At 37.5% G+C, this 288,358-nt stretch overlaps 5 protein-coding genes and 2 long non-coding RNA genes across 18 annotated transcripts; 4 read left to right on the top strand and 3 right to left on the bottom strand.

Moving 5' to 3' along the window:
* Positions 1-42,892: 42,892 nt before the first annotated feature.
* Positions 42,893-51,257, top strand: PlexB (plexin B). 8 transcript variants are annotated; one of them, XM_073986838.1, is made up of 3 exons: positions 42,893-43,176; positions 44,259-50,814; positions 50,881-51,257. In XM_073986838.1, the coding sequence occupies exon 2, from the start codon at positions 44,371-44,373 to the stop codon at positions 50,767-50,769; it is 6,399 nt and encodes a 2,132-aa protein (XP_073842939.1). In that variant the 5' UTR covers positions 42,893-43,176; positions 44,259-44,370; the 3' UTR covers positions 50,770-50,814; positions 50,881-51,257. The 8 variants fall into 8 exon arrangements, with proteins under 8 accessions (XP_073842939.1, XP_073842942.1, XP_073842944.1 ...); XM_073986841.1 differs by having other exon boundaries at positions 42,930-43,115; XM_073986843.1 differs by having other exon boundaries at positions 42,930-43,253.
* Positions 51,258-54,123: 2,866 nt separating this feature from the next.
* LOC141401321 (uncharacterized) lies at positions 54,124-56,632 on the bottom strand. The gene is made up of 2 exons (XR_012412312.1): positions 56,038-56,632; positions 54,124-55,635 (listed from the first exon to the last, which is right to left on the bottom strand). It is a non-coding gene; the product is annotated as an uncharacterized lncRNA (long non-coding RNA).
* Positions 56,633-73,618: 16,986 nt separating this feature from the next.
* LOC141401071 (uncharacterized) lies at positions 73,619-257,848 on the bottom strand. Of its 2 annotated transcripts, XR_012412263.1 has the most exons (5): positions 257,547-257,848; positions 181,232-181,267; positions 114,313-114,498; positions 73,748-73,975; positions 73,619-73,676 (listed from the first exon to the last, which is right to left on the bottom strand). It is a non-coding gene; the product is annotated as an uncharacterized lncRNA (long non-coding RNA). The 2 variants fall into 2 exon arrangements; XR_012412264.1 differs by lacking the exons at positions 73,619-73,676; positions 73,748-73,975 and adding an exon at positions 84,373-84,509.
* LOC141401067 (uncharacterized) lies at positions 82,464-206,121 on the top strand. Of its 3 annotated transcripts, XM_073980894.1 has the most exons (6): positions 82,509-83,357; positions 120,360-120,636; positions 192,082-192,208; positions 198,199-198,510; positions 203,806-203,868; positions 204,550-206,121. In XM_073980894.1, exons 3-6 carry the CDS (start codon positions 192,203-192,205, stop codon positions 205,681-205,683), a joined length of 1,515 nt encoding a protein of 504 aa, XP_073836995.1. In that variant the 5' UTR covers positions 82,509-83,357; positions 120,360-120,636; positions 192,082-192,202; the 3' UTR covers positions 205,684-206,121. The 3 variants fall into 3 exon arrangements, with proteins under 3 accessions (XP_073836996.1, XP_073836995.1, XP_073836997.1); XM_073980895.1 differs by lacking the exon at positions 203,806-203,868 and having other exon boundaries at positions 82,464-83,229; XM_073980896.1 differs by lacking the exon at positions 203,806-203,868.
* Gem2 (Gemin 2) lies at positions 244,016-245,045 on the top strand. Of its 2 annotated transcripts, none has more exons than XM_073981943.1 (2): positions 244,016-244,317; positions 244,383-245,045. In XM_073981943.1, exons 1-2 carry the CDS (start codon positions 244,099-244,101, stop codon positions 244,956-244,958), a joined length of 795 nt encoding a protein of 264 aa, XP_073838044.1. In that variant the 5' UTR covers positions 244,016-244,098; the 3' UTR covers positions 244,959-245,045. The 2 variants fall into 2 exon arrangements, with proteins under 2 accessions (XP_073838044.1, XP_073838043.1); XM_073981942.1 differs by having other exon boundaries at positions 244,380-245,045.
* LOC141402697 (spermatogenesis associated 6-like protein) lies at positions 245,098-246,368 on the top strand. The gene is made up of 5 exons (XM_073984484.1): positions 245,098-245,271; positions 245,327-245,668; positions 245,725-246,008; positions 246,073-246,132; positions 246,196-246,368. Exons 1-5 carry the CDS (start codon positions 245,224-245,226, stop codon positions 246,335-246,337), a joined length of 876 nt encoding a protein of 291 aa, XP_073840585.1. The 5' UTR covers positions 245,098-245,223; the 3' UTR covers positions 246,338-246,368.
* Positions 255,396-257,346, bottom strand: MESR6 (misexpression suppressor of ras 6). Its single transcript, XM_073980897.1, has one exon. It carries the CDS (start codon positions 257,098-257,100, stop codon positions 255,802-255,804), a length of 1,299 nt encoding a protein of 432 aa, XP_073836998.1. The 5' UTR covers positions 257,101-257,346; the 3' UTR covers positions 255,396-255,801.
* Positions 257,849-288,358: the final 30,510 nt, after the last annotated feature.

The following is a 288,358-nucleotide window of genomic DNA, read 5'->3' as shown; positions in this document are numbered from 1 at the left end:
AGGTTATGCGCCATTATCTCGGGAACTATGGAAAAACATTAAATGACGTAACGGAGACCGCACGAACATCCTGCTACAAAAAATTTCATAACGATTCGTGAGGTGTCACTAAACTGCACTTATTTCAAATTTTGTGTGGGAGGTACCTGAAGGAGTGGACCGATATAATCCATATTCGAACCTGATGTATGCCTTGAGGTAGTATTACCATATGCAAAGTTTGGTTCAATTCCGTTATTCCCTTCGAGGGTTATCGTGCGCACAAGTTTTGCGACAATTTTCGAACTTTTGTGGGGGAGGTACCGGAAGGAGTGGACCGATATAGACCATCTTCGAACTTAAACTATGTTTGGGCAAAATATTACGAAAGCCAAAATTTGAACCGAATCGGTTTATCCGTTCGAGAGTTATCGTGCGCTCCAGCCAGACAGACAGACGGACGGACATTGCTCAATCGACTCCAAATTTTCTGAAACACATTTCGTCCAAACATACTTGGGGTCTAAAACCATTATTTCGATGAGGCACATTTTGCCCGTATGAAAGTGTATATGGCGAAAAACAAAAATCCTTTGCAATTCCATTTGAAAAAAATTAAAAAAATTTTTTGCGAGCACATCTACAATTTTTGGCTTTTTTACAAAAAACTTATGTATTTAGGGGGTTTCAAAATTTTGATCGTATGAACCGACAGAAATGTTGATTAGGATTAAAGTTCAAAAATTTTGCGGAAAAGGTACTTAAAGGAATGGACCGACATAGGCCATGGGGGTGCCATAGAGGATTTTTACACACTTTGGGCTGTTTTCTCAAGAGGTACGGACTTGCCACTGAAACAACTTTTACCATCGTAATTGAGGCAGCGAATGTAAGTTGCTGCAACAAAAATCAAAGTGACTCAATAGCAGGTCTTAAAGTGAACTTATCCAAAATTTTGTGTGGGAGGTACGGGATGGAGTGGACAAATATAGTCCATATTCGAACCTGATCTTTATCTGGTAGATATTATGAGAATGTGTAAAGTATGGACCAAATCGGTCACTCCCATCAAGAGTTATCGTGCGCACAATTTTTCCGAACATTTTTGAACTTTTGTGGGGTAGGTACTTGAAGAAGTGGACCGATATGGCTTATCTACGAACTTAAACTAAGTTTGGAAACAATATTACGAAGGCCGGAATCGGCATAACCGTTCGAGAATTATCTTGCGCTTCCACCCATAAACATGGTGTCATAGGGTTTGTTTTTCAACTTTCAGGCTATTTTCTCAGGAAGTATGGACTTGCCCCTGAGGAAACTTGTACCTTCGTATAGGGGACAGTGAATACAAGATGCTACAACAAAAACCAAGGCGATTCGAGAGCAGGTCCTAAACTGAACTTTTCCGAAATTTTGTGTGGGAGGTACCCGAAGGAGTGGACCGATTGAGTTCATATTGGAACCTCATCTAAGTTTGGTAGAAATTACACGATGTGCAAAGTATGGACCAAATCGGTTATTCCCTCCAAGAGTTATCGTGCGCACAAGTTTAGCGACAATTTTTGAACATTTGTGAGGGAGGTACCTGAAGGAGTGAACCTATATGGCCCACCTTCGAACTTAAATCGAATCTGGACAAAATATTTCGGAACCCAAAATTTAAACCGAATCGACTGATCCGTTCGAGAGTTATCGTGCGCACCAGCCAGCCAGACAGACAGACAGACGGACAGACAGACAGACAGACGGACGGACATTGCTAGATCTACTCAAAATTGTCTGAAACGGATATCGTACAAACATACTTGGGGTCTAAAACCATTATTTCGATGAGGCACATTTTTGGTCGTATCAAAGTGTAAATACCCTCTTTAGCCTAAAGGCTGAGGGTATAAATATCTTATTTGTTGTTATGAGAAAATGTATGCATAAATCGTTAACAGCATTCCATATCTATTCGTAGATGTTTAAATAGTTATTAAATTTATTATTATTTTCGCGGAAAATCAACAACTAATACAAAAAATTTGAAGAAAATCCAAATTATCCTGTCCCAGATTCCGTACAAACCTTCAAAAAATAAATTTAAAATAATATGCGGAATCTAGATAATGCGTAGAAATATATGATACCAAATGTATAGAGATTGGGTACATAAATTGCATATTATAGCAACAACAAAAGAGAAAAACTTATTGTTGGAAAATATTTTTGCAAATATATTTTTTGGTTTGATTCGAATAATTAGAAAAAATATTTGGAAGTTCTCCAACTATTTCGCTAAAATCCCATACAATAATTAACGTGTACTGCTAAAACTTCATCAAGAAATATGGTTTACCATCGTGAAAGCTTATTTGCTTACTGTGATAACTTATAAGGATAGGAAATAAAGAGTAATATTGAAATTACAATCATTCAAAAAATGTGGATATTAAAAAGCCTATTATTCGCGAATTAGTTAAAATCAGTTGATGCGCATCCGTTTTTGGATACAGCGAATCAATCTCTTTCAATATCTATGCATATTTCGATGTTTCACTCAGCGGTCAAAGTGTGCCGCCAGTTGCATCACACAATGCAAAAAACCTTAAAGTGGGTAAAAATCGCGCAATTTGCATACGATTTAGATGCGCATCCGGTTTCAGTAGCACCCATCAAAAATACGTCTATATACACATATTTCAAACAGATTCTTCAAGAACCGCGGATGTGCCTCCACATTCTATTTTGGGTGAAAACCCCATATTACTCGCGAATCTCTGTAATTTAAGACACGCGTTTTCGCAAATATTATAATCGCGTATATAGGATTCCATTTACGTAAAAATTTTTAAAGAAAATCGCGGTTTAGTACGCGGATTTGTCAAAATAAATTTTTGCTGATTTTCCTATTTTCAGGGTATCTTTATCTGCGGTTTTAGTGGATGGATTCGATCGCGGAAGGTCTCATTAGATCCGTCGCGTAAAAAAACTAAATTCACGCGGGGTACAAAGGAAATTGAATAGCACTTGTACAATTTAAACGCAAAAAATAGGGTTTTAAAAAAAAATTCACGCTTCAAATATTGGTCTTTAGACTCCAATTACTAGGATGCTGTAAGGAGCACACTCATGAGATATGCATTAAACGACGTAAAATCACGAGTTTTATAATCCTTTTGTGAGTTTTGAATATTATCTTGTTGCGCGTCCGAATTATTAAAACAATTCAAAAAACCCCGAAATTCCGGCTTCAAAATGTCAGCATCAATTTTAGGTGGATGCAGTGGATATATCGAAAAATGATACACTAGTATCGTACTGCCCATGAAGTATTCTTTGAGTCTTTCTTTGGGCATATGTCTATAAAATGTAAGGTTAAGCAAAAAATCGGAAGGGAGCATAAAAAAACTTGTTGGCTTCAACCCATTTTTACCTATTTTTCTACATTAATGCCAACACAGCTTCCACGTAAATTAATTTTAATGGTCGACCTTATGGGATTCCTCCTAAAACACTTCATTTTAAAGAATGTATATCATACTGTATAGAATATGTTAACAGTTCGCGAATTCTGGATGGGTGAAACTCGGATTCATCGATTGTAAAAAAAATTGTTTTTCGCCATATACCCTCGTTAGCATAAATGCTGAGGGTATAAAAATGTATATGGGGGATATATGTATAAGAAAATTGATATATGTATGTCGACGATTTTTCGATTTCGTGACCGCTAAAAACTCGTTCGGTTAAAAATTTTAGCTATAATTGTTCCACAAACATCCCAGAAGGGACAAGGGAGACTTCTCTCACATCAATGAGTGCACCCCGATTCATATTAGCTCAAGACACCACTTGTAGAGAAGTTTTACATGGCTGAAATACTCAGTAAAAGTCGCCAACATTACTGAGGGGTATTTTGCCACCGTTGAAAAGTGTTTGATGTTGCCTGACCGGGGAATCGATCCCATGACCTTCAACGAGCTAAGCGGGTGTGCATACCATTGCACCACGGTGGCACCCGTGTAGCTTAAATCCTCAAATACCTTAAATCGGCAGGTACCGTTATATGGGGGCTATACCAAAACGGGGACCTATCTTGAAAATGTTTAGTGGAGAATGTAGTTAAAATAATCGAAATACCTTAAATCGGATAGTAAAGTTATATGGGGGCTATACCAAAACGTGGACCATCTTGAACTTGACCTGCCTATGGAAAAAGACACTCGGGTGCTAAATTTTAGTGTTCTATCTCAATTATTGCAGACGCTAGAGTTATTTCAGCAGATGGAGAGGGCTAGATCGTCTTGATCCTGGGTGAAACCGGACACTTTTTCAAAATGAGCTTTTTGATTCCCTTAATTTTTTGCTGTCGTGATGCTGCTCATCAGCAAAACATTTCTGTATATTTTCAGAGTTTTTTTACTAACGTTTCCAAAGATATCGCTCCTTGAAAAAACGATATGCAAAGAAAAAAATACTCATAACTTCTTTAATATTGGTCCAAATAGATACTTTATACCCTCAATATATACTTTACACCCTTCACACTATGAAGGTATAAAAAAGCAAGGAAAAAACTGAATAGAAATCCTTTTTTATGGCGAATAATCTTTGGTCTTTGTAGCCTAAACAATAGAATTGAATTTGAAAACCCACTGATTCTTCACTTTGTTATTCCAGTCGTGGATACCACACTTTTTGAACTCTCAGTCACTTGTTTCCTCCATCAGAGTCTTGGTCTATTTAATAGAAGTCTTCTTTCCTATTTCAGTAAATGATATTTTCCAAAGCCATATCTACCTTGTGGCAATACCAAATTCAGACACGGAATGATACACCTTTGGACGTAAAGGGTTGTCGAATGCTGCAATCTCTACACCATCTTTTTGTCGATAAAAGTCGATATAATTATGTTATTGAACAGAGATTTTTTACCTCTGTTTCTTTACATGCCAGAATCTATTGTTTTGCCACTTTGTACCAGCAGCACAATTGCTATGGGAGCGGTACACTATTTTAACTACATTCGTAACTTTTGCCAGTTAAAAAGAGTCAACGTCTCCTACCTTATTATTCTTTAGGTGGCTTACTACTGTCCTTGCTACGTTTTGGGATTGCTTGTGAGGCAATGTCGTCATTAGTGTAAGGGGATATCAACATCTTGGAAAAGTCACATTTCCATAACAATACTAAGTTATTTCTCAAAATTTTGACCTGAAGCAGGAATGAATGCAATTTTGCTAATTATTCACGAAAAGCCACTCCACGTATCATTTTATAATATAAACCTTCTGCCTCTTTAATCAAATATAGCTTTTTGTTTGGAGTAGAGATTTTCATTACTCTATATCAAGTGTTTATTGAATACTCAATATAAATTCATTGTAATCGGTAATGTTTACCGTTGCATATGCTATAGGTCTTCAAATGAAACTCTGTATTAAAAATATATCAAATTTCCTTTCACTCTACAATATGAAAATAATTATATTCTATAGTTTTGGCATTTAATTACGATAACTTTAACCTTTTTGTGGGCCGCTAGGAAGTGTAAATAATTCTATAATTTCATGATGAAGGATGTATCTATTTGCTGCATGCAATATTTGGATTCCATGGAATACAAAAAAAAAGTGGCGATATGCATTCTTTCACGTATATATGACCTTTTTTGAAGGGGCAGTTTGTAGCTTGTTTTTTGTTTTTGTTCTTGTTTTTATTTTGCTTTGATTCATTCGATATCCTGAACAACATTCTTTACTTGTTTGTTGTATTGTTGTCGTTTTATTTTTAGTTACAGGTAATTAAAAAAAAATGTTTTATACAGCAATGTAGTTCTGTTTTTAATACTTTTATGACATGCAAACTATTTTTGCTGTTTTTTGTTTTTTATTGAGTATGTTCACAAACATGTTTTTGTGTGCAGTAAATATGTATTTATTTGCCCCGAAAGGATGAAGGTTTTGGAGTTATGAACGTGAAAATTGTTACTTTAATATAATATACATATATGCAATATGGAGTCAAAATATCTAAATCTTTTCTAGTAGATAATTTTTTCATCTGAAAGGGTATATCTTGAACTACTTTTGGTAATTTTTTTGTTGACAAATACTGCATAGTTATGTGATAAATGCCTGCCTACCGCACACTGTTTTTTTAAAGTGATTCAGAATTTCGATTTACTGCTCAAAATCAAAATTTTTTGTCACCACTGATTTTGATATTAAATTTTAATCAAATATTTCTACGGTCCCCATTAAAAAGAATATTTTATAGAGGTATTATTTTAGAGACAACTAAAATTTTGTACATTTCTGGAGAAAAAACATTAATTTCTCCAAAAGTATTTGAGATATAGGCTTATTTGTTTATACCCTCAGCATTTAGGCAAATGAGGGTACATACACATAGCCCATAAAGTCTGCGTTCACCTTATTACTTTTTAAAAATGATAATAAAACATTACATAAATGGTTAAATGAGATCAGTTTTTTTTTTCATATATATTTTATTCACAATCTTTAATACCAGAATAAAAAAAAGCTCGAGAAAATACATTACAATACATTTGCAGTTTTCTCCCATTTTTTTATCAATATTGTCACAACTGATCGTTCTGTAAGCTCATTTACACATTTAATTTAAGGAGTGAATAATTTCAAGAATGGAAAACAAGGGCAAAGAAATTAGGATTGATGAAAATAAAATTATAGGTATATTATGGAAAAAGTTATCGAAATATTGGTGAAACTGTAGATAGAACATATTTTTCCATATTGCAAATAACAACGATACGAGAAGCTATTGGTGTTCCACAATAATTCCTTTCCCGGAACATGGATCTCAGCAGTATGCTTTGAAACGTTATCTTGTTGGAACTAAAATGTCGTAGCTAAGCCGAGTTTTTCTATACTTTGGTTCAAATTGTGTTTTAAGATGTTTAGGTAACCATACTTTTCCATTATCGATTCAATAAATATAAATTGGTCCACTTCAGAAGCTGTCATACACCCCAAACCATAACACCACCCCACCATGATTTACCGTGCCAAACATTTTTTTGTTTTTTTTTTTTTTTCAAGGACTGTTCCAGCTTTTCTCCAAACTATTTGACGTCCTTTTTTTGCAAACATACAGAACATGCTTTCGTTCGAAAATATCACTTGTTTCCAGAATTCTGGAGGTTTGTTTATGTATTCATTAGCAACTTCAATATGCGTCTGCCTGTTCCCTAGTGATATGTATGGCATTTGTTACGGTAAAAATAGTATATTGCACACACATCTTTACCATTATGGACCAATTTACGGATCGATATTTCAGGAATATAGTGATATTCAAGAGATTTATCATTAAACAATATTTTCTATGGTTTTCTCCCATTATCTCGGAATATTTTGCGGATTTCGATTTTTTATGATAATAAGAATATATTTTCTCTAACAAATATGATATTTGAAAGAAAAAACTTTAAGTTTAAACCCGAAATACGCTCCAAACGTGCTCCAGAAAATTCAGCCTTACCATAGTAGCAGTGTTCTGCAAATGAATCAGTATTTTGATATATATATTCGTTACAAAATAAATAGATAACTACAGCAATATCTAATCATTAGCTACATTTATCACCGAAACTGTCATTTTAAATTTTGTTACAACTTTGACACCATAATTCCATATTTTAATTTAAAATCTATGACTGTCAAGTAAATTTTTCTTAAATGTTATTAGTTTAGCCAAAGCAATTAATTTTGGTACCAAAAGTTACGATTAAGTACCAAAAAAACATAATTATGACGTGTCAAAATACTTATGCCGTTTTTCTTTTGCCTCCCTTTTTAAACATTCGTCTACCTAAACTGAAATTAAGCTGGAATTTCTTTGATCCATTAATTTTTATTTAGCTGAGAGGTCAAAGAAAAACACTAAACTGTTAATATCCCTTTTTATGAATGCTGACAATAATTATATGCCTTTTAAGACAAATGTAGATTTTGCCAGGGACTGTATGTCTATGTTGAAAATCGAGCCTCCCGAATTTTACTTGAAGTTTTTTAACACGTTTTTTTTTGGATATTTTGGCATATAACAGCCAAACCATTGAGATTTTCGACCCAAAACTAAGACAAAAATTATAGTCAAGACAATGATTAATAATTTTCTAGTACATCGCATGTATTGGAACGCTCCTGGCCTTGAGACAGTGCACATTTTTCGGAAAATATCGATAAATGACAGAGAAATATTCAAGCGTTCTGATTCTACAATTCTATCGGGTTGGCGTCCGTGGACAACGAAAATACTTTGGTTAGTTTGGACCACTTCGTTTTATTTCTTTATAATGGTAAAAGTATTGAGAATGTAAACGGACATAACTTCTTTTTTCACAACGGATATCTTTCGAATAATCTTTTATTTTTCAAATCGGTTAATGTATGGCTAAGTTATGGTCATGGTAGAACAATATAAGATAAGAGAAATACCCAGGTGATTGAACTGGGCTGTAGCGTTAGTGTCAAATTCAAAATTTTATATTTTATTTATTTAGATATATGTATATTAGGGATATATATTTTTTGAGGAAAAAATAAATCATTCAGAAAAAACATATCAAAGATATATGACCTCCTCCAAGTCTCAACGACGTGCCGCACACTTAAACACCGCTTATGGAGGCGGGAAAACATTTGTTAATATGTGTGATATTCTGTTAAATTTGAAAAAAAAAACTAAAGCCCTAATAAACATGGGCTTTTTGATTTTAAAAACAAAAGATTCAAACACTTTCTCCTTTTTCAATGATTTTACAGCAATCCCAAAAATTTTTGCAAGAATTCTACTTTCTGCGAGAAATTATCCATTTAGTGGAATGATATGGAAACATGCAAATCGAAAGCGGAACGAATTTTCATCATGTTTCTTAAAATATTCAATAAAAATTAAAAAATATTAGTTTTTTTAAATTCCAATAATTTATTGACATTTCCTTGTTTTGTTTACATAAACCGATGACACTAACATTACAAACAAAAACAAATTTCTATGTGGTTGTTGTTGAGTTGTATTTGTTGTAGTAGGAATTATTTTACCTTCTTTGTTCTACCATAAGTTATGGTGGTTGATTCATACCAATACAATTACTTTGTACTTTAATGCCCTGCTTCACTAAGACGATTCGAATACAAATTCGGTCGAAATACCACCAAACTTTTGTTTTTGAAAAATCCGACTTTGTAAGATGACATTAACTAATACTCGGTCCTCAGTTAAAATAGGAAAGAACCGGAAATGAAAGAGTTAAAAATTTGGCGGGGTAGAAATTAACGCATTTTTACTTGTTTTTGCTATACTTTGCTAGTTTGCACTCTTAGGGAAGAGTTTCCAGCAAGATGTTATTAGTGCAGAGATTCCTGCAAAATTTTACTATTATAGTGACATCTACCGCTCGATTTTATTTATTTATAAATTATTTTTTTCAACATTATTTATTTATTTATTTTTTATTTATTCAAATCAAAGTTTGATGGCATGATGAGTCTCTTAATTACAATATTCGTACTTACAATAACTTCGATGTAAGTATATGTTTCGAAGCATTGCTAGATAAGCAAATTCCATAGCCTATATACCTGATGAGCAGCGTAACAAACAGGGAAACAATTATTTTTATACCCTCAGCATTTATGCTAACGAGGGTATATACACTTTCATACGGGCAAAATGTGCCTCATCGGAATAATGGTTTTAGACCCCAAGTATGTTTGGACGAAATGTGTTTCAGACAATTTGCAGTCGATTTAGCAATGCCCGTCCGTCTGTCTATCTGGCTGGCTGGAGCGCACGATAACTTTCGAACGGATTAACCGATTCGATCCAAAATTTGGCTTTCGTAATATTTTGTCCACACTTAGTTTAAATTCGAATATAGGTTATATCGGTCTACTCCTTCCGGTACCTCCCCCACAGAAGTTCGGAAATGTTCGGAACATTTTTGCGCACGATAACTCTTAAAGGAAGTAACCGATTTGGTCCATACTTTGCACATCGTGAAATTTCTACCAGACTTAGATGAGGTTCCAATATGGATTCAATCGGTCCATTCCTTCGGGTACCTCCCACACAAAATTTCGGAAAAGTTCAGTTTAGGACCTCTCTCGAATCGCTTTGATTTTTGTTGTAGCAACTTGTATTCGCCGCCCCCCATACGACGGTACAAGTTTCATTAACCATATGACACCGTTTGTAGTGGTTGGAGCGCAGAATAATTCTCGAAGGGATCTGCCGATTCGGTCCAACATTTGGCCTTCGTAATATTTTGTCCAAACATAGTTTAACTTCGAAGATATGCCATATCGGTCCACTCCTTCAGCTACCTCCCCCACAAAAGTTCAAAAATGTTCGGAAAAATTGTGCGCACGATAACTTTAGAAGAGAGTGGCCGATGTAACCCTTACTTTGCACATCCTAATATATCTACCAGAAATATATCAGGTTCGAATATGGACTACATTTGTCTACTCCTTCCGGTACCTCTCACACAAAATTTTAGATAAGTTCACTTTAAGACCTGCTCTCGAATCGCTTTGATTTTTGTTGAAGCGATTTGCATTCGCTACCCCCATTACGACGGTAAAAGTTGTTTCCAGGGGCAAGTCCATATTTCTTGGGGAAACAGCCCGAAAGGTGTAAAAAACCCCTATGGCACCATATGTAGTGGCTGTAGTGCTCGAACCGAATACTGAGTTCGTCCACACTTTGGATATTATAATATTTTTTCGAATATTAGATGAAATTCGAAGGTGGTGCTTATAGGTCCACTCCTTCCAATACCTCCCTCACAAAAGTTCGAAAATATTCGCTAAAATTGTACGCCCAATTTCTCATAGACGTAGCAACCGATTTGGTCCAAACTTTGGATCTCTAAATATTGTCGAAACTTTGTTTATGTTCAAATTTGGCCCTATCTGTACAATCCTTGTGGTACCACCAACACAAATGTTCAACATTTTTGTGTGGTTAAGGATCTGTGCGTGGATCCTTTGGACATTTTAACGGAAGGTTTTCCTAGTGGCCCTGTTTACAGTGATATTATGTTTTTCGTAGGCTAGAGTGATAAAAAAGGCCTATCTATCGCTATCCCCGCAAATGTTTGAGCTTTAATCCTATCTATACTTTTTTCGGTTCATACGCCCAAAATTTTGAAAACCCCCCGAATACATAAGTTTTTTTTTTTTTTTAAAAAAGTATTTCAATCCACACAGGCTGAGGGTATATCTCTGTCGGCAAAGCCGACTGATACCTTTTTACTTGTTTCAATAGAAAGCCTACCAAACTTTATATTGCATGGGACATTTAGCAAAACGTTAGCCTATGCTATCGATTTTTGGTGAGTTAAAATCCTTCAAATCGACTAATCATAAGGCCTGTGGCTCGAGCTCGGGCATTTTGAACTCCAGGGGGGCATACTTACTATTGGACTGTTGAGGCGCATAAAAATAGTAAAATGTTAAATATTTCTTTAAAGTTCTGAAACTTATTCCCTAGTTGCAATTAAATTTTCTGGCGATATATTTTTGATTGTGTTCAAACGGTCTCAACCCACATATCCTATCTGTAAGCAGCGATTGTTTTATTAATTTAGCTCAATAGGCATAAAATATTGCTGACGTTGTACAGCCTTGGAATTTCAATGCGATCTCAACAAAATCTTCGGAATTAATTAAAGCATCATAAATGCAAAATTTACACCATCAATGATGGACACAAATGTCATAATTAACTCTGATTACATTCAATCCATAGATTAGAGTTATTAATGCAAGCTGGATCCGGCTTGATTTTTCTATTCAATTGGCAAAAAAATAACATTTTATATAAAGAATACCAATTTTCTATTTAAATATGTTATCTGCTACTAATTTATGTGGTTTAACATTATCAACGTTTATATCGTGCATATTAATTGTATGACTTGTTGATCAGTTATTGTTGTGCTAATTCAAATGGCGCTATTAAATCACGTTTTTGGTTTGTTCGCGCTGACAATTGTCGAATAGAAGGAAGATCATTAACAGGTTTCTTCTGATGTGTGTCTCCAACTGAAAACTAAATATCAACAATTATGAATATTTCTTTCTGATGCTGCTATCGTATCTTTTGTTATGTTAACACGTTCAAAGAATAATATTTATGCAAAACAAAATGTTGAAATGATAACATATCTCAAAAGGCACCACAGCCATTTCAAATTTCAAAAAGAAAAAAATATACAAATATATTCAAATGTCACTTGTAGTTTGGGTTTCACAAATGCAATTATAGTTAAGCCACTAAAGAGTAAGGGTAACGAAATATTAATAAATAAAAAATATTGATAGCTAATAGTTATGAAAAGGTTAATGTGACTTTTTTAACAAAAAGAAAAAAATGTGGAATGCAAGACCTTCTTTTCTTTGAGCACATGTATAAGTCCATTAATACTAACTGCCAATTTACTGTTATTTTTAACACAGAGCATTTTTTTCAAATGTCATAAGCTAAGACGCAAACATAAAACATATCCAGAAGAATGACTTTTATTTTCATTTATGCTACATTTTCTTTGTTTTATGAACGTTCCTTTGAGGAACATTTTCCAATACCCACTGCTACTATTAAGAATTTGTCATAATTCCCTAAACCCAAAAAATCGCACATTTCTCTTCCTTTTCACATGTAAATGTTCCTAGTACCGAAAGTTATCTCTGTAACCACATCTGTCAATAATAAACTTTGTTTTATTGCACTTAATTGGATTTGTTTGATTGAATTAAATTGATTAATTCAATGGACAAGTTGTGCTATAAAAACTCGCTCTTATAAGTATAAGAGTTTTTGTCCTTACTGCAAAACGCCGTCTCTCTCTATTTCTGTTTTGGTAGTATAAAGAGCAAATGGCGGTTATCAGAAGCAACAGTGTTATCCTCCCTGCAAATGTTTTGTTTTTTTTTTTTAGTTTTAACTCTCTTGCCTCTTGGAAAGCTTTTGTCATGTTTGTGTGTGTTTAGCTAGCTATCAATTATCCTGGGTCAAAACAAAAGAAATCATTTCATTGTTTTGAAATTTAATTAATAAAAACAATCATTTTTTGGATAAACATTAGTCACTTGGCATTTGTAACATACTAAACTATATTTATCTTGTTAACACATACACACACGCCATTTGGTGTGTGTGTGTTTGACACTCATGGATATTTATGAGAGCCTTGTAACAAGTGCCACATAATTCCTGTGTCGTTGTGAAGGCAGCCTTGTAACAGGTTGCTGTATGTCCTTCTCATTGGGACTGCCTTACATTGTGCCCTTCGACGTCATCGTAATGGCCTCCTCTCACCTTCTCCCCCCACCAACCTTTGGCAAGGAAATATGATAAAGTTGTAAAGCTATGTGAATAAAATACAGGGTAGGCAGGCAAGTGGTGAGGTAGGTAGGATTTTGTGTCTGGTTTATCGCTCGTCTATTCCATGTCACACAATAAGTATTTGTACTTCCTTATTTTTTGTTCACTTTATTCTTTCTCTTGCTTATATTATTTTGCGCATTGATGGTAGACCAGGTGTACAAGTTTGTCATTGTGTTTCTCTTTCTCCCCACCTACTCCCCTTCCTGGCCATAACCTGCTTGGGGGCAAAAGTATTGTTATATTTATTTGCAACAACTGACATTGGGGTTTGTTAGCCTTGTAAGTTTGAATATAAAACGACGACGAAACTAACAACCGAACAAACAAATGAACCATGTACCTGTTTTTCTATTATAATTTAGTATTTGTTAGCTAAGCTAGAAAACATTTCTGCTGCCATTGTACAACCAGACTCCTTTTGCCATTCTTCTACTCTCTTTTCCCATTAGCCAAGTGAACATACATCAAACTAGCCTAGCAAGAGCCTCAGAGTTATTAAACCGAGAAAGTCGATAATAAATTCAAACATAATTTTTTTTCGTATATAATTTTGTGTTCTTGTTCGCCAAATACATTTATTTTGCCTTTGGGAAATTGAGGAGGGAAATTAGGAAATTTTGTGAAATGATTAAGCCTATTTGCATATGGGTGATTGCTTTTCAAAGTGTTGTGCGTAAGTCTTCATATAAAAAAGTGATAGCTTTTCTAATAGAAGAATAAAAGAGTAGTAGATGAAAATAAATAATTTATGAAAATAAATAAATAAATAAATAAATAAAGAAGTCTGATTATAGATCCGATGGGACTGTCATTCTGGATTTCCCCATTGAACACCTGATAATCTTATCGTATAGAGTAGGAGGATGTATTTTAGAAGTCCAGAAGTTGTCTTCATAGAAAGACGAAGTCTACAAAGCGGTGGTCCCTTACAGAAGGTCATTAAATCTTCGCATAGGAGATCACAAGACTTTCTCATAGAAGACCAACAGATCTTCTTAAAGAAAAGGTCTTCTCACACAGAAGCACAAAATCTTCTCAGAGAGGGACAGCAAAGTCTTCTCATAAAAATATATACCCTTCTCATAGAAGATCAAAAGTTCTTCTCTTATAAGGACTAAACGTCTTTTCACAGAAGAACACAAGGTATTATAATAAAAGACCATTAAGTCTTCTCATTGAAAATGATGAGGTCTCATTGACTACCATGTGGTATTCTCATTGAAGACCCCGAGATCTGCACATAGAAGACACCGAGGTCTTCTCATATAAGATTCCGAGGTCTTCTCATAGAAGATTTCGTGGACTTCTCATAGAAGACTCCTAGGTCTTCCCATTGCAGACCACAAGGTCTTATACTAGAGAACCGCAAGGCATTCTCATGGAGGAAAAGAAAACTATGAAGTCTTCTCAATGAATACCACAAGGTCTTCTTATATAAGACCACAAGGTTTTCTTCTAGAAGACCACAAGTTCTTCTCATAGATAACCATAAGGTCTTCTGAAAAAACGACCACAAGGTGTTCTCATAGAAGACCACGAGGTCTTCTCATGACTTCATTTGTTAGAGGACCAAAAGCTGTTCTCGTAGAACACCACAAGGTATTATACTAGAGAACCGCAAGGTATTCTCATGGAGGAGAAAAATACCATAAGATCTTCTCAGTGAATACCACAATGATTTCACATAGATGACCGCAAGTTCTTCTTATAAAATACCACAAGGTTTTCGAATAGAAGACCACGAGGTCTTTTCATAGATAACCATAAGGTCTTCTGATAAAGGACCACAAGGTGCTCTCATAGAAGACCAAAAAGTCTTCTCATAGAAGACCAAAAGGTATTCTCATAGAAGACCAAAAAGTTTTCTCATAGAAGACCACGTGGTCTTCTTATGAGTTATTTTGTTAGAGGACCACAAGGTGTTCTCGTAGAACACCACAAGGTCTTATACTAGAGAACCGCAAGGTATTCTCATGGAGGAGAAGGGAACTATGAAGTCTTCTCAATGAATAGCACAGGGTCTTCTTATATAAGACCACAAGGTTTACTTATAGAAGACCACGAAGTCTTCTCATAGATAACCACAAGATCTATTTAACAGGTCACGTAAGTAGCACAACAACAACTTCTTTTTGGCTGAAAATTCTTCAATATGTCAAAATCTTTGTTTACGTTTTCATACAATTCATTCACAATAACAAGAAATTTGACAGATTGAAACCAATCAGCTGGTCGTTTTACGCCACCTTATTATTTCATCATGGATAACCATAAGGTCTTCTGATAATAATAATAATTGTTCCACAAACATCCCTGAAGGGACAAGGGAGACTTCTCTCATATCAATGAGTGCACCCGATTCATATCAGCTCAATAAAATGGGACCTATTATTTATCGCCAAGTCCGAACGACGTGTCTTAAGACACCACATTGTAGAGAAGTTTTACATAGCTGAAATACTAGGGAAATGTCGCCAACATTACTGAGGGGTATTTTGCCACCGCCGAAAATGTTTGATGTTGCCTGGCCGGGGTATAGAACCCACGACCTTCAGCGTGCAAGGCGGGCGTGCATACCATTGCACCATGGTGGCAACCAGGTCTTCTGATAGAGGACCGCAAAGTGTTCTCATAGAAGACCACATGATCTTTTTATACCACAGAATTGCCCAAGATTTTCTTATAGAAGGCCACAAAGCCTTCTATTGGAAGACCACAAAGTCTTCGTTTGGAAGACCGCAATATCTTCTTACAGACGACCACAAGGTCTTCTAATAGTAGACCATAAATTCTTCTTATAGAAGACCACACGGCCTTCTAATATTAGACCCCAAGCCCTCACAGAAGACCACAATGTCTTCTTATAGCATACTACAAGGTCTACATATAGAAGACTACAAGGTCTGCATATAGAAGACCACAAGGACTTCCCATAGAAGGCTTCAAGATCTTCCGCAGGGTATTCTAATAGAAGGCACAATGCCTTCCCCATTTAAAAAAAAATCTTCAAAGTTTTCTCGTGGAGGACGACTAGCTCATCATATAAAAGACCATAAGGCCTTCTTATAGCGAAACCCAGTGTCTTATTATGGAAGACCACAAGGTCTACTCTTAGAATACCTCAATATCTTCCACAGTGTTTTCTCATAGAAGCCACATAGCCATATCTATTTTGAAAAGACCACAAGGTTTTCTCGTAGAGGACCACTAGCTCTTCTCAAGTAAGACACAAGATCTTCTTATAGAAGGCACTAGGTCTTCTTATAGAAGATTACAAGGTCTTCTTATAAAGGACAACAAGGCCTTATTATAGAAGACCTCATGTTCTTATTCCCATGAAAGACTTCAAGGTCTTCTTCCCATAGAAGACCACAAGGTCTTCTTCTTTTAGAAGACCACAAGGTCTTCTTCTTTTAGAAGACCACAAGGTATTTTTCTTATAACACCACACGGACGTCTTCTTATGGAAAATCACAAGGTCTGCTTTTTATAGAAGACCACAAAGTCTTCTAGGTCCTCTTCTGGAAGGCCACAATGCCTTTTTTTCAAATTCTTTTGGAAGACCACATGGTTTTCTCACAGAAGGTCAAAAGTCTTTAAAAAAGAACTCAGGACCTTCTTATAGAGGCTTACTAGGTCTTATAATAGTGGATGATTTGCTCTTCTTATAGAAGACCACAATTTCGTCTATTAAAAGACCAAAAGACCTCACAGAAGACCACAAGGTATTCTCATAGAAGACCCCAGGACCTCATAGAAGACCAAAAGGTCTTTTTTAAAAAGACCTTAGGGTCTCCTCTTAGAGGATTACTCATGGAAGATCACAAGACCATCTCACAGAAGACCAAATGGTCTTTAAAAAAACATCGGGGCCTTCTTATAGAGACCGCTAACTCTTCATATCGAAGACCACAAGGTCTTCTCATAGAAGGCCACAAGACCTCACAGAAGACTACAAGGCCTTTTTATATAAGAGCACAAAGACTTCTCATAGAAGATCCCAAGACCTCACAAAATACCATAAGGTATTTTTTAAAAAAGACCTCAGGCAGGGCCTTCTCTTAGCTCATCTTATAGAAGACCACAATGTATTCTTATAAAAGACCACAAAGTCTTCTCATATAAAACCCAAAAATATCACAGTAGATCTAAAGATCTTTTTTAAAAAAGACAAGGCCTTTTCATAGAGGACGAAAAGGTTTTATTATAAAAACCACCTTCAACAGGGCCTTCCCATACAAGACGTTTTCACAGAAGACCAACATATCTATTTTAATCCAGTAAGGAAATGATCAATGTCGGTCGGGGCAGACTATATGATACCCTACACCACTGTGAATATGTATAATATATATGGGAACAATGTCCAAACCTGGACCGATTTCGATATAATTTGGCACATTTGTTTCTAGTCCGAATTTAGTCACACATCCCAAATTTCATCGAAATCGGACATATGTATATGATGTGTTTGGTGCAGAAAATGTGTGAAATCAGGCGAAAATATATATGGGAGCTACATATATCCAAATCTAGGCCAATTGCGATATAATTTGGCACGTTTATTTCTTGACCGAATTTAGTCACACATTTAAACGACATCGGACATATACAGCGTGTTTGGTGCAGAAAATGCCTGAAATCGGGCGAAAATATATATGGGAGCTATGTATATCCAAATCTGGACCGATTTTCACCAAAAGCAATAGCGTTCTTTCTATGGCTAAAAAAATAATATTCCCCAATTTTCGGCTAAATCGGTCAATAAATGCGACCTATACCTTGCGAACGAACGGACGGACATAAAGGGTGTTTTTTTAAGGCCGATAGAATTTGAAATTGTAAAAAATAACACAAAAAATTAAATTGTAATCAACATTTTTTTTATTCGAAAGATCAATACGTGACATTAACATTTGAAAATGATTTCGGGCATATGGGAACCGCGGCTGTTCTTGACGAAGTGCATTCTGGACGTCCAATTTTTGGCCACTTTTTCGAGCACTGCTGGCCGTATGTCACGAATAACACGAACAATGCTGGCCTCCAAGGCATCAATTGTTGCTGGTCTATCAGCATAAACCAGTGACTTCACGTAGCCCCACAGGAAATAAACGAGAGGTGTGAAATCGCACGACCTTGGAGGCCAATTGACAGGTCCACTTCTAGAAATCAACTTATCGCCAAATTTTGATTTCAATAAGTCGATGGTTGCGTTCGCCGTATGGCACGTAGCGCCATCCTGTCGAAACCACATCTCCTCCGGATCAATGTCATCCATATTTTCAAACAAAAAATCATTGATCATGGTGCGGTAACGATCTCCATTGACCGTAACCCGAGCTCCGGCCTCATTTTTGAAGAAATAAGGTCCGATGATGCCACCGCACCATACGGTGCATTTTTCTGGATGTAATGGAGTCTGTAGGGTATCTTGTGGATTGGTCTCACTCCATATGCGGCAAGTTTGCTTATTAACAAACGATTATGTACGCCATGGATGGACGATTATATACATACAAATGATACAAATGACGAAGTCGTCTATAAGTTGCGCGAATCGACGACTGATTTTCAAAGTAAATTTGGATAATTTCGTAGCGTTGTTCAAGCGTGAGTCTATTCATGATGATTTGTCAGAGTATACTGAAACAAATAAAAAAAAATTTCATCAAAATTTAATTTTTTGTGTTACTTTTTACAATTTAAAGTTCTATCTAGCTTAAAAAACACCCTTTACATAAATCGACTCAGAAAGTGATTCTATGTATATTCTCAGAAGGAACTATGGGTCTATCTCGTTTCCTTATGCATGTTACATACAAATGCACAAAGACATAATACCCCTTACCACAGTGTGGTATAGGGTATAAAACGTTCCAAGGTCTTCTCATAGAAGAATTGGATCGAACCTAACATCTACTTAGTCACCATGGATTACCCCATAAACGCCTATAGAAAGCAGAAAGTACTTGTTGGTTTTCCCCTGTTGCTATTTCGTAACTACGACATTTGTTTGTGTTTTCTTGTCATTTGCAGTTTTTTTCTTTCGTTCCGTTCGTTTGTTGTTGCACTTGTCAATTTATTTGTTATTGTCTGAAACAATATCTGCTGCTTCTTACATCCATCCTATTCCATTCCATCCCATCCAATACTTGCATTTTTGTGTTTTCATCATCATGAGAATTGTCACACCGGGTCTAACAGCCTTAATATATGCTATGAATTTGCTGTTCTTGTTTATTTCTCCATATGTATGTATGTATGTATGTATTCTTCTTGTTGTTTTCTTAGGTTTGGTTTTGGTGCCACACAAGTGGGAAATCCATGTCACAGCAAATTACAAATGCTATGTGGATACATGTGCAGGTTTCTACGTGAATATGTAGGTATGTATGTGTATACATTGGGGTATGCTGGAAATATCGATTCTTAAATTTATTTAAAACTCAATCATTAAAGTTTTCGATAGAAAAAAATCATAAAGAAAATTTAACTAAATTTGAATATAAAACGAGTCATTATAAATTATTTATTGGAATATTTATTTAGTTCCAAGCCAATACATGTGTCAGTATAGAGTACAAGGCCATCTTACACATTCCATACCATTACCAGTTTATGGTTCACTTAGATACCCTACTAAGCATTAATTTTTCTTTACGGCTTTTCTTTTATTGTTTCTCCTCTCACCTCATATCGTTTCCGACACTGGGATATCCCAGAATTCTCCACGATGGTCTTGCAAGTTAAACAAATACATATGTACGTATGTATGTATGTATAAAGGAAAAGAAAATATCAACACTTTGTTGTGCAATAGAGAACATGATTAAGACAACTTGGATAGAAATATTAGTTAAGTCTGTATTGTTGGTCTATACACCTTTATGTGTGTCCGCGTGTGCTATTGTTATTGGACATAACCTCCATTCCATGTCATTTCAACCATACAGCAGAGAATATGAATTGAAATTGTTAATCAATATCTTCCCAGTTCAAGGCAAGTGGCCACAAGTCAAGTTCTTCGTTTAAAAAGGAAGAAATTGAAAAAAACGGAACTAAACTTTGTTGCTGGTTTGTGTATGTCTGTGTGTTCGTTGCTGATTGGTGTTTGAAAGCATTTCAATGCACGTGTAACGTACACGACAAAGCTTCTTCTGTTGCAATGTGAGTAGCAACAATTTCTCTTTTTTCTCTGTTGTTGCCAAAGGCTATTTAACTTAGAAAAGGATACAAGTTCAATTTCAAGCCAATATGTCCTGGGTGAAAGGTAATAAATCGCTAATAGGAAAAAAAGCAAGGAGAACAAAATATTCTAGAGAATTGTTGCAGTTGATTTCATTCTGTAGTGACCCTTAGGCTGGAGAGTTGATTACAAATATATTAAAGTTTCCAATGAATTATATTTTAAATTCAAATTTCAATAATTGTAATGGACCAAATTTAAATGAATTAAAAATTAAAAACAAAAAAAATTGTAACTAGACATGGTGTGAACTCCGCCATGAAAGTTTTAAACAAACTTCCCCAAAATCCCCTATTTCTATCAAATATTTCATTCCCTCCTGCCGCTAGAATATCACTGAATATGTTCCTCATTCCCGCCATTTTTTGTATAAACTTAATTTAGTTCTCGTTCACTTTTATTACCTCGGATACTGTCATTTGTTGCAGTTAGTTAGTTGAGTTAGTAGTTTGTGTGTGTGTGGGGGCATAAAGTTTACTCAACTTTTAATGTCGTTGTTGTTGCCATATGACAACATTACAAATTGCAATCAAATATATGTCAAAGTTATAAACATTTATGAGTTTCGTGCCACCTTCGCTTAAAGAGTAATTGTTGAGTATACATATGAATGTGTGTATGTAGATAATACATACGTATGTACATACATATGTATGTAGTACTTTATTATATGTGTGTTTATTTGTTTTTTATTACAAATAAAGATCATAATAATTCTGCAACAAAGTCTAGAGGAGAAAACAACAAAATAAACCACTAGTGGTGGCTAGTAATAACCTTTAACCTTTAAATTCCTTGGCCTCCATTAAATGTTGTTAGGAGCAATTTTGTGCACAAAGTAATTTTGAGAAAAAATATAAAATATATCTATATTTTTTAAAGTAAATCGTCTATTTTATAAGATATTTTTCAGATCACCAGGTCATCTATGGACACCTTCTGTGGAAAGAAGTTTTTCTGCAGTTGTTCTCCATGAAATGAAGTACTTCTGCAGGACTTGTATATCTTCTATGGCAAGAACAAGATCTTCATCTAGTCTTTTATGGGTAGATGAACTTCTTCAGATCTACTGTAGATTTAAACCTGGATGTTTATTTGACAACCATATGTCGATCTTTTTCGGAAGAAAAACCTTTAAAAAAAAAACATTGTTCCACAACATCCCATACGGGACAAGGGAGACTTCTCTCATATCAATGAGTGCACCCCGATTCATATTTAGCTCAATGATATGGGACCTACTGTTTATAGCCGAGTCCGAACGGCGTGTCTTAAGACACCACTTATGGAGAAGTTTTACGTGGCTGAAATACTCAGGAAATGTCGCCAACATTACTGAGAGGTATTTTGCCACCGTTGAAAAAATGTTTGATGTTGCTTGGCCGGGGAATCGAACCCCCGACCTTCTGCGTGCAAGGCGGGCGTGCATACCATCGCAACACGGTGGCACCCAGAAAAAAACATTTTACAGGTATTTTATATACAGAATATCTTCTCCAATTCTTCTATGGAAACCTCTTACATGTCTGCTATAGAAAAAAAACATTTTAGAAATCGACTACAGGTAGAATATTGGCCTTCTTTAGAGACCTTATGCCTGGGCATCTCAACGTGGTACAGACTTAGTTGTCAAGCCCTTGCGATGGCCGTGGAGGACAATGCCATGGTGAACATCCATTCCTGCATTAATCTATGACACATAGATCTCATTATTAACAAGTAGAAAAGTATCAGCCTATGTGACTTGAAACTTCCATCGACGGACAGATCGAATGTACTTAGGGTCTTTTCTTTGAGACCCTTTTTCAATATTTGAACTTTCAGACAAAAATGTGGATTAGGATTAAAGTTCAAAAGTTTTGCGGAGGAGATACTTGAAGGAATGGACCGACATAGTCTATTATGAAAGTGGATCTTATTTTGGGAGTCTTATCTTTTCGATAGATATCGCACCCACTAGTCATTTCAGTGGGTCATCGTATAACATTTGGACCAGTAGGCCAGGAAGCATGAACTTGCCCACGGAAAACATAATATCGCTGTAAACAGGACCGCAATGAATAGCATCGGTATACATTTCCAAAGGATCTTCGAACAGACCCTAAACTGCACTTAAACAAAAATGTTGAACTTTTGGAGGAAGGTACCTTAAGGAGAGGACCAATATGGGTCATTTTTGGAAGTTAAACTAAATTTGGACAAAATATTAGAAGATCCAAAGTTTGGATCAAATTGGTTACCCCGTTCAAGAAAATGTACCGTGCATATCATTTTAGGGACCTTTTTTAAATTTTGGGGGGAAGTGGTTGACCGGTATTGCCCATCTTCCAACTGAAACTAATTTTGGAAAAAATAGGTTAGATTAGGTTTTAAGATGCGTAGCTGCTGTGATGGCAGCCACTCCACTCGGAGACCTTGGGGTTCATTGTGATCATCCTGAATTTTGAAACGGATTATAGTTGTGATTGTGATATAAAGGAGATGTAGATGTGTGATAGTAGTTGTGGGTAGATGAAGCTTGTGAGTGATGTGGTTGTAGATGCGTAGAATCCAATAGTTCAGGTGTGGTGGTGATATTGAAGGTGATGACGGGTGAGATGTAGTGATGTATAGGCGATGTCTGTAGATTGGGTGTAATTTTCGGATGCAACTGTAGGAGTAGAAAGGGGTTGTAGATGAGAGTGTAGATGTGGTAGTTAGATATAGAAGTAGTGAAATTGTAGTTGTGAAAATAGATGTTAGTTGTAGCTCGGAGGAGGTTGGCAATGCTACTGTGTAGAAATGGTGCTTGTCCTGTTCTCAGCACGTTGGAGCCATTTTAGACCTTTTGCCATGTGTAATAGATCCGACGGCTCTGCTTGGCAGAATGCTGTAAGAGATTGGATGGTGTGCACACCCATGGTGCATTGTCATCTAGAAAGGAGCATAGGACAACGACATAATAGGTGCTCCATCGTTTCTATTTCTTCCTTATCCTTGCACAGCCTGCAGTAGTCAGCCGTGTGGTCTTCTTCCCATTTGCTCGTCATGGATCCTATTCTGCAGTGACCCGTGATGATCCCCACTGCTAGTTTAAGGTCTGATTTCCTCATTGAGAGCAGTGAGGCGGTTCTTGACTTGGACGGGATTGGCCAGATTGCCCTTGATGTGCTGCAGTTTGGCGTATTTTGCCATTGTTGACAGAATTTCTCCCGACATTTTTGCTCTATTGTATTCCTGAAGTGGCACAGTGGTGGCTTGATGGAGTAGTCGATTTCAATGGTTTGTGACTCCGATCCACAGCGTGCCAGTTCGTCGGAAAAAATATGTCGAAGCCCAAATTTCCGACCAAATCGGTTGACCAGTTCGAGATTTACTTGCTCTCCACCCACTATGTACGGTGCCATAGTGATTTTTTTATAGCTTTTGCGCTGTTTTCTCAGGAAGTATTTACTTGCACCTGAAAAAACTTGTACCATCGTAAAGGGAGTAAGTGAATGCAATTTGCTTCAACAAAAATCAAAGTGATCCGAGAGCAGGTCTTAAAATGAACTTATCCAAAATTTTGTGTGGGAGGTAACCGTAGGAGTGGATAAATATACGAGTAGTCCATATTCGAATCTGATCCATACCTGGTAGACATATTAGGATGTGTAAAGTATGGGCCAAATCGATAACTCCCTTCAAGAGTTGTCGTGTACAAAATTTTTCCGGCCATTTTTGAACTTTTGTGGGGAGGTACCGGAAAGCCAAATGTTGGACCGAATAGGCAGATTCGTTCGTGAGTTATCTTGTGCTCCAACAATTACACACGGTGTCATAGGTGTTTTTTACAACTTTCAGGCTATTTTTTCAGGAATTATGGGCTTCCCCCTGAAAATTCAGGATGTGCAAAGCATGGACTACATCGGTTACTCCCTTCAAGACTTATCGTGCGCACAAATTTTCCGAACATTTGCGAACTTTTGTGGGGGAGGTTCCCGAAGGAAAGGGCCGATATGGTCCATCTTCGAACTTAAACTAAGTTTATTCTAAATATTACCCAAAAGTTGATTCGAATCCGTTCGAGAGTTATCGTGCGCACCAGCCAGACAGACAGACGGACATTGCTAAATCGACTCCAAATTGTCTGAAACGGATTTCGTCCAAACATACTTGGGGTCTAAAACCATTATTTCGATGAGGCACATTTTGCCCGTATGGAAGTGTACATACCCTCGTTAACAACGCAACGCTTACGGTAGATTATTCTGACAAAACCACGACTGGAGAAATCCAGCCTATGGTTGACGAGGCAGTACGTTCGGGAACGGACGGACAAGGTGTAGCCTGTTTAAAATTTGTCGAGGGCAATTTGGCTGAACAAAGCTGACATCTTCTAGCCCTAATGGAGCGGACGTTGGCCTTAAGCCTCAGCCAGAGTAGTGTTTCTGCTGGGACCGAGGACAGTTGGTCGGATGACGAACTTGATACAACAGTCATTTCAGCGACTGTAGCGTCGATAGTTTGTCTTCGGTCTCAGCGGAAGTAAACGACTTCTTGAAGTCAAAATCGTTATAGCACGGACCGACCATCAGCCGAAGCCGATAGAATTTGCCTTCAGAGAAGGATGCTGTTTAATATGGAACCATGACCAAACTTATGGTCGATTGGCCAAAGAAAAGATGGGACCGTAAGTCGATGCACTTCCTAAGGAAGTACATAGGCAGGGAATCATTCATTTATTACGATGAGAGAATGCAAATTTATAAGGATTAATCTCAAGGTGGTGAACAGGCTCGAAAGAGCTCAAACTTGATATGACACAGCGACATATCACCGATTCATCTCTTTTTTTTCAATAAATACCCTGCCAACTAGACAGGACAACCCTCAAAGTAGAAGGATGCCAAGTCAAGTCAAAAGAGATCAAACCAGAACCGGTCTGTGTACTCTGGCGTATGTTTTTACCAGAACCAACCCATCTTCGTCTACGACCACGTAAAAGAGAGTTAGATGAACAGAGAAACCGCATACCAAGGCAAAGAGACACAACCCAAGCCAGGAACTTAATCCTTCTACCTCCTCTGTCACAGCCAATTCAGCCTCACAAGTCAACATGAGCCACAAGGTACATATGTATATTCCGCTTCTTTTCTCACGGGCAACAGCTCTGAATAGAAAACAAGTAGGCCAATGGTACCTGAGGAGCTTCAGATAGCAGTTATCGACAGATCTGATCCAGATGGGAAGATCAGTGATAGTCGCTGGCTGCTTATCGTAGATCTTCTCGGTGACATTGTGTTCTCGGGTGAAAAGGAACCTGCCAAACACACGCAATTTGGTAGCGCTGCGCTTACAGAGGAGTTAAGATCATCTGTTGTGAAAATAAGAAGTCCTAGGAATAACTTACTTCCACAATAAAGGACCTTGGATGGTGTGTAAACTAGCAGTTGTTAGTCTTAAGGAGTTTTCTCTATAAGGGGTTTGTCAGCATGCCACCTGTGGACCCTGACGCATACTAATAATATACCGAGTATTAGAATCAAAATCTCTAGACCAACACATGAAAAACTGATTAGTCACAGTCGTGTCATAGGCACTCAGGACAAGGAATACCTAAGGACTTTTCAGGGAAAACTACATTTTGGACTAGGACGAACAACTTCGCATAATGGAGATTATTCTGCATCAAAGCAGCTGCTGCTGAACTTCTTCTTGCCGTCAAGAAGTCTGAAGTTGACATCGTCTTAATCCAACTTCGCCACATCCAACTAATATGTCTCCCTATTTCCAGCGGTTACCACGTCAAGGATGGAGGATAGCTCTTGCAGAGCCACCTCTACTCCATAATAGAATTTGAGATGGAAAATCTTCTCTTGTTTGAAATCTCTTTTCCAGTTCTTGGCTAGTAAAAATACTTACTTACTTAGCTGGCCCATTACAGAACATTTGTTCCATAGCACATAGGTTTCAATCAGGAAATTTTTGGCCAAAACCCTATTTTTGAAGTTTCGAAATTTTATTTTTTTTGCACAGAATAATAAAAAACACATCAAGTCATCTGAAAATAATTAGTTTTTGTAATTACCGATAGATGCTGTTAGTTGGAGCAGTGTCAAAGTTGGCACTTAATTGTAAAAAAAACAAAAAAAAATTGTTGTAAAATAGATTCTTTTTGTTGTGCTGTGTCGCTGCATAAATATAGAGAAGTGAGTCCAAAGTTATAATGAATCGGGAAGCTGGTGGTAAGTACTTTCATAATATTAAAAAAAGAACTAAAAATTTTGTAAAATTGGAGTAGTAAAATCCCTGTTTATATGTATATTGAAAATTATTTTTTACAAATATTTGTAAAATATATTTAAACTTTTAAAAAATGTCCAAGTTTGTCCACCTCCAAATTGATTGTGGAAGATAGCTGGGGGTCTGAACTAATAAATTGAGAAATAAATTCTTGCTCAAATTTGCCACAGTTAAAATAAAGTGGGTTTTTCTATTTTAAGATAAGAAAATTTTTTGTAAATACCTGTTGTGACTGTACGTAGTATCCAATTGAAATAGAACGGTAATACCCACATCTATTAACCGATTATTCTTAAAATTCATATTTAAGGGTTTCAGAGTGTAGAAAACAAGTATGTGTAACTTTTTGGAAAATATGTCCATTTTTTGTCATAGCCCCCACATTAAAGTACCGTCCGATTTTAGATATTTTGTAGATTTTAGCGACACTTTATGACCGATTCGGCTGAAATTTGGTATTTCGACCTGTTGGAAGATATCAATCCTCCGTACCAACTATTATTAACATAGGTCAATGTTTTGGCTTAGACCCCACAAAACGGGACCACCCTGTTCAACAAATTTTGGATGCTTTTGGTCATTTTGATCGATAAAACGTAAGTATAGCTGTTTGTACACATTTAATATAAATAATAATTAATTTCAATACAAAATGGACGTTGAAATAGTTTTGGCCAGAAAATTTGGATTTGAGACCATAGTGCATAGGCCGAACTAAGAAAGGATCTCAATTTCTCTCTATTTGTTGCTTCGCACTCTGAAACACCGCGCCTTTTCATCTCTTCATCCACTTGTTTGCGCCATCTATTCTTTGGCCTGCCAATTCTGCGTGCACCGCCAAGCGGTACGTATTTATACGCCTTTTTAGCGAGTTCATCATCGCTCATTCTTATGATATGGCCTAGCCAACGCAATCGCTGCATCTCGATACGTTTAACTATATTGATGTCGTTGTATAGCAGAAACAGCTCGTGGTTCATGCGACGTCGATATTCACCGTCAACGCAGATTGGTCCGTAGATCTTTCGAAGAATTTTTCTCTCAAACACACCAAGCACTGCCATGTCTGCTTGCGCAAGTACCCAGGCTTAGGAGCCATACATCAGCACGTGTAGTATCAGTGTTTTGTAGAGCGTTATTTTTGTTTGACGAGATGTGACTTTGTTTTTAAACTGCTTACTTAAACCAAAGTAGCATCTGTTGGCCAATACTATTCTTCTTTTTATTTCACAACTGATGTCGTTTGTTGTGTTTACGGAGGTGCCGAGGTAGACGAAGTCTTTTACTACCTCAATATTATAGGAACCAACTTCCACAGTCGGCCTGAGCTCAATGGACGCATTGCGCATCGACACTATCAACTTGGTCTTCTCGCCGTTTACCGCCAGACCCACTTTAGCAGATTCTCCTTCGACCTTCATAAAGGTATCAGTTACTTCTTTTACTGATCGGCCCATGATGTCTATATCATCCGCATAAGCAAGTAACATGTGACTATTGGTGTAGATTGTGCCACTTCTTTTGACGTTTGCCTCTCGTATAACCTTTTCCAGCAGGATGTTGAAGAGATCACACGAAAGGCTGTCTCCTTGTCTGAAACCTCTTTTGGTACCAAACTCTTCGGAGAGGTTCTTTCCTATTTTAACTGAGGACCTCGTGTCAGTTAAAGTCATTTTACAAAGCCGGATGAGCTTTGCGGGGATACCAAATTCAGACATGGCTTGGAATACCTTTGAACGCAGCCGGCTGTCGAAGGCTGCTTTATAATCGACAAAAAGGTGGTAGGTGTCGATCTGCATCTCTTGGGTCTTCTCTAGGATTTGCCGCAGGGTAAATATCTGGTCAATGGTGGACTTGCCAGGTCTAAAGCCGCATTGGTATGGTCCAATTATTTCGTTGACCATTGGCTTTCGTCGTTCGCACAATATCCCTGACACGATCTTGTAGGCAATAGGAAGTAGACTTATGCCCTTATAGTTAGAGCATACAGTCTTATCTCCCTTCTTGTGGACGGGGCACAGGATACTCAGGTTCCAATCGTCGGGTACTCGTTCTTCCTGCCAGATGGTGCTAACTAGCTGATGAATACACCTTATCAGCGTGTCGCCTCCGGTTTTGAACAGCTCGGCTGGTAAGCCATCGGCTCCTGCTGCCTTATTATTTTTCAGCCGATTGATTGCTGCCTTTACCTCATTTTGGCTGGGCGGTATACATTCAATACCATCTTTTGGGATTGGAACTGTGGTATCTTCGTCGTCTTCGCTGATATTGGATACCAACAGTTTTGAAAAAGTGTTCTTTTCATATCCTGAGCACACTATCTGTATCAGTTACCAAATTACCTTGCTGGTCTATACAGGAGGATGTGCCTGTACCAAAGCCATCAGTTTGATGCTTGACTCTTTGGTAGAATTTTCGGACTTCATTCTGGTTTCTGTACATCTCGATTTTTTCACACTCCCGCTTTTTCATCTCTCTCTTTTTCCTGCGGAAAAGACGTTTCTCCTCTCTCCTTTTCTCCCTGTATCTCTCTCGTGCGCTACGCGTTGCTACGGATTGTAAAGTAGCCCTATATGCCGCATTTTTCTCTTCGGTGGCAGCACGACACTCCTGATCATACCATGGATTCCTTGGTGGGGGTCTCTGGTATCCAAGTATGGATTTTGCGGCTGTTTGCATGGAGTGGGCAATACTTTGCCATTGCCCTGACATGTTATCGGGATGAGGAGTGGTTAGTAAAAATGCTACAACAAAAACTTTTTATAGGTCTTCTATGGCTAATAAAGCTGACTTCTAAAGATAAATTGCTCTCGTAAAAGATTCTGTTTTTCTGTAAATCTCGATAGATCCTCTTTATTCATAATATAAGGTAGACAAAGGGCTCCTATGTAACCATTCGGTAAGTAGAACATCTTTTTAGGAGACCGACTTTTTAAGTATAGTTGTGCCCATTGAACTATATTGAAAGACCTAATTCACTATCTAGTTTAATGGACACCGATCGTTTGTATGGACAAACTGAGTATACGTAATATCACTCATTAGTCTTTTATGACGTTACTCATACGTTTTTGAACTAGGACAGTGAACTAGGTCACCACTATGTGGGGAGGGTATTATAAGTTGGTTTTGGCCAAAAAGTTTGTAACGCATCGAAATAATGGTCGTAGACCCATACTTATATATACCAAAATGAATGTCTCGACGAGCTGAGTCGATCTGGCTATGTGTGTCCGTCCGTCAGTCCGTCCGTCTGTCCGTCTGTCCATCTAAACCTTGTAATCACGCTACAGGTCGCAATTTTGATCGGATCGTCACCAAATTTTTGGTGTTGATGAGGGTCCCGGAGGGGAAGAAGGAACTTAGGTGGATAAAAAGACAACGTTTTTTTCCAAAGCGAATATCTCAGCTTCTATATGGGGTATACCAAAAGCAAAACCTGACAATGAAAGTAGAAAATATCACCTTTCTAATGATGTAAAGTGGGTGCTCGTAGATGATCAAACAACGAAGATATCACAATACTAGCAAATAAAACCCCAATTTTAATTTTTGCGATTTTAATTATATTGACGAATATCACAGCTGTGGTTGCAAATTTTCCAAAAGCAAAGCCTGACTATGAAAGTAGAAGATCCCGTCTTTACAATGATGCAAACTAGGTCTGCGTAGGTAACCAAATAACGGAGATATCGCAATAGTCGGTAATACATCCCATTTTTCTATTTTTTTGAAAATCACGCTACAGGTCGCAATTTTGATCGGATCGTCACGAATGGGTTAATGGGGGTCTCACAGATGAAGAAGCTTATTGATTTTGGTGATGGTCCGATAATATTTAGGGGTCGGAATGGGCAAACACTTATTTGCAGAAAAGTCAACATTTTATTTCAAAGCCAATATCTCTGTTTTTTTAAGAGGTATATCAAAAGCAAAACCTGGCCAGTAGGCCTATTCTGTAACTTTTATCGATTGAAAAGCTGTTAAAATTTCTTTTGTTTTTGTAACAACTACAAAACAAACAAATGAAATTGTTGTAAAATAAACAATGAGTAAAGTTGTTAAAAAGTTACTGAATAGGGGGCCAGGAAAGTGAAAAAATCACCTTTACAACGATGTAAAGTAGGTTGTCGTAGGTGTCAAATAGCAGAGATATGGCAATAGTCGATAATGCATCCCATTTTCCGATTTTTTTGTAATCACGCTACAGGTCGCAATTTTGATCGAATCGTCACGAAATTTTGGGGGTTAATGGGGGTCCCAAAGGGAAAGAAGCCTATTGATTTTGATGATGGTCGGATAATATTCAGGGGTCGGAATGGGCAAACACTTATTTAGAGAAAGGTCAACGTTTTATTTCAAAGCCAATATATCTGTTTCTTTAAGAGGTATATAAAAAGCAAAACCTGGCAAGGAAAGTAGAAAATATCACCTTTCCAGCGATGTAAATTAGGTTGTCATAGGTGGTCAAATAGCAGAGATATGACAATAGTCGATAATGCATCCCATTTTCCGATTATTTTGTAATCACGCCACAGGTTGCGATTTTGATCGGATCGTCACGAAATTTTAGGGGTTAATGGGGGTCTCACAGAGGATAATGATGGTCGGATAATATTTAGGGGTCGGAAGGGGCAAAAACTCATTTGGAGACAAATTCAAAGTTTTATTCTTTGTGAATATATTGGCTTTTAGTAGGGGTATTCCAACGGCAAAACCTGTCAATTGAAGAAGAAAATATTACCTTTACATTGTCGTAAAGCAGGTTGGCGAAGGTGGTCAAAAAAGGGAGATACCACAATAGTCGGTAATTCATCCAATTCTTCCATTTTTTGCAATCAAGCTACACGTCGTAATTTTGATCGGATGGTCACGAAAGTTTGATTGCTTATGGGGGTCCCAGAGAGAAAGAGGCATATTATTTTTGGTGGTAGTCGGATTATATTCCCTAAAAGAAATGTTTACCAGTGAAAACCTTATGCACAGGGGTAGTGGTGTAGGGTATTACATGGTCGGCCCCGTCCCGACTATAGCCTTTGCTCACTTGTTTTAAGATAGTTGGTCTATAGTAGGGATGTCGAACGGGACAGGTTTTCAAAAAATCCGGTATTCGGGATTTCGAAATTTCTTACCCAGGGTTTTCGGAATTTTTCGGGGCAAATTAAATAAATTGAAATATATAAATAATAAAAACAGGTATGAACTGGGAGAAATGACTCCCTTAGCAAAAAAGCTAATTTAAGGAACACATTAACGACTCATGGCGAGGTCTGAGGTTATAACTCGGATAGCTTAAGAATAACCCAAAAATTTGTATAAACTTTTACAAAATGCTGTTTGATAACAAACTTGCTCAGCAAAAAGAGAACTTAGAATTACTTGCAACAACTTGCAAGTATTTTTTACTTGCGAAGTTTTCGAAAATACCTTTTATGTTTTAAGAAACTCTGACAAATTTCTTTACTGAACATTTTCTAAATATATTTGAAATTATACCCTTCGGGGCGTGATTGATCAATTATACTTTCAACAACTCATTTTAGAGAGGATTTTCTTCCATATGTGGATAAAACCTCATTGAAAAATAACTTTAAAAAGAAGAAATAAATCCCGGGATTGGAGATTTGAGTAATCCCGAAAAAATCCGGGTTTTCGGGATCGCCACCCCTAGTGTATAGACAGTAGTCCTTTTGCATCTCTTTAGTAAACCTTTTATGTAGGGACGAGTTTCTGTCTATCTAAGGGTGAAGACACAATGGATTTTTCTTGCTAGCGTGGCTTCATTTGGGGTAAAAGAATAAAGAACGGCCAATACGAATTTGAATTAGGTTGATTTTTTATTTATTCTTTTACTGGAGCAAAATAAGCAACAGACTGATTGTGTTTCTACCTTAAACCCAATTTTCTTCATGACTTCTACAATGTCTAAGAATTAGTTTCATGTTATTTTGTTCATTTCACTTTTCCGAGTCCCCGACCTAATTTCTTTTACCTTTTTTCTCATTCCCTTTCAAATGACGATGTAGTTTCTTTCCATTATAGTTATTGGCTAGTATTAAAAATCACGCGACTTTTGAAGAAACTTTTATCGTCTCCCTCAATTGGCCACATCAACACAAAATGATGTAATTTAAAATAATTTGACTTTGTTCTTAAATGCCAAAGAGTGGTAATTCTACTTAATATTTTCACTTTTTCAGGCAATTATCTGAAACAAAAGAAAAAGGAAGAAAAAGTAAACGAAACGAAACATTTAATGACTTTAAATACTTAAAGACCCTTGACAAAGTCAAAATTTCTTTTGTTGATCTTCTTCTTTTCTTCCTGCAATCGCAAAGTTCCATTGTCTAAGTAGAATGAAAACAAAATAACTTTAACTGAAGTAGAAAATCAAAGTCTAGTATTTATTTAGGATCTTATTTGTGTAGAAAAGAAGAACAATTTATGGAAGAACCTTTAATTTCAAATCTTTAAGAAATGGTCAAAGGACAAACAAGGGAATTTTCCTTTTTCCGCTAATTTGTTTTTTTTTTTGTCTTGCTTTATTTTATGCATTTGTTGTATGTGTCGGTATATTGTTGTTTTTGTGATGCTTTCATAAAATGAAATGGTGCGTTATTATAACAATGAGAAAATCTGCCATGTACTCGCACACAAACACACACATTCACACTGCCATAAAAAGCACAATTAACCAAACAACGCCAACAAAAGCCTGAAAAGATGCCTCGTTTCCTTTATGAAGGCGCATTTATTTTCATATCCAGCCAAAACCAGGCGACAGACAACAATACGTGCAAACGAATTAATCGCTTGATGTTTCATGCTGCTATATCACATATCATCATCATCACACATATTCACACACATACACATGTGGACAGGAAAAAAATACCATTATGACCATGCGTTTTCTGTTTGTTGTTGTTATTGTTGATATATGTTCATTATTTTTGTTGTGTTTTCCTTTATTTTTTTGCTGGTGGTTCTTTCTGCCTATGATATGCAAAACGGATGTGGATGTAAATTTGTTTAACCGCGCCATTGTGTTCGTCGTTCTCCTCTTGTTGTTGATGGTGTAATTGCTCTTGTATTTGGTCTGTTCCTTTACTTTTGAAAATGGTAAAACTGGCAAAAGTAGCAAAAGTTGTAATCTACTTCCATATGAATTGTATGGTGTCTGAAGTAAAGGAACGCTTTTCGAGTAAAAAGTTGTAAAACTTGAAGATTCTTGCACGTAAAGGAACAGGGCTATTGTGTGTCAGTGTTTTTGGTTTGTTGTAACAACATGAGAAGACGACAACGACGACAGCAACAACACCACAACGTTTTTGTTATCAACTTGTGGCAATTTGTTTACTGTTTCTGGTTTGCATAGCATGGATGTGTGTCTGGCTGTATGGTCCATACCCATAAACATTTAATTAAATTCATGGCTACATAGGCAAGTACAGATGTTAATATTTGTGTGGACCAATAACTAAGGAATATTTTATTTTATGACAGATAAAGCAAGAGAAATATCCTGAAATTATCACCTCGTGGAACAAGTAGAGGAATTATCAGATTCTGAGATCATAAGATCATAAGAACAGATGGAATTTTATCTTGTCTTGGGTAAGGGCTACACAACACACTTAATCCCTCTGTCAATAATTTATTTAAGATATCCATACATATTTGTAAAATCTCTTAAAGTTGTTGAATGTTAATTTAATTAAAGGTCCACCCTATTATGCCAGTAAATTTCTCCAAAACGCCTTCGCGTTGGGAAATCACGACCATGATGTGGAAAATAAATCTTTTATTAATCCTTGACTTGCAATCTCTGTGTTTTGTGTGCCACCCACCACACATCAACCACAGTCTAACAACATCACTGGTTTATCCCATTTGACTGTTTGCTGGTGTCGGTTAATTTGTTCTGACTGTGTAATAAAGCTTCTGCTCGCTTTTTGTTTGCCCACCCCAATCCTTTATATGCTTTCGCATAACAACAAGCACGGTTTGTCCAAAAATTAATTCCAAACACTTTTGTAAATATTTTTTTTTTTTTTGCTAAAAGTCTGCAGAAGGCGGTTTGAAGATAACAATGATTTAGCCACATTTCACTTTAACACAGGTAAACGTCCTTAATTAAAATTAATGAACCGTTGAATGTTGAGTTTCAGGTAGCGAAGGCAAAATTTGAAGTAGTGTGGGATAGTAGAACGTTTAGCTAAGTAACTTTTTAAGCTTCTGAAATATGTAAATTCGTTATAATTGTCGTACATTGACCGTTTTGTCAAAAAAGAGTTCCCTTTATGTTGATGGAATTTGGCCCAAAAACCAAAAAGGCTCAAGTATAATAATGCAAAACTTTACGAGTGGGGTGTAGAAACCGTATGAGGTGAATGTACTGAAATGAAAGTCTGAACCATTGGATTTCTTCCTATGCACGCTAGTCATAAGTAATACAGCAACATGTCCCATCCGACATTGATATATAGTAGTGATTGCAGGTAGTAGTGATATATAATAGGTGATAGTTGATCAGATGGTAGGCTGGCAACTGCAGCAGAAGTAGCATCCGACCTTTGCTGATGCTTTTTAAGTGGCCACCATGGCTGATTGTTGTGGCAGCAAAACTCCGTAATATCAAAATGCGTTCTTACTTACTTAGCTGGCCCATTACAGAACATTTGTTCCATAGACCGAACTAAGAAAAGATCTCCAATTCTCTCTGTTTTTCGCTTTTTAGAATACCGCTCCTTTTCATTTCTTCATCCAATTGTATGCTCCATCGAAGCTTAAGCCTCCCGATTCTGCGTGCAACGCCGTGTGACATGTATTCATACGCCTTTTTAGAGGGTTCATCATCGTTCATTCTTATGATATGGCCTAGCCAACGCAATCGTTGCATCTCGATACGTTTAACTATATTCATGTCTTTATATAGCTGATATAGCTCGTGGTTCATACGACGTCGATATTCACCGTCAACGCAAATCGGTTCGTAGATCTTTCGCAGAATTTTCCTCTCAAACACACCAAGCACTGCCTTATCTGCTTGTGCAAGTACCCATGCTTCGAAGCCATACATTAGCACGGGCAGTATCAGCGTTTTGTATAGTGTTATTTTTGTTTGACGAGATGTGGCTTTGTTTTTAAATTGCTTACTTAAACCATAGTAGCATCTGTTGGCCAATACAATTCTTCTTCATATTTCACAACTGATGTTGTTTGTTGTGTTTATGGCAGTACCAAGGTAGACGAAGTCTTTAACTACCTCAAAATTATAGGTACCAACTTCCACAGTTGGTCTGAGCTCTATGGACAATTTGGTCTTTTCGCCGTTTACCGCCAGACCCACCTTCGCAGATTCTCCTTCGACCTTTCTAAAAGTATCAGTTACTTCCTTTACTGATCGTCCTATGATGTCTATGTCATCAGCATAAGCAAGTAACATGTTACTATTGGTATAAATTGTGCCATTTCTTTTGACATTTGCATCTCGTATTACCTTTTCCAGCAAAATGTTGAATAGGTCACATGAAAGACTGTCTCCTTGTCTGAAACCTCTTTTGGTACTGAACTTTTTTAACGGAGGACATAGTATCAGTTAAAGTCATCTTACAAAGCCGGATGAGCTTTGCGGGGATACCAAATTCAGACATTTCATGGAATACCTTTGATCGGAGGGGACTGTCGAAAGCTGCTTTATAATCGACAAACAGATGATATGTGTCGATCTGTATCTCTTGGGTCTTCTCAAGGATTTGCCGCAGGGTAAATATCTGCTCAATGGTGGACTTGCCAGGTCTAACGCCACATTGGTATGGTCCAATTATTTCGTTGACCATTGGCTTTAGTCGTTCGCACAATATCCCTGACACTATGTTATAGGCCATAGGGAGAAGACTTATGCCTCTATAGTTGGAGCATACAGTCTAATCTCCTTTCTTGTGGACGGGACACAGGATGCTCAGGTTTTAATCGTCGGGTACGCGTTCTTCCTGCCAGATTGTGCTAACTAGCTGATGCCTACACCTTATCAGCGCGTCGCCTCCGGTTTTAAACAGCTCGGCTGGTAAGCCATCGGCTCCTGCTGCTTTATTATTCTTCAGCCGGTTGATTGCTGTTTTTACCTCATCTTGGCCGGGTGGTATACATTCTATACCATATTCTGAGATTGGATCTGTGGTATCATCGTCTTCGCTGCTATTGGTTACCAGCAGATTGGAAAAATGTTCCTTCCATATCCTGAGCACGCTATCTGTATCTGTCACCAGATTACCTTGCTCGTCTCTACAGGAGGATGTTGGTACAGCCATCTGTTTGATGTTTCACTCTTTGGTAGAATTTTCGGACTTTATTCTGGCTCCTGTACATCTCGATTTTTTCACACTCCCTCTTTTCCATTTCTCTCTTTTTTCTGCGAAAAAGACGTTTCTCCTCTCTTCTTTTCTCCCGATACCTCTCTCGTGCGCTTCGCGTTGCTACTGATTGTAGAGTAGCTCTATATGCCGCATTTTTCTCTTCGGTAGCAGCACGACACTCCTGGTCATACCATGAATTCCTTTGTGAAGGTCTCTGGAATCCAAGTATGGATTTTTTGGCTGTTTGCATGGAGTGGGCAATATTTTGCCATTGTGTTGTTATGTTATCGGGACAAGGAGTGCTCTCATTAAGCAATTGTGCTAGTTGAGTGGAATATGTTGTGGCTATCTGTTGTGTTTGCAGCCTATCGATGTCCAACTTCCGCGTTATGTCTGTTCGTGCTTTATTTGCAACGTTTAGACGGGTACGTACCTTTGCTGCAACAAGGTAGTGGTCCGAATCAATGTTTGCGCCTCGGAACGATCGCACATCCAAAACGCTCGATGAATGTCTTCCATCTATCACAACATGATCAATTTGATTACTTGTTCTTTGATCTGGAGACCGTCAGGTGCCCTTATGAATATCGAGATGATTAAATCTGGTACTGCTAACTACCATGTTTTTTGCAGCTGCAAAGTCTATCAGCCTCATACCATTGTCAGATGTTTCACTGTGATGACTGAATTTCCCGACTGTTGGGCCAAAGATATTCTCATTTCCAATTTTGGCATTAAAATCGCCTAGAATGATTTTAATGTCATGGGCAGGCAACGGTCATATGTTTCTTCTAAGCGCTCGTAAAATATATCTTTGGTCTGTTCGTCGTTTTCTTCAGTGGGAGCATGAGCGCAAATAAAGCTGATGTTGAAGAATTTAGCTTTTATTCGAATTGCACCAAGTCTTTCATTCACTGAGGTGAAGCTGGATACCAGATGTTTTAGCCTCCGACTAACTACGAATGCGCAACCAAACTCATGCTTTACGTCATGGCAGCTATAATACAGTGCGTCACCTTTAGGTGTTGTTGTGACGGCTTTCCCAATCCATCGTATTTCCTGTATGGCAGTAATATCGGTCTTGTACTTTTCAAGTACGTCTGCCAATGCGAAGACTGCACCTTCTCTATAAAGAGTGCGAACATTCCAGGTGCAGATTCGCAGATCATGGTCCTTAAAACTTTTGCGGGGTTCGTCAACTTTAGAGGGGTTTGTTTTTATTTTCTTTCGTTTTTTCATAGTAGGCTGTTTTTTCTAGGGGAGGGTTACTAACCCGACGCCCAAACCCAAGTTTTTAACGTTCTTATGGGTGAACGCACGGCACATGTTAGTTCACTACCTTTAACGGGTGTTAAAGGCAGTTCCCCAGGTGGCACCACGGGGAGGTCAGTGTCCACTTGAGATGAAAGAGGGACCAATATAAATCCTGGGCTTTGCCATGTTAAAACCGGTCAGGACCGTTCCTTGGTATCTTCCATCCCCTACGTCAAAATGCGTTCAGGTTAGCTAAAAGTGTTAAACCTGAAAAATGTAACTGATAATTTTGAACATGACACACACACGTAGAATGTCATACTTACTTGGTTGTGTGGTCACTTACAAGTTGTCACACTCTTTAACTTAATTTGCTTTTCTTCGTCATCTTTACACAAATATCCTCCAATTTTAGGCTTGTATACAGATTGAGATCGTGATCTATTCTTAAGGCCTCGACACATAAGAAGTATGGTATTCTTTCTCAAGTCATATCTGGTAAATGACTAAAGACCAAGTTCGACCTAATTCAAATGTGATTCTGAAATCTTTTTATTAGGTCGAACTTGGTCTTTAGTCTTTTATCAGTTATGACTTCAGCAAGAATGTCATGCTTCTTATGTGTCGAGACCTTTAGGGTCTGTTTCTCTAAGCCGATTCGCATTCAAACTCGTACGAATTACTCCAAACTCCTGTTATTGTAGAAAACGTTTGTTTGATTGAAAACATAACTGAACCAAATATTTGTCAAAAAAGAAAAGATTGCTAAAACGAATTTAGACTTAACATGTTTTATAAAACATGCTTCATTTAAGTTGTCAATTTCAATTCCATACAATATCTTCCAAAACACCTATTTTAAGTGCAAGTGTAAAATGCGTTTAATTGTTCGAACGAATTCGAATTCGAATCGTCTTAGTGAAACGGGTCATTAAGAAAAATTGTATAATAGCTGTGTCTTTTTACGTGATAATTTGTAACAATTATTGCGAAATGTTACTAAATGCTGTCTTTTTACACAAAAGTTCAGTAAAAGAGAGCGAAGTGATAGAACAATTTTGACAGTTGTTTGCTGAGAAATTGCTAAAAGTTGCTGAAAGAATTTTTCCCAGCAACATTTAGCAAGTTCGATCAGCTGTTTTTAACATATGCTAATGATCAGCTGCTCAATGTTTACCTTATTTTTGTGGAAAATTACTATAAATATTACGATTCAGCTATATTTATTGATTATTTTATTAATATATTAATAATTTTTTATTTATTTTGCTTAAGATTAAAGAACTTTTTCATTGCATTGGAATTAGTTTTTCATTCATGCATTGGCGCCAATGTTTTTGTTTTGGTTATCAACTGTTATCTTGCTAAAGTTTACTAAATGCTGTCTTTTTACTTTTTTCTCTATTTTCGTATCAAAGAGTAAAATCTCTCTTACTCTCTGAAAAGAAGTTACTGAATAATTATTACTGAAAAAGTAAAAAGACACAACTAATGTAAATTGGGACTAAACATTAATTTACTAAATGTACTTACTTTATTCCGTACAGAAAGTTTTGTTCCATAAGCCCAACCACTTCTAGTGTACTTCTCCAATTTGAATGCCATGTTTTGTAATTGCATTTTTGCCTACCCTTGGAGCATATACCGTCAAATAGTTCTTATTTATATGACTTTCTGGCGAGAATATCTTTACCCTGTTGACATGGCTGTTACAACGTCGGGGGATTACGCATGACACAATTTTTAAAAAATCTAATTTTCCCCAATACATATAATTTCTTTGACATGCACATTGGGCCCAATGGCAGGTTTCTGAGGCAAAAAGTCTAGTTTTGAAGTCATATATTTGTATAAATTAGTAACGGGATTAGATTCTTAACACTTTGAGCCACTTAGAAACAAAATCATTTCAACCTGGCAACGCTTCGTGGTCACATACCGAGCTGTCAAAGATATTGCATGTTACTTTGTAAAATTTTATAAAAATTTATCCAACGAAGAACAAATTTGTTTCGCTCGGCAATTAAAATCCGCTGATTTAATAAACAGTTTTTTTAATGGATAAAACGTGTAAAGGTATATAAATTAATATTCTGATTAAGAAATAAAAGAAGTTAGATTTGGTAAGGAATATTTGAAGTAGACTTGTGGTGTATTTTTTGTGTAGTTCGTATTGTAGTTTAAATAGTTTTTGGAATAAAACTCGCGGTATTGCGACGTATTGTCGAAACTATATTTATCTGATAGAAGGTAATAGTGAGTACTATATGTGTAAAAAAATTTCATGTCCGTATGGATCCGAATACTTATAGAAAATTACTTACAGATAGCGTGACACTTAAAAATGTGGATATTTTAATTTATTAGATTGGGTTGGGACTGGACGATGCTCAATATGACACAAGTCGCCAAATTTTATAGTAATCTTATCCGAGTTACACCAAGCATTGAAATCTTCAATATTCTAGATCTTTAAATTTAATAACTGGTACTACAAACACCTACTAAATTTCAAGATCTTAACCTGTAATTATAAAGTTTTCAAATAACGGACGCGATCGCGGTTTTCTACTTCCAAAACATAAATTAATGATAGAGGTCACAATTACTATTGTTTTGTATACCAATGCGTCTAATAATCTCTGAGATTTCGCGTTTGGCTAAAACTTGTTGTGGGGGAGGTCCCCCACCCCCTCCATTTTTCAATATAAAAAGTACCTTACGATCTATTCTCAGACCTTATGAATCTACAAACAAAATTTTATCAAATTCGGTCCAGCCATTTCAGAAGATTTATATTTCGAACATCATTGTATACCTGAAAAGGTTTCTATATATATGTAGATATATATCTGAACCGATCAGAGCCAAATTTTCAGGACCTGATTCTAACCTGAACAGGATTTACCATATCAAATTTTAAAGCGATCGGATGCAAATTGTGACCTTTGTGGGACTTAAATATAAAATCGGATTAAATCGGATGAAACATATACATGAAAACTATATCTATATCTGAACCGATTCTTACCAAATTTTGCAGAAGTACTTTTATGCCCATTAAAAACATTGGAACGAAATTTGGTAGCTCTAGCTGCTTCCAGTGACTTGTTGCCTCAAAAACCTGTCGTTGGGCCCAATGTGACATGTTACGACAAATGAAATAAAACCAAATTTTTATATACATGTACTATATTGTCTGTCATTCATAAAATAACAGGAGTAAAAAGTTGCGTTTCCCCTCAAAATGTCCTTAATAAGAGTTTTTCTACACAAATGAATTTTTTTTTTTAAATCTGCGGGTATGTGGGGTTCTTGTATTGACTCAGATGTAAGTAAGTTCATGCTTAATCCATCCATCCATCCCAATGGAATAAAAAATTAATTTAGTCGATTATTTTTAGCACGAAAATATAAAAATATGTTAAATAAATACTTCAAAGTCTAATTAATAAAAATAATTTTAATAATCCCCATAGTATCAGTGTTGAGTGTAATTTTTGTTTGGGTGGAGCTGGTTTGCTTTTAAACTGTTCAGTTAGAGCTAAGTAGCATCTGTTTGTTGACCAATATTAGTTCAGTTCGAAAACCAAAAGTTTGTACAAATTTGTACAAACTTTTAAAAAATTGCTGTTCGATAACAAACTTGTTCAGTAACCCAATGATTACACATGCAAGTAACTTACAGACAGTTGTGTATACATATTATAGTCGAAACTTCAATTTTTTCGAACTGACACTTGCATGTGTAGACGTTCGGAAAAAAATTGAAGTTACTTTCAAAGCACTTACATTGATTACTGACAAGAAAATTTTGTCGGCAGTGAGGTTGTTAGTTGGTGTGGCAATGATTATGTGTGAGTGTATTTGTGTTTTTCGAACTGCCACTTGCATGTGTAAACGGGGGGTAAAAGAGAAATGAGAAATAGTTGCAAGTTCTTGCAAGAAGAAGACCTATTATTCTTCTCTTTATTTCAAAATTAACGGAATTAATAAAACTTGTGGTTTTTTTTACTAGTTGAGGAACAGAACAAATGTTAGCAAATGTTTCTCAACTCACGTCAGCAACATTTGTCGATAACGAAGTTCTCATGTAACAAAATAAATTGCAGTGACGATAATGCCGCGTTTCATTGTCCGTAAACAGAATGAATTAAAAAATATTTATATTAGAAAAAAATTAATAATTAAAACCGCTTTTAATATTTATATCTTTAATAATATTTATATCTTTATAACTGTAATAGCAAGAACCAATATTAAAAAAAATTAAAAATAGGTTCACTTTGGTGAATAAGTGGTTCATTAAAACTCCAGTTTCAGCATTATTGTGATTTTGACGCCGTCACCATATCTTACAACTCTCAAAGTATCGGCTCTGTGCTATTTTCTTTACTCCTTTTTTCAGTTTTTGCCATACGAGACGAGTTTTTAGTGCTTTTAAGAATTTACAAGTATTTTTTAAGAAAATATTTATTCTTTTAAGAAAAATAATTGCATACCCTATTTGTAATTAAAAAAACGAGTTATAAACGAATAAAAATTAACATAGAAACGAGTGTGTAATAAAAAATTTCTATGTAAGTTGTTGAAGAAAATTCTAAAAACCATTTTTTCGTCGATGTGCTCCTGTTTGTGTGTGTATGTGTGTGAGGGTTTGTACAACTCCTAAAACAACAACAACTGTGTCATATAATGTATCTTTTTCCCAGTACATAGTAAGCTTGGAATATTATAATGTTTATTAATTGATATTGAAGATGTTGTGTGTGTATCTTAATAAATTATACTTGAAAAAAAAATAGTATCTGTGTGTGTTGTGCCAATAAAATTCTTAGTAAACATTTTGTGTGTGCCGTGCCGCAATAATCGGTTTCTTATTTCATTATGTGGAAAGAATGAAAGAACAAACAACTACGGTCATATTTACATGTAAATCATGAAATTGAATCTCAGTTCATTAGCAGAGCAGGTAACAAAAGAAGTTGAGCCAGCGAGCCAGCCACATGTTATCTTTAAAAAATATGTTTATGATTCATAAATAAAAAGTAAGATTTGAACAAAATATATTATCGAAGCGGTTATTGTTGCAGTAATTTTGCAAAATTTGTTTATAAACAATTTTAATAACATCGATAGTTATACATGTCAAATGTAAACAAATCTGCCAACGTGAATAGAATACAAAGTAAGGCGTGAACAAGCGAAGCCGCCACTCAAGTAAATTGCATTATTGAGATGTGAACTAAAAATGTATTGACATTTCCATTTGATTTATAATTCTATTAAATATTAAAGTAAAAGTAAAAACATTGCAAGTTATTGTTTTGTTTTATTTTTTATAACATTTTGTTGTTTTTTACACATCTACCGGCGTCATTATCCACTACGAACTACGGTTTTTCCAATTGGTTATCGGTTACTCTCAAGTCTCTCATTATCTCACTATCCTTCTTTACACCATATTTCGGTCTTAGAGAACAAGTTACACACACAAGAGTGGTGCAAATAAGAGAAATATCTTTAATTTTTATTAATAAAAAATAAACAACAAATATAACAATAATTTTATTAGGCAAAACACACAAACATAAACAAAATGCACAGCGACAAATACAAGTGGTAATGAAAAAGAACTCAATTTGTGCAAAGAATTTAGCTTGTAAAAAGTTGTTCTCGTTTATAGTGCTCAGTCAATTTATGTGTACATATTTTATTTTTAGATGATGTGTGATGTGACTCCAAGAAGTTGTCTGCATCCCCATCGACTAACATCATCATCAAGATTATCGTCGTAAGCTTTGGATTCAACAAAAACAGCAGCACACACAAAACATGATGGTGGCCGTCCATCCAAATGTCTCACATTCTAATAACAGAAATGTTCATTTCGACAAGAATCCATCTTCATCAGCAGCACCAGCTAAGGACGAACACAATGCCATTAAAAGACATCATCGCAAGCGAAAACGAAAATCGCTTCCCTTCCGTTTGTTACTCTATGCCGTTTGCCTGCTGTGCCTGAGGCCATTCCAGCATGCAATTGGGGTGGTGGGTGCAGTAAGTCCCTCATCATCAGCATCATCGTCATCATTGTCGAAGAGCTCAAACTCGAATACAACAAATACTCAAGAAAATCAACAACAGTATTCTCATGCGGACATTGTGGCGCAGTTCACATTGCCGCAAGCAACAACGAATAATTTTCATTCAATGACCCAGTCTCCAACGGCTGCCACAAACTTTAAGAATACCACACTGGCTTCAACTCCGGCCACAAAGGGTGCGTCCAGGAACTATTTTACCCACTTGGCCTATGATAAAAAGCAGAATGTGTTCTATGCCGGAGCCACAAATAAAATTCTCCAACTCAATGAAAATCTGAGGGTTCTGAAGCAGGCCGTTACCGGTCCTCAGCGTGACTCTCCGCAGTGCCACGCCAGTGGTTGTTCAGAGGACGTTGAGACGTCATTAACGAATAATCATAACAAAATACTTATTGTCAGTTACGCCCAAGGCGGCATATTGATTGCCTGTGGCAGTGTAAGACAAGGAGCCTGTGATATTTACAATTTAAATCATTTCCCCAACAACCCACGATTCATCGAAATTCCCCTGGCAGCTAATGATGAATTTGCTTCCACATATGCCTTTATAGGCCCAGCAGAATACTCCTGGAAGAAGGAGGACATATTGTATGTAGGAACCACCTTCACTAATGTAGGTGACTATCGGCATGATGTGCCAGCAATTTCATCGCGCCGGCTGGCCGATTTGAACTACGCCGAATTCGAGATTAAACAGTCGATCATTAACATTGAAGTCAAGTATCGAGATCACTTTTTGGTCAATTATATTTATGGGTTTAACTCATCGGACTATGCCTATTTTGCCATTGTACAGAAACGTTCACATTTGGCGGAGGAGGCTGGTTACGTGACGCGTTTGGCACGTATTTGCATAACAGACTCCAATTATGACAGTTATACGGAGATAACCATACAATGTCTGGCTACACAAGATAATGAGGATTACAACATTCTGCGAGATGCCAAGATAACTGCCGCTGGCCAAAAATTGGCCCAACAAATGGGTATTAAGCGAGGAGATCACGTTTTGGTGGCTGCATTCTCACCCTCAAAAGACATTACCAATCAGCCAGATGACAGATCAGCATTATGCATTTATAGTTTAAAGGAAATCGAAGAAGCATTTAATGAGAATATCCATCTATGCTTTAATGGTACTGTTAAAGATCGCAATTTGGGCTATATATCTGGTACCATAGATGATGGTCGTTGCCCAAGGACTTCAGGAAATGTCTACAGCTTTTGCAATGTAGGCCTTAAGATTAGTGGAGTGGCACCCATAGCTGCTCATGCCTTATTCCACTTCGAAAATGTCTCGGTAACATCTGTATCGACAACCACAACGGGTCCTCATTCATTGGCATTTTTGGGAACCGAAGAGGGCTCAATAAAAAAGGTACTCCTTTCTGGAAATAATCCGGGAGAATACGATGAAATTATGGTGGATCCAGGCAATCGTATATTACAAGACACCATACTCTCGCCCAACAAAGACTTTATATACGTTTTATCCAAAAATAAGGTGACAAAAATGCGGATGGAACATTGTTCGCAGTACACAAATTGTACGTCTTGTTTAGAATCGCGGGATCCATTCTGTGGATGGTGTTCCTTGGAAAAGCATTGCACTGTGCGCTCTACTTGTCAGAAGGATACCTCGGCTGAACGTTGGCTTTCATTGGGTAGTGGACAACAGTGCATAGATTTCGAGTCAATTTTACCAGATAAGATACCCATAACTGAGGTGATGCAAGTACAGTTGGTAATACGAACCTTGCCTGAACATTACAGTGGTAAATACCGTTGCGTTTTTGGCAATTCTACACCCATTGATGCAGAGGTGTGGGAGAATGGCTTGGCTTGTATGACGCCGCCACCTGAGGAACGACCAGTGATACCCCCGAATATGGATCATGTGTCGGTCGCATTGTCAGTACGCAGCTCAGAGACCAACAAAGATTTCGTTTCCAGGTCCTTTACATTTTTTGATTGTTCGCGACACAACACCTGCCAGACATGTGTCCATAGTCCTTGGGATTGTAATTGGTGCATTTATGACAACAAGTGCATGCACAAAATGCAAAAATGTCGCAGTTTGGAAAAGGTTATAGCGCGGGAAAGTGAATGTCCTCACATGCGTCGTCAGCAAGAGCCTATCCTACTACCGGTGAAAGTGCCTAAGGAAATACGCTTTGAAATTGAAAACTTGCCCAAGCCGAAAAATGCAGCATATGGCTTCCTGTGCACAGTGCAAATAGAGGCCGCTCAAATGATGTTACCAGCACGCATTGAATCCAATCGCATTGTGGTGTGTGAAAAGACGCCGTATTTTTATGAGGCTAACACAAAAGAATATCAAGCAAGAGTTGATATCACCTGGAATCGACAACACTATATAGATACTGCTTATGTAACGCTCTACAAATGTGATGTATTGGGTTCACATCGAGAACATGCCGACTGTAGCCTGTGTGTGACCAGAGATTCCAAATATCAGTGTACCTGGTGTGGCAATACCTGTGCCTACAACGAGACCTGCCCCTCATCCTCGTTAGATCATGATTCATCTGCTACCTCCACCCTACCGTCTCTGCTGTCCTCTCCAGGCCATGGTTTGGGCTATCACAAATTCAGGGATTGTCCAAAACCAAGAATTGATATGATCAAGCCGTTATTTGGCCCCATCGAAGGTGGTACTCTCATTACCATAGAAGGCAGTAATTTGGGTATACGCGAAGAAGATGTTAGAGGTAAAATCTCAATCGGATCTGTCCCCTGTGAACTGGTAAATTATGAAATATCTGTAAAAATCGAATGTCGCACTGGAGCGGTTAGTCATGAATTAACAGCTCCTGTAAAAGTGTTTAATGAGGCAGGTTTTACGGAATCAAGTGTCCAGTTTCAATTCAAGGACATACAATTGACAGGACTAACACCGACAAGAGGTCCAAAATCTGGAGGCACACAAATTTCCCTCATTGGAAAGTATTTAAATATTGGCTCGAATATTAAGGCCTATTTAGATGAGTATGAGTGCCACATAAACATAACACAGGTTTCCTCATCTCGTCTGACATGCATCACCTCTGAGGCTACCCAGCCAGAACCTATACGAATGTTGCGCCTAATCGTAGATGGAGCAAATCGAACATATACTTGCCAAAATCCACCCCACCATCAACAGCAACCACAAAGACAACCATTTAGTTCAGTATACGATTCATTCCACAACAACTACAATTATTTATTACCCTCGCTGACAAGACCTTGTTCCATATTTAATTACACCCAAGATCCAACTATAATGGAGATTAAGCCATTGGTTAGTTTTGCCAGTGGTGGACGTCTTCTCACCGTTCATGGCATGTATTTGGACTCTATACAAAAACCTGAACTGGAGGTTTATTATGAAAATGAGCGCCTCAACAAAACATCATGTGTTGTAATTAACTCCAGTCAAATGGAATGTCCTTCTCCGACTGTGTCCAAACAATTTCTGGACTACAAAGTTATGGTGGAACAGCAAAGAGAACATGATTATAACCAGGCACCTGCAGCTGCTTCTTCAACGTCGACAGGGTATCATTTGATAAGAAAACGTAACAACTATCCCTACGGCAGTGACACGTCGGATATTTATAGCACAATAAGCACAAATGCCCGTTATCACGAAAGTAGCCTATATCAAGCCCAAGATGTGGCAGCATTTGTTAAGATAAGAGAGACGCAACTGAATCTCCAGTTGGGCTTCAACATGGATAATGTGCAGTGTGTACGTGATCTAAGTAAATATTTCCCCAGTTTACGTAGCACCATTGTCTACTTCCAAGATCCCAAATACCACCCATTCCCGGATAATTTGAAGCTGTACAAAGGCGATACGTTGGTTATTGAAGGAGAATTGCTGAATATTGCAGCAGATGAATCAGATGTCAATGTAACCATTGGTACTGCCCAATGCAATATAACCAGCCTAACAATGACACAGTTGTTGTGCACGCCACCAGAGAAACAACCTCCTGGAACCGATGAGAATAATGTGGCTCAATCCAATGACTTGCCTCTGGTGGTGGTGACAGTGGGACGTAATCTACGCTTTGTCATAGGCCACATAAAATACGATATACTTAAGCCCTTCACATTTTCCCATGCCATGTGGGTGATAATTTTCACCATTTTAATTGTACTTATTTTGCTTATAGCAGCCTTCTTCATATACCGTCGTAAATCCACTCAGGCTGAGCGTGAATATAAACGCATACAAATACAAATGATAACACTGGAGAGCAATGTACGTTCCGAGTGCAAGCAGGCATTTGCTGAGCTTCAAACCGATATGAGCGATCTCACGGCCGATCTAGAGACTACGGGCATACCCACTCTGGATCATGTCAATTACATTATGAAGGTCTTCTTCCCAGGCGTAACCGATCATCCCATACTCAATTCGCCAAAAATGCGTATGAACAACTTCCACACGAACTATGACACTGCCATGATCCAGTTCGAGCAATTGATTAGCAATAAGTATTTTGTACTGACCTTCATTGAAACTCTGGAAGCCCAGAAATCATTTAACATACGCGATAAGGTGAATGTGGCATCGTTGCTGATGATTGTGCTGATGAATAAAATGGAATATGCCACGGAGATACTGAAATGTCTACTGCTACGTTTGGTGGACAAGTCGGTGTGTAACAAATATCCCCAGCTGATGTTGCGCCGGACCGAGAGTGTTGTGGAGAAAATGTTAACCAATTTTATGGCCATTTGTATGTATGACTATTTGAAGGAGTATGCTGGATCAAGTCTCTTCTTGCTGTTCAAGGCCATCAAACATCAAATTGAAAAGGGGTTAGTGGATGCCATTACCCACGATGCCCGTTACTCTTTGTCCAAGGAGAAATTGCTTCACGAACAAATCCCTCACAATGTGGTCGTACTTAATATCATTCAGGATGATTTAGATGAGAAGGTGCAGTGTAAAGTTCTCGATTGGGATACTATAACGCAAGTGAAGTCAAAAATCTTGGATGCTCTTTTCAAGAACACACCATTTTCAATGAGACCATCAGTCCACGAGGTAGACTTGGAATGGCGCCATGGCCGTGATGGTCATCTTATATTGCAAGATGAGGATTTAACAACGAAAACTATAAATGGCTGGAAGCCTCTCAATACCCTGGCGCACTATGGTGTTAAAGAATCTGCCGTTATGAGTTTAGTGGCGCGTCAAAACGATTGCAACAACATGCCCTATGGCAAACAATATCAACCGCCCTACAATAATTTCTACTTCATCAACAATTCGCAATCCCACATTATCATGAACAATGATATTGAGTCCGGCCTGCAACAGCCACGGGTCTATCACTTAGTTAAGCCCATGTTGCCCGATCATTATATGAACATAAAAAATTCCGCCATATCGGGTGGTAATGGTTCCGCCACTGGCGAACCCATACACAAGACAATACCCGAGGTCTATTTGACCCGCCTCTTGGCAGCTAAAGGCACAGTACAAAAATTCGTGGATGACTTCTTTGCCACCATTCTAACAGTTAACGAAGAACTGCCGCCAGCAGTTAAATGGCTTTTTGATCTACTCGATGAGGCAGCCCGCCGCCACGACATCTACGATCCCGACATTGTGCATGCTTGGAAATCGAATAGTCTGCCGCTACGGTTTTGGGTGAATTTCATCAAAAATCCCGATTTTATTTTCGATGTAAATAAAACCGTGACCGTAGATGCCAGTCTCAGTGGCATAGCCCAGGCCTTTATGGATGCCTGTTCAACAACCGAACATCGTTTGGGCAAAGATTCACCCTCCAATAAATTATTATTTGCTAAGGATATACCACAGTATCGGAAAATGGTTAAACAGTTTTACAGTGATGTAGCACGCCTGCCACAAATTAGCGACATGGAAATGAGTGCCGCCATGCATCATCTATCGATACAACAGAACGATGAATTCGATACCATAGCAGCGCTCAAGGAACTGTACATATACGTTACCAAATATAATGAACAGATAACGGATGCCTTAGAAAATGATATTAATTGTAAGAAAATGTATCTGGCCCACAAATTGAAGAATGTTGCATTTACCCTGGATGGTGATGAGACATCAGCTTGCTGACACTCATTGGAGGATACAGACTTGATATTAAATAAATTATGGAATGTAAGGAATATTAACGATAATATATTTAAATAAATCTTGAATGATAATTATTTTGTGGTCTTTCAGGTGATGTGACTTTCCAAAATCCCAAGCGTTTGATGTTCAATGTATGCTGCGGATGTGGAGAGATGAACGAAAGAAATGATTAAGAATAAGAATGAAGCAAGGAGCGGAGTTTAGTGCGAGCCAGCATGAATTTTACAAATGAATCTTAAACATAAAGAAAAAGAAGAAATCGAAGTTGAGGATTAAGATTAAGAATGAAACATAAAACAAGCCATTATGTATTTACAGTAGTCGACTTCCTATAAATATTTTAGGAAAAACACACATACACACAACAACAAAAAAACCACAAACAACAAAATTACATTTATTTTTTCAGTTCGCCAAACTTATAGACTGCATAAAATGACTTTTCAAATAAAAAATTATTTGTGCAATTGATGTTTGCTATGATTATTATGATACTTTATCGAGGGATGGATTATAGATGATTTCGAGCTGGGAATATTGGATATGTAGTAGAAGGAGGAAGTAGAAAGAAGAATAGATTTATTTGGAAATGTGGCAAGATGGTTTGTGGCACATGTATGAAAACCTGAATATTGAAAATATCTTGAAAGTATTTTGTGGTAAGTCATTACCTTTCATTTATTTGTGATTTATACACAACTTTAATGATGATTTCTACCATATATTACTTCAGTATTTTACTCTTGTCATTTGCAAACCCCGTGTTAAAGAGTTTCTATGTAAAACTGACTTTTATTTCCACATGGTTTTTGTTTAAGCATCCGTGGAAGTCAAGTAACTCGTGGCAATGAACTGTGTTGTTGCAAGTAATTCTTAGCATTTCGCCCACCCCAATTTTTCACCACATTTGTTTTCCCCTATTTCTTTAAAAAATATTTACACACATAACCCTAGACAACAATGACACATAGAAGTGAATATCCCCACAGAGATTATAATACAACACGAGGGTGTTTTTGTAGTACAAATATACACGTGACATATCTATATGGATGAAAGTCATACCTATTTGTAAATATTTCCTTTCCCTAAGGCGATTTAATTTCGCAAGGAAACCTAGTCCTGTTTAGGAATCTCTTATTAGTATGTAATATGAAGTAGATACATACATATGTAAAAACTGTATATTAGAATGGGTTATAGGCAAATGTGTTGTTGTGACTTGGGTAAAAAAATCTCGAACGGAGCTGGTGAAGTGTCTTGGGGCATTTATAGATGAACAGACGGGAATTGTATTTGTAGAAGTCCGTCTAGAATCTAAGAACAACTTTGGTTAAACAGTTGTCGCGTATCGTTGTCGGAGTAGGTTAAATTCGTTCCCGACCAGAGAATCAGCTTGAGTTATATCAAAGTCTTGTCAATACTGCGGTGAATGAAGTAATTTGCTGTATTTGCTACCTCAAACATGTAGGTTTCCCCATGGACTATCTTCATATACTGGCACCTACAAGTTCGAACCACTAATAGAGACATTTTTCTCAGTCAAAATACTCAGACAATACGGTTTTGATTTCATTGGGGGAATATGCTACTGCCACAAATGAGTTTTTCTGATCAGTTACTTATAAATGAGTTCAGAAATTAGTATTGATACATTTTGTAAGTCTGCCATGCTGCTGAGTGGGTTCCGGTTTGAATCTGAGGATCACTTGGAAAACTGTTGCTAACAACTGAAATAAAAAGGTAATTATAACAAATGTATGTATTTTGAATATAATGTATAATCATGATGCAATTAATGGGGTGAACCAGAAACTACAACACCAAGACTATTAGGATTGAAAGTACTTCCAGTTTGTCATAATTTTTGTTCACGTTTTCGTACGATTAATTCACAATAACAATGGATTTGACACAATTGATGAATTTCCATGAAACTAATGGGTCGATTCCGTATTGCGACGCGAGTCGCCCGACGACGTCAAATTCTGTCGCCATAAAGTTCATTTTCCGGCGACAACAAATTAGCTGTCGCTGTGCATTTTTACAAACGAATAAAAACGAAAAATTTAAACGTAAGTAAGATTTTCATTTATTTTAAGTGAATTTATTTAATATTATATATGTTTTTTGGTGTTTCAAAAATTACTACAAAACAGCAATTTGAAATGATGCTTGAAAAAAATGGAAGCCCACACAAACGTAGCCCGTGGAGCCAGACTTTTTGGCGAAACTAAAGCCACTTTTGATGAGGTGTGGTAGGATGTTGTGGAGCAATTAAATAGTTGTGTGCGTACACCAGATGAATGGTACAGAGTATGAACTCATTTTAAATCCAAACTAAAGAAAAAAATGTATTAAAATAACAACATTACAGCTACAGGAGGTGGAACATCACAAGAAATATCTTTGTCGTCGATGGAGCAAGCGGTAGCAGACTTACTGCCAATTAATATGGTTTCAAATCCTGCAGGTGCGATCTACGGAATTGAAAAGACATGGGATAATAATAACAGTGAAATTGGACAATCTGCTGAAGTAGAAATGCATCCGACAACGCCCGGGAAATTTGTTTTTGAATAAAAATAGTTTTTATTTGGACGCTTTTCCTCTTCTGTTAATTTGGAAATAATCCAAATTTTACACAGTTTTTGCTCTATTAACTCCAGAACTTCACTTAATACCTTTGACAATGTGGGCTGAGCCATCCCGAGGTTAATATCATTAAACAAAAAAACATTGTTCCACAACATCCCATACGGGACAAGGGAGACTTCTCTCATATCAATGAGTGCACCCCGATTCATATTTAGCTCAATGATATGGGACCTACTTTTTATCGCCGAGTCCGAACGGCGTGTCCTAAGACACCACTTATAGAGAAGTTTTTCAAGGCTGAAATACTCAGGAAATGTCGCCAACATTACTGAGGGGTATTTTGCCACCGTTGAAAAATGTTTGGTGTTGCCTGGCCGGGGAATCGAACCACCGACCTTCTGCGTGCAAGGCGGGCGTGCATACCGTTGCACCACGGTGGCACCCAAATATATCATTGCCATGGGATTTTTGAAAGCTTCCTTCTGCAAAAAAAATCGTAAAGCAGCACACACTTTAAGGAGTGGCTGTATTGCTGTTGATCTGTGCGTTTTTTAAGTCATTTTTTAATGCCTCTACTATATAAATAACAGCGTCCTTTGGAAGCCGAAAATAGGCTTTAAACTTAAAAAATTAACAATTATTTTGATGAATGTTGGAAACATACTCACAATACTGATGGCAATTTTAAAAGATTCGATTTATCTCTTAAGTGTCGCCTGATAGATGCTACGTTAACTATCAGCCCAATTATGAACGGCATCTCACCGTGAGTTTTCTCTTTCTCGCCTCCTCCCCTATTATAAACATCATATCGCCGTGAGTGCTGTTATGTTCTCACTCTTCCCTTATTATAAACAACAAGAGGGTAAGCAAAACTCACGTTCGTGAAAAAATTAGCTATTACAAATGTAAAAAAAGTGAGAAAAAGAGGCAAATTTGTGCTGAAATTTCTCACTACCGAAATCAAAGTGAGTTGAACAAAAAAATTTAAGTGTGGTCATTTATTTTAAAAAATACGAATATTTTGTATCTGTAATGATAATTAATTGTATTTTAGGTTGAAAGCAACAAAAAATAATAATTAGAAATTTTTTATGTTTTGAGTTTATTGTTGACCTTTGGACGCTTTTTTCTTTGGTTTTAATTTTGGCTTGAGGTCAACTTAAGAATTAAAATTTTTTTGTTTTTATTCTTATAAAAAGAAAGAAATATCATTGTTATTATAAATTTCTACCATATTGTTTATAGTTGCATAAAACAAATGTTCTTGTTTTTGAAAGCCAATCCCTGAGGATGACCATCAAAGATGGTTGAAATATTGGAAATGGAATAGATTCTACCTTATTGTGATAAGAGTTTCTTTATATTTTTAATCGCAATATGTTTTCGACAAAAACAAATATTAGGACATTTACCGCTAACATTTTTTCAGAGTTCTTTACGAATTCGGTCTGAATCTTTGAATTCTTTCAGAATTTGGTAAAAAATTGGGTCTAACTTCAGTTCCAAGAATGGGATGTAACTATCCACTGAAGTTAAATGACTAGGTTTGGCATCGCACCTTTAAAAGACGAAGAGTGCTATGCATGGTGCTATCAACATTTGCCCTATAAGAATTTAGACGACTGCAATATCCCGAGTATAGTTGAGCAAAAACTACTCTGGTTTGTGGTGGACTTTATTCACACTATATTTGTTTACATTAGAAACTGCGACTATGTGAAAGCTATACAAACCTACTTGAAATGCTTGTTGATCAAGGGGTTCTCTCCTGTATCGTTGGGCTTTCCTCTCTAGAAAGTGAAGATCATTCTTGATGGACCTAGTGTGTCGGGCCAACCTACTAGATGGTGATTGGGATGGCTCTCACGGTAACGCCCAAGCAAGTACTGTAACTAAAGCGTTCCCCGTTTTCAGGTATGGACAGATCAAAAAGGTGCATACTGTATAAAGCGGTTCACAAATATACAAGGACCCAATCTGGAGCAACCCATGTCTGCGATTGTTGTTCCTAGAGAGAGTAATGTACACGATTTGGAACTTTTGGGGTCGCAGTCTTGGAAAAAATGGGTGCTGGTGCTAAAAAGATGACATGTCCAATCACTTGCCCTCAAGCTTGAATAGAATCAAATATTTTGATGGAATATAAGTCCAGACCGTTGCCCCAAAAAGATCCAAACCATTTTGAGATCTTAATCACGTCATCGTCGATAACCCAGTGGAATGGTATCTACACCAAGCAATTTCCTGGAATAGTATTTTAAGTACCGGTTGTTATATGCCATGAACAAAAAAAAATTGGGCATATCTTTCCTTTACCGACCCACCGCAGAAAATTATGAAAAAATTACCACAGATAGTGCTTTTCATGCCGATTCCAACAATGTATTTCTTTTGTTGGGGAAATGTATACTTACCGAGATATAGGCCTCCGAAGTTCCGAAAATTCCCTTGTTTACTTGGGAAAAAATTTACGATTTAAAAAAAAGTTTGTTCGCGTAGCCGAAATTCGCTCCTGTCCATAGGAGAAAGTCTTAAATCCCCGGCCGAAGGCCGGCTACTTAAGAATACTTGCGATTTAAAACAAAATTTTTTGATTTTTTCTGCGAAGGGTCGGTAAAGGAAATTTGTTCCAAAAATTGGAATTACAATTGAAATTTATTGAAATTGTATTTAAAATTCATTAAATTGGTTTAAGTGTTGAAGAAAGCATTAGGAATTATACTTAGCATTCATAGAATTGGTTCTTATACTGGAGAAAATATCGGATGTTTCACGAATTGTATTTACAATTCTTGGAATTGGCTAAATGCTGAACCTCATTTGAACCAATCATTGATCTCCTGTGATGTCCTAACATCGCTGGTACAGCTTCCACTCCATTTCCTTGGTATTCCTCAGAACTTGCAATTTCTGTTATCACCCAAAATGCAACATTAAACATTTACTTATTGTAGCCATTTAATGACGTTTTTAAACGACATTTGTTCACTTTTTTACGATTTTCCAATAAATTTCACGAATTCTTCAGTGTAAATAAACAATTTTCACATATCTGTCAAAACAAAAGAACAGCTGTTACAGATGTTGCCATGTTGTTTCAATGTTGTATTTTCTTTTACCAATATTCATGTTCTTTTACAGTGGATTTTTAATAACCGACATTTTTCTTGCTAGAAATGTTTACTAATTTGAAAATTTATTAACTTTTTATGCAAAAAATAAGAATTTAATAATCCAAAAGTTATTTGTGCAAAAAATGATGGTATGGTAACACAAATTATTATTTCAAGGGTTCACAAGTCGCGCCATTATTTTCCATTTTCCGACTTGTCAACCCTTGTTCACTTTTTGTGCTCCTCCCTGCCCAATCGTAATAGCTCGAGCAGGTGAAAGTGAACTGCAACTCACTTGTGAGTAGCTCCCTACGTGAAGATTCATAATCGCTATGTATATTTTCTTCACTATCGCCAAGAAATAGTTCCACTGAGCTTATCATTTTAGAAAACTATTACTTTTGTGTACAACTTGCTCTGATATTTTTTTCTGATTTATTCAAATCAAAACAAAAAACGCTCCGCTACATCACCGATAACTTGTTATCGACGATTATTTTCTATCGCTTTACGTAGTACATTTTTTAAATTTTGTCGCAGAGACGATTACGACGCGACATGACTCGCGTCGCAATACGGAATCGACCCATAAATTGTAATTAATTTCGCTTTTCCCATCCTACTTTTTAGCTCCTGTGAGGTTACCAAAAATCAAGATTAATATCGCCCATATAAATTGTAATGTCAAATCAACATGAGCATGAACACTAATCTAAGGGCACCACACATTATGGAAATATGTATTTACAGTGCTGCTCAAAACATTTGCTACTGGAATGACTACTTCGCTTCTTATATAGTTTTCAGGTAATTTATGGATTTGAAATGCAAATATTTTTGTAGGTTGATTGTTTATTGATCCCTTTTATAGATTTAAAAAATAATTGACAATAATTGCACTTATTTTACAAAAAATATACAAAACAAAGCTCGGAACTCACTTTTGGTCCTGCTCAAAACATTTGCAACTGTGAAAATTTGATTCAAAATCTGAGGAAATTATTTTTGTTTTGATTATATATTGTGAGTTAAAGCTTTTATTTATTATCTGGACACCTCATAAAGTTATGCAGTTAACTAAATTAATTAATATTCCCTTTTGGATTCCTTTCTCTTAAGGATAATTGTTAAATACCAAGGTTTTATTCGATATTTAATAGTGAAGAGTCCATTTTAGGTCCCGGAACCTCCAATATGAAGTATTTTTTTTTTTTAATTTGCCTATATTGGTACATGTATTCCTCATGAAAGCTTTTTAACTCTTTCTTCTGACTAAAAACAAGCCAATCAACACAAAAAACTCATCAAAAATTAAGTAATAGATATTCGAACCACGGAGTTGCAAATGTTTTGAGCAGGCTAAAACACCTGATCTTCCGATATTTTACACATTTCTGTAACATAAGTGCTAAAAAATGAATAATCATTTTTAAACCTTGAAATGTAGGGTCAATAAAGAATCAAATTACAAAAATAAATATGCATATTTCAAAACACAAAATGTCCCTAAAAAGTATTTTAAATGTGATATAGGCATCTAAGTTGCAAATGTTTTGAACAGCACTGTATGTGTGTGTCTAGTCTAATAAGCATTAAGATCCCAACGGTGAAATACTATAAATTTAGCACATCTTTGTCTAACAAAAGGTAAATACGGAAAATTATTATTTCATTATATTTCTTTATTATATATTCATCATAACATGCTTGCTTATTATTTCAATTATCATCACACATAAACTAAATAACTAGAGGGATTATATACTAACACCCTGAAGAGCCTACCCCCAACCATACAAATTCACAATCAGCAGGTATATTACCCTCCGTGTAATTTGGAACAAAACCATAACTAACTGTAACTGTGATTTTATGATATTATAAATGCTTGCTGGCATATTTCTCCAAGGCATAAAACACCACAGAAGAATCCACCCACCAACCCTTTTGTAAAAAACGACACATGCGACCGGCAAATGTAAAAGGAAAAAGCCCCCCATCTATATTAATTGTGTGCGGACATAGGTACGAAAAAACGTCTGCACACAACGCAGATAATGTTGTCGGAGGGAATAAAAGAAACACTCTAAGGAGAAAAAAATATATGATAGAATACACCTTCGTTAGCTACAGCAGCCGTGTTGAGTCGGTCAGAGGCAACGACATTAGTAATGGGTGGTACATGAAAGGAAAACAAACAATACAAGTTTCACAGAGACTACAGATGTTTGAATCATCTTGCCATCAAACAACAATTGATGGGGAACGCAATACATTTTCATTTTGTATGGTTTTGGAGAAAAAATACTGTCTAAGTCATCAAAGTTATGCCCGCAAATTGCGTCGAAATATGGAGAAAAACTTGGACTGAAGGCAAAATTGGACCGAAGAATATAATATCGGTGCTTAATTGTATGCTGATGTCCTTTTATTGAAATTGTTGTGATGGGTGTTTGGAATTGAATTGCGACTTTTAAAAACCATCAGTCAAAGTGACTTAAGGTAAGGTCACATTAGGCAAATATTTGCTCCAGTGACCGGCAGTTTGCGCTTACTGAGAGCAAGTAAGCTTAAATAATGCATTGAAAACTATGTTCACTTGCTCTCAGTAAGCCCACACTGCCGGTTGTTGGAGCAAATATTTACTTAATGGGACCTTACCTTTAGACTTGTGGGTTCGATAATTGTATACTAAGAACCTTGTCGGCATTTTAGAACTCAAAGGCTCTATACCTTCAGCCTTACGATGTTTCTCATAATATTTCTTCCAGACATAGGTCAGAGCCGAATATGGATTATATCGGTCAACTCTTTGGGGTACATCCCACACAAAATTTCAAAAAATTTCGTGTATTTTACGGACATGACCCGGATCGTTTTGATACATGCAAAGGCACAGCTCTCAGCCTTTAGGCTTACGAGGGTCTAAACACTTTCATACCAAAATGTGCCTCATCGAACGAAATCCGTTTCAGGCAATTTGGAGCCGATTTAGTCATGTCCGGTTACTCTGGAACGGATCAACCGATTGAGTCAAAAAATTGGGCTTAGGCGGGCCATATCGGTCCACTCCTTCGGATACGACCCACATAAAGTTTTCAAATTTTAGGCTGCAAAAAAACATTCTTTGACATTTATTTTTTAAGTTTATGTCTATCAAATGTTGGCCGCGTCTAGACGGTTTGTCCTTACTTACTACTTAGCTGGTCCATTACAGAACATTTGTTCCATAGACCGAACTAAGAAAAGATCTCCAATTCTCTCTATTTGTTGCTTCGCACTCTGGAATACCGCGCCTTTTCATCTCATCATCCACTTGTTTGCGCCATCTATTCCTTGGCCTTCCAATTCTGCGTGCACCGCCAAGCGGTTCGTATTTATACGCCTTTTTAGCGGGTTCATCATCGCTCATTCTTATGATATGGCCTAGCCAACGCAATCGCTGCATCTCGATACGTTTAACAATATTGATGTCGTTGTATAGCAGATACAGCTCGTGGTTCATGCGGCGTCGATATTCACCGTCAACGCAGATTGGTCCGTAGATCTTTCGAAGAATTTTTCTCTCAAACACACCAAGCACTGCCATGTCTGCTTGCGCAAGTACCCAGGCTTCGGAGCCATACATCAGCACTAGGGATAGGTAATGGAAAGCAATAATCGATTTTTCGACTTTTCGATTTTGGTCTAAAACTAAAAATGCGATTTTTCGGTCTTGCGATTATTTCAGTTGTTTTAAAACTCGACTTTCGACTTTTTCATAACCGCAGAAAATCGATTATAATCGACTATTCGTCGATTTTCGAGATTTCTTTTGAAACTGTAAAACCGCCAAAAGTGTAAAACCGCCAAGTCCACAATCTATGGGCAAACTCGAAAATCGATCACAAGATAATCGATTATGCGATTTTCCCTCCAGACAAAAGTCGACTACGATTTTTAGATTTTTGACTGCAAAAAGTCGATTAATCGATTAACCGAAAGTCGACTTACCTATCCCTAATCAGCACGGGTAGTATCAGTGTTTTGTAGATAGTTATTTTTGTTTGACGAGATGTGCCTTTGTTTTTAAACTGATTACTTAAACCAAAGTAGCATCTGTTCGCCAATGCAATTCTTCTTTTTATTTCACACTGATGTCGTTTGTTGTGTTTACGGAGGTGTCGAGGAAGACGAAGCCTTTTACTACCTTAATATTATAGGAACCAACTTCCACAGTCGGTCCGAGCTCAAAGAACGCATTGCGCGTCGACACCATCAACTTGGTCTCCTCACCGTTTACCGCCAGACCCACTTTAGCAGATTCTCCTTCGACCTTCATAAAGGTATCAGGTATTACTTCTTTTACTGATCGGCCCATGATGTCTATATCATCCGCATAATCAAATAACATGAGACTATTGGTGTAGATTGTGCCATTTCTTTTGACGTTTGCCTCTCGTATAACCTTTTTCAGCAGGATGTTGAAGAGATCACACGAAAGGCTGTCTCCTTGTCTGAAACCTCTTTTGGTACCAAACTCTTCGGAGAGGTTCTTTCCTATTTTAACTGGGGAGCTCGTGTCAGTTAAAGTCATTTTACAAAGCCCGATGAGCTTCAGACATGGCTTGGAATACCTTTGAACGCAGCGGGCTGTCGAAGGCTGCTTTATAATCGACCAAAAGGTGGTAGGTGTCGATCTGCATCTCTTGGGTCTTCTCAAGGATTTGCCGCAGGGTAAATATCTGGTCAGCCTCATATCTGGTCTGGACTTGCCAGGTCTAATGCCGCATTGGCATGGTCCAATTATCTCGTTGACCATAGGCTTTAGTCGTTCGCACAATATCCCTGACACGATCTTGTAGGCAATAGGGAGCAGACTTATGCCCCTATAGTTAGAGCATACAGTCTTATCTCCCTTCTTGTGGACGGGGCACAGGATACTCAGGTTCCAAGCGTCGGGTACTCGTTCTTCCTGCCAGATGGTGCAAACTAGCTGATGAATACAGCTTATCAGCGTGTCGCCTCCGGTTTTGAACAGCTCGGCTGGTAAGCCATCGGCTCCTGCTACCTTATTATTCTTCAGCCGATTTATTGCTGTCTTTATCTCATCTTGGCTGGGCGGTATACATTCAATACCATCTTCTGGGATTGGGTCTGTGGTATCTTCGTCGTCTTCGCTGCTATTGGATACCAACAGTTTTGAAAAATGTTCTTTCCATACCCTTGCTGGTGTCTACAGGAGGATGTGCCTGTACCAATTTTCGGACTTCATTCTGGCTCCTGTACATCTCGATTTTTTCACACTCCCGCTTTTCCATCTCTCTTCTTTTCCTGCGGAAAAGACGTTTCACCTCTCTCCTTTTCTCCCTGTATCTCTCTCATGCGCTACGCGTTGCTACGGATTGTAAAGTAGCCCTATATACCGCATTTTTCTCTTCGGTGGTAGCACGACACTCCTGATCATACCATGGATTCCTTGGTGGAGGTCTCTGGTATCCAAGTATGGATTTTGCGGCTGTTTGCATGGAGTGAGCAATGCTTTGCCATTGTGTTGATATGTTATCGGGTGACGAGTGCTTTGATTAAGCAATTGAGCTAGTTGAGTGGAATATGCTGTGGCTATCTGTTGTGAGTGCAGCTTACCGATGTCTAACTTTCGTGTTGTGTCTGTTCGTACTTTTTTTGCTACGTTTAAGCGGGTGCGTACCTTTGCTGCAACAAGGTAGTGGTCCGAATCAATGTTTGCGCCTCGGAACGATCGTACATCCAACACGCTCGATGAATGTCTTCCATCTATCACAACATGATCAATTTGATTTCTTGTTTTCTGATCTGGAGACAGCCAGGTGCCCTTATGAGTATCGAGATGATTAAATCTGGTACTGCTAACTTCCATGTTTTTTGCAGCTGCAAAGTCTATCAGCCTCATACCATTGTCAGATGTTTCACTGTGGAGACTGAATTTCCCGACTGTTGGGCCAAAGATATTCTCCTTTCCAATTTTGGCATTAAAATCGCCTAAAATGATTTAAATGTCATATGCAGGGCAACGGTTATATGTTTCTTCTAAGCGCTCGTAAAATATATCTTTGGTCTGTTCGTCCTTTTCTTCAGTGGGAGCATGAGCGCAAATAAAGCTGATGTTGAAGAATTTAGCTTTTATTCGAATTGCAGCAAGTCTTTCATTCACTGGGGTGAAGCTGGATACCAGATGTTTTAGCCTCCGACTAACTACGAATCCGCAACCAAACTCATGCTTTACGTCATGGCAGCTATAATACAATGCGTCACCTTTATGTGTTGTTGTGACGCATTTCCCAATCCATCGTATTTCCTGTGTGGCAGTAATATCGGCCTTGTACTTTTCAAGTACGTCTGCCAATGCGAAGACTGCGCCTTCTCTATAAAGAGTGCGAACATTCCAGGTGCAGATTCGCAGATCATGGTCCTTAAAACGTTTGCGGGGTTCGTCAACTTTAAAGGGGTTTGTTTTTCTTTTCTTTCGTTTTTTCATAGTAGGCTGTTTTTTTTTCTAGGGGAGGGTTACTAACCCGACGCCCAAACCCAAGTTTTTAAAGTTCTTATGGCTGAACGCGTGGCACATGATGGCTCACTACCTTTAACGGGTGTTAAAGGCAGTTCCCCAGGTGACACCACGGGGAGATCAGTGTCCACTGGGCTTTGCTATGTTAAAACCGGTCAGGACCGTTCCTTCGTATCTTCCATCCCTTACGTCACCCAGACGGTTTGTCCGTAGAGTCTAATTTACGCTGAATCATTCGAACATTTCTTCTGGTAACGACCGTCCCAAAACCTGAAATTGTGTGCTCATCTAAGTGTTCTCTTAATAAATCAATTGATTGATGACATGTGGGGAAGTAGAGTGGTCTTGTTGAAACTAAAATGCCGCCAAGATCACGAGCTCTATTTCTGGCAACAAATAGTCGGCTATATTTGGTAGCCGTTTAAGGTTACGTTCTTACCGACATAATTTTTGAAGAAATATGGACTGATGATTATACCAGCGGACAAACCACACGAAACTGTTGTTTTTCTGGATGAAGTGACATCTCTTGAATCTCTTTAGGTTGCTTTTAAACCACATTTGGCTACTTTCTTTGTTTGCATACCCATTAAGACCGAAATAAACCTCATAGTTGAACAAAATCAAGGTCGAAACACATTCCTCAAAGAACGTACATTTTCGTAAGAAAGTTGAACGATTTGCAAACATTGTACAGACGTAAGCCTTTCCACGATAAAATGCCAAACAATACATGACAGCATGACACGACTCACACGTGAGCAGTCAAAAAAGGCTATTGAAAAAAGTACCTCCAGTTGGATCACCCGTTATATCTCTGTCGACCAAACCGACTGATACTTGTTTTTTGTTCAATAATCAATGCTATATCCTCTCACACATTCTATAATAAATTTCATTAAAGTTATCCTTACAAACTTTTATTGACATCCTTAAGTTTTAATCTTTGCCATAAATAATTAAGGATATTGATGTAGCAAATACTTCCTTCTTTTCTATATATATCTCAATTGACCTTGGAGCGGATGTCAATACTTCAAATCTTTAACAAAAATTGTTAGTATTGGAAATATAAATTCATTGAATGTCCTTAGCCTGTTGGCTGTCTATTGAAAGTGTCAATGTGTGTGTGTGATAATATTCTCAAAATTGCTAACATTACAAATTATCCTTGATCATGACATTCAAATACATGTGTGTGCGTTTGTTTCCTTAAATATAGACAGTCATACCATCTATTTAACACATAAAGTTTAGCAAGAAATTTCTATCATTGCACTGGTCCTTCTATAGTTCAATTGAAAAATTTGCAAGGAATCAACCTGCTTAAGAAACATACAAACGCATATGTATAATGCATGCATATTCATAAACTTGTAGCAGTTTTATCCGTGGCAATATTTTATTTTAAGTTCCACACTCTCGCCAATACAAACAAACACACGCTCGCACACAAAATCACTCTCATAAACAAACAATAAATTCCTTTTCCTACGAACAAGGACAAGGTATTTCTTTTTTTATAACCGTTACCTTGCACTTGATAATTGAAAATTGTTCTACATACTTTACGACGACAACGACTTAGGAAGGACCAAGGTGAGATAGCGACGGCAGCAGCAATGCCAGGCAGCCATCCAGCGAAGACGAGAATGATGGCTGTTGGTTGTTACATTGCAACACAAAATAGCAGCAACAATGCCAACACTAATAATAATAAATTTTTTCCAATATGTGATTGTGTGGCAGGGAATGTAAGGTCGCAAAAATGAAACTTTTTAAGTTTTTTTGTTGCTTTGTATTTAGATTTAAAGTATTGTTGGGGTCTTTATGTTCCACAGCTAGTCATTGTTATAGCGGGGACAGCCTGTAATGGAAGGAGATCGACTTCCGTCTCTTGAACAAAAACAAAAATATTTCAATACACTTGAGTTGTTTGTGCAAAACAGCGAAAAGTCAGGATAAGGTAAAGCATTTGCTGCTTTATATATTATCACAGATAAGGTAACTTGAGTATGAAAAGGATATGGCAACAAAAATAATACAACAAAAGAACACAAAAAGATTGAAAAGCTGATACTATGAACAAATTTAAATACAATTTTTTTTTGGCAAAGTAATTGCTTTGGATAATCTACACCGTTTTTTTTTCTTTAACAATGACATATCATGGACTTGAAAGCAAGGAGTAGCTGATTTCGTTTACTTTGTTGGCTATTACACCACATTTACACGTTCAAGTATTTATACCCTTTTTACATCTTTTATGGTAGCATGCGACTAAAGAATCGCAAGTATTATGTTATTTAAATACAGTCGAACCTCGATTATCCGCGAATCGATTATCCGTAAATCTCCATTATCAGTGAAAGGAAAATACAATTTTTTTGTTCATTTTACACCGATTGACCGTGAAAATCTTTATAATCTGGCATTATAATTCATTCGACTAAATTTTTAATTGACAAAAACAATGCACATATGAATTATTTTAGAAAATTTTCAATATTTTAAACTTCACATTAAATTCGTAATTGCTCTTATTTGTAAATATTTGCAAGAACACATATTTTTTGATTAAAAATATATGATAAGCAGTGTTACTCCATTAACCGGGAAAATCGATTATCCGTAATGCCTCCGGTCCCGACCATTACGGTCCGACTATTAAATGGGCAAAATTGAAATCTTTAAAAGCTCCAAAAGCTCATAGCATATATAGGCGCGAAAAACAATTAGCTGCAATGCTATTCGCTAAATTGCTCATTTGTTTCCCTTTTTATTTTCATAAACATGGAAATTTGACAAAAGACAATTGATTTTCAACATCATTGCCATATTGAAATTGCTAAATTCAACATAAATTCAGTTTGATTTGTGCATTAAAAATGGGGATAATGTTCAATTTGAATTAAGGCTGTTAATGCAAATTAAGACTGCCGTCCGTCTAATACCCTAGACAGACGGCAGCGTTAATTTGCATTGACTGCCTTAATTCAAATTAATTCGTGCATTATCCTCATATCCTCTAGGTATTTTAATATGGCAATGCTGTGAAAGAGAGTCCATATTCATGTAGGAAAGAGAGCATATTCATGCTCTGAGACACAATTTGCATTGAAAATCAATTGCCTTTTGTCAAATTTCCATGTTTAAGAAAATAAAAAAGGAAAACGAATCAGAAATTTTCGCGTTTCTTTCAAATAAGTAGTGGTCGAATAGAATAGCAGCTAATCGTTTTTCGCGTCTTCTATCAAATCTATTTTTAAAATTTTTATTTTCACAAGCATTTCATTACACACCATACCAATTCTATTGAAAATAATATCTACCCCAAATGTTCCTTTAGAGTTTTGCGACATTTTTTAATATTAAAAGGACTCAAAAATATCGCGAATAAATTTAATTTATTTTTGCATTATCGTGGTGAAAGGGTCAATGGTAGAAAGTATATTTGTTTCGCATATTTTGGCGAACTTTTGTAAAACTTTATGAAATGGTCTGCTGGGTACAAACAAACAACACAAACAGCTGTTTCATAAATGCAGAAACTATCGTCTGTCAGGGTAAAAAGTTAATTCAAATTAAGGAATTTTTAATGCAAATTAACTCTGCCGTCTGTCTAGAGTATAATGCTATAAGACGATTCGAATACTTTTTTGTTTTCAATCAAACAAAAAGTTTCTTCTACCACAGGAGTTTGTAGTGATTCAAATGAATTTGAATTTCAATCGTCTTAGAGAAACAGACAATTAAATGTTTCCAAATAAAAATAAGGCATTTTTATCAACAGATATTTATTTTATTTTCTTTGTTTTCATTTTTGGAAAAAAGCAAGTAACCTCTAAATTTCAGAAATTTAATTGGAATTAATTTGGTTTTTTTAGCTCATACCTGCTAAACGTCAAATTATGGTTAAAAAATACTAGGGGGTCATTACCCCATGTACATTGATGCCAACACATTACTGATTGTTTATATTACCCATGTCAAACTTTAATGCATTACAATTTTGCATTAAAGATGTTATTTAAGAAATAAAAAGTAAAAAAATTAAAAGACCAAAAAAGTTGTTTTAATTAAATTAACTATTTTTTTAACGGTTATTATTATTATTAATTGGTTTGAGTAAAATAACTTAAAAAGCGCCTAAAAGAATGCTTTAGTTTTTGAGCAAATTAAATTTGTGTATGCATATGAATCACCCTGTATTTGGTAAGTGTAATGAATCATCCTGTATTTGAAGGAGTCACTCTGTGCATCAAAGATCATTCTCTTGCTGCTGATATCTATCTGTTCGCCTGGTACATTTTCAGATTTCTTAAGAAAACTTAAGCGGCAAACTCGATTTTTCGATGGCATCGAACGAAACGGAACAATTGTTTTTAATGATTTTAAAGGGAAAACAATTTTTAAATATTTGTTGCAATACAAGAAGAAAAATAATTTCAATTTATTTTTTATTTTTAAAAATTAAAGTTACACAAATTCAATAGTCAAAGGTAAGACTGTTTTGTAACAATTACTGTTTAGTGGTAGTAACGCCTCAATTCCTTTCAATATGAAGACTCCTGTCAAATAAAAATTTAGAGACATTTTAAAATATTTTATTAATAAATAATTCAGTAAATTGTAAATTATGTATTAATGTACATACAACTTCGGGAAAAATAATAGCACCGTGGCCTATATTCGTGTTTCTAGTCTATTTTCTCTACTATTACCTTATTGAATAAAGCGGTTCAGTGCATTTAGGAAAAGTGCACTCTGCGTAATTTTAAATTAAAGAAATGTCGAATCAATTAACTTACATTTTATAAAAGTTATAAGCAAAATGCCTAAAATACTAAATTTTTTGCCGGTAAAAATAATAGCACTATTTCTTAAATCTGGGTCTTTGATGAATGTATTGGTGTAAATATTGATTGATTTCATATAAAGCGTTAATAAATGAATACTAGACATTCAAATATTAAATGTAATATAATTTATTAACAATAACAATACTAAATCGAGAACAAACCGAGACTCCATGTCCTAACATAGTTTTTTGAAGATATTTTCCAAAAATTTTGTGAAAAATACTAGACCATTTGTTTTGTTTATCGTATTTTAATCGGATCTATAATTCCAGATCATTTTCTGTTGGCCTATGTTATAAAAACTGAATAGGACACGCCATTACCTTAACTTAATAACCCTTGAATCATTTCGCAATTCACAATGTTTCGTATTTATCGACATTATCCTGGGTCTCATTGTCCTGAAATTTAATAAAAATCACGCTTTCTATTCACGCTTTCTAATTTCAATTTTGTGTGAATTTTACAAGAATAGTTAGATCCAAAGACGTTTTATACTTCAGTTTTACATCCATACCAAAATGGGTGTGTGTAATCTGACTGATACACCAAATCCCCCAAGCCTGGATTTGTTTGAAAGTGAGAAATAAGTTATAACCAGAATTTATGGGTCTTCCGCCGTCGTTATGAGAACCTACTCTGAACAATAAAATAATTTTTACGCCCCATTCCCGAAGATATCATTTAGTTAATTCGTAGGCAGAATTACTTGACATTTTATAAAAGTTATTATTTCCGTTGCACCATGCAGTAAAGATAAGATTGGACGCTTTCATGGAACATACGGATGCAAAGATGTTCTATGGACTGTTCCCTAAAATTGTCCATGCACAACTTTATTTCCATGTCCTTATTGGAGCAAGATAGCTGATCTTAAATATATCTCCCCTCGCCTTTTCAAATAATAATTTCAATTATTTTATTTTTTTGAGGGTTTTCGACATGTACTTAAAACTTTTTTGTTGAATTTGGGACCAAGGATATCCCTCATCGGATTAAAAAATGATATGCTCACATTTAGTGTATAATTTGACTTCATAAACCATCCTTTTTTAAACATGCCTTATTTAAAAAGTGCCGTGGTTTGTTAGGCAAATCCTACAATTTTTGGTCAATTTTTATCTGTTTAAAATTAATTTTTTAAAATTGTTTATCGATACAAGCTTGCAAAGAAAAAAGTTTTACTGATAAACCCTTCAAAACGCTAGTTAACTAATGGAAACCAAGATCGGTGCTATTATTTTTACCTCAGAATTTTCGATTTACCTGAACTACTTATCTTATAAAATTACATCAGGTAGTAATATACAGGAAATATTATTTTGCTCAAAGAGTATACTCTCACTACAAAGTTTCAACGACGTGTCAACAAAATAATTTTAATAATATGAGAAATATAACAATATTATTGGAAATATGCATAGCGGTGCTATTATTTTTACCGGCACTGTATATGAATAAATAGAATGAATAAATTTAAAAAATGTGATCTAAAATTAGTGTTAAGCACCCTTTCTTTCAGAAAGAGTCAATAGAATCAACGTTTCTACCAGAAAAACGTCAAAAGAAGCAACCTTTCTTTCAGAAAGGGTCTATAGAAGTACGCTTTCTTTCAGAAGGGTTCATTGAAGCACCCTTTCTTTCAGAAGGGTTCATTGAAGCACCCTTTCTTTCAGAAGGGTTCATTGAAGCACCCTTTCTTTCAGAAGGGTTCATTGAAGCACCCTTTCTTTCAGAAGGGTTAATTCAAGCACCCTTTCTTTCAGGAAAGTTCTATAGAAGCACATTTTCTTTCAAAAAGTGTTTATGGAAGCACCTTTTCTTTCAAAAAGTGTTTATGGAAGCACCTTTTCATTTAAGAAGGGTATATAGAAACAGCCTTTCTTTCAGAAAGGGTATATAGAAGCATCCTTTCTTTCAGAAAGTGTCTATAGAAGCACCAATTCTTTCAGAAAGTATCTCTAGAAGCACCCTTTCCTTTAGAAAGGATCTATAGAAGCACCTTTTCTTTCAAAAAGGGTCTATGGAAGCACGCTTTCTTTCAGAAAGGGTCTAAAGAAGCACCCTTTCTTTTAGAAAGGATCTAAAGAAGCACCCTTTCTTTCAGAAAGGGTCTATAAAGTACACTTTCTTTCAGAAAGGGTCTATAGAAACACCCTTTCATTCAGAAGGTGTCGATAGAAGCACCCTTTCTTTTAGCACCCTCATCTTTCGGAAAGGGTCTATAGAAGCACCTCTTCTTTCAGAAAAGGTCTATTGAAGCACCTCTTCTTGCAGAAAGGGTATATAGAATCACCCTTTCTTTTAGAAAGGGTCTATAGAAGCACCCATTCTTTCAGAAAGGGTCTATAGAAGCACCCATTCTTTCAGAAAGTATCTGTAGAAGCAAACTTTCATTTAGAAAGGGTCTATAGAAACGCCTCTTCTTTCAGGAAGGGTATATAGAAACACCCTTTCTTTTAGAATGGGTCTATAGAAGCATCCTTTTCTTCAGAAAGGGTCTATAGAAGCACTGCAGAAGCAAACTTTCTTTTAGAAAGGGTCTATAGAAGCATTATTTCTTTCAGAAAGGGTCTATAGAAACACTGTAGAAGCAAACTTTCTTTTAGAAAGGGTCTATAGAAGCACCTCTTCTTTCAGAAAGGGTATATAGAAGCACCATTTATTTTAGAAAGGTTCTATAGGAGCACCCTTTCTTTTAGAAGGGGTCTATAGAAGCATCCTTTCTTTCAGAAAGTGTTTATAGAAGCACCAATTCATTCAGAAAGTATCTGTAGAAGCAAACTTTCTTTTAAAAAGGAGCTATAGAAGCAAACTTTCTTTTAGAAAGGGGTTATAGAAGCACCCTTCCATTTAGAGATGGTCTATAGAAGCACCCTTTCTTTCAGAAAGTATTTGTAGAAGCAACCTTTCTTTTAGAAAGGGTCTATAGAAGCACCTGTTCTTTCAGAAAGGGTACTATAGAAGTACTCATTGACCAAATATGAAGCGGGGTGCACTCATTGATATGAGAGAAGTCTCCCTTGTCCCTTCTGGAATGTTTGCAGAACTAAATGGTACTAAAATCGGTACAATCTCTATTTTTGTGAACGTTGGTACTTTATAATTTGGTATTACGATCACTTTTGATGGCTAGGATCGACATAAAGAGGTGGTTTTGGAAATATGTTCTTATGTGTACTAAAAGTGCTAAATGGTAACAAATTTGGGTCTAGGTATTGGGTAAACGGATATGTTTCGATACTTGATGGAGTTGAGTTATAGATGAGGTTTTGGAAATATGTAATATAAGATTATGAAATGTACGAAATGATACCAATTAGTATCGGTTAAACGGATAGAGATAGAATTCTGAAATTTGATATAAGAATGGTTTTTCTGTGTAGGTTTGAGATAAGGAGATCGGGTCTTTTTCATAATTTTTTTGTATACCTTGACAAAACTTTTCATGTTCTTATTTTTAAAGCAAAGAACTATAATTGCAAAAACGTACTTAGGGTTCGATTATTGATTGAAATCCAACTACAGGGCTGACTTCCGTATCGTCAATTGCTTTGTGTTGTTTAAACTTCGTCAAAATATTTCAGTTGCATACTCATACATTGTTCCTCGAAAATGCAACTAAATTCATAAGAAATAAAAATGATACATGTTTGATTTTTACCTGCGTTACAAATGTGTATTTTTCAAGTTTTGAAACACGTAGCTTCGCAGTTGTTAAATACGACGGCGTTAAGAAACATAATACTTCGCAGATTTTCAGGCATTGGTAAAGCAACTGACGATACAGAAGTCAGCCCAGTTGTGTTGCCAACAACAAATTTAATAACATAAATTTCCGAATTGAAATTGATACGTTTTTACAATTAAATTAATAGCTAATGTTTCAAAACACTGATATTGAATGAATTTGACAAAAAAAATCTTACGTTTCACTTATTTTAATTATATGATATTTTCTTCTGGCAACGCAACCACGGTTGAGTTGCAATCCACAATCGACCCTTAATTTAGCTTTCAAAAATATTTCAATGGTAATGGATGAAGGAAACCTGAAATTTACTATAAGGCTCATTGTTGGTTGGTAGCGTTGAGATAACGACGTTTAGAAATGGAATTCTGAAATTGGAATACTTTTTCAATTTATAAAAAAATAGAAAATCGGCAAATCAACTCCAAATTGTCTAAAACTGATTTCGTCTTAATATAGGTGAGGTCTACAACATTCGATCATACCAAAATTTGGAAGTCACATGACTAAAAATGGGAATTGGTTAAGAACCCAAATGTAAATACCCACACGCAGAAAAATATATGTTATAGGGTTTTTACATTAGCACAAAAACAGATTGTGCCGGACATTCGAATAATATCCGCACTTGGTATGGGGGGATTGCGTGCGTGTGTATGTGTAAAGAAATGACTCAAAAAGCCAATGTAAATAAACTTCATTTATTTTTAGGATTTCGTAAAACGAAATCATATAAGGTGCTTATCTGAAAAGGCTTTTAGAAATATGTTTGGATCCAAACAAATATTTCTTTGGGATTGGTTGCAAACAAATATATGTTTAGATCCAAAAAAAATTGTTTGTGTCCAAACAAATATATGTTTGCAACATTTTATTTATTTATTTCAAAAATTCATTTGTGATACAAAGCCAAAAGGCCAATAAATGTATCAATTAACAACAAATAATATATCCTGAGTTTAATGTATTTACAATACTCATAATTATTACTAAAATTTAAATATATTTAATTACTTTTAATTCTTCAAAAATGAAAAAAAAAACAAGTGCGGCTCCCCAGCCATAAAAAATATGTATTTATATAAATACTATGATATAAGAATGTCCAATAAGCGGCAACTCTCTATACAATTAGCGATAACTATCAGGCCTTTGAAAAAATTGAAGAACTTTCAAACGAAAAACATTGTTGCTATGAGAAAAAACACGTAGTTCAAGAGGAAGTACATTCCAACTTCTCGCAACTCGAACCAAATACGATCTTGCAAAAATATCTTTAACTATTCTGGGAATATAAACATATCTCAATTTTATTTGTTTAGATACCAACATATTTTTTATGGGTGGCATTGTTGCCAGTATTGGGGATTTTTCCCCAAAATGTGGATATTTTTTCGAAAATGGGGAACAAAATTTAGGATTGGGGAGCTGTGAATTTGGTGGGGAAAAACCTTACAAATTTGAACGAAGAAAAGTGTAAAAATCCCTATGGCACCATATGTAGTGGCTGGAGCGCATGGCAACTCTCGAAGCTTTCAGCTTTTATCCTAGTCCATATTTTTGTCGGGAAGTTCATACGCCCAAAATTTTGAAACCCCCCTAAATACGTACGTTTTTTTTCGAGAAAAAAGTATTTTAATTCACATAGGCTGAGGGTATATCTCGGTCGGCTAAGCCGACTGATATATTTTACTTGTTATAAATATACTTCAGACCTATACAAAACTCCAATAAAACTAGACCGACACAATTAGCTTCACGTTAAGTTTATAATTGCTTTTATTTATAAACTAGCAGACCCCGGTCCGCGTTGCTGACATGTCGTAATGAGTTTTAATGACAAATTTTTATGGACTTTAGCTTGACAATTCAAAAAAAGGTATTTTCCACCTGACTTCTTCGGTTGTCAAACCGAGCAGGATTTTAAATTTATCAACAGATTTTGTCTGTAACCTTTTTTTCTCTTACGGACTGTCAGATTTTTCGCCCATTGATGCTGCTTAAGATTTATTGCCATGTCCTCTGTCTTTATCCTAAAGCGAAATACAAATTATAAAAGTTACAAAAATGGTTAAGTCGAGTTTTCCCGCTTATTGAGACTTACATGTTTTAGTTTTCCATGGCTGATGGGCCGTTGAACCTTACCATTTAAGGCAATTTGTAAATATATCATTTTTCTTGATCGGGGGCGCATAAAGTGTTGTCTCGAAAATTAAGTTGGAAGCCGTTGTACCATAAGTTTAGCAAATATTGGGATTATAAAACCAAAGGCCCCAGAAATTCCTCTACAAATATATAGCATTTTGGACCACGGGACAATCCTGAACGTTTTCTGTAAATTGCATGAAATTAGGGTTAGTAGTTTTGGAAAAATAATGTATTGAAAATCAGTTTTCAAAATATATATTTACAAAAATGTGGGTGGGTCCGGTATTTTGGCTCCAAATATGTACCTAGGGTACACACAACCCCATTATGCTGAAACCGATATAACCATAAGTTTGGCTTATACATATAGCGTTTAAAAGAAAGGCGTGGGGAAGGTTCCCCACCTCCTCCGAAATTCATAAAATATACATAACAACGGCAAATTTGATGGATATCGGTTCAGTAGTGTTGGAGATATAACATATTTGAAAAAACAGGCGTGGTCGGATCTTTAGGCCCCAAATATGTACCTAGATTGTAGATTAATCCGTAAATTTTTAAACCGATACATGGGTAATTTTTGCAAATATAGCGTTTTTTAAAACTATCGCATAGGGGAGGTTTCCCACCCCCTCTGGAATTCAATTAAATAAGTAGCCCGTTTTCAGGTGCCATTTCCTGACAATTTCAGGAAATCGCTTCAGTACTTTTTGCATAAAAAATTTAAATTGAAAAAAGTGGGCGTGGTAAAATTTTCTTTCCATAAAGACCTAAGTTGGGTTATGGCGGCAATTGATTTTTATTCATTAAGATATGGCGTTTTTTAAATATGACAAAGGGAAGCACACCGCCCCATTCGAAATTCAAGAAATTATGCATACTATTTTAACCGGGGGCCATTCCCTGTACATTCCCTGACAATTTAAGAAAAATCGGTTCAGTAGTTTTGTAGATGTAACATATTTTAAAAAGTCAAGTCTTTGGGTCCTAAAAAATAGGTAAGGTCGGAGAAAGAACCACAATTGTCTCGCAAATTAATTTTCAAGCCGATACATTCGTAATTATTGTATATGCATACATATAGCATTTTTAAAAAATACGGTATAGGGGAATTACCCCGCCCCTTCCGAAATTCAACCAAATATGTAGCCAATTTCGGGAAAATCAGTTCAGTAGTTTTTGTAGAAAAGATTAAAATTGAAAAAAGTGGGCGTAAAAGTTGGCGTGGTCAATTTTTCCTTGCATTAAAACCTAAATTGGTTAATGACGAACATTTCAAAAAAAGAATTATCCAAACCTCAACCTTGAAAATAGCGGAAATCGGGAGGTATCGTTCTATATGAAGGCCGACAAATTTTAGGTGGATAGTTGTTTACCCCCAAGAAAGACTTAATACCAAATTTCATTTGGAGGGATATTGAGGCCAAAACCTTAAAAATACCGGAAATCGGGAGGTACCGTGCTATGGGGGCTATATGAAGACGTGGACCTATACCGAGAAATTTCAGGTGGAAAGTTTTATACCCCCAACGAAGATTAAATACCAAATTTCAGTCATTTCGGTGGGATATTGATGCTACAACTTTCAAAATACCGAAAATCGGGAGGTACCGTTCTATGTGGGCTATGTGAAGACGTGGACCTATATTGACAAATTTCAGGTGGAAAGTTTTATACTCCCAACGAAGATTAAATACCAAATTTCAGTCATTTCGGTGGGATATTGAGGCTACAACCTTCAAAATATTGGAAATCGGGAGATACCGTTCTATGGGGGCTATATGAAGACGTGGACCTATGCGGACAAATTTCAGGTGTAAAGTTTCATACCCCTAACGAAGACTTAATAACACATTTCAGCCATTTGGTGGGATTTTTAGACCAAAAATCCTTGTATATATTTCTGCATATGGTTTTGCATATGCTCATTTTATGCAAATATGTAAAAATATGTCAAAATGTGCACGATATGCAAAATATGCAAAAATTTCTGGGTCTAAATCGTTTTATTTTGTAATAAAACGAGTTTCTGTCTAATCAGATTTTCTCTACGACCATCCTAACCATATATGCATTTGCATAGGATTCCGCTGTCTATTTATGACACAATATTTGAATAATAGGACGACATTATTATTACACAGCGACTTAATGAGATTTCGAAAACAAAAGTTTTGCTCTCAGCCTGTATTCATATCACAAGGATTATAAGGAGAAATAACCTCTGGAATGTCAGAAACGTCATCAAAGAAAATATGTAATAATTACAAAAGAAACAAATGTCTCAATTATGTGAATATATTTATTTTCAGATGTTCCTTAATTATCACGTAATATTTATAAATCCTTCACTAGATTTAGATTTAGGACATCCATTATTACGTTATGTGAATATTTTAGCGACATTATGGGACACATCCTACAACTTCCCTGTAATATAGTGCCTCGATTATTTTTACTACAAATTACCCTAAAGGGACAAAACAATAACAATCATTCCAATAGTGAAGGTACAAAAGAGTAACTGCAAAAGTTTGACTTTCACAACAACAACTGCCACCAGCCAATCAACCATTCAACGAAGCGGCAATAGAAATAAATTTCTATATTTGGGTAATTAAAGGGAAATAGAAATCAATTTTTGGATAAGTGATGAAGGAAATTTCTACAGAAGTGCTTTCATTGTGTATGTATGTGTGTGTGTGAGTGTCCTTGTGTTTGCCATATAATGTTTCAATTGCATTTATATGGAGGATATTGTTCTCCGGAATTCGTTATAGTAACAAATACTTGTGACTATACAAGACGATAATTTTAATGAGTTTTTTTACTGCCTGCTACTGCTGCTGTGGCCACCAAAACAAGACGACGATAACTGGGTGCTCCTTGGCTGTCTCTCCTTTGTTTGATGATTATTATGACAAACACGTAGCTACGCTAAAGCCAACCAACACATGTTACCAATGCTTGGCTACAAGAAAGCCCAACAAAAAAGGAGGAAAGGGGGAAATGAAAAAACATCTTTTCTTCTATTGGCTATGCATTAAGTTTCCCAAAAAAAACGAAGAAACGAAAGAAATAAGAAAAACACAGAAACACACACTCATAAGCATACATTGTAACGTCAATGGTAATTTGATACTCTGGAGTCTGTGGCAGTCACTCACTCATTGCTGACGATGTCCGAAAATAGAAAAGCAAGCAACAATTGCCAGTTACTCTGCGTTGCCTTCCTTCCTTCGCTTGCCTTGATGTTGGTTATAAATCCATGACCCAAGCATTTTCATAAAACGTGCTTTCACTTGGCGCCTGCGGCTTTAATGTGCAGCAGCAGCATTGTGAAAAGCAACAGTGCAAAGTGCGGGTAACAATGAGGAGAGGGATGGTGTATTATAAAAGAATAGTGGCACATGTTAAGGCATTTTTCCTGCAAACCAGGTAGATATGTAGTTGAAGTTTTAATGTAATCACTTTAAACTGTTGAATTTTTAATCCCAGATAGCATTTAGAAGACTGTTTTGTCAAAAATCACATTGAGGAGTCTTTTTAGAGTCCTTTTGGTGATCAAAAATTGATTAAGTCGCTTGTGTGATCAGAAAGGGACTCGAAAGTGACTCCCTGTAATGATTAAAAAGAGTTTAATTAAAAATACAACAATAAATGTGTAGCAATCACAAATTAGTCATTGAAGTGTTTAAAATATGACCATTTTTTGTTATTTATTGTCACATTTTGATCATCTGGAAGATTGAAAAGTGCTTAATCAAAAAAGGGTCATGCAGGTGTTTGAAAAGTGATTATAATTATGTACCTTCTGATCATATTTTGAACAGTTAGGTGATTAAAAACTGATTGCTTTGTTTTATTTTTATTTGGTTGTAAATAAAAAAATAAAATTCTCATATACACTTTCTACAAAATTTTGATATAAATGTAACGTATAATATTAAAGGTACAGACAAAAACAACACAACAGGCCACATAACGCAACATAAAGGATAATTAAAAGACATAACAAAGCAGAAAAGACTATAAAACAAAGGAAAGAAACAAAGAAGAATAAAAAGAAAATTTTTTTAATTGATTTCGTCTAACAAAAAGACTCATAAATGACTCCCTAAAGACTCATAAATGATTATAAACATGACTCTAAAAAGACTCGAAAAAGGGTCCCAAATTAATCAACAAAACACCAATAAATGATTGAAATACGACTCGAAAAAGACTCATTTGTGATTTGTTTAGAAGAGTCGCCTGAGGTTATGTTTTCCTACCGACAAAGGAGTCATTTATGATCAGAAAATGAGCTCATATTCTAGCTTTTTAATCGTGCAGTCGGATCAAAAAAGACTCGAATTTGATTAAAATTTTCAAAAAATGCTGACTGGGATCTGAGAAATGATTGTTGTTTTTGTGTTTTGCTTTTGTTTTCTTTGGCAATGGTTTTATGAGAAAGCTAAAGCAGGGTTGCCATTTTAGGTTATATAACGGACTTATTGTTCCCGATATCACAGCTTCGATAAACCCTTTCCGAAAGAAAATGTGCTCCGATGGACCCTTTCTAAAAGAAAGGCTATTTCTACAGGACCCTTTCTGAAAGAAAGGATGCTTCTATAGACCCTTTCTAAAAGAAAGGGTTCTTCGATAGACCTTTTCACAAAGAAATGGTGCTTCGATAGACCCTTTCTCAAAAAGGGGGTGTTTCGCCTTTCTGAAAGAAAGAAAGTGTGTTTCCATAGACCCTTTCTGAGGAAAAGAAAGGGTGCTTCGAGACCCTTTCTCAAAGAAAGGGGGCTTCGATTGACCCTTTCTCAAAGAAAGGGGGCTTCGATTGACCCTTTCTCAAAGAAAGGGGGCTTCGATAGACCCTTTCCCCAAGAAGGGGTGTTTCGCCTTTCTGAAAGAAAGAAAGGGTGCTTCGATAGACCCTTTCTCAAAGAAAGGTTGCTTCGATAGACCCTTTCTCAAAGAAAGGGGGCTTCGATTGACCCTTTCTCAAAGAAAGGGGGCTTCGATAGACCCTTTCTCCAAGAAGGGGTGTTTCGCCTTTCTGAAAGAAAGAAAGGGTGCTTCGATAGACCCTTTCTCAAAGAAAGGTTGCTTCGATAGACCCTTTCTCAAAGAAAGGGTGCTTCGATAGACCCTTTCTCAAAGAAAGGGTGCTTCGATAGACCCTTTCTCAAAGAAAGGGGGCTTCGATAGACCCTTTCTCAAAGAAAGGGGGCTTCGATAGACCCTTTCTCAAAGAAAGGGGGCTTCAAAGAAAGGTTGCTTCGATAGACCCTTTCTCAAAGAAAGGGGCTTCGATTGACCCTTTCTCATAGAAAGGGGACTTCGATAGACCCTTTCTCAAAGAAAGGGGGCTTCGATAGACCCTTTCTCAAAGAAAGGGGGCTTCGATAGACCCTTTCTCAAAGAAAGGTTGCTTCGATAGACCCTTTCTCAAAGAAAGGGGGCTTCGATTGACCCTTTCTCAAAGAAAGGGGGCTTCGATAGACCCTTTCTCCAAGAAAGGGTGCTTCGATAGACCCTTTCTCAAAGAAAGGGTGCTTCGATAGACCCTTTCTCAAAGAAAGGGTGCTTCGATAGACCCTTTCTCAAAGAAATGGTGCTTCGATAGACCCTTTCTCAAAGAAATGGTGCTTCGATAGACCCTTTCTCAAAGAAAGGGTGCTTCGATAGACCCTTTCTCAAAGAAAGGGTGCTTCGATAGACCCTTTCTCAAAGAAAGGGTGCTTCGATAGACCCTTTCTCAAAGAAAGGGTGCTTCGATAGACCCTTTCTCAAAGAAAGGGTGCTTCGATAGACCCTTTCTCAAAGAAAGGGTGCTTCGATAGACCCTTTCTCAAAGAAAGGGTGCTTCGATATACCCTTTTTCAAAGACCTTTCGATAGACCCTTTCTCAAAGACCTTTCGATAGACCCTTTCTCAAAGAAGGGGTGCTTCGCCTTTCTGAAAGAAAGAAAGGGTGTTTCCATAGACCCTTTCTGAATATAAGAAAGGGTGCTTCTATACACCCTTTCTGAATGAAAGAAAGGGTGCTTCTATAGACCCTCTATAGAACCTTTCTAAAAGAAAGGGTGCTTATGTAGAACCTTTCTGAATGAAAGAAAGGGTGCTTCTGTAGAACCTTTCTAAAAGAAAGGGTGCTTCTATAGAACCTTTCTAAAAGAAAGGGTGCTTCTGTAGAACCTTTCTGAAAGAAAGGGTGCTTCTATAGAACCTTTCTAAAAGAAAGGGTGCTTCTATAGAACCTTTCTAAAAGAAAGGGTGCTTCTGTAGAACCTTTCTAAAAGAAAGGGTGCTTCGATAGACCCTTTCTCAATGAAAGGGTGCTTCGATAGACCCTTTCTAAATGAAAGGGTGCTTCGATAGACCCTTTCTCAGAAAAAGGGTGTTTCTGTAGACCCTTTCCCAAGAAAGGGTACCTCGATAGACCCTTTCTCAAGGAAAGGGTGCTTCGATAGACCCTTTCTCAAAGAAAGGGTGCTTCGATAGACTCTTTCTCAAAGAAATGAGGCTTCGATAGACCCTTTCTCAAAGAAAGGGGGCTTCGATAGACCCTTTCTCAAAGAAAGGGGGCTTCGATAGACCCTTTCTCAAAGAAAGGGGGCTTCGATAGACCCTTTCTCAAAGAAAGGGGGCTTCGATAGACCCTTTCTCAAAGAAAGGGGGCTTCGATAGACCCTTTCTCCAAGAAGGGGTGTTTCGCCTTTCTGAAAGAAAGAAAGGGTGCTTCGATAGACCCTTTCTCAAAGAAAGTTGGCTTCGATAGACCCTTTCCCCAAGAAGGAGTGTTTCGCCTTTCTGAAAGAAAGAAAGGGTGCTTCGATAGATCCTCTCTCAGAGAAGGGGTGTTTCGCCTTTCTGAAAGAAAGAAAGGGTGTTTCCATAGACCCTTTCTGAGAAAAAGAAAGGGTGCTTCGAGACCCTTTCTGAGAGAAAAGGGTGCTCCTATAGACCCTTTCTCAAAAAAGGGTGCTTCGATAGACCCTTTCTCAAAGAAAGGGTGCTTCGATAGACCCTTTCTCAAAGAAAGGGTGCTTCGATAGACCCTTTCTCAATGAAAGAGTGCTTCGATAGACCCTTTCTCAATGAAAGGGTGCTTCGATAGACCCTTTCTCAGGGAAAGGGTGCTTCGATGGACCCTTTCTCAAGGAAAGGGTGTTTCGATAGACCCTTTCTCAAAGACCTTTCGATAGACCCTTTCTCAAAGAAGGGGTGCTTCGCCTTTCCGAAAGAAAGAAACGGTGTTTCCATAGACCCTTTCTGAGAAAAAGAAAGGGTGCTTCTAGACCCTTTCTGAATGAAAGTAAGGGTGATTCTAGACCCTTTCTGAGAAAAAGAAAGGGTGCTTCGAGACCCTTTCTGAGAGAAAAGGGTGCTCCTATAGACCCTTTCTCAAAGAAACGGTGCATAAATAGACCCTTTCTCTAGAAATGGTACCTCGATAGACCCTTTTTCAAGAAGTGGTACCTCGATAGACCCTTTCTCAAAGAAAGGGTGCTTCGATAGACCCTTTCTAAAAGAAAGGGTGCTTCGATAGACCCTTTCTCAAAGAAAGGGTGCTTCGATAGACCCTTTCTCAAAGAAAGGGTGCTTCGATAGACCCTTTCTCAAAGAAAGGGTGCTTCGATAGACCCTTTCTCAAAGAAAGGGTGCTTCGATAGACCCTTTCTCAAAGAAAGGGTGCTTCGATAGACCCTTTCTCAAAGAAAGGGTGCTTCGATAGACCTTTTTTCAAAGAAAGGGTGCTTCGATAGACCCTTTCTGAATGAAAAAATGGGTGCTTCTATAGACCCTTTCTCAAAAAAGTGTGCTTCGATAGACCCTTTCTTAAAAAAGGGTGCTTCGATAGACCCTTTCTTAAAAAAGTGTGCTTCGATAGACCCTTTCTTAAAAAAGGGTGCTTCGATAGACCCTTTCTCAAGAAAGGGTACCTCGATAGACCCGTTTCTTGAGAAAGGGTGCTTCGATAGACACTTTCGCAAAGAAAGAGAGCTTCGCCTTTCTGAAAGAAATGGTGTTTCCATAGACCCTTTGTGAGAAAAAGAAAGGGTGCTTCTTTAGACCCTTTCTGAATGAAAGAAATGGTGCTTCTATAGACCTGTCCTAGAGAAGGAATGGGTGCTTTTATAGACCTGTTCTAGAGAAAGAAAGGGTTCTTCTATAGACCCTTTCTGAAAGAAAGGGTTCTTCTATAGACCCTTTCAGAAAGAGAGGGTGCTTCTATAGATCCTTTCTGAAAGAAAGGGTTCTTCTATAGACTCTTTCTGAATGAAAGGACCCCTTCTAAAAATTATGAACAAGAATAAATAGGCTGTATTTGGAATTCTCAGTGGACTGAACATCTTCCCTAATTTAAAGATTGAACACGAAATCGAATTTAGCGACCAAATTTCCAAATTAAAACCAAATCTAATCATTTTTGTTTACAAAAGCTACAACAATGACAACATTTTTCAAAAACTCTTATACTGACATTTACTCTGTTTTATTCACTCTTTATATTTGCTATAATTTTCAATTTTCTCTCTCGCTCTCATGCAGAGTTTTCTCTTTTTTCATAACTAACCTTCCGTAAGTCAAACGCAATCCTGCATGTTTCTTTCTGCATGCGAGGAAAACAGAAAACGAAAAAGCTTTTGTGCTCGTTTATAATACCAAGACCCGGAGCAGAAGTCGTCGTAACGAACGATGGACGAGCTTAATGATGGTGGTTGCCTTGTTATTTGTTGCTGCTGCCGAAGAGAATTTCTTGGGGACTTTAGTCAGGGAAGACTTCGGTCAGTGACAACAGTTTGTTGCTTATGTTCCTGTATTGTAGACGTGTTGTTCGAACGTAAATCCGACAAACGGTGACTTAGCCTAAAAACCGAATTGGCCAAACTAAACTAACCACGGTTACCAGTAAAATAAATGAAAAACTAATGGTGGTCAACAACAAATATCAAAACCCCAGAGTGACATACAATTTCAGGCCTTAAATCCAGTGTTGAATTTTTCGCTGTTTTTTCTTTCAATTTCTTTGTTTAAATGGCGGCTAAAAACGAAAGAATACCAAACTAACCCAACTCAACAGGAAACAGAAAATTTCACAAAAACAATGAAAGAAAAATAGAATCATGAAAAAATAAGTGGTAAAAAATGGCTTTATGCCGCGTTTGAATGTTGAAAAAAGTGCTGAAAACTTAAATGTTGTCGCCGTAAAGAAGTTTTGGGTCGCTTAACAATAGTGCGTGCGTGTATGCAAATAAAAGAGCAGAGCAAGCAAAATATAATAAAAAAAGGCCTACAAAGCGCCACACATATTTAAAGAAAAAAAAAAGAAACATATCAACACATATACAAATGTCCATGTATAAATATAAAATAAAGGAAACCATGATTATGAACGTGTGTGTTTGTACGCCTGTTGTAGTGTAATTATTTAAATGCGTAAGTGAGTATAACGGCCATTAAATTACGGTGTGCTGATGTCGTCGTCGTTATTGTTGTTGTTGTTGCTGGCTTGTGTATGATATTCTTAATTCTAATCGGTATTTGTGGATACAACAAGTATATGGGTATGTTAGCTTGTATAGAAGAATTGATGTGAGTGTCTGTGTGTGTGCCTCAATACATGCATGAGTGTGTTGTTAATCCAATAAATGAATTGATGAAAACAAATGAAGTTGTTTGCTCCATTCGAATAACAACAACAATAGTCGAAATAAGTGCCAACAAGAAAATAAAACAGAAAATTACAATAACCAAACAACAAATTACAAATAACAACTACTAATCATTCGTCGAATATCAAAAGTAAAACACGTAAAATAATAACAACAGCAATAACTAATAAATATGAAAGGCTCGAATGAATCGATAAATTTTGACAAGTTTCGTTTCAAACAAAAAAAAAAATGCTAAGCAAATAACAATTACACAAATCAAACAGAAATGAGTATCAATTAATTAGTAACGAAACACAAAGCAGGTGTATTTTTTTACAAAGGAAGAATATGAACTTCTCTAAGTATAACAACACGATCACAATTAATTTCCATCTAAATGTGTTTGAGTGATACATTATTTGGAATTTCCAAAAAATATAGAAAATGTATAAACGCTGAATACCAATTCAAATACTTACTAAATATTTCTGTGTGTAATGATGATAATAACCATAGTCCGATTAATGTGATTGGTGATACTGTCCATCACAGATGATATACTTTATCGCCACCATAAAATGGAGTTATGCGTTTGGAACATTTTTTGTAAAATTAAAATCCGAGTGAGAAAAAGTTGCTTTAAATATATTATTTATATTTATTGCTGAAATATACCTAAAATTTTGATTTCTTTTAATTGAAATAATTAATAAAAGGTTTTTCTTAGAAGACCCTGATAAAATTGGTATTGGATATTATTTTCCAAAGAGTTCAGGGTTTTTTTATTGGTATTTGTCTAGTTTTGATGAGCTGTGTACAATTTTCAAACTTTTAGGTCCTCACTTGGAATCCTACAAAGCATTTTTGGCAATAGTAAATTTCAGAGTCGTCATTGATAATATGCCGAATTTTGAAATAAAATAGATGAACTTGTCAACTGGACGACATACCTTTAATTGGTTTTATCGCAAGCTCTCCCTCATATTTACATATATCATCAGCTTTGGTTTTAATTGGTTTTATCGCAGGCTCTCCCTCATTTTTATATCCTCGTCCTTGTGGCTAAAGAAGGTATATAGATTTTAGTTTAATTTTCCAACCGAATTAGCTGTAAATTGAACAATATTTTGCTGTTGCCAAATTTTGAACCGGATCAGCTGAAATTTGGCTCTTCGATTTCTCTATGGAAAGGAAATATATCATTAAATTTATTGCCATTTATTCGGAACGTCAACAAATCTCAAGAAAAAAGGCACAAAATTCCAAAATGCCCTAAAATTTTTCGGGAATTTTTTTACTTTCTGGAAACAACATCACAAAATTCTGAAATAATTGTTGGGAAAAAGGATTTCGGTTTTGTCATCGGTATTTGACTTTCCATAGCTGAATATCACAATTTATGCTAAAGGTTTGCCTCATACAAAAAAAAACTGTGTTTTCTAAATGTTCTGCTAGGACGATGCCTATAAAAAACCTTGAATAGTAATTGGGAATCTTTTGAAAGTAAATTATTCGGAGGAAAATGTGGGCAGTTTTTGGAGGAAAAAGTACGTATTGGGTTTGGTTCTTTTGTCGACACCTTTTTAGTCGTGGTATTTTTATAAGTTTGTTTTGGTAAAAATCCATGTAACATCGCGAAATATTCGTCGGAGACCCCCAATGTGGTATACCAATCTTCATATCTCGACGAGATAAAGCGATTTTGATATGTGTGTCCGTCCGTCCGTCTGTCCATTATAAGTTGTAAACACGCTCCAGACCGCAATTATGGACCGATCATCACGGAATTTTGTATGGAGGTCGGGTTCATATCAGAATAGATCCCTATTCTTATTGGTGATGATCGTGAAATATTTAGCGGGTGAAATGGACCAAAAACATAATATTTATCCAATTTTCTAGCGGCTCTGTAGGACTCAATAATAGTCCGATCAACGCGTAATTTTAAATAAGGTAAGAGTATATCACATAGGAGAAGCTTGCAATTTGAGATGGCGATCGGATAATATTTAGAGGGTTAAATGGACCAAAACTTTTATGTGAAAATTGTACAAATTTTTAATATACAGCTTACATCTTAATTCCTGGAAGTGACATTCCGGACAAGTGAGATATACTTGAAAGTGGAACGCTTGACCTTTCAATTGATGTTAATTATGTTGGTGTGTATGATCAGATAACAGAGTTACAGTCTAATATATTCCGTTATTTGTTTGTAGTGTAATAGTAAACTCGCTAGAAGTCGCAATTATACATCAATATTCACGAAATTTTGCACCGGGTAAGAGTATAGGTCGAAAAAGATGCCTACAATTTTGAATGATGATCTGATATTCTTTATCGGGTGAAATGGACCATTACTTTTGTATGAAAAATATAAAAATTTAATGTTTGGTCGATATTTTAATTCCTTGAGGACATATATATTTCGCAAAGTAGCCAACATATGGAAGAAACTACTGACCTTTCCTCTGATGTAAATTGCAATAAAGTGTTTGCTAGATAACGGGCCTACTGCCTAATATATAATCAATTCTATGTAGAGAAACACATTTTTATCCCATGCTACATATTGTCTCTCCAAAAGTTTATGTCACACTACGAAATATTCGTCCTAGACACCTTATTTGGTATGCCAAAATGCATATCTCGACGAGATAAAGCGATTTAGCGATGTGTGTCCGTCCATTAAAATTGTAAACAAGCTTAAATGCAATTATTTCCCTAATAATTGCATTTAAGCTTGTTTACAGTACCCGGCCTTCTAATAACTGCGGCAAAACTTTTTTCCTAAACCCCCGATGTATCCAAAATTATCGTTTTTTATCTCTCTTCGAACATTTATTTTTTTAAGATACGAGGTTGAGGAAGTAAGACATCGATATGCCGTTGAGTACAGTCAACACTCTAGTTTAATACTTTACTAGCATTTCATAGTTTCCTTCAAGTTTATTTTTTAATTTTCTGCACGCTAGATCGGTATTTTTTTCCCACTGTGAGCCTGAGGGAATGTCTAATTCGGCAAAGCCGAGGCTCTATAGGTCCCTTTCTTTTAGAAAGAGTGCTATACAAGGACCCTTTCTTATAGAACATGTGTTCTATAGGGCGCTTTCTTATGAAACGGGTGCTCTAAATGGTGTATTTTTTTAATAAATATTATATATACATTTTTATTGTTTATAAAGTAATTCTTGAATGAACTTTATACACAGTCTGATAAAGTAACTATATTTATAACGTCCCAACAAAGCCTTTATGACGCTGGGGCAAAATATATTAATGTTATGTTATAAAAATGGGAATGGGTGCTCATAAGGACTCTTTCATATTGAGAGGGAGCTCAGAAAGATCCCTCCTAATAGAAATGGTGCTGAGAAGGAGCCTTTTTTACAGAAACGGTGCGAAGAATGAGCCTTTCGTATACAATAAGTGTTCAGAATGACCCCTTCTTACAAAAAGGTTGCTCGGAAGTAAGCTTTCTTTTAGAAATTCTGCTCAGAACGACCCCTTCCTACAGAAAGGGTGCTGAAAGTACCGTAGTACTTTAATAAGAGGACTAACTATAAATAAGAAGACTAACTATAAATAGAAATAAGGGCTTCTCAGATTAAAGCATCACGTTCTTTAAGAACATCTTTAAAACAGTTCGAAGTTTTTATTGTAAAGATTAATTTTCATCAAACCTCCAGATTTTTCAAACTAAGGAATATTAGCCCGGTCAAAATAGACACGCGTATAAGGGGGAAATAGCAAAAATTCCCACAAAGCTGAATTTTGGTGGAGAGCTAGGGTTAGCCATTAGAAGCAACGTCCTAAAAGTCCCTATCGATCCCATGTGTGCAAAACAAGTTATTCGGGGTCAAAGGTCATTTTGGAGGCATTATTCAGTTTTTTTTAATTTTTCTCAAAAACGGTAAGACTTAGCAAAAGCCGGCTAAAGTAAAAGTTGTAGATTCAATAATTGTCTACAAGAGTGGTCTTTATGATTCTTAAAAAAGACTTACCATTTTCGAGATATCGCGATCTAAAGGTCAAATAAAGAATTAGCCGCGTAAGTACATTATGAGGCGAACCGGTTAAAGTAACGACACCATGTGTTAGATACTTCCGTAAGCTTTCAAACGATATCCACTTTGCAGTAATCGGTTCGGTAGAACCGGGTCTAACCCGGTTTTTAAATTTGGCCTTTCGGGTCGAATTACCGGCGAACCGGATTCGCAACCGTTGAAAATTATACATTTCCGTAATCAGCGCAACAAACCCTACCTTCGGATAAAACTTGAAAAAAATCGGAGAGTTTTCGTTAGGGTCGTTCCCGTTGGGCTTTCGATTATACATGTAGGTTAAATGGGCTATTTTCGCTTATACATGTAGGTTAAATGGGCTATTTTCGCATAAAATGACTCTAACATTGAATAACTCTACTAAACACGCTCCGATTTTGTTGGATTATTTTTTAGAAGATAGCTATAATTTCGCTCTTCAAGAAAATATATATTTTTTGGGGGACAGACCCGATTACTTCGCTTATTTTAGCCGGTTCGTCTGAATATGTGCATATTTCCCTTATAAGTGCATAAAAATCATGTGTTTTTTAGAACAGCTATATCTCAAGTATGGTTCCTCCTAGGAAAAAAATTATAAAAGTCAAACTTGTAGACAATTTTCCTGTCTACAATATTTACTTTAGTCACTTTTTGATTAGATCAACCGTTTTCAAAAAATAAATCCGAAAACCTAAAAAACCCTTAAAATTTGACCTTTGACCCCGAATAATTTTTTTTGCACACATGGGATCGATGGGGACTTTTAGGACGCTGCTTCTAATGGCAAACACTAGCTCTTCACCAAAATTCAGCTCTGTGGGAATTTTTGCTATTTCAATGTCTATTTTGACCGGACTATATACAGAGCTGAAGATTTATTTATTGTGAAAAATTCAAGTATGCAATAATGCCGTTCTTCTTAACATGGTTAAATATTGATTTTTTAAAGCAATTCGGGGTTATATCTCTGAAATCAATGCGAATCTTCTGACCTCTGAATCAAATTTGTAGATAAGGCCAAGAATAAAATATTTGGAGAAATAATGAATTCGAAAAACTACATTTATTGCCTCAAATTTTATAACATATCTAAAAATTCCATAATTTGTATACATTTCGCACCATATCTCCGAAACTGTTAATTTTTTCTTAAGGTTTTCATTTGAAAAAACAAATATTGCTGGAATGTAATACACAGCTCTTCAGAACATGCCATTGCACAGTGGCAAATTTTACGAAAAACCTGGCCAAAACTCTAGAAATGAATGGACTTAAAACTAACCTTGGGTTCTTATGTCATTACAGGGTCTTTTTGGTCCCTTCTCCTATAAAATGTGATCGCATCAGATCAAAATATTCTACAAATTTGTTCGCCATCAATTTTTGCTATAGGTCTTAGAATACACCAAAACTCTACATCTTACTAAACTCCAGAAATATGCAAAATTAAAAACAAATTTTAGGGTTAAGGCCGTACTTTATGTGAGCTTTGGCAAAATTGTCATACAAAACTTCATATTAAAAGAAAGGCGTCAAAGACAAACATGTTCTCCTATTTGTACTATATACCAAGGAAATATCGGTATAAATTTCTCAAAAAAAAAAAAAAAAAAAACAAGAAACTTAAATAGCGCTGCAAGCTTCAGCCATTTCTACAGTGCTGGAAATATTTGAGTGGAATCCTCGCACATAGTGCCTTTGGCAACTTTACTGACAAGAATGCGAGGAATATTTTTCTTAAAAAAAATTAAACCTCCTGTGAGTCATAAAAGGGGTCTTTTTGTTCCCTTTTTCCACAAATCTTTAAAATCTCTTATAAGATGTGATCGTATCAGATAAAATATTTCTAGATATATTCTAGAAATTTGTTCACCATACAATTTTACTATAGGTCCTAGAATACATCAAAACTCTAAATTTTACCGAAACGCCAGGAAGTTACCCTGACATTCTAAATCAACGAAAATGTGTATATATGTATCTGCAAGACAAAATGTCACATAAAAACGCAAAGTGCAGGATGTTTCGATGGAAATTGGTAAAAAAGTCTTCCCCTTTTTATGAAATAATAAGTTAAACAGCCCAACTCGATGTTACTCACAACTATTTTCATCATTTATTGTGAAAATTGACCTTGAAAAAATCAACAAGTACGGACATCAATTATTAAAAAACGCGGACCTCGTTGGGGACACTGAACATTTTAAATTCGATTCACATACGTTTCATTACAATTATAAAAACAAATATTTCATCTGCTTTTATGCCTACTTACTAAACAAGAACCGTATATATTTATCCATAACTACACGCAATGGGGTCCTATAAACAATATTTTACACTATTTAGTGTAAATTGATATAATTGTTTTACATTTTTGGCCAGGTTTTTCGGCAATTTGGCCACTGTGCATTGTTGTGAAATGCCTCTATCACGTTGCTTTTGGTATATTTTTAACAACAATTTAATATATATGTCAATAACGTGGTGAAAACCCAAATGCGAAAATAAATTGCTTGTGTGAACAGAATTTGAAATGGGTGTTGTTAAATATATTATACAAAATACCGCTGAAACAACATGAAATAAGCATTTTAGAGTTTTAGAATGTTCTGAAGAATTGCTGAGAACATTGTTTTAAAGAATTTTGCAAAATGTTACTTGGTTCAACCCCAACAGTTTAGCTGATACCGACCAGAATTCCAGAAATTATGTAAAATTTTCTATATTTTATCGATTTTGATGGCCTAGATGGAGTTTTTCTTATGTGATCTGTTCAAAAGATAAGTTCTACTAGTTTAGGTCTATAATATTGCCAAAGACAGCAAGGGCAAATTCCTAATCGTTTTTGAGATAAAGGTCCCCACTTATCACTTACGGAAAATAGAAAATTCAAATAAAAAATCCCCTGAAGAAGAGACGTTGGGGAAAACAATGAAATAACATTAGTTTTATTCATTAATAAAATCTGACCAAGAAGTCCAGCAGAAATAAATAAAACAATATTTATACCCTACATCAATATGTGGGGAGGGTATTATAAGTTGGTTTTGGCCAAAAAGTTTGTAACGCATCGAAACAATGGAGGCCCATACTTATATATACCAAAATGAATGTCTCGACGAGCTGAGTCGATCTGCCTATGTGTGTCCTACTGCTACTGGTCGCAATTTTAATCGGATAGTCACCAAATTTTGGGTGTTGATGAGGGTCCCGGAGGTGAAGAAGCCTATTGATTTTGGTGATGGTCAGATAATATTTAGGGGTCGGAATGGCCAAAAAGCTTATTTAGAGAAAAAGTCAACTTTTTTTCCAAAGCAAATATATCAGCTTCCATAAGGGGTATACCAAAAGCAAATGAAAGTAGAAAATATCACCTTTCTAACTATGTAAAGGAGGTGTTCGTAGATAGACAAACAACGAAAATATCGCAATAGCCGCAAATTAAACCCAAATTTTCATTTTTACGATTTTAGTTATAATGACGAATATCACAGCTTTTTTGGCGACTTTCCAAAAGCAGAGTCTGACTATGAAAGTAGAAAATCCCATCATTGATGCAACGTAGGTTGGCGTAGGTAGCCAAATAACGGGTTATTGGGGGTCCTACAGAGGAAGAAGCCTATTGATTTTGGTGATGGTCGGATAATATTCAGGGATCGGAATGGGCAAAAAACTTATTTGGAGAAAAGGCCAACGTTTTATTTCAAAGTGAATATCACTCTTCTGTAAGAGGCATATCGAAAGCAAAACCTGACAAGGAAAGTAGAAAATATCACCTTACAACGATGTGAAGTAGGTTGTCATAGATGGTCAAACAACAAAGATATCGCAATAGTCGGTCATGCATCCATTTTTCCATTTTTTGCGTAATCACACTACAGGTCTGAATTTTGATCGGATCCTCACGAAATTTTGGGGGTTGATGGGCGTCTCACAGAGAAAGAAGCCTATTGATGGTTGGCATACATCCCACTTTTCCATTTTAATATTTTGAATTTTACCAGTCAACAGCTTATGCCGGGGGTAGTGGTGTAGGGTATCACATAGTCGGTCCCGACCCGACTATAGCCTTGGCTCACTTGTTTTTTAAATCGATTTGTGCGTGAACTTTTTTATGTCCTCCACCATAATATGGAGGGTATAAACAAATTTGTCATTCCGTTTGTCCTTGGTCACACTAGATGGTTTCATTGAAACAATTTCATGAAATCCAGGGTTCCTAGGTCGATGTCCATACTAGAGTAAAATCATGAAGTTACTGTAGTGGGGAACTCGATTTAAAAATCCCTAAAAGTTTCAATGAAACCACTCTAGTGTGACCTTCGACTTTGTAACACATCGAAATATTCATCGGAGACCCTATAAAGTATATATATTATTGATCAGGGTAAAATTCTAAGTCGATATAACCATGTCCGTCCGTCTGTTGAAATCAAGATACAGCTCGCAATTAAGATAGAGCTTTGTAATTTGGTATAGAAGTTTCTATTACTCCTAGAATGTTTGGTATTGCCCCCCATAGAACGGTACCACCCGATTTTCGGTATTTTGAAGGTTTTAGCTTCATTATCATATCGAAATGGCTGAAATTTGTTACTTAGTCTTCATTTGGGGTATAAAACTACACCCCCCACCCCAAATTTTCTGGGTATGGGTCCACGCCTTCATATAGCCCCCATAGAACGGTACCTCCGAAGTGGCTGAAATTCGGTATTTAGTCTTCGTTGGGGGTATAAAACTTTCCTCCAGAAATTCGAAATGGTTAAAATTTGGTATTTAGCCTTCGTTGGGGGTCTAAAATTTCCCCCAGAATTTTGTTGGTACAGGTCCACGCCTTCATATAGCCCCCGGTACCTCCCGATTTCCGATATTTGAAGGTTGTGGCCTCAAAATTCCTCCGAAATTGCTGAAATTTGTTATTTAGTCCTCATTTGAAATTTGTTGGTGTTGTTCCACGCATTCATATAGCCGCCATAGAATGGTACCTCCCGAATTTCGGTATATTGAGGTTAGCGACATTGTTTTACGGAAATTACTGAAATTTGGTATTATGTCTTCTTCATAAACGAAAGAAACTAATTATTCCATTTTACTTAAATACCACTCGTGGTGGAGGGTCTAACAAGTCGTTCTTCCTTGTTTATATTTCAATGGAATACGCGTTATTTTAGTGATTAATAGGCACAAGCTTATTCATCCGTGCTACAGGAAATAATTTTTTGAGAAAAAATGTCGAAAATTCATAACCCTATTATACACATTTCCCCCATTAACTTGATAGACATGTAAGCGTATACGTGTTAGATTTAATTTAATAGCTCCTACATAACGTATACGCATAAATGGCCAATTTTCATTTGGATATCTATACTTATAAAAGAGTTCAGTAATGATGACTCACTGATTCACTGACTCACTGACTCACTGACTGACTGACTGACTGATAATCAACGCCCAGACTAAACGGCTTGAGCTAGAATCTTGAAATTTTGGGTGAGGGTCACTCATGGTCCGAATAGGTCAGATAAGGCTCGGTTTTTGGAAATTCGAACTAGAACAGTACGAAAAGTACTAAAAGGTACTAAATATGGTACCCTTAGTATTAGGCAAACGCGAAGAGCTAGAATTCTGAAATTTGGAACGAGGTTCTCTGATGGAGAGTTAGAAAGGTGTACCAAAGGGTTTTTGGAAATTCGAACTATAAGTGTACGAAAAGTACTAAAAGTTACTAAATTTAGTACCATTTGGTATAACGTGAACCAACAGAACCAAAATCTTGAAATTTGGAATGAAAATCAAGGTTTAGAAGATAAGTTGATATTAGGAGGTGGTTTTGAAAATGTGTACTCATGTGTACGAATAGTACTAAATAGTACTAAATTTGGTAAAATGTGAATTTGGGCGAACCGATAAAGTTGGAATTCTGAAATTTGGAATTACTATTACTGTAGGAGTGTTGGTATGAGATATGGAGGTAGTTTTCGAAATTCGTACATATGGGTACGGAAGGTACTAAATAGTACCAAATAAGGTACAATTTGGATTTGGGGGAACGGATGGACCTGGAATCCTGAAATTTAGAATTAGGATTACTGTCGGAGTGTAGGATAGAGGTATTTTGGAAATTCGTACTTTTGGGTACGAAAAGTACTAAATGGTACCAAATTTGGTACAATATGAATTTAAGTGATCGGATAGAGCAGGAATAGTGAAATTTGAAATTATGATTACTATTGGAGTGTGGGATTGGGATACTTGTGAAAATTTGTACTTATGGCTACGAAAAGTAATATATGGTACCAAATTTTGTACAATTTGGATTTGGGTGATCGGATACATTTGGAATCCTGAAATTGGAAATTAAGATTACTGTTGGAGTGTTGGATAGAGGTAGGTTTGGAAATTCTGACCTATGTGGAACAAAAAGTACTAAATGGTACTAAATTTGGTACAATTTGGATTACGGTGATCGGATGCAGCTGTAATCCTGAAATTTGGAATTAAGATTACTGTTGGCGTGTAGGATTGAGGTAGTTGTGGAAATTCGTACTCATGGGTACGAATAGTACAAAATTTGGTACAATTTGGATTTGAGTGAACGGATATAGCTGGAACCCCGAGATTTGGAATAAGGAGTACTGCTGAAGTGTAGGATTGATAAAGTTTTGGAAATTTTTAGTTATCAGCGGGGAAAGTACTAAATTTAGTACAATTTGGATTTCAGTGATAGGATAGATTTGGAATCGTGAGATTCAGAATTTAAATTGATGTTGGAGTGTTGATAGAGGTAGGTTTGGAAATTCGTACTTTGGATACGAATAGTACTAAATGGTACCAAATTTGGATTTGAGTTACGGATGTATCTGGAATCCCGAAATTCGGAATTAAGCTTATTGTTTGAACTTAGCACTGAGGTAGTTTTGAAAATTTGTACTTATGAGTACGAAAAGTACTAAATGGTACCAAATCTGGTACAATTTGGATTTGGGTGAACGGATATATCTGGAATACCGAGATTCGGAATAAGGATTACTGTTGGTGTGTAGAATTGATGAAGTTTTTGAAATGTTTAGTTATGGGTACGAAAAGTACTAAGTGGTACCAAATTTGGTACAATTTTAATTTGTGTGATCGGATACATTTGGAATTCTGAAATTCAGAATTACGATTACTGTTAGAGTGTAGATAGAAGTAGGTTTGGAAATTCGTACGTTGGATACGAAAATTACTAAATGGTACCAAATTTGGTACAATTTGGATTGCGGTGATTGGATGCAGGTGTAATCCTGAAATTTGGAATTAAGATTGAGGTAATTGTGGAAATTCGTACTCATGGGTACGAATAATACTAAGGTACAAAATTTGGTAAATTTGGATTTGTATGAACGTATAGAGCTGAAATCCTGAAATGTGGAATTAAGATTACTGTTTAAGTGAAGAAATGAGGTAGTTTTCGAAAACCTTACTTATGGGTACGAAGAGTACGAAATGATACAGTTTGGAGTTGGATGAACGGATACACCTGAAATCTTGAGATTTAGAATTACAATTACTGTTTTTATTTTGTATTCAAATTAGTGTAGGATTGAGACATGTTGTCGAAGAACGTGCTATAAGTGTACTCAATTTGTTGGGTGTAGGGACTGTGCTGGAATCTGTATGTTTTGGAGTTAGAGTGAGTATTGCAACGTTTGTCTCGCTGTTAATGTGTAATGGTGAGATAAGGCTGATCTTTTTGAAAATCGAACTAAAAAGGGACGAACAGTACTAAAATAATGATTAAAATTCGCCATTTTCATATTATATATTGTTATTTGTTTTTATTCCCTTTCCGCATACGAAGTAGCGGGCACTTTGCTAGTTGTTTTATAAAAAAGCATCTATCTGTATGTAATGTGGTTATATGTAATTCTCTTATGAGGTTAATGCTTATTTTTACAAACTATTGACCTTTTAATTATTTTTCTCGTTGGAATTGATTCATGTAGTCCTTTGAATTGTTGGTTGTTACGCACCCTCCTGGTTATTTTCGATACAAACCAAATTTTCATTAACTTTAAAACAATATTTATTATTTTTTATAACAATTTGTTATTTTAAAGCTTTTAGAGTAGGACTTTAAAATAATATTTGTTTTAATTTTGTTTATTTTTGCAACAACAAAACTGAGATTATGGTGAATTTACAAAAAATAAGCAACAAATAACATTTTGATTAATCGAAAAAGTTACAGAAAAAAAGCAGAAAACTTTATTCAGTCTCAATAAAAACTTTTTCAAGGTTGAGTCTTATTATTTCAAATTCCATTGCCATATATGTATGTACTTATCTTCACAGATTTATGGTTTGTCTGTCCCTTTTCAAAATCATCATGTACTTCATCACTTATTGTAAAAAAATCACAATAAATATTGTCCGTCATCACAGTGATTGGCAAATTTATTGTTTATTTCAAAAATTGGGGGAGCATTTAACAACATTTCAAAATGATGCTGTATTTATAAAATAAATAACAATATATGAAAAATGCTGCATCATTCCGCACAATTAACATTTCACAACAGCAACAAAAAAGACCACGGCTTGTAAAGGATACATTTTAAGGACCTTTCAAAAGTACGGCTTTCTTGTCCTTTCATCAAAAAAGTTGGGTCTTTTATTCTCTTTAAAATAATAAAAAAAATGCAAATCATGAAAGGGTTCTTTTTTCTTCAAACTCAAGGTAACACAAGAATGATTGGAGAAAAAAGGGTTTAGAAAATTTATTCAATACATTTTAAGCTTCATTTAGTAAATATATTTTACAAAGAATTTTTAGTGATTGATGAATCTGTTTTTAAATTGTTAGAAAATGAAATCGGACATTAACATATAAGGTATTTCTGATAATAGACTAATGTCTTGCTTATTATTAGTCATCGATATGAATCACATAAGCTCATTAGTGATTCATGTTCATGGATTTTCAATATCAGATAGAGGCTATTCACCTTTCTATGATAATGTAAGAGCTTTGGTATCATTAACTAGGCTTATTAAACTCATATTAAAATGTAGCTTGTTAGGCAAATAAATGAATTGATCGAAACTGAACAGTAAAATAATTTCTATTTATGGCATTCAAATTAACAAAATGTGTGTGAATATTTTCTTTCTTTTCCTTTTCAATCTACTTAATTAATACACCTCAGTTACCTTAAAAAGTTATAATGTATGATTCAAAATCAAAACCCCATCTAAAAATAAAATATTTAATTAAACGCAATGCGTATAAGTGTTATTTTAAAAGGCAAAAAAGAAAAGTTGTTTCGAATCTCTTCTATATGCTGATTGATTTTCCCTGAGGGCCATGACGATGATGATGTTGAAGGCAAGCATGAAATTACTTTTGAATATTTTGTGTACTGCAGGCATGTGAATGATTAAAATAGAATACATATGCCCGAAGCGTGTAACATTTTTGAGACTGAGAGCGAATATACGTAGACATTCTTTGCCAAAAGATGAGAATATTTTGATACTTTTAAGTAGGACTGCAGCATTTTGTTTCTTTTATTTAAAGTTTGTTTTTCTTTCTTCTTGGAAATTGCCTTATTACATTCGCTGTGGTTGTGGTGTCTGTTTGTCTGTTGGGACATTTAAAAGTTTACATCTGCATAATGCTTTAGAAAAATTGTCTCAAGAGATCACATCAAATGTCATTTAAAACGTCGTTTTCATTTTCAGTTGTTTTTTGTGTTTCCTTTCTTGCTGACGCTTGGAGTATTCCGCTTTTTTTAAGCCAACTAATCCGAGTAGCTTCTTGTTGCCAAGTTGAAAAATTAAAATAAACAAAGTAGCAGCAGCAATTGTAGCTTAATTTCGCACATAAAAAGTGCATTGTATTTTGAAAATGAAATGCGACAACTTCAGAAAAAATTGTGGTATGGGCATTCGAAAAAAACTTTCCATCAATTGTTCGTTTTCTGTGTCATTAAGGTAAAATATTTTTATGTACTTACAAACAATTTTCGAGATAGGTTCCACTTATTGAAATTTTCCCATACAACGCACAGAGGGGAAATTTGTGTTAAAAGTTGATCAAAAGCCCTAGAAAGCTCATTTATAGTACGATTGATATAAAATTTTGCACAAAGCATATCTTCTGTATAAGGATTAATCCTATAGAAAATAATGAAAATCGGTCCAGATTTGGATGCAGCTTCCATATATATTCGCATCTGATTTGAGATAAATATGCACCAAAATCACTGAAATTTGACACATGCAACCTGAAGTAGCCCAAAAAAACATTGAGCCAATTTTCAAACAAATCGATACAGATGTATATATAGTCCCATATACATATATTTCATTCCAAATTTTATTTTTTGAAACTTACTCAAATTAATTTTTTCTCAATTCACATGAGAAAAGCCGTGAATGTTTCTGAATAATGCAAACATATTTGATAGGTGTTGGTTTAGTCTGATAAATAAAAGCCCCGGTTATAAGGCGGAGCAAAATTTAGTGTGAGTAAACCTTGCAATTCCATATAAAAATATTTCATATTTTAGTTGAGAAAAATTAGATTTTTTCGGAATGGCGCAAATATGCGCAATTTTTTATGATTGAATCTGATATTTGAGACTCAAGCGCATAAACCATTAGAAGAAACTATGGTCGGGAAACGACGGGGAAATAGACTTTTTCACTATTGAAATTGTAGTAATCTTAAAAATTATCATAAAAAAAATTTCAAAAAGAGGATATGTGTCACCATTATTAAAGAGCAAAGATGTAAAATAAATCTGCAAATTTTAAATGCTAATCTTGTTCGGAGACTGTACAAAAACAATAAATCTTGAAAAATATAAATTTTAGCTAAAATAATGTCATTTTAATGTTCACATAATTTCTCAGTTTTCGAAAATTTACTTTTTGTTTTCAGTATCGCTGAGTTCAATCGACTCCTACATTGGATTGGTTAATCTTACAAAGTCGAGGATGGTTATAGCAAATGTAGAAAAGAGTCTGGTTGCCGTTTATCAACATTTTTTCATAAAAAAAACTATTTTCATATTTTGAGTTTTGAGCAACTTTAGGCCTATGTTTCCCCTCTGTGCAACGGTATAATCAGGGTTTAGGGACATTTAGAACATTTTTGGAGTTTAAATTCATATTTTATAGCTCCTTTTTGTATTGTGGCACTTTATTGTACCACAACACAAAAAGGTGCTATAAAATATTAGAATATAGAAACCAGGACAACTTATTACCGATTCACAAATAAGTTTCATAAGCCGAACTAATAATAAAATTGCAACCGCGCCGGTTCTAGTTTAACACTCATATCTCACAGTCAATTTTCTTCCGATCTACAGGAACCACAAACTCTATCCGACATATTCTTCACAATTAGCAAAAAGATTTTTATGCATTTTTGAAAGAATAATCTCTTAGTGAACAAAAAATTTATCCAAATATTTCATAATTTTTTTCTGAAATGTTACAGCTTTCGCCCCATTACATTATGGGCATGTTGGCGTATATGTGATAGATTTAATTATAGTAGTTCCTGCATTGCGTATACGCATAATTGGCCAATTGTCATTTGATATTGTTTTATAAAAGAGCATCGGGCATGATTCTGTTATGAACCTGTTATATGATCATAAAACGAATTGGGCCCAGACATTTTTGCATATCTTGCATATCGTGCATATTTTGATATATTATTACATTTCTGCATAAAATGAGCATATGCAAAACCGTATGCAAAAATATATTCAAGGATTTGTGGTCTAAATATCCCACCGAAATGGCTGAAATTTGGTATTAAGTCTTTGTTAGGGGTATAACACATTCCACCTGAAATTTGTCGGCATAGGTCCACGTCTTCATATAGCCCCCATAGAATGGTACCTCCCGATTTTCCGAATTTTGAAGGTTGTGGCCTCAATATCTCACCGAAATGACTGAAATTTGGCATTTTGTTTTCGTTGTGGGTATAAAACTTTCCACCTGAAATTTGTCGGTATAGATACACGTCTTCATATAGCCCCCATAGAATGCTACCTCCCGATTTTCGGTATTTTGTAGGTTGTGGCCTCAATATCCCACCGAAATGCATGAAATTTGGCATTTTGTCTTCGTTGTGGGTATAAAACTTTCCACCTGAAATTTGTCGGTGTAGGTCCACCCACGTCTTCATATAGCCCCCATAGAACGGTACCTCCGGATGTCTGGTATTTTGAAGGTTGTGCCCTCAATATCCCTCCGAAATGTCTGAAATTTAGTGTTAAGTCTTCGTTGGATGTATAAAACTTTCCACCTGAAATTTGTCGGTATAGGTCCACGTCTTCATATAGCCCCCATAGAACGGTATCCCTCCGAAATGTCTGAAATTTAGTGTTAAGTCTTCGTTGGATGTATAAAACTTTCCACCTGAAATTTGTCGGTATAGGTCCACGTCTTCATATAGCCCCCATAGAACGGTACCTCTGGATTTCTGGTATTTTGAAGGTTGTGGCCTCAAAATCCCACCGAAATGACTGAAATTTAGCATTTTGTCTTCGTTGGGGGTATAATATATTCCACCTAAAATTTGTCGGCATAGGTCCACGTCTTCATATAGCCCCCATAGAATGGTACCTCCCGATTTTCGGTATTTTGTAGGTTGTGGCCTCAACATCCCACCTAAATGACTGAAATTTGGCATTTTGTCTTCATTGTGGGTATAAAACTTTCCACCTGAAATTTGTCGGTATAGGTCCACGTCTTCATATAGCCCCCATAGAACGGTACCTCCGGATTTCTGGTATTTAGAAGGTTGTGACCTCAATATCCCTCTGAAGTGGGTGCAATTTGGTATTAAGTCTTCGTTGGGGGTATTAAAGTACAAACTGCAAAATATTAAAATTGTGATAGCTTAGCGCCTTTTGCAATATCTCTAATATTTACCATGAATTCCAAATTTTGTACTACTTTAAAGCTCAGATGATTCAGTTTCACTGACAAGCTCTCTCCTAGGAATATGTTTACCAGAAGCAGAAATATCAGGCATGGAAATAAAATTCCATAAATTGGAAATTGGGATATCCCAGCGTCTTTTTTAAACTCACAAGCATTTTACCAATTTTGGTAACGCAATGGGGAACATTTTAAAGCTCGTAATGCCTCCTTAGGGACGTAGGGGATGGAAGATACCAAGGAACGGTCCTGACCGGTTTTAACATGGCAAAGCCCAGGATTTATCTTGGTCCCTCTTTCATCCCAAGTGGACACTGACCTCCCCGTGGTGTCACCTGGGGAACTGCCTTTAACATCCGTTAAAGGTAGTGAGCTAACATGTGCCGCGCGTTCACCCATAAGAACGTTAAAAACTTGGGTTTGGGCGTCGGGTTAGTAACCCTCCCCTAGAAAAAACAGCCTACTATGAAAAAACGAAAGAAAAGAAAAACAAACCCCTCTAAAGTTGACGAACCCCGCAAACGTTTTAAGGACCATGATCTGCGAATCTGCACCTGGAATGTTCGCACTCTTTATAGAGAAGGTGCAGTCTTCGCATTGGCAGACGTACTTGAAAAGTACAAGACCGATATTACTGCCATACAGGAAATACGATGGATTGGGAAAGGCGTCACAACAACACCTAAAGGTGACGCACTGTATTATAGCTGCCATGACGTAAAGCATGAGTTTGGTTGTGGATTCGTAGTTAGTCGGAGACTAAAACATCTTGTATCCAGCTTCACTCCAGTGAATGAAAGACTTGCTGCAATTCGAATAAAAGCTAAATTCTTCTACATCAGCTTTATCTGCGCTCATGCTCCCACTGAAGAAAAGGACGAACAAACCAAAGATATATTTTACGAGCGCTTAGAAGAAACATATGACCGTTGCCCTGCCCATGACATTAAAATCATTCTAGGCGATTTTAATGCCAAAATTGGAAAGGAGAATATCTTTGGCCCAACAGTCGGGAAATTCAGTCTCCACAGTGAAACATCTGACAATGGTATGAGACTGATAGACTTTGCAGCTGCAAAAAACATGGTAGTTAGCAGTACCAGATTTAATCATCTCGATATTCATAAGGGCACCTGGCTGTCTCCAGATCAGAAAACAAGAAACCAAATTGATCATGTTGTGATAGATGGAAGACATTCATCGAGCGTGTTGGATGTACGATCGTTCCGAGGCGCAAACATTGATTCGGACCACTACCTTGTTGCAGCAAAGGTACGCACCCGCTTAAACGTAGCAAACAAAGTACGAACAGACACAACACGAAAGTTAGACATCGGTAAGCTGCAATCACAACAGATAGCCACAGCATATTCCACTCAACTAGCCCAATTGCTTAATCAAAGCCCTCCTCATCCCGATAACATATCAGCGCAATGGCAAAGCATTGCCCACTCCATGCAAACAGCCGCAAAATCCATACTTGGATACCAGAGACCTCCACCAAGGAATCCATGGTATGATGAGGAGTGTCGTGCTGCCACCGAAGAGAAAAATGCGGCATATAAGGCTACTTTACAATCCGTAGCAACGCGTAGCGCACGAGAGAGATACAGGGAGAAAAGGAGAGAGGAGAAACGTCTTTTCCGCAGAAAAAAGAGAGAGATGGAAAAGCGGGAGTGTGAAAAAATCGAGATGTACAGGAGCCAGAATGAAGTCCGAAAATTCTACCAAAGAGTCAAGCATCAAACTGATGGCTTTGGTACAGGCACATCCTCCTGTAGAGACCAGCAAGGTAATTTGGTAACTGATACCGATAGTGTACTCAGGATATGGAAAGAACATTTTTCAAATCTGTTGGTATCCAATAGCAGCGAAGACGACGAAGATACCACAGTCCCAATCCCAGAAGATGGTATTGAATGTATACCGCCCAGCCAAGATGAGGTAAAGACAGCAATAAATCGGCTGAAGAATAATAAGGCAGCAGGGGCCGATGGCTTACCAGCCGAGCTGTTCAAAACCGGAGGCGACACGCTGATAAGGTGTATTCATCAGCTAGTTAGCACCATCTGGCAGGAAGAACGAGTACCCGACGATTGGAACCTGAGTATCCTGTGCCCCGTCCACAAGAAGGGAGATAAGACTGTATGCTCTAACTATAGGGGCATAAGTCTACTCCCTATTGCCTACAAGATCGTGTCAGGGATATTGTGCGAACGACTAAAGCCAATGGTCAACGAGATTATTGGACCATACCAATGCGGCTTTAGACCTGGCAAGTCCACCATTGACCAGATATTCACCCTGCGGCAAATCCTGGAGAAGACCCAAGAGATGCAGAGCGACACCTACCACCTTTTTGTCGATTATAAAGCAGCCTTCGACAGTCCGCTGCGCTCAAAGGTATTCCAAGCCATGTCTGAATTTGGTATTCCCGCAAAGCTCATCCGGCTTTGTAAAATGACTTTAACTGACACGAGGTCCTCAGTTAAAATAGGAAAGAACCTCTCCGAAGAGTTTGGTACCAAAAGAGGTTTCAGACAAGGAGACAGCCTTTCGTGTGACCTCTTCAACATCCTGCTAGAAAAGGTTATACGAGAGGCAAACGTCAAAAGAAGTGGCACAATCTACACCAACAGTCACATGTTACTTGCTTATGCTGATGATATAGACATCATGGGTCGATCAGTAAAAGAAGTAACTGATACCTTTATAAAGGTCGAAGGAGAATCTGCTAAAGTGGGTCTGGCGGTAAACGGTGAGAAGACCAAGTTGATGGTGTCGACGCGCAATGCGTCCATTGAGCTCGGACCGACTGTGGAAGTTGGTTCCTATAATATTGAGGTAGTAAAAGACTTCGTCTACCTCGGCACCTCCGTCAACACAACAAACGACATCAGTTGTGAAATAAAAAGAAGAATTGTATTGGCCAACAGATGCTACTTTGGATTAAGTAATTAAGCCTGGGTACTTGCGCAAGCAGACATGGCAGTGCTTGGTGTGTTTGAGAGAAAAATTCTTCGAAAGATCTATGGACCAATCTGCGTTGACGGTGAATATCGACGTCGCATGAACCACGAGCTGTATCTGCTATACAACGACATGAATATTGTTAAACGTATCGAGATGCAGCGATTGCGTTGGCTAGGCCATATCATAAGAATGAGCGATGATGAACCCGCTAAAAAGGTGTATGAATACATGCCACATGGCGGTGCACGCAGAATTGGCAGGCCAAGGAATAGATGGCGCAAACAAGTGGATGATGAGATGACAAGGCGCGGTATTCCAGTGTGCAAAGCAACAAATAGAGAGGAATGGAGATCTCTTCTTAGTTCGGCCTATAGAACAAATGTTCTGTAATGGGCCAGCTAAGTAAGTAAGTAAGCTAAGTAATGCCTCCTTCATTGTTGAAACGCATCCAACCAAAGCTGAGATACTCGTTAGTATAATTCAAATCAAAAATGGGAAAGTGTGCGCCAACCTATTTTGCGTCATAAATAATGCCATATTTTCCTCAATCATTGACGTTCATTGTGGAATACGACTGCTAAAAGCGGAGATATTCGCATAGGAATGAAACTTTGAATTGTTGTCCACATAAATTTTTTTGCCCATTCCGACTCTTGAGTATAATCCGACCATCACCAAACTCAATATGATTCTTCCTCTATGGGACCCTAAAAATTTCGTGACCATTTGCGACCTGTAGCATGACTAAAAAAATGCAAAAATGGGATGCATTACCGACTATTGCGATATCTCCGTTATTTGGCCACCTACGTCAACCTACTTTCCATCATTGTAAAGACGGGATTTTCTACTTTCATAGTCAGGCTTTGCTTTTGGAATGTCCCCAACCAAAGCTGTGATATTCGTTATTATAATTAAAATCGTAAACATGAAAAGTTGGGTTTCATTAGCATTGTGATATCTTCGTTGTTTGACAACCTACTTTACATACATAGAAAAATGATATTTTCTACTTTCATTGCCAGGTTTTGCTTTTGGTATACCACTTATAGACGCATAGATATTTGCTTTGGAATAGAACGTTGACTTCATCTCCAAATAGGTTTTTTGCCCATTCCAACCCCGAAATATTATCCGGCAATCGCCAAAATCAGTAGCATTCTTCCCCTCCGGAACCCCCATTAACCACCAACATTTCGTGAAGATCTGATCAAAATTGCGAAGTGTAGCGTGATTTAAAAAAATGGAAATATGGTATGTATTACCGACTATTGCTATATCTCCGTTATTTGGCCACCTACATACGTCAACCTACTTTGCATCATTGTAAAGACGGGATTTTTCTACTTTCATAGTCAGGCTTTGCTTTTGGAAAGTCCCCAACAAAAGCTGTGATATTCGTCATTATAAATAAAATCACAAAAATGAAAAGTTGGTTTTATTTGCGACTATTGTGATATCTTCGTTGCTTGACCACTTACGACAACCTACTTTACATCGTTAGAAATATGATATTTTCTACTTTGTCAGGTTTTGCTTTTGGTATACCCCTTATAGAAGCTGAGATATTAGCTTTGAAAAAAAAATTTAGACTTTTTCCCCAAATAAGTTTTTTGCCCATTTCGACCCCTAAATATTATCCGACCGTCACAAAAACAAAAGTCTTCTTCCCATCTGGAACCCCCATTAACACCCAAAATTTGGTGACGATCCAATCAAAATTGCGACCTGCAGCGTGATTACAAGGTTTAGATGGACAGACGGGCGGACGGACTCACACAGCTAGATCGATTCAGCTCGTCGAGATATTCGTTTTGATATTATTTCGATGCGTTAGAAACTTTTTGGCCAAAATCAACTTGTAATACCCTCCCCACATATGGTGTAGGGTATAAAAAACAGAAACGTTTTTTTATGTCTCGTACTTTGGACACCATTCATTCATGTGTCTTCAGCAACTTGTGGTTTTATCGGATGTTAGTCTTTCCCGCTGTTATTAATGATGAGTTTATATGCCCTTCTAGCCAACGTAGTCTGCGAAAGCCTATAGGTTGAAATATGGCGATTTCGGGGTATATCTGATTCTGCTCGTGAATCACACAACACCGATATCCCATGGTCCCGCTTCTGAAGCCAAACCGAATTCGCTTTTTCAGCTAAGGCTCTTGAGGCTTTAATCCTCCCCAGTGTCAGAAATAGCTACCCACATGCTAATCCTTAACATGAGTTCCGTAAGCAGAACAGAACGTAACACAAGATTGCTGCGCGCCGTCTTCACATATAGTTGGGGGATCAACCAGAATAAGTTGTCGTGCTCGACTTTTTAAAAGCTTTTGATAATGTTACGCACTCTTCCATGTTTGAAGACATGAAGCAGATTACTTTCCAGTTTGAAACGTTGGATAATCAGCTATTCTCGTATGTGTGGATGCCAGTCGTACGCGGTTGATTGTACTAGGATACCTTCCCCCAAATGACATTGTGAAAGGCTGAACTTTTTTTGATCTATGTCAGCAACTTTTTCCGCGCGAAGAATATCTAAATATCTGCCACTAAGAGTTGTATTTCCTAGTCTATGGTAACAAAGTTCCAAACACTAACTACCCTGTGATGAAATGGTAAGAACAACAGCCTTGCACGCTGTATGTCTGGGTTCGATTCGCAGGCCAAACGTTTCCTGAGTACTTCAGTCATGTAAAACTTTTTCACAAGTGGTGTCGTAAGACACGCCGTTTGAACTCGGCTATAAAAAATAAGTTCCCTCATTCATTGACATGAAAGAAGTCTCCCTTGTCCTTTCGGGGTGGTTTGTGTATGTAACTACCTTAAGATCCTAGGGGTCACATTCAACAGCATGTACACGTATCCACGCATGTCACAGCTATCTGCGACAAGTTAAGATGTATGAAGAAGGTCCTCAACTCCTTAGTTGGCAGCACTTGGGACGAAAGTAAAGAAAGTTTGTAGACCGCATATAACGCGATAGGTTGGTCTGTGGTAAGATATGTGGCGCCTGTGTGATCCGTAAATAGTGTAACCCGTCAGAGTGCCGACTTGAAAACTGCAACACTACTGACATGTTCTAGTTGCAGTATTTGATCAGGTGTTATCGTGAGAGTCATTATAATAACCATATTGACTTCCCAACTATGCATTTCATGAGGGATTATTACAAGAGAGAACCCCTAGATCAGCAAGCCTATCAAGCAGGTTTAAATCAGGGGTGACAACTTGGTGGTTTTCCCGCTACTTGTGGTGATTTTTGACGTACAAAAACCACTGTTTAAGCAGGAATGTCAACTGTTTTAAGGTACAAATCGCTACAGACCTATGGTGCGTATGTGGCTGTAGCGATTTTTACCTCGGGACAGTTGACATCCTTGGTTTGAATAGCATTAGTACAGATGCAGCCGCAGATGCCTAAGACAACTAAAGGGAAAAATGCTCTCCTCGGGATACATCCCCCATCTATCGTAGTTGAAGAACGTCGGTTGCCACGATAAACCGGAATAGTTTTGGGCTCAACAACGCTCGGAATGGTGCAAACAAGGATTGATGTCAACATTCAAAACATCCGCACAGCATGCCCTTTAATTGACTGTCCTGTAAAAACTACTATTTGATTCACTCCAATAGCAAAGCATATTCCTGGTTGCGTCCTTATATTGCTTGCTTAGCATGGGATTCGATAAAAATTCCTCGTACTAAGTACTATTAGTGAATCTGATGGGAGAGGAACGAAAGCGTCGTGGTTGAAGGTTATCTTCTTCTTAGAGAATGCCGGAAGGTCCCCTTCTTCCCACATTAAGTTCAGAGAAGGTTAGAAAATCATCTTCTTCTTATAGAAGGTTATAGGTTATCTTGTTCTCATAAATGGCCGGAAGGTCCTCCCCTTCTTAAGGAATATCAAAATGTACTCCCCTACTTTAGGCCGAAAATCATTTTTCCTCAACGAAAGAATATGTCTTATTATAGAAGTCGTTAGGAACTCTAAGGTCGGAAGGTCCTTTCCTTCTCATAACAAATCTGAATGGTCCGTTTTTCTCAAAGAAGATCGCTTAGACACTTATCATTAATTATTGCAAGGTTATCTTCTTTCATAGAATGTTGGAAGACACTTCTTCTCTTGGGACGTCTGATTGTATATTACAATTGGCAATGTCCTATGTTCGACACGTCTTTCCGACTCGGCGATAAGAAGGAGGTCCATTTAGCTGAAATTTAATAGGGCTTTCTATTCTTGTCCGTTCTGAAATGTTCATGCAAAATATTTACTTTAGATATCGGCGACTTCATGATGACATAGAAGATGACAAGCTTATAGTGCACTAGGGAGCTTTTGACGAGATTGAAATGAGCTAATAAACTTATGTGCTTAATGTGAACTTACAAAGACATAGTTAGCTATGGATGGAGTATATTGTAAGCTGACCTATCGTCAGTTTAAAAGCTTAATACGAGCTTATAATTCATTGAATAGCATTTTATAAGCTGTGGTACTTACAGCAAGCTGGGAAGCTGATTCTGCTTATAGCATTCTGAATAGTTTATAGTGAATTTGTGTCTACTGAATCAACTTATAATGAGCATATTGATACGGCGATCTTACATACATACAAAAATGTTGTGAGCAGCCGAATGACAATGAGCTCGGAAGGATTCGTTCTTTTGTGAAAAGCCGAAGCATAAAGTGCTTATCCCTACATTAAACCCGAAAATTTCGAACCCACAAATAATAACTTATTGTGACGAACTTTTGTTGACATAATTAACAAAAAAATCGAGTTGAGGGAAACCACAATGAACTGGGTTCCAAATATACTAAATCTTTTTAACCAATCTCAGATTAAATAATCTCATGGACTTTATTTCTCAAAACCAAATCTGAACTTTATTGAAGTCATTAAATGACAAACTCAGTAGGAGATAAACCCCCTGCCATCATTTGAAGTAAATAAAAGCAACATGTTCTGGTACAAACTACTAGATGTGTATGTCAATGTGTGTACGTGTGTGTGTAATAAAGCCTACATATAAAAGAGGTCACAAGGAAGTGAACAACTTGGTACCCAAGACATATCCGCAATCTGTTGTCGGAAGTTGTTAACAATCATTGAGAAAAACAGAACAGAACAGTGGTATGGTGGAGGTTTTTGGCAAAATTAATTCGACTTCAAAAATGGTGGTCAAATTAAAGGCATGATTTAATTTATCAAAATCTTGAAATCTGCCTATTTTGTAACTACAACAAATGTAATCAGGGTCTCAATATACATTTAAACCATGTACACATTATGACCCTAATTCTTGGTTATTGTTTTCACTTTATTATGTGATGGCATTTGTGTTGGTGACCACATGACGACGACATTAACACTCTACCTGCGAAACAAGCAACACAGAAAATGCATTAACGAAATAAATAGGTGTGGGGGATGTGAGAGGACATCATTCTAGTATTTGACAAGTTTTGGACAAGTGCTAACGAGCATGCAACTATGTTAACCATGCCATTATAACCGAGATTCAGTGGCCAGGAGACAAAATTGCACACAAACACCGTGATTTATATACACACACACTCACATATTTATACTCATTGCTAATAGCCATGTCCTTTTAAATACGTTTCTTTGACGCTTCAACTTTGATGCTGGATTACTGAAAACTCTCAGGGTCATAGGTATGCAACAACACAAACTACCAAACGAACGAACAAATGAACGAACGGGCAAATGAATGGCAAGAGTGGAGCTTACAAAAGAAGCGGGCACAACACACTCACACTCACACACACATTCACTCACTTGAAACAACAATAGCAACAAAAATAAAGCAAATATTTATAGTTTTCACTGCAGTTATTTATACACACACAGAACATCGCCTCTCTGTTTTGTTCTGCCACAACAACAATCATCGAAACAACTCATTCTTCTTCTTCACCGTTTGGCCAAGGGAAAAGTTTTCACACAGTTTTCGCAGCGCAGCAGTGCTAAATGAAATTTTCATTTCAATGAAATATTTTGCAAAAATTATTTCAGTCCTCTGTCATTATGAATTGATAAGGGGGATGGATCATCATCATCGCCGTCGTCGTCATGGCATGCGAAGTTGGAACAGTTGACTTTTCAGCATTCTTTCCGCCCAAATGAAAAGCGGAAAAGTCACAAAAGATGAATGCTTGAATGAACGAAAGGATGGATGAAATGGATAAAAGACTGACTTGATATGTAACATCATGGAGAGTGTCTGACATTTATGGGTCATTTATAGACATCCATCCACACAGAGATGATTGATTGAAAACAGTTGCTAATCTTTGATGATGCTGTGAGGAGGATGATTATGATGATGGTCTAATTGAAATCTTTGAAGGGTTAAAATTTTAAAGCGAATTCGTGCATAAAAATAGTTATTAAAGGATTTTAATAGATTTTATGTGTTCAAAGGAATTGTCTTAGGAAAAACCATGAAGGGGTCATTGTCAACACGTTTTATTCCATTTCCAAACAATGTTTCTTTTTGTGAAACAGAATATGGTAGCAATTATGGCTTGAGTAAATTTGAAATCCGTCTTGATTGATAGTTCCGACAAGAGGTTGTGTTTGGAACGCCTATATATTTATTCGTGTATAGTTTTCAGTTTTCGGGTCCGTGTTTTTTTGTGTCCATATTCAAAACTTCGTGGGTTAATCTTGACATTTAAAAGGTATTGTTGATTTCCGTATCGTCAGGTGCTTGACAAATAACTGCTAATGTCTGAGGTATTGTGTTTCATAACACCGAAATACTTATCAAATGCGAAGCTATGCGTTTCAAAACGTTACAATTGCGCATTTTTAACACAGGTAACAAGTTAAAAAGCGTTAAGTTCGGCCGGGCCGCCCTTTTTATACCCTCCACCATGAAATACTCTGAGCTAATATGGAATTATTAGTTTTCTTTCTGTTGCGAAAGTACCTACGCCCACAATTTTAGGTGGAGAAGTTACTTGACCACTAGAATCCCTAAATGCCAAATTATAGCTAATTCGGCCAGAAAATGTATATAACACCGTCAAAATAACTGAAATCGGGGGGTACCGTTATATGGGGGCTATAAGAAAAGGTGGACCTACGTCCGTAATTTCTGTTGGAGAAGTTTGTTGGTCACTGGGAGCCCTTAATGTCAAATTAACTAATTCTGTCTGAAAATTTTGCTAAAAACCTCAAAATAGCTGAAATCGGGCGGTACCGCTATATGGGGACTGTACCAAACCGTAGACCATAGACCATCATTTTTTGTTGAGAAGTTTCTTGATCACTAAGAACCCTAAATGCTATTTTGTAGCTAATTCGGCCACAACATGTAGCTAGAAACGTCCTATGTCCATAATTTTTGCTGGAGAAGTTTCTTGGTCACTGGTAACCCTAAACGTAAAATTATAGCTAATTTGGTCTGAAAATGTGGTTAAAAACGTCAAAATATCTGAAATCAGGCGGTACCGTTATATGTGGGCTATACCAAAACGTGGACCGATATAGTCCATCTTCGAACTTGATCTAAGTTCAGACCAAAACACATGTGTACAAAATTGTAGCCTTGTAGCTCGACTCGTTCCGAAGCGTGATTACAACAGAATTTTACGCTGATCAAGAATAAATATACTTTATACGGTCCCAAAGGATCATTTCGATGAGTTGCAAACGGAATGACCAACTTAGTATACCCTCCATATTACGGTTTAGCAGCCTCAATTTGTATTGGGCCTGAATTGACAGCACGATACAAAATACATAGACCGACTTCCGTATCGTCAGATGCTTTGTAGTTTTTAAACTTCGTCAAAATATTTCAGTTGCACGCTCATGCATTGTTCCTCAAAAATGAATCAGAAATAAAAATGATACATGTTTGCTTTTTCGTGCTGTCAATTCGGGCCCAATACGAATTGATGCTGCTGCACCGTCTGCATGTTAATTGTGCTAAAATCAGTCGTGTTTGCCTTTGCATCTGCAGTTGTTCTGCTGTGATGGATATGAGGGATGGTCATCGAATACGTCCTTTACACCATATATGTACTTCAACTGCTTGGGAAGTCTGCCTAATGGTTCGTTTATCTAGAGGATCTCTCCTGACGTGATTGGGGAGAAGAAGTCTGCACACAAAATTTTGACAGGCATGCTCATGGCGATAACACCAAAAAATAACACGCAAAATCTTCGCCTACTCTGAAAATGGTCCACTGGTATCATGAAGAGGCACCCTGTTGCAGTCATTAGGCATTGTGACAGATTTCAATATTTGTCCACAGTGTAGCGCTAACATTTGAATACCACTCTCCGGTCTATTGCTTTATGTGAATTGATGACCTTATTTCTACTTCTGACATTTTCCCAAATGGCTGCGGCTACGCGGGCGAATTGGACATGCTAGAGAAAAGACGTTAATCCAATATATAGGACGTTAATCCACAATCAGGACGCGATCTCGCAATATGTTCAGGGGCGGGGACCAGATGAAACAGTGTGGCGGTGGATTTAGTGGAGGAAATTGTCATATTCCTCAGATGGAAGAGCTGTATTAGGTTAGCTATGAAGATATTTAACATTTGGCATATATCATCGACGATAGGCCCCAACGCCAAGATCTGCACTATTCGCATCTGTTGGCAACCTTGCCAGTCTTCAGTAGCGGGACCGCCATGTCAGGTTCATCTAGATGCTTAAGCATTACCATTGATATTCCGTGTAAGATGCTCATTGTAAATCGTGGCTGTACCTGCTCGGCGGATAAGGCTTTTATAAGGCGAAGAACACTGACGGATAGAAAAACACGCGCACCTCTTTAAATCTGACACTGCAGGTCGTTGAAATTAAAAGCCGTCCTATCATCCTTATTTCCGCGATTTGAGAGTGGTTGCCCACAATTAATTCAATTCTGTATCAGTGTTGCATTGTTTTAGATGGTCTTTTTCCGTTTATGCTCGCCTACTAGCCCGTTGACTTCAAGATTGTGTTCCCAAACTCTTGGGTTTCAGTATTCGTACGACGAATCTCATAACGCTTTCGTTCTTTCCGCGATTTGAAAGTGATGTGACCGTTGCCCATAATTTACTTCTGAATCAGTGTTGCATTGTTTCAGGTGGTCTTTTTCCGTTTATGCTCGCCTCCTAGCCCGTTGACTTCAAGATTATGTTCACTAAGCCTTGGGTTTCAGTGCTCGTACGACGAATCTCATAACGCTCATTTCATAGTCTCGTCACCTGCCGGAAATTGCTTGAAATTTGGTATAATTTCGGGTATTCGATCAGCAGGTATGTTGCGAGGGACTGTAGCTGTGATGATGTCTCTCTCTGTTGCATTGCTAGCCACATTTTTCGCTTATGCGAGCGTACTAGCATGTTGACTTCAAAACAAGTTTCCTAACTCTTGAGTCTTCAGGATTCGTACGATGAAGCTTATCACGCTCATTTGTTAGTCCCGTCTCCTCTGCTAGAAAATTTGGTCTAATTTCAGGTATTCGACCGTCAGGTATGTAATGAGCGAAAAATGCTCTCAGCTACCCTAAAGCTGTGATTGGTAAGTGACCTTGCCGTAACCTTGCCAATCAGCTTTTCCATGATTCAGAAAAGTACGGTGGTCAGAGGTTATCAGGTCGGTTGTTAACGGTTGTAATGGTTTGGCTGGACACGTCCATTTTTGTCACAATGGTGATGTCTTGCGAGCTGTGACAATGTCATATTTTTTCTCGTGGGAGCATCTTCGGCCACTGTGTAAAATGTGGAGCTATCAATTGGCCCGGCCAAGGCTGTACCCCTGAAGTACAAGGGGGGGGGGAGGGGGTGTTGCTCATCCTCCGCTTCTTACTCGACCCTTCCGCAAAAGGTTGTAACCATCGCAATGTTGCAAGCTAAAATTGACGGTGAAATTTATTTTCCTTTTCGCTACTATTTCGCTAACATGGATGCAACGTAAGATACTGCCGTTGTTGCTGTTAGGGAAAAAGTGTAGTGGTAGACTTTCTGGTGCAGCAATACAACTTCTATCGCAATAGTACAGTTAACGGCTAAGACCAGAGCAGTGACCCATTCTTTACATCCAATACATCTCACTGATGTTCGTATATTCGGATCCAACAGATCATGTCCCGGCGCGCCGCGGTGTTCTTCTCTATCCCATCACGGGCCAAAACAGCTCGAAGCAGGTATTCTGGGATATATTGCAGGAAATCAAAAACATAATTGTTGATGAGACCCCCCAGTTAATACGGTGCACAGAACCGGCCACCGTTGGATTGTCTCTGACTTATAGTAAAGTTTGATGGAAAGTAATTGCCTTGGACGTGATTTTTACGTCAACTACAAAAAACACGCCTATAACCCTAAAATGGGGTTTCATACTTTACAGATTTCTGCCATCAAAGTTAGTCCTTAAACGTTGAGTCTCATCGTAAAGTTTTATTTCGAACAATTTTGAAGTAAATCATGTTTTCAAGGTTGTTTCTAAGACTCATTGAATCAAAAGCATGAGGCTAAGATTTAAAAAAAAAATCAACTGTTCCTGGTGTACCTTCGATAATACGTACCTAAAATGTAAGGTTTTCCACATTAATATTTAACCCCAATCTGAGCTGCCTCAAGATCTAAATATTCAAAATTCCGATATACGCGACTAAAATATTTAGATCTTCTTTCACAATCCACGTAATTTTTACTGTATTTGGTATTAATTTAGTTTTGTTGCACTTTGCTTTTAGTCGTGCTGTTGGGATTTGTCTAGCCCATCTCTCATTTGTCGCTTGAAATCATTTTATGACATATTATATAGATACTCTCGAATAATTTTATAAACGCCAATACGTTTATCAACGAAGAAAACAATCAATAAAAAAAACACAAAAACACTTACCATTCCCCTTGAGGCAGCCCCTATCTTTACATTCATTCTCACAAAGCATCTCTGTCACTGGCATTTTATCTTGTCGTAGTGTCAGTTGCTTTTTTTGATTCAATTACAAAAAATGTTGATCAATTTCGATGTCTGCCAAGAAGAAGATAGCAGAGGAAGTTGGTTTGCAAAAGAAAAAAATCAAAGCTGAAATGAAAACCGTAATGATTTAAAGCGAATTATTTACACCAAGACGAAAACAAATAATATCAAGGACATAAAGGAGCCTATACAGGATGAAGGAAGAATCTTTGTTATTCGAAGCACGTGTAATTTGTCATGCGGAAAAATCATTGTAAATGACAACATGGTTAAACACAACCTACACAAATACACACACACACGCTCTCACAACGCACACATTTTGTAACTTAAACGACGACAACAATGACAATTTGACAAAAAACCAGTCAGAGATTGTTTGTCACCTAATCCCCTACTTAATAAAACAAAAGCACACAATACAAAGGAAAAAAGCGAGCGTTGATGTGACAAGAACAAACAGATCACCAAACCAAACAAACAGCCAACCAACCACAACATCAAATAAGAAAATATAATTTATCAAAAATTCTAAGAGTATCTTTCAAAAGACATAACAACGTCACGCTGAAGAAGCTATATGGTTATGACATTTATGCGTAGAACTCTTAGAGGTGTATATAGCTGTATAAACAGAACATCGCCCCCCATTCCGTGGCATATTCCATTACAAAACGTTGTACTTAAATTCAGTGAACTGTGACACAACAAATCGAGTCAAGCACAGAGGGCAGAAAGGCAGGAAGGCACACAAACAACATCACACGGTACTCTTGAAGCAACTTTAAATGGAAGGTGACCCCCCCCCTGGAAGTTTTTGCGAATTTTGAAACAACAATATTCATAGAGGAAAAAATCAAAAAAACAAAAAAAAATCGCCGGAGTGCTTTTTAAATAAATCGCGATTTAAGTTGAAATTTTTAGGGGTTTTTTAGGTTTTCACGATTTTGCTTGGTAACCGCAAGTGATTCTGTAACAGATTGACCTTTATGGTATTTACGTACGGCTTACCGGTTTTGAGATATAGAAGTTCAAATTGGGACAAGCACTGACTGCTTCTAAAACTGCTTATAAAACAGTGTAATGATTGCAATTTCCCAACTTAAAATTATATATCTCAAAAATGGTACAACCTAGGAAAAAGACATGAAAGCCAATCTTGTAGAGAATTTTCACAGCTACAACATTTTCTTTCGTCACATTCCGATAGGACTTGCGATTTCCAAGCAAAATCGTGAAAACCTAAAAAAACTTAAAATGTGAGCTTTGACCGCGATTTATTTAAAAATCCGTCCAACGATTTTTTCTCGTTTTTGGATTTTTTCACCTATGAACATTACTTACTTACTTAGCTGGCAAATTATAGAACATTTGTTCCATAGACCGAACTAAGAAAAGATCTCCATTTCTCTCTATTTGTTGCTTCGCACTCTGGAATACCGCGCCTTTTCATCTCATCATCCACTTGTTTGCGCCATCTATTCCTTGGCCTGCCAATTCTGCGTGCACCGCCAAGCAGTCCGTATTTACACGCCTTTTTAGCGGGTTCATCATCGCTCATTCTTATGATATGGCCTAGCCAACGCAATCGCAGCATCTCGATACGTTTAACAATATTGATGTCGTTGTATAGCAGATACAGCTCTTGGTTCATGCGACGTCGATATTCACCGTCAACGCAGATTGGTCCGTAGATCTTTCGAAGAATTTTTCTCTCAAACACGCCAAGCACTGCCTTATGTGCTTGCGCAAGTACCCAGGCTTCGGAACCATACATCAGCACGGGTAGTATCAGTGTTTTGTAAAGCGTTATTTTTGTTTGACGAGCTGTGGCTTTGTTTTTAAACTGCTTACTTAAACCAAAGCAGCATCTGTTGGCCAATACAATTCTTCTTTTTATTTCACAACTGATGTCGTTTGTTGTGTTTACGGAGGTGCCGAGGTAGACGAAGTCTTTTACTACCTCAATATTATAGGAACCAACTTCCACAGTCGGTCCGAGCTCAATGGACGCACTGCGCGTCGACACCATCAACTTGGTCTTCTCGCCGTTTACCACCAGACCCACTTTAGCAGATTCTCCTTCGACCTTCATAAAGGTATCAGTTACTTATTTTACTGATCGGCCCATGATGCCTATATCATCAGCATAAGCAAGTAACATGTGACTATTGGTGTAGATTGTGCCACTTCTTTTCACCTTCGCATCTCGTATAACCTTTTCTAGCAGGATGTTGAAGAGATCACACGAAAGGCTGTCTCCTTGTCTGAAACCTCTTTTGGTACCAAACTCTTCGGAGAGGTTCTTTCCTATTTTAACTGAGGACCTGTTGTCAGTTAAAGTCATTTTACAAATCCGGATGAGCTTTGCGGGGATACCAAATTCAGACATCGCTTGGAATACCTTTGAACGTAGCGGGCTGTCGAAGGCTGCTTTATAATCGACAAAAGGGTGGTAGGTGTCGATTTGCATCTCTTGGGTCTTCTCCAGGATTTGCCGCAGGTAAATATCTGTTTAATGGTGGATTTGCCAGGTCTAAAGCCGCATTGGTATGGTCCAATTATCTCGTTGACCATAGGCTTTAGTTGTTCGCACAATATCCCTGACACGATCTTGTAGGCAATAGGGAGTAGATTTATGCCCCTATAGTTAGAGCATACAGTCTTATCTCCCTTCTTGTGGACGGGGCACAGGATACTCAGGTTCCAATCGTCGGGTACTCGTTCTTCCTGCCAGATGGTGCTAACTAGCTGATGAATACACCTTATCAGCCTGTCGCCTCCGGCTTTGAACAGCTCGGCTGGTAAGCCATCGCCTCCTGCTGCCTTATTATTCTTTAGCCGACTTATTGCTGTCTTTACCTCATCTTGGCTGGGCGGTATACATTCAATACCATCTTCTGGGATAGGGACTGTGGTATCTTCGTCGTCTTCGCTACTATCGGATACCAACAGTTTGGAGAAATGTTCTTTCCATATCCTGAGCACACTATCTGTATCAGTTACCAAATTACCTTGCTGGTCTCTACAGGAGGATGTGTACCAAAGCCATCTGTTTGATATTTCACTCTTTGGTAGAATTTTCGGACTTCATTCTGGCTCCTGTACATCTCGATTTTTTCACACTCCCGTCTTTCCATTTGTTCTCTTTTTCCTGCGGAAAAGACGTTTCTCCTTTTCTCTCTGTATCTCTCTCGTGCGCTACGCGTTGCTGCGGATTGTAAAGTAGCCCTATATGCCGCATTTTTCTCTTCGGTGGCAGCACGACACTCCTGATCATACCGTGGATTCCTTGGTGGAGGTCTCTGGTATCCAAGTATGGTTGTTTGCATGTAGTGGGTAATGCTTTGCCATTGCGCTGATATGTTATCGGGATGGGGAGTGCTTTGATTAAGCAATTGGGCTAGTTGAGTGGAATATGCTGTGGCTATCTGTTGTGATTGCTGCTTACCGATGTCTAACTTTCGTGTTGTGTCTGTTCGTACTTTGTTTGCTACATTTAAGCGGGTGCGTATCTTTGCTGCAACAAGGTAGTGGTCCGAATCAATGTTTGCGCCTCGGAACGATCGTACATCCAACACGCTCGATGAATGTCTTCCATCGATTACAACATGATCAATTTGATTTCTTGATTTGATTTGTCTTGCTGCAGCAAAGTCTATCAGCCTCATACCATTGTCAGATGTTTCACTGCCCAGCAAACCAATCGTACCGACATCGTAACGAAATCGGAACAAAATTCGGACGATACGTCCGATATCTGATCCGAAATCGTAACGATATCTTAACGAAAGTTGTATGAAGTGGTTGACATAATTTCGGAACGAAATGTCTTAGCGACATCGGATCGATTTCGGTCCGATTTCCTAACGAAATCTGAAGAAAATCCTTGGTAAATTCGGATAGGAAATTTCTTTCCGACATTCGTTCCGATTTCGGTACAAAATCTGAACTATTTCCTATCCGAAAAATCGTTTAGAAATCGGAACGAAATCTGAACGACTTTGCTTCCGAAATTGTTCAGACGTGTCGGACATCAGACATTTGGTTTACTGGGTGTGGAGACTGAATTTCCCGACTGTTGGGCCAAAGATATTCTCCTTTCCAATTTTGGCAATAAAATCGCCTAGAATGATTTTAATGTCATGGGCAGGCAATGGTCATATGTTTCTTCTAAGCGCTCGTAAAATATATCTTTGGTTTGTTCGTCCTTTTCTTCAGTGGGAGCCTGAGCGCAAATAAAGCTGATGTTGAAGAATTTAGCTTTTATTCGAATTGCAGCAAGTCTTTCATTCACTGGGGTGAAGCTTGATACCAGATGTTTTAGCCTCCGACTAACTACGAATCCGCAACCAAACTCATGCTTTACGTCATGGCAGCTATAATACAGTGCGTCACCTTTAGGTGTTGTGACGCCTTTCCCAATCCATCGTATTTCCTGTATGGCAGTAATATCGGCCTTGTACTTTTCAAGTACATCTGCCAATGTGCAAACTGCACCTTTTTTATAAAGAGTGCGAACATTCCAGATGCAGATTTGCAGATCATGGTCCTTAAAACGTTTGCGGGGTTCGTCAACTTTAGAGGGGTTTGTTTTACTTTTATTTCGTTTTTTCATAGTAGGCTGTTTTTCTAGGGGAGGGTTACTAAACCGACGCCCAAACCCAAGTTTTTAACGTTCTTATGGGTGAACGCGCGGCACATGTTAGCTCACTACCTTTAACGGGTGTTAAAGGCAGTTCCCCTGGTGACACCACGGGGAGGTCTGTGTCCACTTGAGATGAAAGAGGGACGAAGATCAATCCTGGGCTTTGCCATGTTAAAACCGGTCAGGACCGTTCCTTGGTATCTTCCATCCCCTACGTCACCCCCCATTTTGAACTACCAGAGAATTTTCATAGCTACAACATTTTCTTTAGTCCCATTTCGTTAGGACTTGCGGTTTCCAAACAAAATCGAGAAAACCTAAAAAACACCTAAAAATTGAATCGCGATCTATTTAAAAATCGCTCCGGCGATTTTTTTTTTGTTTTTTGATTTTTCTCATCTATGAACATTGTAGTTTCAGAATCCCCAAAAGCTTCCCAGGTGTAAGCACCTTCCATTTAAAGTTGCTTCAAGAGCACCGTGACATGCAAAGTGTGGCTGGGCTTTGTGTTGCTTTATTTTGTTGTTGCCAAGGAATTATTTAGACCACACACTAACGCTTGCACACAAACAAACACTCATCCACTCACATATTGATATTCATAAAACTAAACTAACGTGTGGAAAACAGAGAGAATAAAAAACATAAAAGGAACCCAGGCAACCGAGGAGGAGTTTGTTACAATGACATGTTTGTTGGTTGAACGCATTTTCAAAGCATTTCTAGTAGGTCCTGTGCTTTATTTCACACTCATATAAAAAAAAACAACTGAAACGCTTATCGGTTTAGGCTTCTCAATGGTGTTCGTTATGTGCCAGTACCTCTAGTACTCTAGGTTTTATCTTCAGTTGAGTATCATAAAAATACAAAATATCTTAAAGTTTTATGAAGCATTTGGTTTTCAATAAATGTGGGTCGATGGGTGGTTAGGTAAGGTTAGGTGGATGCCATGCCATAGGTAGCAGTTCGAAATGAAATTCACTTTGACATGTCGACTACTAAGTGTCATAATGCAAGGGAATTTCTGTGGCAGATTATGGTTTTTATGCGTCTTCTTTAAACCAATGGGAAGCGATTCTGTGCATGAGGCGAGATTTTTAGAAATATGACACAAGAGGAATCAGGTTTTAGAGTCAGTTAAGGAACACAAATATTTTTTTTTTTTTTTTTTTGAATATTGAGACCAAGTTTTAAACATCGTTCAAAACACATACTCCATTTTATGGTGACAAAAGTAAATGAAAATTCCTTGAATATACTAAAAATCCACATCAGAGAAGGTTATTCAATTTGCATGCTTCTCTTCACCATATTGTAGGGTACTTTTTACATAACCCTCATATCAAACGATAGTTTTACAACATAAAAGATAATGATTAAGAATTGATGGCTTAAAAAGGATCTATAAAATTAACAACAACAACAAACTTCCAGCAAAACAACAGCAGCAGCAAAAAGACTCTGCAGAAGCAATATCGCCACCATCATCAGCAGCAGCAGGCTTAGCTGTTGAAAGGAAACCAGGAAAATCGTAATTTCCAAAAACAATTTTATCAGCAACAAAAGGATTATCATGTTGAGCATTGGTGTTGTTGGTAAGTATTATGGCTAATGGTTAAGCAAAGTTACCCTCTCTTTGTTGTTTTTAGAATATTAGATTTTAGTTGTTGTTGTTCTGTTTGGGCATGTGACATTTAATTAACACTTTGGGCTGCTGTATATGTCGTTGTTACTCCTTACTTCTTCCTGCTCTTTGCCACCACAATGTTCAATTGAAACAACACTTTCAGTCATCTTCATTTCTCTTTTTTGGATGTTTATCTCGTTTATGGTGTGGACGGGGTTTTTGTTTGACTTTGTGTTTTTTTCATTTGCCATCACCATCAATGTTGACCTTTTTTAATTTAATTACACTTCTATTTTCGGGGGTATTTTCTTGTTTGTCGGCACACAATTGTGTTTGCCAATTTTTGCTCGTTTATTTTGTTTGCTTTGGTTTGCCTTGTTTGGCTTTTGTTTTCGATATACCCTACCGCAGAGGCCACAATGTGGTTGAGAGTAAAAATGTGTACTTGTTTTAAATCAAAGGTTGGCACAAAATATCAAAAATCCCAAATCATATAAATTCTAATCAATCTAGATGAGTACTGAAGTGAAAGCCGGAAGACTTCAGATGGTGATATTTACCCCGAATTGTTATTTTTTATACACATGCATACAGGCAATCTTTGAAAATTATTTTTCGGCTGAAGGCGCTGAATGCTCTTCCATTGGAGATGACACTTACGCTCGATCTAAACATCATTTACTCTATAGTATGTGACCTTAGGAATCACCTACTCTATTGTAGGTGACCCTAAACATCATTTACTCTACAGTAGATCAACCTAAACGCCTTCTACTGTACTATAGATGACTTTAAACGCCATCTACTGTACAATAGATGACCCTAAACGTCATCTACTCTACAGAAGACGATCTTAAACGTGATCTACTCTACAGTAGATTATCCCAAACGTCATCTACTCTACTGCGGATGACTTTAAAAGTCATCTTCTCTATAGTATATGAATTTAAAAAACCTCATCTACTTTGCAGTAGACGACCCTAAACGCCATCTACTCCACAGTAGACGACCCTAAACGCCATCTACTCCACAGTAGATGACCCTAAACTCCATCTACTACAGTAGATGAATTTAAACTTCATCTACTCTACAGTAGATAACTCTAAACGTCATCTACCCTACAGTAGATGAATTTAAACGTCATCTACTCCACAGTGGATGACCATAAACGCCATCCACTCTACAATAGATGACTTTAAACGCCATCTAATCTACAGTAGATGACTCTAAATGGCATCTACTCCACAGTAGATGACTCTAAACGCCATCTACTACAGTAGATGAATTTAAACGTCATCTACCCCACAGCAGATGATCCTAAACGCCATCTACTGCGCAGTGGATGACCCTAAACGCCATCTACTCTACAAAAGTTGACTTTAAACGTCATCTACTGTACAGTAGATGACCCTAAACGTTATTTACTCTACAGCGGATGACTTTAAACGTCATCTTCTGTACAGTATATGAATTTAAACTTCATATACTCTGCACTAGATGATCCTAAACGCCATCTACTCCACAGTATATGACCCCAAACGCCATCTACTACAGTAGATAAATTTAACCTAAATCTACTCTGCAGTAGATGACCCTAAATGCAATCTACTATACAGAAGACGTCCTTAAACGTCATCTAATCAAGAGTGGATGACTTTTAATGTCATCTACTCTACAATAGATGACTTTAAACGTCAACTGCACTACAATGGATGACCCTAAACGCCATCTACTGTACAGTAGATGACCATAAACGCCATCTGCTGTAATGTAGATGACCCTAAACGCCAACTACTCTACAGTAGATGACTCTAAACGCCTTCTACTCTACAAAAGATGACATTAAACGCCTTCTACTCTACACTAGATGACCCTAAACGCCATTTACTCTACAGCGGATGACTTTAAACGTCATCTTCTCTACAGTATATGAATTTAAACTTCATCTACTCTGCAGTAGATCGATCTAAACGCCATCAACTCCACAGTAGATGACCCTAAACGCCATCTGCTCTACTGTAGATGACCCTAAACGCCATCTCCTCTACAGTACATGACCCTAAACGCCATCTGCTCTACTGTAGATGACCCTAAACGCCATCTCCTCTACAGTAGATGACCCTAAAGGTCATCTATTCTACAGTAGATGACCCTAAACGCCATCTGCTCTACAAAAGATGACATAAAACACCTTCGACTCTACACTAGATGACCCTAAAGGTCATCTATTCTACAGTAGATGTCTCTAAACGCCTTCTACTCTACAAAAGATGACATAAATCACCTTCTACTCTACATTAGATGACCCTAAACGCTATTTACTCCACAGGTGATGACCCTAAACGCCATCTACTCTACAGTAGATGACCTTAAACGCCATCTACTCTACAGTAGATAACCGTAAACGCCATCTGCTCTACTGTAGATGACCCTAAACGCCACCTACTCTACAGTAGATGACCGTAAACGCCATCTACTCTACAGTAGATGACCGTAAACGCCATCTGCTCTACTGTAGATGACCCTAAACGCCATCTTCTCTACAGTAGTGACCCTAAAGGCCTTCTACTCTACAAAAGATGACATTAAACGCCTTCTACCCTACTCTAGATAACCCTAAACGCCATTTACTCTACAGCGGATGACTTTAAACGCCATCTTCTCTACAGTATATGAATTAAAACTTCATCTATTCTGCAGTAGATGACCCTAAACGCCATCAACTCCACAGTAGATGGCCCTAAACGCCATCTACTCTACAGTAGATGACCGTAAACGCCATCAACTCCACAGTAGATGACCGTAAACGCCATCCACTCCACAGTAGATGACCCTAAACGCCATCTACTCTACAGAAGATGACTCTAAACGCCTTCTACTCTACAAAAGATGACATTAAACGCCATTTACTCTACAGCGGATGACTTTAAACGTCATCTTCTCTACAGTATATGAATTTAAACTTCATCTAATCTGCAGTAGATGACCCTAAACGCCATCAACTCCACAGTAGATGACTCTAAACGCCATCTGCTCTACTGTAGATGACCCTAAACGCCATCTACTCTACAGTAGATGACTCTAAAAGCCTTCTACTCTAGAAAAGATGACATTAAACGCCTTCTACTCTACACTAGATGACCCTAAACGCCATTTACTCTACAGCGGATGACTTTAAACGTCACTTTCTCTACAGTATATGAATTTAAACTTCATCTACTCTGCAGTAGATGACCCTAAACGCCATCAACTCCACAGTAGATGACCCTAAACGCTATCTACTCTACAGTAGATGACCCTAAACGCCATCTACTCTACAGTAGATGACCGTAAAACCCCATCAACTCCACAGTAGATGACCCTAAACGCCATTTACTCTACAGCGGATGACTTTAAACGTCATCTTCTCTACAGTATATGAATTTAAACTTCATCTACTCTGCAGTAGATGACCCTAAACGCCATCAACTCCACAGTAGAGGACTCTAAACGCCATCTGCTCTACTGTAGATGACCCTAAACGCCATCTACTCTACAGTAGATGACTCTAAAAGCCTTCTACTCTACAAAAGATGACATTAAACGCCTTCTACTTTACACTAGATGACCCTAAACGCCATTTACTCTACAGCGGATGACTTTAAACGTCACTTTCTCTACAGTATATGAATTTAAACTTCATCTACTCTGCAGTAGATGACCCTAAACGCCATCAACTCCACAGTAGATGACCCTAAACGCTATCTACTCTACAGTAGATGACCCTAAACGCCATCTACTCTACAGTAGATGACCGTAAAACCCCATCAACTCCACAGTAGATGACCCTAAACGCCATTTACTCTACAGCGGATGACTTTAAACGTCATCTTCTCTACAGTATATGAATTTAAACTTCATCTAATCTGCAGTAGATGACCCTAAACGCCATCAACTCCACAGTAGATGACTCTAAACGCCATCTGCTCTACTGTAGATGACCCTAAACGCCATCTACTTTACAGTAGATGACTCTAAAAGCCTTCTACTCTACAAAAGATGACATTAAACGCCTTCTACTCTACACTAGATGACCCTAAACGCCATTTACTCTACAGCGGATGACTTTAAACGTCATCTTCTCTACAGTATATGAATTTAAACTTCATCTACTCTGCAGTAGATGACCCTAAACGCCATCAACTCCACAGTAGAGGACTCTAAACGCCATCTGCTCTACTGTAGATGACCCTAAACGCCATCTACTCTACAGTAGATGACTCTAAAAGCCTTCTACTCTACAAAAGATGACATTAAACGCCTTCTACTCTACACTAGATGACCCTAAACGCCATTTACTCTACAGCGGATGACTTTAAACGTCACTTTCTCTACAGTATATGAATTTAAACTTCATCTACTCTGTAGTAGATGACCCTAAACGGCATCTAAACGTCATCTACTCTACAGTAGGAGAATTTGAACATCATCTACTCTGCAGTAAATGTCTTTAAATGAGATCTACTCTACAGTAGATGACCCTAAACACCATCTACTCTACAGTAGATGGATTTTAAACGTCATCTACTCCACAGTGGATACGCCTTAGTGTCAATATTATTCAGATAATTAGTAATGATTTCTAATAGCTATCCCAAGACTTCATGTTCTAAATAATCGATGACCAAAGACCCAACCTGTGAATCACCTTTGTGATATTATAGTGTATCATTTGGTCTGTTTCGCCGCTTCCAGTTTTCTTTTTTTCATTATTTTGTTTTGATTTTTGTTTGCAGAAAGAGAAAGCGTGTGTGTGTTGGTGTTGTCAGAAGAAATCTTTGTTTGGCCTTTTTGAATGTCAAAAAACAAAAAATTCGGACGTATTTATCTTTTGTGTATGCAAAAGGTCATAGGCCACCAAACAGGTTTTTATTGAGGTGGTCGTTGTTGATTCACTTAACGGCTCACAACATTTGCTCCCACACACATGTATGCATGCACGCACATTCATAACACTCTGGCACTCCTTTGGACTAACGATTTCAAGGAGGAAAATGGATTATTTCAGCTCTGTACATTAATAAGTAAATAGCTGGGCAAACAAAAGGCAATATTCACATGCATCCATACCCATGATGAAGCAGTAATGACTTCTGCTCAAGAAGAAAAGAAAAAAGCAAAATATATACAAAATAAGCTTTAAACACATTCTTTGGGTCATATAAGAGAAAAAGCAACAACAACAACAAACGCTATAATGTCAAGAAGCAGATGATGGTGGTCCGTAAAAGTATATTAACCTGTCATAAATTCCCTAAAAGAACTTTCAACAAAAAATTCCCCAACTCTCAGATGTCTCAGGTGAAAACAAGCTTCCAAAGCAGTAAAACCAAGGCATCCCGAGTGTTCGTTCAGGTGTGAGTTGCTTTTGAAAATGTGTCTGCTTTGTTTCTAAGTAAATAACCTTATAAAAGTGGCATACTTTTAGGCACACAACGAAAATTCATAAATATAGAATACATTTAGGATTTGCTTGCTTGGCCCGTGCTGTTGATATGTTTTGTTTCTCCATATAATCTCTTTTAATTATGATGCCTCTTTTCATATTCCATTTGAGGAAGAGCCAGAACGACAACAAATCTGAAATAAAATTTTATAGCATAACAAATAAAGTGAAAAAAACAGATAAAGAAAGTCGGGGGAAAGGGACACATAAAAGTTGGCAATGTGTGGAACACGGGTAAATGTTCCCTCCAACAAGAGGTACAGACAACAACAACAGTAATGACATCAGAAAAACTACTTAACATACAAGCTTGTGAAAATAAGTAATTAATGTTTTATTAAGAAATTAATCTCACAAAAAATGAAAGACAAATATTGAAGTAAAGTAAAGAAGAGGAATAAAGACCTGTGAATGAATGAATAAATGGTTGGAGAAGTTAATATGCCAAAGGTAAGAAAAAAAAAACAAAACATTAAGGGAATATTTGAGTGTATTTATGGCAAAGGTTATGAGAAGAAGATACAAATGAAATTCTTCCAACCTTTTCGAAATTAGTGGGCGATTAAGAAACATAACATTCGTCAGTTGCTTATGTAATTTCACTAATCCCACCTGTTTTTTCCTAGTGATACAGTCTTAAATAGAAAAACTCTTCATTAAATATACTCCAAAGAGCATAATTCCATTTATTTACAAGACAAAATAATGTTTCTTCTACGAAAAAAATTGCAATCAATGCTAAAAGAAACAAATCTCTACAATGTCCATCAATATTTTATCATGACAAAACACCTAACGAAGAGGACGAATGTAAACATGGTATTAAACAAGCTCAACGAGACAAATAGAATGCAAATATTTTTCTAAAAAAAATCTTAACAAAGTTAGAATAGGACTTATGTCACATTATTGTTTGGAGAAAATTCATTCATTTGAATAAGGATTCCTTTAGAAAATATAAATACTAAGAAATACTAATCTTCAAATAATGCATTCAATTTGGTAAGCTTTCATATAATGAAATGTTGCATACTCTGGGGAGTGTATTAAATACATTTTGGTAAACGATGTCATGACAGAAATTACGGTCATGATGATGTTTTTTTCCTTAGAAAGGAGCAGTAGATGACCCTTGAACTCATATAAGACCAAAAGCGCCATTTATTCTAAATTATATGACACAAAGTGTAATGTACTCAATAGGAGGTGACCAAAAGCGCCATCTATTTAACAGTAGATTACCCAAACTAGCACCTACTCCACAACAAAGATCCAGGAAATCTAAAATCTGAAATTCTAAACAAAGTTAGAATACGGTTTATGACACATCATAGTTCGGAGAAAAAATCATTTAGTTGAAAATAGGTATTCTAAGAAATAATCTTCAAATAATGCATACAATTTGGTAAGCTTTTTTATAATGAAACATTGCATACTTTTGGGGGAGTGGAGTAATATATTTTTAAGTAGACATTATGTTAATGATGATGTCTTCTTCATAGGAAAGAACAGTAGGTGACCCTAGAGCAGCGTCAGGCGATTAGGTGCCCGTGTGCGCTCATTTACCGTTGCTCTCTCCACACACACAATTCAACCCATTGAAAAAGCATGCACTCACACAATGACACCCCGTAAAGTATGCAATAGAAAAGTATGGTGCCTGACGCTGCCCTAGAGGTCATAGATAACAAAATAAAAAGGCTTATACAGGAGGTGACTAAAGGCGCCACCTATTCAGCAGTATATGACTCAAAATAGCACCTGCTCATCATCTAAAATTCTAAACAAAGTGAGAAAATAGAGAATAGGGTCTATGTCACATCATATCAATAAGGATTCCTTAAGAAAATAGGAATTCTAAGAAAACATCCTCAAATAATGCATACAATTCGATAAACTTTTATATAATAAACCATTGCATACTTTGGGGAGTAATACGTTTTGTTAATGATGAAAGCTATACATTATGGACAAGAGGATATCTTCTCCTAAGTCAAGAGAAGAAAATGACCCTAGAAGTCGACCATTAGGGGTCGTCGTATCTATATCATTGGACCAAACGTATCACAATATCTATTCAGTAGTAAATTGCCCAAAATATCACCTAATCGACAGTTGATGACCCAGCAAATCATCTAAAATTCTAAATAAAGATAGAGCAGGGCTTATGTCACATCATATTCCGAAGAATTCAAACAATTTAGTAAACGTTTGTATAATGAAGCATTGCATTCTTTGGAGGAGTGAGGTAATACGTTAAGGGGTGACCTCCACCCAATTGTAAAGCCAAAAAAAGGCAATTTTTCATGATTTTTTTCCAAGAAAACTGCCAAACTTTTTTTGGTAGATTTTTTTTTCATCTGAAAGACTACATCTTTATCTAGTGTCTGATTTTTTTTTTTTGTGGAAAAATATGGTGTGGTATTGTGGCAAACGACCGTATACGAAACCATTTTTAAGCGTTTTGCGGTGCCAACTCTAGCTCGAAAACGAATTTACCGATTGTCATATATTTTTGTGGGCCTATTTAGAACCTTAAGATCTTGTCTTCATAGATAGAATTAAAAAAAAAATTCGATTTTACTTAAACGATGGACCAAAACCCCAAAATTTAAAACTTTTTGGTTTAAAAAACTGACGCTTTCTTGTCCTTGATATCCATGATAACCCCAGAAAATTGTGTGACCATCAGTTCACTAGTTTTCGAGGTAGAATTGGCAACGATTTCAAAATGTCACTTCGAGAAAAATACGTTTTTAATTTTTATGTTGCATACATACTATAAATTGTTCTCTTCCAAATTCATATCTCACACAATATTGTTCCGATCGACTTGAACATTTTACCGCATATTCAATGCTACTTTTACTTTAAAATAAGCCAATTTCGATTTTCTGAAATTTACAAGTGAGAGTCAGCCCTTAAGCCAAACCACGAGACAAGTCATTATGGAGAAAATTATGCCTTATTCTTAAGAAAGTGGAGTTAATGACCCAAGAGATCGTATATGACATTAAAGAGCATCTAATCTTCAGCATGTGGCCCAAAATATCATCTCCTCTACTAGAGGTGAGCAAAACCATCATCATAGCACCTAGTCCAGAGTGAATGACCTTGGAAAAGATCTACGCTTTAGAAAATGAATAGAAAAATATAGAAAATGAATAGATGATAGAAAATTTCAGATTAACCAATAAAGTGTAATCTACTTTGTCGGAGATGACCCAAGACGTCGTCTAATGTATTGGCGATGACTCAAAAACGTCGTATATTCTATATAAGATATTTTCTTTAGAGATGACCAGCGTACGTAAAAATACTTTAAATAACATTTCCAATCGTTAAGTTTCGTATTTTCTATAGGAACAATACAAAACGAAACATAACCCACGTTGGCCGAGCTCGCTGTTTAGTTTTGTTTTGTTTACATTCGTGAGTACGAACAAAACGAAAAGCGAAAAGTACTCAACTCCACAAGAGCAGATAGAAAACGGAATAGTACTAAACACATGTGAATAAATCAAAAACGTTTGGTGGTTGATAAAATTCACTGTGGTATGCTGATGCTAACTTAAAGGGTTGTTAAGCAATCACATGTGTGTGTGTGTGTCTGAGTGTGTCATTGACAATACGAACGGCAAAAGTTTCCCAAAAATACTTGTCGTTTCGGTGGTGAATGAAACATAGAGTTGTGCCAAAGGAACTATATGGAACTATCTCGTTCACTTCGCAGTTCCAATAGCCCACATTTTTTCTTTGAACAAGCTGCGTATACTTAATATCACACGTTACATTTCATGATGTTACTCATACGTTTTGGAACTAGTACAAGGAACTAGGAACTAGATTACCCAACTCTAATGAAACAACTCAGCAAAACATAGCCGAAGTTACATTTCAGCAATCGTACGGTTTCCATCTTTTTACATTGAAAAGTTTGTGTTTTTGTTTTGGTTGTGAGAATGAAACGATTCAGAGAAGCTGAAAAGTTTGTGGCTTTGTGTGATTGGTACGGGAATCGTTTTGTTTGTTTCCGTTCATTGGAGATGACTGATAAATTGGCATCTATTAAAGACAAGACAAATACGTCTTTCTTATATAAATGCTTGTAGTGAACTGTTTTTTATTAAAGTAAAAATAATCTTAGGAACTAAGTATTCTGTTTTGACTTAACCTGACTAGTGTATAAAAGAGAGAAGGAGAGCGCACAAATGTGTACGAGCGCATATGCCATGGAATCTTAGGAGAGTTTAAAAACACACATAGTTATCTCACATGTGGCAAGCAAACATGCCACACATTCTCATCAGTTTGCAACAGCGTCAGGCGCCATACTTTTCTATTGCATGCTTTTTCAATTGGTTGAATTATGTGTGTGTGTGTGGAGAGAGGAACGTTCAATGAGCCCCTGCGGGCGCTCTCTCGCCTGACGCTGGTTTGCAACATAGGTACGGTGACCAATATTTTTGGATAAAAAAGAGTACATTTACGAGGGCTACTACATAAATTTCTGGACTAGGCAACAATACGAGTTGCCAGTCGTCATTGCACATTTCCATTGGAAAGTTTGACACTTTTTAGCAAAAACGTACTCAGTACGGTTTGAGGTACCACCATGTGTTGGGACTTGAAAAATTTATTTGCCAAAAAATGGAATTCGTCCCATAATTTTTCACAACTTTCGACGTGGATTATCACGGCAAGAGTGCATCGAAGTTATGAAGCAACATCCTATAACACTGTGAAAAACTAGTTTAATGAACTCAATCGTGATCGACGTTCGCTCAACGACGAAGGTCTTTGAAAAACTGCAGTTGTGCCAGAAAACATTGATGCCGTGCATCCACCAGATTACATTCGATATTGCATGGGCGATCTGTGCAAGAAATTTCGAAAAAATACGATCGCGGTGCTTCGAAAACTTTTAAAAGATTGTCGCAGGTAACGAATCATAGATTGGTGCGTATAAGCCAACAACTAAACAGCAATGTCAGAACATGCTGTAGAAGCGCTCAAAAACTACGTTTTGGAGGTGTTTCAACGGTAGTGTAAAAGGTGATTCAACAATTGGTTTGAATAGAGGACACAGAGTACGAGCGATGAAAATAGAGGATAAGTAGAGTACGCTAAAAATAGAGTATTGTACTTTATAATAGAGTACAGTTGGTCACCGCAAGTATAGATTACATCCTGTAATCTAACTCAAACATGCCACGCGTAGCAATGAAAAAATCCTACCTCACTTTTTTGTATTCTTAGTGAGCAGACGCCCACCACACACTTATCTCTTTAAGTGGACTGTATATTAAAAATAGATCTCGGTTTAACTATATCTCTCCTCTACACAAAATACCCTTACCAAGCAATTCACTATCTTTATTAGAAAATCAGGCTGCTCGCTACGTGAACATTTATTTGCTCTGCAGTTATTTTTCGAAAACCATCTGGATGACTAAGCATAAGTTGTTGTCAATACATTTTTGGTATAGGCCTTTTATGAATGGAAAACCTTCTTGAAACAGTCATCTATCCTTCTTTATATAGGAGATCTTGAAAATATGATATCTAAAGAAGATATATCACCTACGGAAAGACCTTTTCTAGATGATCTACGGAAAGACATATTCTAGATGATCTATGGAATGACAGATATACTGCCGTTTTAAAATTTTTAAGGTATAGGAGATTTGCTAAAGATTTTCTGGAGACCGACGTTTTTTCCTGGTATTCTGTGGATTTTATTCTATTCAAAAATCTATTATCGATAAAAGGTCTTATACGATCTTCTTTGTAAAGAAGACCATCCAGAGGTCATCTATGAATCGAAGACCTACTGTGGGCCTGCGGATTGGTCTGTTACAGATCTTTTTCTATGGATCAAAGACCTGCTATGGGGACTGGCAGAAGGTCTACTGTGGGTTTTCTATCGATATAAGACCTTCTAAAAGTCTTAGTTTTGGTTAGGTAGAAGAACGCGTAGCTGTCGTAGTAGACAAATACTTCACTCGAAGACCTTGTGGTTCATCTCAAAAGAGAAAAAATTGTACAACATTTTAAAAAAGATGTTGAAGAGGATGAGTGTTTCCCATGTTTTGTAGTGCGGTAGTTCATTTTCGCTGCAGCCATCTCAGTCAATTGGCGAGGAGAAGCTCGGTTCGATATTTGACAGCGAAGTGCTAGATTATCTCTGTTTCTTCTTCTTCGCATAACTTCTAGTAGTCAGCAACTTTATCTCTTTCCAATTTTGCAGTTATTCCTGCCATTAGTTTCAGGTCTGTGTAGAGAAGTAATTTTTCGCTTAGAGATGATTAGCCAAATTCCCTTTGATACTTTACAGCAAGATTCATTGTGCCAAATCTGTTTAGCCTTATCCTTATACCATTGTTCTAGCTGCTGCATGAAGTATGAATTGATTGAATTGTCGACTTCAATATCGGCTGACTCCGATCCACGACGCGCAATTTCATCTGCTATTTAATTACCTTCAATGTTGCAAAGAACCGGGACCCGGGCTTTCCAAAACGGCCACACATTGGTTCAGAATCGTTTTTACCCGGTCAAAATTCTGTAACTTTTGAACGGATAGAATTATTTTCATAATTTAAAGATAAGGTTTGACATACATATAACACAATCAGTTTTCTGGTGAATAGAGATCGGTCAAATTCAGTTTTTTGTTCGTCAAAACTTCGAAAACGATATCATTTTCGAACAGCTGGTGAATGTTTTTTCTTCACAAGAAAATTTTTTCGAGAAACATTTTTTACTTTGAATTTTTATTTTTGTTTCAAAAAATAATTTTATGTTTTTTGTATAAAATTCCCATTTGCTTTTTTCAAATAATTTTCATATAAATACTACGTAGTATAATATAAACAATTGATCTGTTCCAGTACTGCAAGAATCTACTAATTTTTACTATGTTTTTCGATAATATAAAGGAAAAAATGTAATCGTAGTAAAAAATAGGTTCTGAAACAGAGCAAATAATTGCTGATAAAGACAACATATGGAAACTATCGTCATTCATTCGCTAATAATATTATTGCCGATATTCGAAATCGAAGGTTTCCCTACCACAAACTGAGCGACGAATGAATCGTTTTCAATTCATTCTCGTGTGTCGTTCTCGAACAAAATATCCGCAAAACTATCGAGAAATATTCGAAAACGACATCGTTTTCGATATCAATGGTATGGTGGGTAAATGGGAAACGGTATGGAAAAACACATTTTTACGCATGTAATTTCAAAACTGCTGAAAGAGGACACTCTCGGGCATCTTCCTGTGAATACCAAACCATGTTCCATATTGTTTCATAAAGTAGAAATTTCACTAAAATTTAGTACCTGAAGAAAAATAAAATAATTCTACATATACCTACCTAACAAACATCAATGAAAACGATATCTGTTATAGTTTCCGAGAAACAGCTATTTTTTTCTCCAGAAATTTGCAAAAATGACGTATTTTCCAAAATTAGGAGAACGCCACGCTCAGGATTTCAATATTTTTACCTACTTATTTGATTTCCTTAGTTTACTATCGAATTCCATATTTAAATTAACAATCGGTTACGACAAAAATTTGGGGTTATGGCCAGGAAAATCGATTCCTGAACCACTATGCGCCGCAGACTTTATAGTGTAGGACCTAAGTAATTTAAGCGAGAGCCGTTAGTTGAGGAGATCGCTGTAGACGCCTGCTCTTGTTCCCGTTACCGTCTTGAAGTCATCGGTGTAAATTTATGTTCTGTTCTCAAGATTGTGATGCTCATGGCAAGAATACCCAAGCAGGTACTACTACATCGACAAAATGTTGTCGTGCAGTTCTCTGGGCGGTTCACTGGCAGGTCTGAAAATTCTTCCCCTGAGTAGCGCAAACTGACGCCGAATAGATTACCACGGACCGGCCTATTATTTTATAAGATCTCAACAAGGTTTCATTGTCAACATCCCAAATGTTGCCGCCCAGCGATTTGTGGTCCTGATTCCTACTGCTGATCTTATCACAAATAGCAGTGGCATTATCAAATGACCTATTATATTGTACAGACCTTCGTTGGAGGTAAATCCTCCTGCTGGTGTTCTGTTCATATGAGGTATTTAATAGAGGTAACATCTTCAAAAAATCTGAAGTTTTCTACGGATATACTTTTGTTTAAAAAATCTTCAACAAATTGAAGGCCCTGTGGTTAATTTTCTCTTTAAAATATAAATCAATTCATAATCTTCCCAACTAGTAGCTTAGTCAAGATGACATTCACTCTAAATAGGTGACACAAAGAATCTCATTTATATTAGAGGATTCAAATAATAAGCTTTAATAACCATTTACAAGATTACAACATAATTGAGACCTGAGAATTTTGCAATATTCCCCTTAGGAGAAACAAAGCAATTTCTTCATTCCTAAGGTAGCTTAAGCAACAATTTTCTTCATATAGTCTAAAAAAACACAGATGGAGCAGGGCAACCTGTATCTTAAAGCCATGACGAATAACAAACAGTCGAAAAAAACGAAAACTACAGTACCAAAAATGCAAAAAACAGCGACAAAACAAAGGCAGCATACTTCAAATTGTGCCCATCATAATTTCCTGGGGAGCAGTTTTTACACGCACAATTTGAATAACAGCAACAACAAGAAGAAGAAACAGATCCAATACGAACAACAGACCTGCATAAATCTTTAATAAGCAACATCAAGAGGGACGCAGAAAAAAATATGAAAATAGAATTGTAACTCAAGGATGAAATGCTAAAGATTCCGCAGCAGTATATTTTTGCGCAGGAGGCACAACAGAAAAATCTAAAGCATACCCTTAGGTTGTGCTGGTGTGCAAAAGTTTAACAGTAGCTGTTGCCTATTGTTAAGGGAGCATTGGCTTTTGCATTCTTTCTCCTCCGCTCTAGTGATGGCGCTGCTGCTACTGCCCAGGGCAATACGGCGTAACATTTCACTGCACAAATATTTGTTGAAAGTTTAAACAGAAGACTGGCCCCTGTAATCAATTGTTAAATATTTAATTTAATTGATTTATATGCAGGTGTGCTGTGTGTGTGTGTCAGACTGTCAGACAATGACACGGCTCATTGACTTTAAAATGAAATTCAATGAAATTTAAAACCTTTTTTTTCTTTTGAACTTTTTGTATTTTCGTTGTGTGACTTATTGAACGGTAATTGTCTTCTTGACCTTTTTTCTGCATAAATGATTATCGCCTTTACTGGTCTGTTGTTGGCTGGCATGAAAACAAGCAACGAAAATTAAAACGAACTGAAAAAGTTCTGCCATCCGCCAAAAAATAGAAAGAAAATTAAGAGGAAAAGAACACACAAATTCATGCTAAAACAGACCAACATTAAAACATCATTAAATTATACAATGGCCATAATCGTCCACCCAACCAGCCACCCAGCAGAGCAGAAGAGGAAACCAGCCAATGGATGCAATGTTTAATGTTTATTAATTACAAAAAGGGGGCATTTACAACGCCAAGTACTTGGTTAAATTGTTGTTGCTGGCCTTAAGATACCCAAAAGCCACTCAAAAACAAAACGGCGAAACAAAAAAACTGTGAAGGTGAGCATAAAAAAGTGAAAAAAGTGGAAGTGTATTAATTTGCATTTAACAGCAAATGACTGAAAAATGAATTTTGTTAGCATAAATCTTGAGTTGGGTTTATTCGCTGTTGTTTTTCTTGTTGTTGTATATGAAATTGTTAACGAAGCAACGAACAAAAAGGAAAATCAATTAAATTCAAAGGCTCTATGAGGACAAGAACTACTACTAAAAAGTGTAGAGAATTATCCTTGTTTTCTAAACTTGCAGGCATATTTTGAGAGAATACAAAAGGTATTAAGTTGCAAATTTAAATTCGTAAAGATCTAAATTAATCATGGAATTATAAAAACTAATAATGGAAATAATAATAATAATAATCTTTAAAGAGACTTCTAAAAATAAAAGACCTCCCAAAGGCCCTCATTTACAAAAGTCTGTCTATAGGTGTTTTCATAGGTAAAACACATTCAGAAGAATTTTTCTTCTGCGATGATTCTAAAAGTCCTTCTATATGTAGAAAGCCATCTATAAATTCGCTTTTCTAAAGGTGTTCTGCGCAAGAATTGCCATCAACAATCATACGAGCGATGGCCTGAATTTGCAGAAGCACTATCTCGTGAGCGCAAACACTCGGTTATTTTGTTGTTGTTAAATGCACACTGTATTGACGCGTTTGCAATGTCTGGTCATCGCTGATCTATACAAAGTTTGGCGTCACTTGTCGTCGTAGTACAGTCTTCCCCTAACGCAATGTCTTCAAAATGCCATCTAAAAAAAGAACTAATAAAAAGTATTTTATTGAAAAGTATTGTCCTTGTGAATCTGTTTTCTCCACAAAATTCTTAATAAGTTTTTCTTCAAGTAAATATTTGCCATCAGTGGTAAAATAACAAATCTCTAGAATGTCCATCGAGGTTTTACAACAAAACACCCAAAAGAAGAAGCATGTAAATATGGTATTAAACAACCTCAACGACACAAATATAATTCAAATATTTTTCTAAAAAAAAATCTTAACAAAGTTAGAATAGGACTTATGTCACATTATTCTTCGGAGAAAATTCATTCATTTGAATAAGGATTCCTTTAGATAATATAAATACTAAGAAATACTAATCTTCAAATAATGCATACCTTTCGATAAGCTTTTATATAATGAAATGTTGCATACTTTGGGGAGTGTAGTAAAACACCACATATTGACTAAAATGATGCATTAACCTTAGGAAAGAGCAGTAGAGGACCCTAGAAGTCATATATGAGAGAAAGTGTCATCTATATACAACAAATCATATAAAAACCAGTAAGAAAAGGATCAAAGTCGGGCGGGGCCGACTATATGATACCCTACACCACTGTGAATATGTAAAATATATATGGGAACTATATCCAAATCTTAACCAATTTCGATATAATTTGGCACATTTTTTCCAGAGTTCAGTCACACATTCCAAATTTCATTGAAATCGGACTTATATAGCGTGTTTGGTGCAGCAAATACGCGAAATAGGCCCAAAAAATATATGGGGCTATATCCAAATCTGAACCGATTTCGACGTAATTTGGCACACTTATTTCTAGACCGAATTCAGTCAAACATTCCAAATTTCATCAAAATCGGACGTATATAGCGTGTTTGGTGCAGCAAATACGTGAAATCGGGCTAAAATATATATGGAAGCTATATCCAAATCTGAACCGACTTCGATATAATTTGGCACATTTATTTCTAGACCGAATTCAGTCACATATTCTAAATTTCATCGAAATCGGACATATATAGCGTGTTTGGTACAGAAAATACGTGAAATCGGCCGAAAATATACATAGGAGCTATATCCAAATCTGAACCGATTTCGATATAAGTTGGAACACTTATTTCTAGACCAAATTCAGTCACACATTCCAAATTTCATAAAAATTGGACGTAAATAGCGTGTTTGGTGCAGCAAATACGTCAAATCGGCCGAAAATATATATGGGAGCTATATCCAAATCTGAACCGATTTCGATGTAGTTTGGCACATTTATTTTAAGAACGAATTCAGTTACACATTCAAAATTTCATCAAAATCGGACGTATATTGCGTGTTTGGTGCAGCAAATACTCCAAATCGACCGAAAATATATATGGGAGCTATATCCAAATCTGAACCGATTTTCACCAAAAGCAAAAGCGTTCTTCCGACTGCTAAAAAAATGATCTGGCCCAATTTTCAGCCAAATCGGACAACAAATGCGACAAATGCATAAATCGACTCAGAAAGTGGTTCTATGCATATCCCTAGAAGGAACTATGGGTCTATCTCTTTTCCTTATGCATGTTGCATACAAATGCACTAACACATAATACCCCTTACCACAGTGTGTAGGGTATAAGTATCATATACTCTACAGAAGTTAACCACCAGCGCCACCTATTCATCACAGATGACCCAAAATATCCCCTACTCCAAATGGATGACACAGGATATCATCTGAAATTGTAAATAATGTTAGAATAGGGCTTACGTCGAAGAAAATTCATTCATTTTAATAAGAATTTATTTAGAAAGTAGGAACACTGTGAAATACTCTTCAAATAATGCATACAATTTGGTAAGCCTTTATATAATAAAAAATTGCATATTTTGGGGAGTGTATACAGAAGGTCATCTGTAAAAAGATGACATTCAAAAAGTGTTATATGCCCGGATTACTTTCACAAAATCAGCTCTAGAGGAATTGGCGCCAGAAGATTCACGTCATAACGTTTTCCTAAACTTGAAGGCTTTCCAAATGTTATCTACATTTTGCAGACATTTAAAACGTCCTCTACCAAAAAATTGCTAGCAAAAGGTTTTACACAGAAAAAGACGCTTTTAATGGGTTTTGTTAATAAAAATAAATAAATAAATAAATAAATAAATAAATAAATAAATAAATAAATAAATAAATAAATAAATAAATAAATAAATAAATAAATAAATAAATAAATAAATAAATAAATAAATAAATAAATAAATAAATAAATAAATAAATAAATAAATAAATAAATAAATAAATAAATAAATAAATAAATAAATAAATAAATAAATAAATAAATAAATAAATAAATAAATAAATAAATAAATAAATAAATAAATAAATAAATAAATAAATAAATAAATAAATAAATAAATAAATAAATAAATAAATAAATAAATAAATAAATAAATAAATAAATAAATAAATAAATAAATAAATAAATAAATAAATAAATAAATAAATAAATAAATAAATAAATAAATAAATAAATAAATAAATAAATAAATAAATAAATAAATAAATAAATAAATAAATAAATAAATAAATAAATAAATAAATAAATAAATAAATAAATAAATAAATAAATAAATAAATAAATAAATAAATAAATAAATAAATAAATAAATAAATAAATAAATAAATAAATAAATAAATAAATAAATAAATAAATAAATAAATAAATAAATAAATAAATAAATAAATAAATAAATAAATAAATAAATAAATAAATAAATAAATAAATAAATAAATAAATAAATAAATAAATAAATAAATAAATAAATAAATAAATAAATAAATAAATAAATAAATAAATAAATAAATAAATAAATAAATAAATAAATAAATAAATAAATAAATAAATAAATAAATAAATAAATAAATAAATAAATAAATAAATAAATAAATAAATAAATAAATAAATAAATAAATAAATAAATAAATAAATAAATAAATAAATAAATAAATAAATAAATAAATAAATAAATAAATAAATAAATAAATAAATAAATAAATAAATAAATAAATAAATAAATTAATAAGTAAATAAATAAATAAACAATTAAATAAAAAATAAATTGTAAATGCTCTTATCTGGATTTTAAAGGCTAAGTCCTCGTACGAGGGCGCCATCGTGGTGCAATTGTACTGCAGAGAATGTACAGGAATGGTGAAAATAGGCCCTATTTTTTAAAAACGCTATTTTTGTAAATCTTGCGGACGTATCGGTGGTTGCAATGGTGGTTGTGTCCCCCACCCTAGGTACTTATTTGGGACCTAAAGGCCCGACCATACCTTTTTTTAAATATGTTATATCTCCAAAACTTCTGAATCGATTTCCATATCATTTTCAGAGGATGTACAGAGATGGCCAATGGTGGAAATAGGCTATATATTTTGTTGACTTTCGGAGAAGAGGAGATATCCTGTGCCCTATTTTTATACCCTCAGCATTTATGCTAACGAGGGTATATACACTTTCATACGGGCAAAATGTACCTCATCGAAATAATGGTTTTAGACCCCAAGTATGTTTGGACGAAATGTGTTTCCGACAATTTGGAGTCGATTGAGCAATGTCCATCCGTCTGTCTGTCTGTCTGGCTGGCTGGAGCGCACGATAACTCTCGAACGGATGAACCGATTCAGTTCAAATTTTGGCTTTCGTAATATTTTGTCCAAACTTAGTTTAAGTTCGAAGATGAGCTATATCGGTCCACTCCTTCCGGTACCTCCCCCACAAAAGTTCCAAAATGTTCGGAAAATTTATGGGCACGATAACTCTTGAAGGGAGTAACCGATTTGGTCAATACTTTGCACAACGTGAAATATCTACCAGACTTAGATGAGGTTCCAATATGGACTCAATCGGCCCACTTATTCAGGTGCCTCCCACACAAAATTTCGGATAAGTTCAGTTTAGGACCTGTTCTCGAATCGCTTTGATTTTTGTGGCAGCAACTTGTATTCACTTCCCCCCTTAGACGGTACAAGTTTCATCGGGGGCACGTCCATACTACCTGAGAAAATGGCCGGAAAGTTGCAAAAAGCCCCTATGACACCTTGTGTAGTGGTTGGGGCACAAGATAACTCTCGAACGGATCTGTCGATTCGGTCCAAATTTTGGCCTTCGTAATATTTTATAAAAAATAGCTTAAATTCGAAGATGGGCTATATCGGTCCACTCCTAGGTACCTCCCCCACAAAAGTTCAAAAATGTTCGGAAAAATTGTGCGCACGATAACTCTTGAAGAGAGTGACCGATTAATCCATACTTTACACATCCTAATATATCTACCAAATATAGATCAGGTTCGAATATGGACTATATTTGTCTACTCCTTCTGGTACCTCACACACACAATTTCGGATAAGTTCACTTTAAGACCTGTAGTGCGATTCTGTAACTCCTTAACGACAGAATTAACGACGAATGACGGTAGTTAACGATAATTTTCGGTAAGTGCTATTCTGTAACCAATTTTAACGATTTTTGTCGCTAAATTTTGTCGTTAATTACCGAAAATTATTGTTAAGTTAAAAACAAAAAACAAGTTGTTGTTAAGTCTTAACGACAGTAAATGATTGCAATATTTAGTCGATTTCTCTTAACAAAGGCGTTTTTATTTGAACATATGTTATGTTAATAAGAAGGGTATACAAGATAAATTCCGCTTTGCTGAGAAAAAATCTTCTTAAGTCATTAACATAAGGGTTAACTATGTAGGATACATGGGCAGCTCCGCCACTGTTACTGTTTGGCCAGCGCCGATTTTATTGAACCTGCATAAAGATCGTCAAAGGGAAATTTTTAGATCTTCGACGGTCATGGACGGTCTTTATAAATCCAAAACTACTTAATCGATTTTCTTGAAATTTTCAGAGAATGAACAGGGATGACCCCAGGCTAAAACGCTATTTTTGTAAATATTGCGAACGTATCGGTTTGAAAATGAATTTGCAATGGTGGTTGTGTCCCCAACCTAGGTACTTATTTGGGACCTAAAGGCCCGAGCATGCCCTTTTTTAATATTTTATATCTCCAAAACTGCTGAACCGATTTCCATATCATTTTCAGATGATGTACAGAGATGGCCAATGGTGGAAATAGGCTATATATTTTGTTGAATTTCGGAGAAGAGGGTTATCTCTATGTAAAACTTACGAACGTTACAAATCAATAGAAATACCAGATGTTATACATAACGAAGCTTTGGTTTTATTGGAAAGCAAGTGTTTGTATTAGAATGCAACATATCGATAGCTATAGCTTCATCAGGTATATAAGATACACATTATAAGAAGGTGGAAGGACGACACAGTCGGTCCTTAAGTTGAAGGGTACACATGCAATATTAAATATAAGTTATCATTTGGAACGAATGTACGATGACACATAAAAATTCCCTAGAAGCTATAGATGGTTTCTTGAACTTCCAGCTGATGAAATATATGGTAAATTTCAAATTTCCTTTACAATTACATTGAAAAAAAATTAAAAACTTTTTTGGTGAGCACATCCGCCATTTTTGGTACATGGGTTACGAAAAAAATCGTGGTTTCAAATCTGTTCGCGTTCACAAAATTGGATGCTGCACTCAAAAGTTATATGGGGTTTTACTCTCTTATAAAGAAAAAATATTTAAAAATTCCTACTGTGTTGTAATAAGAACATGTATATATGAATCGTTAACAGCATTTGATATCTATCCGTAGATGCTGAAATAGTTGCTAAATTTATTTTTATTTTCGAAAATCAAAAAATATTGAAGAAATCTTGGAGTAAATTTTATTTATTCTAAAGAGTCCAAAAAATCTCTAAAAAAAATAGTTTAAAAATACGTACAGAATCTAGACAACGTGTAGAAAATGTGAGACCAAAATTATAAAGATCGCGTTTATAACATGCATATTACAGCAACAACAAAGAACGGAAACTTATTGTTGGAAATTATTTCAAAAATATATTTTTGGTAAAATACGAAAAAATTCAAAAATAAATGTTGGGAGTTATTCTATTATCTCGCTAAATTTCCATCCAAATCCTGAAGTATTTTGCTTAAACTAAGAAAAGTAATTAGTCATCGTGAAAGTATATTTGCTTTCTGTGATAAGCAATAGAAATAAGAAGTAGAGAGTAATATTGAAATTTCAATCAAAGAAAAAACATAGAAGTTAAAAGCCTTATAATTCGCGAATTGGTTTAAATCGGTTGAGGTGCATGTGCTCTTCGGATGCAGGGAGTCCATGTATATCAATATGCATGGATTTTCCCATGTTTCATTCAGCGGCCAAAGTGTGCCATCAGTTGCATCTTACTATTCAAAAAACCTTCAAGTGGGCAAAAATTACGCGATGTGCATATGATTATAAGGTGCATTCGATTTCAATGGCCGCCTATTAAAAATACGTCAATATAAATTATTTTAGACAGATTCGTCAAGAACTGCGGATGTGCCACCGCATTCTATTTTGGGATAAATAGGGATATTACTCCTGAATCTTTGTAATTTGTGACACACCTTTTTGGCAAATATTATAATCGCGTATAAAGGATTACATTTATGTAAAAATAATCAAAGAAAATCGCGGTTCAATTTGCGGAATTGTCAAAATATATTTTTGCAGATTTTCCTACTTTCAAGGTATCTATATCCGGCGTTTTAGTGGATGGATTCGAATGGAAGAGCTCATTAGATCCGCCACGTAAAAAAAGTAAAATCACGCGGGGTTCAGGGTACCTGTACGACAGTTGTAAATTTTAAAGCGAAAAAATAGGTTTTTTCAGAAAATTTACGCACCAAATTTTCGCCTTTGGACTACTATTACTAGGAAGCTGTACGGAGCACACTCAAGAGATATACATCGAACGACGGAGAATCGCAAGTTCTACAATCCTATAAACTAGTTTCGATTATTATCTAGTTGCACCCTCTAATTATAGGAAAAATTCGAAAAACACTGAAATCAAAACTTCAAAATGTCAGCATCGATTTTAGGGGGATGCAGTGTATATATCGAAAAGTCATACACTAGAACCATGTTGCCCAAGGGGTATTCTTTAGTTCTTTCTTTGAGCACCGCTTTGAATTTTGCGTGGTTTGGCCAGAAATCGAAAAATAACACAAAAAACTTGTTTACTTCAACACATTTTTCCCATTTTTTTATATTACCACCAACGCAGCTTCCACGAAAATTATTTGTTATGGTCCATATTATGAGATCGTGGCTAAAACACTTCAATTACTATAAATATATTCATATTTTATAAAATATATTTACAATTCGCGACTTATTAAATGGTGAACCTCAACTTCAACGATTGAAAAACTTTTTTGAATATTACCATATACATGCCTCAAGTCATCAGTTGTTTGGCGGTATGTTAAAATTGCAATCAACACCAACATTTCTGAAAATTTTTTATTTATAGTCACTTGCAGATCCCGACCAATTTGCGATGTAAGAAAAAATATAATTGACTTAAGAAAATGTAACATAAAACTGTTTCAAGGGCCAGCAACGCGTACCGGGTCGGCTAGTTCGTTATAAAGGCCTTTTGTGGCTTTTGCCTGCAGTGCTTCTATGGGTCTTCCTTCTCCTCATCTATTTATTAATTAAAGACCTTCAAAGGGTCTCCTAAAAGATAATTTATCTTTTATGGATCGAACAATTTCTAACGTGTGATAATGTGAATTTTGTTATATAACCTTTTTGATATTTTAGCTAACGTTATATATACTCAGTTCATAAGATGATAACGTTTGAGCAAGAAACACAACAAAGTTCTTGGTTGAAGTACTTTTGGTATGCCTCTTAGAAAAATATAAAAACAAAATCATATAACGGGCTTAACGACTACCAAACACAAATGCCTAGGTATGCATGTTGTTGTAGTGGCAGGTTGCAGTTTTTATAGCTGTAGTTTAAGTCGTTATACTCGTAAATGTAATGGTATGTGTGAATATAAAGAAGAATAACAAACAGATAAACCTATGCTTAGCAATATTTAGATACTTAAAAGGAAAAAACAAAAACAAAAGCTAGAACAAGAACTACAACTGCAAATATGTAGATGCGATGCGTTCATTCGCATTTTTGTTAAATACATCACCCAGCAAAAAAAGAATGAACTAGTTCACGATGAAGTGCTCCCAATGCTTTACTTTGAGACAGTCCAAAAAAAGTTCTGACCTCTTCATCTTTTTTGGCAACATCAGATTTGAATCCATCAATATATTATTGTATTCTTTATAGGTGGACTTCTAAACCGCAAAAACGTTAGAATTGTGTATTTTCCTATTTTCTATGTACAAAAACATTATAACAAACTCTTCTTTAACCACTCCCATAGTGTCGTGAAAAATAAGGTTATCCAACTGCGAAATAGGCTACATCCTAACCCTGCCACGTCCTTGTAAAAGCCATGACTTCTTTCACGTAGAATGATGTAGTCCGAAATGACTTGCCCTTGCAAACATTTTTGCTGGGAAGTGATACGATAATAGTATTATTGCCAAATAAAAGTCATATTAGACACACAATTGCACGAACATACCCATGTAGGTCCACAGTATATATGAGTGTATGGGTACGGATCATGGGCTTTGTTACACTTGAGTGTATTTGTACATAACTAACGAGCTGTTGCTCTTTGACTAAATGCATTTGTAAAACAAAATAGACAAACACACACACACATTTAAAATGCTATGCTATGACATACGTACGTACATACGAACATGAAACAACATTTTTATGGCCTAATAAGAAAAACAGCAATGCTGCATTAAAAATTCGCCATAAAATATTCTCCTAAAAACCAGGTATGCATTGCGACAGATGACAGTCTAAAACTATATCCAGTGGCAATGGCTGACTATTCCTTAGAGGACTCAAATTTGGAACTATGCAATTCAAGCGACAGGCACACTGTACATCATTGGGCATTTGCAATTTGCTATGAAAGCGCCAAAAGTCGCATGCCACATGTAACCATGAATGCCTGTGTGAGTTGTACACATTTGTAATAAAAAATTGCATTCTATTCTAACCTTTCTGTCAAAGTGTCAGTGCGCCTATTTGAATACTTTTGCTATTTTATTCTATTTTTATTTGTGTGATAAATTATAAAACATTGTTGGAGAAACAAAAAAAAGAAGAAAAATACATATAAAAACGCAACTACTTCATGAAAAGTGAAGGTAGGTAGCGGGTGGGAGAGTGAGTCGGGTAAACAAATGTGAATTCTTTATTAATTAAAAGTTGAAAATGTCAACGACAACGACATGACACATAGAGAAGAAGAGACATATTGAGACAAATGGAAATTCTTTGACAAACTATGCGGCGACAAAGGCATCCGAGCATTGAGGTTATTTAGTCTAAAGAAAAGAAAATATATTTAAATAAATTTAGTTTGGTCTATTTACCAATTTCAGATGGGATTCTATCCCTTCCTTTAGACCTTTTCGTTTCCTTTAGACAACTTTCTATGGAACTCCCGAAATTCGTTTACAAACATTCTATAAAAGCAGTAGAGTTGGACAATTGAACGACCTAGTTCATTGTCCTAGATCAAAAATGTATGAGTAACGTTATACAAACGTGAGATATTACGTATACGCAGTTGTTTCATACAAACGACCGGTGTCCATTGAACTAGGTCGTTTAATATGGTTCAATTGGTCCAACCCTAAAAAGCAGGACTTTTGTTGGCCAAGACATTATAACAAAGTCGTGTATAGAAATAAACCCTAACGGAAATAAAATTCCTTTGAAAGACTTGTGAAAAAAACATTCCAGTTCTTCCACGGACACATAAGTTTTTTCGACTACTCTATATAGCCCTCTATGGATATAGGACCTTACAATAATATTCTGGAAATATCATTCAAAGCACATTTATGTAGAGGATATATTCAAAATATGGTCTATAGACAGAAGTTCTTGAACATAAAAGACGAGGACATTGTAAAGATATACTATACAGATAGGGAGAGAAAAGTCTTTCTATAGGTCCTGTATTCAAAGAAACCATAATATAAATAAAATGCATTGGATAGATTTGTGTTAAACATTCTACTTATTTCAGAAGGCCATTATATATCTTCTAAAGAAGTCTCCGAAACAAGTATTCCTATAGAGAACGCTATGAAGGTCTTTTGGGCACCTCTGATATTTAAATCATCAGATCCTTCTACAAATTCAGGGCCTTTTATGAAGTGAAAGTCTTACTATATTGCCATCTATAGCTAATCTTATCTAAGAGTATTCTAGAGATGACATAAAAAATAGCTTTATTCAAAATATGTTCTATAGACGATCTTCAACATATAAAATGCCTTTCTATATAAGTCGTTCTACCTATCGAAGCACCCTTTCTCTCAGAAAGGGTCTATCGAAGCATCCTTTCTCTCAAAAAGGGTCTATCGAAGCACCCTTTATTTCGAAAAAGGTGTATAGAAGCACCCTTTATTTCGAAAAGGGTGTATAGAAGCACCCTTTATTTCGAAAAGGGTGTATAGAAACACCCTTTATTTCGAAAAGGGTGTATAGAAGCACACTTTATTTCGAAAAGGGTGTATAGAAGCACCCTTTATTTCGAAAAGGGTGTATAGAAGCACCCTTTATTTCGAAAAGGGTGTATAGAAGCAGCCTTTATTTCGAAAAGGGTGCATAGAAGCAGCCTTTATTTCGAAAAGGGTGTATAGAAGCACCCCTTATTTCGAAAAGGGTGTATAAAAGCACCCCTTATTTCGAAAAGGGTGTATAAAAGCACCCTTTATTTCGAAAAAGGTGTATAAAAGCACCCTTTATTTCGAAAAGGGTGTATAAAAGCACCCTTTATTTCGAAAAGGGTGTATAAGAGCACCCTTTATTTCAAAAAGGGTGTATAAAAGCACCCTTTATTTCGAAAAGGGTGTATAAAAGCACCCTTTATTTCGAAAAGGGTGTATAAAAGCACCCTTTATTTCGAAAAGAGTGTATAAAAGCACCCTTTATTTCGAAAAGAGTGTATAAAAGCACCCTTTATTTCGAAAAGGGTGTATAAAAGCACCCATTATTTCGAAAAGGGTGTATAAAAGCACCCTTTATTTCGAAAAGGGTGTATAAAAGCACCCTTTATTTCGAAAAGGGTGTATAAAAGCACCCTTTATTTCGAAAAGGGTGTATAAAAGCACCCTTTATTTCGAAAAGGGTGTATAAAAGCACCCTTTATTTCGAAGAGGGTGTATAAAAGCACCCTTTATTTCGAAAAGGGTGTATAAAAGCACCCTTTATTTCGAAAAGGGTGTATAAAAGCACCCTTTATTTCGAAAAGGGTGTATAAAAGCACCCTTTATTTCGAAAAGGGTGTATAAAAGCACCCTTTATTTCGAAAAGGGTGTATAAAAGCACCCTTTATTTCGAAAAGGGTGTATAAAAGCACCCTTTATTTCGAAAAGGGTGTATAAAAGCACCCTTTATTTCGAAAAGGGTGTATAAAAGCACCCTTTATTTCGAAAAGGGTGTATAAAAGCACCCTTTATTTCGAAAAGGGTGTATAAAAGCACCCTTTATTTCGAAAAGGGTGTATAAAAGCACCCTTTATTTCGAAAAGGGTGTATAAAAGCACCCTTTATTTCGAAAAGGGTGTATAAAAGCACCCTTTATTTCGAAAAGGGTGTATAAAAGCACCCTTTATTTCGAAAAGGGTGTATAAAAGCACCCATTATTTCGAAAAGGGTGTATAAAAGCACCCTTTATTTCGAAAAGGGTGTATAAAAGCACCCTTTATTTCGAAAAGGGTGTATAAAAGCACCCTTTATTTCGAAAAGGGTGTATAAAAGCACCCTTTATTTCGAAAAGGGTGTATAAAAGCACCCTTTATTTCGAAAAGGGTGTATAAAAGCACCCTTTATTTCGAAAAGGGTGTATAAAAGCACCCTTTATTTCGAAAAGGGTGTATAAAAGCACCATTTATTTCGAAAAGGGTGTATAAAAGCACCCTTTATTTCGAAAAGGGTGTATAAAAGCACCCGTTTTTTCGAAAAGGGTGTATAAAAGCACCCTTTATTTCGAAAAGGGTGTATAGAAGCACCTTTTATTTGGAAAAGGGTGTATAGAAGCACCTTTCCTTTCAGAAAGCACCCCTTCTTTCAGAAAGGGTCTACAGAAGCACCCCTTCTTTCAGAAAGGGTCTACAGAAGCACCCTTTCTTTAGGAAAGCATCCATTCTTTGAGAAAGGGTATTTCGAAGCACATTTTCTTTGAGGAACGGTCTATCAAAGCACCCTTTCTTTGAGAAAGGGTCTATCAAAGCACCCTTTCTTTGAGAAAGGGTCTATCAAAGCACCCTTTCTTTGAGAAAGGGTCTATCTAAGCACCCTTTCTTTGAGAAAGGGTCTATCGAAGCACCCTCTCCTTGAGAAAGTGTCTATCGAAGCACATTTTCTTTGAGAAATGGTGTATCGAAGCACACTCTCTTTGAGAAAGGTTCTATCGAAGCATTCATTCTTTATGAAAGGGTCTATCGAAGCACCCTTTCAGTCAAAAAGAGGATATCGAACCAGTTTTTCTATCAGCTTTCTATCGAAGCACCCTTTCTTTGAGAAAGGGTCTATCGAAGTATCCTTTTTTTGAGAAAGGGTCTATCGAAGCACCCTTTCCATCAGAAAGGTTCTATCGAAGTATCCTTTCTTTGAGAAAGGGTCTAGCGAAGCACCCTTTCCATCAGAAATGGTCTATCGAAGTATCCTTTCTTTGAGAAAGGGTCTATCGAAGTATCCTTTTTTTGAGAAAGGGTCTATCGAAGCATCCTTTCTTTGAGAAAGGGCTTATCGAAGCACATTTTCTGTGGGAAAGGGTCTATCAAAGCGCCCTTTCTTTGCGAAAGTATCTATCGAAGAACATTTTCTTTGAGAAAGGGTCTATCGAAGCACATTTTCTTTGAGAAAGGGTCTATCGAAGCACCATTTCTGTCAAAAAGGGTCTATCGAAGCACCATTTCTGTCAAAAAGGGTCTATCGAAGCACTCTTTCTGTCAAAAAGGGTCTATCGAAGCACCCTTTCTGTCAAAAAGGGTCTATCGAAGCACCCTTTCTGTCAAAGAGGGTCTATCGAAGCACCCTTACTGTCAAAAAGGGTCTATCGAAGCACCCTTTCTATCAAAAAGGGTCTATCGAAGCACCCTTTCTATCAAAAAGGGTCTATCGAAGCACCTTTTCTGTCAAAAAGGGCCTATCGAAGCACCCTTTCTATTAGAAAGGGCCTATCGAAACACCCTTTCTATCAGTAAGGGTCTATCGAAGCACCCTTTCTATCAGAAAGGGCCTATCGAAGCATCCTCTCTATCAGAAAGTGTCTATAGAAGCAAAATTTTTTTAAAAAAGAGTGTATAGAAGCTCCCTTTATTTCGAAAAGGGTCCATCGAAGCACCCTTTCTATCAGAAAGGGTCTATCGAAGCACCCACTTCTTTCAGAAAGGGTCTACAGAAGCACCCCTTCTTTCAGAAAGGATCGACAGAAGCACCCCTTTTTTCAGAAAGGATCGACAGAAGCACCACTTTTTCAGAAAGGATCGACAGAAGCACCCCTTTTTTCAGAAAGGGTCTTTGAGAAAGGGTCTATAGAAGCAACCGTTCTTTCAGAAAGGGACTATCGAAGCACCCCTTCTTTCAGAAATTGTCTATCGAAGCACCCTTTCTTTTGGAAAGGGCCCCTTCTTTTAGAAAGGGTCTATCGAAGCACATTTTTTTAAGAAATGGTCTATCGATTCACCTTTTTTTAAGAAATGGTCTATCGATTCACCTTTTTTTAAGAAATGGTCTATCGATTCACCTTTTCTTTGAGAAAGGTGAAGCACCCTTTCTTGGCGAAAGTGTCTATCGAAGCACCCTTTCTTGGCGAAAGTGTCTGTCGAAGCACCCTTTCTTTTACAAAGCGTCTGTTAGAGCACCCTTTCTTTGAGAAAGGGTCTATCGAGGCACCTTTTCTTTTAGAAAGGGTCTATCGAAGCACATTTTCTTTGAGAAAGGGTCTATCGAAGCACCTTTTCTTTGAGAAGCACACTTTCTTTGAGAAAGGATCTATATAACAGGGTTTTCTTCCAGGGAGGGTCTATACAAACCCCCTTTTTCAGAAAGGGTCTATAGAAGCATAGAAATACCTCTAGAAGGTTTGCTTTCTACAAAGGATCTATAGTAGATCTTTTATCTATTGAAGATCTATAGAAGATATTTTGTCTATTAAAGACCTGCTGAAGTTATTGAATCTGCAAAATACCTGTTGAAGGTATTTTCTCTTTTGTGTACCAAAGCCAATTATGGGTTTTAAACATTTAACATTTTCTTAATAACACAATTTAACATTTAATTCTATTAGAAACAAATTTTTAAAACAAAAAAAATCTTTTATCTATAACCTCAACCTTTCATTAGATATTTTATTTATATTGTTGCATACTTTTAGGATTCCGACTTATTTCTATTTTTAGGACTCTGTTGCTTTTCAACAACTTTATAGTTAACTGTATAAGGGTGTGTGTTTGTGTGCACTATGCCATTGCAAAAAAAAAACGAAACACTAAAACTCAATTAAAATTTCAGTCGAAGTTCAAAAGTTTCGTTTTTTTTGCGAAACGAATCACACAAAAGTGGGGGGGAAATGAAAACAAAAACTGTTTGGTTTAGTTCATTTAAATTCTACCCCAAAACTTTTGTAGGTTGATGGCGATAAAAACTTAACGTTACTGCATACAAATGTTTGTGATAGTTGTTTTTTTCGAGGAGGAAGAAGAAGAAAGCGTATAGTAGAATTTCGTTCCATGTAGGGTATTGGCGTGACTGTGTGTGTGTAAAGATAGTTGTAGTGGAACTTTGTTTTAATAATGACTAAGACCACATGCCACACGTAGCCTGAAATGAGTTTAAACATGTTACATTATTAACGCCTTGCTTTGGCTGTTGGCTTTACTCTCTAGCTCGCTGGGTCCACCATACGTGTGGTAAGCAAGGACCACTGCCTGTTGCATTAATCGAAAAAAAAGCTACACACATACATACACACAGAAAAAGTTGTCATTTATTTAACACACTATGGGCTGGTTGTCCACACAACAGTCTGTCCGTCCACACAATGTTTTTATTACAAGGAAACCAGAACCGGGAAAAAAATATGAATGTTGATGACGTTGTTCGAGTGTGTGCGTGAATGCACAATGCGGATTTCCACAATTCATGTTGGCACATTTTGCAAATATGGCCATGTGGCTGGTAGACCATAAATGGGAAAATCAAACACATGGTGGAGAGCAGCCAATAGAGGAAACAAAAATCGTAAAAAAATATATGCGAACAATATGTATGCAATATTCAAAGAAGCATTAACCCTTAGGTTCAAGAGAGCTTTCTTTGAGGACACAAGTATTGCTTGTATTTTAAATTTTTAACATTTAAAAAGTTGAAGAAAATAACTTTGTCATCGGATTTGACTACAGCACGTGTTTACTGCTGACCAGACACAAAAGCCCAAGTCTCGGTGCAATTGTTTCCCCTTCATTGTTTCGAATATGTTTCCTGTTGGTTGCATACAATTCCGTTTTGAAGGTGAACAAATTCTCTAAAAAAATTGCTCAAGTATTTCGCTTTCCTTTACTGCCATTGAGTACCCCTAATGATGACAAACTAGAGAACCCATTTAAAAAAAATTAATCAAAATGTCATAGTCCTAAAAACCATTGAGAAATACAAAAAACCATGTGTGACTGATATATTTCTCAAATGCAATACTGCAAAATTGTTGGCAGCAGCAGCAGCAGTATGCAGGCAAACTATTATCATTGGCCCAGCCACAAAGTATGCAGTAGTTTTTTTTTTATGTGCAAACTTAACTATGCTTAATATTTTAAGAGGATTTTTTGTTCGTGCTCAATTGAAATACTTTTCGAAGAATTTCAGTGGAGTTGTGAAAACAACAGCAACAACAATTTCATTTCATTTGCTCAAAATTAAATCAAGTTTAAATGTTTGGGACCCGAATGCCAGCCCTGCCAACCAACCAACCAAGCGAAAAAATAGACACATATGTATGTCAGCTATATAAATAAACGTTATGCAAATTATAATTTCCTTTTGCATTTGGCAATCAAACAGACACACACACGAAGCAAGCTGTACGCTGCCATGAATCCACAACCAAACAAAGGGCTGAGTGCATCAGGAAATGAACATCAACATGTAAATACATACAAATGTATATGCACTTATATGTGCATGCTGTTTATAAATAAAAACGTAAAAAATATTTCTGGTAATAAAATTTGAAGAGGAATTTGTGTCAAAAACATTTGCATTTTGTAATAGTTGAAAACAATTTAAATTTTTGAATTTTTAAATATTGGCAGGTTTAGATAAAAATAGTTGTAGTATAACGAGGTTATGGAGGGCTCTGAGTCGAACTAAAAATTTGTAAAGTATTTTGCTAATAAATAACAAAAAGTCTTCAAAGAATGGTCATTTTTTAAAGACTTCTTGAAAAACAATTCGTTAAACCAACAAAAAAATAAGAAAAAAATTAAAAAATATCTATCATCTCGCCAGACATCACCATTGCGGCCCCCAGTCTCATTAATGATGTGTCCTGGCAACCCGTCATTTCCCTTGGTTCAGACGACCTTCCTGTCATCGTCTCCGTGAACAGATCATGGACCATAGAAAAGGTGATTGGCAGGAGTTCATAGAATTTACCAACCACTGTTTCAGGGAGCTACCCATTCCCTCGGATCATCGGAAAGCTAAGAGAATTTTCCAGGATATCATCGCTCGCTACATTCCTTATCGAATACCCGAAATTACACATTTCCCAGCGGAGGTGATGGGAGCTTTGTCGTACGAACCATGACAACCACGCAAAAGTTAGTGAACCTAATCTTGAAGTCAATAGGTTAGTAGGCAAACATAAGCGTAACAATGCAACCATCTGAAGCAATGCAACATTGGTACAGGATTAAGTAAGTTGCGGGCAACGATTAAATCATTCTCGAATTCAGGAAACGGCTATTACTTTTAACGGCGTGACAGTGATAGACCCGAAGAGATGTGCATGTTATTTTAACCGGTAATTTAGAAATTGAAAGTGATAGGCCGATAAGGTGTGTACTACGCCGTTTAAGAGCGCTCCGGGGATCTAGCACCACAATTTGCGAAGAGCGATGTTGTCATCGAAATCGAGCGTTGGGTCCACACGGAACCGTATGAAACCGAATTTAATAAGTGCCCTCAATCTATTGTTAGCCGCCTATATTGTACCAGAATTCTGGAAAGTTGGCAGGGTGGTACTGCTGCTGAAGTCAGAGAAGGGTGACTGGAAGCCAAGGATCGTACTTCCCGATTTCCCATCTGTAGAGAGTAGCGAATACTCTAGTGGCACTACTTCATGATGGCCATGATGAGATGCTGTTTCCATGTTGCCCAAATCAGCATGGATCCCGAAAATGCACAGTACCAAAACAGCATACACACGAGGACTGAACTTGACCCCTCTAAGGTCTTCGATACCGTCAACCATGCCAAGCTGTTCGAGGACATGGAGAAGACTTCTCATCCTTCAAACCTGTCGGAACTGCAACAGGGTGCCTCCTCATGACATCAGTGGACCACCTTCATGAGAAGACGAAGATTTTACCGGTGCATCAGCACATCAAGATGTTGTCGATGCAGTACCTGATTGAGTGTTATCGATGTGAGCTTCCCCTGTTACAATCAGGACAGGCTTCCCCCACCAGGCTAGGGATACGTAAAATCGATTTCGGTTAATCGATTAATCGATTATTAGCAGCAAAATTTCTAAAAGTCGTAGTCGACTATTGACTGTGCGAAAACCGGATAATCGATTTTTCTTATTTGCAGTCGACTATTAGTCGTAGTCTATTATTATTCGTAGTCGACTATTAATCGTGGACGACTATTAGTCGTAGTTGAATATTGGATGTGTTAAAACCGCGTAGTGGGCGGTACTTTTTTATTCATATATACATACATACATCATGCATCGCATCAACGAAAATGGTCGATTATATTCGATTATAATCGGTTTTCGGCGGTTAACGAATAATCGAAAGTCGACTTTTAGTACACTCTCAAATAATCGACTAACCGAAAATCGAGTTTTAAGTTTTTTACGAAAACCGTATAATCGAAAAACCGATTATTGCATTCCACTACGTATCCCTACATCAGGCACGCCAAGAGATATCTTAATGGTCTTGAAAGAGAGAGAGCTTGAAAGGTATTAACGAGTCTATCGGGCAGGCTTGGAACCGCATGATACGCTGCATTTTTCAGCTGCCAAGCTAAACCCACTCACCTGTCTTCGATTATTTATGGTTGTCTAAATTGGAGAACTTTTGAATTTGAACACAAAGGAAATACGAAAAGAAATATTTGAGTTTCATAAAACAACAACAACTAAAAACTTCAGTGAGAGAGGATTAGGAAGGTATGGAATTTTCGGGACCTCACAATGACTACCAGCTGTTGAAATTTCATTACGATCCGAGAAGTGGCCTTAAATTAGATTCATTACGATCCGAGAAGTGGCCTTAAATTAGGTAAAAGCCCGAAAGTGTTGAACTTATGTGGATTAGAAATCTGAAGAAATTCGATTGTCCATTTTGGAACCTGGGTATAGGATTTTTTACAGCTTTTAGATCATTTGTCTACAAAAAATTATACTAGTATCATTGTAATCAGAATCACAAGGATTACCTGTGATGAAAAATGCAAAACAATCCTTTAATAGCCTTTAAGCAAACATTTTGTACTTCTGCCAGGGACGTACCGGAACAACTTGTCCGATATAGTCCCCTCATCGAACTTGATTTAAGTATGAGAAAAATATTACGATGTATGTTGAACCAACATCAGTCACTCCGTTCAATAATAATCGTGCCCGCCAGCGAATTTAGTCGGTTCGTGTACTTACTTACTTAGCTGGCCCATTACAGAACATTTGTTCCATAGGTCGAACTAAGAAAAGATCTCCAATTCTCTCTGTTTCGTGCTTCGCTTTTAGGTATACGGCGCCTTGTCATCTCTTCATCCACTTGTTTGCGCCATCTACTCTTTGGCCTGCCAATTCTGCGTGCACCGCCATGTGGCTCGAATTTATACGCCTTTTTAGCGGGTTCATGATCGCTCATTCTTATTATATGGCCTAGCCAACGCAATCGCTGCATCTCGACACGTTTAACTATATTGATGTCGTTGCATAGTAGATACAGCCCGTAGTTCATACGACGTCGATATTCACCGTCAACGCAGATCGGTCCGTAGATCTTTCAAAGAATTTTTCTCTCAAACACGCCAAGCACGCCAGCACGGGTAGTATCAGTGTTTTGTAAAGCGTTATTTTTGTTTGACGAGTTGTGGCTTTGTTTTTAAAGTGTTTACTTAAGCCAAAGTAGCATCTGTTGGCCAATACAATTCTTCTTTTTATTTCACAACTGATGTCGTTTGTTGTGTTTTCGGCGGTACCGAGGTATACGAAGTCTTTCACTACCTCAAAATTATAGGAACCAACTTCAACAGTTGGTCCGATCTCAATGGACGCAGTGCGCGTCGACCCATCAGCTTGGTCTTCTCGCCGTTTACCGCCAGACCCACTTTAGCAGATTCTCCTTCGACCTTCATAAAGGTATCAGTTACTTCTTTTACTAATCGTCCCATGATGTCTATATCATCAGCATAAGCAAGTAACATGTTGCTATTGGTGTAGATTGTGCCACTTCTTTTGACGTTTACCTCTCATATAACCTTTTCCAGCAGGATGTTGAAGAGATCACACGAATGGCAGTATCCTTGTCTGAAACCTCTTTTGGCACTAAACTCTTCGGAGAGGTTCTTTCCTATTTTAACTGAGGACCTCGTGTCAGTTAAAGTCATTTTACAAAGCCGGATGAGCTTTGCGAGGATACCAAATTCAGACATGGCTTGGAATACCTTTAAACGCAGCGGGCTTTCGAAGGCTGCTTTATAATCGACAAAAAGGTGGTAGGTGTCGATCTGCATCTCATGGGTCTTCTCCAGGATTTGCCGCAGGGTAAATATCTGGTCAATGGTGGACTTTCCAGGTCTAAAGCCGCATTGGTATGGTCCAATTATCTCGTTGACCATGGGCTTTAGTCGTTCGCACAATATCCCTGACACGATCTTGTAGGCAATAGGGAGTAGACTAATGCCCCTATAGTTAGAGCATACAGCCTTATCTCCCTTCTTGTGGACGGGGCACAGGATACTCAGGTTCCAATCGTGGGGTACTCGTTCTTCCTGCCAGATGGTGCTAACTGGCTGATGAATACACCTTATCAGCGTGTCGCCTCCTGTTTTGAACAGCTCGGCTGGTAAGCCATCGACTCCTGCTGCCTTATTATTCTTCAGCCGATTTATTGCTGCCTTTACCTCATCTTGGCTGGGCGGTATACATTCAATACCATCTTCTGGGATTGGGACTGTGGTATCTTCGTCGTCTTCCCTGCTATTGGATACCAACAGTTTTAAAAAATGTTCTTTCCATATCCTGAGTACACTATCTGTATCAGTTACCAAATTACCTTGCTGGTCTCTACAGGAGGATGTGCCTGTACCAAAGCCATAAGTTTGATGCTTGACTCTTTGGTAGAATTTTCGGACTCATTCTGGCTCCTGTCATCTCATTCCTAGAGAAAATACGTTTCTCCTCTACCTTTCTCCCTGTTATCTCTCTCGTGCGCTACGCGTTGCTACGGATTGTAAAGTAGCTCCAAGTACTGATTTTGCGGCTGTTGCATGGAGTGGGCAATGCTTTACCATTGTCCTGATAATGTTATCGAGGAGTGCTTTGATTAAGCAGTTGGGCCAGTTGAGTGGAATATGCTGTGGCTATCTGTTGTGATTGCAGCTTACCGATGTCCAACTTCCGTGTTGTGTCTGTTCGCACTTTGTTTGCTACGTTTAATCTGGTACGTACCTTTGCCGCAACAAGGTAGTGGTCCGAATCAATGTTTGCGCCTCGGAACGATCGTACATCCAACACGCTCGATGAATGTCTTCCATCTATCACAACATGATCAGTTTGATTACTTGTCCTTTGATCTGGAGACAGCCAGGTGCCCTTATGAATATCGAAATGATTAAATCTGGTACTGCTAACTACCATGTTTTTTGCAGCTGCAAAGTCTACTGGTCTCATACCATTGTCAGATGTTTCACTGTGGAGACTGTATTTCCCGACTGTTGGGCCAAAGATATTCTCCTTTCTAATTTTGGCATTAAAATCGCCTAGAATGATTTTAATGTCATGGGCAGGGCAACGGTCATATGTTTCTTCTAAGCGCTCGTAGAATATATCTTTGGTCTGTTCGTCCTTGTCTTCGGTTGGAGCATGAGCGCAGATAAAGCTGATGTTGAAGAATTTAGATTTTATTCGAATTGCAGCGAGTCTTTCCTTCACTGGGGTGAAGGTGGAGACCAGATGTTTTAACCTCCGACCAACTACAAATCCGCAACCAAACTCATGCTTTACGTCATGGCAGCTATAATACAGTGCATCACCTTTAGGTGTTGTTGTGACGCCTTACCCAATCCATCATATTTCCTGTATGGCAGCAATATCGGCCTTGTACCTTTCAAGTACGTCTGTCAATGCGAAGACTACACCTTCTCTATAAAGAGTGCGAACATTCCAGGTCCTTAAAACGTTTGCGGGGTTCGTCAACTTAATAGAGGTTTGTTTTTCTTTTCTTTAGTTTTTTCATAGTAGGCTGTTTTTTCTAGGGGAGAGTTACTAACCCGACGCCCAAACCCAAGTTTTTAACGTTCTTATGGGTGAACGCGCGACACATGTTAGCTCACTACCTTTAACGGGTGTAGTTCTTAAAATAAAGGACGAAAAGGACATTGAAGGAATTGAGTTAGAAGGTCTAAATGCTCTACGAAAATAATCCTTATTCGATGTGACTGAATACATGTCATCTCATGAATAAACTAAAACAACAGTTAACAAAGATATAACGCTAATTTCAGATGCCTTACAGGGTATTCAGCAGAAACGTAATCACGTCATAGGCTTTCATTCCCAAAAGGAATTATCTGTGCCCCAAAATTTCGGTTCACAGTGTAATCTTTTCTCAATAAAACATATAAAACTATATTTATTTAAACTATAAATCGCATAATTAATATTTGCATATTTAACATTGGTATGGAACATAAAAATAGCAGCTGTGTACATACCTATGCACATGAATAGTCACGGTGCTCTTGAATCAAATTTAAATGGAAGGTGCTTACACCTGGGAAATTTTAGCGGATTCCGAAACTACAATGTTCATAGATGAGAAAAATTAAAAAACAAAAAAATCGCCGGAGCGCTTTTTAAATAAATCGCGATTCAACTTGACATTTTTAGGGGTTGTTTAGGTTTTTGCGATTTTGCTTGGAAACCGCAAGTCCTATCAAAATGGGAATAAAAAAATGCTGTAGCTATCAAAATTCTCTACAAGATTGACCTTAATGCTATTTTCGTAGGTTTTACAACTTTTGAGATATAGAAGTTTAAATTGGGACAATTCAAATTCAATTTAATTCTGTATCGTCTCCTTATAAAACAATGTCATGACTGCAATTCCCACACTTAAACTTATATATCTGAAAAATGGTACAACCTAGGAAAAAGCTGGCTTATGTCTTGTAGAGAATTTTCACAGCTATAAGATTTTCTTAGGTCCCATGCCGATGGGACTTGCCGTATTCAAGCAAATTCGCGAAACCCTAACAAAAAACCTAAAAATGTAAACTGAGCTTCTTTATTTCAAAAATGGTACAGCCTGAGAACGAATCATAAACGTCAATCCTGTAGAGACTTTTCACAGCTACAACGTTTTCTTAAGCTCCATTTCGATTGGACTTGCGGTGTCCAAGCAAAATAGTGAAAACCTAAAAAACACATAAAAATGTGAATTTTTACCGCGATTTATTCAAAAATCCCTACATCGATTTTTTCTTGTTTTTGGATTTTTCTCATCTATGAACATTGCTGTTTCAGAAATCACAAAAACTCCCTCTGTGTAAGCGGTTTTCATTAAAAGTTAGTTAAGGCGCACCCTTCATGGCATTGTTTTATAAGGGGGCGATCAGTCAGAGCATTGTCCCAATTTGAACTTCAATATCTCAAAAATGGTAAAACCTACGAAAATACCGTAAAGGCCACTCTTGCAGAGAATTTTCATAGCTACAATATATTCTTCAGTCTCATTTTGATAGGACTTGCGGTTTCTAAGCAAAATCGTGAAAACCTAAACAACCCCTAAAAATGTCAACTTGAATCGCGATTTATTTAAAAAGCGCTCCGGCGATTTTTTTCGTTTTTTGATTTTTCTAATCTATGAACATTGTAGTTTCAAAATCTGCAAAAACTTCCCAGGTGTAAGCACCTTCCATTTAAATTTGATTCAAGAGCACCGTGTTGTGTACGAGTATGTATGTATGTTTGTGTTCATCTATTGATGTGTGTTATTAATGATATGCACAATAATAAAATATGATTTAATTATATGCAATTATTATTTATATCCCCACTCTTGAGATACGCATTTCATTTTTAGCCAGCAGATATCATAATCATAATTTATATGTTAGGGAGATAGATACCCAACCCAGGTTGTATACCTCTTCTTCTTTTTTATCCCAGCTTTCACTCATTTCCGTAATGCTATTATCCTGCGATTAAAATCTCTTATCCTCTGATTGAATTTGTTTTTCACTTTGCTTTGCGCTGTGACAATTCTCCGCCACTTCAGCGTCCTTTAACCATAGATGGAAACGATGTCATCCATAATGATGTTGTTACAGATTACGAGGAAAATTTTTATTGTTATTGGAATTTTTATCGCTTGCCGACAATCGGCTGGGCTATTGTAAGAGAGTCATTTATTAATAATAGATTTCTGTTCATATTTTACGTGTTGGCATAAACGCTCAGCGCTTTTTTATAATTAGATTGTCAGCAGGCTATGCAGCTAACCAACCAACCAGCCAGCCTCCATGTTGTTGTGACTCTACGCAGTTTTGTTTTGGTTTTTTTCAATATAGTATTGTTATAAATTTGCAAAGATGATGTAATGTTCTTTTAAGTCCCTTGGATTTATTTTGTTGTTGTTTGAAAAAAGCACCAACTAAGCCCAGATATAAAGGTAATTGTAAATTCATTAAGGCCACCACAGCATTGGATACAAATTAAATTAAATTGGTAGTTTAAAAGTTGCAGTAGTATTTTATGCAAAACATTTGTTTTAATGGAAACTAACTTTTGTGAGGATGTACTGCGGTGATCAGCTAGTCGTAAAACGTAATGGCTGTTTTACATTCACTTAGTAAGGCATTAAAGTATAAATATCTTGCAAATGGTTATTTTACCAAAATTATAGATCCTAAACACCATCAACAATTTTCGTAAACTTTCTTAAATTATTATTATGCCCAAATTATTTAAAAATAACTGAAATTACATTGCGGTATTGCATTACTTTGCCAGCATTCGTAACTTCCCTTTACATTACAATCTTCTCCTTCTTCTGCTTTCTAATTTTCAATTTGTCGTAATTTATGTTATTTTTTTCGTTTGTGCAAATATTTTACAAAAAGAAAATTTGTATAACAAAACTGTGTGAATAGCCAACAACAACAGCAGCAACAAATAATCACGTAAAGCAAGAAGCGAAAAATAACCAAATTTAGCCAATAATACTCGAAAAAAAAATACTTAGGACATCACCTCTTGCCTTGGCACATAGCTGCTCCCCCGCCCTTTGTAACACTTAAGGATTTCATTTCTTGTTCTTGCACCCCAAGTTGCTGCTTAAGTACCGTAGAAGAACCCACTTACTTATTCAGTCATCCATATATCCTCTGCCATCCATCCATCTTGCCAACTAACAACCAGACCAGCATGGCAAGGTGAACTGTTGCAACTACTATGGAGAAGAAGAAGAAGAACTCTATCGTGTTTGTTGAGTAGATTGCAGTTGCAAAACGTTTTGCATAAATTATATGAACTCCAAAGGCAGGAACAGAAAAAAAACAACTAAGAAATCCCAAAGTCAACTAGTTATTTTTTTATTCCAGAATACATACATATAAGAACCACAAGCCACGTACATACACACAACACATACCTACATATGTATGTATGCATGTGTACACAGACCAAAAGCAAAAAACTTGTCTTGGGCTTGGTTCCTTGTGTGCAATATTTAGCAGCGGCTATCCCAAGCCATTCATTTGCCTTGATGTAGGCAATGCTGGGCGCCTCTTTAAAAATACATGTCCCATTTTGCATGTCATTCCAACACTTGCATACCGCCGCATCACCGCATCCTTTGCCACAGCACCACAAGACAAACTTCCGCTCACTTTTATTTAAATGTGGTTCTCCTCTTTTTTTGTTCGTTACAATGGGGAATATGGCCCAGCTGGTGGGGGGGTTTGGTTTTATTACCCTCGTTCGTATAAGCCCAGCAAATAATCAACATCAAAAGAAAAAAAGTTTGTAATTTTTTTTTTTACAACACATACATCAAATACATGCATGCCTACAAGTATGCTGAAATTGCCTACCGTCATTCAGTGAAAGTCCGCAAAAAATTGTTATATAAACTTTACCTCCATTGGCTTAAATTGTTCATGAAAAATTTTATTCACTATCACGTAATCCCTATATGAAGAGGCTTTGCTTCACTTCACAAAACGGTGAATGTGTGAGCAGAGGAATACCACTACTATAGCCTCTACACATTATAAACTCCATTCTAGTGAAAGAAGTAAATCATGTCCATATCCAAAATAAAATCGCTTTTCTTTTTTGTATTAAAGTGGGTAACAAACAAAACAAGTAAAAAAGTATCAGTCAGCTTTGTCGACAGCCACACGATCCGAAAAATGGTATTAAACTGAGTTAAAGCGCTAAAGTGTTATAATTTTGCTATGAAGGTATCTGAAGGATAGTACCAACATAAGACTTGCCCACAAAAAAGTTATGTTGCTGTAATCAGAATCAAGGACTAATTCGAGAAAAAATCAAAGAAATCAGCTTTTAAACTGCACTTAAGCGAAAATGTTGAACTTTTTTGAGGAAGGTAAACGAAGGTGTTGCCCGAGCTAGATCTTCTGGGAACTTGATGTATATTTGGAAGCAAAATTATTATGGTCAGAGCTTCGGCCAAATGGGATACTCAATTCGTTAGTTATCGTGCTCATCAGTAATTTTAGTTGATGCCGGCAGATTTTTATAGAACTTTTGTGCCATTATCTCAGAAAGTATGGTCATGACCCTGACTTGACCTGACTACAACCGTAATAGTGGCGGCAAGAACATGCTGTTGCAAAAAAAATCTAAACGATTCGACAGCTGATCTTAATCAGCACTTTTCCGAAAAATTTTGAAGAAAAAGATTTGGTCCAAACATACTTACGGCCAACATCACTATTTCAGGCAAACTTTTTATCATATAGCCTAAGGACTAGACAGCAGAATTTTATGCAACCCCTATTTTTGATCCGATTCATGTCAAATTTTGCGACTGGGCATATTTTGGGCTTCTGATTAAATTGCAATCGAAACATATAACATATGCAAAATGCATAAATGTTTGCATATGCAAAATTTATGCACTTTACATATTTTCTTATGCAACAAATATTTCAATAATAGGTACAAAAATGTTTGTATGTAAAATTTTTCTGTTTAAAATTCTTTTCAGACAAGTCAATAAAATAGAGAAATGTATAACCACAGCCTCAACGTTCAAAATACCGAAAATCGGGAGGTATCGTTCTATGGGGGCTATATGAAGACCTGAATCTAAACTGACAAATTTTAGGTGGAAAGTTGTCTACCCCCAAGGAAGACTTATTACCAAATTTCAACCATTTTGGCGGGATATTGAGGCCACAACCTTCAAAATACCAGAAATTGGGAGGTACCGTACTATGGGGGATATATGAAGACGTGGACCTATACCGACAAATTTCAGGTGGAAAGTTTTTTACCCTCAAGGATGACTTAATACCTAATTTCAGCCATTTCGGAGGGATATTGAGGCCACAACCTTCTAAATACCAGAAATCCGGAGGTACCGTTTTATGGGGGCTATATGAAGACGTGGACCTATACCGACAAATTTCAGGTGGAAAGTTTTATACCTTCAAGGAAGACTTAATACCAAATTTCAGCCATTTCGGAGGGATATTGAAGCCACTACCTTAAAAGGTACCGTTCTATGGGGGCTATATGAAGACGTGGACCTGTACCGACAAATTTCATATGGAACGGTTAATACCCTAAATGAATATCAAATACCAGATTTCTGCCATTTTGGTGGATTACTGTGACCACACCTTCATAATACCGAAAATCGGGGGGTACCATTCCATGGGGGCTATATGAAGGCGTGGACCTATACCGAGAAATTTCAGGTGGAACGTTTTATACCCCCAACGAAGACTAAATACGAAATTTCAGTCATTTCAGTGGGATATTGAGACTACAACTTTCAAAATATCGAAAATCTGGACGTATCGTTCTATGGGGCCTATATGAAGACGTGGACCTATACTGACAAATTTTAGGTGGAAAGTTTTATACTCCCAACGAAGACTTTATTCAAAATGTCAGCCATTTAAGTGTAATGTTGAGGCCACAACCTTCAAAATATCGGAAATCGGGAGGTACCGTTCTATGGGGTGGTATATGAAGACGTGGACCCATGCGGACAAATTTCAGGCGGAAAGTTTTATACCTACAAGGAAGACTTAATACCACATTTCAGCCATTTCGGAGATAGAAGGCCTTCCGATCAGGCCTTTTACAGATAGAAAACCTACCGATCAGGAATTTTACAGATAGAAAACCTTCCGCCCAGTTCTTCTATAGATAGAATACCTTCCGAACAAGTCTTTTATATATAGAACACCTTCCGCGCAGGCCTTCTATAGATAGAAGACCTTCCGAAAACGTTTGCAATAGACAGAAGGAGACCTTCCGGACAGGTCTTTTATAGATAGAAGTAATTCAATACAGCTTTGCTACAGATAGAAGACCTTACGACAAAAGATCTTCTACAGATAGAAGACGTTTCGACCAAGTATTTTGTAGATAGAAGACCTTCTATGGACAGAGGACTTTCCGACCATGTATTTTCTAGATAGAAGACTTTCCAAACTGGTATTCTAAAATAGAAGATATTCGGTACAGATCTGCTGTAGATAGGAGATATTCCGATCAGGTCTTCTATAGATAGAAGACCTTCCATACAGTTCCTTCCTAGAGATCTTCCACCCAGGTCTTCTAGGTTCTTCTACCAGTAGTGCGATTCTCTAACTCGTTTTTTGAGTTACCGCTAAAATTAAAATGCTTATAATTTCGGTTATTAACGATATTATTCGGTAAATTAGCAACCAATAAAAAGTAGTCGTAAAGTTCTACCGATAACAACAGTGTTGACAACTTTTATTTGAACTTTTCATTCAAATTTTTGTGTTTTAATGTTACCGGTTTTTTGTCGGCAACTCAAAAAAATGAGTTAAAGAATCGCACTACAGGTCATTAATAAATAGAAGACCCTCCGACCAAGTTTCTTATAGATAGGATACCTTCCGACAACACATTATATATATAGAAAACGACTTCCGACCGGGTCTTTTATAGGTGGAAGATCTTGCCAGCAGGTCTTTTATATTTGAAAGACATTGCGACCAGATCTTCTATAGAAAACCTTCGGAGTAGGTATTTAATAGATAGAAGACCTTCCAGGTCTTTTATTGATAAAAGACCTTCCGGTCAGGATTTCTATAGAGAGAAGACGTTTGGGTCAGTTCATTTATAGATAGAAGAACTTCCGAATACGTCATATATAGATAGAATACCTTCCGACCGGGTTTTCTACCGTCAGGAGACCTTCTGATTAGCTATTTTATAGACAGGAGACCTTCCAGGTATTTTATAGATAAAAAACCTTCCGGCCAGGATTTCTATTGATAGAGTACTTTCTGATCGGGCCTTTTACAGATAGACAAGGTCTTTTATACATAAAAAGAGTTCCGAACAGGTCTTATATAGATATATAAGAGCCTAAGGAGGACTTATGTAAATAGAGGACATTCCGAACAGGTCTGCAATAAAAAGAAAACCTTCCTTAGATAAAATACCTTCTTTGGCCACGTAGTTTATAGATAAAAATCTTCCGAACATGTCTTCTATAGAAAGAAGGCATTCGGTAATGGTCTGCTGCAGATAAATGATCTTACGTCAAGACATTCTATAGATAGAAGACCTTGAGACCAACTATTTAATACATAGAAGACCTTCTATGGATAAAATACTTTCCGACCACATATATTTTACATATAAGACTTTCCGAAAAGGTATTCTATAGATAGAAGTAACTCAGTACATATCTGCTATAGATAGAAGATCTTTCGATCAGTTCCTTCCAGAACATCTTCCGCCCATTTTCTACAGAGAGAAGGAAGTTCTTCTACCAGATCTTTAATAAATAGAAGACCCTCCGACCAAGACTTCTACAAATAGGTAGAAGAACCTTCCGACCAGGTCTTCTTTGACCACGATTTATTTGAAAATCCCTCCGGCGATTTTTATTTTTTTTTATTTTTCTCATCTATGAAGATTGTAGTTTCAGAAACCGCGAAAACTTCCCAGGAGTAAGCACCTTTCATTTAAATTTAGTTAAGGCACACCTTCTAAGGTATTCTATAGATAGAATACCTTTCGACCAGGTCTTTTGTATATAGAAGACATTTTGATCAGGCCCTTTATAGATAGACGATCTTCCGACAAGATCTTCTATATACATATAAGACCTTACGATCATATCAACTATAAATAGAAGAACTTCCGATCCGATTGTATATAGATAGAAGACCTTCCAAATAGGTCTTCTATAGATTAAGACCTTCCGAAAAGGTATTCTGTAGACAGAAGGCCTTCCGAAAAGGTCTTCTATAGATAGAAAACCGTTAGACTAGGTCTTTTATATATCGAAAACCTCCCGAATAGTTGCTTCCCAGAGAGAAAAATGTCATTTTTACCAGGCCTTTAATAAATAGAAGACCCTCCTACCAGGTATTCTATAGATATTAGACCTGTCGACAAGATATAAGACCTTCCGGCGATGTATACTATATATAGAAGACCTTCCGAACAAGTTTTTTATAGGTAGAAGACCTTTCGAACATGTCTTCTATAGATTAAGATTCTCCGAAAAGTTATTTTAAAGATAGGAGGCCACATCCAGGACTTCTATAGATAGAAGACCTCCCTATCAAAATAGAATACCCTCAACCAGGATAAAATATCTTCCGACAAGGTCTTCTATAGATAGAATAAAGTCCAAACAGAGTTTTTACAGAGAGAAAAAAATCCAGGTCGTCTTTAGATAAAAACCTACACGACAATTCTTCTATAGATATATAAAAGACCTTCGTGACATTTATCCATTAATAGAGGAGACCTATTGGTCTTCTATAAATAGAGGGAGTTTTCCTGTATAAAAGGGGCCTGCCAGGAAGACTTGTCTGGAAGTCTTATATCTATAGAATACCTGTCTGAATGTTTTCCGTTTATGGAAGACTTACTTGGAAGGCATTCTATTTCTTTATCTATATAAAAATCTATGGAAGAACCTTTCGGGAAGACAAATCGGAAAGCCCCCCATTCTTATCCAATATCTCTCTATACGACATGAAATTTACGTCTTCTATCATAGCAGACTTCTTTTGAAACCTTCTTTAATATTCCAAAAACCTCTATGTGTGTTTGTGCAATATCGTAGTTCACAAAAAAATGTTAACCAGGCCATCAACATTTACCGTCCCCGCAGAATGCAGTTCAGACTAGGTTAGTTCTGATACTTGTTCGGTGTTGTACGAGTAATACCCAAAATTAAGTAGATTTTTTTTGCCAACGTAGTTATTTTAAATTTAATTTAATTTTTAACCGACCGACCATCATCATGATGTTGAGTGGAATGTACGACCGACCTAACTTTTTTTGCTGCAGCCACTGGTTATGGCGTTCATGGCGAATGGATATGAAGTCAATTCAAATTTGATTTTAGTTAACACAGCTTTCTGCTACCATCGCAGTCATGAACAAAACTGAATTTTTTTGCGGCTGTTGTTGTTGTTGTTGATAAAGGCGGTTGATTGCTTTCGAGTAAAATTGCATTTGACCCCCTGTCGTTTAATGAGGCAAGCTGCCAATTAATTCAAATTATTTTAACCTGAACACGAAGTGGTGCAATCAAAATTAATCGATGATGATGGGAGGAGGATGAATCTATCGGTCGATGGGTGGATGAAAAATGATTTAAATGAACACGATGGAGAAATAATTTACAATTTTTTTTTAATTTTTATCATGTAGATTGAAAAGTGTGGAAATATACTTCAGTGTCATGTTGAAATAACTAAGTTCTATTATTATAAAATACTAGCTGACCCCGTCCGCGTTGCTGGCCCATTTTTGAGATCCCGGTATAAACATTTACAACTACAACATTTTTCTACAATGGATTTCTACTACCAACACACCAACTAATGATGTAGACCACAATTATCAATGTCTTGTTTACCAATAATAATATCTGAAATTTCACGTTTTGGTCAAAACAGCTGTGGGGGAGGTCACCCGAGACCACTACTTCCCGTTATACTATGAGAATTTGCATTGAAAGCTGTTAATTAGATATTTTGAAGAACTTTGGCTGATTTGATTGTTTTGGAATTTTGGTCAAGTACCATTTCAAATTATCGGAATTTTACTGTGAAAATTGTGAAGTTGACCGCAATGTCTAACTTATTGAAACCAGTGTTTATAGCGCTTTTAAAGACACTCGTACTAACATTAAGGATATTATCTGCAATTATACATTTTTGACAAAAAAATTGTGGACCGCGATATTTCACTTCCGCAATGACCATTCAGGGTTAGGGCAATAATTACCATAGCATTGCAAACAATTTTTAAACAATAGGTTGAAAAATATCTTCGATTTCACGTTTTGTTAAAAAAAATTGTGTGGGAGGTACCCTGGTCACTCCTCTGACCACTATAAAAAATAGTTAAAAACCTATTCTCAGACCTACAAACTCCACATACAAAATTTCATCGAATTCGGTCCAGCCGTTTCGGAGGAGTTCAAAGCCGAACACCGTGACAGGAGAATTTTATATATATATAGATTATCTTTTTTAAAATTAGAAACAAGTTGTTATTTTTAGAAAACATTTCGTTTGCATGTTTTAAATATATTCCACTAAGTAATGTCAAATACGCAGAAAAACGAAACACTAAATAACCATTTCCATTACAACGGTGCGAACAATTAGTTTATGGCTATATCGTCGCCGCAACATTTTTAAAACCTGTCAGTTAAATAATTGCGGCAGGCATTTTATTATAAAACGGCGGGTAATTGCAGCAGTCAAATTGATTGACAGATGATGTGTATAGTTCATGCGACCGTAATTAATATAACGGAATAAAGAGTATAATTTTATAATTATTAAATCTAAGTCAGCTATACGCAAAAGGTGCACACGAGCTATCCCTAAATATGGCACCAATACTTGAGTATCGATTTGAATTATTTACGTAAAGTTCAGATAACACAATCCAACCCTAGCCGGTATTTCAATTCTCCATGTACCGTTTGTCCTTGATCTTACTTTAACTTTTTATTGATTATATAATTTTAAATATTTATCATAACTTTCCAATTCAATTTAATTTCAACATTATTCTTTTCAAAACCACTCTTTTTGAAAATGAAAATAAATTTCGCATTTTATGACCACAAGTCCCATTGAAGACATAATCACATATTAATAACAATAAAGAATTGCTCTTCTTTTATATTCAAATTTATTGTAAAATATAATATTCCCCAAAACAAAACAAAAAACAAGGAGCTCCTAAAAGTATATTTTGCCACAATTTTGAATGTATACTAGGCACAGCCTTTAAGTATGCAATGAAAAGCTTTTTATTGCAAGAAGTGCCCACAACGCACACACATTGTGAAATATTGAAAATGTTGTGTATATGACTAGGTTTCCTATTTCTTTCCATATTGATTTCTTCGACTAGGCCACAAAGGTCCTTAAAGAAGTCCATTGAAGAGGAAAAAAGTAAATGGAAACCTAAAACACACGCACACACTCACATTTATATTTTCCACATTATTTGACTAATATCATCAGTTTATGTTTTGAGAGCATGTGTGTGTCAACAGAAAATGCTTTCCACTTTTTTTGTTTTGCTTCCATGTTCTGTCAACTGACCGACCGACCGACCACCAGCCAAGCCTAAACCCATAGCAATTTGTGGGTTATGTATTTTGGCCAATGACCAGGAATCATTGCCCCAGAAAAGAAAATTTTGTGGAAAATATCATTTTTTATGGTAACAAAACACGTAAATTTCTACTTAACCCGGTGGGAATTAAGTTCACTTCAGGGGGTATACGTACCCTCATTTAAACTCATAAACATGTCGATTATTTAAATTATGGGATTAGAAATTATGGGATGTTTGTATATGTACATATGTATAAGCAGAGGACAATGTAGAAAAATTATAAATGTCTTTAATGAAAAATTTTCTAGAAAATTCACAAATTATTGAAATTTTTCTCTTTAATAAATTTATTTATTTTATCACTCGTTATGCAAAAGTAAACTTTGTATATCATCTTCTCTGTGGCTAAGCAATTATTTTAAAAGCTTTTTTGTTTTTATGTTAAGTTATTTATTTTGTGTGTTATTTATGTCTTAGAATTTTTTCTTTTAGTTAAGTTTTATACCCACATTCAAAGAATACTGAGAGATGATAAAATTACATAGATGTAGTCAATCATTCTGTTTCAGAACCATGCAGCCGACGTATATGTCTATCAAACCATTAATTGTATGGCTAACCTCTCGATTTCTTTCTTCCATCGAGTCTGAAAATAGTCTCAACGAAAAAAACCCAGGAAACCCATCTTTAAGAAACCTGAACTTTGGATTATTTTTTATCCTAGTCTCTTACCGTAGAATAAACTTTGAAGTATTGTCGCAATTTTCTGAGCATTTCCCTATCGCTAAAGCGCTTCGGATTATCTTCCGCAGAATAGAAGAAGGTTACGGTTATCTATGCAAATTTAGAGACACTGATGCTCTGGCCATCTCCCTTTTAGTAGTTGAGATTTACGGTCATTCACCATAGATTAGATGTCGCTTAAGATCATCTACCATGGAGTAAAAACTGCTTAGGATCATCTACCATGGAGTAGTTGTAGCCTAGGTTCATTTATAATAGAGTAGATGTCGCTTAGGGCCATCTACAATAGTGTGGATGTCACTTCGGGTCGTCTAAAATAAAGTAGATTTCCCTTAGGATCAGTTTTCATAGAGTAGATGTAATTTTAGAATCATCTTCCATAAAGTAGACGAAGACGTCGCTTAGGGTCGCCTACTCCATAGTAGGGACAGTTACCATGGAGTAGATGTCGCTTAGGGTCAACTACCATAGAGAAGATGTCGCTAAGGGTCATCTACAACGGAACAGATGTCGCTTAGGGTCATCTACCATGGAGTAGATGTCGCTTAAAGTCATCTACCATCGAGTAGTTGTCGCTCAGGGTCTTCTACCATGAAGTAGATGTGGCTTAGGGTCATATACCACAGAGTAGATGTCGCTTAGATTCACCTACCATGAAGTAGATACCGCTTATGGTCTTCTATCGAGGATTAGATCATCTACAATATAATAGATGCCACTTAGGATCATCTACTATAGAGAAGATGTCATCTACCATTGAGTAGATGTCGCGTAGGGTCATTTACCACAGACTAGATGTCGCTTAGGATAATCTACCAAGAAGTAAATAAATGTCGCTTAGGGTTCTATACCACAGAGTAGCCTAGGTTCACCTACCTACGTAGATGTCGCTTAATGTCATCTATGGTAGAACAGATGTTGCTTAGTGCCAAATTCAGTAGGGTATATGTCTCTTTTAGGGGCATCTACCTTAAAGATAATGTCGCTTAGGGTCCCCTTGCATAGACTAAATATCTTCTAGGGTAATTTACCGCAGATTAAATGTCGTTTAGGGTCATCTACCATAGAGTATATTTCGCTTAGGTTCATCTAGCATAGAGTAGATGTCGCTTAGGGTCATATACTATAGAGTAGATGTCGCTTAGTTTCATCTAGCATAGAGTAGATGCCGCTTCATCATGATGGGTCATATAATCTACGCTATCTGTCGTGTAGGGTCATATACCGTAGATAATATGTCGCTTAGGGTGAATTTCCGTAAAGTATATGACGTCTACGGTAGAGTAGATGTCGCTTAAGGTCATATACCATAAAGTAGATGTCGCTTAGGGCCATCCACAACAAAGTAGATGTCGCTTAGGTTCACCTAGCATAGAGTAGATGTCGCTCAGGTTCATATACCATAAAGTAGATGTCACTTAGGGCAATCTACCACAAAGTAGCTGATCCGGGTCATCTATCATAGAATAGACAACTCAGGGTCATCTATCATATAGTAGATGTCGCTCAGGTTCATATACCATAGATCAGATGTCGCTTAGGGTCATCCACCACAAAGTAGATGTCGCTTCTACTTTACAGTAGAGTCAACTAACATTAAGTAGATGTCTCATAGAGTCATCTACCATGTAGCAGATCTCGCGTAAGGTAGTCAATCGTAGTGTAGGTGTCGTTTGGTGACATCTTCCATAGATAAGATGTCGCGTAGGGTCATCTGCCAAATAGTAGATGTCGCTAGGGGTCATCTAACATTGAATACATGTTACTTAACATAATTTACCATGGAGTAGAGTTCACTTAGGATCACCTACCATGGAATAGATGTCGCTTCTACCATGGAGAAGATGCCGCTTAAGGTCATTTCCATACAGATGTCGCATAGAATCATCTTCTACAGAGTTGATGTCACTTAAGGCCATTTACCATGGAGTATATGTCGCTGAGAGTCATATACTATAGAGTAGATGTAGTAGTATACGCATTTAGAGTCATAAATCGTATTAGTGGTACATGAATAATAAACAATTAAGTAACACATCAACAGAATACTTTTAGGGCTTCGATTTTTTTTAGGAAAATAAATGTAACTGTAACTGCCAAACAATTAACATAAAACGACCTGCTTAATTACCTTCTCGTTCATGGCTACACAGTTGCCTTTGTAAGGCTTGAATAATTCAGAAGATACTAATTTGGATTCGAAAGAAATCCCCTATAAATTACACTTTCCGAATGTTAATAGTCTGGGCATACATTTCAGGTGAAATGTCTGTCGGTTGTTTGGTTCACTGGACGTTTATTGGGTTGTTCGATTGGCGTGCTATGACATTTACACTACTTGTGTCTGTTTGTTGGCTCTGTTCCAATTGTAGGCGACATTTTTAGGCTGTAATTAAAAGTTCATTAATCTGAGGGGGTTTAATAATTAATTCTATGCTTATTATAAAAATATTGTTATTTGTGATTATCACATACACAACCTATCTATCCATAACTATACTAGTACTGCAGTGCAATTCTAAGCCATAACATATGCCGAGCGAATATGTTCTTCTAATCCTAAAATATGAGAATTTTCAATTTACTTCAGTGTGGACATGTGGACGAGAAGAACTTGGTAGCCAACTACACTGCGCCATGTGACATAAAAACCTGATTTGTTTGCACAAAGACGTGTGCAAAATGTAGAAAAGAACACTTAAAAAAGGGACATGATATTTCAATCCCCAGAGAGAAAAGTGAGAGGGAGAAGTGGTACACACCTATAAAATTTCCTTTTCTTTGTATATGTGTTAGTGTTTCAGTTAAAACATTGTCGTTGTTGTTGTTCTTTATTGTTTTTAATGGCATAAACGTGACACAGACGATGAAAGGCCACACCAGCAAAAACAAAAAGGAAACCGGAAATCGGTAGAAAAATTTTCTACAGCAATTCATCAAAAAGAAAGTAAAGCCAAACAGAAAGAAAACTTTGTTAAAGTTTGCCCAAGAAGAAGACCGAAAGAAATTCAAAAAAGTTGAGGGGGGCAAAAGTTTACAGACTATTCAAAATGGCAACGTTTTGAAAAAAATAGACATCACATGCAATTTTATTAAAAAACTGTTCATATATTTTTCTTCTTAGGGTTTCTTAGGGTTTCTTTGAGTATTTTTGAATTTCATTTAAAGACATAGAAAAGTGTGTTGACGAGGTGGGGGAAGGAGCCAAGAAATATTGTTCTCAGTTAATCGCCAACAAAAAGGTTTCCCCGGCTTAAAGATGTCAAAGTTAAATTGTTGCCTAACCAAAAAACTTTATGAATAAACATCCTTTTACAAATGGTTGGTCACGCATCGACTTGTTGTGTTGGCAAATCCACTTAACTTTAAGTGGATACATAGTCGTGTTAAGTCAACCACACTCAAGGCTACATGAGTTACTGAACTTGAAACAGAACAGAGATATATCTATGCAACTCACGACTATTGTTCGATGAACAATAGAAGGGCAGATTATATTTAATTTAAAGAGATGAAATATTGTGGGACATGAGTTCACTTAAGGTTCCCTAATGTACCACTATGTATGGATGTTCGAGGTGGCGTATGATTATTCTTCATTATTACGTATTACTTAACCGCAACAATACAATTTGAAATTAATTCTACATATTCAGCGTAAGCGTAATTCAATTTATAATAAATGACGATCAAGGTCATTTACTATAATGAGGACATCTAACCTTAGCTTATTCTTATTTGCTAGAATAGATGACGCTAAACGACATCAACTGTACGGTAGATAACTCTAAACGACATCTACTCTACCGTAGATGCTCCTAAGCGACATATACTTTACGGAGGTCCATCCTAAACGGCATATTGTCCACGGTATCTGACCCGACACGACATCTAATCTACGCTATATATGACCCGGCATGATGAAGCTATCTACTCTATGCTAGATGACCCTAAGCGACATCTAATCTATGCTAGATGAACCTAAGCGAAATATGGTAGATGACTCTAAACGACATCTAATCTGCGGTAAATGACCCAAAATTACATCTACTCTATGACATCTACCCTAAGCGATATTTATTTTATGGTAAATGTCCCTAAAAGAGACATCTACCCTACTGAAATTGACACTAAGCGACATCTGTTCTACAGTAGATGGCCCTAAGCGACATATGGTAGGTGACCCTAAACGACATCTACGTAGATAGGTGAACCTAGGCTACTCTGTGGTATATGACCCTAAGCGACATTTATTTACTCCATGGTAGATTATTCTAAGCGACATCTACTCAATGGTAGATGACATCTACTCTATAGTTGATGATTCTAATCGGCATCTATTCTATTGTAGACGATATTCAGCGACATCTACACCATGGTAGGTGACCCTAAGCGGCATCTAATGCTCTTGGAATCTAGTCATCTACTCCATTGTAGATGGCCTTAGCGGCATATACTCTATGATACCCTCTATCCAACGATAGATGGCCTTTGAGCCCATCTATCCAACGATAGATGGCCTTTGAGCCCATCTATCCAACGATAGATGGCCTTTGAGTCCATCTATCCAACGATAGATGGCCTTTGAGCCCATCTATCCAACGATAGATGGCCTTTGAGCCCATCTATCCAACGATAGATGGCCTTTGAGCCCATCTATCCAACGATAGATGGCCTTTGAGCCCATCTATCCAACGACAGATGGCCTTTGAGCCCATCTATCCAACGATAGATGGCCTTTGAGCCCATCTATCCAACGATAGATGGCCTTTGAGCCCATCTATCCAACGATAGATGGCCTTTGAGCCCATCTATCCAACGATAGATGGCCTTTGAGCCCATCTATCCAACGATAGAAGGCCTTTGAGCCCATCTATCCAACGATAGGAGTCAAGATTAAGACTAATGATAAGATCACCAATTGAGGATCTAAAGTCTCTTCCATGAGAAGATCCTAGCAGAAACCTTCCATCCAACGATAGATGGCCTTTGAGCCCATCTATCAAACGATAGATGGCCTTTGAACCTATCTATCCAACGATAGATGGCCTTTGAGCCTATCTATCCAACGATAGATGGCCTTTGAGCCCATCTATCCAACAATAGATGGCCTTTGAGCCCATCTGTCCAACGATAGACGGCCTTTGAGCCCATCTATCCAACGATAGATGGCCTTTGAGCTCATCTATCCAACGATATATGGCCTTTGAACCCATCTATCCAACGATAGTTGGCCTTTGAGCTCATCTATCCAACGATAGATGGCCTTTGAGTCCATCTATCCAACGATAGATGGCCTTTGAACCCATCTATCCAACGATAGTTGGCCTTTGAGCCCATCTATCCAACGATAGATGGCCTTTGAGCCCATCTATCCAACGATAGATGGACTTTGAGCCCATCTATCCAACGATAGATGGACTTTGAGCCCATATATCCAACGATAGATGGCCTTTGAGCCCATCTATCCAACGATAGATGGACTTTGAGCCCATCTATCCAACGATAGATGGCCTTTGAGCCCATCTATCCAACGATAGATGGCCTTTGAGCCCATATATCCAACGATAGATGGCCTCTTTGAGCCCATCTATCCAACGATAGATGGCCTCTTTGAGCCTATCTATCCAACGATAGATGACCTTTGAGCCCATCTATCCAACGATAGATGGCCTTTGAGCCCATCTATCCAACGATAGATGGCCTTTGAACCCATCTATCTAAAGATAGTTGGCCTTTGAGCCCATCTATCTAAAGATAGTTGGCCTTTGAGCCCATCTATCCAACGATAGATGGCCTTTGAGCCCATATATCCAACGATAGATGGCCTTTGAGCCCATCTATCCAACGATAGATGGCCTTTGAGCCCATCTATCCAACGATAGATGGCCTTTGAGCCCATCTATCCAACGATAGATGGCCTTTGAGCCCATCTATCCAACGATAGATGGCCTTTGAGCCCATATATCCAACGATAGATGGCCTTTGAGCCCATCTATCCAACGATAGATGGCCTTTGAGACCATCTATCCAACGATAGATGGCCTTTGAGCCCATCTATCCAACGATAGATGGCCTTTGAGCCCATCTATCCAACGATAGATGGCCTTTGAGCCCATCTATCCAACGATAGATGGCCTTTGAGCCCATCTATCCAACGATAGATGGCCTTTGAGCCCATCTATCCAACGATAGATGGCCTTTGAGCCCATCTATCCAACGATAGATGGCCTTTGAGCCCATCTATCCAACGATAGATGGCCTTTGAGTCCATCTATCCAACGATAGATGGCCTTTGAGCTCATCTATCCAACGATAGTTGGCCTTTGAGCTCATCTATCCAACGATAGATGGCCTTTGAGTCCATCTATCCAACGATAGATGGCCTTTGAACCCATCTATCCAACGATAGTTGGCCTTTGAGCCCATCTATCCAACGATAGATGGCCTTTGAGCCCATCTATCCAACGATAGATGGACTTTGAGCCCATCTATCCAACGATAGATGGCCTTTGAGCCCATCTATCCAACGATAGATGGCCTTTGAGCCCATATATCCAACGATAGATGGCCTCTTTGAGCCCATATATCCAACGATAGATGGCCTTTGAGCCCATCTATCCAACGATAGATGGACTTTGAGCCCATCTATCCAACGATAGATGGACTTTGAGCCCATCTATCCAACGATAGATGGACTTTGAGCCCATCTATCCAACGATAGATGGCCTTTGAGCCCATCTATCCAACGATAGATGGCCTTTGAGCCCATATATCCAACGATAGATGGCCTCTTTGAGCCCATCTATCCAACGATAGATGGCCTCTTTGAGCCTATCTATCCAACGATAGATGACCTTTGAGCCCATCTATCCAACGATAGATGACCTTTGAGCCCATCTATCCAACGATAGATGGCCTTTGAGCCCATCTATCCAACGATAGATGGCCTTTGAGCCCATCTATCCAACGATAGATGGCCTTTGAGCCCATCTATCCAACGATAGATGGCCTTTGAGCCCATCTATCCAACGATAGATGGCCTTTGAGCCCATCTATCCAACGATAGATGGCCTTTGAGCCCATCTATCCAACGATAGATGGCCGTTGAGCCCATCTATCCAACGATAGATGGCCTTTGAGCCCATCTATCCAACGATAGATGGCCTTTGAGCCCATCTATCCAACGATAGATGGCCTTTGAGCCCATCTATCCAACGATAGATGGCCTTTGAGCCCATCTATCCAACGATAGATGGCCTTTGAGCCCATCTATCCAACGATAGATGGCCTTTGAGCCCATCTATCCAACGATAGATGGCCTTTGAGCCCATCTATCCAACGATAGATGGCCTTTGAGCCCATCTATCCAACGATAGATGGCCTTTGAGCCCATCTATCCAACGATAGATGGCCTTTGAACCCATCTATCCAAAGATAGTTGGCCTTTGAGCCCATCTATCCAACGATAGATGGCCTTTGAGCCCATATATCCAACGATAGATGGCCTTTGAGCCCATATATCCAACGATAGATGGCCTTTGAGCCCATCTATCCAACGATAGATGGCCTTTGAGCCCATCTATCCAACGATAGATGGCCTTTGAGTCCATCTATCCAACGATAGATGGCCTTTGAGCCCATCTATCCAACGATAGATGGCCTTTGAGCCCATCTATCCAACGATAGATGGCCTTTGAGCCCATCTATCCAACGATAGATGGCCTTTGAGCCCATCTATCCAACGATAGATGGCCTTTGAGCCCATCTATCCAACGATAGATGGCCTTTGAGCCCATCTATCCAACGATAGATGGCCTTTGAGCCATCTACTCTATGGTAGATGGCCTTTGAGCCATCTACTCTATGGTAGATGACCCTAGGCGACATCTACTCTATGGTAGATGTCCCTAAACGACGTCTAATCTGTGACAGATAACCCTAACTGACATCAACTCTATGGTAGTTGACCTTATGCGACATCTACTCTATGGTAGATGACCCTAAGCGACATTTACTCTATTCTAGATGAGTAGGTAGGTGACCCTAAGCGACATCTACCCTACTGAAATTGACATCAACTCTACGGTAGATGACCCTAAGTGAAATCTACTCTATGGTAGATGACCTCAGATACCATCTACTCTATGGTAGATATCCTCAGATGTCATATACTCCATGGCAAATGATCACAGGTGCCATCTATTCAATGTTAGATGGCCGCATATGACATCTACTCCATTCTTGATGATCTCAGAATGTCATTTAGTCTGTGGTAAATGATATCAGATCCCATCTACTGTATGGTATATGACCTCATGTCGTTTAGAGCGAACTATAGAGTAGAGGTAGGGGAAGTCCATGCATGATCTACTCTGCGGTTAATGACTTCAGGTGTCAATCATATTCTATTATGGCCACCGACGTAGCCAGGGAGTTGGCCCGGGGGCCGGAAAATGGTAAATTTTATAATTTTTTTGAAATGTTACTTGCAAATGTGCAAACTTTGTTCGTTGGGTCCCCCGAAATGATGTCGAGATGCATTTCTGACTACGTTCCTGATTATGGCAGAAAGTTCAAGGAATCCATATTTTTTTCTCTCGAGACGGATCGCTCTAAACGACATCGTAAATGCCGAAAAATTTATTTCATCTGTGAAGGCTTAAAAACATCTGATATATGAGCCTAAGCAATACCAACCTTATACATAATTATCCTCTCGAGTCATCTACATGTTATCCCTTATAATAGATAAACCACTCATCCTGTAGTCTTTATTACGAAAATATATTTAAAAACAATCTCATTCTTTTGAAACACATTAAACTTGACGATTTCTCTTAATTGAAAAATGACTTGACATATCCGATTTCCAACCACCACGACCACCACTACCATAATTTATGTAGCTACCTTAATGCGTCTGTCAAATGTTAGACCTCGTCTGGCTCTAACTGTTTCTAATTAGTTACTGTCAAACTTTGTTTCTAGGATTTGTAACAAAAAAAGTTGTTCTTCAACAGCAGGAACAAATCTGACAGCGAGAAAACCCCTCTAAGCCACATCTCCAAGACGAAAGAGTTAGAAAAGCAAAACAAAAACAAAGAAATATTGTTTGGTTGTTTACATTTATTACAGCGGTGTGTTCTTTGGAAAAAAGCAACACCTGATGACCCTGAACTTTTGTATTTTTATGCTTAACAAATCCTGATGTTGTTGCCTTTGTTGTTGTTGCTTGGCATTGTAATAACGTCTTGATTTTATTCTCTACCTTGAAGTTGAGGCGAATTAAATAAAGTCTCAAAAGAATGAAATATTGACAATATCCCCAAAAAATAATTACAAAAGCAACAACAACACCATAAATGTTTTTGTACTGTAAAGTATATGCTTCTCCATTTAACTTAAGGGTGTTTGCGGAGAGGCATTGTTAACAATCTCATTAATTTGTTACAATTTGAATGTATGGCCTCCTGCCAAATAGATGGAAGGAGGGAAAACCCCAACAACAAAGGGTGTGTCACCATCACCATTATCCAAGCAAAAAAGTAGTTGCCATTTGTTTTTGGTAGGCGTTGTGTGCTGTTCGTGTATTTTTTGCCAATCCAAGGTCACGACATGTCTTAATTCCTGGGCACGGTGGCAGCCTGAGTGTGGTGGTGGCCCACTAAAGTACCTGAACGACGAGCCACAAAAACAACATTGTCAACATTTATTTAAACAATTTAAATGGCTTTCATCCAAATTACGGTGAACTTTTAGTGGTGCACCTTAGTTGGCAATTTTCTTTTATTTTTATTTTTAATTTTGTCACTTCGCTTTTAATGAGGATGGGCCCAAAATAAAAACAAAGCAATTTTAGTTGCGGGGATTAAGCAAACGGGTCGTGCACATAAACCGCTTAAATGCAACAGTTACATAAACCACACCGAGAGTGCACAATTTGTGTTGACAATAAACCCTGTAGTTAGGCAACACGACAAAGCGCCTTTTCCACCATCATTACATTCATTATTGCGTTTATGATGATTGTCAATTAATGACCTTCATTGGCGAAAATGTAAAGAAAAACAGACGAGGAAGAGAGTTACCCCTCACAAAGCTATACTTAAAGGGTAATCACATTAAATAGCTGGCGCAAATGACACGCCTTGACAATGAATGTCAACAGCAACAATCATCAAAGCCAGCAACACCAAGACCACCACCACCATCATCATCGACAGCAAGCAGTTCTGTAGAGAACAGCACAACAGAACGACAATTATTTTTGAATGACAGTTTTTTATTTTGTTAAACAAAGGACCAATAACAAAAACAACCAAAGGCAGCACAATAAAATGCATTCATCGCCAGGATATTCAAGGTTTAAAGGCTTGATGGCTCTGTCAAGCCAATGCAATGACAATGCAAAGAAAAAATAAACAACAATAACACTCCAACAATAAACTTTCTCTCTCCCTCTTTCTCTTAGCAATCAAAGTGTAAATTAAATATGTTCTCAAGCCTAATTACCATAATTTTCTTTTATGAATTTTGTAAAAGTTGTTGTAGTTGTTTTTCGATTGAATTACAAAGCAATGGACTTACCTTTAAATGGGATGTCCTTGTGGGGATTGTTATTTCCTGAAATTAAAGAAAAAACAAATGATTATTAAAATACTTGCAAGGCATAGATGAACAAGATGAGCACTCGCCTTTACTTTTTCGTACGAATCACTATACAAATGCTCCCTTCGTGTTCAGAAGCAAGAGAACTTCTAAAGACAATTTTTTAGAAGTTGGAGGGGTTCCAAAGACCCTTCCTAGAAGATAGGATGCTTCTAATGACTCTTTATAGAAGAAATGTGCTTCCAAAGTCCCTTTCTGGAAGAAAGTGTGCTCTTGCGTCTTAAGACCCTCTCTCAAAGAAAGGGTGCCTCTTAAGCCCCTTTCTCTAAGAAAAAGTGACACTTAAGACCCTCTGTCAAAGAAAGGGTAAGACCATTTCTGGAAAAAGTGTGTTTCCAAAGTCGCTCTTAGCTAATATCATATCTAGAAGATATGAGTGCTCTTAAAGTCCCTTTCAGAACAAAGCCTATATAGAAGAAAGGGTGGTTCCAAAGGCCCTCCCCAGATGTAAGGGTGTTGCCTAAGGATCCTTCTGGAAGAAATGTATTCCCAAAGACTCTTTCTAAAAGAAAGAGTGTTTCATAAGACTTTTTCTAGAAGCAGGGGTATTTCCTAAAACCCTTTCTAGAATAAAGGCTGTTTCCTAAGACCTTTTTTCCAAAAAAGTGTGCCTCTTAAGACCCTTTCTCTAAGAAAGGGTGTTTCCTACGACACTTTCTCCAAAAAATGATCCCTCTTAAGACCCTTTCTCTAAAAAAGGGTGCCTCTCAAAACAATCTCTCCAACAAATGGTGCCTCTTAAGATCCTCTCTCCAACAAATGGTGCCTCTTAAGAACCTCTCTCCAACAACTAGTGCCTCTTAAGACCCTCTCTCTAAAAAAGGTTGCCTCTTAAGATTCTCTCTCCAACAAATGGTGCCTTTTAAGACCCTTTCTCTAAGAAAAGGTGCTTCTTAGGACCCTTTTTCTAAAAAGGGTGCCTCTTAACATCCTGTCTCCAACAAATGGTGCCTCTTAAGACCCTCTCTCCAATAAATGGTGCTCTTAAGACCCTTTCTCTAAAACAGGGTGCCTCTTAAGATCCTCTCTCCAACAAATGCTGCCTTTTAAGACCCTTTCTCTAAAAAAGTTGTCTCTTAAGACCCTCTCTCCAACAAATGGTGCTTCTTATGACCCTTTCTTCAACAAATGGCGTCTCTTAAGACCCTTTCTCCAAAAAAGGGTGCCTCTTAAGACATTCTGTACAACAAATGGTGCCTCTTAAGACCCTCCCCCCAAGAAATGGTGCCTCTTAAGACCATCTCTCCAACAAATGGTGCCTCTAAGACCCTTTCAGTAAAAAATGGTGCCTCTTAAGACCCTCTCTCCAACAAATGGTGCCTCTTAAGAACCTCTCTCCAACAACTGGTGCCTCTTAAGACACTTTCTCTAAAAAAGGTTGCCTCTTAAGATCCTCTCTCCAACAAATGGTGCCTCTTATGACCCTTTCTCTAAGAAAAGGTGCTTCTTAGGACCCTTTCTCTAAAAAGGGTGCCTTTTAACATCCTGTCTCCAACAAATGGTGCCTCTTAAGATCCTCTCTCCAACAAATGCTGCCTCTTAAGACCCTTTTTCTAAAAAGGTGCCTCTAAGGACCCTCTCTCCAACAAATTGTGCCTCTTAAGACCCTTTCTCTAAAAAGGGTGCTTCTTAAGATCCTGTCTCCAACAAATGGTGCTTCTTTGGACCCTTTCTTCAACAAATGGCGCCTCTTAAGACCCTTTCTCCAAAAAAGGGTGCCTCTTAAGACCTTCTCTACAACAAATGGTGCCTCTTAAGACCCTCCCCCCAAGAAATGGTGCCTCTTAAGACCATCTCTCCAACAAATGGTGCCTCTAAGACCCTTTCCGTAAAAAATGGTGCCTCTTAAGACCCTCTCTCCAACAAATGGTGCCTCTTAAGACCATCTCTCCAACAAATGGTGCCTCTAAGACCCTTTCAGTAAAAAATGGTGCCTCTTAAGACCCTCTCTCCAACAAATGGTGCCTCTTAAGACCTTTTCTCTAAAAAAGAGTGCTCTTAAGACCCTCTCTCCAACAAATGGTGCCTCTAAGACCCTTTCAGTAAAAAATGGTGCCTCTTAAAACCCTCTCTCCAACATATGGTGCCTCTTAAGAACCTCTCTCCAACAACTGGTGCCTCTTAAGACCCTTTCTCTAAAAAAGGTTGCCTCTTAAGATCCTGTCTCCAACAAATGGTGCATCTTAAGACCCTTTCTCTAAGAAAAGGTGCTGCTTAGGACCCTTTCTCTAAAAAGGGTGCCTCTTAACATCCTGTCTCCAACAAACGGTGCCTCTTAAGACCCTCTCTCCAAAAAAAGGGTGCCTCTTAAGACCCTTTCTCTAAAACAGGGTGCCTCTTAAGATCCTCTCTCCAACAAATGCTGTCTCTTAAGACCCTTTCTCTAAAAAGGTGCCTCTTAAGACCCTCTCTCCAACAAATGGTGCCTCTTAAGACCCTTTCTCTAAAAAGGGTGCTTCTTAAGATCCTGTCTCCAACAAATGGTGCTTCTTAGGACCCTTTCTTTAACAAATTGCGCCTCTTAAGACCCTTTCTCCAAAAAAGGGTGCCTCTTAAGACCTTCTGTACAACAAATGGTGCCTCTTAAGACCCTCCCCCCAAGAAATGGTGCCTCTTAAGACCATCTCTCCAACAAATGGTGCCTCTAAGACCCTTTCAGTAAAAAATGGTGCCTCTTAAGACCCTCTCTCCAACAAATGGTGCCTCTTAAGACCTTTTCTCTAAAAAAGAGTGCTCTTAAGACCCTCTCTCCAACAAATGGTGCCTCTTAAGACCCTTTCTCTAAAAAGGGTGCCTCTTAAGACCCTTTCTCTAAAAAAGGTTGCCTCTTAAGATCCTCCCTCCAACAAATGGTGCCTCTTAAAACCCTTTCTCTAAGAAAGGGTGCTTCTTAGGACCCTTCTCCAAGAAATGGTGTCTCTTAACACCCTTTCTCTAAAAAAGGGTTCTCCTAAGACCCTCTCTCCAACAAATGGTGCCTCTTAAGACCCTCTCTCCAACAAATGGTGCCTCTTAAGACCCTCCCTCCAACAAATGGTGCCTCTTAAGACCATCTCTCCAACAAATGGTGCCTCTAAGACCCTCTCTCCAACAAATGGTGCCTCTTAAGAGCCTTTCCCTAAAAAAGGGTGCCTCTTAAGACATTCTCTACAACAAATGGTGCCCATTAAGACACTCCCTCCAACAAATGGTGCCTCTTAAGATCCTCTCTCCAACAAATGGTGCCTCTTAAGACCCTTTCCCTAAGAAAGGGTGCTTCTTAGGACCCCTTCTCCAACAAATGGTGTCTCTTAAGACCCTTAAGACAAATGGTGCCTCTTAAGACCATCTCTCCAACAAATGGTGCCTCCAAGACCCTTTCAGTAAAAAATGGTGCCTCTTAAGACCCTCTCTCCAACAAATGGTGCCTCTTAAGACCCCCTCTTCAAAAAATGGTGCCTCTTAAGACCCTTCCTCTATGAAAGGATGCCTCTTAAGACCCTTTCTCTAAGAATGGGTGCCTCTTGAGAACCTTCCTCTAAAAAAGGGTGCTTCTTAACACCCTTTCTCTAAAAAGGGGTGTATCTTAGGACCCTTTCTCTAAAAAACGGTGTCTCTTAGGACACTTTCTCTGTGAAAGGATACTTCTTAAGACCCTTTCTGCATGGGTGTCTCCTAGGACACTTTCTCTATGAAAGGATGGTTCTTAGAACCCTTTCTCGAAGAAATGGTGCCGCTTCAGACCCTATCTCTAAGAAGGGGTGCCTCTTGAGACCCTTTCTCTAGAAAAGGTGCCCCTTCAGACCCCGTCTCTAAGTAAGGGTGCCTTTCCATATAGGCCCTTTCTCTATGAAATTGTGCCTTATATAACCCCTTCTCTATAAAAGGGTTTCTCTTATGACCCTTTCTCTAACAAAGGATGCCTCTTAAGAGGAAAGGGTGATTTCTAGGACCCTTTATCTCAGAAATTTTTCCCCTAAGACCCTTTATATAAGAATGGGCGATTCTTAAGACTTATTCCTTAAGAAATGGTTCTTTTTTAATGCCCTTTCTCTAAGAAAGATTGAATTTTAAGACCTTTTCTCTATGAAATTGTGCCTCTTAAAATACTTTCTCTAAGAAAGGAGGGCGCTTAAAACCCTCGAAGAAAGTTTGCGAGGAGGAACCCCACAGTTTATGATGGATGTTGCTTTAGATGTTATCCGAGGCTAGGATATGACGAATTTTCCACTTATCGTTAGGCGCCATAATAGTTCCGGAAGCCTGGAGATGAACAGAGTGGCAACGATGCCAACAAAGATTAATTATACATACAGATGAATCATGAGGCGTTACTCCTCCCCATCATCAGAGCGTGCTATCCAGTTGCGGATCATCAACACGGATTCCTGAAGTTGTATAGTACCACAACAACACTGCACGCCATTTACACGCATATTAGCCAAAGTCTCAACCAGAACAGTCCGTGTCGCAGAAAATTGGTGGTAGCCATTGGAGGATGTCGAAAATATAACCCTCCGGCCTTGTTTGAAACGTTGGGTCACCTATAAAACGTCGCTGCCTGTAAAACGTGAAATTCAGAAACACGAAGCCAAACCTCGTAGAGTGGACCAGGCAGTTCCCCAAGATATCTCCGGAAGTGTTTAACCTCTGGCTTTTTGCAAGTCCATGCTCTCCCCACGGCATTGAGATAATTAGGTACACGAATGATTGTACACTCATTGCGTCTGGTCCTCCCCGTTAAAGTTAAAATTTGTGCCAGACTGAATGCCCATCTCAATGATCTTGTTGAGTTTAAACAAGCGAGGAATATCCACCATTAAGTCAACACTGACGTTGTTCCCCACATGAACTGCGAATGTGCAGATCGAGAGATCAACAATTCCGACCACTAGTTACGCCAGAAGGTGCAATGGTGATTACACCCGTATTGCACACTAGGGATATAACTTTTTGCACTTTTTTTGCAAATATCAAAAATACCACCACATAGCCGTGTAGAGCATGAAAAACTATTATGAAATGTGGTGTCAATATTTCTCTACCGCGAAAAAAGTTTCCGCACCAAATGCATTGAAGTTCTGTAATGCATTTTTTAATTTTATCTGTCATAACAACATATTTGCTTTTCATTAAAATTTTTATTTTTTTGTAATCTAATTTAAAATCATTATCAAAGCGTTCTGGACCAATTTCTTCTCAAATCGCGCCATTTCGGACCATATTAAGATTTTTTGACACTATTGCAATTTTTGGTTTTTCTTTATAAACTCGTGAATTTTATGTTTATATTTTTTTAACCTATCGGACAAGAGAATATGGAGTCATTTGCAACTAATTCGCAAAAGTTACAGGCTGTTTTTGTTGACTTTGCCGGCAGTACTTGGCAGTACTTGGAGAGCAGATTAGGGAACCTTGTTAACCAAACACAATGCGATAGGCCTGTCTGTGCTAAGCTAAGCGGCGACAGTGTGGTTTGCTAAAGTAAGTGATGAAGGAACTTGCAAACATGCCAGAATGTAGCCCTGAGAACTGCAACAGGGTGGCTCCACATTTCTTCATTGGACCACTTATACGAGGAATCTAAGATCTTGCCGGTGCATCTGCACAACAGAATGTTGTCGTTGAATTATCTGCGTGGGTGCAATTGGCAAAACCATTCAAATCACCATCTAGTGGCTAGGTACCCCAACCCAAGCATTTTGAAACAGATCTTCATGATCTAGATAGGGATGTCCAAAGACACACAAAATAACCTCTAGATCAACATCAGGCAGTTTTGAGTGGTATTCATACGGAGATCACTCACTATGCGGGCTAGCGGAAGCACAAAAACTACTTAGACAAGCGAGAGTTGTTTTGGCGAAATAAAAATCCGGTTGGAGCAGCGCCTGCTAAACCTTTTGGTGGAGGATACAAATGTTTTATGAACCAATTTTGCTTATTACAAATGAAAACTGTTTCTGAGGCTGTTAATGCCATTCTCCGTTAGTGACCGCTAATCTTTTACAATAACATAAACCCAATTATGAATTGTATTCTAGATGTAGATTAGAATAGTTACTGAGTCCATAGTGCCCTATTTTGCCCAGAAAATCAATTTTAGAAGTGTTCAGTACGTCAATTAACTTTGACTTCTCCTAAGGTTGACATATATGTAGCCGTATAAAAAATATTTTATTTTTAAAATTGCACTTTTTAGCTCTATCTTGGAAACCTATCTCCGTTTTGTATTAATATATCTTCGAAAATGTTGTAGCTAGACCCGGAAAAAAATTATATAAGATACCAATTATATAAATCAGTTTAATGTGAGTTGAAAACTTATAAAATGTAACCATTTTGTGTACAAAAAGAAGGGTTAAACAAAAACGGCATTTTCATTTAGTGCCTATCATACCTTGCCCTACAAAACTGGCAATCATAAATCACAATTCAGTGTCAATTTATTTTTTTTTCTTTATTTCTGTTCAGAAACGTTCATTTATTCATAAAAACATTTTCCAAAAATAAAAGGAAAGAAACGAAGATGAATCGTTTGCACTGCTATTGGGACTAATTGGACTGAAAATGCCAAAGGTATGTAAAAAACTGTGAAAATATCATCGGTCACAAATTGGTCGTCATACCAATACCAAGAACCAATTGGCAAAAAGAGTTAATAGAGGTAGAAATTATGATGAATGTAAAAGCAAAATGTTAAGGTTAAACATGAAATTTGATGAGTCTCCAAATATAATAACTTGTTTGTATTTGCCAGTTTTTTGCACATAAAGTACTAAGCCTTTTTAATTAGTCTGTGAAAAAGATTTTCTTTAATTTTAATTTTTTTCTGTGTGTTAAATCCCACAAAAATTCTTAAAATATCATTAAAGTCAATTAATAACGAAACGGCAGACTTGTAGACACAACATTTTATTTGGGTTTGGGTTTCTTTTTTATTTTCACAAGATTTCAATGCCGTTAAGTTTTCCTTTGTCAGATTTCAAATTACGAAACGAAAAAGAGACCTTCCTTTTTGTGGATAATTCATTGTCCTTTTAAGCATTATTGGACAGGTTATAAGGAACAAAGGCTGTTTTGAGCTGCTCCAAAATGTCATTCATTCATTCATTGTTGAGTTGAAAATGATTTTTATTGGTTCTTTGGCATTGATAAAAAATGCGATAACATATTCCACATACAGGTACGTGTAATATAAAATAAAATTGTGTAAATGTGTGTGAGCAGAGCAGAGGATTTGACTTTTTTATTAAACAATAACACGCAAAACTTTAGAGGATTTGTTTTGCTGGCTAAATAGTGTCGTTGGTTGGTTTGGATATTTGATGATTTTCATTATTATATTTTTTTCGAACGAACCATTTAGAGCCCAGCCAGAAGCAGCAATGGCCTTGGTATTTCGTTCAATTGTTCATTTTAAAGTTATGTTTACAAGGTAATTATTACTGTGGGCAGGGGGCGGGGACTTTCTAAATTATAGTTGAGCCAAAAACAGGCACGCCGCCATCTTATCGCCAGAAATTAATTACAAGGAAACCAATTAAAGGAAAGGTAGTTGGCCAGCAGCGTTCATGGTATGATATTAAATATTGAAAACAAAAAGCTATTGGAGCTGCTAACCGCTAAGAGGTGGAGCCAATAGGGTAACCCACTTAAACTAATTATCCATTTTCATAATTAGTTATAATTGTTCAATAAAACTTTGTACAACGAACAAAGAACCATGGAAATAATTAAACACACATGTTGAAAGAAGACGTCTTACTTTAAGTCTAATCATCCGAAATGTGTTTAGGAAAAAACTTCGGTTAGCAATTATTGACACATGTTATTAAAAGTTACAATTAGGAGTAATTAAAAAGTGTCACATTTTCACTTCTCACATAACCTCTTAAAAAACTGATTTTAAATTAATTATCTACATATGTACGTTATTATATACATACCTTAATAATAATAAATCGGTTTATTTAAAATCTCTTCTTCTAAAACCCAAACCCAACCTTAGTAATCTAAACATTCAGTCGCAGTGGAGTAGTGACATAATCTGAAGTCCGTATACTAAACGAATCTATATTCTCCAGAATAAATAATTTGAATTAATTGAATTAATCGAGCTAACATGACCTAATTTTAACTGACGTGGAGTACACGACTTCTATAATCATCTACTGTAAAATGGATGGCCTCAATACTCATCTATTCTTCAGGAGATGTGCCCCACAGTCATATACTGTATATTTTACGACCTCCAAGATCATCTAATGTAGAGTAGATGACATCGTCTGTAGTCATCTACTACAGAGTACTGTGGAGTAGATGACTTCCATAGTCATCTATTGTAGAGTAGATGATTTCCATGGTAATCTACTGCAGAGTAGATGACTTCCATAGTCACACACTGTAGAGTCGATGACTTCAACGTAATCTTCTGTAGAATATATGACTTCTATAGTCTTGCACCGTACAGTAGATGACATCCATAGACATCTACTGTAGAGTAGATGACTTCCATGGTCATCTACTGTAGAGTAAATGACCTCAATACTCCCTTTTGTAGAGAAGATGTGCTCCATAGTCATATACTGTATATAAGATGACTTCCGTAGTCATCTACTGTATAGTAGATATCGACTGTAAAGTAGATGACTTCCATAGTCATCTACTGCAGAGTAGATGACTTCCGTAGTCACCTACTGCAGAGTAGATGACTTTCGTAGTCACCTACTGCAGAGTAGATGACTTCCGTAGTCATCTACTGTAGAAAAGATGACTTTCGTAAACATCTACTTTAGAGCAAATGACTTCCGTAATCATCTACTGTAGAGTAGATGACTTCCGTAGTCATCTACTGTAGAGCAAATGATATCCGTAGTCATGTACTGTAGAGAAATGACTGCCGTAGTTATCTACTGTAGAGCAGACGACTTCACTAGTCATCTACTGTAGATTAGATAACTTCCGTAATAATGTACTGTAGAGTAGATGACTTCCGTAATCATCTACTGTAGAGTAGATGACTTCGTAGTCATCTACTGTAGAGTAGATGACTTCCATAGTCATCTACTGTAGAGTAGATGACTTCCATAGTCATCTACTGTAGAGTAGATGAATTCCATAGTCATCTACTGTAGAGTAGATGACTTCTATAGTCGTCTACTGTAGAGTAGATGACTTCCATAGACATCTACAGCAGAGTAGATCACTTCCCTAGTCATGATATCCTAGTAGATGATATCCATAGTCATCTACTGTAGAGTATATGACTTCTATAGTCATCTACTGTAGAGTAGATGATATCCATAGTCATCTACTGTATAGTAGATGACTTCCATAGTCATCTACTGTAGAGTAGATGACTTCCATAGTCACCTACTGTAGAGTAGATGACTTCCATAGTCATCTACTGTAGAGTAGATGACTTCCATAGTCATCTACTGTAGAGTAGATGAATTCCATAGTCATCTACTGTAGAGTAGATGACTTCCATAGTCGTCGACTGTAGAGTAGATGACTTCCATAGACATCTACAGCAGAGTAGATCACTTCCCTAGTCATCTACTGTAGAGTAGATGACTTCCATAGTCATCTACTGTAGAGTAGATGACTTCCATAGTCATCTACTGTAGAGTAGATGACTTCCATAGTCATCTACTGTAGAGTAGATGACTTCCATAGTCATCTACTGTAGAGTAGATGACTTCCATAGTCGTCTACTGTAGAGTAGATGAATTCCATAGTCATCTACTGTAGAGTAGATGACTACCATAGTCACCTACTGTAGAGTAGATGACTTCCATAGTCGTCTACTGTAGAGTAGATGACTTCCATAGTCACCTACTGTATAGTAGATGACATCCACAGTCATCTACTGTAGAGTAGATGAATTCCATAGTCATCTACGGTAGAGTAGATGACATCCATAGTCATCTACTGTAGAGTAGATGACTCCCATAGTCATCTACTGTAGAGTAGATGAATTCCATAGTCATCTACTGTAGAGTAGATGACTTCTATAGTCGTGTACTGTAGAGTAGATGACTTCCATAGACATCTACAGCAGAGTAGATCACTTCCCTAGTCATCTACTGTAGAGTAGATGACTTCCATAGTCATCTACTGTAGAGTAGATGACTTCCATAGTCATCTACTGTAGAGTAGATGACTTCCATAGTCATCTACTGTAGAGTAGATGACTTCCATAATCGTCTACTCTAGAGTAGATGACTTCCATAGTCATCTACTGTAGAGTAACTTCCATAATCATCTACTGTAGAATAGATGACTTCCAAAGTCATCTACTGTAGAATAGATGACTTCCAAAGTCATCTTCTGTAGAATAGATGACTTCCAAAGACATCTACTGTAAAGCAGATGACTTTCATAGTCATCTACTGTAGAGTGGATGACGTCCATAGTCATCTACTGTAGAGTAGATGACTTCCATAGACATCTACAGCAGAGTAGATGACTTCCCTAGTCATCTACTTTAGAGTAGATGAGTTCCACAGTCACCTACTGTATAACCCCTCTCAAAAGTTATGTACCATATATAATCGAATTTTTTGCAATAAATGTTAAAAACGAAAAAAAAACCGAGATAAATCAACATTACATTTGAGACTGTTGATGTGTAATTAAAAGTCAAACTCACTGACACACACACACATACAGAAACGTATATTTGGTATTTGTTTATCATTTGTAATTGTTGTTGTTTGTGTTTGTTGATTTTACACATTTCCTCCTCTCATAAAAATCCATTAATTTCTCTTCTATAATTGCAGTAAAATATTTGTATGCGATCCTCGTCCTCTTCCTCCTCCTCATTTCCAATTGATAGCCAAACAACGGGAAATAAGAGACTGGGGATGAAAAACCACAATAAAAAGGATTTGATTTTTAAATATGCAGGTAAGAGAGAAACAGCAGAAGAGGCAACAAAACGATTTTTTTGTTTTTTTATCATTTACATGTGACATTTTTTTTGGAATATGTTGAAGTAACATTGAAGTGGCAGTGATGGATTAACTAAGCGAAAGTTGTAAAAATCTCAAATTTAAAGAGGCTCCAATGTCCTTTATCAACGATGTCAGCAATTGTTTATGGATTTCCGTTGCTGATGCTCCACCTTGGAATTCAATATTCAAATCCATGTAGCTTTCTCCATCCTCTAATAAATGGCAAAACTGTTTTGGACCATATTTCACGTTTTTTTAAGAACCCATCAAAATAGTTATACCTCAACATAACCACCACCATTGTTTATTTCAACAACAACAAAAATACAAACAAAAGTGGTTGGTGTCCAATGTGAAGTGTTTTCTTCGTTTTTGTGGCAAGTCTGCAGCTTGTCGTTGTTTTCAACATTCCAACAGAAATCTATTATTGATAGTGCCAAACTCAGTAAACGAATCGACCGACCAAGCGGACAGACCAACCAACCGACCAACCAAATGCTATGTTGTTGGCAAGTCCAATTTAGCTCAATGCTGGCTGCCAGCTGTTGCATTCGTACCAAAAAACAATAACAACACCCAGTTTTTACTATATTTGTATGTTGTTTCTTTCATATGTTACCTCGTTGTTCACCTCCTCCCCGCCACTCGCAAATAACTCTTGTCCTTGCCGCAGCATTGCAACAATTCTCCACCAGCCATCATTAGTGGAGCAAAAACAGCAATTGTTCTCGATTTGTGCCACAAACAAAACAAAAAACAAAACGAAAAGTTATGTTGAAGCACAAAAAGCAATGTGAGGGAGGCAAAGCAGGGTGTAGGGGAGGTTCATTGAACATTAAAAGTGCAAACAAAAAACTGAATTAAATTGACTGAAGTTGTTTTGTTGAAAGGATCTAAATATCGAGCAATAGCAAGCGTGCCATTTTAGACGAAAAAAGGATAATGGGATTTTTTCATTTTATTGCTTTGTTCGAAGGAAATGCATCAGGATATCATTAGATTTGTTATTGGCAACAGCAGTAGCAGCAGAAAAATGTTTATTGCAATATTTTATAGTTATAGTAAGCGTTTTTTAAATGTGTTATTAAAAATAAAGATGAGGAATGTTATTGAAATTTGTATTAACACTTTGATATGATACTCTAGGGTAGAGTAGATGACCTACATTATTATCTACTGTAGAGAAGATGGTCACCACAGTCATCTACTGCAGAGCAAATGATCGCATAATCATCTACAATAGAGTTGAAGACATCCTAAGTCAGCTAATGTAGAGTAGATAAGCCCCAAAACCATCTACAGTACAGAAGATGACATCCATATTCATCCACTGAACAGAAAATTGACTCCATATTCGTCTACAATAGAGTAGTTGTCCCCCAATGACATATACTGTAGAGAATATGATCTCCATTGTCATCTACTGTAGAGTAAATGCCCTCAATTGTCATATACTGTAAAGTAGATGACCTCCATTGTCAACCGCTGTAGAGTAGATGACCGACATTGTCATCTACTGTAGAGTAGATGACCTCCATATTCATCTACTGCAGATAAGATGACCTCCACTGTCATCTTCTGTAGAGTAGATGACCTCCATTGTCATCAACTGTAGATTAGATGCCCTCCATTGTCATCTACTGTAGAGTAGATGCCCTCCATTGTCATCTACTGTAGAGTAGATGACCTCCATATTCATCTACTGCAGATAAGATGACCTCCACTGTCATCTTCTGTAGAGTAGATGACCTCCATTGTCATCAACTGTAGATTAGATGACCTCCATTGTCATCTACTGTAGAGTAGATGCCCTCCATTGTCATCTACTGTAGAGTAGATGACCTCCATTGTCATCTACTGTAGAGTAGATGACCTACATTGTCATCTACTGTAGAGTAGATGACCTCCATATTCATCTACTGCAGATTAGATGACCTCCATTGTCATCTTCTGTAGAGTAGATCACCTCCATTGTCATCTACTGCAGATTAGATGACCTACATTGTCATCTACTGCAGATTAGATGACTTCCGTTGTCATCTACTGCAGATAAGATGTCCTCCATTGTCATCTACTGTAGAGTAGATGACTCCCATTGTCATCTACTGCAGATTACATGACCTCCATTGTCATCTACTGCGGATTAGATGACCTCCATTGTCATCTACTACCGATTAGATGACCTCCATTGTCATCTACTGTAGAGTAGATGACCTCTATTGTCATCTACTGCCGATAAGATGACCTTCATTGTCATCTACTGCGGATTAGATGACCTCCATTGTCATCTACTACCGATTAGATGACCTCCATTGTCATCTACTGCAGAGTAGATGACCTACATTGTCATCCACTGTAGAGTAGATGACCTCCATTTTCATCTACTGCAGATTATATGACCTCCATTGTAATCTACTGTAGAGTAGATGACCTCCACTGTCATCTACTGCAGATTAGATGACCTCCATTGTAATCTACTGTAGAGTAGATGACCTCCACTGTCATCTACTGCAGTTTAGATGACCTCCATTGTCATCTACTGCAGATTATATGACCTCCATTGTAATCTACTGTAGAGTAGATGACCTCCACTGTCATATACTGTAGAGTAGATGACCTCCACTATCATCTACTGCAGATTAGATGACCTCCAATGTCATCTACTGTAGAGTATATTACCTACATTGTCTTCTACTGTAGAGTAGATGACCTCCATTGTCATCTACTGCAGATTATATGACCTCTATTGTAATCTACTGTAGAGTAGATGACCTCCACTGTAATCTACTGTAGAGTAGATGACCTCCATTGTCATCTACTGCAGATTATAAGACCTCCATTGTAATCTACTGTAGAGTAGATGACCTCCACTGTCATCTACTGTAGAGTAGATGACCTCCACTGTCATCTACTGTAGAGTAGATGACCTCCACTATCATCTACTGCAGATTAGATGACCTCCAATGTCATCTACTGTAGAGTATATTACCTACATTGTCTTCTACTGTAGGGTAGATGACCTCCATTGTCATCTACTGCAGATTATATGACCTCTATTGTAATCTACTGTAGAGTAGATGACCTCCACTGTCATCTACTGTAGAGTAGATAACCTCCACTGTCATCTACTGTAGAGTAGATGACCTCCACTGTCATCTACTGTAGAGTAGATGACCTGCACTGTCATCTACTGCAGATTAGATGACCTCCATTGTCATCTACTGTAGAGTAGATGACCTCCATTGTCTTCTACTGTAGAGTAGATGACCTCCAGTGTCATCTACTGCAGATTAGATGACCTCCATTGTCATCCACTGTAGAGTAGATGACCTCCATTTTCATCCACAATAAAGTAGATGACCTCCATTGTCATCTACTGTAGAGTAGATGACTCCCATTGTCATCTACTGCAGATTATATGACCTCCATTGTCATCTACTGCAGATTAGATGACCTCCATTGTCATCTACTGCCGATTAGATGACCTCCATTGTCATTTACTGTATAGTAGATGACCTCTATTGTCATCTACTGCCGATAAGATGACCTTTATTGTCATCTACTGCAGAGTAGATGACCTACATTGTCATCTACTGTAGAGTAGATGACCTCCATTTTCATCTACTGCAGATTATATGACCTCCATTGTCATCTACTGCAGATTAGATGACCTCCATTGTAATCTACTGTAGAGTAGATGACCTCCATTGTCATCTACTGTAGAGTAGATGACCTCCACTGTCATCTACTGCAGATTAGATGACCTCCATTGTCATCTACTGTATAGTAGATGGCCTCCATTTTCATCCACAATAAAGTAGATGACCTTTATTGTCATCCACTGTAGATTAGATGCCCTCCATTGTCATCCACTGTAGAGTAGATGACCTCCATTGTCATCCACTGTAGATTAGATGCCCTCCATTGTCATCCACTGTAGAGTAGATGACCTCCACTGTCATCTACTGCAGATTAGATGACCTCCATTGTCATCTACTGTAGAGTAGATGACCTCCATTGTCTTCTACTGTAGAGTAGATGACCTCCATTGTCTTCTACTTTAGAGTAGATGACCTCCATTGTCTTCTACTGTAGAGTAGATGACCTCCATTGTCATCCACTGTAGAGTAGATGACCTCCATTTTCGTCTACTGTATAGTAGATGACCAAAATAGTCATCTTGTTCCACAAACATCCCATACGGGACAAGGGAGACTTCTCTCATATCAATGAGTGCACCCCGATTCATATTTAGCTCAATGATATGGGACCTACAGTTTATCGCCGAATCCGAACGGCGTGTCTAAGACACCACTTTTATAGAGCAGTTTTACATGGCTGAAATACACAGGAAATGTCGCCAACATTACATACCATTGCACCACGGTGGTAACCGTCATCTACTGTAGAAAATATGACCATTCATTGTCATCTACTGTAGAGTAGATTACCTCTACTATAACCTTCCGTAGATTAGATTATCTCTACTGCAGAGTAGATAACCCCTACTGTCATCTACTGTAGAATATATGACTTCCATTATATATTGTAGAGTAGATGATCTCCATTGCTACTACTGTCACCTCCATAGTTATTTAAAGTAGTGTAGATGACCTCCGTAACCATCTACTGGGAGTAGATGATCATCATAGTCATCTACTAGGAGTAGATGATCATCATAGTCATCTACTGTGCAGTAAAGGACCTTCATATGCATCTACTTTAGAGTAGATGACTTCCGTAGTCACCTACTGTGACATAAGTGACATCTCGAGTTATCTACTGTAGAGTAGATTACGTCTAAAGTCATCTTCTGTAGGTATGATGACCTCTAAAGTCATTTACTGTAGAGTGGTTGGCCTGTCTCAACCTTGGTCATGATTTCGGTAGTTATTTGGGAGTATATTCACATCTACTGCGGGTTAAATGTACTCCAGTAACTTCTAATGTAGGCATGATCACATCCATAACAACCTATTTTGAAGTAGGTAACCTGCACTACTAACTACAGCGGGTTATATGGCCTCCAGAGTGGAGTTGATGACCTCTTTAGTGAATATGGAACGGCAGTATATATTTTATGACTTAATTCCATTCTCACTTATTGTGGGCGAGGTGAGCATCGTAAGCATATACTACTTCTACGGTGGTATTGGAAATCTGTAGATTCTATTTCAATAATAATATGAAAGACAATCACACGAGATGATATCCATTTCTTTCTAATTTGAAATCACAAAAACGAATACGAAAAACTTCCATGAACTATAAGGCCTACCATCTCATGTATTCTGAAAAAAAACATGTTGCTGAAAAGTTAAACTGTAACCAGAGATACTTTACTTGTCACGTTTGACATAACTTGTCAACAATTGGTCAAAAGTTTTATAACTTTTATGACAAGCATTGGTGTGAGTTTCTTTGATAGTTATAATGTAGATATGATTCCTTGGTTGAGGTTTGTCAACACAAGAAATTCCCCCATTATGTTGTAATTTTACATAATGGTAATCTCTTGTAATAATCACCCCCCATGTTGATGGGCATTTGTACACAAAGTAAAATTGTGCATGAAGTTATGATTTTACAATAAAGACAAATAGGATGGAAGTTCCACCTAAGCCACGCTGAGAGTGACCTATAGCAAAGGAAAACCATAAATTAAAAGGGCTAACCTTAAAGAGGCAGTAGCAATTTTTTGGAAAGGGAATTCCTTAGATTTGTTATAATTTAACATTTCTTATGGTAGGCATCTTCTTTTGCTTTGTTTCCAAAAAGTATGTTAAAATTATATGGTTCCTTGAGCATTCTTTTTAACAAAAGATTCCTTTGTTTTTAATTTTTGTTTGTTTTCTTCCTGGTCATATCTTTTGTCATATGTCATGTTCTTCTTCTTCTTTGTTTGTCTCTTCCCGTTTCTTTTTTCTCATCCACAAACCACAGAAACAAGAAAAAAGACGCGAACTGCGTCTGAAACGATTTTGGCGTTCGCCAAAAACCACATCATCCGAAGATTCGACCGGATACGAGAGTCCAACACGGGCCAAGAGCTCTGCAAATGATGTCCAGCGTTTTAATCACTTGCACTACACAAGTTTGGCTCAGAATGCTCCCATGCATGATGGTGGTGCGGATAGCGAAGGCGGTGGCGTTGGCGGTAATAAAAATAAAACATCCTTGGGAAATGGTGGTTCGTCTTCACTCAACAATAAGCCCACATGTTCATTACCATTACTACAAGTTTGGCCAAGTCAGGTAGGTAATAAATGTAAAAGAAAACACAAACACGCGTACAGAAATTATCTGAGACTTGAAACAACTAACCTGACCTTACAGTGAGGGTTCAAGTAAGCTTAGATCTTCTTTTTTGACATTGCGATAATAAGAAGAGATAACAACCACAACAACAAGAAATACTAATAAAAAAACCGTTGACAATTGTTTGCTTTTGAGTTTTCTTTGGTTTTTATTATCTGGAAATATAAAACAACAAATTATTTCTTTTTGTTTTTTTAATTATATTTTTTAATTTTAAACATCCTTTACACCCATACGTATCGTACATGCATACTGACATTTGATATTTTTTAAGGCATCAGTAGCTCTGTGCATAACTCATACATACAGACACATAACTAGGGATGGAAAATTTAAATTAAGGGAAATTTGTTATCGCCTTCTACAAGATATTGGTCTTTTATTGAAAAACTTGGGCCCACAGAATAGCGTGAAGTATTTTCTAATAGAGAATCGAATGGTTATTATCAAGAATGAAAAGGTTTTGAAATAGAACAAGTAAAAAAGTGGTTAAGTTCGGCCGAGCCGAACTTTTTATACCCTCCATTATGAAATAGTCTAAATTAAAATGGAATAATTATTTTCCTTTCACAATTTTAGGTGGAAACATTTTTCGACCACGGATACCCCACAAATGCCTAAATTATCTAATCTAATCTAAAAAATGTGTTCAGCCGGTTGAAAAATAGCACCTACGGGGCTATATCAAAGTGAGGACCCATCTTTACAATTTTTGGCGCAAAAGTGTTATAACTGCATGGGACCTAAAAAGTCAAATTACGGGTAGTTCCGTTAAACAATGTAGCTAAGACGCTGAAAACAAGTAAAAAAGTGTCAGCCGGCTTTGCCGACATATATATACCTTCAGCCAATATGAAGTAAAATCTTCACCTAAGGACAGATCGAATGTATTTAAGGTCTCTTCAGAATTTTGTGGGCCTTTTTGGACATTTGAACTTGCCGCCAAAAATGTGGATTAGGAATTAACTGCACTAAGACACAAATGTTGAACTTTTGTGTTGGAGGTACACTTAGGGGGGACCGATATGGGCCATTTTAGAAGTTAAATTTTGACAAAATATTAGGAGATCCAAAGTTTGAACCAAATTGGTTGCCCCATTCAAGTGATATCGAGCATACCATTTTAGTGAAATTTTTTAAATATTGGGGGAAAGACTCGCAAGTTGTCGACCGGTATTGCCCCATGAAACTAAGTTGGGATATAATGTGATGAAGACTAAATGTCGTGCTCTCCGACAGCCACATATGGTGACATAGGGATTTTTTACACCTTTCAGGCTGTTTTCGTATAAAATATGGACTTGCCCCTGAAAAAAAGTACCAGAAGGAGTAGACAAATATGGCCCATATTCGAACCTAATCTATATCTGGTAGATATATTAATAAGTGGACCAAATCGGTCACTCCCTTCAAGAGTTATCGTGCGCACAATTTTTCCGAATATTTTTGAATTTTTGTGAGGGAGGTACCTGAAGGAGTGGACCGACATGGCTTATCTTCGAACTTAAACTATGTTTGGACAAAATATTACGAAGGCCAAATTTTGGACCGAATTGGCAGATCCGTTCGAGATTTATCTTGCGCTCCAACCACTACACACGGTGTCATAGGGGCTTTTTGCATCTTTCAGGCCATTTTCTAGGGAAGTATGGACTTGCCCCTGAATAAACTTGCACCGTCGTAATGGAAGCAGCGAATACAAGCTGCTATAACAAAAATCGAATCGATTCGAGAGCAGGTCCTAAACTGAACTTTTCCGAAATTTTGTATGGAAGGTACCCGAAGGAGTGGACTGATTGAGTCCGTATTGGAACCTCATCTAAGTTTAGTAGAAATTTCACGATGTGCAAAGTATGAATCAAATCGGTTGCTTCCTTCATGAGTTATCGTGCGCACAAATTTTCGGAACATTTTCGAACTTTTATGGGGGAGGTACCGGAAGGAGTGGACCGATATAGCCCATCTTCGAACTTAAACTAAGTTTGGGCAAAATATTACGAAAGCCAAATTTTGGACCGAATCGGTTAATCCATTCGAGAGTTATCGTGCGCACCAGCCAGCCAGACAGACAGACGGACGGACATTGCTCAATCGACTCCAAATTGTCTGAAACACATTTCGTCCAAACATACTTGGTGCCTAAAACCATTATTTCGATGAGGCACATTTTGCCCGTATGAAAGTGTATATACCCTCGTTAGCATAAATGCTGAGGGTATAATAACGAAAATGGGGAGGTACCATTATATGGGGACTATACCAAAACTAGAACATGTGCTGACAATTTTTAGTGAAGAAGTTTCGGGGCCACTGTCAAATTACAGCTAGTTCAGTTAAAAATTATAGCTAACATCTTTAAAATTCCAAAAATCGAGAGGTACCGTTATATGGGAGCTAGTTCGATTTTTGGTGGAGAAGTTTCTTGACCACAAATATCAAATTACAGCTAGTTCGGTTAAAAATTGTAGCTACAACTGTAGAGTAGATGACTTCCATAGTCATCTACGGTAGAGTAGATGACTTCCATAGTCATCTACGGTAGAGTAGATGACTTCCACAGTCATCTACTGTAGAGTAGATGACCTCCATAATCATCTACTGTAGAGTAGAAGACTTCCATAGTCATCTACTGTAGAGTAGATGACTTCCATAGTCATCTACTGTAGAGTAGATGACTTCCATAGTCATCTACTGTAGAGTAGATGACTTCCATAGTCCTCTACTGTAGAGTAGATGACTTCCATAGTCATCTACGGTAGAGTAGATGACTTCCATAGTCATCTACGGTAGAGTAAATGACTTCCATAGTCATCTACTGTAGAGTAGATAACTTCCATAGTCATGTACTGTAGAGTAGATGACTTCCATAGTCATCTACTGTAGAGTATATGACTTCCATAGTCCCCTACTGAAGAGTAGATGACTTCCATAGTTATCTAATGTAGAGTAGATAACTTCCATACTCATGTACTGTAGAGTAGATGACTTCCATAGTCATCTACTGTAGAGTATATGACTTCCATAGTCATGTACTGTAGAGTAGATGACTTCCATAGTCATCTACTGTAGAGTAAATGACTTCCATAGTCATCTACTGTAGAGTAGATGACTTCCACAGTCCTCTACTGTGTAGTAGATGAATTCCATAGTCATCTACGGTAGAGTATATGACTTTTACAGTCATCTACTGTAGAGTAGATGACTTCCACAGTCATCTACTGTAGAGTAGATGGCTTCCATAGTCATCTACTGTAGAGTAGATGACTTCCATAGTCATCTACTGTAGAGTAGATGACTTCCATAGTCATCTACTGTAGAGTAGATGACTTCCATAGTCATCTACTGTAGAGTAGATGACTTCCATAGTCATCTACTGTAGAGTAAATGACTTCCATAGTCATCTACTGTAGAGTAGATGACTTCCACAGTCTTCTACTGTGTAGTAGATGAATTCCATAGTCATCTACGGTAGAGTATATGACTTTTACAGTCATCTACTGTAGAGTAGATGACTTCCATAGTCATCTACGGTAGAGTATATGACTTTTACAGTCATCTAATGTAGAGTAGATAACTTCCATAGTCATGTACTGTAGAGTATATGACTTCCATAGTCATGTACTGTAGAGTAGATGACTTCCATAGTCATCTACTGTAGAGTAAATGACTTCCATAGTCATCTACTGTAGAGTAGATGACTTCCACAGTCCTCTACTGTGTAGTAGATGAATTCCATAGTCATCTACGGTAGAGTATATGACTTTTACAGTCATCTACTGTAGAGTAGATGAATTCCATAGTCATCTACGGTAGAGTATATGACTTTTACAGTCATCTAATGTAGAGTAGATAACTTCCATAGTCATGTACTGTAGAGTATATGACTTCCATAGTCATGTACTGTAGAGTAGATGACTTCCATAGTCATCTACTGTAGAGTAAATGACTTCCATAGTCATCTACTGTAGAGTAGATGACTTCCACAGTCCTCTACTGTGTAGTAGATGAATTCCATAGTCATCTACGGTAGAGTATATGACTTTTACAGTCATCTACTGTAGAGTAGATGACTTCCACAGTCATCTACTGTAGAGTAGATGGCTTCCATAGTCATCTACTGTAGAGTAGATGACTTCCATAGTCATCTACTGTAGAGTAGATGACTTCCATAGTCATCTACTGTAGAGTAGATGACTTCCATAGTCATCTACTGTAGAGTAGATGACTTCCATAGTCATCTACTGTAGAGTAGATGACTTCCATAGTCATCTACTGTAGAGTAGATGACTTCGATAGTCATCTACTGTAGAGTAGATGACTTCCATAGTCCTCTACTGTGGAGTAGATGACTTCCATAGTCATCTACGGTAGAGTATATGACTTTCACAGTCATCTACTGTAGAGTAGATGACTTCCACAGTCATCTACTGTAGAGTAGATGACTTCCATAGTCCTCTACTGTAGAGTAGATGACTTCCATAGTCATCTACTGTATAGTAGATGACTTCCATAGCCATCTACGGTAGAGTAGATGACTTCCATAGTCATCTACGGTAGAGTAGATGACTTCCATAGTCATCTACGGTAGAGTAGATGACTTCCATAGTCATCTACGGTAGAGTAGATGACTTCCATAGTCATCTACGGTAGAGTAGATGACTTCCATAGTCATCTACGGTAGAGTAGATGACTTCCATAGTCATCTACGGTAGAGTAGATGACTTCCATAGTCATCTACTGTAGAGTAGATAACTTCCATAGTCATCTACTGTAGAATATTTGACCTCCTTAATAATGTGCTTTAGAGTAGATGACCTCTATAGTCATCTGCAGTAGAATTTATAGCCTCCATATCAAATTTTCCACCCCTGACATAACATTTCACATATCCTCAACATTTTGTAAATTTGCCCATTTTGTTTCCGTTTCTTCAGTTGTTGTGTTGTTTTTTTATTATCTCGTCTCGCCGCCTCGTCTCACATTACCATGTATCTTATCTCGTATCTCTTTCCCCTCTACATTTCTTTCTCTACTACCACTACCATCACTGTGTACGTCGTCGTCATGTCGTCTATGTCACTGTGAGGACGCGCTTTAAATGGATTCCTTGTAAAAAAACAAAAAACAAAAACAAACATTCGCAAAAACAAAAAACAAATGAACAAAAACGCATGAAACTCTTATGCGTGTGGGTGGATGCGTTGCGTGCGTGTTTGTTGTTCGGGTTTAAAGCCGCTGCTAAGACAGGAAGGGTTTTTACAGTTGCGTCGTAACAGCGGTCCTGAAGGTCAAAGGGTATGCGTTCAGCTGAATATGAACATCATAATAAATTTTCTTGTAACTCAAAACTAAGATTTTTTTCCTAAGATTCTTTACTAAAGCTTGCATGTTTTTTTAATATCTTTTATTAAATATTTTTAAATAAATTAATATGTAAAAAATAATTAATATGTAAAACCTAAAATTAGTCCCTTTACATTAACAAAAAGAAATCCCCCACAAATGTTCCTGCAAGGAGAATATTTCAATCGGCAAAGCACATTGAAAGTTGTTTATAGAAATTCTCCCTTTTTAATGAAACTATAAGCCTCGTAATGCTCGTATCCTGTTTGCTCATACTTTTTTTCTATTCATTGTATATTTTTTCTCTCTCTCTCATTCACCACATTTTGTATATATTGATAGTTTTTTTCAACAAGTTTTTTTTTACTTAACAACACCATTCCAATCCATTATCACACAGACCCCTTTTTTGCCCCCCTCCCCTCGATTTCAATACACTTACACCATGGCTATTATGACTACTTTTCTTGAACCAATTTTCTAGTGACTTACCATTCGGATCTTTAAGCACTCAATTTTTTACCCTCCTACTCCTCCAATTTTTTTTACTCTCTACTAATTGCAAATTACCACTGTGATGTTGTTGTTGTCGTTCTGTCATTAAATCTTTGTCGTTTCCTGTTTTATTTTTAGGATTCGCCACGAGGCGAAGCGGATGGCCAGTCATTTATATTCCCTGCCATTGCTGAGACTAGTACGAGCAGCAGCAGTGGGGGAGGCAACAGTAGCAGCACCACCAGTGGTAATACCACGCTATTAACCAATGCCACTTTGGGCAATAACAGCAACAGCACCGGCAATCATTTGACTCTAAATACAGGCGAACGTCGCAATTCACTGTACTGTGATACTTTGCATGCTGGCGATTCGGGCATCGATTCGGTTCAGGCATCACCCTCACCCAATGCATTGCCTCCACCGCCGGGGGCGATATTAATGGGTATGGCCAATCCTTCGGCCGATACGATAAGTTCCTGCAATGTTTCACCTGCCACCACGCCAACCCAGGGATCGCCCAACCCCTCGCTGCGAGGCAATCGCATGGGGGCAAGGGCCAGCATTAGTGTGGGTGCTCCAAACTATCGACGTAAATCCAGTGCCCTGCTGCATCCCGATCACGCGCGATTGTTTGCCTTGCGTATGAAACATGCAGCCGCCTTGGAGAGGGCCCAAACATCGCCGGATCAAACATCCATTGAGGATGCGACTGAGTTTCATGACAATGGTCTGGCAACGAATTTGCGCCTCTGTTCTGCCTCGTCATCGACGACATCGTCGCTAACCTCCGTGGCTGCGGTAAGCCTAGGCGGGGGAGTATCCTCCTCTGCTGCTGCAGCAGCTTTGGCTGCTGCCGCCGGTGCGGGGGCCCAGCAGCGAGTCTCCGATCCGTGGCTACAGCCGCAATCCGATCGAGAACGTGACTCACGTCACGAGCGACGTCGTTCATCGACCATTACCCGTTACTCGCTCTTCGATGCCCTAGATCTGGAGTATGCCTTGCTGCGTGCCGCTGCCCGTGGTTCGGTCGGTCCGTATTCGTTGAGTGAATCGATACACAAACTAACCTTTACGCAATCACTGGCGTTTCCAGCGCTGGCACGCGGTTTGGCTTCCAAACGTCGACGCTCGGCCACACGAATGAGTTCGCGTCCCCTCAATCCCAATGAATCCGGTTTAAATACCTGCGCCAAAGTGGTAACCGCCGTGATATTAGTTGCAATCTCCTTTATGGTCTTTCTCATAGTGTATAAGTTTGTACGGACGTGAGGTTTACTCCTGGCCCCGACAGATTTTCCCGTCACATATCAAAATGCCTATTCGTTGGCGTCATCATCGTCGTCGTCAGCCTCAGCAGCATCTGCCGCCTCGTCAACGACGGCATTAACGGGAATAAATAACAGCAGTGCATTGAAACCATTGTCGGGGTTCAGGAGAGTGTTGGGTATGAAAGAAAGAAATTAATGAAATGAAAAAGGAAACAAAAGAGTGCACAAATTGATACAACAACAACATAAAACATATTCAAATGTGATACAATTAAAAAAAACAAACAAACTAACAAAGAATAAAATACAACAAACTCCCCAATTAAAAATTACAACAAAATCTAATTCTAAATGAAATCAATAAAAATATTGCAATGTGTTAACATAATATTTACATATAACGTATATAATACAACATCTTATACAACAACAACAAAAACAGCAACATATGCATATAATCAACAACAACTACAACTGACAATTTAAACATATCTTTACAAACTAAACAACAACAGAACAACAATGCAACTACAACAATCCCTAGAAATGGAACAAAAAAAATCTGCAAATCTACAGTCCTATTCTTCAACTCTTCTTTGCCGGCTTCTCTATCTCTTGCTATTGCTCCTACTGCGCTTTACTTGCAAGTAAGGTAAACGATATGCTTTAAATTAGTTTTCCTCTTTTCCTTCTTTTTTTAGTCTCTCTCCCTCTTTTTTTAGTATTTAGTCAAGTAGTAATAATTAATAACAATGAAAACAACGTAAATTAAGCTAAGCTAAGATAAAGCCTAAGCCATAAGGAAGAAACAAAAAGGTTTCCTTTTAGAAAAAAAAAATAATAAATAACAAAAAGAAAACAAAAAAAAACAACCTTTTGTATGAGAAATGCTCAATTTTTAAGGAAATCCCAAACAACTCTTTTCTAAATTATTTATAAGAATACGCTTAAGGCTATCGCTTGATAAATGCAACATGATTTACTAAAACCCCAAAATCCCCAAACCTCGATTTCCCACTGTAACCCAGTCTAAAGAAGAAGAAGAACAATTTTCCCATCACAGCAATTGTTTATGGCTGACAGCCAATCTCTTTTTTCACAGAAATGCTTGGCAGCCAAGAAACAAAACCAAAGCACCAGGGACACTGGGATGCAAGGACGAAAACAAAAAAAGACAAATTTCTGGGTGGATAGATAGATGCTCGGTTGGTTGGTTGGTTGGTTAGCTACTGTTATTGTCACCACAATAATTCTTTGTCTATTGTCTGTCTGCATTTGATTTTTTAGAAGAAGATGATAACTTAATTAATAAACACTTTCTTCATAGTTGCTGGAATCATGGCAACCCACCAGGCAAGGCAATCGCATGAATGACACTTAAATAATTGCATTTCTTGTGAAGTGTAAGTTGCCATGATAACAATAACAGCAACAATATCCACAACCATCATCAAAAGTGATAATAATAAGCAACTTAAGAAATCTTGAAGGAAAACAACGTTCAAACGGGGTAAGTTTAGGACAGTTGGGAAAAGGAACGAGTAAGAATGTATCAGTCAGCTGTGCCGACAGAGATGCACTCTCCGACTCGGACCTAAAGAAAAGAAGTAAACATAATACTTGTGACGTTTATAGGGTTTTTGGCCAATTTCTCAGGAACTTTCTGCCGAAAAAAATTGTACCGTCGTAACTGGAGCCGCATATACAATTTGTACTTACTTACTTAGCTGGCCCATTACAGAACATTTGTTCCATAGACCGAACTAAGAAAAGATCTCAAATTCTCTCTGTTTTTCGCTTCGCTTTTTGGAATACCGCGCCTTTTCATTTCTTCATCCACTTGTATGCTCCATCGAAGCTTAGGCCTGCCGATTCTGCGTGCACCGCCATGTGGCATGTATTCATACGCCTTCTTAGCGGGTTCATCATGGCCTAGCCAACGCAATTGTTGCATCTCGATACGTTTAACTATATTCATGTGTTTGTATAGCTGATATAGCTCGTGGTTGATACGACGTCGATATTCACCGTCAACGCAAATCGGCCCGTAGATCTTTCGAAGAATTTTCCTCTCAAACACACCATGCACGCTTTGCGCGTCGACACCATCAATTTGGTCTTTTCGCCGTTTACCGCCAGACCCACTTTCGCAGATTCTGCTTCGGCCTTCCTAAAGGTATCAGTTACTTCCTTTAATGATCGTCCCATGATGTCTATGTCATCAGCATAAGCAAGTAACATGTGGCTATTGGTGTAAATTGTGCCATTTCTTTTGACATTTGCATCTCGTATTACCTTTTCCAGCAAAATGTTGAATATGTCACACGAAAGGCTGTCTCCTTGTCTGAAAGCTCTTTTGGTACTGAACTGTTCGGAGAGGTTTCAATTTTAACTGAGGACCTAGTATCAGTTAAAGTCATCTTACAAAGCCAGATGAGCTTTGCGGGGATACCAAATTCAGACATTGCATGGAATACCTTTGATCGGAGGGGACTGTCGAATGCTGCTTTATAATCGACAAACGGTTATATGTGTCGATCTACATCTCTTGGGTCTTCTCCAGGATTTGCCACAGGGTAAATATCTGGTCAATGGTGGACTTGCCAGGTCTAAAGCCACATTGATATGGTCCAATTATTTCGTTGACCATTGGCTTTAGTCGTTCGCACAATATCCCTGATACTATCTTATAGGCAATAGAAGACTTATGCCCCTATAGTTGGAGCATACAGTCTTATCTCTTTTCTTGTGGAGGGACACAGGATGATCAGGTTCCAATCGTCGGGTACGCGTTCTTCCTGCCAGATGGTGCTAACTAGCTGATGCATACACCTTATCAGCGCGTCGCCTCCGGTTTTAAACAGCTCCGCTTGTAAGCCATCGGCTCCTGTTGCTTTATTATTCTTCAGCCGGTTGATTGCTGTTTTTACTTCATCTTGGCAGGGCGGTATACATTCTATACCATCTTCTGGGATTGCATCTGTGGTATCATCGTCTTCGCTACTATTGGATACCAGCAGATTGGAGAAATGTTCCTTCCATATCCTGAGCCCGCTATCTGTATCTGTTACCAGATTACCTGGCTGGTATCTACAGGCCAAAGCCATCTGTTTGATGTTTCACTCTTTGGTAGAATTTTCGGACTTCATTCTGGCTCCTGTACATCTCGATTTTTTCACACTCCCGCTTTTCCATTTCTCTCTTTTTCTTGCGGAAAAGACGTTTCTCTTCTCTCACTTTCTCCCGATATCTCTCTCGTGCGCTACGCGTTGCTACTGATTGTAAAGTAGCTCTATATGCCGCATTTTTCTCTTCGGTAGCAGCACGACATTCCTGGTCATACCATAAATTCCTTTGTGGAGGTCTCTGGAATCCAAGTATGGATTTTACGGCTGTTTGCATGGAGTGGGCAATATTTTGCCATTGAGTTGTTATGTTATCGGGACAAGGAGTGCTCGCATTAAGCAATTGGGCTAGTTGAGTGGAATATCCTGTGGCTATCTGTTGTGTTTACAGCCTATCGATGTCCAACTTCCGCGTTGTGTCTGTTCGTGCTTTATTTGCAACGTTTAGATGGGTCGGATGATTTGCTGCAACAAGGTAGTGGTCCGAATCAATGTTTGCGCCTCGGAACGATCGTACATCCAACACGCTCGATGAATGCCTTCCATCTATCACAACATGATCAATTTGATTACTTGTTCTTTGATCTGGAGACAGCCAGGTGCCCTTATGAATATCGAGATGATTAAATCTGGTACTGCTAACTACCATGTTTTTTGCAGCTGCAAAGTCTATCAGCCTCATACCATTGTCAGATGTTTCACTGTGGAGACTGAATTTCCCGACTGTTGGGCCAAAGATATTCTCCTTTCCAATTTTGGCATTAAAATCCCCTAGAATGATTTTAATGTCATGGGCAGGGCAACGGTCATATGTTTCTTCTAAGCGCTCGTAAAATATATCTTTGGTCTGTTCGTCCTTTTCTTCAGTGGGAGCATAAGCGCAAATAAAGCTGATGTTGAAGAATTTCGATTTTATTCGAATTGCAGCAAGTGTTTCATTCACTGGGGTGAAGCTGGATACCAGATGTTTTAGTCTCCGACTAACTACGAATCCGCAACCAAACTCATGCTTTACGTCATGGCAGCTATAATACAGAGCGTCACCTTTAGGTGTTGTTGTGACGCCTTTCCCAATCCATCGTATTTCCTGTATGCCAGTAATATCGGCCTTGTACTTTTCAAGTACGTCTGCCAATGCGAAGACTGCACCTTCACTATAAAGAGTGGAACATTCCAGGTGCAGATTCGCAGATCATGGTCCTTAAAACGTTTGCGGAGTTCGTCAACTTTAGAGGGGTTTGTTTTTCTCTTCTTTCGTATTTTAATAGTAGGCTGTTTTTTCTAGGGGAGGGTTGCTAACCCGACGCCCAAACCCAAGTTTTTAACCTACTTATTGTCAATATGTTGCCCAAATTTTAAAACGATCCCAGACGAGTATTTGAACTGCACTCTTTCCAAACTTTGTGTGGAAGGTATCCGAAAGCGTGGTCCGAGTCAGTAAGATATGTACAACGTTCGGACCAAATCGGTTTCTCCCTTCGACGGTTATCTTACATACTAACCAGTTTAGTTGGTGCCGGCAGGCTTTGGAGCTTTTGGGTCATTATCTCAGGAAGTATAGACTTGCCTCCGAAAAAAATGCTACGCCGAAACAGTGCCCTCATGGTCGCGGCGGCAAGCTCAACAACGTTGTGATAGCTACAGCGTACTGCAGACGGAAGGCAACAGAAGTAGATTTTCTATTGCACCAATCTGTTCAATACAGGCATATCTCGCTTGAACCTAGTTCTAATTTCCGTACATAGAATGTATAGGGGTAGCAGTCAGGTGTGGAAGTGGCGAGGTAGTATTACTTAAAGTATACGTCCCGTCGTTTGATAGCTGTTCTTTAGGTTATAGACCCAACAGCCCGCTTTTGGAAGGCCATAACCTACTGTTTTTAATGCTAACCATGAATTGTGGAATTTAATCCCAGGTAATGATAAAGCGCTGGCTAAGCAGATGGCCAGTGAGGACACCCCTACCAAAATTAGCGGAAAGTGTCTTAGCTCGTCAGACATAACCATCGTGTCACCTGCTCTGACAAATGACGTCAACTGGCAACCAGAGGCGAAAATAAGCGGCGCGCAACCGCTGCTCATTGTTTACAAGTCGAGCCGGCGCCGATTTTGTCGGCTCAAATCGGCTAAAAATCGCCGCCGATATTTTCCATGAAATTTCGTGACATACATATGAATACAATAAATTAAATAAGACCTTCTGAACTTTAAAATGTGTTCCTCTCTGATGTTCGGAAAGCAGATAGAATGTTCCAGGACATTATCAAGGCTGTAACCAGTCGTCGAATACCCCATATGAGACCAAATTTCCCAGCAGAATCGGCGGGACAAGCTAATGAGCATGATGACCTTCTTCGTGCCTATTCTAGTGACCTCAGAGTTGGGTAGCTGACAATCGATGTTAATAGTTAGTTGGAGAGCACAAGCCGAACGACTGGCTACATCATCTAAAGAATTGCAACATTACAACCGGAATGAGTGAATTGTGGTCAATGGCTAAGTTACTCGGGAACCCTAGAAGATAGGACCTCAGTCACGTTTGGCAACGTTCCGCTGGCTGATCAGGGGAGGTGCGGAAGTTATTTTAATCTGGTGTTGTGTTTCTCATTAAATTTCTCAAACTGTCGGGCCAGAAAAGTCTGGACAATGGGCAGCATGGCCCCGCTACTGTGGCCAGGCAAGGTGCAAGCTAAGGTGAATCGAACAAACCGATTTCGCTTCTTACACCCTTAGCAAAGACTCTTGAGACTTTACTCCTCCCCAGTATCACAAATAGCTATTCAGATGGTGATCATCAAAATGGGTTCCGTAAGCAGCACATCAACAGCGCTTCACGCATCTCTACACATATTAGCCGTGAACTCAACCAGAACAAGCCGTTTGATAGGACAGTGTTGGTGGCGCTGAACTTATCAAAAGCCTTTGACAGTATGTCAAGCATTCCACGCTGTTTGAGGACATTGTATAAGCTACCTTCCGGTCATATTTGAAACGTTGGATAATCAATTATATGTGGACGCCAGTCGAATGCGGAATTCAGGAACAAAAAGTCTAAGCCCCGTAGGGTGTAACAGAGAGTATCCCCGGAAATGCTTAACCCCTACCTTTCCTGTATTCCACCCCCTCCACACGGGTGATTGTGCGATCTTGGCGTCGGGTACCTTTCCTGATGTCATTTGTGAAAGGCTGGACTCCTTTTGGAATGATCTTATAATCTTTTTCCACTCGTGGAATATGCAAATATTCACTTCTAAATCTACGGTCATTCTGTTCACCACATGAACTGCGGTGAAGAGCACTGACTGCCACTAACTAACCCAAGATCCTAGGGGCCATTTTTGGCAATATGTTCACATCGTCCTCGCATGCCATAGCTATATGCGACAAGCTAAGATCTAGGAACAAGGTTCGGCAGCACTTGGCAGCACCCTTTTTTCCACATATAACGTGATATGTCGATCTGTGGAAAGATATGCGACACCAGTGTGGTCCGCAAACATAAGTGCAACACGATGGAACAGTATTCGAACCTGTCAAAATGACGACCTGATAACTCAAGCAGGATGCCTACTCATGACATCAGTCACACATCTGCCTGAGGAGTCGAAGATACTTCCAGTACGGCAACACAATGGCATGCTCTCGTTGAAGTATTTTCTAGATTTTTAAAGTCATCCTAATCACCGTATGGTGGATAAAACTCCCTCGCCCAGACATGTGAGGAGGGTTCTTCATGATCTACGGAGAGCGGTCCAACCATATAAGAGAAACCCTAGACCGGAAGCATATCAAGCAGCAGGGACGTATGTACGCAGGGTGTTTTCAAGGAGGTCCTTTTTAGTCTTAACTTTGCTCATCGTAAAACTTCTTTCAAACTTACTTCAAGTTTGAAGAAGATCTATATCGGTATTCAAAAAATTTCGCTTGACTGCAGTTTAACGGAACTTCTCGGATCGTGTTGATCTTTTAAATCAGGTGGTCATTTTGTTCCAGTATTGTCTTATATTGATCCGCTATATAAAAGAAGGATTCTATAGAATCCAGAATAGACAAATTCCATAGGAAGCTGCTATATGCTAGAAGATCAGAGATATGATAGAATTTAATAGGAGACTCCTTCTAAAATAAAAGGATTCTGTGGAATAGGAAGTCTCCTAGGTTTAAGTTATAAGGCCTCTAAAATGAAGGCGATATAGGAGACTTCTATACAACAGAAGGGCTCCAAAAGGAACATATACACAAGAGAAGACTTCGAAAAGAGGCATTTAGATAATAGAATGTCTCATTAGGAGACTTCTATAGGACGGATGGGCTTCATATGAGGCTTCTATACAACAGAAGACCTCTATAAGAGATTTCTATACAATAAAAGACCCCCCTACGTGGCATCTATACAATAGAAGGAGTCTTTCTGTCCATAGAAATCTCCTATGGAGGCTTTGGGTTGCATAGAAGCCACCTATAGAGGCCGTTTATTCTGTACCTCATATGAAGGACTATTATTCTAAAGAAGCCTGCAATGGAGGCCTTTCATTCTCAAGAAGACTCCTATGAAGGACTTCTATTTAAGAAAAACCTTCGTTGGAGATGTGTTTCAAAGAAGATTTCTATGGATGTCTTTAAATCTGTAGGATAAGCCTCCTATAGAGACCTACTGACTTACAATATAGTAGATCCTATACTATATTTTGATAAGCTTCTAGAGGTCTCCTATAGATTGAATACATTTTAAGCGATTTATATAGATAGAGGTCCTTCTAAAGATCTTTTATAGGTAGAAACATTAGAAACAATTTCAGATGAAGTTATCCTATCCGTTTTGGAATCAACATTTGTTGAAACTCAGCTAAAATACTTAAGCCACTATTTCTTAATTAGGCAAGGGCCATTAACACTTTAGCTTTAGAGATTCTCAGATCTATTTATATCCTGTTTATATGTAGTTAATTGTAACTCTTGACCTTTCAGTAAATTACATTTACTATTTCACCACAACTCACATTGTCTACCTCGTGTTTTGTTTTTTTCCTCTACTTGACATAAGAACTACAAAAGGCAAGCAAGCATGCCATGCATAGTTGTCAAGTGCAATAAAGAAGGCATACAAACATATTACATATGTATGTAGGCTATATGCATGTTATCATGTTTAGAATTACAGCTGTTATACATATGTCAGTGACTAGATAATTTGTCAGAATAGACTAGTTGTAGCACTGTCTACAACAACAACAACACTGAACAACAAAAACTTGTTTCACAATAAGCTTTTGTTTCAGAAATTCCATGGACACTTCTGAGAGTAATTCATGACATGACAAGTAGACAAATTTGGCAACAATTTGTTTCTTCTTCTGCACACAGACTCGAGGCTCGAGTGTTGCATTACTGTGAAATTGAATAGGGGATTTGAGTAATTTTTACTGAAGGATAACAAAAAAACAACAAAAACACCTCTTGCTGCTTTGGCTTTTCTCTCTTCATTCTTCTTTCGGCAAACATATTTTAAATAATCCTTTTATTATTAACTCAATTCTGATTTTTTGTTTATTAACCTACTAAAGTGCCTGTATATTTATTACTTACATACATACTTATGTGGACATTACAACAACAACAACAACAATCTCAACAATTTTTTTATATTTGTAGTTACTCTAAGCTTCGAATTTATAGAATCTTCTCTCCAAATACCAAAAACAAAAAAATAAAAAAAAATAAAAAAATTATTTTAGAAATTTATTATGGAATGGCATATTCATATAAAATTAAATAAATTAGATAAGTTTAGATAAAACAAATGAAAAAAAGAAACCTTGAAACAAATAAGACAAACCAAAATAACTAAATACTGCATTGCTGATATTTTATTGAAACTCATAACTCTAATAATGTTAATTAAATTAAAAATCAACTGAATATGAAATATATAAAAAATAAACCTTTAGATTAAAGGCAATAGGAATTATAACTACAACAACATTAAAGCATAGAAGAAATAGAAAACAAAAAGATACTTCAAAAACATAACCTTATCTTAAAAAGCTATTGAGTTTTTATTTTCAAAACAGAAATAAACGAAGCCTTAATTTTAAAAATGTGTTAAAAGAAGTATCTGCTGAGTTTGGTTGGCTGGATCAATTAATGTTCATCGCTTAATTAGAGACCCTTAATTTTTTTCCTAGAATAGCTGCCAATTTTTTTTTATTGAAAGATTTCTAGTATACATAAAAGACTTTCTGATTTTTCGAACGCCTCCCTCTTTAGAGAAGACATCCTGGGGATATTATAAGTATAGTCAACTTAAAAGTACTTCTTAAATTCCTTGTGTACTTAGAACACCTTTTAAAGTAGAAGAAATAATTCTTGAATTTCTTAAAACTATAAACAGAAAACCTTCTGAGGATCTATTATAAAAGGAAGAGGTTCTGAGGATGATCTTTTGAACCTACCGAAAGTCCCCGTTAAGGGGTGACCCCCACTTGCAACTAGCATAGAGTATTTGGTAAAATTGTCAAGTCGATCGGAACAATATTGCCGGAGTATGAGCTTTGGAGAGGAAAAATTTATTGTGTTTTGTATGCAACGTAGAAACTAACAAGTAAAAAAGTATCAGTCGGCATGGCCGACAGACAAACACCCTCAGCCTCAGACCTAAAGAAAAGAAGTAACACACAATACTTCTGTCGTCTATATAATACGATGTACAATGTTTGGACCAAATCGGTTTCTCCCTTCGAGGGTTATTTTACGTACTACCCTGTTCAGTTGGTGCCGCTATGCTTTTTGGAGCGTTTGGACCATTACCTCAAGAAGTAAGGACTTGCCCCCGACATGTACCGTCGTAATGGGGAAAGCTAATACAAGTTGGTACAAAAAAAATCAATGGGATTCGAATCCCAAAGTTTGAACCGATTCGGCTAATCCGTTCGAAAGTTATGGTGCGCTCCAGCCGCTATACATGACGCCATAAGGGTTTTTACAGCTTTCGGAAAATTTTTTCAGAAAGAATGAAGTTGCCCCTGAAAAAATGTGTACTGTCGTAATGGGTGCAGCGAATACAAGTTGTTACAAAAATAAGCAAAACGATTCGAGGGCAGGTCTCAAACTGCATTTTTCCTTAATTTTGTGTGGGAGGAACTCGAAGGAGTGAAGTTATATAGTATATATTCAAACCTGTATGGATCAAATCGGTTACTGCCTTTCAGAGTTGTCGTGCGCACCATTTAAGCGGAAGGTTTTGAACTTTTGTGTGGGATGTACCTGAAAGAGTGGACCGATATGGCCTATCTTCCAACTTATACTAACATTGGACAAATGTTTATGAACGCCAAAGATTGGATCGAATCGGCCGATCCGTTCGAGAGTTATCAAGTGCTGCAACCACTACACATGGTTCCGTATGGGGTTTTTTACAGCTGTCGGACTCTTTTCTCAGAAAGTATAGACTTGCCCCAGATGAAACTTGTTTTGTCGTAATTGGGGCAGCGAATACAAGTTACAATAAAAATCAAAACGATCCGGAAGCAGGTCCTAAACTGAACTTTTCCGAAATTTTGTGTGGGAGGTACCTGAAAGTGGACCGTTATAGTCCATATTGGAACCTCATCTATGCCTGGTAGAAATTTCATGATATTCAAAGTATGGACCACATCGGTTGCTCCCTTGAAGAGTTATCGTGCGCACAAATTTTCCGAACATTTTCGAACTTTTGTGGGGGAGATACCTGAAGGAGTGGACCGATATGATCCATCTTCGAACTTTAACTAAGTTTGGACAAAATATTACGAAACCCAATTTTTGGACCAAATTGGCTAATCCGTTCGAGAGTTATAGTGCGCCCCAGCCAGACAGACAGACGGACGGACATTGCTAAATCGACTCCAAATTGTCTGAAACGGATTTCGTCCAAACATACTTGGGACCTAAAACCATTATTTCGATGAGGCACATTTTGGCCGTATGAAGGTGTATATACCCTCGGCTGAGGGTATAAAAATGTGTTTTTCGCCAAATGACATTTTGAAATCGGTGCTCGAATTTTTTTGTGGGGTTATCAAGGACATCAAAACCTAGTCCTTCATCGATCGATTTTATTTTTAAAATTTGTTTGCCCTTGTTATGACCAGAGAAAACGTCAGTTTTTTCTAAGCCAAAAGTAAAATTTGTTATTTAAAAAAAAATCGATCGATGAAGGACTAGATCTTTATGTTCTAAATAAGCCCATAAAAATATACGACGATCGGTTAATAAGTTTTGGAGCTAGTGTTGGCTCAACAAAACGCTTTTACAAAAAAAAAGACCTTCTGAAGATTTTCTACAAAAAACATTGTTCCACAACATCCCATATGGGACAAGGAGACTCATATCAATGAGTGCACCCCGATTCATAGTTAGCTCAATGATATGGGACCTACTGTTTATCGCCGAGTCCGAACGGTGTGTCTTAAGACACCACTTATGGAGAAGTTTTTCAACGCTGAAATACTCTGGAAATGTCGCCAACATTACTGAGGGGTATTTTGCCACCGTTGAAAAATGTTTGATGTTGCCTGGCCGGGGAATCGAACCCCCGACCTACTGCGTGCAATGCGGGCGTGCATACCATTGCACCACGGTGGCAGATTTTCTACAGAGGGAAATATTTCTAAAGATCTCCTACAGATTGAAGAACATAGATGGAGGACCTATGAAGGATTTTCTAATTGAACCCTTTAAATAACCTTCCAAGGTGTTCAATACAGTGAAGATATTCTAAATTTTTTAATAAATATAAGTCTCTTTTGAACAATTCCTACAGCCAGAAAATCGCCAGAAGGCCTTCTTTTGAAAGTCAAACTTCGGAAGATCTTACTTGGATAAAAGATCTTTAGCAGGTCTTGTTTAAAGAGAAAATTGTCAGAAGGTTTCATAAATAAAAGGCTATTTGGGGATATCTTACAAATTTAAGACTAGGTCTCTATGTAGAGTTTCTGACGATTTTCCTCTAAAGGAGACCTAAAAAGATCTTATTGGAATCTCTTCAATCCTATAAGCAAAACATGTTCTACTGACTTACAATAGAGACGATCCTCTCCAATATAAGAAGGAGCTTGTAAAGATCTACTGAAGATTGAAAACAATCTAAACAATTCCTATAGATATAGGTCAATCTTTTATATAAAGATATAGATGACCTTCTGAATGTCACCAGATGCCCTGCTAACGACAATCATAGGTAATGATAATCTTTAGATAAAAGAGCATGTGAAGGTCCCAAGAACTAAAAGTTTCTTAGTGATAGAAGGTCTTCAGAAAGTTATCTATAAATTAAAGTTGTGTAGTTCCGGAACGAACTAGTTCCAAGGAACTATTCCGAATGAGGAACTATTGAAACTATATCCAGCTCTTTCTTTTATATAGTTCCTCGATCCTTTAATGTATTACCTCACCTACTTCGATCTTTTTTCGTTGCGTTAATTTTTCTTATTTTTTGGCAAATAAACATAAATGACATGCACCTAACATCGCTGCAATTCGTTTATTATTATTATGTCAATTCCACCAAACAAGGAAAACAAAAGGAACGATATATTTCACTCTCTGAACTATTTTTAAACGGTGAAAGAGAAAGATTCATTGAACTACATATATCGCTCTCGGAACTATATTAAGGAACTAGTTCCTTTTGGGAAAAGGAACTAGAAAGATCGATCCGCTGCGGGAAATTGCCCAACTCCACTATAAATATAAATCTGCTAAAGGATACCTATAATTAATTAAGGATCATCTGAAGTTTTCTAAAATATAGAAAACCCTGGAATGTCTCTAGAAGTCATTCTAAAGGTTTCTTATTGATAAGAGATCTTCGGGAAGTCTGCCTGAAAAATATCTTTAGAGGTCCTTTATAAATAAAAATATGTTGAAAGTTTCCTATAGTTATAAGACCTTCTGACAAAAACCTTGCGGTAAAAGTCTTCAAGAGGTCTCCTTCAAATAAAAGAGTTCATAATGACAGAAGATCTTCAGCAAGTCTCCTAGACCATCTACCAAAGATCCTAATATAGAAAGATTGGCTTCTAAACATCTCCTATAGATATGTATAAAGCAGTGTTAATCACCACTGGGCTCGCGAGCCGTGTCTGTGTGAACACATACAATTTCAATTGTGGTGAGTTTGAACGTTGCTCTCACCACCGATCATCTTCTTTGTTTTAGCAATGAATTAACGCACACGATGTTTATCTAGAGCAGTGTTAATCACCACTGGGCTCGCGAGCCGTGTCTGTGGGAACACACACAATCTCAATTGTGGTGAGTTTGAACGTCGCTCTCACCACCGATCATCTTCATTGTTTTAGCAGTGAATTAACGTACACGATGTTTATCTAGAGAGGGATAGATAATCTCGTGTGTGTGCCCAACACAAACGCAGCGGTTGAATTTGTTGTTGCTGGTGAACACTGATCTAGAGAGGGATAGATAATCTCGTGTGTGTGTGTGCCCAACACAAACGCAGCGGTTGAATTTGTTGTTGCTGGTGAACACTGGTATAAAGCCTTCTAAAAGTCACCATAGATAAAATACCTCGTGATGGTTTGCTGTAGATAAAACACCATCTTAAGGTCTAATCAAATCCCTCTTAGGTATAAGACACTCTGTATTTATTCTGTAGAGAGAATATCTTCTAAAGTTCCCACCATCTTTAACCTTCAATTGACTTTCTATCTTCTAGAGAGTTTCAGTAGATATAAAGGATCCTGAAGGTCACTTCGAAAGATCTTTTGTAATTCTCCTATAGCCAGAACGCCTTTTGTAAACTCTCCTATTGATAGAAACCCTATCTTATAAAACCTTCTAAAGATGCAGATAGTATTGGCCTGCTATGGATATAACACCATCTGAAAGTCTCCTCGAAATGATATATCATCTCCAAACTATCTTCAGGTATTAGTCATTCTGTGCGTATTCTTAAGATGAACTTCTCAAGTTCCTTACTAATCAACCACATTTTGTGACCTTCGGGGGTCTTTCTATCTATCAAACAGTTCCTATATATAGGGGGATCGCTTCTGAAAACCACCCAAAATATCTTTTATAGGGCTCTTATACCTTCTTAAGCTGTCCTATTTATCCAAAAGCTTCAAAACATCTCCTAGAAAACCATCTCAAGTTTTCCCAGATGATTTCACTGATATGAAGATAGAATACGATCTGAAGGTCCCCTTGAGACACGATAGCTTTGCCAGATTTTGATTAAATATAAGTAATTCTTTATGTATTTTATAGAGAGAATATCTTCTCAATTTCCATCTTTTGTGACCTTTGCTTGTGAGAAGTTCTTATACATAGAATAGCTTCTGAAGTTCATCCCGAAAGATCTATTTAGGTGTCCTATAGAGACTCTGTCTTCTTAAGGTCTCTTGTCTACAGAAATCCTTCTGAAGATCTCCTAGAAAATCTTCTAATATGGCCTTATTCAGGCTTTCACTATATAAAAGTCATTATGTCTGTCTTCTACCTTCTGTAGATATTCCTTAAACGGGTAAGGAAGATATACTGAACGTTTTTGTTGTTGGGGTTTTTTTTTTTCATTGTTGGACTGCAGAATTTTAGATCTTTGTGTTTATTTCAGCTTTAGTCCATATTTTGTTGTAGTTCAATTGTTTGAATAACAACAAAATATTTTAAAGTGGATATGAAATCGATTAGTTGCGGGCGAAGGGTAGGGAATACTATAGTTTCAGTTGTCACCAAACAACTTCATCAGTTCCCTTTTTCGCCGACTCTGTATCGATAAACAGGTCAATAAAGCCATCTAGCAAATTAAATGAAATGAGAAATTTGCTGTATGGCCCTAAAGCTGTTTACCCTACAATTTGAGTCGAACTAAAGAATTTCATATCCACCACTGTTTTTATGTCGTCTTTGCTTCGCAAAGAATACGAACATAGAAGTGTTGCTTCAATAAGCTGGGGTAAAAACAACAAGAAAGTTGTTTTTGCATTACGCATTGGTCAACAAGGCCGTGCTGATGCCTATTATTGTTGTTGGCGTTTTTTTTTTTATTGTTGGACTGCAGAATTTTACATCTTTGTGTTTATTTCAGCTTTAGTCCATATTTTGTTGTAGTTCAATTGTTTAAATAACAACAAAATATTTTAAAGTTTTTCTTTATTTATAGATTTTCTATATGTGTTCCAAAGGCAGTTCATTTGTACAGAATATGTTGTAAATGAAAATTTTATTTGATCAAGAGGTTCTCGTTTATACCTTAAGACATCTCTCTCTAGATCATAAAGACCTCTGAAGGCGACAGCCTATCCCCAAGATTGTGGCTGGGATGCTCACGGCGATAACACCCAAACAGGTACTGTGATGTGATGATGCACCGCCTCCTCATGAAAATGGTTCATTGGTGTCATAAAGAGGCAACCTGTACTCATGTCGTCATATTGACAGATTTAAATATTCGCCCACGTCGAAACGCTAACATTTGCCTAACACACTGACACCTCATCGCTTACCACAGACCGGCTTATTGCTTTAAAATAGGTCAACAAGATTTCTTTAACAGCGCCCTAAGTGCTGCTGGCCAGGTGTTTAACAGTGCGGCAGTAGATTTAGCGGTGGATATTTTCATATTCCCCAGGTAAAAGAACTGCACTAAGTCAGATATGTATATACGAGGGCTGAACGATAACTATCTGGCCTAACAATGAAAACGCGAATATTTACCATCAAAAACGGTTTTATTGTTTTCTTAAGTAGTCTCCAGCATGATTTATACGCTTTTTCGTGCGCTCAAACCTATTGACGAAGCACTTTTTCCACTCGGATTGAGACACCTCCAAAACATGTTTTTTGAACGCTTTTACAGCATCTTCAGGCGACAAAAATCGTTGACCCCGCCTTCCTTCTTGATGTGCTGAAATCAAATGAAGTCATTGGATCCCCAGTCAAGGTCGTACGGCCGATGACCCATCAATTCCACGTTTTGTCCGGTCAAACAGGCGCTGGTTTGAATCGATATGTGAGAGCCCCCATTGCCATGTTGCAGATTCGTCTTCTCTTGTTCGTTTTTCGAATTTCTCAGGAGATTTCAGGCAAACAAATTGTAGTGCAACACTCAGAATTAGCCGTCCTACATTTCTCAAGCCGTATAGTCAGTCTCCACACGGTCAGTTTAGCCGAAGAAACAGGAGAATTTTTGCTTCGAAGTGCCTCTTACATGAACAACTTTCGTTAGATTTGGCTCGTGTTCGAGGACCCAGACGGCCGATTTCTGCTTTGTTTCAGGCTCCTAAGCATAGATCCTAGATTCGTCGTCTGTGACGATATTATAAACGTCGTTCGAAGCACCGCCATTGCGGTATTGCCTAAGCCATATAGTTTTCGTGCAGCCCTCGTATTTAATCTATCACATATATATCAAGATCGATGAATCGCCCATTGTGATATCTATGGCGTCTGGAGATGTGGAATTTCAGAAAGGTTCAGAGGTAAAGAGTTTCGGAAATATCAACCCACCTTGGGGAAGTACCTGTTTCACTCCACGGATCTTCCGAATTCAACAGGGTTCATACGACGAAGCTCACCGTGTTCTTACTTACTTACTTACTTAGCTGGCCCATTACAGAACATTTGTTCCATAGGCCGAACTAAGAAAAGATCTCCATTTTTCTCTATTTGTTGCTTCGCACTCTGGAATACCGCGCCTTTTCATCGGTCCATATTTATACGCCTTTTTAGCGGGTTCATCATCGCTCATTCTTATGATATGGCCTAGCCAACGAAATCGCTGCATCTCGATACGTTTAACAATATTTATATCGTTGTATAGCAGATACAGCTCGAGGTTCATGCGACATTGATATTCACCGTCAACGCAGATTGGTCCGTAGATCTTTCGATAAATTTTTCTCTCAAACACACCAAGCACTGCCATATCTGCTTGCGCAAGTACCCAGGCTTCGGAGCCATACATCAGCACTAGAGCTGGCAAACTATCGATAGTCGGACTATCGTTGTGTTCACTGTCGTAATGGTTTGTTCATATCGAACTTAAAAGGAATTATGTTTTAAATAATTCGCAACAGATAACCCAAATAACTTGTTTTTGTGGCCGACGTAATCTTTGTTTTACCACAGCAATCAAAACGATAGTTTGACTATCGATAGTTTGCCAGCTCTAATCAGCACGGGTAGTATCAGTGTTTTGTAAAGCGTTATTTTTGTTTGCCGAGATGTGGCTTTGTTTTTAAACTGCTTACTTAACCAAAGTAGCATCTGTTGGCCAATACAATTCTTCTTTTTATTTCACAACTGATGTCGTTTGTTGTGTTTACGGAGGTGCCGAGGTAGACGAAGTCGTTTACTACCTCAATATTATAGGAACCAACTTCCACAGTCGGTCCGAGCTCAATGGACGCATTACGCGTCGACACCATCAACTTGGTCTTCTCACCGTTTACCGCCAGACCCACTTTAGCAGATTCTCCTTCGACCTTCATTAAGGTATCAGTTACTTCTTTTACTGATCGGCCCATGATGTCTATATCATCAGCATAAGCAAGTAACATGTGACTATTGGTGTAGATTGTGCCACTTCTTTTGACGTTTGCCTCTCGTATAACCTTTTCCAGCAGGATGTTGAAGAGGTCACACAAAAGGCTGTCTCATTGTCTGAAAACTCTTTTGGTACCAAACTCTTCGGAGAGGTTCTTTCCTATTTTAACTGAGGACCTCGTGTCAGTTAAAGTCATTTTACAAAGCCGGATGAGCTTTGAGGGGATACCAAATTCTGACATGGCTTGGAATACCTTTGAACGCAGCGGGCTGTCGAAGGCTGCTTTATAATCGACAAAAAGGTGGTAGATGTCGATCTGCATCTCTTGGGTCTTCTCCAGGATTTGCCGCAGGGTAAATATCTGGTCAATGGTGGACTTGCCAGGTCTAAAGCCGCATTGGTATGGTCCGAGTATCTCGTTGACCATAGGCTTTAGTCGTTCGCACAATATCCCTGATACGATCTTGTAGGCAATAGGGAGTAGACTTATGCCCCTATAGTTAGAGCATACAGTCTTATCTCCCTTCTTGTGGACGGGGCACAGGGTACTCAGGTTCCAATCGTCGGGTACTCGTTCTTCCTGCCAGATGGCGCTAACTAGCTGATGAATACACCTTATCAGCGTGTCGCCTCCGGTTGTGAACAGCTCAGCTGGCAAGCCATCGGCTTCTGCTGCCTTATTATTCTTCAGCCGATTTATTGCTGTCTTTACATCATATTGGCTGGGCGGTATACATTCAATACCATCTTCTGTTCATTTGGTCTAATTTCGGGTATTCGGCCAGCAGGTATGTGACGAGCGACTGCAGTTGTAATGATGTCTCGGAAAATTATAATTTTTAATTATACCAGAGAATCTACCTGCGTTTAAAACTTCAAAAGAAAGGACTTTAGTGGAAACAGTTCTTGGCCCTATGGGCTAGGTTCTCATTTATAAAATAAATTGAAATTGAAATAATTGCAGATTCTTTGTAGGATGGATATACCAGAAGAAATGGACTTCCATGTCACACGTTGTTGGAATTTCTAGACATTGAGAGAATAAAATTGCGTATAACTCAAATTTTTAGTTCGATCGAAAAGCTCGAAAGTTGACTTGTACTCAATACTGGAACTCATGTCTAATTTAAAATTTTTTACAGCAGTGGTAACGTCATTCAAAAGGCTTCGTTTATACACACTCTTACACATATCCTACTACCCATATGACGTTTTCCAAAAAGCAATCTAATTTACAAGATCAATTTCAATCAAAAATGCTTTAAAACAATGATAATACACATAAAATATTGAAAAAAAAAAACATTCCCAATAAATAATAAAATAATACAATTAACAATATTTCCCCACAAATTAAAAAAATCAATAAATTTGTTATATAATTGAAAACCAGCTAATTTTAGTATTTCTTATAAAAATATGAAAAAAAATATTGTAAACACTTTATAACAGATAATTACTTTTAAATTGATTTATGTTCAATAGAAGTGGAGATTTGCAAGAAGTTTGCAAATGCATTTTAATGAATATTTATATAAATAATATATTGATAATTTTTTGTATTAATTAAACATTATTATAGTTAAAAATTAAATGGTAATCGGTAGATGTATATTTTTTTGTTTATTTTTTAAAAAGAACATCAGTTACTTTATATATTAAATTATTATAAAAACAAAAGAAAATAACAATTTGCTAAAAAATAAATATTTATGTATAACATGCAAGCAACACACATACATACAAACATATTGTAAGAAAAACAAATTAAAGGTATTATTTAAAATAAAAAATAAAAATGAATAACAAATAGCTCTAAATTTAATAACAACAATAATAAAATGGAAATATTTGCATAAAATCCAAGGAAAATACAACAATAAAAATTATATTTGAATATTGAAAAAAGTGGGTGATGTGTGGATTTTATTTCAATTTTGTGTGTGAAGGTAAGTTTATATTTTCCTGAATATCGGTGAAGAGATTACAGATAAAAGACTTTTGAGGGACTTTTGAGGAATGATGGAAGAGACTCGACTTAAGGTCTTGGGATAAACTAATCGACTTTCGAATGTTTGAGAAAATGCCGACCGACTTTTGGAATTTAGCGCTATTTTGAATCAAAATCTTATTACAAAAACTATTTTTAGAAAAAAATAATACCCCTTCGTAATGTTGGCGACATTTTCTGAGTATTTCAGCCATGTAAAACTTCTCTACAAGTGGACACACCGTTAGGACTCGGCGATGAACAGTAGGTCCCATATCTTACTTACATAGCTGGCCCATTACAGAACATTTGTTCCATAGACCGAACTAAGAAAAGATCTCTAATTCTCCCTGTTTCGTGCTTCGCTTTTTGGAATACCGCGCCTTGTCATCTCATCATCCACTTGTTTGCGCCATCTATTCTTTGGCCTGCCAATTCTGTGTGCACCGCCATGTGGCTCGAATTTATACGCCTTTTTAGCGGGTTCATCATCGTTCATTCTTATGATATGGCCTAGCCAACGCAATCGCTGCATCTCGATACGTTTAACTATATTGATGTCGTTGTATAGCAGATACAGCTCGTGGTTCATGCGACGTCGATATTCACCGTCAACGCAGATTGGTTCGTAGATCTTTCGAAGAATTTTTCTCTCAAACACACCAAACACTGCCATGTCTGCTTGCGCAAGTACCCAGGCTTCGGAGCCATACATCAGCACGGGTAGTATCAGTGTTTTGTAGAGCGTTATTTTTGTTTGACGAGATGTGGTTTTGTTTTTAAAGTGCTTACTTAAACCAAAGTAGCATCTGTTGGCCAAAACAATTCTTCTTTTTATTTCACAACTGATGTCGTTTGTTGTGTTTACGGAGGTGCCGAGGTAGACGAAGTCTTTTACTACCTCAATATTATAGAAACCAACTTCCACAGTCGGTCCGAGCTTAATGGACGCATTGAGCGTCGATACCATCAACTTGGTCTTCTCACCGTTTACCGCCAGACCCACTTTAGCAGATTCTCCTTCGACCTTCATAAAGGTATCGGTTACTTCTTTTACTGATCGGCCCATGATGTCTATATCATCAGCATAAGCAAGTAACATGTGACTATTGGGGTAGATTGTGCCACTTCTTTTGACGTTTGCCTCTCGTATAACCTTTTCTAGCAGGATGTTGAAAAGATCACACGAAAGGCTGTCTCCTTGCCTGAAACCTCTTTTGGTACAAAACTCTTCGGAGAGGTTCTTTCCTATTTTAACTGAAGATCTTGTGTCAGTTAGAGTCATTTTACAAAGCCGAGTGAGCTTTGCGGGGATACCAAATTCAGACATTGCTTGGAATACCTTTGAACGTAGCGGGCTGTCGAAGGCTGCTTTAAAATCGACAAAAAGGTGGTAGGTGTCGATCTACATCTCTTGGGTCTTCTCCAGGATTTGCCGCAGGGTAAATATCTGGTCAATGGTGGACTTGCCAGGTCTAAAGCCACATTGGTATGGTCCAATTATTTCGTTGACCATGGGCTTTAGTCGTTCGCACAATATCCCTGACACGATCTTGTAGGCAATAGGGAGCAGACTTATGCTCCTATAGTTAGAGCATACAGTCGTATCTCCCTTCTTGTGGACGGGGCACAGGATACTCAGGTTCCAATCGTCGGGTACTCGTTCTTCCTGCCAGATGGAGCTAACTAGCTGATGAATACACCTTATCAGCGTGTCGCCTCCGGTTTTGAACTGCTCGGCTGGTAAGCCATCGGCTCCTGCTGCCTTATTATTCTTCAGCCGGTTTATTGCTGTCATTACCTCATCTTGGACGGGTGGTATACATTCAATACCATCTTCTGGGATTGGGACTGTGGTATCTTCGTCGTCTTCGCTGCTATTGGATACCAACAGTTCTTTCCATATCCTGAGTACACTATCTGTATCAGTTACCAAATTACCTTGCTGGTCTCTACAGGAGGATGTGCCTGTACCAAAGCCATCAGTTTGATGCTTGACTCTTTGGTAGAATTTTCGGACTTCATTCTGGCTCCTGTACATCTCGATTTGTTCACACTCCCGATTTACCATCTCTCTCTTTTTCCTGCGGAAAAGACGTTTCTCCTCACTCCTTTTCTCCCTGTATCTCTCTCGTGCGCTACGCGTTGCTACGGATTGTAAAGTAGCCTCTTCGGTGGCAGCACGACACTCCTGATCATACCATGGATTCATTGGTGGAGGTCTCTGGTATCCAAGTATGGATTTTGCGGCTGTTTGCATGCAGTGGGCAATGCTTTGCCATTGCGCTGATATGTTATCGGGATGAGGAGTGCTTTGATAAGCAATTGGGCTAGTTGAGTGGAATATGCTGTGGCTATCTGTTGTGATTGCAGCTTACCGATGTCTAACTTTCGTGTTGTGTCTGTTCGTGCTTTGTTTGCTACGTTTATGCGGGTGCGTACCTTTGCTGCAACAAGGTAGTGGTCCGAATCAATGTTTGCGCCTCGGAACGATCGTACATCCAACACGCTCGATGAATGTCTTCCATCTATCACAACATGATCAATTTGATTTCTTGTTTTCTGATCTGGAGACAGCCAGGAGCCCTTATGAATATAGAGATGATTAAATCTCCTTTTCAAATTTTGGCATTAAAATCGCCTAGTATAATTTTAATGTCATGGGCAGAGCAACGGTCATAAGTTTCTTCTAAGCACTCGTAAAATATATCTTTGGTCTGTTCGTCCTTGTCTTCAGTGGGAGCATGAGCGCAAATAAAGCTGATGTTGAAGAATTTAGCTTTTATTCGAATTGCAGCAAGTCTTTCATTCACTGGAGTGAAGCTGGATACCAGATGTTTTAGTCTCCGACTAACTACAAATCCGCAACCAAACTCATGCTTTACGTCATGGCAGCTATAATACAGTGCTTCACCTTTAGGTGTTGTTGTGACGCCTTTCCCAATCCATCGTATTTCCTGTATGGCAGTAATGTCGGCCTTGTACTTTTCAAGTACATCTGCCAATGCAAAGACTGCACCTTCTCTATAAAGAGTGCGAACATTCCAGGTGCAGATTCGCAGATCATGGTCCTTAAAACGTTTGCGGGGTTCGTCAACTTTAGAGGGGTTTGTTTTACTTTTATTTTTTCTTTTTTTCATAGTAGCCTGTTTTTCTAGGGGAGGGTTACTAACCCGACGCCCAAACCCAAGTTTTTAATGTTCTTATGGGTGAACGCGCGGCACATGTTAGCTCACTACCTTTAACGGGTGTTAAAGGCAGTTCCCCAGGTGACACCACGGGGAGGTCAGTGTCCACTTGAGATGAAAGAGAGACCAAGATAAATCCTGGGCTTTGCCATGTTAAAGCCGGTCAGGACCGTTGCTTGGTGTCTTCCATCCCCTACGTCACCCAGAATAATTATTATTATTACTTTTAGAAAATCCTTAAATTGTTATTTATATTAATGGATTAAAATTTCTTAAATAAAATGTAAAAGGGACTTTCCTCACTTTCCACTAAAACTTTTCACTATATAATTAAATCTGTGCAAGCTTAGACACACTACCACATGATTTCATTTCATATTTAACAAGATAATAAACGAGCATATTTAAAGGGTAACAAAACAAAAGCACAAAAACTACTCATATCCATCCTCTTACGCTTTTCATACCGAAATTCACGCCCATAACACTCCTACCTGACTCTGCTTGGCAACGTCAAAACCACACAACCCCTCGGTATTAGCCGCCAGGTTTATTGTAGGACGATAATGGAATGTTGTTTTACTTTCGAGCACATGTGTGTGTGTTCTGTGTTGGATTTTAAGTGCGTGTAGTAGTCAAAATGCGTTAACATTCTCTTTTTATATTCTTCAAGACAAAAAAAAACGAACACAACAAAAATCCAAAAAACAAATGAGTCTCTTGTGTGTTAATAACCATAAAACGCCAACGTGAGAGACTAGGTATGTAGGTGTGTTGAATCTACAGGAAGAGACAAGGTTTTGTAACTAGAAGCTAAGTTTGGCTCCTCCTAGTTATAACGAAATTAAAGTAAGAAAGTCAATATAGTAAACATGTCTGTCTGACAAACGCGTTAGACGGTCGTTTAGTTGTGCAGAATAGAATATAAGAAGTGTCAATTCCAGATATCATATTAAGCTGGGCACTCATCTATCAGTCTGCCCGACTGCATTTGTGATAGTATGTGTAAATTATCGAAAACCTCAACTAACCCTCACCTACAAAAAAATTACAGCCTACTATGAAAAAACGAAAGAAAAGAAAACCAAATCCCTCAAAAGTTGACGACCCCCGCAAACGTTTTAAGGACCATGATCTGCGAATCTGCACCTGGAATGTTCGCACTCTTTATAGAGAAAGTGCAGTTTACGCACTAGCAGATGTACTTGAAAAGTACAAGGCCGACATTACTGCCATACAGGAAATATGATGGATTGGGAAAGGCGTCACAACAACACCTAAAGGTGACGCACTGCATTATAGCTGCCATGACACAAAGCATGAGTTTGGTTGCGGATTTGTAGTTGGTCGGTGGTTAAAACATCTGATCTCCAGCTTCACCCCTGTGAATGAAAGACTCACTGCAATTCGATTAAAAGCTAAATTCTTCAACATCAGCTTTATTTGCGCTCATGCTCCCACTGAAGACAAGGACGAACAGGCCAAAGATATATTTTACGAGCGCTTAGAAGAAACATATGACCGTTGCTCTGCCCATGACATTAAAATTAAACTAGGCGATTTTAATGCCAAAATTGGAAAGGAGAAAATCTTTGGCCCAACAGTCGGGAAATTCAGTCTCCACAGTGAAACATCTGACAATGGTATGAGGCTGATAGACTTTGCAGCTGCAAAAAACATGGTAGTTAGCAGTACCAGATTTAATTATCTCGATATTCATAAGGGCACCAGGCTGTCTCCAGATCAAAGAACAAGTAATCAAATTTATCATGTTGTGAATGATGGCAGACATTCATCGAGCGTGTTGGATGTACGATCGTTCCGAGGTGCAAACATAGACTCGGACCACTACCTTGTTGCAGCAAAGGTACGTACCAGATTAAACGTAGCAAACAAAGTGCGAACAGACACAACACGGAAATTGGACATCGGTAAGCTGCAAACACAACAGATAGCCACAGAATATTCCACTCAACTGGCCCAACTGCTTAATCAAAGCACTCCTCGTCCCGATAACATATCAGGACAATGGCAAAACATTGCCCACTCCATGCAAACAGCCGCAAAATCAGTACTTGGATTCCAGAGACCTCCACCAAGGAATCCATGGTATGGAGTGTCGTGCTTCTACCGAAGAGAAAAATGCGGCATATAGGACTACTTTACAATCAGTAGCAACGAGAGAGGTATCGGGAGAAAATGAGAGAGGAGAAACGTCTTTTCCGCAGGAAAAAGAGAGAGACGGAAAAGCGGGAGTATGAACAAGTCGAAATGTACAGGAGACAGAATGAAGTCGAAAATTCTACCTGTGAAACATCAAACTGATGGCTTTGGAACTGGCACATCCTCCTGTAGGGACCAACAAGGTAATCTGGTAACTGATACATATAGTGTATTCAGGATATGGAAAGAGCATTTTTTCCAAACTGTTGGTATCCAATAGTAGCGAAGTCGACGAAGATACCACGGGTCCAATCCCAGAAGATGGTATTGAATGTATACCACACGGCCAAGATGAGGCAAAGACAGCAATAAACTGGCTGAAGTATAATAAGGCAGCAGGAGCTGATGGCCTACCAGCCGAGCTGTTTAAAACCGGAGACGACACACTGATAAGGTGTATGCATCAGCTAGTTAGCTCCATCTGGCAGCAAGAACGCGTACCCGACGATTGAACCTGAGCATCCTGTGTCCCGTCCATAAGAAAGGAGATAAGACTTAATGCTCCAACTATAGGGGCATAAGTCTTCTCCCAATCGCCTACAAGATAGTGTCAGGGATATTGTGCGAATGACTAAAGCACATGGTCAACGAAATAATTGGATCATACCAATGCGGCTTTAGACCTGGCAAATCCACCATTGACCAGATGTTTACCCTGCGGCAAATCCTGGAGGAGGCCCAAGAGATGCAGATCGACAACTACCACCTTTTTACCGATTATAAAGCAGCCTTCGACAGCCCGCTACGTTCAAAGGTATTCCAAGCAATGCCTGAATTTGGTATCCCCGCAAAGCTCATTCGGCTTTGTAAAATGACTTTAACTGACACGACGTCCTCAGTTAAAATAGGAAAGAACCTCTCCGAAGAGTTTTGTAGCAAAAGAGGTTTCAGGCAAGGAGACAGCCTTTCGTGTGATCTTTTCAACATCCTGCTAGAAAAGGTTATACGAGAGGCAAACGTCAAGAGAAGTGGCACAATCTACACCAATAGCCACATGTTACTTGCTTATGCTGATGATATAGACATCATGGGACGATCAGTAAAAGAAGTAACCGATACCTTTATGAAGGTCGAAGGAGAATCTGCTAAAGTGGGTCTGGCGGTAAACGGCGAGAAGACCAAGCTGATGGTGTCGACGGGCAATGCGTCCATTGAGCTGGGAACAACTATGGAAGTTGGTTCCTATAATTTTGAGGTAGTAAAAGTCTTCGTCTATCTCGGCACCTTCGTAAACACAACTAACGACATCAGTTGTGAAATAAAAAGAAGAATTGTATTGGCTAACAGATGCTACTTAGGTTTAAGTAAGCAGTTTAAAAACAAAGCCACATCTCGTCAAACAAAAATAACGCTCTACAAAACACTGCTACTACCCGTGCTGATGTATGGCTCCGAAGCCTGGGTACTTGCGCAAGCAGACATGGCAGTGCTTGGTGTGTTTGAGAGAAAAATTCTTCGAAAGATCTACGGACCGATCTGCGTTGACGGTGAATATCGACGTCGCATGAACCACGAGCTGTATCTGCTATACAACGACATCAATATTGTTAAACGTATCGAGATGCAGCGATTGCGTTAGCTAGGCCATAAAATAAGAATGAGCGATGATGAACCCGCTTAAAAGGCGTATAAATTCGAGCCACATGGCGGTGCACGCAGAACTGGCAGGCCAAAGAATAGATGGCGCAAACATGAAGAGATGACAATGCGCGGTATTCCAAAAGATGACAAGGCGCGGTATTCCAAAAAGCGAAGCAAGAAACAGAGAGAATTGGAGATCTTTTCTTAGTTCGGTCTATGGAACAAATGTTCTGCAATGGGCCAGCTAAGTAAGTAAGTGAAGCGAACTAACTAAGCATGTCCGTCCGTCCATTAAAATTTGTAATAAAAACTCCAGGCTTCAATTATGGACCGAACGTCACGAAATTTTTTGGGGAGGTTAAGATCCGACCAGAAGAGGCCCCATTATTTGTTAGTGATGATCGTAAAATGTAAAATGGACTAAAAACAACATTTTTATCTTATTTTGCAGCGGCTCTGTAAGGCACAAGGATGGTTTAATCGGGGCGAAATGTTAAGTAAGGTTTGGGTTTACGATAAAGACGAAGCTTGTAATTTAACATGATGATCAGTTAATAATTAGCGAGTTTAATGGACCAAAACTTTTGTGTGAAAATTTGTAAAAGTTTTAGTAATTGTATACCTGGAAGATATGTTCCATCCTCAAAGTTTTAGAAGGGGAACCCTTGACCTATCCATTGATGCCAAATATGTTGATATACCGGGATCCACAGTTTTAATTGTTTGTAGTGTAACCATAATCACGCTAGAGGACTCCATTATAGTTCAATATCGACAACATTTCCTACGAAGGAAGATGCTAATAATTGTGGAAGATGATCGGATAGTACTTGGCTGGTGAAAGTAATCACATGGTGTTAAAAATAGCCAAGCTTAATTTTGCATATTTTGATATACGCAGGACATATTTCGGTAACTTTTCCTGTGGGACATCATCGTTCATTCCTTTTCCATATCCAAGCCAATGCAATCTCCATCTATCTATCTGTGGAAACTTTTGAGCATCTCCCAGCGTCAATATACAATTTCGTCTATTGCCAAAACGCTCCATAAAATAGAATCGAGTTCCACTCTTTAATATTGCTAGAAAAGGAAGGAAATTTGTTTCTAATATTGACATCCCTATTATGTACATAAATCATTTTCCCCAGCAGATTATCCATCCATGTGTATGTTTTTATACAAAACCTATTATTCTCTCACCCTACAGCACGAAATGAACAGGAAAATCTACATTACCCAAGCTGATTAGTGCATAATTAAGTAACAAACGTACGAACGAACAAGTTTTTCGAAAAAAAAAACTGAATATATTATGATGTGTTTTATTTTCATACATAGGGTATAGACAGAAATACCTGTGCGTCGTACATACATATGAATATTTTCATAGCTTTAAGGTTAACAACATATCGTCTGCTCCATCGGAAAAGGTCGTAAGTCCCTCTCAATAAATTTTTCAGGAGGAAGAAAAAACATTCCAGCGCTTTCTGTATTAAAGATTTTATTATGGTGGTAAAGGCAGAATTCTTCGTTTATTTATTCCGCTTCAATACCTGTACTTTGTTTGATAAAATTTCGTCGCGTTTGGGAGATAATTGGATGTCTTGAGACTTACGACCTTTTCCTTGTACAGTTTTGTATTTTTGTAGGGACTTACGACCTTTTCCTACAATTTACGGACGTTTTTAAAATAAAATATTTATACTTTACAAAACAATGTGGAAAGGGTATTATAAGTTTGTTTTGTTCAATATTCGTGTAACATCGCGAAGTATTCGTCGTAGACCCCTTCCCATTGCCATTTTTCATATCTTGACGAGATAAAGCGATCTAGCTATGTGTGTCCGTCCATCCATTAACAATTGTAAAAAAACTCCTGGCCTCAATTTTGGACCGATCATCACGAAATTTTGTGGAGAGGTCGGGTTTCGACCAGAAGTGACCCCATTAGATGTTAGTTATGATCGAAAGGTGTGAAATGGACCAAACCCACAATTTTTACCCGACTTTGTAGCTGTCCTGTAGATCGCGGTAATATTCCGATCGGCGCGAAATTTTAGGAATGAATTGAGTTTAAGACAAAGAATAAGCTTGCAATTTAACATGGTGATGAGATAATTATTAGCGGGTTTAATGGACCAAAACTTTTGTGTGAAATCTAATATATAAAAGACAATGTGTGTATGTTTGTATGTTCCGCATAGCCTCCAAACGGCCAAACCAATGTTTTTTGAAAATTTCAGAGAATATACAAGGAACAACCGAGGTGAAAATAGGCTTTATATTTTTTGAATTTCGGAGGGGGTGGGGCAGGCCCTATTTTTTAAAAAACGCTTTTTTGCAAAAGTTATGAAAGTATCGGTCAGAAAATTAAATTGCGACCCTAAGTACTTATTCCATGTAATTTTCAGATTATGAATTTCGGAGGAGCGGGTTACACCTGTGCCCTATTTTTTAAATGCGCTATATATAAAACATACGAACGATTCCGTTTCCCCAATCCTGGGCACATATTTTAGCAATAAGACCCGACCAGAGTAAAATTCTAAGTCGGTATAAACATGACTGTCTGTCCGTCTTTTGAAATTAAGATACAGCTCGCAATTTTTAAGATAGATCTTCGTGATTCGGTATAGAAGTTTCTATTACTTCTAGGATACTTGGTATTGACGCCTTCATATAGCCCCCATAGAACGGTACCTCCCGATTTCCGGTATTTTGAAGGTGTGGCCTCAATATTCCTCCGAAATGGCTGAAATTTGTAAAACTTTCTCCCATAAATTTGTCTATATAGGTTTACGCCTTCAAATAGCCCCATAGAACGGTGCCTCTCGAATTTCGGTATTTTGAAGGTTAGCCACATTGTTTTACCGAAATTGCTGAAATTTGGTATTAAGTCTTCTTCATAAACGAAATGAAACTAATTGAAGTAAAATTCAATACAACTCATGGTGGAGGGTATAACAAGTTCGGCTTGGCCGAATTTAACGACGTTCTTACTCGTTATTAATAGTCACTTGCATATTCAAGGGCCAGCAACGTGGACCAGTTTGGCTAATATTTATAATAAAACATGACACTTTGTACTTACGACCTTGTATTTTTGCCTTACGACCTTTTCGTTCAGTTAAATAACATGATTAATTCCGTTAATGTACGTGGTTTTTTAGCAACATTGTAATCCCAAATAGTGTCCTTTTTTGTCTTCCCAAGTATGTCTGCCCCAACTCACTGCATCTTTTGTTTTTGTCTGCAAACCATGTATAATCTTCAGCATGTAATGCCTTCCTGCGTTTAGGAAGTTTATCATCAGAGCTTTCAGAATCACCGTGAAAACCATAGGAAACTAGACCCATGACACCATCGTCTAATTCCATTCCAAATTCATACTGCTCTTTGTTAGCAAAAACCACGATGTCTTCTTAGTTTAATAACATTTCAATCAATTATTATTTTATAATCATTTAATAATATAAACATTGCATTTACCCGTCTGTTAGAAGGGATTACTTTATTAAATTTAGAATACAAACTAATCTCGTTATGTGAATAAATGTCCCTAGAGAAACCACAAATTAGCAGTTGCTAAAGTTATGTAAGATATACGACAGAAAAAAACAGTAAAAATTTTGATTTTTTTTTCAAATTTTTCAATACATGAGGTATTTGAACACATACAGCATCCCAATTTGTATCAATGAAAAGGCCAGAAGTCCATCTTTCATAATCAGTTCGCTTATAGGGGAAAATAGATTTCAAATCGTTGCAATATAGAAATTACCACATTTTGTTCAAAAGTTTGGTCCACAGGCTCCGCCAAATATCATCCGATTATCATTCAAAGGTGTAGGCTAGTTCTTTACATTGTACCCCAACCATGGATGACACTAAACATTAAATCTGAACTACATTAGCTGTTGTATTCTTTTAAAGTATACATTTTCCTGTGGACTTACGACCTTTTCGTACTCAAATTTGTACGTTTTGTGGACTTACGACCTTTTCCGACAAGGGCAAAACGTATAGAAAAACGCGACATACTACCATTTTCTTTGTACCATACGACGTGTTTTGACTTGTACTATCATCCTGTAACAAAAACGCGATTTCCAAAAAAAGTGGACTTACGACCTTTTCCGACGAAGCAGACGATATGTACCTCCAATCCGCACACATATTCATACATTAATAATCAACATTTATATAAACATTTTTAAGTGGGAGATAAAACATTTGTTGTTGTTGACTTTTGTTTACCTTCATAAAAGTCAAATTGACTAGAAAATGATTCAGGGTTCAGAGGATAAGGAAGTACACAATAAAAACTGTAGATGCTGTAGATATTGCATTATTAGGTAGTAGCAGGTTTACATAAATTTGGCCAGATTTGAAGAGAGAGAGGTACAGCTTAAGTTTTGAAATGAATTCAAAAAATGCCATATGTGACTTCACTGCAGTTTACCCAACAACAGACAAAAACAAGTAAAAAAAGTATCAGTCAGCTTTGCTGACAGAGATATACCCTCAGCCTGTGTATGCTGAAATTTTTTCCCCAAAAAACGTATGTTTTTAGGGGGTTTTAAAAATTGTTGATGTATGAACCGACAAAAATGTTGATTATGATTAAAGATCAAACGTTTTGCGGAGGAGATACTTAAAGGAATGGATCGACATTGACCATTATGGAAGTGGATCTCCAGCCACTACATATGGTGTCATAGGGGGTTTTTACACCCTTTGGGCTGTTTGCTCAAGAAGTATGGATTTGCCCCTGAAAAAACATTTACCATCGTAATTGAGGCAGCGAATGCAAGTTGCTTTAACAAAAATCAAAGTGATTCGATTGTAGGTCTAAAAGTGAACTTATCCGAAATTTTGTGTGGGAGGTATCCGAACATTTTTGGGGCAGGTACCTGAAGGAGTGGACCGATATGGCTTATCTTTGAACTTAAACTACGTTTGGACCGAATTTTGTACCGAATCGGCAGATCCGTTTGAGAGTTATCTTGCGCTCCAACCACCTTACACGGTGTCATAGGGGTTTTTGCAACTTTGGGGCTATTTTCTCAGGAAGGGTGGACTTGCCCGTGATGGAACTTGTACCGTCGTATGAAGGGCAAGTTGCTAAAACAAAAATCAAAGCAATTCGAGAGCAGGTCCTAAACTGAACTTATCCCAAATTTTGTGTGGGAGGTACCCGAAGGAGTGGACCGATTGAGTCCATATTGGAAGCTCAACTAAGTTCACTAGACATTTCACGATTTGCAAAGTATGGACCAAATCCGTTACTCCCTTCAAGAGTTATCGTACGTACAAATTTTCCGAACATTTTTGAAATTTTGTGGGGGAGGTACCGGAAGGGGTGGACCGATATAACCCATCTTCGAACTTAAACTAAGTTTGGACAAAATATTACGAAAGCCAAATTTTGGATCGAATCGATTGATCTGTTCGAGAGTTATCGTGCGCTCCAGCCAGCCAGACAGACAGACGGACGGACATTGCTCAATCGACTCCAAATTGTCTGAAACATATTTCGTCCAAACATACTTGGGGTCTAAAACCATTATTTCGATGAGGCACATTTTGCCCGTATGAAAGTGTATATAACCTCGTTAGCATAAATGCTGAGGGTATAACAAGTAAAAAAAGTATCAGTCGGCTTTGCCGACAGAGATATACCCTTAGCCTGTGTGAATTAAAACTCTTATTTTTCAAAAATCGTATGTATTAGGGGGGTTTCAAACTGTTGCGCGTATGAACCGACAAAAATATGAATTTTGGATTAAAACTCAAAAGTTTTGCGGGGGAGGTGCCTATAGGAATGGACAGACATAGCCCATTTTGGAAGTGGGTCTTATTTTGAGAGTCATTTCTCCCGCTACATATCCCGCCCACCTGTCATTTTAGTTGGCCAACATATACATAATTTAGAGCTTTTGGGCTCTTTGGGATCCGCGAAAACGCCCTTGGGGTGGTACCCCAAGGAGTTGACCAACAGGGCTCACTTTTATACATAAGCTATGTTTGGATAAAATTCGAGATCCAAAGTTTGCACCAAATCAGTTGCCTCGTTTATGAGATATCGCGCGTATCATTTCAGCGAATATTTTCGAACTGTTACAGGGGCTTTGAGCGCAACATGTTGCAAGAAAAATCAAAACTATTCGAGAGGAAGTCCTAAACTGCTCTTTCCCGAAATTTTGTGTGGGAGGTACCCGAAGGTGTTGACATACATAGTCCATATTCTAACCGGATCTATGTTTCGTAGAAATATTGCGATGTGCAAAGTATGGATCAAATCATTTACAGTCTTCGAGAGTTATCATGCGCAACATTTTAGAGAAAAGTTTTGAACTTTTGTTGTTGTTGTTGTAGCAGCTTCCACAAGTACATGTACATCTTTATTTTATTGATTCGGCTCCGCCTCCAGCTCCAAGTTCAGAAAGGACGCCACCTGAATAGGATTAGTCCAAAGAGAGAGAGAGAGGAGTTAAGTCAGTCGGGTTGGCTGGGCAGTTAAACAGGTGCTGCGTAGTATGCTGACCGGTGCCACAAGCCGGGCAGATATTCCGCGTGCCATCAATCCTGGCCCTGTAAGAATTGAGGCGGCTGAGTTGTGCCAACACGACTCTCGTTTGTCTTGGCAGCTGTTGTTCTTCCGCTGCCATGGGTGGTGGATGATCTTCGAGGACGATATTCACATTGTAGGCTGCCACCGTGGTGCAATGGTATGCACGCCCGCCTTGCACGCAGAAGGTCGGTGGTTCGATTCCCCGGCCAGGCAACACCAAACATTTTTCAACGGTGGCAAAATACCCCTCAGTAATGTTGGCGACATTTCCTGAGTATTTCAGCCTTGAAAAACTTCTCTATAAGTGGTGTCTTAGGACACGCCGTTCGGACTCGGCGATAAACAGTAGGTCCCATATCATTGAGCTAAATATGAATCGGGGTGCACTCATTGATATGAGAGAAGTCTCCCTTGTCCCGTATGGGATGTTGTGGAACAATATTTTTATTTATATATAGGCTGCCAGAGCCTCTGCAACCGCATCAGTATGAATGTCTCTTAAACCTGCCTGGTATGCACGTTGATCTAGAGGTTCTCTTTTATATCTTTGGACCTCTCTCTAGATCTCTATAATCCTCCCTACCTCGCCTGGGGGGTTCAGGCATATCAACCAGATGGTGATTTGGGTTGTCTTGCCTACAGCATCCAAGCAAGTACTCCATCGTCGACATCCTGTTGTGACGACGCACAGGAAGGATCTTTGTCTCCTCATGTAAATGGTCCACTGCAGACATGAGGTGACACCCTGTAGCTGTTCTCAGGGCAGCATTCTGACAGATTTGTAGTTTATCCCATTGCGTATCACTTACGTTAGCAAACCACGCTGGCGCCGCATAGCTTACCACAGACCGACCTATCGCGTTGTATGTGATTAACAAGGTTTATTTATCTGCACCCCAAGTGCTGCCGGCTATGGACTTGAGGACCTTGTTCCTGTTTCTCAGCTTATCGCAGATAACTGTAGTATGCTGGGACGACTTATACATGCTATCGAATGTGACCCCTAGGACCTTTGGGTAGTTTGTGGTCGGAATAATTGCACCGTCGACCTGCACATTCAGTGGGAGCTTCATTAGCGCCGTCCATGTGGTGAACAGTGTGGCTGTCCGCGTACGTAATTAACTCAATGCCGTCGGGAGGGCGTGGAATTGCAGAGAGGTAGAGGTTAAACAGTTCCGGAGATATCACCTCTCCTTGGGGAACTCCCTGCTTCACTCTACGGGGTTTGGACTTCCTGTCTCTGAATTCCACGTATGACTGGAGCTTTTGTGGGGGTGGTACCCGAAGAAGTGGACCGATATGGAACATCTTAGATACTGTTTTAACCTTTCGCAAATGTTCGACCGACTCGGTTCGAGGATTATTGTGCGCTCCATCTACTACACATGGTACTTTAGCGGGTTTTTTAAAGCTTTCGGTTCATGTTCTTACGTAGTATGGGCATACCCTGTACCGTCGTAAATGGGGCGGCAAATACAAGTTGTTACCAGAAAAATCAAAACGATTCTAGAGGAGTTCTAAAACTACACTTTTCCGAAATTTTGTGTGTCCGAAAGAGTGGACCGATATACTCCATATTCGAACTCCATCTATTTCTAGTAGAAATATTACGATGTGCAAAGTATGGATCAAATCGGTAAGTCAATTCGTGAGTGGGGGAGGTACCCGAAGGAGTGGACCGATATGTCTATCTTAAACTAAGTATGGACAAAATATTAATTCTTCCACAAACATCCCATAAGGGACAAGGGAGTCTTCTCTCATATCAATGAGTGCAACCCGATTCATATTCATATGGGACCTACAGTTTATCGCCGAGTCCGAACGGCCTATCTAAGACACCACTTTTGTAGAGAAGTTTTACATGGCTGAAATACTAAGGAAATGTCGCCAACATTACATTTGCCACCGTTGAAAAGTGTTTTGATGTTGTCTGGCCGGGGAATCGAACCCACGACCTTATGTGTGCAAAGCGGGTGTGCATACCATTGCACCACGGTGGCACAAAATATTACGAAAGCCAAATTTTGGACCAAATCGGTTAACCCGTTCGAGAGTTATCGTGCGCACCAGCCAGATAGACAGACGGACGAACATTACTAAATCGACTCCAAATTGTCTGAAACGGATTTCGTCCAAGCATTCTTTGGCTCTAAAACATTATTTCGATGAGGCACGTTTTGCCCGTGTGAATGTTATTTATTCGAAGATTCAACGTCGCAAAGCAGGCGATATCCTTCACATCAATCGAAGCCAAAACAACGCTTTTGGTCCAAAAAAAAAAATTTTCATGATAATGAGTTAAAAGAATATTGGCACTTGGGTTACCAGGCCAGAATTCTGGAGTTTTCACTATTTGAATTGAGCTAATATGGCCTAAGGAATTTGTATTGAAAGTTTTCAGTTACTTATTTCGTGGCTTTTGTATTTCGAAGGTGGAATTAATCCAATTTTAAGCGCTATATATAGATTGAAGCCCTTTTGAGGTGAATACTTAAAGGCGTTTTATAGATAAAATCCTACGACAGCGGGTTCTCTCGTACCGGATTGACTCGAAACCACACAACATCAGTGTTCCGGTCAGCGGCTGTCACCTCAGTGTACATATGTTGATATTTGCATCGTTTTTCTATGTTGGAAGCAGCATATGCCGAAATGCCTGCTCCGGATTCTTTTGGGCCGTGCCGGGACGGAGAAAAAACCAGGACCAATATATTTGTGTTCGGTAAGTCACATCCGCATATTCACCTATACCCAACCTTCGGTGAGTTGCAATAGATGTCAGGAGTGGGTGAATCTAAGGGGTTGCTTTGGACTTGTCCATGTGAGGGACTATGTCGCGTCATGCTGCGTGAACACAGCCCCCAGCGACTCGTCATCGTCAGACTACGAAACTCCCTGGCAAAAAAATGGATCCTTTTTGATCGAGGAAATAGTGGACTTCATGAATCGGAAGAAGATCAAGGTCACGGCGGTGCAGGAAACCAAGCTCAACAACGTATTGAGGAAAGATCGCAGCAGGAGTGTAGATGGGGGATTAGCTTTCCTATTGCACCAGTCTGCTCAATACATGCCTATCTCATACATGTAATGTATGGAGTTGCTGAACGTATGCACCCCGCCGTTCAATTTTAGGTTACAAACCTAGCATTAGACCGCTTTTGGTAGGCCATAACCGTCTGGTCTTGGGGGACTTTAATGCACATCATGAGCTGTGGCATTCGGTCCTCGAAAACGACAAGAGGGGTACAGCGTGGGCTGAGCAGATTGATAGCTCTACGTTTTGCACGGTCTTTGAGGACGCCCCTACCAGAATTAGAGGAGAGTGTCACAGTTCGCCTGACATAACCATCGTGTGACCTGGTCTGACAAACCTAGCAACCCGTCATTTCTAAATCATCTGAAAATTGAAGAATCGAAGATAGGACCTCAGTCACGTTTGGCTACGATATGCTGACTGGTCCGAAGATATGCGAATGTTATTTTAATCGGCAGTTTTTCGAGCACCCCGTGATTGACAGGGCGAAGATAAGAGTACTACGTCGCATTAGATCGCCTCCTGCCGAGGAGAAACCAACCCAATTTACAATGGATGATTTTACAAATGTCAATAGGAAAGCTTTCACCAAAATTCTCAACATCGTGCTCGAAGTCTGGAAAATGGACGGAGTTGTCCCGCTACTAAGCAAGGAAATGATTTCAGCAAAGATGAATCGTTGAGGCTTTACTCCTTCTCTAGAAGATATCATTCTTCTTCGTCTTTTCGGGTAGCAGATGGGAAGGGGCTTTTGTAATTTGTTGAAACAGATCTGTCGCTAGCCATCCACATCGTTCCCGAAGTGATCCCGCTACGGAAAGCCTGGCAAGGAAGCCAGCAAAGGTGAACTTTACAGCAGCTTTTGAGGCTTTACTCCCTCTAGCCATCAACATAGTTCCCGAATTGATCCCGCTACCGAAAGCCGGGCAAGGATGCCAGCAAAGGTGAACCTTACAGCAGCTTTTGAGGCTTTACTTCTCGCCAGCTTGAGAAATAACGCCATCTCCACACATATTGGTGAAGGACTCAATCATAGCAAGCCGTGTGATAGGACAGTTTTGATGGCAATCGACTTATCAGAAGTCTTTGATACTGTCAAACACTCCACGCTGTTTGAGGACATTGATCAGACTACCCTCCGGCCAAGTATCCAAACTTTGGATAATCAATTAAATGTTTGGACGCCAGTCGCACGTGGAATTCAAAAAGAAGAATCACAGAGATGAGTTGCAGACGCCATAAATAACTATCGTGTGAATGCGGTCCACGCATAATATCCCCCATCTATCGCAGCTGAGGAGCGTCAGCTGCCACGACAAACCAGAGTAATTTTGGCTTAACTTCGCTCGGGATGGTGCGGTCGTCTTAATTCATATAGGACAAGGATTGATGACACCATGCAATACATTTGCACGATACACTGCACCTTTTCAACTGTCCTGCCAAACCTATTTAAGTAACTCCAGTAGCTTTGTGGTTACAACCAATCGAAGCAGCCAGAGCCAGATTGAGCAGAAAAACTAACTTACAAAAATATCAGTAGCGCGATTCTCTAACGCATTTTTTGGTTCCCAATAAAAATCGCTAATTATGAATGAAAAATATGAATAAAAGTTGGAAACACTGTTGATATCGGTAGAACTTAGCGACAACTTTATTTTGGTTGCTATCTTACCGGCAAATTTCATTAGTTACATACAAAGTATTTTGTCGGTAACCAAAAAATGCGTTAGTGAATTCCACGTAAGCGTTAAATGATTAAAAATACTCAGTAAACAGAAGCTGTTACATTATCTCCACTTGAATGTCCTTGTTTTCAACAACTATGCTGTTGTAGTTAACTGCAAGTGTGTTTATAATTTCTATAATTTCGAAAGTTTATACAGATATTTTTTAACTTTTTCTGTTTTTTGTGAGGTTAATTTTAAATCATCATCAATATAACGATTATTTAGCAGACACATACGATACGTTGTGCAATAACTGCTCTTCATTATGCAACTCTGCATAATAACCTCCAACTGCTGGGTACGAGGGCACACTAGGTAGAAAAATTGTCAAATTCTTCGTTTGCTGTCATCTTTTCGTGTTTGTCAGTTTTGTTTACATCTCCAAGGAAAAGAAAGACGGGTCAACAGAATATCAACGATGGAAGTGGAAGACGATTTGGAAACTTTTCAGCAACAAGCATTGGAAATACGTGAACCAGGTGAAAATTTCGATCCCACAGCGCCACCCCAAAATGGTGAGGAATTTCTAATGCACATGTTGTATGAACGCAAGCATTGCCCAGCTGTGGTTGTAAAAAAACCGCCCAAAAAAGTGAAACCGGTGAATGGAGTCAACAATCAACTGGAAGAGTTTGAGGTAAACCAACTTTATTTTTTACTATTATAGCTTTTTACAAATGTTTTCGTTTTCCACATTAGCAGTTGAACCCTGACATTGTTGTTGATCGTGACTTGTTGCCCACCAAGGAATGGAAGGATGCCCAATCACAAGGTTTCTTACGCACACGTTCAAAAATCTTAATGCTACGTCAACACTTGGCCTCGCACAACTATGATAATAACTTGGAACCACCGTTGATAAGCGACGAAGGTGCCTGGCTAAAGTTCTGCCGAGAAAATCCACCCAAACTGAGTGTGATTTTACGTTTGAAACAGCGTACCTTGGAACAATTGTTAAATATGATTTCAGAATGGCTTAAAGGAGAACACATGGAAGAGGTTGCATGTTCATCTAGCTCTGCGGCTGCCAATCATGCCGTTTTAGATTTAAGTAACAGTGAACAATGGCTGGGTTCATGGCTTTATGCCGTCTTAAGTTGTCTACATCTGCCGCTGGAACCCAATATCCACTCAACTTTAAGAGATATTGCCCGTACCGCCATGCGTTTAAGGTCGCGTCTCAAGTCACAAGAATTTCAAAAGGCTATACCATATAACTTGTTTATATACCTCATTGCTAGGGTTTTTGATCAATTAGATTTAATGGAGTTTGTCTAACAGAATCTAAATATAAATGTAAAATGATAAGTCTAGAATTTAAGCATATTGTTGTAATAAATAACACAATTATTTACAAAAAGATAAGCAACAGGTTTTTCACATTGCTATAGAAATCACTTTAACGCATGTCCATTCCGAGTGAGGACTTTTTCGAGTTGGCCAGCAACACCTTGTAATCATAGCAACAGCCGGGAAGTGATGTATACACAAAGGAATTTCTTTGGCAGTAACAAGAATTTGTTATTAACTAAAGCTATTCACAATGAATAATCAAAGATTTCATGTAAAAATTGAATTGAAATTACAAGCCGTAAGTAAATCTTGTTTGTTGGTATGTCATGTGCTAAAATTAGTTATGCTTAAAGGTCACCTGTCCTGGAGTATGGTTGTGCAGTCATGGTTATTTGGAGGTAACCATAAAAACTTTGGGCTATTTCTTTCGTACTGGAGCCATGGAACCTTACTTCCCGCTATTATGTCATGATATTTTTAAAATGGAAGGATATTTTAAAAATACCCCCTCCATTGCCTCATTGATTAGCCAAATGCAAACGGAATCTTTAGAAATTACCCTATGGCAAAGTGGTCGTCGATTAGCCTATTATCAAGGAAGTCTTATGGATCTGTTACAAATTGCAGAACCTAAACTGCATTGTCCCCATAATAATACAAAACAATTGCTTATGAAGACCACAACGGCATTTCCGGTGGGTACTATATTTTAGAAAACAGGAGAATATATTTAAATCTATATCCATTTCAGGGCATCATTGCACCTAAAGTTGAACTGACTGCCGATTTTTTTGTTAAAGATAAAATATTCAATGTAGGAAATCTAAATGAGGAATTGAAATCTTTCACCCATCATGCACGAAAACCTTTAAGTGGATTGGCTCAGAAATCTATGAAACATAATTGCAATATTAAAGCCCATTGCTATCAAAGACCTTGTATTATAAATGCCGAACCTTATGACGAATTGTCAGTCTGCAATGGGCCACGTAAACAAAAACCAGTTTGTCATGCCAGAGACTTTCCGGGCAAAAGGTAAGAGGACTACTTTGTATTTAAGATTTGTTGCATTCTATTGAAATCGTAATTGTCTTTGCAGTACAAAACCATTTGAGCCAATTTTTAAAACCAACTCTAGGAGGGTATCTGTGGTTTCTAAGTAAGTAGGAAAATATTGAAATTCTTATGGATTTTGAAATCTATTTCTTTCTGTTACTTCTAGCTGCTCTTCAAATAATACCTTAACATCTGCAGGAATTTACGACCTGACTCAAGATCAAAGTCTGGAAATGGCTCACATTCAACATGGGCATGGCGATTGTTGTGAGCTGTGTCGTCAGTACAAGGAAGTTTTTATGAGATAGGACTGGCAGATTCTAATAAACAGTTTAAACATAACAATCGAAGTTTTATTAAATCAAACAGAATTTAACAAAGAAGAAACTTATTGAAAAAGTTCGATGTGAAATAATGACCGAGCATTGGTGATTCGGTCACGAATAAAATTTCCTGCGAAATTTTTTCTTTTCGTCGTTTCCAAAAATATTCCCATATTAAAAAGCTTCCCTATTTATGGGATTTTAAGTCCCAATTTACATTAGGCGAGTTTACTTGCGGAAATTGTCAGTTTGTAGGTGTGAGAGGGGGCTGACAATTGCCGCAAGTAAACTCCCCTAATGTAAATTGGGACTTAGAGGTTTCCACTACCAAGACAGAAATTTTAAATAAATTTGCTGTTGAAAATTGTTTTCCGCTCGGAAACAGAACACTTGTTGACAAATGGGGATGTGAAATAATTAAAGATAATAAAATCAAAGGCTAACTATTTTTTATACTCCTTGCCAACAGAAATATACTCTGAACCTGTAACAGAAAGAATAGAACAACTCCAATACGGGTTGTTTTCCCAGAAACCGTTTACATCTAAAGTCATAAAATGTTAAACCAAGGGTTTTCTTAAAGAAAATTAAGTGAAATAAGTATGGGGGGCAAAAATAGCTGTCTTTTGGTTCAAATGTCAATTTAACGCTAATTCGGTTGGAAAATGAAAATAAATGGAAATAAATCTTTAAAATACCTGAAATCCGAAGTTTCAGCTTTAAATTTATTGTAAATTTCTAAAAATTATTAGAATATGTGAAGTTTGGATAAAATCGGGGCTCCCTTCAAGAGTTATTTTGCTCACTAGCAATTTTAGTTTGTGGACATAGGTTTTTTACAACTTTAGGAATTTTATCTCGTGAAGGAATGAACTTACTCCCGAACGAATATACTGTAGTTATATGAGCAGCGAGAAACACCTTTTATACAATTTTCTAAGCTATTCCAAAAATATGTTCTTCACCTGCACTTTTAGGAAAAATTTAAATTTTTGGAGGTCACCGATATAGATCATATTCGATTTTGATCTAAGTGTGAAAGAAATATTACGATGTACAAAGGTTGGAGGGATTTCAGGCACTCCTTTCGATATTTATTGTGTCCATAAGTCACTTTAGTTGGTAAACGTAAGAATTTTTACAGCTTTTGGATAATGGTCCAGGAAACATGGACTTGCTCCACGAATAACATCGCCGTAAACATGACCAAAAGGATTATCTTCGGTAAAAATGTCCAAACGATCCTCGAACAGTATGATTTGCAAAGTTCTCTATTCGTAAGTTATGATGCTCATCGGTCATTTTAGAGATTTTAATGGCTTATGGGCCAATGTCTCAGGAAGTATGGATTTCCACCGAAAAAGTACCGTCATAATAGCGGCAGCGAAGATAACATGCAACGCATGCAACGATTCGAGATATGTCCATTAACTAAGGGGTCGATTATGCATTGCCACTAAACTTGAGTTGCGCTGTCAATTGCCAGCACGACTGAGATGAAATGTTGTATTATTGATGTCAACCCAACTGGGTTGTCGATAAACGTGTTATCGATCTGTGTTTCTTCAAACTTGTGAACTCTATATTCCAAAACACACAATTCGCAAAAAAAAAAAAACTATTTTAAAATGATAAGTTGAGTGGAATTGTTTTTTGATGATGCTGCAAATGCATCTATTAGAAGAAATTTGAGGGAAAAGTCGAATCTTTCTGAAGCCCCTGAAGTTTCGAAAATTCCCTTGTTTAATTAATGGCCGGCTACTTAGAGAAAAATTACAAATTAAAAGAAAATTGTGTTCCCGTTCCCGAGATTGGCACCTGTCCATAGGAGAAAGTCTGAAAATCTCGGTTATTACAGAAACTCACTATTGGTAAAAGAAAATTTGTTCCGGATGCCATTTTTTAAAAGTGTGCGGTGCGCGGCGTTAAATTTTTTCCGGAGAGATGTTCTCAAATGGCCCAATCTACATTGTCGAACGTATTGAAGGAAGTTGTCCACTTGTTAGAGGACAAATTGTGCCAAAATTGAATCATTTCGAAGTTGACGGAGAAGGAAAAAATACAAAATAAAATCATTTTTATTCAAATACGTTTAGTCGGCTGTATAGATGGAACCCATTGGATTTGCACTCAATTTATCAATTAATATTTCAAACTGTTGTTTTGTCATTATTTTCACCATATTTTTGATACAAAAAATTAATGATCCAAAGAGTCAACAATTGTTAAGAAAATGTTTATTTACCTTTCTATTTTACTTCTTTTTTCTTCGAAAATGTTCACTGCAACTGAAAATAGATGGTTGCTGAAAAATAGCCGCTTTGCTTTGTCAACTGAGATTCGCAACTTCAGTTGAAAGTTGCCATACATTAAGTAATTTTGGCAACTGACAACGCCACTCAACGATAATTGCTATTGATAATCGACCCCTAAAATTTTGCGAAAAAATGTTCAACCAAAAATTTGGAACTTTTCAGGCGGAGTTACCCGAAGGAGTATACCGATAAAGTTTATATATCTTCGGGCATAGACTAATGGGTCTATCTTGTATTGCCACTAAACTTGAGTTGCGTTGTCAGTTGTCTGCGCGACTGAGACGAAATGTTGTACCATTAATGTCAACTCCACTGGGTGGTCGATAAACATGTTATCGATCAGTGTTTTTTCAAACTTGTGACCTCTATTCGCCAAAAAAAAAAAAAAAAAAAAAAACATTTTAAAAATAATTGCGCTTTGGATAACTCTTATGTATATTCTGGACAATATTTTAATATTTTGGCTGAGTTTTCGAGCAAATTTGGAAAATAACCTGCCCATTGAATCTTCGGATCGTCAAGATTTATTTGCTGTCCTAAAAAATGATAAGTTCGGTGGAATTATTTTTTGATGATGAAGAAAATGTACAGGACATTGCATCTATTAGAAGAAATCTTACTATTTGTTGTAGTCAAGCTTAATCTCATATTTGTTGTTTTCAAATTTAAAAAAACAACAAGTTTGAAGTGGGGTGTAGTTAAATTGATTACTTTTGGGGATGACAGAGAATACTAGTTTCGTCCAACGCCACTTGGACTCATCAGTTCTCTTAGTTCTTTGTATTGAAACAAAGAACCCTTCCCCAATTTTATGACGACTCGAGCTCAAGAATAAGTGTGACTGATGAATTCGTTTCAATGCGAATTCAACCGAAAACACCTAAAAACTCTCGTAGCCGCATATGTAAACCAAATTAACTACTCCCACTGTCATGTGTCTCCACATTGCAGAGAATGCACATAACTATTTTGATAGTTGTCGAAAAATAACAACAACCAATCGTCCACGGTGCTCTGGGTCTATTTTTAGATTCACTTTGGCAGTTTTGTTGAGATGTATGTTTAACTTACTATTTGTTGTAGTCAAGCTTAATCTCATATTTGTTGTTTTCAAATTTAAAAAAACAACAAGTTTGAAGTGGGGTGTAGTTAAATTGATTACTTTTGGGGATGGCTTCAAACTTGTTGTTTTTTTAAATTTGAAAACAACAAATATGAGATTAAGCTTGACTACAACAAATAGTAAGTTAAACATACATCTCAACAAAACTGCCAAAGTGAATCTATTAGAAGAAATTTGAGGGACAAGTCGAATCCATTGGAATTGCCATCTGCCCTGTAAGCTGATGATCATGTATAATCAGTAAATTATTTTAGGTTTAAGGCGTATTTTCGATTGCCAAAGAATGCCGTAGTTTACGTTGTGGAAAGTTATAGGATGACTTCAAAGTAAGTTACAGATCAACTGCAATACCCCCACTTTTTAAAGTGTGCGCAGCGTTGAGATTCTTTGCGGACGGAAGTTTCCAAAAGTCCCATGGAAATGATTTCAACAATTGCATGGCTCAATCTACATTGTCGAGAGTATTGAAGGAAGTTGTCCCCTTGATAGAGGACAAATTGTGTATTTCGAAGTTGACAGAGCAGGAAAAAAGGCAAAATAAAATCCATTTTTACTCAAAAACGAAATTCCCTGGTGTAGTTGGCTATATAGATGGAGCACATGTGCACATTATGGGGGTCCAATGGAGGATGTTCGTCATTTGTACTTAAACTGAACCTACTGTATTTGTCACCAAATTCATTTGCAAAAGATTTGCTGCTGTCCGCTCCAAAGGCGATAAATTCACTTATTGTGATGGACCACCACCAGTGTCGTTGAAGTTTATTTTGAGGCATTTTCTTTTTCAACTTTGCTTTAAAGTGAATCCAGACTCTGCCACTCTTCAGGTGTTCGTGTTGGAGGTTCATGGCTGTTAAACTGTCCGAAATGAACCTCCACGCTTCATCCGCTGTGGCTTTGGTTTCACCTAAACTCCCGAACTCCTCGGGCTAAGTTTGGATTTTCACTCAGTTTATCAATTAATATTTCAAACTGTTGCTTTGTCGTTATTTTCACCATATTGATACTCAAAATTAATTAATGATGCAAAGAATCAATAATTGTTAACAAAATGTTTATTTTTCCTTCTATTTTACTTCTTGTTTATTCGAAAATGTTCACTGCAACTGAAAATTGGTGGTTGCTGAAAAACAGCCGCTTCGTCAACTGAGATTCGCAACTTCAGTTGAGAGTTGCCATACGTGGATCAATTTTGACAACTGGCAACGCCACTCAACGATAATTGTTATCGATGATCGACCCCTAAGTTTGGTGAAAATATTAGGAAGTACAAAAAATCCAATCGGACAGACAAACGAACGGGGCTAAATCAGGTCCAAATTGTCCGAAACGGATTTTGCCAAACGCACTTGAGAATTTTTAATACTACCACTATATGGGTGCTGTAAAAATTTGTAAATATGTACCATCAATTTGGGAATTTATTAACCACTTTAACTAAAAAGAGATTTGTAATATACATGAAAGATTTTCCAACGGGTTTTCATAAAAACATAGACCTGTATTTACAAGGATGCCACACATTTGGGGTTATTCCCTGTGAGTTTTTTTTTTTCACTTTCTCCCTTAAGTTGAAACGGTGGAAAAACAAAACTCACGGGGAATTTTCGTTCAGAACAACCCCCATTGAGATTCTAAAATAAGTTGAACGATGAGAAAATATTTTGCCGAAAAATTTCTGTCCTAATTGAAACTAAACTTTATATACTATACTTGATTGTGTACAGATAGACCTCTAACTAGTTTGTTGCTTTTGATGCCGACTTTTCATTGTTTTTGGGCGACTTCAAGATAATTCGTCTACTTTAAATAAAAATACAATTTACATTCATACTAGACCACAAAAGAAGTAAACTAATTTATGACTCACAGTACCGAGTGTTAGCTAAATACATCAAATTCGGTGATAAAGTTGTATGATGGCAATGAGATTTTTTTACCCTCTGAGAATTTTGAACTGGAATTACCCAAAAACTGTAAACGTAACAAAATTTATGCGGATTATGTACACGGTGGGGTCTCTCTATTTCTGTTAAAAAAATCGAAGGTCTTATTTGCTTAGGTCTTACCCACAAAAGCACCAAATCACAACCTAATCAACAAATATGATTGGAGTGAGAACATACCCAGCAAATTTTGAAGGAAGGTGTTCCATGCGATGACATGATTTCATGGCATCTTTTGTGTTGTTTCAAACGAAGTCGTGAAAGATCCGATCTTTTCATTAGCATTTGAACCAATGCAAAGAAAGTTGTGAAAGATCCGATCTTTTCATCAGCATTTGAACCCATGCAAAGGAAGTCGTGAAAGATCCGATCTTTTCATCAGCATTTGAACACATTCCATCGATCCAATAGAAATGAATTTTGTGTTTTTATTTATACAAATTTTTCTAAATATATAAGATTAATTATTTACAATAGGCTTGATGTTGTCGGAGACTCGAAATCACAACCAACGTTGTTAAAACTCTCGTCGTAATGATAATGTCATCGCAAAGGGTTCGTGAAAATGACAATCCAAAGCATTGGTGGAAATGACATACCAAAGCATTGGTGAAAATGACATGTCAAAGCATTGGTGTAAATGACATGCTTTGGATCCAAAAATGAATAGCATCTTTTGGGGTCCACGCTCATATAAAATTCATCTATGAAGATGCTAAAAAGATGACATGCCAGATCACTTTCACCCATGATTGAATGGCATCTTTGGCATCGAACATTTTGCTGGGTAGCTTTGATCATAACCGCTCTGTTTAACGCCGTCAAAAAGATGATCTCATCCAACGCCACTCACGCGAATATAAAAATATACAGCCCTATTCTGAACATTCCCATGGGAACTGTTTCCCATGGGAGCGAAATTTCCCATTCCCACGTTTTCCATATTCTAAACGACGTGGGAAGAGCAAACCATGGGAGCTGACATTTCGAAATTAGTTACACCAAATTATTATAGCATACTTTTGGGAGCTGTAAATTTTGTTTTGTAATACAAAATGCCTATTTGCATTGAATTCGCGGTTTTTGAATTAGATTAGCAAAAGCACAACTCACTTAATTCAACAACCGTGCATTGATTTATGGATTTTTAAGTGAATGGAGTCAGCGATGTGTAATGTTGTTCTAATAAGCACATTTTCTTCAGAATGTGCGAATTTGTGTAATCATTTTTTTAATTAGTAGGCAAAAATAATTTTTGTGTATAAAGTAATCGGAACTTTTAAGTTTGTAACGAATTTAAAAATTTAACGAGTATATCGCTAGTTTTACTTATTCCTAATGAACACTAGAAATAGTATTTTGCATATTAAAAAAAAATTCAAAAAGATAAATTCGGACATTTTTCTCAATTATTACATATTTTTTCGTGTTAACATATCGTCACCATAAATTTCCGAAGAGGTATCTCAAAAAAAAGAAATAAATAAATAAAACACGTTTTTGATTGAATCTAAAACTAAAAGACGTGCCCTTGAAAAATTTCAAGCTTCTACGTTCAAAAATAACGATCCTATTCAAGAAAAGGCATTTCGGAAAATGGAATAGCATTGCAATAATTTGACATATATGTATGTACGTAAGTCCCAATTTACATTGGGCGAGTTTACTTGCGGCAATTGTCATTTTGTAGGAGAGAGAGGTGAGGCATATGGTAACACTTTGCCTCTCAGCACCCTCTCTCACCCAGAAACTGACAATTGCCGCAAGTAAACTCGCCTAATGTAAATTGGGACTTAGTCTTCAAATAGGTTTTTTCCAATTTTTTCCTTCCAAAAAGTCATGCTTAAATACGTATACATATTTTAATTTTTTTATTAATATCATAGAAGAAAAAGATGTATTCTTGAACTCTAAATCCTTATGAATTGTATCCAAAAATTTGTAATATTATTTGAAATAAATGAAATGAAAAATATGTATGTACGTTTGTGTGATCGTTGTGGTGTCGTTTAGAAGAGACTAACACGTTTTCATAGAACGTTAGTCGTCTGATTTAAAAAACCCGAAGGTTATATTACGAAAATGAATAAAAGTTGTAAAGATTGTATATATTATGGTTATTTTCCAATATATTTTAATAATTATTGCCAAAAATTCTTTTGAAATTGATTTGTTTTTACTTGCTGTGCTGGGTTAACAGAATCAACCATGACTCTTTTTCTCGTATTTCAATACATATGGTCTGTTCCAGAACTGCAAAAATCTACTAATTTTTACTACTTTTTCTTGTTTTGTTCGATAACATAAAGGAAAATTTTTTTATCGGTGTAAAACAGTTAGATTCTTGCAGGTTTTTGTATCATATAAGAATATGCAAAATCCGAAGTCTACTAATGACATATTTTACAGTACATTTTGTACGCTTTTATTAAGCAAACACATGGCGATTATAAATATTTGCAATAATTTTGTCGTGTAGATGTCTTAAAATATGAAATTTCTAGAATTTTTTTTTCAAACTCCCACACTGTTTGCTGGGGAGATTTTTCCCACAAAAAGACACAAAATTCTCCCACAATTCAAGATAGAGAATGTATACTTTTTTCCCATGGGAACAAATTCCCAATTCGAACTTCATTCAGAATGAGGGGAGATGGGAAATGGGGAAAAAAAACTCCCACAAAATTTTGTTCAGAATACGAAAATGTGGGAATGGGAAAAAATTCCCAACTCCCATGCGTTCAGAATAGGGCTGATAGATTCGTTGCCAATTTGGTTAGGAAGGAAGCAGGACTATTTAAAATTAGCTTAACTATGGGTCTGTCAACCACTTGAAAATGTGGATTTTTATTTGAACGAAATCGACTTCCGTTATATCCCCACCTGTTGTACAAGAATATGCAATCTAATGGAAAGCGCTTTATAAAGTATAATCTATAAAATCGTCTATATAGCAGGGCAAAGTAGTCTTTATACGGACGCAGATGCTTTATAAAATACAAAATTAATACCATAATGAGTAGCAGCTACCGTTCTTAGTAAAACTGGGACCTAACAATAGAATGAAGAAAATCTCCTAGGAAAATAGTATTGAAACATATATCACTACAGCTTTTCATGACACATTTAGGTATTTGAGGTAATGTAATATTAAAAGTAGAGTTATTAACAGAATGAAATTACGTCATTGAAATAAATCTCTCCTAACTCGTTTTATTGTTTTTATTATTTTTTAAGCCAACCAACAGGTCACTGTTCTTATATCTTTTTCAGATATTCTAAATTTCGTGCATTGATTTTAAAATATTCCGAATAGATTGTGATTTGATCATATAAAAATAATTTATATATTAATCATTAAAAACAAGGCCAACAATCTCTAATTGAAGAATGTATATTCTTCTCAAGAAATGCAATACAAAAAACATTAGACTTATCATTTGTCTGCCTAGCAGATAGCTGTACGTTGGTTGTTATCATCTAAGATATAGACAAAAAGTGCAGGTTACTGAACTTCCAAATAAATTTGTAAACGTGTATGTTTTCTGCGTATTAAATTGTTGTGAATCACATCTAAATATTGTTAGCATATCCAATACATGCAAGCAACCTGCAGTGACTTCTTCTGTTTTTGGACAACAATAAACAATAGAATTGAATTTATTTTGTTTAAATATCCGTTTTTGTTTATTTTTTTCTTTTTTTTATTAATAAATGAATGTCAAGTTCATTTGCATCTGGTATATTTGATGTCTTCTCTTCATGTGTAAAGAAAGTCGTCGTCCTTGTCATTGTTGTTGTGGTTGGTTATCATCGCTACAATCGAAATTTAATCAAATTATATTTGATTCCTACATCATAATAAAATTTTATAAATTTTATAACTTATGCCTACAAAACTTAAAAGCTAAATAAAATAATAATATTAATATAAAATATTTAGACAATACTGCAGTCGTCGCCTGGTTTGTCTGCCTCCAGTTGATAATAATTAACTGCACGAGTAGTCCTGTTTTCTGCTTAATGCTCTCCATTATCTCCCGACTGTCTGTCCGTTGTAGTCTTTTACAACTGCATAACATCCCATTCATCATCCATGTAATGCAAAATTGGTTTGTCATGGATTTTCTCACCAAACACCTCCTTGAGTATTTGGACGACCTTCTCTTGTATACATGACACCTGATTGCGTGGACAATAGTCATCCTCCGCTGAACAGGCCATGGTAATAAGAACTGGTGGGTGGGGCAATTGGGTAAGGAACTTTTTAAATTGGTTATAATAGGTTTCCAATTCAGCTTCTGTACTGATGTGATGAGGTAGACCATTAGTATCTGTGGTACTGCCCGAATCGAATATCAAAAGCCAATCAATTTCATCATCGGCATAGCACTTTTGTAGAGATTCTGCCAAGGCAAAAATTCGATCAAATACCTCCTTGCTAACAATATCTGGATCAGGCATTTCAATGCCTTCAAATGATCTCTTCTCCTCCAAATATTCAAAGACACCTTTTAAGGCTTCCAACTGGAGTTTCCTCTTTTCAGTGGTGCCCACAGCTGTCGACTCTGTGGCACTTTCAAAATGAAATATTTGACTCAACTGCTCATAACAATTGGCATCCTTGTAGATTTCCAAGAAGGGGTTTGAAGTGCTAAAGAAATCCAAATCAATATCCAAAATATAATTTAAAGCATCTTCTGCCGACAATAATTGTTTGGGATCGGGCACAGTTTCGGTGTCATTGTTGACAACATGTAATTCCATATCACGTGGCTGTTCCAGTTCGGATGACTGACAGTAGTTACCCTCCGATATGAAATAATCCAAACAACAGTCCACGCTTATTTTGTCTTCTTTGTGACCCACTTTAAAGTTGTATTTACCCTCCGGCATTTGGTGGCACCAAGAGTTCTTAACCCAAATGACACGATTAAAGTGGCCAGCATAGCAAGCAGGCATAATCCAATTTTCAATACTCAATTCGGCTAACATAGTTTCCTTGTCATACGCCGAACTGGCTGGTATCTCCCGAGATATAACCATGTCTGGGTGGGAGTCAAAATGTAACAATGTATTGTTTTCTAATGGCAAATGTCTGGAGGCCAGACACCGGTATATAAATTCCAATACATCGTTGTGATAGTCCACAATGAAAATGGGTATGCGTTTGAAACGCCTCAAACCCACTGTCGAAGTAACCAAGGCATCCTGTTGTGATTCGTCTGCTGATTTTTTACGCTTTCTGAGGGGTTCTTCCGAACTTTCTGGCTCCTCATTAAAACTTTCACTTTTTGGTTTGTTCGATGATGGCGACGACTCTCCCTCCAATTGTTTGTTCTTCTCTAACGTTGTTGACTCCATATTACTTTGGCCCACTTTTTAATAATTCCTTTAGGAAATTTACTTTTTTTGATAATTCTTCAAGCGACAATGTTAGAAGTATTCACAAAATGCCGTTCTTAATTAAGTTGCGCGCTTATTTTACACTTTTTCTACTTTTAACAGCGCCAGACAATGAAACAACCAAAATCAACGTATATTGCCAAAATAATGGAAAAAAACACACACACACGGTAAACGAACTCATTACTGTGAATCAGTGTTGGGTAATCGTGGACGCATTTGACAGATGGGTACCAAATACGTTTTCGACCAATGAATCCAATTGGAAAAGGCAAGAGAGGCGCACACGAATGGTATTTAAATTTTTGGCCTAACATGCTTTTCAAAACGATCATACAGAAGTTACAGGAAATAACAATATGCCAGTACTAAATACTATTTTAAAAGATATTAAGAAGACTTACCCGATAAATATCCGTCTTCTTCGCCTACTTTTCATCCCATTTCATTGTTGGATTATCTACACACTTTGTCATTATATGTATCTCTCTACCATTTAACACATTTTATCAAAGTTGCCTTATATTTCTCACTTTTTCTTTAGAAATGCCAATTTTTTTTAATTTTCCAAATAAAATAAAATAGTGCACAATTTTGTTTTTTACTCGTCACTGTTGGCCAATAAATTTTTGCGCCCTTGCCATTCTTGTCGTTTTTTGACATTCCATTTCAATGGGCAACACAGCGCGGTGGTAACATTGCTGCATTGGTGGGTCTGGCAACGCTGAAATGATTTAAAACAAAATTAACGCGTTTGCGTTCGGCGGCGTTGATCGTTATGAGAAATGGGGGATTTTAAATTAATCGATTTGAAATATGTGAATATAATATAACACAATTTAACACATATTTGCCCCAAAGAAGAATAATCGATAATAATTTATTAAAAATCGTCGTTAGAAGTCCATTAATGACATGGGAACAATGAAGTTGAAATGGGAAGTTTGTTAAATTTCCACTCGATTTCAACTGTCAATGCCTTTGCGTATAATGCTATGTTTACATTTACGAAATCCACTCGATTTCAAGTGTCAATTCCATAGCTCAAACGTCAAATGAAATCTCATCTGGATTTCATTTGACGTTTAACCTATGGAATTGGCAGTTGAAATCGAGTGGATTTCGTAAATGTGAACCAAGCATAAGTCAAATCATGGTTTAATAAGAAAGATTAGCCAAAGCTTTATGTCAATTTAAATTTTTTCATTCGAGTATGCCTAAAACTTCTAAACAATATAAACAAACTGTGTATGTGTGTGTGGTGCATGGTACAAATATACAGGTAGCCGCATCGGCAATTGTTGGTAACATAAGATGTCAAAATTTGACATCAATTCAATGCAATTGACACATTATGTTACCATCAGCTGGTTTGATAATGCTACCTGTATTATTGTACCATGGTGTGGTGTTTGAATTAGGGATAGGTTAGATTTTTTCGACTTTTCGATTTTTTTTTTTTTTCATAATATTTTTTTTTGTTGAGATCTTATTTTATTGAAACAAACAAAAACTAAAAGATTTCATTCTAAAAATATAAATTGTATACATATTTTTTACTTTATATGCCTGTTCCAGAACCTGCAAGAATCTAAAATTTTTTACTCCACAAATTTTCCTTTATGTTATCGGCAAAAATAGTAAAAATTAGTAGATTCTTGAAGTACTGGAACAGACCAAAAATATGCAAAAGTAGTACACATTGTAAAAACTTTTTAGTTCTGGAATACAACTATTGTTAGTGCCAATTTACATTATACCCCGGATACACTTAACCGGATTAACCAAGTGGATTTGGATTTAAAATGTCAATTCCCCAGCGTAAACGTCAAATAAATTCTCTCGAAGTGGGTTAACCCGGCAAAAAACTATAGTGTAACCGTACTTTTAGGCGAGTTTACTTGCGGCAAGTCTCAGTTTGTAGGAGGGACACGTAAGGTGTATGGAGGTGGAAATAAATTTTCATGTAATTCCTTTTATATTTTTCGTTTTTGATATTATTTCCAATGTCTTGAAAACAACACTTGCCGAAAAAGAATTGTTTGTATAAACGCAAGAGGCAAGTCTAACCCCCTGTTTTAGTAACTTATTTTTTGTTCGTTCGTCTATATTCGTAATAATTTAGGCATTCATAGCTCAGCCCCCAGATGACATACACATCTAATTTTTCGTATACCCGTTCCATATATCGTTAAGGATTCCTTATTTAAAAATCAGCGCTCTACATTTGCGCTAAAACGAGTAAATCGATCTACAAAATTTGACAATTCGTGTGAGAAGAACAAAAATTTTTACAAAAACTGGGGGTAAAAGAGAACGAGAAAACTTGCCGCAAGTAAACTCGCCTAATGTAAATCGGGACTTATAGTACGGTTACACTATAGTTTTTTGCCGGGTTACCCCCTTCGAGAGGATTTATTTGACGTTTGCGCTATGAAATTGACATTTGAAATACAAACCCACTGGGTTAATCCGGTTAAATGTAACCGGGGTATTAGAAAAATAGATTTAATTAGATCATGGTAGAACAAAATAAGGTAACAGCAATACCCAGCTGGCTGAACTGGGATGTGATGTTATATTACGTTTATATATAACCAGATTTAACAAACCCACTGGGTTTCAAATGTCTATTCTATTGCTTATATTTCAAATAAATCCTCATAAAGAAGGTTAGCCCTGCAAAAGGCTGTAATATAAACATGGCCTTAGTCCCAATTTACATTAGGCGAGTTTACTTGCGGCAATTGTCAGTTTGTGGGTGAGAGAGGGTGTTGAGAGGCAAAGGGTTACCATATACCTCACCTCTCTCTCCCTCAAACTGACAATTGCCGCAAGTAAACTCGCCTAATGTAAATTGGGACTTAGTGTCAAATTCCATACGACATTTTATATTTTTATTTCTATTTTCGATGTACACTGACTGTCATTGAAAATGATGCAACCTGTAGTGGAATTCTGTAACTCATTTTTCGAGTTACCGACAAATATCGGTAAAATTAAAATGCTTATAATTTCGTTAATTAACGAAAGTGTTCGGTAAGTTAACAACCAAAATAAAGCTGTTGCTAAATCCTACCGATTGCAACAGTGTTGTTAACTTTTATTGATACTTTTCATTCCTAATTTTGTGTTTTAATGTTACCGATTTTTGTCGGTAACTCAAAAAATGAGTTACAGAATTCCACAACTGAAATAAAAAATGTAAACGTTGGAAACGAGTTGAGATTTTTTAACAATTCAAAAAAAAAATTTGTAGGTTGAAAAGATGTCTTTAAGATGGCATACAAAAATTTTCCATTTACAGTACCGTTATACTAAAATTATGCCGGAAAACAAAAAATGGGCATTTTTGAAGTGAGCATTAAAAATGATGCAACACAATAATCGATCAATAATTTCCTTTTTCGCTTTTTATGCTATTTTAGTAAACAGTAGTAGACGAATTCTTAGTTGATACGTGCTGACATGTTGCAGAATATTTTGATTTTGGTGTTTCTTTGGAAAATCCGAAAAGTGAGTGTGATTCTCATTCATTTGGGAATACTAGACACTTAAAGAGTTCGGTTTTTCACTAAAAAGGCATCATTTCAAAAACTGAGAAGCCAATTGATAATTCCCTTCGCCGGGATGAAATCATGATATTGGTAGCGATCAGTAAAATTTTGCAACACTGTCAGTTCGTTTTGAAAAACATTACTCTCTGTAGTAGAGGGTAATAAATGAAGTTGAGCCAATGGGGGAATACTCCACTCAAGCAATCGAAACAGTAGTATAGTAATTTTTGGAAAATAACTTCAAAAACTAGAAATTTCTAGCCAAATTTGCCTACAAAGGAACATTAATTACAATCATGCCAAAATTACGCCAGAAACATAATTTTTTCTATCGGAATCAATGATAAAACTACTAAAAACGATAGGCAACCAATTATTCCACCATCCTGATTACTAAAGTACAGTACACATTTGGTCTGTTCCAGAACGACGATTTTTTGCAATTATCGATAACTGTCCGACCGTCCAGCAATCACAAAATATTTTGTGGTTGCATGATGAATGACAAAAATGAACGGCCACACTAGCAAGCGACAACAAAGCTGTCATTCAAAACTGACAATGTGTACCCAGCTTAAAATAGCATGTGTCTTGAAGATTGCGTTTACCGAGAAAGTGGTCTCGGTACTGGGCTTATTCTCCATGGCTTTCCGGACAAAGGCAGCTGCATATTAGGTCGATTGGTTGTCTGCCTAAGAAAGCACCTTTTGCTTGGTCGTCCGTTTCACATTTTTTTGCAGTGGAACTTTCTCCGTCTTCTCAGAAGAGGATGGTTTTCAGTTGGCCCAACCACCTTGACTTCTTTGCAGCCTGTGGAGTTTCCTAACCTCGATTTTTTCTTCGCTTTACCCACAGACCCTTTCGTCAATTGCTCTCCTTTACGGATGTTATTTGTTTTATAGGTAGACTATTTTGCTTTCTTCATTCCCTTCTAGGTTGGGTTCGGCTTCGGTGCAGAGATTGACTTCGCCTTGGAGCAATAGTTTTCGTCAATTCTACTTTTTTGTTTGGCACTGTAGCTTCCTTGGAGACTGGTTTGAGAAACTACAGGGGTTGGAATGAATATCTTGTAAAATATTCGGGTTTCTTCCTACGAATTTGCGAAGATACATCGCAGCACGTTTATAGTGCTTTGGGTCATTCACCACTGTTGCAGTCTCCTTGGATTCCACATCTTTGCTCAATGACTCAGTGGCATCCTGCCTCAGAAGTTTCTTACCAGCATGTGCACATAAATGACCAGCTGGAACTGGAATTGCGTCCTGTTTCTGATCTTCTGGAAGTCTTTCCACTTGCTCTAAGCTATCTATAATAGCTTTAAGCGTCACGCGTTGGTCGCCCCCATCCTAACTTCGATCCTGTCAGCCGTAGACCGGTTTGCACCAATCTTTCGCATATTTTTCCTTTGAGATCACCGTTTCGTCAGCTTTTCTATCATTAATATTTGGTACACTTGAAAACTCGGAGGCTACCCTAAGACAGTTATGATTCAACAAGTCTCAAAAACCATTCCATCAGCCACCCGGGAAGACGCGCGCAGTAGGAATGATATCTCCCTTTTAACTACTTCATACATATAGCCTATATTTGTATGTATCTTCTTCTAACTCGTTTGTATTAGTCCACATATTAAGATTAATTGCAGACCATATATATCCTCAAAAAGATTTCGTCGTCTTCCGATTAATTTCAGATTTTGTTTCCTATGTTCAGATAAACCTTTTCTTTGTTTTCATCAAATCCTGTAAAGGATAGGTAGGCATAGCTTTGATTATGAAAAATTTAAATATACAATTTTTAACAGTTCAAATCTTTAACATCTTCCAACAAAGCCTCCTACCTACCTTCTTTCCGCTTGCCTTCGTAGTTTGCTGCAAAAAATCTCACCCAAAATCGAGGAAAAAAGCACGTGCCCTCTGGATACACACGCACCCTAAATGAAAAACTGAAGAAGAAAATCAATACAACACCCACAACAAAAGACTTCATTCATAAGGATGAGGGAGGCACAGCACGGAGACAGCTGTGTATAGCCGTAGTAAGTAATACAGTAACAAGATTTCAATGCAAAGCACATAAGCAAACATTTAACGTCGCCTAGCCATAGCCAGCGTCTTATTTACTACACCCAGACCTTACCCACCATAACTTTGTTGGATTGGAGATGAAGAAGAAAAGTAACTGAAACAAATTTTTGTGTAGGTGGACTTCTCTTTTTATGTATGTACGTGCGTGTAGGGTATCTAACGTTATAAAATTGCTGTACATAAAATAACACCCCCTTCTGTTTGCAAATCCCCCTCATTCCCCACACAGAGGCAGACAATGGGAAATGCGTAGGTGTTTTGGAATTCTTCATACATTCATCCATACTACGCCATAGTATTAACTTAAATACAAGTTTCATTCATAATTCAGTTGCGCCAGCAGCGGTATCCGGCCACAGTTACTGAGTAACGTCGTTCAGCTGCGTTGACGTCTGAACGTTGTTACTTAACGAACTAACGTTCTTCGTTCATTGTAACTTAAACAGGCTTAACACCCACAGACCCCACAGGTCTTCAACTTTGTGTGTTTATAAGTTTATAAATTGGCGTTGTTGTTGTTTTGTAGTATTCTAACTTGGAAAGATTTTGCAGGGTTACGTTGCTCACACAAATTCGTATTTGTTGTTGTATTGTTTGTTATTTTGCAGATTTTGTTGTTAAACCGACGAAATCATTCACTTGTCTTCGAGGAAAGTTTGGGGTAGGCACAATGGGAACTTGACAACGAGCTCGCCACTAAGAAGAGACAGTTGTTGATGGCTGAGGTGGTTGGTTAGTTGTTTGTTTGGGAGGGGGCTTAGAAAGTTTTTCCACTAACCTCTCTTGAATATACTGTTGAGTCAGACAAACCGTCCAAGACAAGAACGAATACACATCAAAAGTCTCTATCCAAGTCGAAAAAACTGCGTGGGTTTGTTGTTTCATTAGGTACGAGTGGATTAAATGTGCAAGAATGAGAATCTTGCTACATACCTAGCCTCCTCTGTCAAGCAGTGTTGTTGTGATTTTCAAACAATTTCAGATTGAAGCAATTTTATTTAATACCTACCAAACAATTATATTTCGGCAAAGAGACTATGTTCGGAAAGAAAATAAGGATTTAAGGGAAAGATTTTTTGGAAATCATTGGCTCGTCCGAACGGCGAACATAGTTCCACCCTACTTATAGAGAAGTTTTTCATAGACAAAATACTCTGAATATGTGGCTAGCATTTTTCTAAGTAGATTTGTCCTTGCCGATGAATGTGATGCTCTGCTCATGGCATTGAACCACAGACCTTCTGTGTGAAAGGCGTTAGCTGTTTCGAGAAGAACCATAAGAGTTTACGAAGGTATGTATGTTGGTCCACGGAATAATCTCTAAGTTCAGCCTCTCTGTGGCAACCACTAATGTTGGCGAACACATTTTTTATTTGGAGACTTAGGTTATTTTGCAACATAACCACATCCAGATGCTAATAGATAGATTCAGAAAAATATGACATAAATAACGGAATGTAGGCGTATGAAGGACGCAAAAACACGTACATACATACACAGCAACAGGACTACACATATAACTCATGGTTCACACATACGCAACAGTTGCTGCAATTTTTCAATTCCGTTTTGACCGGTTTTCTTATGTTTAACAGAAGGGTTGCATTTTTTAGCATTTTTGTAACCAATGCACAAAAATGTACCATTCATGTACAAAACAATTTGAATTGCCTGTAATAAAAAATAAATTTGTGTGTTTTTATGAAAAGAGGCCCAAAACTATGTGTATGGGATTTTAAAAATAGATGAATTCGGATGAAAATCAACCATACAGGTAAAAATTCCTCCAAAAATGTGTGATGCAGAATTACCATAATTTAATTGTACGTTTTCTACCCATGTTTGCTCCTTTTTTTATAACCCTGCAGAATGTGAAAATGAAGGTCAAAACGGATTTGTAAAATTGCAGCAACTGTTGCATATGTGTGAACCATGAGCAATTTTGGATCACAAAGCATACATAAATAACTAACACACAAAACTCCCACAACCTGAAAACCCCTTTGCGTCAATTCATTAGAATCACAATTCTAATTATAAATAGGAATATACATATGTATGTATGTATGTATGTATGTAATATGAATTTCATAGTCAAATTCTCCAAATATGCTACGTTAATGGAAATTGAGTCATCAATTTTCAAATCAATCTTTAAGTGATTCAATTAATGTTTTGAGCTTTAAACGGCTACTGCAAACCGGAAATTACACCATGTACGGCATCCATAACAGCACTACTACTGCCACTAATTGAAAGTACATGTTGTCAGACACAACAATAACAATACTTTCCCCACTACCCATAAAGAGGAAAACAACAAGTCTTTAATTATAGAGACGCACTCTCTTGGACTATGGCATATTAGTAAGAATAATAATAATGATGATGATATTCTAGCAGGAATGGGAAATCAATATTTAAAGAAGTTATTTAAATTCATTAAGAAAGGGACTACAGAAGCTCTCTTTCCTTTAGGAAGGGACTATAGAAGCAGCCTATCCTTCAGAAAGGGACTACAGAAGCTATCTTTCCTTCAGAAAGGGACTATAGAAGCACCCTATCCATCGGAAGGGGACTATAGAATCACCCTATCCACCAGAAAGGGACTGCAGAAGCTCTCTTTCCTTTAGGAAGGGACTATAGAAGCACCCTATCATTCAGAAAGGGACTACAGAAGCTAACTTCCCCTTGAGGAGGGACTATAGAAGCACCCTATCCTTCAGAAAGGGACTACAGAAGCTCTCTTTCCTTTAGGAAGGGATTATAGAAGCACCCTATCCTTCAGAAAGTGACTACAGGAGCTCTCTTTCCTTTAGGAAGAAATTATAGAAGCACCCTATCCTTCAGAAAGTGACTACAGAAGCTCTCTTTCCTTTAGGAAGGGATTATAGAAGCACCCTATCCTTCAGAAAGGGACTACAGAAGCACCCTACCCTTTAGAAAAGGACTATAGAAGGACTCTTTCCTTCAGAAAGGCACTATAGAAGCACCCTTTCCTTTAGAAAGGGACTATAGAAGCACCCTTTCCTTCAGAAAGGGCCGTAAAAGCAGTCTTTTCTTCAGAAAGACACTATAGAAGCACCCTTTATTTTACAAAGGGACTATCGAAGCACCGCTGCCTTAAGAAAGGGACTATAGAAGCACAGTTTCCTTCAGAAAGGGAATGTAAAAGCACCCTTTCCTTCAGAAAGGGACTATAGAAGCACAGTTTCCTTCAGAAAGGGAATGTAAAAGAACCCTTTCCTTCAGAAAGGGACTACAGAAACACCCTTTCCTTCAGAAAAGGACTATAGAAGCACCCTTTCGTTTAGAAAGGGACTGTAGAAACACTCTTTCCTTCAGAAAGGGACTACAGAAACACCCTTTCCTTCAGAAAAGGACTATAGAAGCACCCTTTCGTTTAGAAAGGGACTGTAGAAACACTCTTTCCTTCAGAAAGGGTCCGTAAAAGCAGTCTTTTCTTCAGAAAGAGACTATAGAAGCACCCTTTATTTTACAAAGGAACTATCGAAGCACCTCTGCCTTAAGAAAGGGACTATAGAAGCACAGTTTCCTTCAGAAAGGGAATGTAAAAGCACCCTTTACTTCAGAAAGGGACTATAGAAGCACCCTTTGCTTCAGAAAAGGACTATAGAAGCACCCTTTCCTTCAGAAAGGGACTACAGAACACCCTTTCCTTCAGAAAGGGACTACAGAACACCCTTTCCTTCAGAAAAGGACTATAGAAGCACCCTTTCGTTCAGAAAGGGACTGTAGAAACACTCTTTCCTTCAGGAAGGTACAATAGAAGCACCCTTTCCTTCAGAAAGGGACTACAGAAACACCCTTTCCTTCAGAAAGGGACTATAGAAGCACCCTTTCCCTCAGAAAGGGAATATAGAAGCAACCTTTCCTTCAGAAAGGGACTATAGAAGCAACCTTTCATCCAGAAAGGGACTATAGAAGCACCATTTTCTTCAGAAAGAGACTATAGATGCAGCCTTTGCCTTTAGAAAGGGACTATAAAAGCACCCTTTCCTTCAGAAAGGGACTATAAAAGCACCCTTTCCTTCAGAAAGGGACTATAGAATCACCCTTTCCTTCAGAAAGGGACTATAGAAGCACCCTTTCCTTCAGAAAGGGACTACAGAAGCACCTTTGCCTTTAGAAAGGGACTATAAAAGCACCCTTTCCTTTAGAAAGGGACTATAGAACCACTCTTTCCTTTAGAAAGGGACTATAGAAGCACCCTTTCCTTCAGAAAGGGACTTTAGAAGCACAATTTCCTTCAGAAAGAGACTATAGAAGCAGCCTTTCCCTATAGAACGGGACTATAGAAGCACCCTTTTGTTCAGAAAGGGACTATAGAAGCACCCTTTTGTTCAGAAAGGGACTATAGAAGCACCCTTTTGTTCAGAAAGGGACTATAGAAGCACCCTTGCCTTCAGAAGGGGAATATGGAGGCACTCTTTCCTTCAGAAGGGGACTATAGAAGCACCCTTTCCTTCAGAAGGGGACTATAGAAGCACCCTTTCCTTCAGAAAGGGACTACAGAAGGACCTTTGCCTTTAGAAAGGGACTATAAAAGCACCCTTTCCTTTAGAAAGGGACTATAGAACCACTCTTTCCTTTAGAAAGGGACTATAGAAGCACCCTTTCCTTCAGAAAGGGACTTTAGAAGCACAATTTCCTTCAGAAAGAGACTATAGAAGCAGCCTTTGCCTATAGAAAGGGACTATAGAAACACCCTTTGCCTATAGAAAAGGACTATAGAAGCACCCTTTTCTTCAGAAAGGGACTATAGAAGCACCCTTTTGTTCAGAAAGGGACTATAGACGCACCCTTTTGTCCAGAAAGGGACTATAGAAGCACCCTTTTGTTCAGAAAGGGACTATAGAAGCACCCTTTCCTTCAGAAAGGGACTAGGGCAGCGCCCTTTCCTTCAGAAAGGGACTATAGAAGCACCCTTGCCTTCAGAAGGGGAATATGGAGGCACTCTTTCCTTCAGAAGGGGACTACAGAAGCACCCTTTCCTTCAGAAGGGGACTATAGAAGCACCCTTTCCTTCAGAAAGGGACTATGGCAGCGCCCTTTCCTTCAAAAAGGGACTATGGAAGCACCCTTTCCTTCAGAAAGGGACTATGGCAGCGCCCTTTCCTTCAGAAAGGGACTATAGAAGCACCCTTTCCTTCAGAAGGGAAATATAGAAGCACCCTTTCCTTCAGAAAGGAACTATAGAAGCACCCTTTATTTCAGAAGGGAAATATAGAAGCACCCTTTCCTTCAGAAGGGAAATATAGAAGCACCCTTTCCTTCAGAAGGGAAATATAGAAGCAACCTTTCCTTCAGAAAGGGACTTTAGAAGCACTCTTTCCTTCAGAAGGAGCTATAGAAGCACCCTTGCCTTCATAAGGGGAATATAGAAGCACACTTTCCTTCAGAAAGGGACTATAGAAGCACCCTTTCCTTCAGAAGGGGAATATAGAAGCACCCTTTCACCCTTTCCTTCAGAAAGGAACTGTAGAAGCACTATTTCCTTCAGAAAGAACTATAGGAGCCTTCAGAAGGGGAATATAGAAGCACTCTTTCCTTCAGAAAGGGACTATAGAAGCACCCTTTCCTTCAGAAAGGGACTGTAGAAGCACCCTTTATTTTAGAAAGGGACTATAGAAGCACATTTTCTTTCAGAAAGGGACTTTAAAAGCGCCCTATCCTTCAGAACCACCCTTTCGTTCTGAAAGGGACTGTAGTAGCACCCTTTTCTTCAGAAAGAGACTATAAAAACACCCTTTATTTTAGAAAGGGACTGTAAAATCACCCTATCCTTCAGAAAGGGACTGTAAAATCACCCTATCCTTCAGAAAGGGACTATAGAACCACTCTTTCCTTCAGAAAGGAACTATAGAAGCACCCTTTCCTTCAGAAAGGGACTATAGAAGCACCCTCTCCTTCAGGAAGGGGTCGAAAAGAGCACCATTTCTTTCAGAAAATATCTAAAGGAGCACCATTTCTTTCCGAAAGGGTCTAAAAAAGCACAATTTTTTCAGAAAGGGTCTAAAAGACCAACCTTTCTTTCAGAAAGGGTCTGTTTAGAAGCTCCCTTCCTTTCAGAAAGGTTCTATTGAAGCTCCATTTCTTTTAGAAAGGGGCTAAAAGAGCACTCTTTCTTTTAGAATTCTTATAATGAGTTATCCATCCCTGCATCGTATTGTTGTAAGTAACCTATGACCCATCACCAATAGTAGTGGCTTCGAGTTCAATTTGTTTATATGTATCCAAGTATGTCCAACTTGGAAACATGAATGACTGACAATTGCCAAACACTTTCGTTTAAAAGTTATCGGCTACTCTGAATGAGAGAGTGTCTCCGCGTCGTAACATTTTTGCGAGCACTTTTTATGCATTTATCCAATTGTGTTTCTAAATAGTTCCGCATTTAACCTCAGTTAGCCCCGGACAATTAGTTTCATTCACAATTCAAGTAAATTGACCGACTAGCTGGCCAGACAGCCAACGAACCATTCACAAAAATATGAACGAACGAATGAAGGCAGCAGCGAAAGAACAAACAACACCAAACCCCTGATCAATCAACTAAACCACCACTTATTGTCATGCACCCAGACGACAAACAACCAGTTGGTGGGTCAGTTCCTGTTTTTTCCCTTTTGTCAAAGGAGCACATAAAAGAGAGGAGTATTGTTGTTATGTCCAATAATATTCATTGATGTTTGTTACTACGAGTGTTTTTTTTTTTTTTTGCTATTGGAGCACATACATAGATACATACTAACTGTCTCGGACAGAAAGACATTGAATATGAAGAGAACAAAATCAGGCTTTCATGGTTTGTGTTTCCTGTTTCCCTTTGATTTCAGTTCAATGGAGAGTTTCGTGTTTAACAAGCAGCAAGTGATTTTCTGTAAAGGAAATAGAGAAATTCCATGGCATCCATTTGCTTGAAAATGCCCAGGGGCAATGGAATTCCCGCGAAAAAGGGTGTGGTGTAATACAAATGCGGTGTCTAAGGTCAGTGGTTGTGGTATTGGGGGAAATTGCAAAATTATTTATGTTGGATGGAAATTAAATTCCAATTTTTCTTTCTGAGAGGGATTATGTGCCATTGAAGGTCTTCCCTATAAAGTAGTATGTATAGTTTTTTTTCTGTAATATAACCTAGTTTTTGGACTGAAGAATATATGATTATATCATTGATGATATGTCATCCCCGTCTAGGATACAGTTCAAGCTGTATGCCCAACAAAACGAATTATCCCCGAATCGGATTATGTTTCTGTAAATGAATGTCCAAAGGCCTAATGCGAAATAACTGTTATATGCTTTACCTCTATTTCCTATAAATCATACTACGTTCAATAGATTGAAGAGAAAATCCGATCTATTCTCATAGACCCACCCAAGGACAAATGAACGGAAATGTATAAAAAACATTATCAAGAGCATGGACTCTTCTTTGAAAACTTCATAGAAATATCGCGTGTGTTATCCTAACCTATAACAAAATAATTTTACAAATCTGAATATCTAAAGAAACTTTTGAATAATCCCACATCCATGTTTTATTTTCCGCCAGAATGAAATTCGTCAACATTGGAAATACTACGCATTACAAAGAATGCCGATTGCCGGCAAGAAATCATCACTCAGCGCAGAAGTACGTGTGAAATCCTATTCACTCATTCATTTCGTTTTATTATTTTGTTTTCGAATTCTTGCTAATGATTTGTAATGAGAATCATTTAACACGAAACAAATGAAACATAGCGCCACTCACAGATTTTTGTTTATTTCACTTCGGAGACTGGTGGCGATATGTTTTTGAAATTATAAAGAACTTGATTCATTTTTTAATATTCTAAATTTATATATTTGTTTGGTTATGAATCGATTTATTAATGAAAATTATCATAAGGCACAAAGCTGAAACAGAGGTGGAAACCCTAAAATAGCGATCTGTAGACTCTTTCTGATTGAGAGAGTGCTTCTATTGAACCCTTCTGAAAGAAAAGTTGCCTCTATAGGTACCTTCTAAAAGAAAGGGTGCTTTTATCGACCCTTTCTGAAAGAAAATGTGCTTCTATAGACTCCTTCTGAAAGAAAGAGTGCTTCTATAGGCCCTTTCTAAAAGAAAGGGTTCTTCTATAGACCTTTTCTGAAAGAAAGCGGACTTCTACAGACCCTTTCAGAAAAACGGGGTATCTATAGAACCTTCCTGAAGGGAAGGATGCTTCTATAGACTCTTTCTGAAAGAAAGGGTGCTTCTATAGATCATTTCTAAAACAAAGCGGGCTTCTTAAGACCCTTTCTGAAAGAAAGCGGGCTTCTATAGGTCATTTCTACAAAAGCGGTCTTGTGTAGACCCTTTCTGACAGAAAGCGGACTTCAAAAGGGCATTTCTGAAAGAAAGGGTGCTTCTATAGACCCTTTCTGAAACAATGGGTGTTTCTACAGACCCTTTCTGAAACAATGGGTGTTTCTACAGACCCTTTCTGAAAGGAAGCGGGCTTCTATAGGCCATTTCTAAAAAAAGCTGTTTTCTATAGACCCTTTCTGAAAAAAGCGGGCTTCTATAGACCCTTTCTAAAAGAAAACGGACTTCAATAGACCATTTCTAAAAAACGGGCTTCCATAGACCCTTTTCGAAAGGAAGCGGGCTTCTATAGACGCGTTCTAAAAGAAGCGGGCTTCTATAGACGCGTTCTAAAAGAAAGCTGGCTTCCATGGACCCTTTCTGAAATATAGACCCTTTCTGAAAGAAAGGGTGCTTCTATAGACCCATTCTGAAAAATGGGTGTTTCTAGAGAGCCTTTCTGAATGAAAGCGGGGTTCTATAGACAATTTCTAAAAGAAAGCGGGCTTCTATAGACCCTTTCTGAAAAAAAAACGGATTTCTATACACCATTTCTGAAAGAAAGCGGGCTTCTATAGACCCTTTAAAAAAAGGACTCCTATAGACCCTTTCTGAAAGGAAGCGGGCTTCTATAGGCCATTTCAAAAAAAAAAAAAAAAACGGGCTTCTATAGACCCTTTTCGAAAGGAAGCGGGCTTCTATAGACGCGTTCTAAAAGAAAGCGGGCTTCCATAGACCCTTTCTGAAAAAACGGACTTCTATATACCATTTTTAAAAGAAAGCGGGCTTCTATAGACCCTTTCTGAAAGGAAGCGGGCTTCTATAGACCATTTCTGACAGAAAGCGGCCATTTCTGAAAGAAAGCGGGCTTCTATAGACCCTTTCTGAAAGGAAGCGGGCTTCTATAGACCATTTCTGACAGGAAGCGGACTTCAAAAGGCCATTTCTGAAAGAAAGCGGGCTTCTATAGACCCTTTCTGAAAGAAAGGGTTCTTCTATAGACCCTTTCTTAAATGGGTGTTCTAGAGAGCCTTTCTTAATGAAAGCGGGGTTCTATAGACAATATCTAAAAGAAAGTGGGCTTCTATAGACCCTTTCTGAAAAAACGGCTTTCTATACACCATTTCTGAAAGAAAGCGGTCTTCTTTAGACCCTTTCTGAAAGGAAGCGGGCTTCTATAGACACTTCCTGAAAGAAATCGGGCTTTTATAGACCATTTTTAAAAGAAAACGGGTTTCAAAAGGCCATTTCTAAAAAAAGCGGGCCTCTATAGACCCTTTTCGAAACGAAGCGGGCTTCTATAGACGCTTTCTAAAAGATAGCGTGCTTCTATAGACCATTTCTGAAAGAAAGCGGGCTTCTATAGATCCCTTCTGAAGGAAAGCGGGCTTCTAAAGACCCATTCTGAAAGAAAGCGGGCTTCTATAGACACTTTCTTGAAGGAAGCGGGCTTCTATAGGCCCTTTTGAAGGAAAGGGTGCTTCTATAGACCCTTTCTGAAACACTGGGTGTTTCTATAGAGCCTCTCTGAATGAAAGCGGTGTTCTATAGACAATTTCTGAAAGAATGCGGGCTTCTGTATACCCTTTTTGAAAGAAAGCGGGGTTCTATAGACAATTTCTGAAAGAAAGCGGGCTTCTATTGACCCTTTTTGAAAGGAAGCGGGCTTCTATAGGCCATTTCTAAAAAAACGGTCTTCTGTAGACCCTTTCTGAAAAAGCGGGCTTTTATAGACCATTTCTGATATAAAGCGGACTTCTATAGGCCCTTCTACAGAGCCTTTCTGAAAGAAAGGGTGCTCCTACAGACTCTTTCTGAAAGAAAGGAAGCTGCTATAGACCCTTTCTGAAAGAAAGGGTGCTTCTATAGACCTTTCTGAAACAATGGGTGTTTCTATAGAGGCTTTCTGAATGAAATCGGGATTTTATAGACAATTTCTGAAAGAAAGCGTGCTTCTATAGACCCTTTCTGAAAAAACGGACTTCTATAGACCCTTTCTGACAGAAAGCGGACTTCTATAGGTCATTTTTAAAAGGAAGGGTGCTTCTATAGACTCTTTCTGAAAGAAAGGGTGCTTCTATACATCCTTTCTAAAACAAAGCGGGCTTCTATATACCCTTTCTGAAAAAACGAACTTCTATAGAACCTTTCTGAAAGGAAGCGGGGTTCTATAGACCCTTTCTGAAGCAATGGGTGTTTCTATAGAGCCTTTCTGAATGAAAGCGGGTTTCTATAGACAATTTCTGAAAGAAAGCGGGCTTCTATAGACCCTTTCTGAACAAAACGGTCTTCTATAGACTCTTTTTGAAAGGAAGCGGGTTTCTATAGACCCTTTCGGAAAGGAAGCGGGCTTCTGTAGACCCTTTCTGAAAGAAAGCGGTCTTCTATAGACCCTTTCTAAAAGAAACCGGGCTTCTATAGACCCTCTCTGAAAAACAAGGGTGTTTCTATAGACCCTTTCCAAAAGAAGGGCTGTTTTTATAGGCCCTTTCGAAAGGAAAGGTTACTTCTATAGAGCCTTTCCGAAAGAAACGGTGCTTCTATAAACCCTTCCTAAAAAAGGGCGCTTCTATAAACCCTTCCTAAAAAGGGTGCTTCTATAAATACTTCCTAAAAAGGGTGTTTCTATAAACCCTTCTTAAAAAGGGTGCTTCTATCAACCCTTCCGAAAAAAGGGTGCTTCTATAAACCCTACCTTAAAAAGGGTGCTTCTATAAACCCTTCCTAAAAAAGGGGTGCTTTCATAAACCCTTCCTAAAAAGGGTGCTTCTATAAACCCTTCCGAAAAAGGGTGCTTCTATAAACCCTTTCTAAAAAAGGGTGTTTCTATAAACCCTTCCTATAGACCCTTTCTAAAAAACAAGGATGCTTCTATAGAACCTTTCTGAAAGAAAAGGTCTTCTATATACCCTTTTTGAAAAAATATGCTTCTATACACCCTTTCTGGAAAACAAGGGAGCTTCTATAGACCCTTTGCTAAAAGAAAGGGTACTCTTATAAACCCTTTCTTAAAGATAGGGTGCCTCTATTGACCCTTTATGAAAACAAGTAAAAAAGTATCAGTCGGCTTTGCCGACAGAGATATACCCTCAGCCTGTGTAAATTGAAACCCCTTTTTCGAAAAAACTTAGGTATTTAATGGGTTTCAAAATTTTGGTCGTATAAACCTACAAAATGTTGATTAGGATAAAAGTTCAAAAATTTTGCGGAAAAGGTACTTGAAGGAATGGACCGACATAGACCATGGGGGTGCCATTGGGGGTTTTTGCACCCTTCGGGCTGTTTTCTCAAGAAGTATGGACTTGCCCCCGAAACAACTTTTACCATCGTAACTGAGGCAGCGAATGTAAGTTGCTTCAACAAAAATCAAAGTGATTCAATAGCAGGTCTTAAAGTGAACTTATATAAAATGTTGTGTGGGAGGTACGGGATGGAGTGGACAAATATAGTCCATATTCGAACCTGATCTATATCTGGTAGATATTATGAGAATGTGTAAAGTATGGACCAAATCGGTCATCCCATCAAGAGTTATCGTGCGTACAATTTTTCCGAATATTTTTGAACTTTTGTTGGGTAGGTACCTGAAGCAGTGGACCGATATGGCTTATCTACGAACTTAAACTAAGTTTGGAAACAATATTACAAAGGCCAAATTTTGGCCGGAATCGGCATATAAATTCGAAAATTATCTTGCGCTTCTACCCATAAACATGGTGTTATAGGGTTTGTTTTTCAACTTTCAGGCTATTTTTTCAGGAAGTATGGACTTGCCCCTGAGGAAACTTGTACCTTCGTATAGGGGACAGTGAATACAAGATTTTACAACAAAAACAAAGCGATTGGAGAGCAGGTCCTAAACTGAACTTTTCCGAAATTTTGTGTGGGAGGTACTCGAAGGAGTTTACCGATTGAGTCCATATTGAAACCTCATCTAGGTCTGGTAGAAATTTCATAATGTACTAAGTATGGACCAAATCGATTACTTCCTTCAAGAGTTATCGTACGCACAAATTTTCCGAACATTTTTGAACTTTTGTGGGGGAGGTACCGGAAGGAGTGGACCGATATAATGCATCTTTGAACTTGAACTAAGTTTGGACAAAGTATTACGAAAGCCAAATTTTGGACTGAATCGGCAGATCCGTTCGAGAGTTATCTTGCGCTCCAACCACTACACACGGTGTCATAGGGTTTTTGGTAACTTTCAGGCTATTTGCTCAGGAAGTATGGACTTGCCCCTAATGCAACTTACAGCGTCGTATAGAGGACAGCGAATACAACTTGCGTAAACAAAAATCAAAGCGATTCGAGACCAGGTCCTAAACTGAACTTTTCCGAAATTTTGTGTGGGAGGTACCAGAAGGAGTGGACCGATTGAGTCCATATTGGAACCTCATCTAAGTTTGGTAGAAGTTACACGATGTGCAAAGTATGAACCAAATCGGTTATTTCCTTCAAGAGTTATCGTGCGCACAAGTTTTTCGACAATTTTTGAACATTTATGGGGGAGGTACCTGAAGGAGTAGACCTATATGGCCCATCTTCGAACTTAAATCGAATCTGGAAAAAATATTTCGATACCCAAAATTTAAACCGAATCCATTGATCCGTTCGAGAGTTATCGTGCGCACCAGCCAGCCAGACAGACGGACAGACAGACAGACAGACGGACGGACATTGCTAGATCTACTCAAAATTGTCTGAAACGGATATCGTACAAACATACTTGGGGTCTAAAACCATTATTTCGATGAGGCACATTTTTGGTCGTATCAAAGTGTAAATACCCTCTTTAGCCTAAAGGCTGAGGGTATAAAAAGTTGCCTCTATTGACCCTTTATGAAAGAAAAGTTGCCTCTATTTACCCATTCTGAAAGAAAAGTTGCTTCTATTGACCCTTTATGAAAGAAAATGTGCTTCTTTAGACCCTTTCTGAGAGAAAGGATGCTTCTATAGACGAAGTTTCATACTTTTTATACATATGTACACTCAAAAACTTACAAAATTCCAAACCATCGCCAAAATATGTATGTATGTACCTAACTGAGCAGAATGTTTGTATGTATGTAAGTGTTTATCAATGTACGCACATCTATTGAAATTGAACATCATCTGTTCGCCGAATACCTGTGCCCCGAGGAAATTCTTTGAATTTTTCAATATTTTAGACGCCAGCCAACACATTTCAATTGCGAGAGGGGGAATTTCTGGTCTATGCTCTGCTTATTTTCGGCCACAAGGTGTTGATAACTGAAACCCACAGAATTGTTTGCTGCTAGTGAATCACAGTGATGACGAGGTGGTCAGCCGGTGTGGGAGGTGGTTAAAGTAGATGAAATGAAAGGTAAGAACAAAAACAACAACATCGACACCGCAAATACTAATATTATGGGAACTATGAACTGAATCCAAAGAATCAAGGTCAAATATTTTCCAAAATATTTGCAATTTCTCCAAGAAGAAGAGGTAAAAACACCCCTACCCATAAATCGAATGGAGAAAATTGTTTCGCCGAAAAAAGATCTAAATTTAGAAAAATTCGTTTACTATTTTAACCTGCAATTTCCGTTTTATATCCCCCATATTGGTCGAGGAAGAGCAGTAATTCGAAAAGGGAAGCAGCCGTTTTGCTAATTAATAATAAAATAAATATGTAATTTCTATTTAAAGTCATAACCCCGCAGTACTCATTGTTACGTTGGCAATTCAAATACGCGGTTCTGACTCAACAACAGCGGCAGTTTTGTGGTTTTCCAGGAGGGGAGGGAATGGGTTGGTTTCGATCGTTTTCTGTGTTTTAAATATGAATAAAATTAATTGGAAAAGGTGTGTGTCGCAGAGGGGAAGTAGGGTACACAATTTGTATTTCATTTTGATTACATTACAGAAAAAATATACAAAAGAATGACTCGCTTGAGTATTGTTGAGGAATTTCTATGGAATTCCTATGATCTGTCACATAACAGAAACAGAAAGGGAAGTTCAAATGGTCGATGTTTGGTGGCAAGCAGGCGCATTAAATGAATGAGTGGTGAGCTGCGATTGCTGCTGCCGCCGCTTAGTGCGTGCGGATATGTAAATGTTGTGAAAACTTCCGGTTAAAGACGGAGGGGAATTTCGATTCTATGATGACGATTTGTGACGACATCAACAGGAAAAGAACGCGTGATCGACCGGTGTGGAGGGAATTACCATGAAATAAAACTATGGGAATTATTTACGAATTGAGGCCATTTGACATGTGATTTCAAATAAAATATGAATTAGGGGTTTTAATGTGCCTTTTGACTAATTGTGGGGGGAATTGTTATGAACATTTTAGAAGAGTGAGTCATTAGGTTAAAACATGTATTCTGTATATGAATTCGGTAACTCTTTTTTTAATAGCCGAGAAAAATCGGTAAAATTAAATGTAAAAGTTAATGACTGTTAGATATTGATCGCTCATATTTTCTATTTTCTCTAAATAAATATAAATTTTGTAATAGAATCTTTGCTCAATCCACCTTTACGCATATGAATTCTTCCACAGATTAAAGGGGCTTATTGGTGATCCCTAATATATTATAAGGTCTTCAGCCAACGTTCCATGGAGTAGAAAGCCTATTATGTGGAATTTTAATCGCTGCTTATAAAAAGCGTTCAGTGATTACAAAGTCTTATAAGAAAGTAAGTTCCATCTTCTTATGAACTGTATGTATATAAATATATATATATATATATTCACGGCGTTAGTGATCAGATTTGTCGACTATGTAGCCCCCATCGATGCCTGGACTTCTGGCATGTTGTAAAACCCGAATGAACACTAAATACCACGTTTCAGCCATTTCGGTTGGGTACTGAGACCAAATTGTGTGGTCTAAAACTTCTTCAAAATTATTGTTTAAAAATCCAAGTTTGATGGCCTAACATTTCCTCAAAACTATTGTTTAAAAAATCCACGTTTGGTGGCCTAAAACTTGCTCAAAATTATTGTTTAAAAAATCCACGTTTGGTGGCCTAAAAAATATACAAATATACGTTTGGTGGCCTAAAACTTGCTCAAAATTATTGTTTAAAAAATCCACGTTTGGTGGCCTAAAAAATATACAAATATACGTTTGGTGGCCTAAAACTTAATCAAAATTATTGTTTAAAAAATCCACGTTTGGTGGCCTAAAACTTAATCAAAATTATTGTTTAAAAAATCCACGTTTGGTGGCCTAAAACTTAATCAAAATTATTGTTTAAAAAATCCACGTTTGGTGGCCTAAAACTTAATCAAAATTATTGTTTAAAAAATCCACGTTTGGTGGCCTAAAACTTAATCAAAATTATTGTTTAAAAAATCCACGTTTGGTGGCCTAAAACTTAATCAAAATTATTGTTTAAAAAATCCACGTTTGGTGGCCTAAAACTTAATCAAAATTATTGTTTAAAAAATCCACGTTTGGTGGCCTAAAACTTAATCAAAATTATTGTTTAAAAAATCCACGTTTGGTGGCCTAAAACTTAATCAAAATTATTGTTTAAAAAATCCACGTTTGGTGGCCTAAAACTTAATCAAAATTATTGTTTAAAAAATCCACGTTTGGTGGCCTAAAACTTAATCAAAATTATTGTTTAAAAAATCCACGTTTGGTGGCCTAAAACTTAATCAAAATTATTGTTTAAAAAATCCACGTTTGGTGGCCTAAAACTTAATCAAAATTATTGTTTAAAAAATCCACGTTTGGTGGCCTAAAACTTAATCAAAATTATTGTTTAAAAAATCCACGTTTGGTGGCCTAAAACTTAATCAAAATTATTGTTTAAAAAATCCACGTTTGGTGGCCTAAAACTTAATCAAAATTATTGTTTAAAAAATCCACGTTTGGTGGCCTAAAACTTAATCAAAATTATTGTTTAAAAAATCCACGTTTGGTGGCCTAAAACTTAATCAAAATTATTGTTTAAAAAATCCACGTTTGGTGGCCTAAAACTTAATCAAAATTATTGTTTAAAAAATCCACGTTTGGTGGCCTAAAACTTAATCAAAATTATTGTTTAAAAAATCCACGTTTGGTGGCCTAAAACTTAATCAAAATTATTGTTTAAAAAATCCACGTTTGGTGGCCTAAAACTTAATCAAAATTATTGTTTAAAAAATCCACGTTTGGTGGCCTAAAACTTAATCAAAATTATTGTTTAAAAAATCCACGTTTGGTGGCCTAAAACTTAATCAAAATTATTGTTTAAAAAATCCACGTTTGGTGGCCTAAAACTTAATCAAAATTATTGTTTAAAAAATCCACGTTTGGTGGCCTAAAACTTAATCAAAATTATTGTTTAAAAAATCCACGTTTGGTGGCCTAAAACTTAATCAAAATTATTGTTTAAAAAATCCACGTTTGGTGGCCTAAAACTTAATCAAAATTATTGTTTAAAAAATCCACGTTTGGTGGCCTAAAACTTAATCAAAATTATTGTTTAAAAAATCCACGTTTGGTGGCCTAAAACCTAATCAAAATTATTGTTTAAAAAATCCACGTTTGGTGGCCTAAAACTTAATCAAAATTATTGTTTAAAAAATCCACGTTTGGTGGCCTAAAACTTAATCAAAATTATTGTTTAAAAAATCCACGTTTGGTGGCCTAAAACTTAATCAAAATTATTGTTTAAAAAATCCACGTTTGGTGGCCTAAAACTTAATCAAAATTATTGTTTAAAAAATCCACGTTTGGTGGCCTAAAACTTAATCAAAATTATTGTTTAAAAAATCCACGTTTGGTGGCCTAAAACTTAATCAAAATTATTGTTTAAAAAATCCACGTTTGGTGGCCTAAAACTTAATCAAAATTATTGTTTAAAAAATCCACGTTTGGTGGCCTAAAACTTAATCAAAATTATTGTTTAAAAAATCCACGTTTGGTGGCCTAAAACTTAATCAAAATTATTGTTTAAAAAATCCACGTTTGGTGGCCTAAAACTTAATCAAAATTATTGTTTAAAAAATCCACGTTTGGTGGCCTAAAACCTAATCAAAATTATTGTTTAAAAAATCCACGTTTGGTGGCCTAAAACTTAATCAAAATTATTGTTTAAAAAATCCACGTTTGGTGGCCTAAAACTTAATCAAAATTATTGTTTAAAAAATCCACGTTTGGCGGCCTAAAACTTCCATACAAATATTCTTTAAACAATCCACGTTTGGTGGCCTAAAACTTCCTCAAAATTATTGTTTAAAAAATCCACGTTTGGTGGCCTAAAACTTCCTGAAAATTATTGTTTAAAAAATCCACGTTTGGTGGCCCAAAACTTCCTGAAAATTATTGTTTAAAAAATCCACGTTTGGTGGCCTAAAACTTCCTCAAAATTATTGTTTAAAAAATCCACGTTTGGTGGCCTAAAACTTGCTCAAAATTATTGTTTAAAAAATCCACGTTTGGTGGCCTAAAACTTGCTCAAAATTATTGTTTAAAAAATCCACGTTTGGTGGCCTAAAACTTGCTCAAAATTATTGTTTAAAAAATCCACGTTTGGTGGCCTAAAACTTGCTCAAAATTATTGTTTAAAAACTCCACGTTTGGTCGCCTAAAACTTCCTCAAAATTATTGTTTAAAAAATCCACGTTTGGTGGCCTAAAACTTCCTCAAAATTATTGTTTAAAAAATCCACGTTTGGTGGCCTAAAACTTCGTCAAAATTATTGTTTAAAAAATCCACGTTTGGTGGCCTGAGACTCCTTTAGAAATTTTCATTTAGAAAGTCATGCGGTTTAAATATCTATTTGAACGTTCAATATTCCAAATCGAATATGAAGATTGTGATTTCGTTAACTTCCCAAAACATGTAGGAGACCAAAGCTATCCACATGTTAAAACAAATGCCGCACCACCTGCTTCCCTAACAACTTCAACAAAAATTATTCATTAGGAAATACTAAACCCCTCCCCAAAAAATGGATTCCAAAGTAATAATAATATGACCCAAATTGACCATTAAAATATAAACCTACTATTAAGGCCTAAAGTGTGGAACTAATTTCCAGCATAAAAAATGTCTCCTCCACACACCCTAAAGACACCCCTCAATTAAGTAAGTCATAAACAAGTCATCATTAGTTTTGAACCGTCTAAAAGTGGCAGTTTGAATTTACTAATTTGCATTTCAACAAAACCTTTAGACCGGACATACCAACTATAATAAGCTATGTGTCTGTCTGTCTGTCTGGACGGCTATCCAATCATTAGCCGTGTAACCCAGTGTTTGTCGTGCACTCACAGAAACTTTTACAAGTACTTCAGTACGTACTGCTGTTTTGTTATTTTGTTGACGACAATTTAACTTTATTTATGGCATTAAAAAATGACATTTATTTGGAATTCTACCGGAAGTTGTAGGCGAATCAATTGTCGGGGCTTAATATCTAGTTCGAGTACTAGCTTTGTTTTGGTGTTGTTGTTAGCTTTAACTAAACACTAAGGTTTTTTGTGTGCAAAAGTATGTCTGGATGAATGACGGTCTGGTTGACTGGTCGGTTGGTTGCCTGATTGGAGTGAATGCATGCAAGAGGAGGAGAGTATAAATGTCAAAAACTTCCGTTTTAATCAAATTAATTTGCATATCTATACAAGAAAAGCCGCCAAATCGCATGAACAAGCCGTCGTCCACCAGCCAAGCCAGTCCGGTTTCATTCATAAAAACAAAAATTGTTGTATTTATCATCAGCGCCAAAATCGAAAACAAAAACAACAACATGAAAACAAACTGTGGTATTTGTTTGCTTTTCGTTTTATTTTTTTGCAAACGTCCCACCATTCATTCAGTCAGTCATCATGGTTGGTTTGACTTACAATCTGACTGGGAGACGGACTGAAAACGAGTCTGGGTCTTGGGTGTTATAGCGCAACGCACTTCGTCATTAACGCCCTTGTCGTTCGTCGTCACCACTGTCAGAATTATCGTCATTACATGGCTTATACATCACAAATGAAACGATGAACACATTCAACGGATGTTGGACGGGCAGACGATCGTTTGGAAATATGGACTTTGCTGGATTTGTTGGGGAAGGTGGTGGCGGTAGATGCGTTGGCATATTTTCACAAATAAGCGTAAGTGATGAATGGACAGCCAGGTTTGGCGGAGTGTGTGTTTGGGGCAGCCATTCATTCAATCGCCAAACACAAAATGACTGTGCTCTGACCCAAGGGGTCTGACGCTGTCTGTGTGTTCGCCAAGTGAGTAAGTAAGTCACTCATTTATACATTTCGTTGGATGCATGTTTGCCAGGCTGCGTATTGTAAATGGGTTTGGGCGGTAAATTCGCTCCACACATGAAATGTGGGTATGCAAAAATCTACACTTCAATTTTGTGTAACCAAATGACATACATACCCGTATGTACACACTTTAAAAGTCGTCTCTCAGAGCTGTTATTCATAAATACTCGTATGTATGTAGGTAGGCACGTGCTAGCTGCTGCTCCGAGTCATGAATGAATGAACGTAAGAATTGGCCAACGAAATCTTGTCACAAGTGTATAAATTCAAATGTTTATTGATTTATTAGAGAAGAGTGTGTGTTCCTCAGCTAAAGTTGTTGATGTTGCGCTGAGCCGCCAAATTATTCATTAACGGTGTTGTTGGCGGTTTGGTATTATTTTTAATTTGTGTGTGGGTCTTGAGTAGCGATTAAAATAACACCAACCTCCCCACACGTTGTTGTTAAAACCAAATTTAAGACCACCAACCTACCCTCCACACATGACACACATAAATTCTCCATAAAACAAATATTGAAAACAGAACTTTAAACAAGTGACAAACGATGCCGATACAGGTTTGAATTCTTTGGGTATTAGAACAAGAATTTTCATGCATATGGAATAGAATCAATAGAAGGTGTCTGAACAGAATTTCAACAGTGTAAAAGACATTTTAAGAGGAGTTCTATGGATATGGTAGAAGGTCTCATAAGAAAACCTATGCTACTAAAGGACTTCTAATAAAAATATATCATAAACGTGCAGCTATAGAACATATGGACTTTAAAAATAATATTTCTGGAAGCACCCTTTCATTCAGAAAGGGTCTCAAGAAGCACCCTTTCATTCAGAGAGGGTCTCAAGAAGTACCCTCTCCTTCAGAAAGGGTCTCAAGAAGCACCCTTTCCTTTAGAAAGGGTCTATAGAAACACGCTTTCCTTCAGAAAGGGTCTATAGAAACACACTTTCCTTCAGAAAGGGTCTATAGAAGCCCCCTTTCCTTGATAAAGGGTCTATAGAAGCACCCTCTCCTTCAGAAAGCGTCTATAGAAGCACCCTTTACTTCAGAAAGGGTCTATAGAAGCCCCCTTTCTTTGATAAAGGGTCTATAGAAGCCCCCTTTCTTTGATAAAGGGTCTATAGAAGCACCCTTTACTTCAGAAAGGGTCTATAGAAGCCCCCTTTCTTTGATAAAGGGTCTATAGAAGTACCCTTTCCTTCAGAAAGGGTATATAGAAGTACCCTTTCCTTCAGAAGGGGTCTATAGAAGCACCCTTTCCTTCAGAAAGGGTCTATAGAAGCACCCTTTCCTTCAGAAAGGGTCTCAAGAAGCACCCTTTCCTTCAGAAAGGGTCTCAAGAAGCACCCTTTCCTTCAGAAAGTGTCTCAAGAAGCACCTTTTCCTTCAGAAAGTGTCTTAAGAAGCACCCTTTCCTTCAAAAAGGGTCTAAAAAAGCACCCTTTCCTTCAGAAATTGTCTCAAGAAGCACCCTTTCCTTCAAAAAGGGTCTCAAGAAGCACCCTTTCCTTCAAAAAGGGTCTAAAGAAGCACCCTTTTCTTCAGAAAGGGTCTCAAGAAGCACCCTTTCCTTCAAAAAGGGTCTCAAGAAGCACCCTTTCCTTTAGAAAGGGTCTCAAGAAGCACCCTTTCCTTCAAAAAGGGTCTAAATAAGCACCCTTTCATTCAGAGAGGGTCTCAAGAAGTACCCTCTCCTTCAGAAAGGGTCTCAAGAAGCACCCTTTCCTTTAGAAAGGGTCTATAGAAACACGCTTTCCTTCAGAAAGGGTCTATAGAAACACACTTTCCTTCAGAAAGGGTCTATAGAAGCCCCCTTTCCTTGATAAAGGGTCTATAGAAGCACCCTTTCCTTCAGAAAGCGTCTATAGAAGCACCCTTTACTTCAGAAAGGGTCTATAGAAGCCCCCTTTCTTTGATAAAGGGTCTATAGAAGCCCCCTTTCTTTGATAAAGGGTCTATAGAAGCACCCTTTACTTCAGAAAGGGTCTATAGAAGCCCCCTTTATTTGATAAAGGGTCTATAGAAGTACCCTTTCCTTCAGAAAGGGTATATAGAAGTACCCTTTCCTTCAGAAAGGGTCTATAGAAGCACCCTTTCCTTCAGAAAGGGTCTATAGAAGCACCCTTTCCTTCAGAAAGGGTCTCAAGAAGCACCCTTTCCTTCAGAAAGGGTCTCAAGAAGCACCCTTTCCTTCAGAAAGTGTCTCAAGAAGCACCTTTTCCTTCAGAAAGTGTCTTAAGAAGCACCCTTTCCTTCAAAAAGGGTCTAAAAAAGCACCCTTTCCTTCAGAAATTGTCTCAAGAAGCACCCTTTCCTTCAAAAAGGGTCTCAAGAAGCACCCTTTCCTTCAAAAAGGGTCTAAAGAAGCACCCTTTTCTTCAGAAAGGGTCTCAAGAAGCACCCTTTCCTTCAAAAAGGGTCTCAAGAAGCACCCTTTCCTTCAAAAAGGGTCTAAAGAAGCACCCTTTCCTTCTGAAAGTGTCTCAAGAAGCACCCTTTCCTTCAAAAAGGGTCTCAAGAAGCACCCTTTCCTTCAGAAAGTGTCTGAAGAAGCACCATTTCCTTCAGAAAGTGTCTGAAGAAGCACCATTTCCTTCAGAAAGTGTCTCAAGAAGCACCCTTTCCTTCAGAAAGGGTCTCAAGAAGCACCCTTTCCTTCAGAAATTGTCTCAAGAAGCACCCTTTCCTTCAGAAAGTGTCTCAAGAAGCACCCTTTCCTTCAGAAAGGGTCTATAGATGCACCCTTTCCTTCAGAAAGGGTCTCAAGAAGCACGCTTTCCTTCAAAAAGGGTCTCAAGAAGCACGCTTTCCTTCAAAAAGGGTCTCAAGAAGCACGCTTTCCTTCAGAAAGGGCCTATAGAACCACGTTTTCCTTCAGAAAGGGTGTATAGAAGCACCCTTTTCTTCAGAAAGGGTCTATAGAAGCACCCCTTCCTTCAGAAAGGGTCTATAGGAGCACCCTTTCCTTCAGAAAGGGGCTATAGAAGCACCCTTCCTTTCAGAAAGAGACTATAGAAGCATCCTTCCCTTCAGAAAGGGCCTATAGAAACACCCTTTCTTTCAGAAAGGGACTATAGAAGCACCCTTTCTTTCAGAAGCACCCTTTCCATGAGAAAGGGTCTATAAGGGCACCCTTTCTTTCAGAAGCACCCTTTCCTTGAGAAAGGGTCTATAAGGGCACCCTTTCTTTCAGAAGCACCCTTTCCTTGAGAAAGGGTCTATAGAAGCACCCTTTCTTTCAGAAGCATCCTTTCCTTGAGAAAGGGTCTATGGAAGCACCCATTCTTTCAGAAACACCCTTTCCTTGAGAAAGGGTCTAGAGAAGCACCCTTCTTTCAGAAGCACTCTCTCCTTGCGAAAGGGTATATAAAAGTACCCTTTCCTTGAGAAAGGGCCTATAGAAGCACCCTTTCCTTGAGAAAGGGTCTATAGAAGCCACCTTTCCTTGAGAAAGGGCCTATAGAAGCACCCTTTCCTTGAGAAAGGGTCTATAGAAGCCACCTTTCCTTGAGAAAGGGCCTATAGAAGCACCCTTTCCTTGAGAAAGGGTCTATAGAAGCACCCTTTCTTTCAGAAGCACCCTTTCCTTGAGAAAGGGCCTATAGAAGCACCCTTTCCTTGAGAAAGGGTCTATAGAAGCACCCTTTCCTTGAGAAAGGGTCTATAGAAGCACCCTTTCCTTGAGAAAGGGTCTATAGAAGCACCCTTTCCTTGAGAAAGGGTCTATAGAAGCACCCTTTCCTTGAGAAAGGGTCTATAGAAGCACCCTTTCTTTCAGAAGCACCCTTTCCTTGAGAAAGGGCCTATAGAAGCACCCTTTATTTCAGAAAGGGCCTATAGAAGCACCCTTTATTTCAGAAAGGGTCTATAGGAGCACCCTTTCCTTCAGGAAGGGTCTATAGAAGCACCCTTTCTTTCAGAAAGGGACTATAGAAGCACCCTTTCTTTCAGAAAGGGACTATAGAAGCACCCTTTCTTTCAGAAAGGGACTATAGAAGCACCCTTTCTTTCAGAAAGGGACTATAGAAGCACCCTTTCTTTCAGAAAGGGACTATAGAAGCACCCTTTCTTTCAGAAAGGGACTATAGAAGCACCCTTTCCTTCAGAAAGGGTCTATAGAAGCCCCATTTCCTTCAGAAAGCGTCTATAGAAGCACCCTTTGTTTCAGAAAGGGTCTATAGAAGTACCCTTTGTTTCAGACTGACACATAGACCGTGTGACCGTGTTTTGTGTTATAAATTTAAATTCGTAACAAGAGGCATTGTAGGTGGCATTAGAAGACCTTATCAATCCGATAACCTTAACAATAGTATGCAACACCCAATATTTAATATTTATATCAATCGAATGCAAGCCACAACATACCACCAACCTTGCACATGAGGGAGTAAGAAGCAAGCACATGGCCTCAACGTAGTTGAACTTGAACTGTTGCTACAAATATAAGCTATAAAGTCGACAAAACGATTTCGATCCATATTTTGCTGTACACGCCAAGGTCAGTGAAAATACATTAAGGTTTTCGCACCCCTCCCCATGCACCTTTCACCACACATGGTACATTTAATGCTTAGTTTTACTACAATCACTACTACGACGATTGTGACTACCAAACAGTTATCATCAATGTAGAAAGGTTGTTGTGTAGTTATGTATTTCTTCCCCCACCCGACACAGCCCACTCTGTTTTCTTTCACCAAAAAGGACGAATAAATAGAAGCGGCAGCACACACATTCATTGCAATTTATTTCATTCATTTACAGGTAATCTATGGTCTTGAAGGTGTGCGCCACCATTTTCGCACCGCACTCTTTGTTCTCTTCTCTCTTCTCACATCCTTTGAAGAGGATACTTATTTCGAAGGCTTTTTAATTTTCATAGAAATTCAAAAATAACCTGTATTATGTGTGGCAGGCATACATTTAGTGTAGGAAGTATGGGTCTCGGTTTTTTGATACGTCTAAAAATAACCTTTCAATTAAAAACTTGAGCATGTGAAGCACATTTCAAAAGTCAAAAATTGTTTTTGCGTACAGAAACACGTGCCAGTGACACGGGACTTAAAAAAGGCCTACATGAAATAGTCCGCCTAACCCAGGTAATTTTAAAAGGCATATTAATAATTAACGGGTTTTAATCACATGATGATGCCAAACGTCTCTCTAGTTTTATTTGTCTTGTCTGATTTCCAATATCTTTCAGAATCCCGGGTCGTATTTATTGTTGTTTCTATGGTGTATCTTATTGTCTGTTAAAACTTTATTACTACAAGAGCAAAAATACTCTCTTTGTCCTGCCAATATAGTAAATCATTTTGCCATCTTCCATTTCTATTTATTTCTTTTTTTACCTCAACATTGATATTAACTTGCCAGTCTTCCTATCCACTCCGCCCTCATTCCACATTTTTATGCCAAGTTCTCTTTCATTCATAAACATTGACTAAGCAAACTGAGTGCTTAGAGAGATATTTATATACATACTATTTATATGTACATACATATACATACATATATAAGCCACCAATAGTTTTATCTTTTCTACTGGGTTGATGACTGGAAACCGGGAGGATGAGTAGCCAACCAGCCACCTTAGCATCTCTCACCTAAATACAACATTAGCCTTGATTAAATAATGATTGTAGGTTTAAAAATACAACAAAAGAATAAATCCGAGAATATTTCAATGCAAAAAGGTAAGCAAAAAATTCTAAGTAGAGGAAAATAACAACCTACACAAAATGTTATTTTAAGAACAGTGAATTTTTTCACAAAACCGTTAAATTCTTCTAACATCGCCTCTAAATATGGAATTCATTTCCGTTCTAAATATTGAACATAGAAAAATAGACAAAAAATTAGGTTTATGTGGTAGGTAAATTTTAGTGGAATTTTGGTAGGTGGAAAATCTTTATTACATTACACTAGCGTGCAAAATACAATATTGAGGTCTGCTATGAGATGGAAG

This window comes from Musca autumnalis, unplaced genomic scaffold (assembly GCF_047663935.1).
Source record: "Musca autumnalis isolate F117 unplaced genomic scaffold, ASM4766393v1 scaffold_4, whole genome shotgun sequence".
Classification (NCBI taxonomy): domain Eukaryota; kingdom Metazoa; phylum Arthropoda; class Insecta; order Diptera; family Muscidae; genus Musca; species Musca autumnalis.
Note: the sequence above shows the minus strand (reverse complement) of the source record. Positions and strands in the feature narration are given on the sequence as shown.

Coding starts and splice junctions, on each gene's coding strand:
- PlexB (XM_073986838.1), top strand. CDS start 44,371: ATGATGGTGGCCGTCCATCCAAATGTCTCACATTCTAATAACAGAAAT.
- LOC141401067 (XM_073980894.1), top strand. Junction 198,511..203,805: donor TACAAGTTTGGCCAAGTCAG/GTAGGTAATAAA, acceptor TCGGGTTTAAAG/CCGCTGCTAAGACAGGAAGG. Junction 203,869..204,549: donor GCGGTCCTGAAGGTCAAAGG/GTATGCGTTCAG, acceptor TTTTATTTTTAG/GATTCGCCACGAGGCGAAGC.
- Gem2 (XM_073981942.1), top strand. CDS start 244,099: ATGGAAGTGGAAGACGATTTGGAAACTTTTCAGCAACAAGCATTGGAA. Junction 244,318..244,379: donor ATCAACTGGAAGAGTTTGAG/GTAAACCAACTT, acceptor TTTCCACATTAG/CAGTTGAACCCTGACATTGT.
- LOC141402697 (XM_073984484.1), top strand. CDS start 245,224: ATGAATAATCAAAGATTTCATGTAAAAATTGAATTGAAATTACAAGCC. Junction 246,009..246,072: donor AGAGACTTTCCGGGCAAAAG/GTAAGAGGACTA, acceptor TTGTCTTTGCAG/TACAAAACCATTTGAGCCAA. Junction 246,133..246,195: donor AGGGTATCTGTGGTTTCTAA/GTAAGTAGGAAA, acceptor TGTTACTTCTAG/CTGCTCTTCAAATAATACCT.
- MESR6 (XM_073980897.1), bottom strand. CDS start 257,100: ATGGAGTCAACAACGTTAGAGAAGAACAAACAATTGGAGGGAGAGTCG.